The 288,358-nt window shown below is 42.6% G+C and overlaps 1 protein-coding gene across 6 annotated transcripts; it reads right to left on the reverse strand.

Annotated features, from left to right (window-relative positions):
• Positions 1-62,122: 62,122 nt before the first annotated feature.
• On the reverse strand, positions 62,123-214,355 carry RB1CC1 (RB1 inducible coiled-coil 1). 6 transcript variants are annotated; one of them, XM_090039960.1, is made up of 25 exons: positions 214,151-214,355; positions 179,132-179,248; positions 170,865-171,007; positions 170,275-170,428; positions 166,609-166,735; positions 166,144-166,314; positions 135,027-135,229; positions 134,095-134,530; positions 127,748-127,918; positions 121,447-121,631; positions 118,246-118,432; positions 118,077-118,158; positions 116,697-116,758; positions 114,778-114,881; positions 113,004-113,130; positions 100,812-102,727; positions 92,208-92,367; positions 89,000-89,108; positions 88,649-88,889; positions 86,800-86,851; positions 83,209-83,256; positions 74,907-74,965; positions 70,248-70,384; positions 63,761-63,831; positions 62,123-63,127 (listed from the first exon to the last, which is right to left on the reverse strand). In XM_090039960.1, exons 5-25 carry the CDS (start codon positions 166,648-166,650, stop codon positions 63,050-63,052), a joined length of 4,641 nt encoding a protein of 1,546 aa, XP_089896086.1. In that variant the 5' UTR covers positions 166,651-166,735; positions 170,275-170,428; positions 170,865-171,007; positions 179,132-179,248; positions 214,151-214,355; the 3' UTR covers positions 62,123-63,049. The 6 variants fall into 6 exon arrangements, with proteins under 6 accessions (XP_089896086.1, XP_089896083.1, XP_089896082.1 ...); XM_090039957.1 differs by lacking the exon at positions 170,275-170,428 and having other exon boundaries at positions 70,257-70,384; XM_090039956.1 differs by lacking the exon at positions 170,275-170,428.
• Between the last annotated feature and the right edge of the window lie 74,003 nt (positions 214,356-288,358).

The following is a 288,358-nucleotide window of genomic DNA, read 5'->3' on the forward strand; positions in this document are numbered from 1 at the left end:
GATGCTCACCCCTGATGTACTTATAGGCTGCCACCAAGTCACCCCTGAGCCTGCACTTCTTCAGGCTGAAGCGTCCCATAGCTCTCAGCATCTCTTCAAAAGGCCTGTTCTCTTGCCCTCTGATCATGCATGAGGCTCTCCTCTAGACTCTTTCAAGCTTCTTCACATCCTTCCTGAGTTGTGGAGCCCAGAATTGTATGCAGTAGTCCAGCTGCAGCTTCACCAAGGCCGAGTACAGCGAGAGGATGACATCCTGCATCTTGCTTGAGAGATTCTGGGTCTTGGTGTGGCCTGGCCTTGCCAGGTGCTGTTCTGCTCCCCCTGCCTCCGGCAGCAGCTCCTGCTCCTGATCTTGCCCCTACTATGTCATGCCACATGGGTATGCGGGCAAGCAGCTTCAGTCAGGCAGCTCCTACCCCAGACCACAGGGGTCCAGCTCCTGGGAAGGTGGCCAGGAGCAGGAGTAGCATGGTGCTAGAGTGGCATGGCATGGCACAGCATGGCAAGAGAAGGAGCTTCCAGCAGGGCTGTTCTCCGTGTGGCTGCAGCTAGGCAGGTGCTGCTCTGCTCCTTGTGCCTCCAGTGGCAGCTCCTGCTCCCGCCACACCATACCATGCCACTCATGGTGGGCAGGCAGGTGGGCAGTTTCAGCTGGGCAGCTCCTGTCCCAGTACACAGTGCTCTAACTTCAGCTCCCAGCTGCTTTCTGGGAGCTGGAGCTGAAGCCCTGCATGCCGGGGCAGGAGCTTCCCAGCTGAAGCTCCGCACCCACGAGGAGTGGTGCAGCATGTGGACCAAGATCAAGAGCAGGAGCTCTTGGGGGCAAAATCAAGAGCAGGAGCCGCTGCTGGAGACAAGGCGAGGGGAGCAGAGCAGCATGAAGCTGCAGCCACACCAGAAACAGCTCCATTGGAAGCTGCACACGCTGGCTGAGGCTGGGCTGTGGGAGCCGGGGGGAACCTGGCCTGGGCTGCCCCGGCACGAGCAGGCAGGGCTTGGCCTGCTCCCGCTCAGTCACCTGGCATCTAGCCCACGGGATGTATTTTGCCTGCTCCCACTTTAAAGATTGCTTCAGTATGAGGTAGCTAACTGGTTCACCGATACATGAAGTACTCTTTTGCACTCTACTTTTTAGTTCATGAGGTCAGAGGGGTTGTTGGGGCAGGACTGGTGCATTATTGGACTTGGGCCATCTAAGCAATGAAGTGGATCCCTGCAGCCACAGCTGGTCAACCAGTCATTAAACTCCAAAAGATGAATCCACAACCATCTATTCTGGAGTTTTCCATTCTATATACCTCTTCTCAACTCCACATATTATAAGCCTGAACAGATAAAAACCTTTCCCAACTTTCTTTTCTCATGTTAATTTTATCAGAAAAGACAAAACCCCCACAAAACTGACTAGGAAAATATTGAATGAGAAATGGAGCGGGGGGGGAAGCTGATTTTTCTCTGCTTTCCTACCATGTCTTACACAACAAGCAACCTACAAGAAAACCTTTAGCAATGACAATGCTGGCTTGTTTGTTTTTCCTGCACGCACTCCTCTGTTTAGTCTTGCATTGGAATAGTTTTCTAAAGAACTGGCCTAGGCTCGACAAGACTAGATCATTCTTTTCTGGCATACTTATCACAAATATTACTCCAGAGATTTCCTCAGATTGGTCTTGGCTCATACTTTGCTGTCTGTCTCAGAGGATGATATTCGCAGTATGGCTTTTATTATACACAGCTTCACAAGACTGGAATGGAAAGGTAGGTTGTTTTCCCCACTGGTGGCCAGAGTGCCTTTTTTTACATCTGTATTTGGATAGATGTTTACAGGTAGTCCTGTCGGGTGTTGACCGTTTGTTACAGAGGGCACCCTGAAGGGTGGTTGTGGTGCCCTCTCGTAGCTGTGTGGCACCCATCTGCCTACCCTGGTTCTTTTATTTAGTTCCTCTCTCTCTCTCCAAGCCACGTCTTGACTTTAAATTAATATGTTGTTTAGGAAGCTGCCCTTAGACCAAAGTCTAGCCATAGTTGCCTTGCTTCCCCCTCTTTCTGCCCTGACTGACAGTACAGTGCCTTTCTCCCCCTTGCTCCCTTGGCTGGGGCCTTGGCCTTGCTGGACTCCAGTTTGCCTGACATTAGTCAGGGTCTTCAGCCCATCTGGTACAGTGGAGGCTGCTGTCTACTTCCTCTCCTGAAACCAATGAATAAAATAGGAGAGAGTAAACAAAGGAAAGAAGAAAAGCAGAGGAAAACTTGCAGGGTGCTGGGCACTCTGCCTGGAGGCCTCCATACCTCCCCGTCAGAGCCATTTCAGTGTACCAGGTGGTACTAACAGAAGTAGAAATAAGAAAAAGAAAAGTACACCTCAATCTAGTTAACAGAAATCATCTTTCAGGGTGCAGCTACTCCCCTGGGTCCCTCCTGGGCCAATGTAAATGGTCCTCAGACCCTTCTGGGTTAACATAAACAGTTTTCAGTCCTCTGGGTACCCACTTCTTCAGGATCCTTCTTGAGTTAGCACCAAGAGTCCTCCAGCACTTCCCATGCACACAGCCGCTCTTTCTTCCCTGACAAGGGCACCTCCTCTCAGGCAGCAGCTCTTCTTGCCAGACTTGCATCTGTTCCCATCCCTCTAGACCAGAGGTTCTCACTGTGGTCCACAACCACCACTGGGCCACAAGCTCCATTCAGGTGATCTGCAGAAAGGTGACCTAAGGCTAAAGCTGACGAACATTACACCCAACTTCCCAGAACTTTGCTTAAAAATACAGGCACATCCATTGCATTAGAAAGGTAAGCCTACTGATATTAAAATATGAGTCGTGAGCTTTGATTCTTAGAACAAAAAAGAGTGTATTAAGTGGTCTGCTGAGACCCTCAGCAATTTTCAAGTGGTCCGCAAACAAAAAAGTTTGAGACTGCTACTCTCCAGGGCTCCATCCTTCTCAGCCCCAGGGACCAGTCCTTTCCCTTCCTTTCCTCCAGCCAGAGTTTATATCCCAGTCAGCCCCACCTCCTCGGTCAGCTGGCTGGGCTTCCTGTTCACCTGGCCCAAGTATGGCTAGTCTCCCCTTCCCTCTTACATCTGTTTTGCAGCCAGCTGTTTGCAAGCTAAGCCCTAGCCCAGTGTCAGTGATGTCACCTCAGGTCTCCCCTATTATGTACAACAGCAGCTTTCCCTCTCTTGCTCAGCTAGGTGTCTTTCCTGGCAAGCAGGACCTTTATCCCTCTGGCTGCTCCAGTAGGGCTTTTCCAGCTGCAGGTGATCCTGCCCTCCACCTTGGGCTACAAAAGGGTTTTTGCTGAGTTTTCCACCCTGACCCTTTCCCCCCCGCCCCCCATAACAGGGATAGGGTTCCTGGCTACATAAAGGATCTGACCATTTGACCTTTTCAGTAGGACAAATGAAGAGCTGTTTCTGAACTAAACTTTTCATGAATCTGCAGTTGGTGCAGAAAGGAAGCTCATTAACCCACCAGGTTGCTGGGTTTGCTAAGAAATTGACTGACTGGCTTTTGAGAACGTCTGACAGAACTTTAAATCTCTGGGTGGTTTGTATTTTGCTACTTGAGAAACCACCCATTTTCCCTTTTGCAGTAGCGTAAGTAGTACTTAACACTTAATGTTGTGTTAATCAGTTAAAATGGACTTCCACACTGGAACCTGTTTACTTTTAGGAAAAAATTCTAGGTTCATCAGTTTCCTCAAACATTTTCTCGAGAGGATGAGTAGATGAGGAAGAAGGAAAAAAGGGAGCTGAGAGTCCTTTTGATTTCTTGGAAAAACAATGTATTAGATTGTGCCCAGAGACAAGTGATAGGATGCATTTTATAAATCCTCTCACATATATAGTCAAACACAACTCATTTGAAAAGGATGTAAAAGCTGTCTTTTTTGCCTGATAATATCATTCTTAAAGTTCAGTCACCAACATCAAGAGAAAGATTCAGGAACATAGATATAATCTAAAGCCTTGTACAAGATGCAATCAAGTCAGAAAGCTTGAGACCTGATGAACATTACAGAATGTGGTACCTTCCTTTGGAAGGGCAGAATAATCAAAGTAGCAGACAGCAAATTTCACCATTTTTTCTACGATAATAAATCACAACTTCTCTGTATATTGGTTTGCCTTTCTATAAATCAGAGGTAACAGAGTTAGTGATATGCTTAGTTAATCACTGGAATGACGCTGCAAAGATATAAAATACACCTTTCAGGCACTACCAAATCCTATCATCTTTCATTAACACTTAATGGATTTTAATGGGCGTTTCAACTAAGGACTACAGAATTTATTCTATTACTATCGTTCAGAAGATAATCCTAAACAGTCTAACCAAACTCAGGCTAATTAACAAAATGGACATCACAATGTCAACTCAATATATGCAGCTATAAAATGGAAATAATTTGTGCTTTGAGGACTGTAGTAATTTAATTATGGTTTTTCTTTTTCTTTTTTTGTGGTTAACCAAGCAATTTCCATGCATCACAAGACATACTCTTCTCTTTCCTAATATTGCCTTATATTGTCTTAGAACCACTCTATAAATGTCTAAAGTCTGTTTCCATGTCTGTCTTCCACACGTTGCTGTGCGTTAAGATGTACATTACAAATTAGTCATCCTTTCTTCACTTTTTCCCTGGGTATCTTCTATCTTGCATTGTTCTGCATTCCAACTGTATGACAGTAAAAGTGGATTCTTCTTCTATTGGTTATCTATAAAGATAAATCAAATCTGCTATCTTTTAATCTATTGTTCAGAGCTACCTTGTTCAAGATCTTACCTATACATCTCTTTGGTCAATGTACTAATGCTCCTGAATGCATTTAAAAACAATTACATAGTTAGATGTAATGAATTACCATATTTACTTGACTCTAAGAGGAGTTTTATCCCCCCACAAATTCATCAAAGGAAAAACAAAGCCTTGTCTTTTAATCACGTATCACAACTGGGGGCGGTGAGAAATGGCTGTGCAGGGAGTCCGGCTGGGCCAGGAGCACCATTAGCGACTTGCAGCAGCTCTGGTCCCTGCCCAAAATCATAGAAAGTTAGGGTTGGATGGGATCCAGCTTTTCCAACTACTTCCTAACCTGTTCTTTAACCACTGAGGGCTGTTCATCTCCTCTCCAAACAGTGTAGTAGTCTGGGAGCTGCCATTGCCTATGAAGACTGAGGAAAAAATGGCATTAAGCACTTCATTCTTTTCTGCATCCTCTGTCACAAGGTTGCCTCCCCAATTCAGTAAGGGATTCACACTTCCCCTGATCCTCTTCTTGCCACCGACATGTATAAACCCTTCTTGTTACCCTTCACATACCTTGCTAGTTCCAACCCCAGTTGCGCTTTGGCCTCCCTGACTTCACCCCTGCCCCTCTTATATTCTTCCCAGTTATTTCTTCTAGTTTCCACTTCCTATAAGCTGCCTTTTTGTGTTTTAGTTTACTGAAGAGTTCCCTGCTAAACCAATCTGTTTTTTTTCTTATACTTGCTAGTTTTCCTGTGCATCCGGATGATTTGTTGCTGCACTCTCAGTAAGGCTTCCTTAAAGTACAGCCAGCTCTCCTGGACTCCTCTCCTGCTCAGTCTGGCTTCCCAAGGAATCCTGCCCATGAGTTCCCTGAGTGAGTCAAAGTTTGCTTTTCTGAAGTCCAGGGTCCTTACTCTACTGCTCTCCACCCTTCCTTTCCTTAGGATCCTGAACTCTATCATCTCATGGTCACTGCTGCCCAAGTTGTCATCCACTTGCTGGCAGGGAATCAGGAATCCACACACTGCTGCAGCTTTGGTCTCCAATTTGCCCCATCCTACAGGAAGCACCTGTGCTGGGAGCCCAGCTCTACACTATGCAAATTTACCCTTCCCTGCCCTTATCCCCTCCCCACTCCCCCTTTCCATGTTTCTCCATGTAAGGGGGTCAGGGGTGGTGGGGGAGGAAGGGAACAGGGCAGAGAAAGAGAAAATTGTGCAGTGCAGCGCTGGGTTCACAGGACAGCTACTTCTTCAAGTGTGGAGTAGAAACACTCCGGGGCTCCACCTGTGCAGGACAAGCAACAGAAAGAAGAAGTAAATAGGGAGGTTGTAGTCACTACGGGGGAGAGGCATGAGAGCAGGATGCCTGCTCCCCAACCCCTGCTTTCTCCTTGCCTTGGCTTTCTCCCCACCTGCCCCTGCATTCCCCATGTTCTGCTCCTCACCCTTGCTTTCCCCCACCTCTGTGTCCCCTCGCCCCCACCCCACATCTACCCTCTCACTTCTGCTTTCCCCATTTCCTGTCCCCCTTGCTTCTGTTATCCTGCTGTAGCAGGGGGCAGACAAATTTAAGATGACCCCCCAATAAACAGATTCTAGACATGGAACATTTATAATTTTCTGTGTCTAGAATCTAGTTACTTGGGGGTCATCTTAAATTTGAAATAATCTTAGAACTGAGTAAATATGGTAAATCTTCAGCAATGATTTAGAAACGTACAAAAACAATAAGTCAAAGAGTGAGTACAGAAGTGCTGTAAAAGGCTGCCAAGGCATTTCCCTGATGTTGAGGCCTCTGGGTGCTAAGCAAACTCCCTAGGCCTGCTTTAGAGTAGATAGTTACTTATACTAGTTACTATTTACTCTAAGGGATTGAAAAAAAACAGCTGAAGATTACTGCAGCATAATGGAACATCTTTTCCCTGCACATCCTCCTTTTTTAAAATAAAAAAAATATAGTCATATCTATATATACAGTTATTTGGTTATATAGCTCAACATCATGACAAAACGTTTCACCAACATTTTCATTTACATTCCCATACTTACACCCCCTTTCCCCAACCACATCCAAAACCCCAACCCAGCCTCAAACCCAAACTTATGCCTCCCATTTCCCTGTCCAGTTCTCATTCACAGCATCAGCTAGCAACCTTCATGCTTGTGTGACAAAGTGCCACGTGCCATCTTTTCCTCCTCCATTCTTTCTATACTTCTCTCTCTCTCTCTTTCCTCCCTTTTTCTAAAGTATAACTGCAGTTCATTCACACCCAGTCTCAGGCATTCCTCTACTGGAAAACATATGCTTACACATCAGCAAGTTCCCAGTTTTCCACAGTGCATTTTTGAAGCAGGACACAAACTGGTCAAAGCATACTGTTGGCATCCTTGCTTGCTGCTCAGATGGCCATGCAGCATGGTATCCTTCGACAGGATCATGACCCCCAACACCAGTCGGAGGAGCTTCCTGACTTTCCCCTAAACTTTTCTGGCACGTGAGCTGTTCCAAAACAAATGGTCAACGGGTTCTCTCATGGCAGGCCTGTCTGAGCTATCCTTGGCGGGGAGGGGGCACCAAACCCCACCCTCTGCCCTACCACTTGCACTGGTAGCGCTCAGTGGGCTCTCTGACATGTAATTGTAAAGTCATGTCTTATCACAGAATCTTTGAATTGGAAATGATCTCAAGGATCAGCCTACACAAAGTAGAAGTTGCTATTGCTAAACACTCCCAGATAAACACCTAGCCGGCCTCCTCTTGAAAAGTTCCAATGAAGCATGCCATAAATCCCATAGTCATCCTGGTCCTACTGTTCTGACAGTTTAGAAACATTTTCTAATATTTGACCCAAGAATAACTACTGGAGACTGATTCCACTACCTCTTGCAAGCTAAACAAATGCTATGCTATTTAATCCCTGCCTCTTTTTGTATTGAAGACTGTCAAATCACCTGATTTTTGTTTCCAGTCAGAATATAGGATTCTCCAACTTCTGGCTTACTTCCCTTTTCCATGGATCCTCCAAAAGAACGCTACAGTTAATCTTCCCAGATGCAATCTTTAGGGAGCTCTCTAGCATGACCTATATAGACTCAAAATTCGGTAGCAAACCCAATTGCCTAACTGTTGCGTTGACCCAGGTTGAGATATTCTTAATGCAGCTGGTAGCTAGAGAAACAGAAGGGCAATCCTTGTTCCTGAAAAAAGACCCAAGGAGGAAAGTAGGATTCAGGCCAAATGAAACTTTAAAATTAGACTGGATTTGCAGATGGTGAAATTTTCAGTGAATCTGGAAACTTGAATTTCACCACAAATGTTTAATACGGTCACAGTTTAAATTTTATATTATCCTAGTTTACATACTTTCATTGGCTGTGGTCATAATTAAATGCACAGTGAAGTTAACAAAAAGACTGCTATTGATGCTGAACTGGATACTGAAGAAGCAGGTAGTTGCAGTGCAGTGTATGCAACATGCCTTTAACCCAATTTTTTTAATGTTTACATATGAAAATCTACTGAACAGAACTACCTTTACTTTTATTATATATGGACACAATTTTCAGCATGGTACATTTTCAGGGTACATTATCCTATTTCCTTTCCTAGTTTAAAGATGGCCAGAAAGACCCCTAATATACGCTGGCATTTTATTTAGTAACATCATTATATTTGGACAGATTCACTTCCTAATTTAATTGTGGTACTCTTTCAATCAAAAACATTATCCTCAATGTGACTTGACAGGTGAGCATATTTTCATGGAATCTGAAAACAGACTTATGTATATCAGGCTCATAATATGACAGCAAGAGAGAGAGACAGAGAGAAACATGATGCGGTGGACAAACCTGGAAGAAGCTAAGTGTGGAAGAGCCCCAACCCCAGGCAGCCCCAAGACTCACCAGGCGGGGTGGAGCACGCCTGGCCGGAGCCGGCAGCGTGGGAACACAGGACGGGGGAGACACGGCACCGCCGGAGCCGGCGCGGAAGCCCGGGAGCGAATCTCCGAGCAGGGACGAGCGGCATGCGCTTTAATTAACTCTCCCAGGTGCCACGAGGAGCCGGCGGCCTCAGAAGCGGCGCCGGTGCGGAGCAGCAGGGGCCGGAAGGAGGCAGAGGAGGAGGAGCTTCCCGGCGGGGGAGCAGCAGCACGGCGGCCTGCAGGAGGGAACTCGGCAAGGACCTTCTGGAGCTGGGTAGGGCCCCGTGGGGCGACCCACGAGGGGCAGAGGGCCCTCAGGGCCACTGATCGAGTGGTGGAGCCTGGGAGTGGGGAAGCTCCCCCACCACAGCCCCGGCCGGAGCGGACCGTGGCCAGAGGCGGTGGCAGCAGGCTGACCCAGGGAGGACTGTTTGGAGACGGACCCCTGGTAGGAACGGTGGGCCCTGGCTATACATAGGGGACCCGGCCAGGACTTACCGAGCGACCCGGGGGTCACTAAAAGGACTTTCTCTTTGGGAGAAAAGAGACCCCGACCCTCGCCGAGGTAAAGGGGGGAACTATTGGGACTCACCGTGCGGAGGCTCGGGCGAGGGTGTAGGGGAGGCAGGAGCCCTCGAAGTCCCCAGACCGGACTGGACAGGAGACCCGCTTTCGGATGCGCACCCGCCAAGGAGAATCTCTGAACCAATATCATCAAAGTCGTGGCAGGCGGACTTGGCGGGAGCAGACGGGGAGCGGGAGTCACTCCAGACCACGCAAGGGGCGGGGCAGGCCCCACGACGACCCACGGGTGCTTGAGTCGCGCCCTTACGGGTGCACCCGTGGACACTAAGGAATCTTCAAATTATTTCTAATTCTGTATCTCCTAGGTCAAAACTTATATTTCACTTGTAAAGGGCATGTGCATGTGTTTTGAAAATAAAAACAGAATAGGATATCTAGTTCTTTCAGAAAAATGCTGATTTATCATTTTCATTATAACAGGAGAAATTAAGATAACAATATGAACCTGATATCAAAACAAGGAGAATCATATGAACCTATTATCAACATTACATTCTGTTTTGTTAAGCCTGTGCAACCATGTTGGTTTCAATTCCTTTATACTAAGGAAACATTTATCCCCATCTGGCCTTGCAGTCTCACTTCTCACTTCAAATTATCAAAGATCCATCTTGCATTATCTTAAAATATTAAAATATGCAGGCCAACTTACTCAAATGTCTATGAGTCCTTATCATGTGCCCTTGATTTGAACTGCTAAAAGTGTGAGTGGGTGGATGCATTTCAATGCAATGTGTTAAGTCTCATTCAAGTTCCTTGAGTGTCTGTGGTGTGGTGTGCAGCCTAAAAAGTGAGGCTGCAGTTTGCTTAAAAGGGTTGAAGGCTCATCTGCACCATAAATGAACCAAGGTGCTTCTCAAGTAGTCATGCTCAAATCATGCTTAATTCTGGAGATGCCAACAACCCCAATCACAGTTGATAACAAAACATATGATGTAGGCCATAAGGTCTCAAGCCCAGTTCCTTTCCCTATCCCCCAGGCAGCAAGCAAAGAATTGGAAACTATAATTTTAGTCCAAAATATTTATTTCAAATTTACAAAATAAAGTAACTTTCTTACCACAGACTAAAACAGGGGCAGGCAACCCCCAGCATGCATACCAAAGCATGGCATACCAAAGCATGGCATGTGAAAGCATTTTTCTTGGCACGCATGCCTCAGGGCATACAGCAAGAAAGAGGCTGGCGCTGCACTGCCACAACAAGGATCAGGTCCTCTGCAGCTCCCCCTCCTTCTGCCCCTAGCATGCCAACATCTTACAAATGGAGGTTATGGGTGTTTTTTGGCACTTTGCCCAAAGACATTGCTAACCTCCGGACTAGAGCATATTAAATACCTGAAAACTTTACACATGGTCTGACCCCATCTCAGAGGTGAGCATCTCTTTTCCAGATCCAAAGCACTGAAATATTGCACACAGAAGGAAATTACTGAGGACCTATGTCAGTGTAAAACCTGGACATAAACCCTAGAATAGGTAAATCCCTAAGCTAGAATGGGTCAGACCATTCCAGTACATAGTACAGGTTGACCCCGTCACCACTGTCCCCCCACAAGTTATGCCATTGTCAACATACCAGCTGGCACAATACAATGAGAGATATTGCCTTGGAGAATAATTCGAAGAAATACAGCGTACATTGTACTAGCTGTCAAAACAACTTGTAGATTTTCCAAGAACTGGCTGGGTAAAAAGATGGTGCACAAGGCACATTTACCTGTCCTAATCCTGTGCTCCAGCTTGACCATAACTGAGGATTCAGACTGGTGCATATAAGAGATCTGGAGTGACATGAACAAAGCAACAGAGAGAAATAAAATGAATTGGAATGAAAAATAGTGAATAGAAAAAAAAGATATTCAATAATCAGAAAATAAAAAATAAAATAGCAAAAGCTACAGAAAGATAAATAGCAGGAAAGACGAGCAAATTTAGTCCTGAAACCAATTTGACATTATTCCTCTCCATGATTAACTACTCTCAAAAATCACTGATTTAGTACTAACTTGGGATAACAAAGCAGCAAATTATTATTATTGTTTAAAGACTGAAATCAAGAAAGTTCCCATGTCTATGATTTTGTAAACACGCAACAGATGTTGTCAAAATGTATCAACTACATTTGAGTGTGACAGATGTTTCCTATACAAACAAAAATCTTTTGTATTGCTTGTAATAGAATACTGCTGGGGCTAACAACTCAATGCTATGCTTTCAAATTTAGTGTTCCTTATGTACTTCGGACCAATAAAGGTCATATTAAAGACATGGATTAGATTTGAAGAAACTATACCAAGCAAATTTATGCTATTCAATAAACAAGATGGTTTGGATAATATATTTTATTGGACCAACTACATAGGTATTTGACAAGTTTTCTGACACAGAGTGCTGTTCCTCAACTCTGGGAAAGCAGCAATTGCTGCCTAACCAAAATACCAGAAAGAACAATCCCTTTTGCTTAAACCTATTAGTTAAATGAAACTACTTTCATAGTAATTCCCACATATTGCCTGGATTATCAGATCAACAAGACTATTTCAATTCTGCTGAAATTTACTGTGAAATTATAATTTCTTCCTGTGAGCATAATTATACTCTTCTGTTTTCTGATTATTTACTGATTTGTAATTGTAGTAAGTGAGAGTAGGCAAGGAGTTATAATTATTTTGCTTTGCTTTTTTAATAGCACTCTTAATCAAAGTGCTTCATTACCACTGGATTACTTGTACAAAGCTTTCGGTAGTCTCTACTCATATTAACTGCAAAGGCAGCTTCTGGTTCAATGGCTTACTTTATTAATTTTTGTCTTGGAGTATGTATACTTGGGAAGGATTTATTGTTGCTTGAAGTACCATCTTTAGGTAACAGTGAAATGGTGTTCCTCAAATATTCCACAGCTAACAGGATCATTATAAGACCGGTGGTCCTCACTGGAAAGGTACCAACTATAAGAAGCAGACTGGGGGGTGGGGGACATGACAAGATCTAATATAGTGTGGGAGAGGGGGAGGAACTAAATCTGATATAGGTTGCCTTGGGAAGAGAATCTAGAAATGACTGGAGCTGTTCTGAAGGCAAGTTTATGAGCTTCAGGAAAACAAGAATGTCTGTCATGATGCATACTAATGCTAAACTGCAATTTTGGATACTCCAAGTTGATCCCTGGGCCCACAGCTAATGGGTAGTTAATAGACTGGAAATTCTCTACATTGTTTTTGAAGGATGTCCAAGTCAATAGAATGGTTTCATCCACTCTGCAGATGGACGTAGTAGTGTGTTTTAGCCAGTACAATTTTTTCCAGTTGAAAACAAAAGGGAACATTTGTATTTGTAGCTGCATGTAGCCTAGTGGTTGACAGAGACTGAGTTTCTGTGTGCCACTGTTGCAACTTTGAACTGTCCCTTAACCAGTCTATGTCCTATTTTGCCCATTTGTAAAATGTGGTTAACCATATTTATCTTGGAAAGCACTTTGAGATCCTCGGATGAAATCAGTGCAGATTAGTACTCCAAATACTAATCCTTGCACACAATACTTTCCACAACCTGGCAGGATCCCTGGCCTAAGTGAGAGGAGCCATCTCAATATTTACTCTATAGGGGCTCTGTAACAACTAAATACTGCCTCTTTCCCCAAAGGCCAGACAAATTGTGCTGCACCTGGTGAGAAAGAATCTCCAATACACCTATAGACTAGGAAGTACCATTCTGAGTACCACGGCAGTGGAAAGGGATCTTGGAGTCATAGTCAACACAAAAATGAACATGAGTTGCCAGTGTGATGAGGTAATAAGCAAGGCTAACCACATTCTTTCTTGCATTAGTAGGTGCATCACGAGCAGGTCTAGGGAGGTGATACTTGCCCTTTATGAAGCATTGGTGAGGCCACAGATGGAGTAGTGTGTCCAGTTTTGGGTGCCGCACTTCAAGAGGGATGTGGATAACCTTGAGAGGGTTCAGAGAAGGGCCACTCATATGGTTGAAGGCCTGCAGGTAAGATCCTATGAAGACAGTCTGAGGAATCTGAATCTCTTCAGCCTCTGCAAGAGAAGGCTGAGAGGTGATCTTGTGGCCATCTGCAAACTCATCAGGGTCAGAAGGGAATAGGGGCTACTCCGTTTACCAGGAACCCCTTGGGGTTACTAGAAATAATGGCCACAAACTAATTTGTGCAGTTGCAGCTCATAAGGATTAATATTTTGGTAAGCAGTCTGGCAGGGAGCTTTCTGCCTTTTAGTTTAGACCGATGGCTCTTAAATGATGATCCTTGGCACACTTCCAGGTGCTCTGTAGACTTGCTTCATTTACTAAGCATACAGGGTATATCTATGTTACAGAATTCATTTAGGCTCTTGCCTGGGTTTTTGCTTTCAGCTCCATCCCATCACAAAATCACTAATGTGCTGCTAGTCTTCCAATGTGCTCCACACAAGTCAAGATAAATTCTTCTGAAATGAATATGGTTGGCTTGGAAAGAATCCTAAAATACCTCAAACTTGAGAGACATGCAATGGATAAACTCAGAAACAACGGGGACACAATAACAGGGGCAGGGCTTTGTTGTGGAGGCAGAAACAGCCAGGGTAGGCAATGAGGATCTCATTCACCCCGGTTAGGTGTGCAGCGTAGAGGCACCCACTAGTTGCTGTTCTGTCCTGGGAACGTGGTTTGAGAGAGAGCGACAAACTGCAATGAACTCATGAATGAGCACAGATGGCTTCCTTTATGTCAATACAATCACAGTCAAATTTGGATGCGTAAACAAACATTTAGAAAGGTAACGGAGATATAAATAATCCTTGGAGAATTTAGATCAGTGGAAGCTGGAAGCAGTGTATGTAATATCTCACCTCCTAATATCCCAAAGGTAAAATTCCCACTTCCTGAGTAAAGTGACATGAAGCTTGCCCCAGAAGCTATACCAACCAACCCACTGGTGAAAAAGGAAATAATCTACTCTGCCTCTTCCTGTACTTTTTGGCTCCACCCCTGACAGCAAGTGGTGATGCAAGAGCAGTGCTGGTGAGTGAAAGACATTCTGGGAAATGTCGTTCTGTAGAGCAGCAGTGGAGTCCACAGCTGCTGGCAAATGATGTCACCCAACTTCTTGGCTGCCAAAATCAAGAGGAGTTTTACCCACTCACGATGGGTATCTCCCCTCAGCAGCAGTGAACTTCAACTGCTGCTGCTGCAACTCCCACTGTTGTTGGAGCCTATAGAGCAAAAAGGTATAGGGAGGAGGTGGACTGCCCCAGATGCAGTCCTGGCCCATTGTGCTTCTGTGATAATCTGTCAACATTAATCTTAAAGGATATGAGTTAATTCACACAAACTTTAAGAGGATGCAGGGAAAATGCCATCTGACACCCATTGTTAAAGAAGTTTCTTGAACCAGGAACTTAAATTATTTTATAGTTTCTTCCATACCTACCATAGACCTCCCAAATAAGATGCACAACCTTGTTCTTGGGAAGTCGGGAAGGAGAAAAAAAGATTTTTCCAGGGTTATGGCTACATGGAACAGGGACAGAGCCCAATCTTCAACTGACTCACCCTTCCTTTTCACCAAAAGCTGAAGACCTAGCTGCTGCTGAAAACTGCTCTGCATGACTGGAGCTATAATTTTGAAATGAACCAAAGAATAAAGTTTCCAGGATGTGAAATAGGAGGAGAGAAACCAGAAGCAGGCAGCAAAATTGGTCAAATAAAGGTTTGATTGCTTTGTGGAATACCAAGACCCTTAAAAATGAGAAATGATTGCTAACAGTTATGGAGTAAAGAACAACAAAGTCAGTTGACTCCCTGAGCTGCCAGAATAGTAATGTCACTGCTGTTGCTGGGTACTTCTACTCCAGTGCACAAATCAGCTTTCCCACTTAAAACACACATACCAATACTGGGGGGCTGATTTTTTGAAGAAAGGAGTACGTAGCATGCGAGTAAATATATTACCTCCAATATAAGAGAGAAATTGGTCCTTGATTTTCTATGGAAATAGTAACATGAAATCCACACAGGCCAAAATGACATGTTCAAAAATATATTGTCAACACCAAATGGATTGTTTTTTCACAGTAGATGGATTTTCTCTTTTCCTTCACTGAATGGTAAAAAATGCATTATTATAATAGTAAATATTAAGACTGTTTGGCTCAAATTTTATATCTGGGATTGGCAAATTATTTTTTAAATATCAAGTTAAACATTCAAAAAGCCAGCTTTCCCATTGATAAGCTTTCTGTGAATTGACAGATAACAAAGCTGACTCACTGACTGAACTCATGTAATCTCTGTAGAAATGGTATTTTGATGCATGGTATGAATTTGAGCTGGATCAAGTCTGAAAAACTCTTTGTGCTTCAGTGAACTACTTAAGCCTATTCAGGGGGAAAAAAAACACTGGGGGGAAACTTTTCTCCTCCATCCTCATAAAGTTTGTGAGAATTAACTCAAACCCTTTAAGGTTTAACAACAGCATATTGATCCCCTAAGCGCCTTAGTTGTCTCTTTCTTCTGAGACTAATTAGCATGATTATTTAATACTAAGATTCCCTGGGGAGGGTTGTAAGCTTCTTCATGCTATTTATCCACCCTGCAGTGCGCCTCCAATTTCTTCGTTTGAACTATGCTCAGTACTTGTTTTGATACCCTAGAAAGTGCTTTCCCACCTTCCTCACCATCTTGAAATGAGTCACCCAGGTAGCATTATTAAACAAAGTCAACATACATATCAGCAGGAATATATTCTGACACCACAGTGAAGGTAAAAACTGAGGATTAGAAATAAGTTGTTACATGGAGAGGATCTGATTTTATCAAAACCTTGAGGAATCAATTTTAATTTTTTTTCAAATCCAAAGCTAAAGCTTCTCACAACTAGAAATGACAGACAGATATATAGAACCAGCAAGAAACAAGAGTGGAATTTGTGAAAAAGGAGACCACCTGTGTCAGTGTAAAAACGAATGTAGGAAATGCTCATTTTATTAATTCATAGAAAACTCAGGTGGTGGTTCTATTACTCAGTTCCACCCTTGCAAAAAGGATTTCAGTTTGCTGCAGTAAAAATATGCATTTATCCTTGTGACAAGTATTCATTTACCAGCTGTGTGGATTGGAATAAATTTATGCGCTGTCATCCAGTATATTTGTCATGGTGAATCGATTTGTCTCCAACTGAAGAATGAGACATCCTCTTAACAACAATAAAAACTTTCAATTAAATAAAGACATGACAAAAGCACAATATTGACAAATACACAAGTGATATGATTATATTATTAATCAAACCAATACACTTCCTTGCAAGAGGACAAGACAAGGAGTAGTGGTCTCAAACTGTAGCTTTGAAAATGTAGGTTGGATATAAGAAAGAATTACCTTACTATAACGGTTAAGCACTGGAATGGCTACCCAGAGTGGTTGAACAATGTCCATCCCTGGGATTTTTTAAAAGCAAATTAGACAAGCCCTTGTCTAGGATGGTTTAATCTGGGATTATCCTGCTATGTGCAGGGGCATAGATCTAGATGCTGTCCTGATGCCCCTTCCAGTTCTACTTTTCTGTGATTTTATGACATTCAAATTAAATATATATAGCTCTCCAAGGTGGAGGCAAAACGGGCGTAAGCCTAGAGCACTGGAAGTTCTTGTTCTACAGCCTCTTACAACATACAAAATAATTTCTAAATATCAAAATACTTTTCTGTATATGTCAGCCTGATTAACCCCTTTTACAAAGTATTTGTACAGCATGGGCAACAGGATGTCTTATTAGTTAGTTAGAAAGTGAAAATTAATTCTCAGAAACCTTGATTATTTCTCAAAATGATTCAGAAGCATCTGACTCATTCTTCTGAAATAGTACAACAAAACTCAGCTGGCTTTAAAGTGCTTTAAAATCAACAGCATTCAATTAAAAGATAGACCAAAGATGACCAAATCATATTAAACTTCCTTTTCTCTCTAAATCAGCCTAGCTCCATTCTGGTAGAACTTAAACATGGTCTAACTTTAAGCATGTGGGTACTCTCATATGGATATCTTTTTGCAGGCTATATGTAAAAAAATTCATGGGTCATAAAACTTTGTAGTTCAAATTGACATATTAAAACTAAAGTTTTCAAAGTTGAATCAAATCTTTGGGCATCTGAAATTAGGTCAATACCTTACAAAAAAACAAAACCAAACTCCCCCCTCCCCCCCAAAACCCCCCCAATGAAACAAAAAAAATACCCAGGCCATTATTTAGGTCCCCAAACTGCAAATTTCAATCTAATTTGAGATTTCACTTCAGCTGGCAGTAGAAACACCATTTTCCACCAGCTAAGTGAGGTAACCTAATTTACTTAGGTTTTGAATGTTTTGAAACATTTTCACACAGAAAATCCCATGAAAATTAAACAACAATCCTACTCTTTGTCTTCCTTGGCTATTTAAATTGCAAGCCTTTTCAGCTAGGGACAGACATTCAAACAGCCTGAACCTGAATTGATTCAATCTTTGCAGGTTAATCTAACCTAGCTAGGCTAAATCAGTTTTGTAACTAGACAGACATCCCAGAAATGCAGGCACATGCCTACAGTGGCTCAGGCTAGAAGCTGGGGTGTAGGCGGGGGGGGGGGGGGGGGGGGCCGTGTGCTAGAGCAGCCCTCCCTTCCCTTTTACGGTACTAAGCTGAGGCAAGGGGCATGGTCAGGCTCCAGCAGGATGCTCCAATTAGCGCAGCAGAGAATTAATAATAGTGTTTATCACCTCTAACTCAGTGTTTATCACCCCAGTAAGAAAACAAAAGAGAGATATTACCAGGTACCTGTTGATTCTACCTGTTGATTCAGCATGGACCATAACCATCATGTGGTAAGCTACTTAATACACAGACAGTTCCACAAAGCAGAGGGGAGTGGGGATGCTTGCTCAGTAGAAAGTTTTGAGGGGGAGGCAGGTGAGCAGCCTGCAGTCCCTGCCAGAGCTACAACTAGGGAGCAGAAAGGAGGAGCCAGCCCTGCTGTGGAGAAGAGAGCACTGCCCAGACCAAAGAGCATGCTGGGATGCTGGGGGAGTCTGATTCATCTTAAACCAGCAAGTGGTCTGGGACAGACATTGCGTAAACTGGTTTGACCCAAATCAGTTAAGTCTGATACTACAGGTTTTTCTCAAACTGGTTTATGTGCAGTGAACATCTGTTCTATTACAAGTTTAAACCAGTTTCTGATCACTTAAACTGGTTTGTGTGTAATGTCTGTCCCTAACCTTCAGGGTTGGGAGAGTGTTTCCCTGGGTATTTGCACAGTGCCTAATGAAATAGGACTCTCTCTGTGTTGATGCCTCTAGGTGCTACTGTTATAGAAAGTACTGATAAATTATTAATAATAAATCACTAAAAAATAAATGGTTATTTTTATGTGAATGAAATATTTTATTTGTATTTATCAGTACATACAAGGAATGTCTAGAACTATTTAGAATCCAGATTGAATTCCCCAGCATATTTGCTGGTTTTCTGAATAAATTTTCTGAACAATTCTGAACAATATTTTCTACATTTTTGCCCAGAGATATATCACATGACTTTTTTGTCATTGCATACATAAATCTGTGCTCCTTTTCAAGAAGTAATGCTCCATTTTATTGCTTGAGATTCTGCATTCTATGTCTAATGACTTAATTTAATTAGAAACTCAGCAGCTCTTGAAATAACTCGGATTGCAGCTGGAGTTGTAATGAAACACTTAAATATGAGTCAGATGGTTTAACCCAGTTATTGAAAATTCAATTGTATTGTCTAGAGATAGGATTTGATTGCTGGTGACTCATTTTAATGATTGCATCAAGGATAAACTCAGTTTGTTCTGTCAGCAACATATGGACAGCGTGTCAGAGTTACAGATAGAAACAAATAAAGTAAATCAAACAACATTAAAATCATTTTTAAATTTTGGAAGTATTAACAATTTGTGTCAATTATGTAACAGAGTAGTCTAAATTATGATGCTCATCCTTTTCATGTTACTCTTAGTACAGACTGGCTTTTTGTGGGTTTAGTTCATGCTTCACACCTTTGCTTTACTGGCAGCTTGTTGATCAGCAGCTGCAGTTAAATGTGCTGCTTTGATTTATAAGCTGTCTACAGCCACAGCATCTTAACTACTCTATCTCTTCTCCTACATGCAGTTACATAGCAGCTGTGATCATCTGAGACATTCCAGCCAACATCCCCCTTGTTCAAACAGTAAAGAAGATCTCAGAAAACGACTTACCTCTGTATGTCTTCTTCCTTATCATTTGAATCTTCGCTGGGTGAGGTGCCATCCTATTTTCAGCTGATAGCTCTCTCTTCAAGATGTGGGCATTATATTTAGACTTCCAGAACTCTACAGATCTGCAGCATCCAGCCTTCTTGAGGACAAAAGAACCCCAAAACTCAAGTGCAATACTATAATTTCCTATGGCATGTGTCAACTACTTTTTGCTGCTGGGTAGAACGTTTCAGTCCTATCTTGGTTCAAGAGCATAGCAAGGAGAAGGCAAGCAGAGCACCAGCCCAAGTCCTGAATTAGAGGGAGGTGCTGGTAAAGCCCCCTGCAAACAGGGGGTTTTGCCACGGCAGATGCCACCTGGTCATAGGAGCCAGGTAGGCGCAGCCCCATGCCCAACAATGCATCTGAGTGGGAAGGAGGTGGCATAATGCATCCCTTCCCCCAGAGATTTTGCCACAGGAAGCAGTTTCCCTCCTAGGGGTGGGGGTGCAAACAGGGCACCAGGAATAGCCCCCTGGGGAAGCTCATGCTGCTGTTTGTCCTTTAGTGTTAGCAGCCTAAGCCCATGAGAAGGGGCCTGGCAGGTAAGACTCCTCGCCCTTTCCCCTGCTTCTCAGTCAAACTTTGGCAGCACAGAGCATACAATCCAGTATAATATTCTAATTTGGTTATTGAAAACATATCTTCATTTTTATATTTTATTCTCATTATTATAATTTGATATCCAAACACATTTCCTGGTTAAATAATAGATCGTTCATACCTTAACTTTTCCTTTAGTGCAGGTTTCTTTATGCTGAACAGGTTTAGTGACAGCACATACTGAATATGTGTCTGAAGAATTTCTCCTTTGATTTCCGTTCAAGCTTCCTAGGTCAAACGAAAGTGGACAGACAAACCAAAAGTTTTAAGAAATCGCCAAGTGTGGTAGATCTGTATTGTACTAAACCAGAGGGGGCTGACCCAGATGAGAACTTTACAACCTGTCTTCACTGAGATGCCTAAAACAATTCTTAACTTTAAGTCATTCAAATTTGAAAACATAGGTTTGAAAATATAGCAGACTAATGTATTTTACCCTACAGCCTGCTTCACAGGTGCCAGAGTGAGCTGGACACTTTTTAACAAATTGGAAGAAAATGGGCCCCAGAACCTAATTAGTAAGCATTCCTACTTGTGTTGCACTAGTGAGGGAGGGACAGCACATCCATCAGTATACTAGTTTGAGAGATTTACTATTAACTGAGAGATCCACGGGCTTGTGTAATGCAGACATCCCTCTTTAGAATCCTTGTGGCTATTGAACCAGAGAATGGCACATTTCCAACCAAGTATAAATATTTAGGGCTTGTGAAGAATCGAGTGGCAATGACACTAAAAGCAAAAGTGCTTCTTTTAAACCAATGAATAAATACAGATTGAGCAGCAGCACCACAGATCATCCTCCACCATCCCACAAGTGGAGGCACTACCTTTGAGGGATAGAACCTTTGAGGGACAGAGTAGCTCAAAATCTTCATTCAAAGTAGTTTTCTTCTTATTTATCTGGACAGCATTTGAATGAGAAGCATAGAGATTAAAGGCTTTTTGAAGGTATTGCAAGACCAAATGTTTTGTTTAATTCAATAATTAAACTGATCTGAGATAAAAAGGACTTGCAATCATCACATGTGGATTAGTTTACTACTGAGAGTACATTAGGAGCAGTATCCATGCAGATTAGCTTCTTCCTTTTTTCACAGCATGGAGTCACAAATTGACTAGAAATGTGATTACATACTTTTCACATGAATCAAAGCCATCCAGGAAGCAAGTGAATCACCATAAAACACTTTTTTTGATGATCTTCAACCATATCACCACTAGGTTCCATTTGCCAGACATGATTTAATGTCTACTGAAAATTCTGAGTCTTACTTGTTTGGATCTGAAATCCCATTCTGTCAAGGAAGGCTACCATGTTTGCCTATGCAGGGATAGAAAGCAGATGACCAAATGCATACAATTAGGGTGACCACATGAGAGAATGGGAAATCTAGGGCACTTCCCCCCCACCAAATCAGCAGCGCTGCTGCAGGTAGAGGTGGGGGTGGGGCAGAGCGGCATCGTGCACCGTGCAGCAGTGGTGCCTACTTACCCTGCCTGGCACGCTGTGCTGCTCTGAACTGCTCCACCTCCCCACCAGACTGCATTCTGCACCTATGCATTTCCAGGATGTTAATTTTAATTTTCGCCAGCCTGCCAGCACCAGCCTCTGAAATCCAGAACTGTCCCAGCTAAACCAGGACATATGGTCACTTTATACATAATGTTCAAAGGAGCCTAAATACAGACTCATTTGTGTTTGGAGAGATACCAAGGGAAATGAACACACACACTGGGTATAAACTGTCATAACAATTATGTCAATATCAAAAGATACCAATATAAGTTATATAATGTCTGCATGATTCTGTAGAAATACAAATGTAGCAAAACTGCTCCAATCGTAATCCCGCTTAGGTAATTTAGTTCACTTGTCCTGCTACTGGATCATGCAGGCATACCAAATGGATTGTAACAGTTGAAAGGTGTTTTTAAGCAGAGACTCCTCTCCTCTCAAAGTGGCTAAAGAGTACACTTGAGTTTCTTCAAAGCTTTTCTATCAGCCAGTTTTTCTCTTCCTCAGGCCAGTATTTCTCTTTCACAGATCTTTAGGAGGAAGGGAAGCAAACAATGATCTATTCAAACTCCTTTCTGCAACAGTGAAATTCATGCTCCAATGTCTTCTGCATTTTTATGCTAGGACATTATCTCCACCTGGAGATACTTGAGCCGTTTTGGTTTGTTGGATGAGTGAAGCCAGTATTCTTATGAAGAGCAGAATATTCTTGTATCATTTGTGAATGGTGTATGTTTAAATAATCTCATTGGCACCTAGGTTGTTTTAAGGCAACATGAAGAAAGTTTGCAGGAATTTGTTCATGTTATGTGTATTCTGTAGATAGAAAATAGGCTAGAGCCTTTTATTTATCACAACTGAAAATCATTTAAACATCAAAATACTGATGAGCTATTATTACATATTATTTAATATGATTATATAAAAAGACAATAAAGGCTCTAAAAATGAAGAGCAGCTTATTAGTTCTTCACTCATAGCAACAAATGGTTCATTTTCTTATTTCCCATTAACTTGATCATTTAACATTCATGTATTTAGCTATTGCTGGTGTATGCTGGAAAAAAATGAATACAGCTTGCGCATTTTATCTGTGTTGCTTTAGCAGTAAATATTGAAAGCGTGATTTGATGTCCAGCTTCCCTGTCCATCAGTACACTGCTTACCAAGCAGAATAATTTAGAAAGTAAATCCGCAAAAGTCAAGAGAACTGAGACAAGTTAATCAGATGCCTGTCTGGGGCAAGTATGCACCAGGGTACAGGAGATGCAGCTTAAAAGACCCAGATCTCATCCAGATCTGCTACCAGGTATCTTACTGGGGACAAAAGAATGAACAAAACATCCAAACATCTCAAAATAGCCAAAAAAAAGAGAAAAAGGAAAGAAGAGAAAAGAAAAGAAAAGAATTAGAAAGCTAGTTTGCTAGTCCAATTCCTGCCTAGAACCATGGTATCTTTAAGGTCAGGTACTTTTACCTTATAAACTTGGAGGAAAAAATATTTGGATAAATAGGTAAAATTCCTCAATGCAGAGGTAAATAAATTTCACTTAAAAAAATAAATTAAATAAGGTTTTTTTCAAAACAAATGTGTAAATGACCAGGGTAGATTTAAGAAAAGAGCCAGCTTTCTATAGAAACAGACTTCCAGAGTTTTCAAGCAGAACTGTATTAAAGGGAGAGCCTTACAATTAATAAATCAGATCTTTTTTTTTTGTTTTTCTTTTTTATTCAAAGAACAGGCTGGAGGATAATTGCCCCTTTGGCAAAAACATATGTCATGATTTGCTATTTATAAAACCTTTTTTGCTGGATGCTTCTAAATAAAAATAAAGCAGGCACTTAAGAATCAGATGTAACCAAGCAGTGTTAATAAAACTTATAAGAAAACACCTCCACAAGTGACAAAGCCAAAGCCAGGGGCTTTGAAGCGGTGGTCAGATTAAGAGAAATCAATTCCACAAAAACAGTTACATAGTCCTAATGCCATCCTAATTCAAAATTGGTTCAAATATTAAATATGTAACAACATACCACATTTTCAAAACCATACTGAATCCAAGATGAGGTTCCTTTCCCCAAACAACATGGGGCAAGGCTAGCCTCATCTTGGATTGGAGTACTGTCTGGGGTCAGGCAGCTGCTCAGTTCCAGCTTTGGCCCCCGGCTCTAGGCTTAAGTCAAAGCTGAGCCATTTTCTGCCCCAGCCTGGGGTGGGATCGCTCATGCAGTTAGGGGGCACAAGGGAGAGATACCCACACCCTCCCCTTATCAAGCTTATCAGGCTTCAGACTCAGCTGGGCCAGAGCTGCTGCCACTGTTTTTTGCTTAGCCAGGCTGGGCTGGGGCCATTACTTCCATCACCCCTGAAACCAGAACTAGAGATGCCCCAAAGGTAAGTGCTAGGGGACGATGGGGCAGGTAGCAGGGGGTGTGGGGGCAGGCAGCAAGAGGGAAAGAGTCAGGGGTATGGCTCCTCAACCCCTGCCACTGGCTTTCCCTAACACAGCTGTAAGGGTGGCAAATTCAAGATGACCCTCCAATAATAAATAGATTCTATACATGGACAATTATAATAAATTAATAATTGTCCATGTATAGAATGTAATTACTGGAAGGGTTCATCTTAAATTTGAAGTCATCTTGGTTTCAGGTAAATATTGTAGAAGGAGCAACATAATTTTAAGCCAAGAAAAAATAAATCAAGTAACAAATGACTTGCATCTTTACAATTAATGTAACAAAAATAATCAAGTCACTCTAATTAAGCTAATTAAATTTCAAGATTAACCAAATAGCTGAAGTCATAGGGCACTTACATGCAGCAAGATTGTGCCGACGTGCTGGAAATCTAGCACATTGGAGCAGGCTGGAGGAGCACATAAATTGATGTGCCCCATGGTGCATTGGGTACAGATATATCAGTGGTGCAGTGCGCATCAGTTCTCAGAAAATGGCAGTGGTGCACTTTGAACTAAAACACGTTCAATGTGCTTTAGTTTAAAGCACACCACTGCCATTTTCTCAGTGCTGGCATTGACAGCACATATAAAAATGCCCATAGATATGCCTAGCTACTTTCTAAACTTGTCTGAGAAAAATTTCACTCCTTCACAAAATTTAAATTAGCAACATTTTTTCTTGATTTTCATCATTTTGTTGGCCACAGTAAAAGAAATAGATACAAATTTTAATTATCCCTACAAAAGTATATCACTTGAAATTAGTACATAGAGGTATTATTCTAGCTTGCCTACATGATATATGCCTATGTTTTTAAAATCACTTTCAATATAAAAAGGTGAATGATATCATTTGGGATTGCCATTAGGCCATCTAATGGTCGATTCCCCAATGTGCTCATAAAGACATCAGAGCCAAGAATCAGGATTTACTAAGTAACCAAAATAGCTTAAATGATTTAGGCAACAGTACAATTTCCAAAACATGGATAAACAATAAAAGTCAAATTGAAATTAGACACCTTATTACATAATATAGCGTGTGTCAATAATTAGCCTTTTTTTCTGAGAAAGCACAATGTGGACCACAGAACATAGGTTTTCATATTTTTATAACTATGTAGCCCTAAACATTAATAATTCCCAATCAGCAATCTATTTGCTGACAATGTTAGGGAAGCTGAAAATCCCATAACACATGTCTCAATTTACACCCCTGCACTTCAGATGCATTTCCTACTAAATTTCACAAAATTTACTTAATACTGAGCTAAATATGAAAAGGCATTTTAAAATCACATCAGTTGCTTGTGTGCTACCATTGACACCCTGGAGCACTGATTGCCATTTAGAGTGCTGTACTCCTGGTAGGGTCACCCATGGCTGCAAGGTTGAGAATGAGGTTTCAGAACTAATAACAATCCAAAATTTAAGGTACTCAACCATAATGCAGGTGGATGAAAGAAGAATACTTTACAAGGGATGCAAAGGTGGATTAAGGCTTCAGTGAAATAGAAACCTCCAGTCAAGACTTTCCTTATCATCAGAATAAGGTTTCCTTCCAATTAAGTATCATAATGGTTGAGATCATGTACAACTGCATGCAGGAATGTATGCACAGGCATCTTCCTTCAATAGCAAGTTGGACAATGGATGAGTAAAGATGTAGGCAAGTGCTAGTGATTACCAGAAGCCCCTAATTACACACCTACATGAAGGCAATGATTTATGGTGGCTGTTTCATACTTGGAATCAAGACAAACATAAAATTTGGCAGTTGTAATCATGAACGACTAGGCCTATTGAGGGTCCAGTCTGCTCAGCCATATGGGGAAGGTGCTAGAAAAAGGTGGTTCAGTCTGGTTCATTTCACTTGACTGGAAAACTGCATTGATTGGGAGCCTACCATCGTCAGTCCAAATCAAGTAACAAAGTTTGCAACTCAGAACATCTGTATCATAACAGACAACATGAATAATAACCAACTGGAGTGAAGGATAGTACTTATGACCAGACCATTCAATTAGGTCAGCTTCTGGTGCCAGGGATCAGAGCAGCACTTGGGAGAGGGGTGGCTTAACTTGCTGCACACCTGCATAAAGGTCAGCTACCACTACTATACACCGTCCAGAAAAAACAAGACCACCAAACTGAAAGGTGATGTAGTGGGTTAGGGGGTTAGCTCAGCACAGTTCTTTATTTTCCTGGGCACTCTTGCCTCATAGGAAACACCATAAACAAGTCAGCAAACAAACATAAATATAGTCCATAAGGGCTTAGCTCATTCTCTAGGGCAGGGGTGCACAAAATATAGCCCATGGCTGAATCCAGACCACCAATTGATTGTATTTGGCCCACAGCTGCCCCCGTGGTGCCTTGCATGGGGTTGAGCTCTGCCTGCTCCCTCCTGGGGCAACCCATGCTGTGCTTCCGCCTGCACCCACCCTGCACCCACCGCCAGAACTGCCTCAACTGGCGAGTGCAAACAGCTTGCTGGTATGATGAGCAGCCACCTGTAGGTGACTGAATGGGTAGAGAGCAGCCAGGAGCTGGAGCTGAAGCCCCGCATGCTGGTGCAGGAGTCACTGGCTGCAGTTTCCTCCCTGCCTGGCTGGGCACATGGTGCCACTGCTTCTCTATGCTACCTGCTGCCTGGAATGACACAGCAGAGGCAGGACGAGGAAATGCTGCTGGAAGCGGAGGGTCCAAGCAGTACCTGGATGGCTGCAGTATCAGGCCCTCTAGGAAGCTGTGCATGCTGGCCAGGACTAGGTGGTACAGGCAGGTTGGGTGTGGATAGGAGCACAACATGCCAAGTGCCACAGGGGCAACTGCAGACTAGATGGCGCTAGGTGGGTCAGACTGCACCTGTACCTACACTACCCAGGTGAGCTCTGAGGCATGAGTCCCCTCTGCCCCTCTTTCCCTCCACTCCCAGGGCCTAACACATGGGCAACCCCTCCCACACACAAACATAGCCCCTCCCATTCCTCTCCACACACAATATACAGGAGTAAGACTTTATTTTGAGCTTTTATACAACCACGTCTATACACACTACTCATAAAACCGATAAATCAGGACAAAAAATATTTTTTTGACATAAATTAAAAATATGTTACAGTATGTCCTTGATTTTTAGTATACAACTTTTTTTTAATTTATAATTTGTTAAAATGATATCTTCTGAACGATTGTGTGTGTGCAGCTCTCACCAGCTCACTAAAACTCATTAAATCACCCACCAACAGGAGTAATTGGCCACTCTTGCTCTAGGGTCTTTTCCAAGATGCCAAGATGGTGACTTTGGCTCCATGCTGCTTCCCGCCATCTTACTTCTTCACTTCTGGAATGGGTCTCCTGTCTTGGTGCTGCCACTTCTAGACTTGCAGCCCCTGGGTCTTTTCTCAGCCCCTGGGAAAGTCCCTGGCTCAGTGTGGCAACTTCCAGTCCTCTCCCTCTCTGTTTTCCCTCCGTCTCCCCCAGCTCTCTTCCATGGAAGCTTTTTAACTTCCTTTGTGCCAGCTCTTTATCCTCATCAGCCTTTCTAAGCAGACCTGCAATCACCATTGCTGCCTGCAGCTGTGCTGGTGCAGACTGCTATACAGCCTCTAAGGCATGCAGCCTGCTATAGGTGAATAATGCATGGCAAATATAAAGTGATAAAAAAGCAGCTTTCAAATGCTATAAAAGGCTAAAATCTGTTCCTATAACCTCATTTTCAGGGCATACTTGTGAATCATAGCTATGCTCACAGAAAATCAGGATAAAGTTTTCAAATTAGAAAGGGAAAGGGAAGAAGGACCACATTTAAAAAAATATATAACTGCTTCTAGTCAGTGAAGTTATACTGTAAAGATCTAAGATAATTAAAAGGTGTCTGTATCTATGACTCAGTCATGGTTCAGATAAATGAAGAAGATTTCAAAGGCTTTTCAAATAACTCAAAGGCCCACCTCAGTAAAGTTATTGGCCTGATATATGCGAGTTCTTTTAATATATCATTATTTTCGCTGGTGCAACAAATCCTCTGGGGCAATTTCTCTTTCAACTACAGGAAGTCAAGAACTAACATCTCTCTTTGAAGATCCTGGGGAAATGATCATGTGCAACAGGAGCTTAGGGCTCTATCAGTCGAGGTTCTGAGTGCCCTCCACTTTCACCATCTCCAAGTAAAAGGGCAGGGAACTCAGCCCTTCACAGAATGGCCCAGAACCTTGTAGGATCAAACCCTTAATCCTTCTCAAGAAAAATATTCAACACTGTGCTACTTGTTACAGTGCTATTTAGACTGCTGATGAACGAGCTACAAGACAGCAGTGTATCTGACTATCTTGTGGTTGCAAAGATTCTCCCCAACAGCATTTGAAAGCATGAGAAACACAGCAACCAGAACAGGCGAAGCTTTTAAAATGTTTTTTAAAACCATTTAGTTTTAGTTTTAAAAAGACACCAAGGAAAAATCCTTTCATTTTGATATACTGGTGCTAAACTTGTTTCTGAGAAAAAGATTGGCACATGATTGGGTGCTTGAGAAATAAATTATTGTTACAATTTCTTTTATGTAATTAACTGACGCCTCAGCTATCTCCAACAGCTCAACCTTTAAAGGGGTTTCTGTCACACGAACACAATGCTAGCAGTATTTCCATTATTCAAATGGAAAGATTAGATTACAAAATGGTAAATCCAGAAGGAACAAATTTTGATCATCCTAGTGGGACCTTCTACAAAATGTAGGCCAAAAAAACCTCACTGAGGCCCACTCATGTTAATCAGGCCCAGAACACTGTGCTGCAATATAGAAAGATCTGCAGTATTTTTTTTAAGATTACAAATTATGTTAAATCTATAACCCTAGGTAAACAGTTTCTAAAGTTAGTTGTCCTATTGCAGCAACAGAAGCAGCAGCTTAAATGTTATAAAAGTGCACAAATCAGCATACTTTCATGTTTCATTATCACATATTTGTGCATACCCTTTGTACGTGTGAAAAAACTGGCTAGCAGCCCATCTAGACTGCAGACTACCTAGCCCAGCATCCTAGCCACTGTGTATGCAGATCTGTGCTTTCCAGTGCTTCCTATGATGGTCAATTGAGGTCTCACCACCTTCTTCTGCATACCTACATGCAGTTAGTGGGGTCTGGTGTTTGACTTCTGGGGGTGGGGATATAACAGGGGGGTTTTGTGCTTCGCTAACTTAAACTCCTTTATGACTTCATGGAACTGTATGGAAGAACTCTTCTGCTCTTCTCAGGCCCTGGGTGGAAGGGCAGTTAGCCTAACAAAATACTTAGCCAAAGCACATCTTGCACTCTATACTCCATACAGTTATCCTTCTGTCTAGGTAGGGCCAAACCATTCTAGTCAGTACCAAACCATGGATGTGGCATTGTTGGAGTAGCTTCTCCTGCTTTTCTGTTATTGCAGCAAAAACGAAGGTATGCCAAGCAGTAAAGGTCATTTTGGCAGAAAATTCTGTCTTCATAGAGGAGAACTACTAATACACAGAGGAACATTATCTTACAGCTCCGGGACAACCAGCCACGCCTCCTAAATTATTGCATGAGAAAAATATTTTTTAGAACTGTGCAAGAATCCTGCCATCACCAGACCATGCAAAGGAAGGAGACAATCCCAGTCCAGAAACAGGTACCTATCATCAACAGATGGCTTCAGGGCACTAACTAATTAACTGGGTGTAGGTAAGTCAACTGTCCGTACCATGATAATGGAGATTCATAAGGACGTGAATAGTGAGATTTTTTCTTCTTTTTTTTTTTAACGCTCAGTGGTGTGCCTGAAGTAGTAGCTTGTTTCCAGGGAACAAACTTCCTAAACTACAAAAGAAGAGTAAAGGCAATATTAAACAATCAAAACATGATCTGAAAAGCCTTTGCGGGTATCCCAGCTAGTTACATAAAAGTGACAATGCAAGGATAAAAACAAACAAACCACCCCTCCCCCCCCCCAAAAAACAAACAGACAGACAAAAAAACCCCTTCAAGTGCAAATGTGTGCCAAACTGTAGCTTGGCCTTTTTATTAAGGCTACCTGTTCTCACCAATAGTAGAACTAGATATCAGATGCAGATGTGTACCTGCTCTCTTTTCCCCTGGATGGATGTTTTGCTTGAGATTAAATGGTAAGAGTGAAGACCTGAGCATTCCAGCTAATAAAGTGGCTCACAGGCCACCCAACCTCTGAAATGCGTAGTCTCTGCATGGAGGGGCATTCATAAGCCTGGGTGATGGTGTAGGGTTAGAAAGCTGCAGCGTGGTGACTGTCCAGGGGAGGAGACATTCAAAGAGCTCTCCCCACTGTGCTTAGATCTGCTCCCTCAGTCCCGGCCATTCTTTCCTCTTTCTGTTTTGTCCTCCTTAGTCTCCATTTTCCAGTTCTCTCTTTCCTTGTATTTCAGTGGAAATGACATTGCTTCTGCTCTCAGCCAAAAGCTGAAGTGATCTCATTACTCATATTATCCCCCATGGCACTAATTTGATCATAAGCTTGAATCTTCTCCTACTTGGCCTTGAATCTCCTTGAAAACAGCAACAACAACCTGTCAAATACCACTTACGCAGCTCGGGCTCCAGCTCCCTTTATGGGTTTCCTTTCAACTGCTCCCTGGAAACCACCTCAGAGAGGCCCTCCAAAAATGTCCCCACGATTCTTCATAGCTGATCTAACCACATGATTTGATTCAGGCTGGTTTTGTTTTTTGGGGGGGAGGGGGGGGGCTGGAGGGGGTTGCCTCTCTAGTCAGTTATGGTTCATATTCCATCTGAATCCAATCTAAAAATCAGACCATTCGTGTTCAGAAGCATGCCATGCAGACTTGTGGGCTTTGTACTCAGGTGGTAAGGAATGTCATTCTCCCCTTGCACTCGGCCTTGGTGAGGCCGCAGCTGGAGTACTGCGTCCACTTTTGGGCTCCACAATTCAAAAAGGATGTGGAGAAGCTTGAGAGAGTCCAGAGAAGAGCCACATGCATGATCAGAGGTCAGGAAAACAGACCTTACAACGACAGGCTGATGGCCATGGGGCTCTTTACCCTGGAAAAGCGCAGGCTCAGGGGTGACCTGATGGCCACCTATAAGTTTATCAGGGGTGACCACCAGGATCTGGGGGAACGTTTGTTCACCAGAGCGCCCCAAGGGATGACGAGGTCAAACGGTCATAACTACTGCAATACCATTTCAGGCTGGACATAAGGAAGAATTTCTTTACTGTCCGAGCCCCCAAGATCTGAAACAGCCTGCCATCAGAGGTGGTTCAAGCACCTATTCTGAATGCCTTCAAGAGCAAATTGGATGTTTATCTTGCTGGGATCCTATGACCCCAGTTGACTTCCTGCTCCTGGGGCAGGGGGCTGGACTCGATCTCCCGAGGTCCCTTCCAGCCCTGATGTCTATGAAATCTATGAAAGTTCCTTGTGGGGACAGAAGTTAAACAAGGAATTACCAGACTACATTTCACTTTCTTATGACTTGAAATAGTGATCTTGAGGTACTTAAGATGCTCCCCTACAGTAGGCAGCCATTTGCTCAGTCCTCTCCTCTGTCAGCTTCTTTGAGAAGCTAGTACAAGTACAGATTGTGGATGCTTCTCAAAATTATGCTCTTCATGGTAGTGATGCCCCAGAGAGGGTTAAGTGCTGACTAGGTGTATATTAAAGCAAGTAGTTGTTTCTAACGCAATGGAAGCAAAAAACAAGTGAGTTGATAGAAGGGCCAGAGACCATGGGAACTGAGAGATAGCTGAGACACTGCTATGCAGACTGCGCATTTCAGTTTTCACCTCACTACAAAGTGGACAGATTCAGTCCCACCTTAATAACGAACATGAGCTTTAACTCATATTCTCAGACATGCAAGCAGGTATGGGTTCAAGGAACACGCAAGTATACAGATAGGGCTTTATATGTTAGTGTTATGGAAGTTGGGCTAAAATGTGAGTAAGTACATGAGATGTAAGCCTGAAGTGCAAACACACTATAATACCTAGACCCAGCAAATATTTTTTTCATGCTTGGGATGTCTTGTACCTCTTGTCAAGAATTCAAGTCTCTACAACGGTTAGGATATTAATCTAAGATATGCGTTAATATGATGACCCTAAGCAATCTTAAGACTACTCCACATGATCTTCCAAACACTCATGATCTCTTGACGCTGCTGTTTAATATGGTTTATGTCTTGAGGCAGTCTTTCCAGCCAATAAACTCTTATATACATCATTCCATTAGGTAATCAACATTCCTAATCTTTGACCTAGAACATACAATGCTCCCTAAAACTCAACACATAGTCTGTAATGACATCTGTTAATTTTGTTCTTCCCCCTGTTAATATTGTTTCATTAACTGGATGTCTTCAAGTTAATTCACTGTGATCAGACGCTCTTTTCACCATGCCAACTGTTTCTAATCAAATTAAGCTTCGCTAATGTTCTAATGCTTGTGAAGCTCATGCAGTACTTTTCAAATATTTTTCCCACAACTGATGTTACTGTAGCAGTTTTGTAGTTATCTAACACTGCACATTACATAGCCATTTATAAACACAAAATACTATTTCCCCATTTTGAAATCCCTTGGAGCCTAGATAGAACTTAGTAGAAATTATGTCAATTGACACCTCTATACACGCTTACTGAGGATCAAATGTTAAGCTCCATCATCCATCAAGCATGTCTACTAGTCTACCAGCATTACCAGCCTTTTTGCCCCACTGTTTTGAGGTTAGGCAAGGAAATTCTTCTGCTAACATGAAGAATTAGGTGCAGGACTTCATGTCCACAGCTAAGCACCCAAATCAGTATTAAGCTATTTTGTGAACATTGACATTGGTAAGTCTTGGATCACGCTGTGATGCAGCTGCCTTCTTACTTGTAAAAAATCCATTCAGTTTCACAATCTGTCTTCTCTCTCTTTTTTCCTCCGGCTTCCACTTTCTGCCAATTTTTGGCATCTACCTCCTGGTCTGCAAATAAGATGACCAGAAGTTTTTTTGATCCCCCGCCCTGCCTTTTAAGGAATGCTCCCTTCTTTTGTATGTTCTAACTACTGATTTTTTTCTCATCTATGTCTCTTTGTTTTCTTTTTAATTGGTGTACTTAATGTAATTGCTAGGAGGAAGATGTAGGATACTACTGGCAGTGTTGCTTATAATGGTAGGAGGAGTATTTTAGTATTTAAACCAAGCAAACCAAAGACAGTTCCTGAGGACACACGTCCCTAGAAATTAGCTTTCTATCCTTAGTTTGTGGTAAACCTATCAATGTTAATTTACGCTTTTCTCTACTCTTAGATTCTTCCAAAATCTTCCCTACACAAAAAAATAAGCCAATGAGACAATACGCTCATTGTAAATGAGACTAGAGACAGTCACACTAAGGCCATTCTGAAAAGACCAAAGGACAGTCTGTTTTACTGCTCTCTTACGAAGTGCCTTTACTGCTTTTAGAGCCACTGAAACTAGCATATTAGACTTTGCTGTTTTTAGATTGCTAGTGGGCCTCACTCCTCTGCCTTTCCAGAGGCACAAGGCACAGATGTTATCATTTAACCCAGATGATGGTCCAAAATAAAATGTGTTCATTGGAGAAAAGGAAAACATTAAGTATTGTTTTATTTCTTTTATGCAGATGTTTTAATAACACACATTTCCCTAAACAAAATGTGCTTGCAATTTAGGTACTTGTTGCTTAGGAAGCCTGCTTGATGTGGATTTGCATCATAACTAAAGGTCAACTGAAAAATAGGGGATAGCTTTGGATTGTGCGTGCAATGAAGCTGCGATCTAGGATTTCTAGTGCTCATTTGTCTTTGGTAATTAATTTAGAATATAGGTTCCTCTTTTGATTTAGCTAGGGACATCCATGTTATAAAACTCTGGTTGAGTAAATGAAGTTGTATTGATGCATACTATAAAAATACATGTGCATATTTTTGTCCTGGTTTTAATTTACTCCTTGCTTCTTATGAAATACATTTGATAATTGAGTGACAACGTATTTTAAGATTTAAAGAGAGATGGGAGATTAACTAACTGACTGCTACCAAAAGTACAAGATGTGGCGGGATTATACATCTTCCCTCACTGCCAGATGTCACCACTGCCAAATTGCCACTGACATCCCAGCTTAGAAAGCCAAATAAAAGCACTTGGTAGACCAGATCCAGCCACAAGCCATAGGCTGCTCACCTCTGATTTAGTCCAATATTTCCCCCTGGGAGAGGCCAGTACCAGCTGCTTCAGACAAATGACTAAGAATCTATGATAGGCTGATATTTTTCATCTTGTTCTTTGAAGCTAGTAACTGGCTTAACCATTCATAGGCCCCACTGGAAGAAAATAAGTGGTGAGGGCCCTGATCCTTTTTTTTGTTTGTTTTTTTTTGTGGAGCCTGCCCACCTCTCTCACGGCTGGGGGGAGACCTGCTGGCAGGCCCTGAACTGCAGGGGGGCCTCCACAGTGGCAGTGGCCCCCAGGGCTGTCTGGGTGCTGCCCCAGCTCAGAGGCAGCACCTATCCCAATCCAACTGGTCCCTGAGCCTGAGTTGGGGCAGCAGCCACCCACTAGCAGCCTGCCCAGACAGCCCCAGAGGGTGCCACCACTGTAGAGGGAAGGACCGGGACCCCCCCCCCCCTTCTCCCCCAGCTCAAGGGCTGCTTGGCCTATCAGCAGCATGTCCCCTGGTCACAGGAGATGCAGGCAGACCCAGAAAGAAAGGGACAGAAATAGACAGACAAAGAGAGATCAGACCCCTGGCTGTAACAATGATGGAAGCCCCTAAATTGAAATAGTGGATTTGTCATTGTCATAATTAAAACACACACCATTTCAATTTGGGGTTCTAAACCCCCGTCACATGTATAAGCACCCTCCGTATTTTATTGTGCCATTTTGGTGTTAACCATGTTCAAGTTGTTATAACATGGCGTGATTCTGTTTACCTCACAAATCTGTACACAGAGAATGAAGCTAAGTCAGGAATTGTTACCTGCAGGAGGAGACCAAACAGAGGGGTGCAGACAGAAGTGACAATTTTCCCTTTATCTGGCCACAGAAAAAGGTCTAAAGCTGTGACCAAACACAAATGAACAGCTGTAGACTGCTTCAAAAATGGCCAATTAGGCAAAAAAACCAAGCCTCATCTAATCAGGTATCAGACTAAGTCACTCTTTTTAAGAGCAACTCAGAGAATTTCTGTACACCTCCTAGGAGGTTTAGTTGTCATTCCCGGAGTCTGCCACAGGGAGGAGGTAGAGAGACTCAGAGCATCTTGTCAATTTTAGACCAGGCTGACCTTGACAAGCCCAGCATTGCAGGGAGCTGCGGGGCGGTGAGCCCCACTGGCTGCCTCTGCCATGGGGCACAGGGGACATTGTACTGTGGTGGGGAGGTGGCCAGATGCCACCAAGCCCCAATTGCTGCCTAGTTCCCAGTTACACTCCCCCTGCCCCTGTCTGGGCAGCAGCTGGGCAGGCAGGCAGGCTCGGGGTTTGGGGACCCAGCTCCCCAGGCTGGGATAAGGTGGTTCGGGGGGGGGCGGGTCCCAGATAGAGGGCTTGAAGTTATCCAACCAGCCCTCCCACCCCTGTCACTTCCTGATGAGAAAAGTCTGGGAGACAGAAGTCGAGAAGCTCTGGGAAACTGAAGGGATTGGAAAGAGAACAGCCGAGTGTCATTGGGGGTGTTCAGGGCTATGTGGACTGGACTGGGGATGGAGGGACAGAGAACCTTTGGAAGGCTAGCCTTTGCCCCAGTAAAGCTTTTACTGACGAGGTGGTTAGCTGTGCTACTTAAATCTGTGGCGTGCACTGGGTTGCCCCAAGAGGAGATGAAATTCCTCTCTCAGGAGCAGAACTGGATGCTAACTCCTTGAGTCAGAACCATGGAGATCCCGAAAGGATGAGGGACCAAAAGCTGGGGGTCTCAGAGTGGGATGGAGTTCATGTTCCCCCCTTGCTCTAAGAGCCAACATAGGCTGGCTTCAGGGAGGAACTCAGAGACCAGACAAGGCTGCAGTGATCCTGAGCAAGCAACCCCTAGAGGGTACTCCGTGATACTCCTGACACAAACAAATGAACAATGCAAACTCTTTTGCCTTTCTGCAGGCAGCAGCGAGGGCATTTTAGCTCTGGCCCATCCTAGAAATCAGCTCCTCAGTTTCAGTCTCTCCTGGCTGCTAACTGCTCCTTCCTCAGCTGGAGTTGCTTGCTCTCTCTCCTTTTTGGTTTTTAACTGCCATCCAATCACCCTGATCTGGGCTCTTACCCCAAGTCTGTCTGCCCCACTTTAAGGGTCAGACTGTCCTGTTACAGTCATCCTATTCTTGTTCCATGTTTTTGGGGTGGGGCAGGGGTAGGAAGGAGTTCTTTTTTTAAATACACGATATCTACATGGTAAGCTGAAGCCTTTATTACATTATGTGCAACCAATTGCCAGGTCCGTTTCTTGAGCTAATAGTCTGGGACAATAGAAATGGAGCATTTTAATAAAGAGCTCTCTAAGGCAGTCTTCATCACTTCTGAAGCTGTTGCAAAGACATCCCACTCTCAGGTCTGCCCTTCCTACCTGCTACTACACTCTGCATGTGCCAAACCAGTGTTGGAGGGTGGGGCCTCAGGAAGCAGCACAGACATAACTTACTGAAAAACTGACAGCAGTCTTTGGTAACTTCTTTTTTAATGACCTCACATTTTTATTACTAGAACTAAAGTATACTCAGTGTTTTAAAGCCTGTTTTACCTATGCTTATTTAAGAAGTGCAATAAAAAAGATCATCTTGAAATTCTAAATTTTTCCTACAGTTGAAGGCTCATAGATTTCAATTGAGAATTAATCTGTTTTTCTTGCATGTCAGAAACCTGAAGAAGTCTATATAAAAGAGATATGAATCATGATTTGATAGGTTTTTGGTTTGTTTGTTTTTAAAGCAATTACTGTACAACGTTACTACCGTTACATTCTGCAGGAATCTCTCTTAAACCATTGTTTCTTCTCTCATCGTTGTACTCTACAATCACATTGGTAAATTCCCTCAGCACCCTTGGGTGCATTGCACCTGGCTCTATGGACTTGTACACATTCAGCTTTTCTAAATTGATTTCATAGACATTTGGACTGGAAGGGACCCCGGAGGATCATTGAGTCCACCCCCCTGACCCAGGGGCAGAGTGTCAGCAGGGATCCCAGCAAGATAAGCTTCCAAATGTTTCTTGAAGGCGTTCAAAGTGGGTGCTTGAACTGACTCCAGTGCAAGTCTATTCCAAAACTATGGGGCTCGGACAGTGAAGAAGTTCTTAGTCCAGCCTGAATCAGTCACGGCGGAGTTCGATCTTGTCATCCCTTGGGGCGCTCTGGTGAACAGACGTTCTCTCAGATCCTGATGAGCACCCCTGATAAATTTATAGGTGGCCACCAGATCACCCCTGAGCCTGTGCTTTTCCAGGCTGAAAAGCCCCATGGCTCTCAGCGTCACATCATAAGGTCTGTTTTCCTGACCTCTGATCATGCGTGTGGCTCTCCTCTGCACCCTCTCAAGCTTCTCCACATCCTTTTTGAATTGCGGAGCCCAAAACTGGACGCAGTACTGTACCACGGCCGAGTACAACGGGAGAATGACATCCCGGGATTTACTTGAGAAGCATCTATGGATGCAAGCCAGTGTTTTGCTCGCTTTACTAGCTGCAGCATCACACTGAAGGCTCATGTTCATCTTGTGGTCAGTCATGACCCCCTTTCATCTGTAGTGCTAGCCAGTGTAGCACTGCCGAGCCTATAAGGATGCTGCAGGTTTTTCCTCCCAAGGTGAAGAACCTTGCATTTTTCAGTGTTGAACACCATCAGGTTCTTGTCCGTCCATTTCCTGAGCCTGTCCAGATCCACCTGGATCACCCGCCAGTCCTCAGGTGTGGATGCTTTACCCCAGAGTTTGATGTGATTGGCAAACTTGGCCAGTCCACTTCTGACACCAATGTCCACGTCATTGATGAAGATGTTAAACAGTATAGGCCCTAGGACAGAGACTTGAGGGACCCCACTGGTTACAGGACACAATGATGAGTGACTTCCATCGACCATGACCCTCTAGGTCCTACTGCGAAGCCAAATCCCCAGCCAGTGGATCGTGGTGAGGTCGAGGCTGCAGTTAGCCAGTTTAGCCAAGAGGTGATCGTGAGATACCAGATCGAAGGCTTTTTTAAAGTCAAGATATACAATGTCAATCTCTTCCCCCTTGCCCAGGTGATAAGTCTCCTGGTCATAAAAGGAAATGAGGTTGGTCAGGCAAGACCTACTCTCAACAAACCCATGCTGGCTATCCCTCAAGATATTGCCTTCAGCTAGTCTGTTAAGGATGGCCTCCTTGATAATTTTTTCCAAGACCTTCCCAGGATAGAGGTCAGGCTGATGGGTCTGTAGTTTGCCAGATCTACTTTCCTCCCTTTCTTGAAGATAGGAACAACATTGGCCCTATTCCAATCATCGGGCACTTCACCAGAGCACCAAGAGCTCTCAAAGGTCCGTGCCAGGGGCTGGGCTATGATACTCGCCAGCTCCCTGAGTACCCTTGGGTGTAACCCATCAGGGCCGGCTGACTTGAAGGTATCCAGGCTGTCAAGGTGTTCCTTCACGAGATCAGCTTCAGTGGAGGGTAAAGAATCTCCCTCACTTGGGCCTCCCTGACCCATAGTGGGCAGGGCCATCCCATGGGACTGGTGAAAAACTGACGCAAAGTACTCAGTTAGCAAGTTGGCTTTTTCCTGGGCATCAGTTGTCTGTTGCCCCATCTGGTTTAGCAGGGGTCCAATGTTGCATTTGCTTTTCCTCCAGCTCCCCACATATCTAAAAAAGAACTTTTTATTTTCCTTGATATTTGTAGCTAGCTGGAGTTCCATCACAGCCTTGACTTTCTTGGTTTGTTCTCTGCAAATAGAGCTTAACCATTCTTCTGCCACTGTTGGCTGCAACATCTCCTCCCCAAACTGTGCTGCCTGGTGTAGTACTCTGGGAGATGCTATGATAGACTGAGGTAAAAGAAGCATCGAGTATTTCAGCCTTTTCTGCATCATCTGTCACTAGGGGGCTTCCCCGCCTCAGTAAGGAGCCCACACTTTCCCTGATCTTCCTTTTGTTGCTGACATACTTACTTGTAGAAATCCCTCATTACCCTTCACATCCCTTGCTATCTGCAACTCCAGTTGTGCTTTGGCCTTTCTGATTTCATCCCTGCATGCCCAAAAAATACTCTTATATTCCTCCCTAGTTGTTTCTCCAAGTTTCCACTTGTAAGCTTCTTTTTTGAGTTTTAGCTTACTGAGAAGTTACCCGCTAAGCCAAGCTGATCTTCTGTCATTGGTGCTAGTCTTCCTGCACATTGGGATGGTTCATTCCTGAACCTTCCGTAAAGTTTCTTTAAAATATAACCAGCTCTCCTGGATTCCTTTCCCCGTCAAACTGGCCTTCCAGGGAATCCTTCCTATCGGTTCCCTGAATAAGTCAAAGTTTGCTTTTCTGGAGTCCAGGGTCCTTACTCCGCTGCTCTCTTTTCTTCCTTTCTTCAGGATCCTGAACTCAATCATAACATGGTCACTGCTGCACAAGTTGCCATCCACTTCTATGCTCCACCAATTCCTGCTCCTGTTTGTGAGCAGCAGGGCCAGAAGACCATGGCCCCCAGAATACCAGTCCAAATGAATAATAGTAATGCATATCTATTTCCTCTGCAGTACCTTAAAGTGTTGAGAATATGAGGGAGAGAGAAGCGGGGCTGGGGAAGAGGAATATGGGTATACACCTAATACAAAAAATTGATTGCCCTCAGTCTACAGTTAACTCTCATCGACATCAATGGAAGTTATGTACTTGATTCAATGCAATATATGGCTTCCAGGGTAGCACATAGTGTTCAAAAACTTCTCAGAACATTTTAAGATGGGTATGAATATACAGTAGTGATGCATTTAGTCTTGAATGTGACAAAACTATCAAAGGTGAAAGTTTCTTGTAGACAAAGTTTATATCTTGTGACATACACACATTGACATTTTCCTAAACCTTAAACATAACAGCTCTTTTCACTTGTGGGTTTAGAGCTCTCCTCTGTGAATGGAAACATTAGCTACTAGCAAAAATATTCATGAACTCTTTGTCATGCTGTTTTTATGGAAGGAAATTCCATCTATATCTTGATCATGAACTGACAAGTAAAATAATCTTTGCTCTTGTGTATTAGTCACATTTTCCCTGATGCTTTTCACAGAGCTAGTGGCACATGAATATGTAATTCTATTTTCTCTAAATAGGTAACTGCGCCTTTATCGTATCCTATTCTTTTAATCAATTGTGGGGTTTATGTAGCTTTTAATGTTTGGGCTAATTTTTTTCATGCTTAATACAATATGTACAATGTGATTTTAATTAGCACTCTACTTTGTTAGATGAAAAGAACATGTATTCACCTTAACAATGATTTGAGCATAACAACTAAACAGTAAAGGTATCCTATTAAGGAGCAGATGTATGAACACTAGACTTTCCATTTTAAATAGCTTCACTAAAATTTGTATTGCTTTTGAACAAATATTACAGGATTTCTAGTCCCCTTCCCCCCAAAAATTAACACTATATGCTAGAGTACAAATATGGTTTAGAGAATTATTACAGGATGTGATTTATATATATATATATATAAAACACTGAATTTTCCAGTGTGCATGGCTGTTTTTCTCTAAGCCAATAGACCATTGTTGTTCTACAGTGGTTATGGCTTAATCCTTACAAGCATTCAGGCTACCTTTGCATGATATAAAACCATGTGAATCATATCAAAATGCTCCTGAGTGTTTAACATTTGTGCACTTTCTACACCGTATTACAGTAGTTATCTTCTTACTCCAGAGTACTATGTCTATTGGTTAACAAGAATTGTGACATGTAGCTTTCTGAGATGATCTGCTTTTTTAAAATCATTGAAGCACTTTTTACAAGTATTTTCCAGATTTGTTTTGCCCTTCTGAATTGCCCTCTTTAATGAAGAAGATAGAGTCAGTACAATGAAACTTGAATGTATCATTAGTAGTACTGCATCATTTCACTACGACTCCTCAATAGGTTTGCAGTCACTGCTGATGATACTTGAATTAAATTTTCCATGCCAGTCTTATTCCCATTGTAGAATTCCAGAAAAAATAGTGTTTTTTTTTATTAACGAGCCAGTCTAGGGAAGTGATAATTCCCGTCTATGCGGCATTGGTGGGGCTGCAGATGAAGTACTGAGTACAATTCTGGGTTCCACACTTCAAGAGGGATGTGGATAACCTTGAGAGGGTTCAGAGAAGTGCTACTTGTATAGTTGAGGGCCTGCAGGTAAGACCCTATGAAGACAGACTGAGGGATCTGAATCTCTTCAGCCTCCACAAAAGAAAGCTGATAAGCGATCTAGTGGCTGCCTACAAACTCATCCGGGGGGCGGGGGTCAGCAGGGAATAGGGGACACTCTGTTTACCACAACACCCCTCAGGGTTACCAGGAATAATGGCCATGAACTGAAGGAGAACAGATTTAGATTGGACATAAGGAAGAAATTCTTTATGGTAAGGGTTGCCAAAATATGGGATGGGCTTCCAGGGGAGGTGGTGCTTTCCCTTATCCTGGAGGTGTTCAAGTGAAGATTAGACTGGTTGGGGTTACCGAACCCCATCTGGTTGGGGTTACTGAACCAAAGCACTCTTTCCTGCCTGGAGCAGGGGGTCGGACCCAATGATCTACCAGGTCCCTTCCGACTCTAGAAATCAATGAACTTATGTGACGTGCCCCTGGCTAGAATTGCAGTTCACTGTGGGAGGGAAGGAATGCTTATCTAAGTTGCAAAATCTTCTCTACTTTTATAGCAATTGTATACATTTTATACATAATTTAGTGATGAAAGTTTGATGAAGATGGGTCCAACAATTCCTATGATGCGTTTTCAGTGGTAGATTTCACTGATTACTATCCATTGAATTGCTATGTCTTTTTCAAGTGGGAAGGATTTTTAGTTGTTCAGTTTTCTCTGTCACACTGCATGGAATGTATTTTTCAAACCATTTTTTAGTTATTACCCTACGTGTCTGTAACAGCTCCTCAAATAGTTTGAATAGTCTGCTGTACTCTCATCTGTCCAAGATGCAAATTCCGTAATGTCTGGGATGTTTAGGAAAAAAAGGGAAGTTTATATTTGCTAAATAGGGCTGCTTCCACCTGGATGTAGTGTTCTGCAGCTAGATTAATGTCTCTGTTCTTTTTTTAACACACACTTCAATTAGCTTTTATGCACTCTGGGGAACACATCGGGATTAACACGTAAATCTGAGCTGTGCTGAAAGCCAAATGTCTACCACAGTACCAGTTTCTAAAGGGGGTATAACCTAAATTGCATACAAGTCTCACCATATCTGACATGCAGTAGTTTAAATGGTGAAAAAAAGAGGGCAATGGAATCTACTCAGTTGCATCAATTATACTATTGCTCTTTAAGTCAAGTCTATTTCTATACATTAAGCTATGCTACGCATTGCTATTTTTAAGGAAAACGTTCAAAGGCCAGCCATATATTTTTACAGTCCAGTTAGTCACTGCAAGATCTTACAACTGCCCCCATGTGTGTCCAATACCTTGACTCTGGCTGAATGTTGACAACATGCTCTGCATGAGCAAACTGATGGCCTTGATCACAGCAATGAAGATGTCAAGGGAGCAAAGATTTACCTTAGCAAGACATCTGTAAAAGCCATTCCTACTGAACATGAGAAGCTTTAAGAATAGGAGAAGCCAGAGGCAATTTTATCAACTCTTTTGATTTGCATTCTTTTATAGATAAACTCCGTTCTAGTTCAGATAAAAGAATATAGTCTTAAGACTATACAGTTGAGAATGGTACTATTAATGGTACTGCTGCCAAGATGCCATCAGGGGGTGGTAGCTTACTCAGACAATTGTGCCTTCCAGAGAGGAATGGAAGGGTTGCCAGGTACTGGGGAAGGAATAGGGGCTGTGTGGGCTTGCTGCTCATCATCTCAGGGTGGGGGGGGGGGGTGCATACTCTGGGCAAGATCCACCTCTCCCCTGAATACCACCACCACTCAGCATTTCTATAGCCTATCAATCCAAAGACTTGCAACCAATTTACTGACTAAGCTTACTAGAGTTTAGTCTCTGAGGTGCCTTGCACACATGGTGTCCCTTGAAATATCAATGCTTACTGCTGTCAGAAGGCAGTACAATTCATTTGTTAAGAGAGGTTCAATTCCTAAGACTCAAGTTTGCTTAGCATTCTCTAGTTCCTGTCTGAGACCTTCTAAGGCAAAAAGGCAGACTATGATGCTTTTTTTACCTCCTTTCTGGAAGCTGGAGAATGAGTCACTTATTTATTCACTGTATTCATCCAGCTCAGATGACAACCCCATAAGACCCATATGGCTATCTTGTGAAACGTTCAAAATCAATAGCTGTGCCGAGACAAGCACAGCCATGAGTATGTGGTGCTGCAGACACATCTGCAGTGCCACATATCACGCATATTCAGCTGTTCTTCATGCTGCAAGGGAGTGGCATGGGTTTGTTTTTTGGGGGTTTTCACCCCTGGATATCCAGGGGTCAAAAAAACCTGGGCAAAAAAAAAAGTGGAGTGGCATACGCAAGGGCAGTATGCACTGCTCAAAGCTAGAACCTGGCCAGCCAGAGCCACAGTCAGGCTGCTGGCCTGGCTCCGAGCAGCAGGATCATCACTGCTGCAGGCCCAGGAGGGCCCAGGGATCCCAGGTAAGGCTGCTGCAGTCAACCCAGTGCTGGCCCCAGCCACCCCCTACCCAACTCAGGGTAACCTGCCAAGCACCAGAGGGCACATGGCACAGGCTTTTCCCCAAGGACAACCAGCAGCAGCCCAAGGTGTGCACTGCTAGCTGTCCCTGTGGAACCAAGCATCCAAGCTCGTGTGGATGAGGCCAATGGTTGCAATCAATGCTATCACAGATATGCACTGCCATGGTCATGAAGTGATGGCAGCTTTAGGACCCCAAAACCTTTTTGTTTAGTTTTCTGTCTCTCTCTCTCTCTGTCTAGAAGCTCCCAGTTCCCCTCACTGGAGCTTCTAACATTATAGGCATTCTAGTTTTCTGTTAAACAAAATGTCTCCAAGTGCAAACCCTGGTTTATTGGTCCTATCCTGTCATTTAACCATGGTAAATAAGGATCAGTTTGACTCCACCAAACTTCATCACTAAATGATAATAAAATGACTACTTAATGTGAAAAAGGGGAAAGGGCATCACGTTGTTTTTATATAACAGCCCACTAGATTTGACTCCTTAGCTGATTTGCTTCCTTAACCCTCCAAAGAATACCCTTATATCCCTTGGTGAGATGAAGGACTCAAGAGATTTTTCACCTAGCAATGGATGTTTCTTTTCCAAGGCACTATTGTGAATTTTATCTTTTCTAGATTGTTATTTAACAGTTGACTCCCTTAACCCACTTTCTCCCACTTATCAGTGGGTTAATTCTGAGTCTCTCTATAGCCTCTGAAGTCTTTTTTTTCTAGAATCACTGCATGGTCCCTTATCAAAGGCTCTGTAGGCCACCTTAAGCCCCCAAGTTGCAAAATTTGCTCTACAACCTTAGGTCAACCTCAAGCTATGATGTATTGTTATATACACATATCCTATTAAGATTGTATATGTAGTTTCATAAAGCATGTATATACAGTCAGTCATCCAGGTTAAACTCTCCTGGGAGTGATTTAAGCCTGGTGGTTCCCAGGTTATTTTTCTCCTGGACTGACTATTTCTACTCTCCCAGAAAAAAAAACAACCTGAATGTCTGCACAAAGCCATAGTTAGTATGCTTATCCAAAATGTTAAATACATCAAAGATCTGAAAGCACATCAGCATTCTGGTGCAAAGCCATCTGCTGACTGTGTTCCCTTCCCTGGCTACCACTGGTTGCATAAAAGAGTGAAGGACCATCTTTCACATTTTCAGAAAATTATCCAATCTGGTGCCAAATGTCTCTACTTAATTTTTTCACTCATATTATTTGCATTAATTTCTATATATTCCAAATACCATGTATTGGTAGAAAGGCATTTCTCTGAGACCAAGTTCTTGAAAGAAGTTTTCTTTATTCAGCCAAGCAGTTCCAACTGCTTCTACTTAACAGAGCATATACTTCTACAGTGCTCGTCTTCCAATTTTCCCTGGGGATTTAAACCACTTAAAAGGTACAATTTCCATTACCACAGCCAGCGCTGGGTTTCTTTTCCTTTTTCTAAAAAAATTAACATACCTCTAGTCTGGTTTTTTTCATTTGCTGTGTTTGGCATTGTATAAAACCAGCACGCTCCGAATCCTGCTTAAGAAATGAGGCATGCTGGGACGCAGCTTTCTTTGATATCATTAGGAAGGCCTTGCTGGGTTGTTTGTGTTAGAAAAATAAAATAGAAATAGGAATCGGGTATATTTTCCCTTTATTCACCTCAGCAGCCTCTGTCTCTGAATATGCTCCTTATACCTTTGCCTTTTTATCTGTACTTACATAACCTAAATGCATAAGAGAGGTTGTAACTTGCTTTCTGTCTGACAACAAAAGCTGGCTTTAATCATCACAACATTTCAACTTGGCCTCGGTGGGCTACTACAACTTGTTGATAAGCTTAGCTTTTACTGAATTGTGGCTGATGAATCAGGAAGTGTGGCCAAGTTTAATAGTTTTGCTAACGGCAAGTTTTTTGGCCTACAAGACCTGGCCATGCAATTCAGAGCTACAGGTAGCAGCTGCCATTTCTGCAGCTATTTTTATTGCGTAAGAGGTCTTGATATTTATGTACCTCCCTCTATCCTTCCCATTGCAATTAATGGGATCAAGATCCTAAAAAGTTTTTACTCACTAAAATTAATGCTCATTGAAACCCAAGGGATCCAGGGCCCAAACACTTGGAGACTCTAGGCCTGTCTAAATATTTTGGGGGATGTAGAACAATGTTTTGGGGTAAAAAATTAACTTCTTGTCCTAAAAAAACCTGAAAGTTATTACTAGGATAAAAAAATTCTTACAACAACTAAAGTGGAGGGGAATATTCTAGCATCTGTATCACCTTGCTAACTCTGCTCCACAATACTGAATTTCATCATTTTCACTCTTACATTTCCTTCAAGTGCTTAGCCTTTTCCAAGCAGCTAACGTCACAAATATCCAATCTCTACTGCCACCCAGAAAGTGAGCTATGGTTTGAATATCCTTCTGAAGTGCATCCAGTCATTCCCCCTCTTAAACTTTTCATTAAAAAGACAACTCAACATGTGAAGTCTTCAGCTCAAAAATAGATCATTGACATAACTCCTCTCTATGAGCTGTATGTGTACCTGTCAGTCATTGTGCTATTATTTCTGTTCTCTCTGTCCAATACCTCTGGGAAGCAAATTACACACTACACTTTAAAAATGCATTTTTAGATGCAGGATACAGGGTACAAAGAAGAGAACATGACTTGGATAACTCAGACACAGAGGGAGGGAAATTGGATGTTAGGAAGAATGTAACACGTGGGCTTCAAGTCTGTTACGTGAGGTCATCAGTGCATAAGGCCATTTGAAGCACTGAGCTAACCATCAATCTTTATTAAAGCCATGCATACAGACAGAATGGGTTGAATTGTGAATAATCATAATCCGGCACAAAATGCACACAATCATTCCTCCTATCATCCACTGAGGACAGCTTCTACCCACTGGTTTTGCACCTTCCCTCCAGTCATCGTTTCCAACTTTTCCTTTCATACCTAGATGCCTGAGAGTTCCATCATTTGGCTTTTGCTCCCAAACAGGCATTTAAAAATACTTGATATTCCTGTCACTTCTCTTGCTACTCTTACTTCTCTAATTTAAATGTATGAATGAACCAAAGCTGTATTTTTAGAACTGATGAAATTTCATATGCTATTCTGATGAAAAAATGGTTCAGAAAAATAGGAAATTGGGGGGGATCCCACAGCTCTAAGAAAACCTGGTGACCTTTCTCCCTCCTTAAAATCCCTCACAAATACTCTATGCTGAACAACAACAAAAAGAAAAAGAAGCTTCAATTCTGTGATTGTACCCACACTGCCAAGACCCATGCCCACATTAGGCTGCATTCAAGGGGATTTCATATTGACAAGACTTCAAACTGCTGATTCATTTGTAGGATCAGGGGCTTCAAAATGGCTCAGCTAAAAATCTTGACATTAATTCTACTCCGGGGAAGCTACTAAGATTTGAGTCCACTCATGTTCGTGGGAAGAGGAAGTGACAAACTGTTACCTAAACTGTCAGTCTAGCTAGGAAGTAATTACACTACTTTTATCTGATGTCATTTCTCAGACCATACCATATTTCACTTGTAACATTTCATACCAAGCCAGGAGGCAGTTGGGCTAAGGAAAAAGCTAAATCTATTCAAGCTACCTTTCATTTGAAATGCTTAATTATATATTCAGCAGTATAGTTCTTTACATGTTAAAGTTACTTACATGTCTCTCACCCCGTTCTCATTAGAAACTGGGGGGCTGTGGTGTCGACACCCACACAGTCAATTGGGTCACCAACTGGCTGGAGGGCCGCACCCAGAGGGTGGTAGTGGATGGGTCCTTCTCAACCTGGAAGGATGTGGGCAGTGGGGTCCCCCAGGGCTCAGTCCTCGGGCCCGCACTGTTCAACATCTTCATCAGCGATTTGGACGAGGGGGTAAAAAGCACCCTGCTCAAATTCACTGATGACACTAAGATGTGGGGCGATGTGGGCACGCTAGAAGGAAGCATCAGGTTACAATCAGACCTAGACAGGCTACAAGGGTGGGCGGATGTGAATAGGATGGGATTCAACACAGACAAGTGCAAGGTGATGCACCTCGGGAGGAACAACCAGCACCATACCTACAGGTTAGGGAACTCCCCTCTTGTCAGCATGGAGGCGGAAAAGGATCTTGGAGTCATAATTGACTCCAAGATGAACGTAGGCCGGCAGTGTGGGGAGGCAGTCAGGAAGGCCAACCGCACCTTGGCATGCATCCACAGATGCATCTCGAGCAGGTCCAAAGAGGTGATCCTCCCCCTCTATGCGGCACTGGTCAGGCCACAGCTGGAGTACTGCGTCCAGTTCTGGGCGCCACACTTCGAGGGATGTGGAGAACATGGAGAGGGTCCAGAGGAGGGCTACTTGCATGATCAGGGGGTAGCAGGGCAGGCCCTATGAGGAGAGGCTACGGGACCTGAACCTGTTCAGCCTCCAAAAGAGACGGCTGAGGGGGGACCTAGTAGCCTGTTATAAATTAGTCAGAGAGGATCAGCAGGCATTGGGGGAGTCACTATTCCCCCGTGCACCGCCAGGAGTGACCAGGAATAACGGTCACAAGCTGGCAGAGGGTAGGTTTAGGCTAGATATCAGGAAGCGCTACTTCATAGTCAGGGTGGCTAGGATCTGGAACCAACTTCCAAGAGAAGTGGTGCAGGCTCCTACCCTGGGGGTGTTTAAGAGGAGGTTAGATGAACATCTTGCCGGGGTCGTTTGACCCCAGTATTCTTTCCTGCCATGGCAGGGGGTCAGACTAGATGATCTGCTCAGGTCCCTTCCGACCCTAGAAACTATGAGACTATGAAACTAAGTCACTCCCCTCCATGCCTATAGCATGTATGCAGAGAGATTTATCATATTTTGCTCTTGATTGCATCTTTCCAGGTATCAAAGTCTCACTGGTCTTTAGGAATATAAGTCCTCCTTAATTTTCCAAGTTGTCATTGTCCCTCACTAGCTTTTCCTTGAAAAGGACTTTTGATGTTCCGTAGTTCTCTGGGTACTGAGCTGTCCTTCATGAGTTCTTGAAGATAATCCACTTTAAAATTGCTTTATACTGAGAACTTCATCAGATCTGCCAACTGAAATACATCTCAATTTTCTAAATTGCTAACAAGGAAAACATGAAATAAGTTTTTGCTCCTTGAATTTTATTGGACATTTCTCTAAAATTAATGTCAATATTTATTTTACTAGTTCATCTGTAGACTAATAATTTTACTTAAGAATTCTCAGCTGTAATGAACAAACACTTCCAGTATTATAGCTGGTTTAATGGGTCTTAATACATAATTAAAGTTTTGGAAATGTACAGCTTTACAATTACTCATTTTTATCTTTAAAGGAATCTTCTGCAAAATAAAATATTGCACACAACCATGAGAATATCTTATTGTATTGTTCATCTTTACAGACTCTTTGCTTATTTTATGAGGTTAAAAATGATTTCCAGATTCTACATTTTTTTTTAGATTTTTTGCTATTGAAGTACCAGTTTATCGACAGCCATGTGATTTATATCAATTTACATACTGTATAATAATCCCTCCTATCTGAAATTTCAGCACTTTTTTTAAAATGTATATGTAACTGAGTTTTGTTGAATGCTTCCCATATGAAAATGTGGTCTTTCAAGCAAATACATTAAGAAAATTAAAATGGGACTGGTTTCTCTGTAAAATATCACATGTAGCTGTAAAAAGCTGCAAAGGCCCCAAACAGCTTTGGTTCATTCACCTGCAAAAGCCCCAAACAGCTAATTTTGTTCACTTAAGAAAATGTTTTCAAATCAGCAACCAAGTATCATATGTAGTAGTGGCTGATGGTATGCTCATATGCATGTGTGCGCACACATGTGCATGATTAAATTCATTAATCTGTCTTCAGCAAAAGGAAGTTCAGACCATCTCGGAGAAGATATTCTCAAGTTTTGCAGATCTCAATATTCCCAGGAACAGGAGCTCAACTCTCGTACTAACAACTCTGTGCGGCACTGGCACTGTAAACTAACTTTCAGTATCTTGTTTCAGAACTATTTTGCAAGACCTTCAGCAGAAACGTTTTTACTGAACAAGTAAGCGTACATCCTGACCTGTGTGTGGAGAGATTATTTGGAAATGGTACTGCTTCTTGGGGATTCATGTTTCAGAGAATTAGGGGTAGCTTCCCATAGGACTTCCCACAAGCTTCTAAGATAACTAAGTGGGTCAGTGCAAACTTGGACGTGAAGTAAAACTCCACCGTGGAGAACATGGCTATTGGTGACTCTGTACCACTGGTACTAGACTAACTATAGTCACTGGTGCTGCTTAACCACAGGCCAGAATTCTAGTATGGACGAAGTATTTCTGTACTCTAGCATATATATTACCGTCCAGTAATGTTCAAAATACACGGGTACCACTTGAATTCCGTGGACCATGAAGGAGGAGCTATTGTTGGGGTGATATTTTACAGTTCAGAGTGTAAAATAGCATATGAGGAACAGTATTTTGTTAGCAACTAATCTATTTTCAGTGCTAATCAAAGAGGGTGGATAGTTATTCTGGTGGACATCTGCTATACACAAGGTCTTACTAAATGAGCAGCATTGAAAACAGTTTAGGGGAACGTTACCATTGATACATACAGAAACAGATCAAATCCAAAATATAAACTAGCCTGATTTGTAAATAATTGAAGCTAAACGCAAACAACTCTTCTCTTATTTTGACATAGTTAAGAGCAGTTGAGGCAGCAACAGCAGGAAAGCTAAACATCTACAGCATCTATTAGGGCACACGTATGCAAAATAGTGGATCCAGCCAACAGCTGGACTCCATTTCCCAGCAGCCCAAACATACCTGGCTGGAGACTCCAGCAGCAGACTCACTTATGATAGTGCAGGGGCAGGGTTTCTGTGAAGACTGACCCCAGCAGCAGGACCAGGCTGGGATCTTACAACAGTGACGGCATGGTCCAGAGCTGGGGAAGAGCCATGATCTGTTGCCTGCATGCTTCAGACCCTGCTGTCACCACTGTAAGGAGCCAGGGAAGAGCCACAATCAGCTGCCTGAATGCCCCTGGCCAGAGCACACAGGCTGCAGATTGTGGCTCTGCCCTGGTTGCGGCTATGCTGTCACCACTACAAGATCCCAGCCTGGCTCTGGACCGCTCCACTCTGCCAGCACCGCTGGGACTGGTCTCCATGGAAACCCCAGCCCCCCATTATTACAGCATGGCTGCTGTTGGGGTCTCCATGGAAACCAGACCCAGCCACGTGAGCAGGGGCTGCTGGGAAATGGAGTCTTCTGCTGGCTAGATCAGCCTATGGGTTGGTCTTTGCTTGCCCATGTATTACAGGATTAATTGCTTTGAAAAACCTAGAAGATCATAAGGCAGTAAAATACCAAATAAAAATATGTTCAAAGTTCACTGGTAATTATGAGTAACATGTCATTTTTTGTGTCTGAGCAAAGTAGATGAAAGCCTATTTGTTCTCAATTAGAGAAGGTTACTTTTCAGCTCAAGATGGAAAAACTCACATTTTTAGCAATTAAGGTGGTCAGTTCAGCTTCTGGAGCCAATCAACAAATATGGCCGTCATCTTAAAAAAAAACAACAACTCTACAATTTGTAAAGGATTTCACATCTCTTTTCCTAGTCAATGTTTGAAATGTAGACACACCAAAGCTCAACACCCCCCACTGGCTAACAGACCAGGTAGGGGGCAGTAATGCATAGAAGAATCATCAACAAAGTTGTGGAACAGCCTGATTATAAGCTAAGTCTTTTTCTAATCTATTGAGTTATGCCCTGAAGCATAACAGGTTACAACACCTGTAGTACAATTCAGAGCAACTTTGGATGTTCTAGTATTCATTCTGATGCTGTTTAACTTGTAATTTTTCACTTGACCAGTTTTAGAACTGATGTTTAACCTGTCTTGCTAAAGGACATTAAAGTTTGTTGGAATGGATTCCAAAATATATTTTGGCAGGGAAAAACTCTAGCGATGTATTCACTATTAGAACACTGCTTTCCTTCTGCTGGTGGGCTGTGAATCCCCAGTGAAGCGATAGACTGCGTCTTCCAGAGCTATGCTGATATTAAGCAATGCAGCTCTCAGATGTTTCCACAAGTTACGTAACTTGCTATTTACCAAAACCAACCACGTGAATTTCCATTCCACAGATAAATACAAAATTACCGAAGGAGCAGGTGGGGGACAAAAGTTTGGAACATGCTGTTTAATGGATTGAGAATTAAAACTATTTTAATGCACTCTCCTCTGCCTGATCCATTTACTTTAAAAGCAAAACAAAACTTAGTTGTCCCATCAGTATTACAGCTGGGGTGATAAATGACAAGGTAACAGAGAGGGCTGGCTGGAAAACACAAATTCCAATTTGCAAAAAAAAAAAAAAGGTTTTGACAGTGGTTTTAGTTCTGATGTGAACGTGATACCTTTACACAAAGGCACAAAGGGGAAAGTCCCCTGACAGGTGGGCATAAGACACTCACCAGGGACATGGTAAGGCCATGGTAAACCCCCCTGGTAAAGTGGTAGAGCAGAGCCTTGAACACGGCTCTCCCACATCTCAGACAAGCACACTACCCAGCATGGTATTGGCCATTTCATAGATTTCACAGACATTAGGGCTGGAAGGGACCTCGGGAGATCATCGAGTCCAGCCCCCTGCCCAAAGGGCAGGAAGTCAGCTGGGGTCATAGGATCCCAGCAAGATAAGCATCCAATTTACTCTTGAAGGTGTTCAATGTAGGTGCTTGAACCACCTCCAATGGCAGACTGTTCCAGACCTTGGGGGCTCGGACAGTAAAGAAATTCTTCCTTATGTCCAGCCTGAAACGGTCTTGCAGGAGTTTGTGACCGTTCAACCTCATCATCCCTTGGGGTGCTCTGGTGAACAGATGTTCCCCCAGATCCTGGTGGTCACCCCTGATAAACTTATAGGTGGCCATCAGATCACCCCTGAGCCTGCGCTTTTCCAGGCTAAAGAGTCCCATGGCTCTCAGCCTGTCATCGTAAGATCTGTTTTCCTGACCTCTGATCATGCGCGTGGCTCTCCTCTGGACTCTCTCAAGCTTCTCCACATCCTTTTTGAATTGTGGAGCCCAAAAGTGGATGCAGTACTCCAGCTGCGGCCTCACCAAGGCCGAGTACAAGGGGAGAATGACGTCCCGGGATTTGCTCGAGAAGCATCTATGGATGCACGCCAGCATTTTGGTGTCTAACTTCACCTTTCTGATGAAAGGGATGCCGTTTCTGTTCAGTTTTGACAGATGTTTTCCAAAGAGAAACATTTTTCCTAATTAGTTGCCATCAAGTGGCACTAGGACATATTTACTGCTCCACCACCTCCAGCCCCACCTCCAGACCTTGTAGAACTACAGTGAAGGGGGAGCCAGCAGGAGAAACTGAAGCTGGCAGAACTGCTGGAGAAAGCAACTCAGTGAGAAACAGGCGACAGCACCAGGACACCTTCTACAGTTCTCACGGTGAACGTTCTCTCCACTCTTGTGACTGCTCCAAATCCCTTCCCGCTCCTCCTTTGCATTTTATTTCAAACTCATACTCTAAAGCTTACCTCTATAGTTTTCTCTTTAGTGCCTTTCTTTAGCTTATCTTTTCCTAAATGATACCTTCTCCATAATCCTAACAATACCTTGACATATTCTTCCATAACATTATTTGCTCCTATATCTCTTCCCCTCCCCACCCTCCACTTGCTTAGTTTATTTACACCGTAAATTTGTTGCAGCAGGACTGTGCGCTACTGTATTCCTGTACAGGGCCTAGCACAAAGGGATTCCATTTTTGATTGTTTACTAGGCCCTACTATAACCAACATGAGTAAAAACAACAGTCGACTGAAATCAAATTAGTTGAAATTCATAGTGGCTGGTTATTTTAAACCTTTAGTCCCAATACAGACCCTTAGAAAACTGCAGCACTGCTTAGGTATGAAATACTGATGCTAATAGGCATGAAACTATTTAGTCCTGTGGCTTCTTGCAGTTCAAGTCACTAACACTGCAATGGTCAGTTTTACATTCAAGGGAAACAGACTGCAACCCTAAGCAAAAAAGAAAGAAAACTGTACAAATTCAGTTTGCACAAATTTAACATTTAATGATCTCTCACTTTAAACACAAGGTTTAGTCTAAATAGCAGGAGATTTCAGTCTTGTCTTAACATCACTGTAAAATAAGACTTCATTGCTGTCTCAGTGAACTAGCCTGCATTTCAGGCTAGATATCAGGAGGCACTACATCACTGTCAGGGCGGCTATGAGCTGGAACGAACTTCCAAGGGAAGTGGTGCTTGCCTCTACCCTGGGAGTCTTCCAAAGGAGGCTAGACAGCCACTTAGCTGTCTAGATTTGACCCCAGCATCCTTTACTGCCCATGGCAGAGGGTCGGACTAGATGATCTGCTTAGGTCCCTTCTGACCCTAGCAACTATGAAACTTGTATCTGTTACCAAACTGGAAAGGAGACAGGTGAGGCAGGGTGGCACCTTAGAGACTAACTTCTTCAGCTAGGCATCTCTGAACAAGTCAGTCTCTAAGGTGCCACCTCGGCTTGTCTTTGCCTAACTTCAAACTAAGATAGCAACTACCTCTCAGTAGGGGTGCACTGATAAGAGTTTTGGTAGGCCTGTGGGAATAGGAAAGTATTCGATTCAGATTTGGATTCAGAGGACAGTGATCCGATTTGGAAATTGGTATCACTGTCCTGAATTGATTTGGCTAAATTGGCTTTGGAAGATTTGGCGCCGATTCAGAGAGATTTGGTGATTCAGGCAGAGTATGAGGAATCACTGCACTGAAATACCTATACCTTTGTCATTTTTTGGCAGACTTGGATAAAAACAGCAGGAATAGTAGCACCTTCGGAGGGCATGAAGCCTGCCAAGTTTTTTCTACAAAACTGTACCTCAAAGCCCTGAAAGCAAAACTCGTGTTATTTGTATGTATTAAGGCAGGTTTGGATGAAAACAGCAGGGATGGTAGCCTGTAACAGGGGGCCTTCCTAGTGCTAGTTAGATCTCTGCCTGCCCACCTGTTTCTGGGCCAGCCAACTGCCTCTCTTTTGCTCAGGCAGAAACAGCTCAAAAGGGACAGAAAGGCTGCAGACAGAGGCTTATATGCTGTTTCTACATCCCTCCCTCAGAGCACTGTGATTGGAAGAGGGACTCAGGGGAAGATCACAGTCACTGGCCAGCTGCAGATGTCAGTCTTCCCCCCCCCCCCCCCGCTCCCCCTCCCTCTTCTCAGTTTCTAGTCTCCTGAAGGACTGCCTTCTGAATCTTTTTCTGAATCAATTCAGAAGCTCTGAATAGATTCGGAGGTTTCTTTTTGTCTACCAATTTGATTCAGATTTGGCCTCTGAATCAGGCCAAATCTTCTTTGAATCTAATTGGCGACTGAAGCTTCTCATGCCTCTAATTTTTGGGGCTGTGATACCAGTAGCTGATTTTTAAGGAGGTATATCAGCCAATACTGATTGGATTTCTGATATGCAGCTCTTCAGGTTGAAGAGCTGCATACACCTGGTAAGTTGGGTATGGTGGAAGGGGAAGGAAGGGGTGTGGGGGAGCAGATCAAGGCCCCTGCAGTGAGTGAGGGAATGGGGCAGGCGTTGACCAGCTGAGGGGCACAAGCAAGCTCATCTAGGGGGCGGGTGGGGCATGTGCCCCCTGGATCTGCACAGCGCGGGGCTAGCTGCAGCTGTAGGTTGGTATGGGCCAGAGGCATGGCTTGTCAGGGAGGGCAGAAGTGGCATGTACATGCAGCACATCTGGTTATCATCTGGCAACTCTCACCATTCCTCTCGGAGAGAATGGAGGGGCACGTGCCCCCGGATCTGCCCAGCCGGGAAGAGCCAAACCCAGCCCAGCCCGGTGCAGATCTGGGGGCAGGCCTCCCCCCCCCCCGACAAGCAGTGGGAGCAGCAGCTGGATCTGCCAAACGAGCACCAGACAAGCCATGCACAACAGCGGGGGCCAACCCACCCTCTCTGCCCATGCACCCCCCGCAACAAGCTTTGCCTGTCCCATACCCACCCTAGCTGCGCAACCCCTGCCCCAGCCACAACTCCAACCCCACACCCTCCCTTACCACAGGGGCCTTGATCTGCCCCCCTCATGCCCCTTACCCCTCCCCCATCCCCTTCCCTTTCCTCCACACCAGACTTACCAGCTTGCTGCAGCACCTCACACTGCCACTCTGCTTCTTACTGCCTATACGCTGTGCTGCAGCTGCATAGGGCCAATTTTTACAGACAAAATTATTGGCTGCATAGTGCCCATTTTTTATACAGAAAATTTTCTTTATATCAGTGCTGATCCGATAGTGGACTGATGGATCAGTGGCATCTCCACTCAGAAGCAAACAAACTATGAAATAGGTTTAGCAATTTCTTTGAGTGTAGCCCACCCTGCCTTTGTATCCACTAAATTAACAACCATAAATCCATTGCTGCCTATATTTTAGGTATTGTGATGGTTAACATGATGTGGACCAACCTTCAAGGCTGATTAGATCCCACTTCATATTTAGTTTAGGTAGGTAGGTAGGTCTGGATTAAGTTCTCTATTTAAAATGTCCAATATATACTTATACTTACTTTGGAAAGCTAAAGAAGCTTGCTGGTATATTATTTGTCAGAAGGTCAGCAGAAACATATTCAATGCATGCATCATATTTCTTGTAAGTATTCAAACTGATTGCAAGAAGTTACTCAGAGGTAAGTACATTAAACTTAAGAATTAGTAATGCAGTGAAAATTCCAAGAATTGACCAACCAAAAGCATTTTACTGCTTAATCATTACACAAATTGAATGTCTTTACAACTGCATACTGTTCCATTTCTTCCATACGCTCTTTGTGAAAGATATTAAGAAAAATACTTTTAATTAGCAAAACAATATCCAAAAGCCTACAAATAAGATGCTCTCAGAGGAATACACTTTCAACCTGGAATTTTATTAGGCGTCATTCTTCATAGTCAATTTAAAAGGGATTAGATTTGATTTACACTATACTTTGCCTTTCAAGTTTAGAGTAAAATATAAAGACAGTATACACAAAAGACAAGACCCGACTATCTGAAAAATATCTGAAAGAAATCAACAACTTCCTACATCATCAGAAACTATTTTTGTTAACTCTGATACAAAAGAAAAGCTTGTAATGGATATTAATGCAACTTCATGTAGGAACCCATAATCTTTCATGTTTTATGAGATCTGTAAATATTACACAGCTTCAGGAAAAAAGAACGGTTTAGGTGTTTTTCTATTATCTTACTAGTCTGATGAAGGGGCTATTACACTGGAAATCTCAATGATGTCATTTTCAGACAGAAATCCTTTGGTTACAGGAGCACATTTATTGTAATTCTGAAGTTGTTGTCTACCTGAAGTGACAAAGTGACCTATTTTCCTCTAATTTTGCTCTACCTGGTTCCTCACAAAGCTGATGACCAAAACTCAACTGCAGTGTATCTGAATGTAGGTGGGCCCATTAGGTAGTCCAAGAATACTCTAAAACGCATGTATATAAGGACATATGTATGTAAAGTTACTCTACATGGTCTTTTGCAGGATGGAAAAAATTTATTTGCTTTCTTATTCAAGAACTGAGACAAAACCAAATGAAAATTGGATCACCGTGAACTACATCTGAGATAGATGAAAGGCAAATTAAGTAATAAGACAAGACAAGCAGTTGCTGGAGAATTATAGCATGGCTGCCTTGGTTAGTGTCATAAAGCACAAGACAAAAGGTATTAATCAACTGCAGAGCACTGCAATAATTTTCCGTAAATGCAATGCCTGGAGGGTTTTATTGTTACTATGAAATGGAACTTGTCAGAACATTTAAATAATGAAAATAAACTCAATGTGTATGCTTGGCATAGACACAGTCATGACACCTCTTCCGATAGCCAATCACAATGATTCATCTTATTTGAAGTTCAAAAGTCATTTCATAATGGAAATGTGTTAAATGCTAACATTAAGCCATGATAATGAAATGGATTTTAGAAAATACAAAATTGAGAACTTCCTCACAGAAGCAGTTTTTGTTGAGAAAGAGTATGCTACTTGAAACTTATTTTTCAGGGGAATTAGTAAATACTCCTAAATAGAATTGTTGCAAGTTTGCAAGAGAAATAATTTTAAAGTACCTACATATAGCACTGCTTACATGTTGGAATTAAAGGAAATACAGTTATTAACCAATGAATAATTGCAATATGGAAATGACAATAGAATTCCTAAAGGATTATACATAGATGCTGTTAATGTGCATTGTGAGTAATTTAATTACAATGGATAGTAAAGGAAGTAATCATTTGCCACTTACTGTAATTTATCATCATTGTTCTGGTACTGCAGACCAGCTTGTAAGAGGATATAAAAACATCAATGAAAGTGAAATATGGCATGGGAAGTACCACAAAAGCTTAATATCCAAACATGGTCTGAACAGGAGACATTAGTTCATGTTAACACATTGGTGCCAAGAACTGTGAATTGCTGAAAAGCCCTTATTAGTCCTTATTAAATAAAAAACCCACAAGGTTGAAAGAACAATACAAAGTAGTTGGTGGCTCAACTTTGTGGCTAATACAGCACTACCTACACATTCACTTTTCCAGTAAAATGATGCCTCCCCTTCCCCACACAGGAGAGTGGGACATATAGAGGGACTTTCCAAACTCTGGAGTGATGAATATCAGACGGTGGCTCCCACTGCCAAAAGCAATATGGTTTCCCTGGATGAAAAGGAAAGTTCTGATGCCCAACTTAACTCCCACAAGAAATGGCTATATTTGAGGGAAAGTGAGAAAACCACATTGATGCAACAAGTGCAGCTATATTCTGCCTTAGGCTTCAAGAATTAGGGTTTGGTCAGTTTCTGTACACAGCAAGATCCTGCTTTATGCTTTAAGTCCAAATGAACCAAATTGGTGCAGAAAGCGTATGTCTCTCTTAAATGGGCATTCAAGTATTACTTGATCACATAGAAATCCTTGGCTAGAATAGGGAGTTAGCTCTATGATCATATCTCTGGCTACCTAGAACAAAAATTTAACTAGAACACATTAAGCTTTGCTAATAATGCCCCTGGACAATACTGGTCCAAAACTTAAGGCCTAAAACAGTACCTACCACCTCCTTGGTCTGGGAAAGCATAAAGACAGCTTAAAACAGAAAGTTCTATTGAGCTGTGAAAATAACTAATTGATTCATTGAGCAGCCACTCTGAAAAGCTTTTTTAAAAGAAGTCAACCTGAAAAAGTCTGATTCAGAGTAGTGATTTCAAGTTTAAATCTCTCCTCAGATGGCAGACACTCCTAACCACTAGACTAGAGGGTATTCTTAAGTGAGTCTCTTCTACTGAGGATCTTCTATGCAATAGTAATTACATAATCCTCAGGCACAGCCTGGAGCACTATTATCTTACTCAAAATGACTGCTACAGTACAAAATATTAGGCAGACACCATTACCAGAACCATTCTCTTCCACCTCCAGTTGGTAAGACACCTAAACAACTCATTAAGAAATGCCAACATAAACAGTTTTAATGTTTCTATTTCCCACCCCCCACTTATAGGTTCAAAAATATATACTGAATTTGATCTGAATTAGCTGACCTCAAACTGCATTTTACATCAATTAAATGTGCCAAAAAAGATGCTGCCTCTTCTATTACTAATCTTAAATTCCATTCTGTTAATTTTTTTTTTAATCAGTTTTGAAATGTGTACTGGATCACTGTTAGCCTAACAGCTCTCATTTACTAGTTTTAGTAGTCCAATACGTGTAACCTCTTCAAGAACACTGAAAAGCCCTTTTGCACACTGTGTTCAAACCTTTCCTAATTTTCTTGCTGGTACAACTGAATCACCACAATTCAAGGCCAGACTGGATAATTCAAAGAATATACATGTTCTAGCATATTTGATCGACTCCCCTCACACCCTGCTCCAAAGCTGCGATTTGAAGTGATGCAAGTATAAACAGAGTCACAAGCAAAAATAGATATGGGCTAATTATACTGATTACCCAGATTGTAACAGTATATACAAGGCTTCATTTTTGTGGGGAAGATTAAACACAAAGGTGGTGCATAACAATCATACTTGCAGGAGTTAGTAAGGCTGCGACATCCAACAAGTATGTAAACTAAATTTTTTTCAATGGCTGCTCAGAATCATTACTGAATATGTTTGACAGAATTTCCATTTTAAATATACATAAAGATTATAAAATGAAGCACATGACATATTCCTAAAAAACCAAAGCTACTGCCGATTGTTTATATTTTAGAAGTATGACTGCATATAGCAATAATAGTATACATCCTGCTGTTTTTAATACTAGGCATCAAGGAAGGTTTTTCCTCATTACAGTCAGCATTTCTGATTCTTAATTACAGTACTTTTTATTTCCTTAAATATTTAACAGGTTTATTCCTTATATTCAAAATGTCATCTGGACCCTGAGCTTTCAACAATTACAGATTGACTATCACTCATTAGCTAGTCTCACAGTAGAAAACCAATTAACTACAAATCTTAAAATATAAGCTACATCAAGGAAATCAAAAGCCAACTTTCACAGCATCATTATTTTTTTCCTGTATGTTAGACTATTAATAAACTTTGCCAAACTACTTTATGTCAGTGAATTAAGGGCATGGTCAAGTGAAAAAGTCAGCTACCTGGCTAAGACCAGAACAAAGAATTAATGCAAACCTCTTCTTCCTAAGTGGGTTTATTCAGGTTAGTGCAGAAATACCAGTTTCCCATGTCTGTTTAATTTTATGTAGCTAAGTCTCTTCCTATGCTGAGGAACCTAGAAATTACCTTTATGACCTTATGAAGAATGTGTGGCGTGACAAGAGATACAGGGGACTGGTAATGGACAGACTGAGAACTGAGAACCCCTGAAAATTTCTAATTTTGACATAGCTTGAAAAGGCTCATGCACTTGTATGGCAGGAACACATTGTTGTCTCTTGGACCTAAATGAGTGTCCTGCTGTCAAACAGGTGCTTCATTTTCAAAGGAGACATTGGAAAGTTTTCTACTCATCTATATTTCTACTAGGCCGTAGAACTTCATATTCTACCATGGATCAGTGCTTGGCAGCTGTAGAGAAGCTATGTAACTGCTGCTGGTTGTGGACTTTTCTCCAAGGAATTAAGCTTGTGGGAAGAGCAACATGGTCACACCTGGTGAACTTTGAACTTAATTGAAGACAAAAAGTAAGCTAGGAAATGAAAATTAAAATCATATTATGAATTCAGACTTGAACACTACACTTTTGTACTGGCATTTACTTACCTTAGTTTTACCACAACAAAGCTACTGAAATATTTTTGCTGAAGAACCCATGTTTCTGCTTAGACATCATTGTAATCATTAACTGGGCTTTTATTTAACAACTGCCACCAGTTTGATTTTCAGGGAGAAACTGTCACAATTTTAGAGTATTCTTTTTCCATGTATGGTTTGCAATTTGCTATGTAAAATATGAAAAGGAATTCATAGTTCTGTGAAAGCCTTCTAAAATTTTCAAATTGTGACAAAAATAATGACATTTAATCCATAACTGGTGCTTGATGTCATAACATTTTAGGTAGAAAACATATCTAGGAGCTTTTATATAATAATGTAGATCAATGAGAATGAAATATTACCTTTGATTAATTTTGGTATATACCTGGTTGAGGGGAACAATGAGAATGCCACAGTTGGTGGCGTATTTTTTCTTAGAATTGTGTAACAACAGTATTGCTTCAGCGTAGGAGTTCATAAGAATAAAATCAGCCTGTTTGGCTAGTTTGCTGACAAGATATGAATTGACACTTATTTCAGTTTTATTTCTTGTTACAGGAGAAGCCTGTCTATATACTGAAAAACACACAATGTTTGGGGACGACAGTGTCATTTCTAACCAATGTAAATTTATAAGAGTAATCTATGGCAGACTAAGAACGGACGGATCATTGCTTTTCTAACTTATACAAAACAAACGTTTAGAAGGTGCACAAAACTATTCAAACATATACAGGTTCAAATCTTTATTGTTTTAAAATTCTACATGTCTTTTACAATTACAATAATTTGTTACTTAAATGACTCTTGTATGGTTAATGTACAATGGAGTTTTTTCCTGAAACTCAACCATGAAATACAATTTCATCAATATGATTTTTCTAAATAGATTAATACAAGACTTCTGTTTTGTTGGGAAGTTTCAAGTGCTTCCATTCAAATCTAACAGCACAAGGGTTCTTCCCTTCAGAATCTGTGTGATCAATCCATCGAAAGTGCTTTTGAAGATTGCAGATTTACCTTGACTGATTTCTGTATCAGCCCATCAAATTACAAGTTTTTCTTCTTTTTTTTTTCCTTTTTTTTTTTTTCCTAACATTAAAGAGGATTTTAAGGTAATGAAACAACTTGCAGTAGTTATCTTTATGCATCTACAGAGGCAAACTCATGTTGAAGAAAAATTATATGATTATCTGCATGCAATGAACACTCCTCTTAAATAGTTGAATTTATACATATTATAAAGAATCTGTTAAAGAGTGCAAGTACTTTGATAATGATTTCACAAAGGGACATATGCTGGTAATAATGGTAACTAACATTGAACATCTAAATACGAGCTAATGTATATTTAACAGGCAATTAACATGGCTAATAATAAGCCATGATGTACAGGGTTGCCCTTTGAGAAAATGAACTCATTTGGTCCACAGTACTGAAGTTATCTGGGTGAAAAAATTGGAACAGTTAGGGCCAGGTATTTTGATGAAATTCTTGTTTCTAAAATGTAACCCGTTAAAAAGTAAAAGTAGTATATCAGTGAAGTTTATTGTCACATGACCTCAGTATAAAAAAGATGGCATGGTATTTGTAGTGATGAATGAGCACTGAAGGACACGTCTGAAGAGAATGAAACAAAGAACTGAGTTTCCACTGGGTTATACTTTCTTGTTCCACGGCACTGCTTTCACTCTGTAGAATTTTGTACCCAAAGGAACTTTAAATCTGTTTTGTGCCTGAAAGAACCAGCAAGAATTGATACAAATTACATCTAAAAGCATTTTAAAATTTATGTTCTGCTTTCACTAACATTTTTCAGAGCATGACCTGATTTTCATCCTCTTATACCTTTTTTCAACTGATATCTGAAAACTGGTTTGGCAATACTAATTATTCAAAATGGCAACTGATACCATTTGTTGATCACAATTAATAAGGGTATGCATTACATAACAGGGGGCGCTCTTTACAGGAATTAGCTCTCTTAGGCTCTGTAAAGCAGCAATTGCTCAGAAATCAAAGCTATTTAGAAATGAGTAATAGTTTCCAACACATTCATGCATCCTTTTCAAAATAACTCATACATGTACTACCTGTGTTGGCAAAATTATGTAAGTCTAACTACTTCCCTAAATTCCTATTTTAAACACATTCATAAAACTTCTAATTCATACATTTACGGATGCTCTGGGAATCTACCCATCTCCAAGTTCCCAATCAATTACAAGAGCTATGGGATACTTTCTGCCACACTTGTGCATAATACATATTTATTTCAAGAAGGTACATGTGCATGACTGTATGTGGGGCAAAATTTGGCTCCATTTCTCTGTTGAAATTATTAGTTCATATGTTTAATAGCTCCTTACCTTTTTTGCCTGGCAATACTCCTTTTCCATTACCTTTCCTAGCACCCAAGGTCTTCTAGATGCACCTGAAGCTAAAAAGAAAAGAAATTAAACAATGCATGGAGAACTAACAATTTTTTGTTTTTCCTTGGCGGGGGGGGAGGAGGGGTGGGCACAGAAGGAGGGCGGAGAGAAAATCAAAATTGCCAAAACAGGACATAACTTTCAAAGCAAAAACTTCCAATTTCACAATCTGAAATTATTTAGAAATAAAATAAAACAACCCATACCAGAATAATAAGCTTTGAAAATTACTGAAACAGCCTTTTTTCTAATGACATCCAAATAGCTGTTTTTCCTTCCAATTTGGGTTGGAAAAATTTTTTAAAATTTTTCACAAAGTGGGAAAAACAAAACATTTCCTACCCAGCTCCCTGCATTGAGAGATGGGACAAGGTTTTTAAATGCAAGTGCTGTGAAAACAGGTAGCTTCCAAATGTATTGGGTATTTTCCCACTGCCCAAGTATATGCACATTTGCAAATTTTGGCTATGATCTGCTTTGTTGCAGTACTTCAGTTTCATAAACACTATTAATTTAGGCTGTTTGCATACGTTTAAAAAACAAAAAACACCCCAAAAAAGCAAAAAACCCTGCACTTTACCAGAAGCAGTAATGCGTTACTTCAACCCGGCTCTGCAGCATCTGTATGGATTGGGTGCTTCAGTGGGGCTTTTTGGCGCTTTTATTTATCTCAAGCTGATTCAATCAGCTATTAGTTGAAAGTCCTAGTAAAGCCTCACTAAAGCACCTGATCTATACAGATGTTGGGTGAGCTGGTTCCAATCAGCACAATGTCTCTTCTGGGCATGAGCTGGGCTCAGTGCAGGGGTACATGGAGTTTAAAGCACTGTTGGGTTTATTTTTGGGGGGGGGAGGAGGGGGGGAGGTGAGGGGTAATCTTTGCAAGCAGCCTTATAATTTTAACTGGAATTACAAATTGATAAGATGGTTAAAGTAGAAACAAAAAAAATTAGAAAGTGTAAAACACTATCTACAGGGATAAGTTAGTAATACAATTGTGGAAATACTTCAACATACCTCTGTATATACAATAACTAAAGAAACTAAGCTCATGTTGTTTTTCAATTACAAAAGTTGTGCAAAGTTTTAAGAGTAGGTAAAACAGTAAGTTATTCACAGTTTGAAGTAACGCCTCAATATAAGAGATGTAGTTATACTTCACATAATGTACATTTATGTATTTTACGTATATGTATTTATATATGCAAAACCTGTGATTTTTTAACTGGTTCTTTCTAAGGCACCTAGCACAGGTTCATTTACTGGCAAGATGGGATCCAATTCCCAATCCTAACAATTGCATGGCAGAATATGCAATAATGGGATCAGGGATCAGATTCTAAGAGTGCCATTACTACTTACCAGTACAAGGGGGACCTGGGATCCCCCTGCTTGCTGAAAGCTGGGTACCAGCAGCCTGTGCCTGGGACTGGCAGTCCACTCATTGTCAGTCTGAGCCCCAGAACCACATGGAGCTGCTTCAAGACTGCTGTGTGGTCCTGGGGCAAACACTGAAAATCAGCTGATTGTTTGTTCCAGCCCCAGGACCACAATTAGGTTCAATTTAAGCTGTGATGGAAATCAGCCACAAAGTATTACATATCTTTTATGAAATATTTTTGTAGCAGTTTCCCTTTTTATAGCACCATGACTTCCTTGAAAATGTGGCAGTTACTATTTCTGGTGCAATTAACTAGTTAATTGCTGCTTGACTAAAGCCTGCTAGGAGTCTAAGAAAGTGAATTTATTCATTGGGGAATAAGACTACAAGTCAGGAACCACTGAGTTTTAACTATTTTTTGTAACAAGTTTAAGTAGCTTTGGGAAAGTAATTTAACTTCTCCTGATCAGCAGGGATCCTTGTTTTCTCGAACAACAAACCAACCAACCAAGCACCAATTTTCATAGTCAAAAAAGTAACCCAAAATCCACATTTTTCCATGACCAAATGAAATGTCACTAATATATATATTTACATATTAGTGGTGTTTCATTTTAATCAATTTTGGGTTAGTTTTTTAAATCTGAAAATTGGGGATTTTTTAATTTATTATTTTTTATTTAAGTCAGAGAAAACCAGGATCCCCCACCCCAGGTCTTCAGTACCATCCCTCCATACACTTGTCCCCACCCCTGCCTATGACCTCTTCTGGTGCCAGCACACTCCAGTACTGGCCTCCCCACCCCTGTGGTGCCTGTACCTCTTCCTCCCAACCTGGTGTCTGTACTTCCTGCTGCCCCACACACCTTGTACTTGAATCTAAGACGATGGGCCCCCAACCTAATGCTGAACAGGTTAAAAACCTGTTGTCTTGGATTTAAGTAAATAGTGTATTTTATTTTTAACATCCAATATCAATACAACTGGAAGTCAAAAACCAAAAATTGCTTTTCAGCATTTATATACTGTTTGTATTAATTCATTTCACCCTGTTTACTGCAATAAAAGACTCCATTTAAATTCAGGTTCACAGGACAGAGGAATATTTAAAATGAGGAAACTTATCTTTTCCAGTGGGAAAAATGGGGGCTGATGTTATGATTAAAGGCAAAATTAATGCAAGAGTTCTAGGTTTCCCTAGTATTAACTTCAAACTACATCCACAAGATTTGCAATTATAATGTACAAGATAGAACAGCTGTCATCCAGTGGTTCTCAAACATTTTAGGCTCAAGACGACCCTTGTTAGGTTCAAGACACCTGCACTTAGTTTTCACTTTTTTTCCCCCACGGTAAAAAAAAAAATATTACAGCAATTTCTTTTGTGGCAAAGAACTTAGACTATAACAGATCAGATTTTTTTAATGCTTTGGATTATTATATGAAAAGTGTTGGTTTTATTCCAGTGAATGATATATTTACACGCCTACCAGTTCTAACATAGCATCCCCTGTAAAGGTCTTAAGGCACCCTATGGCACCCTGGGGTGAGAATCACTGCTTCAACCAATTTCTGAGTTGGCCTAGGTCTTAAGACAAGCAAAGGCAGATCAAATCATGATTTAACGTAGAATAGTCAACATCATAGCTAGTTATATGGGGAATTACTACTACTGTAAGCAATACATGGGCATGCTTTTCTGTCAAAGGACAATTGCATAGAAGCATGCTGGAAACTTACTGCAAAAGAAAATCTGATAGCCAAGTGGTAATATATTAAAGAGGGTGAAACCTAAATCATTCTGGAGGTAAAATAGGGGCAATGGTATAGATAGGTAAAATAAAGAAGGAGCTGACTTCACTAATTGGTGTCAAAATATTTGCAGGAAACATGGCAGTGATTTTAAGAGACTGCTATAAAGCATGCAAATACATCCTTAGCAAATGCAGCCTCTGGAGCCAATAGCACTCTCAAATAAAATGAGGCATTTATTTTCCTTGAGAGGTGTATTTTTATGCTTATGATCAAGCTTTGAAACATATAAAGCAGTTTTTAAATTAATGATTACTACTCTAAAACTAAACCCCAACCAAATGGTTCTATTTTGTTTATTTCCAACTTTTAAATCACACTGTTTTATTGCTAATCACTTCCTAGACTCCAATAGAAAACAAGAACAGAACAATTTCCCCTAAATAAGCACTTTTAATAAAGCCTGAAGATAAAGTCCTTCACAGGATGCTTTTCATACCCTTAAAATATTTCTCACTTGAAAGCCATAAGAAATTCCAAAATTAATGGGTTTATTTGGGAAAGTAAAAGGATACTCATGCAAACATTGACATTTGTTTTTCCCTATATTGACTGATAAAATCCATCCGATGCTCTAGGCCAGAGGTTCTACACGTTGATAGATTTCTTGAAGCACTGAGGACCGACAGCCCTCCTGCACTGTACAAGGTCCTGCAACATATTTCTATTTACAGCTCTTACCCTGCTTTCCTTTTGTTTTATCTACTTATTGTCCTTCTCTCTCTCCCTCCTGTTTTTAACTCTTTCTGACCTTTGTTCAATTTTGTTCTTTCTTCTTAGCTGCTCTTCCTAATGGCCTTCATTTACTAGGATACTACAAAGCCAGGATCATTTTAGTGACATATTCTGCCACAGTCTGATATCCATCCTCTGAGATGAAGTGTTTGTGCCTTTGGATCTCTTGCCTCAGAAGGCAACATCTGGGAATACCTGTTGAAAGACTTTGTCCGAACAAGACTCTTTGCATGTCAAGTGTGCGCAATGATATCTTGACTATAGAGAAGTAGGGCACTAGAGACAGAAGACTGGCAGGTTGGATCTGTTGTTTGATATGTGATCCAGTGAAAGTCTTAGACAGAAACAAATCTTTAGATGTACCTGTTAAGGGTAGAAGACTAAATATGAAGGAAATCAGTCATCAACATCTGCATCTCATTTGTTCTTGCCTAAGTGATAGTAAGAAGGCCGTCTTCAATGATACATACATACATACATACATATGTGTATATATATATATATATATACACACACACACACACACACACACACACACACATATATATATATATATATATAGAGCAGTAAACAGGTGACACTAGGCTTTAACAGTGGCCCCAGCAGTGACATAAGCAGCAGGTTAAGGTACAGAGAATAGGATATCCTACTAGACAAATGAAGGAAGCAGTGGACCAGTAGGTGGGAAAGATGGGATAACCCTACAGGAGGGAGTTGAACGAACCTCAAGTGAGATAAAGGATTTGTTGCCATACTTGAGCTGTAGTCCAATACAGCTGTGATGAAAGCTTATAGAGGGGAACGAAGCTTCACCCAACACCAGATTGAAGTCTAGTTAAGTTAGGTACACCTTTTCCACTGCAGATGAGACCATTCTTGCCTAGAGACTCTCACTGAGAGCTGTCCAATACATGTGTTCTGAACCACAGAGCGAGTAAGCAGGAGACAGTCAGGGAGCACCAGAAATGATCCACCAACCTGGAAACCAAAGCTTCTGGAGATAAACTTTGGGTCCAAAAATTATCTTTGAAATCATGTCTGTGGTCAGTCCAAGAGAGCAGGTAGAACCATGAACTTTTTCAGAAAGAAGGGAAGTTCACTAGATACACCCTCTATATGACCTGTGTTCTTCAAGCTCTTAGCACAGAAGAGGTGAGTGGCCTCATTAAAGGAGTTTAGCAGTCTTACATCCTGGGATTAGAGATCCAGGAGGAAAACCTAGATCATGGTCTCATGTTTCTTCCTAGCTTACAAGGCATACAAGTTACAAAGGGAGCATTTCCCAAGAATGAGATTCTTCAAGGCAATAAAATTCAGTTCACTGAAAAATAATTCAATTGCCCATCCAAGGTAAAGCACTGTTGCAAAATGAATATAGAGTAAATCCTGGAGGCCTGGAAGTTATGATGGCATGTGAAGATGGGGAAAAATATGTTTGTCACAGAAAAGGTGGCTTCACCAATACGGTGCAGATGAGAGGAAAAAATAAGGAGGAAGAAAGGAAAAATAAGAAGGGAGAGTAACATTGAAATGGCAAGGGAAAACCTAACAAGGGAAAAAGAACAAAAATAAGAATATACTTGGGGAGTACGTAAGGTGAAATGAAATAAAACTATGGTTGGATGCAAAGACAGATAATTGAGAGGAAGAATTATTTATCTCAAGCCAAGTCAGTTGAGAGAAACTGAGATGCAAGAAGTGCATGCTGTACTGGTGCTGATACTGCTTAAGACAGTCTGAGGTTAAACACTTGAAGTGTATGCACATCCACAGTGAGATTACACATAGAAGAACACAACCCCACCTCTACTGAGATGCACCCTGGCATTCCTACATCCATTTAAAAGAATCTTTAACAGTATGTAGTTAATGCCATGTTTAATAGCTTGATTAAGACGGATAGAAATTTTATCCTGTATTTTTGTGCAAGAATCCTTCATACACGCAAAGAACCAAATCTTTATTTATTTATTTATTACAGAATAAAAAGTGTAGACCACTGGTTCCCAATCTGTGGTACATGTAGTACCAGTGGTATGCAAACCACCTGTCAGTAGTATACATTAACAGATTATTATAATTACTTTATATGACAAAAAATTGGTGGTTGCACTGAAGGTTATATTGTTTTAAATTGGGGTGCACAATCTGTCAGATGTTGATGGTAGCTACAGCAAGAGTTGCATTTAAAGTTTCATTGAGATTTACACTACAGCCTCATACCTAACTGAAAATTTTTTATGGCACAGCTTTCCACAATTAGTCCAAGGAATTAACTTTATAAAACACTTAACTACTCTTGATTGCATTGATTCAGGAATGAAAAAGACTTTGCACGTACCTGGAATATGCACTTACCCAAACGTAATGTAAGCAGACAATGTATGCTCAGTTAATATACACCCATTTAATAATTATTAAATAGCCTGTTAGAAAAATGGATGCAGAAAATTAAATATATAAGAATGTTGTGCTCCACTGTGGTCTGACACTTACCACACTCACCTGGTTTGAGATCTAACGCAGCAAGAGATTCTGAATGCAAGAAATACAATGTTGGACTAACAGTAAACAACACATAGTTGTCATGGCGTTCATCCAAGATTATGAGAACCAAATCGCCAACCTGAAAACTGGATAAAAAGAATAACTTTATCTGCAAATTTTATACAAATAATGATTACAAAAAACAACCTCATATTTTACAAATGTATTTAACATTGTTCAGCAAGTTTAAATTAAGGTAGTTGCAGTGATATAGAGCAGCATATGCTGTACAACACTATATAATGCCAGTTAATTTGAATTTAATATTGTGTTATGGCATTATACGTTACTTATTCTTTTTAAAAATGCATTTTTTGCTTGTTCCAGTCCTCAGAAGTTGCACTTTTTCTGCAAAAGGTAGTATGTATAGTGTAAACTGTGGGTACACACACAAAGAAAAACCCAAAAAAACCCAAAAAGGGGTACTCATCTTTCAAAGTTCTACAAGGTACATGTCCTAAGCATAAAAACCAACTACTGGAAAACAAACTGTTCTCATTATTGTAGCAATACTTTTGACATTACTATTGGTAATATTTTCATAGCTTCTGCGTAGGAATTCATACCAGAATAAAATCTAACACCAACTCTTAAACTTTGAATTAGTTTTTTACTTCAGTGTAAACAAAAATGTTACTGATTTAAAATGAGTGTCTATTTGTGAAAAGTAGAAAAACAAAGAAAACTGAAGTAATAACAACATTTTTTCTTGTATTGTTCTAATTGCTAGAGATACTTTGGAACAAAAATTAGATGGTATTGTAGTTTTTAAAATCTGTCAAGCACTACATATACTAATGTAATATGTTAAACTGAGATTTAATTCTAGCTTTACATTAAAAAACAGGTATCATTTCCTGTGACAACTTCCCTACAGTAATTGCATATGGTAAAAACAGCCAGAGTATAAGGTGGACTACATCCTTTAAAGATTATGAGCCCACTGGGCACGGACAGATATGAACTCCCCTCTCCACCCCACAGAAAACCTAGCCATGAAGCAGCAGCGTGTTACTTTAACCAAGCTCTGCAGTATCTGTATACATCAGGTGCTTCAGACAGGCTTTTTGGCACTTTTAACTAAAGATGATTCAATTAGCTATTAGATACAAGCACCAAAAAAGGCCCACTAAATGCTCATGTCTACAGACGTGGGGAAAGTCAGGTGCAACTAAGGCGCTGCCTCTTCTGGGCATGTGTTAGGCTTGGCATGTTAGTGCACTGACTTTAAAGTGCCACTTTTTCCCACATCTGCAAGAAGCCATTGTGCCTAGCTCAATGTATATATATGCAGTTCTGTTGAACAGTGCTTAAAGTGAACACATGCATTTAGCTGGATCAGGGGGCCTAAAAGTGGCTGTATATTTAACTGACCTTTCTAAAGACCAGCTGCGAAACACATGTATTTGTCCATACAATAAAGTGCTTGCTAATCTCAAATTTTTCCTTCCTGCCTGCCTGTCCCCTCTCTACCTTCCCTCCCCCCGCCAGTTATACCATGAGACAAAGAACAAACAGTTCCTGGGCAAAGTTTTAGTATCCGTTTCAGAAGGTATTTTTCTTTTCAGAACCACTTTCCCAAGCAACAAATGCATCTTAGAATGTCTTAACCAGCAAGTGAAGATCTCATGCCATGAGAACATGCTAACGGTCATTTCACTGGCAACATATTCTCTCACTCCAAAAGATTATTCAAGAGGGACCAAACTGCATAGTGAAAGCAAGAAGGATTCCGCATACAGTATTCTTTTCTGAAGAGGCATATAGAATTTTTAAAATAATTCTTCAGAAAATCAGGCTCTTATTTCCAGAAGCTTAATATTTGGACTCGGCTTAACTCGTATTAATTCTATTTTTTTGAACCGTGGTAATTATATATTTACAAGGAACATGTTAAATATCCATCCAACAAATTCCAACAAAGCAGTCAAAAAAATTCTTACTAGAAAGAATGATTAAATGCACCTCTCTCTTAGGATCATATATGGATTTATTCATTTATCACAGCTAGTAATAACTAGTTAAATTCATCCCCTACCACTTTCAAATTGCACAGAATAGTTTCTCCCCTTCATTCCCTCAGAAATGTTTTTGTCTGGCACAATCATGGTCTTACAAATGTATTGTTTTTTTCAGTAGTCAAGCAAGGGAACTCTGTGCACTGATCTCACTGAAAAGGTTATCTTTTGAATAGAAAAAAAAACTACAAAACTAAACCCAGAAAAAGTGATAATATATTGTTATGAATTTTTTGAAGAAACAAAATTGTACCTTGGTTGCACAACAGGATCTACACTCTTGGCAAACGTACACAGATTTGTGGACATATTTTAAAGTAGTACTAGTATATTGGAATAATTCCAATAGGTCACGTCATTGAAATCTTTCATGCTTGGTCCTACCTACCACATAGAAAAAGTACGTACATGGCACTAACAGCTAAATCCTTCTTACAGATCATCAGACAAGCTTTGAAAATCTAGGTCACTTCTGATTTTTTTTAAATGCGCTGGCATACAGGATACCCTGGCTTTTCGCAGATTTGTGATTTCAAACATTCACGGTGCAAATATTCGAAACCACGCTCTCTCCATAGCGTCTAGTGTTACAGCAGCGGCGGCATCTGTGGGAGCTCTGTGCCTGCTGCCGCTGGGCTTCTGCTGCCACCAGCACGTGCCATCCATGAATGCAGACATTCATGAATGTATTCGCAGATTTCCCCATTCACGGGGAACATATTTCTAGAATGTATACCCTGTGAATGGTGAGGATCTTCTGTATTTAATAACTTTCACAGCATCAAGTGACAATGCTCAAACTGCGTTCAGTAAATAGAGGTGTAGTCTATACATATATTTCACTGTTGGTAGCTGCTCATCCAGTATGTTCAAACCAAAGGTTTGTCTAGTCTAGTCAGCACGGTCTACAGGGGCACTATGTTCCCTTCATGTCCTCATTTCCAGCCAAGGGGCAAAATTGCCATGCTTACTTATTGGCTTCTTTCCCACCTCAAAGACCATGGTGTATAGATTATGAAGTACTGGAGATGGGGGAAGATGAGGAAACATATATGTAGCCTAACATCTTGAAAAACATTAGTTATCAGATGAATAAGTAACTTTTTAATTTCTTCAAGTGATAATTTGTATACCTCTTCTGCTGTCAGCAACTCCCAAGTTGCTTTTTTCCAATTGGAGGGGATGCTAGGCATCTAAGTAGACAGTGATTCAGCAGAGACCTGTGAAATTTGGCATCACCTCTTGAAACTTGCACAAGTGTATACTGCTTGAGGAATATTTTCTCAACTCTCATTGACTACTCAAATGTCTAAAGCTGGTAGACTTACGAAAGCTGTGGAAAATGGAGTGTGCTCTTACTGGATGAGCTAATGTTTTCATAAGTGGCCATTTCCAAACCACACTGATGTAGGTGGACTGATCGAAATAGATATCTAAGTCAAGATTCACTTTAAATCCTCTCGACAGAAACCATAGAGAATCTTGAGAATTTTCTGAAGTTTCTAGTTTTGTAAAAAATAATACAATGAAGACATACATTACAATGAGGGTAAAAGGAATAGTGTCTGTTCCTTTTTTCCTTCATGAAGAAAAAAGGATTACAGTTATGAATATATGACATTAAACTGGAATTATTTTAAGACGAAATCTCTGGTATGTTTTCATGAGAGCATTATCCTTTTGAATAAATTCTGCACTCAAAATATAAAGTTCATTCACTTTTGTAAATCATTCCCAAGAGAAATTCTTTTCACAGACAGATAAAGAAAGGGTGCCCAGGCCTATAGGCTCAAAGCGAACATCAGTTAGTTTGGAAAGAGCTAAATTTAAAACCATAAAGGGGAATTTTCCTAGCAGAAATATTGTGATCAAATATACCAACACAGGAAATAATCTGGTTTGTTTAGGATAAAACAAACAGGACAAAATGGTCTGTAGTTTGGAAAGTAATGGAGTGACATAACAAGCGCATCCCCTAGAGGCAACAGCTTGAGTCCATGCTGCTGTAACAGCAGCAGCAGCAGACTGCAGAGCTGGAATAGGTAAGTTTCCATTCCCCCTCCCTTTCTTTCTCCAGCATAACTTCTCCTGTATGAAGCCCTGCATCATAGGAAGCCCTCTTTGGACAAGCAGAATGAGGGATCATTTTCACGTCTGCAGAGTCCATATGTTCATGATTTTATGTCCAAGAAATAATGATGTTCAGGAGAATGGAATAGTATAAAAATTACGTTGAAATACCCAACTAAATTTATCATTATGGAAAAAAACCAGGATGTGAATTAATCCAGATTAGGGTGATGAATTGATACAGAGGATTTAAAAATATATTTATAGCCTTAGGGAATCCAACCTAGTTTTATAAATGGAAGCTGAAAACTTGATGGTAACTTAAAATTAAAAAACCCTATGAATTCCATAAAGATTTATCAATGAGGAAATTCATGCTGGTGTCAGATACCAACTACATCCTAAAATGATGACAAAGAATGACTACGGATTATCTCCAGGTACTGTACCTATATACTTATTATTGAAGATACATGATTTATGTAAGTATATGAAATTTTGAGAACATAAATATACTTACTCTCTGATAGCTATTTTTTCAGAATGTCTTGAAGAAACAGATGACATGCTTTGGGACATCTAGGAAAAACAAAATAAACTACTAAAATATTGACCAAGTATGATACAATGTATATTGCAAAAGAAGTTGCATGTGAGCTGAGTCATCTATTAAATCAAAACAACAAATAGTAAAGACATGTAGCACTCCTACTAGCTTTTTGGCCATTTTTTCTTATTCAGGATAATTTCCTTCCTCTAGTACCTTATTTTTGTCAGTTTAAAATATCAAATTTTTGGGAGAGGGAAGGACTCATTTATGGAGTTATTAGAATATAAAAGGCAAGAAAAACTACAAAATGGCAATTCTTTGCATCATCATAAAATTATATCCACAAACATTTACAAGCTAAAAATATAGGAAAAGAAAATTTGATACACACACACAAAGAGCAAAGTACCCATCAGGCGTAAGAAAACTCCTGCAGAAGTTTAAGCAGCAACTACTTTTATACTAACAACACTAGTAGAGTATGAAGGATGCAGAGAAGAGAAAGGAAGAAGAGAGAAGGTCAAAGTTAAAAAAATGAATGTTAAAGCTCATATAGAATTTTAAAAATGATCATGATAATTTTGGAATGCATCATGATATTAGTGGGAAACAACCTAATGCATTGTACTGGATGCAACATAGATCATGGTCCTCAACCAAGGTACAATGGCACTTTGGGTGCTATGATATCCATTCAAGGGTGCCATGGCACTTGGCCCTTGTGCAAGGAAGTGCTTGCTTCTCCCCTCCCTAGCTCCCATGCCAGTCCTGTGGAGAAGGTACTCCCACAGCTGTTCCTGTGGGGGCTCCTGCTTCTTGTGCCAAGCCTCAGTTCCCAAGCAGCTTCTGCACTGGCCACCCTCACACTTCAAGCAGTATGCATTGATGTGGCAAGCGGGAGACCTAGTGTTGCACTTTTCAGGCTGACTGATAACCCTACTCCTTCCATGCTCCCAGGGCTGGCATGAATACATTTTGAGTTTGTTGCAGAGGCAGAGAAAGCAAACCTGAAGCCCCAGAATGAGAATACAACTGGGACTTCAACTGACCAAAAACTCAGTGGAGTATGAGTCTTTAAAACACTTCCAGGAAGGATTTTGCACAGAGGTTTAAGAGTCTCCTTTCTCAGTAAGTACATTTAAGGTATAGGCTTCCCTCATTTTATACTGTTCATGCATTCCTGGAAAACGGGGCATAACTTGAATTCGCATAAAGGGAACCCACTTTACAATGCAACAAATAGGGATACACTCCAAGACCTCGACTGTACTGACCCCGAGACCCATTTCTACCATGTTTACAAGATAATTTTGGTACTCAACAACAGCAGACAGTACACACAAGCACAGGGTGGTGGTGAACGTTACCATAATAGGAATGGTAACTACAGAAACACGGGTTGCAAACAAGCGAGGAGCACAGATCCACACAGGAGACTATATTTTGGTGTGCATGACTCCCACAATACACTGCACAAAGCAGCTGATTGCAGGCTTTCACCACACTGATTCCACAAGAGTGAATTTATCTTGCATATAATGAATTTTTGGTATAAAGAAGGTCATCACATAAGAGTGAATTCTCACATACAGAACCCACATAAAGCAAGGGAAACCTGTAGTATACAAAGTTTCTGGGTCCCTCTATGGATTTTTTACATGTCTCCTGACGGGTTAAACTGTAAACATGAATGACAGTGGAACTCTGGGAAACCATGTACTAAAGGTCCAGGGGGAAGGAAGACGGTGACTTGGAAAAGCATTGGGTTTTGAACTGCTTTTGAGGCATAAGGCATAAATACCCTGCATTGTAGGGTCCCACTTCTGAGAAGGTGAACAAAATAGCACATAGAATCCAGCAGGGATCTCAGACATTCTCCAGACACTACTCAAGACTGTGGGTTTAGGACCCCATGAGATCCAAAGTAAGAAAAGAGTGACCACGTATGAGACATCACCCAACCACAATGAAGAGATATACATAAACTATATTTATAAATCAACCTATATCTGTGACAAATACTGACAGACAATTCTGGTCTGGAGAAAGGGCAAAAGCAGGAAAATCTTCATCTGATACCATTACATCACAGATATTCAGCCAAAAGGTATTTGGAAATTCTAGATTTTAAAGTCTTTTTTCCACAGATGTCTTCAGTTTTGGATCTCAGATCTAGACTAGTAATTCCCAAATGGTGTGCTGCACTATGTGAGGAGCTAAGTGCTTGCTATTCCCCACTGCTGTGGTCCATGATCATTTTTGCTTCCCAGAGAGTCTATTCTCCTTTCAAATTTTCTGATAAGCTATACAAATCAGGCTCCTTAATTTTCTCACTTGAAGGTGTTTGCTCCAGCCCCTGAATCGTCTTTGTGATTTCTTATCCCCATCTCCAATTCTTTAAACATTTTTACTAGGTGTATGCAGAATTCCAGCATTAGTCTCCCAATGCTGCAGAGATAAAAGTCATAGGTGCTTGTATAAGTGATGAAAATTGCCCATTTTTGTGGTTTAACTGCGTGTCACTGTACACCTGCCTCCCCCACCCCTGGATTTAAAGGACCTTGGTACATTGCAAACCAAATCACATTCACATATAGATAGCTTAGTTTGCAACATAGTTATTTGTAACACTGCAGTGTTTTAACAGCTTGCTCCCACCACTGTAAGAGAGGCAGGCTGAAGACCCTCACTTCTTTCTTCTTTCCCCCCCATGCCAATGAAGCCTGTCTGTGTGAGCTGCCAGCATGCTGAGGGCCCCTGAGTTGCAGGGGGGGCAGGGAAGGGGCTAGTCCTTCCCTCTGCAGTGGCAGCACCCCTTGGGGCCTGCTCGGGGGAGCCGTACCTGGCTGCTAGTGGGCTGAGTGTGGCCCCAACTTGGAGGCAGCACCCGCCACATCCAACTCTTCCCCGAGCCCACCTGCTGGAAGCCCATCAGGCTCAGGGAAGAGCTGAATCCAGCAAGGTGCTGCCTCCAAGATGGGGCAGCCTCTGGACCACTAGCATTGTACCTGGGTGGTCTTGGGGGGTGCTGCCACCATGGAGGGAAGAACCAACCCCCCACTGCCACAGCTCAGGGGCTGCTCAGGCAGGCTCCACTGGGGGTCAGGGGAGTGGAGGAAGCAGCGAATTGTGAATCACCACAATTAAAAACTCACCATTTCAATTTTGGGGACTCAACCCCTGTTACATGTACAAGTGCCCCATCTCACTAATTCCTACTCGCTGTTCTCCTGTTTACGCATTCAAGCCTCAAGTAGCCCTTTTTCTACAGTATGGCACTGAACTCAGGTTGATCTGCTTGCTAATAGAAACACTAGAACCTTTTCAGAGAATTTGCTTTCCAAGGCACAGAACATAATTTTGTTGGCCTGGCCAGCATCCATTGTTTCTAGACAGCCGATTTCAGATTTGTCTACATCAAAAACATACAGTTTGAACAGGCATGTTCCTTAACAACCTGCTTTAAGTGATCCAGACTGCTCTGTACTATTCCTTGTATTTATTTACGATTTTACCAAATTCTATATAATCTTCAAATATTATCAAAGTGACTTTATATTTAATTCTGATCTCCAACGCAACTCTTTAAAGTGAGGCCTACTTCCTGGCCCTGCAGAACCTGAGAAGAAATCCCTTCACAATTTGTCAAGGACAAATCATTGTCAGATACCAGCTGGTAACTGTCAGTTAGCCAATACTTAATCAATTTAAAGCATTTAATTAATACTACATAGTGCTGGTTTTAAAGAATGCTATGCAGTATACAAATCAAAATGTTTTCTAAAGATTAAGTGTATTTGATGCAGTTTTCTGTATGTACCAAACTTGTAATTGCAAAGAATCATCAGGAATATGCAACGAGTCAAACCTGCGGTGGTCAGACTAGACCATAAAACTATGCCAATCAGCAATAATTCTGTTCAATTGTTTAATTCTTTAGCTGAATCTGGCATAAGACTTTTGGACTACTTTGTAGTATTCCTTTAGATTTTTGGAATTTGTCTGAAGCCCCAATATTTGTTTCAAAAGTACATCACAGGGCAGAGATCTCATCAGCCAACTCTCACATTTTTTGTATGCAAGCCACCTAGGCTAATGTTTAAAAACATTTATGCCCGTGTACATGTTGTCTAATATCCTCTTTAATTACTAATGGATTGGAAAGTATTCTGTCAGCCTCATGTGATAGACCATCATGCTTCTTTCCAAAACGAGAACAGAAACATTTATTGAATACATCTGCCTCCTGTGCATCAGTATTAACAGCTTCACTATCTCCACCTAGTGACAGGTCCATATTATTGCTAGGATTCCTTTTGCTCCAATACACTTAAACCCCATACATGTACTCCTTCTTAGCCTTGACAGGCCCATATTTTCCCTCCTCATTTTTTACTTCTAATTTATAACTACTGTCTCTATTCCCACTTCTTCTACCTTTTGACTACATATTCATTTCCTTCACTGAGCCAAGGTATCCTCGAGACTTCCCAGTCTTGACTTTTTGGCCAATAAAGCTCTTAAAGAGTTCTCAGGTTCTATTCACCTGTTTCGTCCTGATAGTTTGCTCATACTTTTGTTTAGTTCTGAAAAATTAGCCTATTTGAATTTACTTATATCATATTTTACCTGCATGCTATATACACTTGGCTGAGACTCTTATTATTTTCTCATATTAAATGCAATTAGGTCTCAATCACTAGTGCCTAGATATGTTATCAATTCCAGTCTGGTGATTAAAGGGTTGTCTACACGGCCTCAGAAAAGTCGGTCCAAATAAGTTTGTAAAGTGTTTTATAGATAAGCTGCATCAAATGCTTGGGTGAGCTCACAGACTCAAAATTAGAATAGCTCTAATTCAGGTGAGCTTAATTCATACTATTCATTAATGTTTTAACTAATTTTAAGTCTACTATTTTTCTTTCTACATGTTTAGAGGCAGCTAATTCATTTAACTTCATTTTTTATGGTTTAATTCAGTAGTTTGTAACAAAACACCCCCTCTTCTAATTTCTTAGTTATCATATTGATTTATTATGCATTCAAGATCTTTTGGTTTTCAGTTATCATTGATGCTGAGACACTGGTCCATTAAACACAACCCTCCTCCCAGACTTTTTTTTCCCCTTATACCCTCCTTTCTGAACAAGTTTATAAAGCAGGATTTTATTATATGCATTCAAATCCTTTTCAGTAATACTAAATATATCAACTTCCTACTCATCAACAAGATCCATTTCTAGCCTGTTACGCACATTTTCTCAAATTTTTTTTGTTTCACATTTACAGTTTCAGATAAGAGATGTACAAACCCAATGTTCCTCACAATTTCCCTTGAACTGTTAGCTTAGCTTCTTTAACTAGTTTGTAACTAAGAAGATCAGCCCCCTGCTATGATTTGCAATCTCTCTCTTACTAAGAAATGATACAATGCTTCCAGGCACAAAATCTTAACTTTCATATACCTGCATCATTGGCATAGCCAATTGTTCAGTAACTACAGATTTTTTCCTTCTTTGTGAGACTGGAAAGGATTGCCGAGAATGTTACTTTGATTCCACTCCCCTTGGAATTCCCCAAGTTTCTTATAATTTATGTAGTTTCATGTAACAGTTGCTGGATCCAACATGCATAATTATGGAGATATGCAAGATGACTTTTTATTCCTATCCAGCCTTGCAAATACATCTCTTATTTCTCTTCCAAGGAGACAACGCAACTAGTTGACATCTCTGTTGCTAAATTTTGAAAACATCCAGGAACAGTTTAGGATACATTTTCACAGCATGTGCATTCAGACCATTAAAAACAATGACTTCTAAACAAGACAGTACAGAAAAGTTCCATATGTGCTCTTTTTAAAAGGAATAAATCCCGAAGTAAAGAATCAAACCTCAAAATAATAAATTTTTAAGTACTCAAACATACATGTTTAACCCCCTTGTTGATGTATAAAATTCAGTTATATATTTAGAATTTTCAAAAGGTGCTGAAAGGTTTGACGCTTCTGCTTTTGACATTCAGAGGAAACTGGCTACCTAAATCCCTATCTAAATATAGTATCTTGGGATGTGCAGTCCAGTGCTTATAAACGGAGACTCATCTAAAAATTAATGGAAACAATACCTGCAGTGATCAGGACATGCCTCAAAGCTTTCCGATTATTAATAATTAAAGTTCACTTAAGAACCATAAGGTTTTTTGGTTGAGTAATGTGTATTTGCTTTAGAGTTGAAGAACACAACAACCACAGAGCTACATTCAATAATACCAGCAGTGAAACAATTTAATCAGTGCAGTGGAGGGAACACCAAGGTGTGCAGTATAGGGAAGCGTACAAGTGGGGGGGCCGGCGGTGCTTGGCTTGCAGGGTGTGCCACCCCCACCACTTAGAAGTCAGACAGCCCTGTTTGAAGGCTTTCTTGGGTCCTATTACTCTGAGAAGAGGAGGGAATGAAAGGTATGCCAGAACACTCAAAGATATAAAAACCCTGCCAATACAAAAACCCTGTGTGTCTGCTTCTTGGCTATTGCACGTACCTGGTGCCATTCAGCCTTTCCCAAATTCTTCTCCAATTCCCTTGCTTTTGGTGTAAGATGGGCAACTGCAATGACTAAATGGAACCGACACCCAGAGATTGATCGGGGGGGGGGGGAGGGAGTGTAATAATACCTAAAGGAAAAACGATGAAAAATGTCCTGGAGTACATGGGGCTTAATGCAGATGAAGTGAGAGGGGGTGGAGCAGGGGAAGGGGAGAAAAAAAATGAGATGAGCTCCGCCAGAACACTTTAAACAGAAGAAAGTGAAAGGAAATAAGGGAAGGCAAAAAAAAGGAAGTTGGCTATATTAAAAAAAAGTTAGATGAATACAGTCAAACTTAAGTAACAGGTCTTCATATACAGAGAATAATGTGGAAATGAAATGATCTTTCTGCATCCACTGGTCTTAAGCCCTTTCTGGACTGTTGTGTAAATACACACTTGGGGACATTTTATACAGAGTATTTATTCAGAGGACCACACTTAGGGATTGTCAGACTTTTCTTTCTAGTAATGATTTCAAATACCACTGAAAGTTTTTCACCCTGGGCAAATGTAGACAACCCATATGTAAGTTGATCATGCCATCTAAAGATTTTAACACATTCTCATAATAAAGCTTTTATTCCTAAAACATCTCAGACAGATGCCTTGAAAATCTCCAAAGAATGGAGGAGGCCCTCCTATTCCCTACACAGTTTGTCCCATTGTCCTAGTGTTCTTGGATTAAGAACTTTTTCCTAAAATGTTAACTTCATTAGATTGATGTAGTTTAAACCCGCTACCTCACGTGGCAAGGAAAAACAGTTGTTCTCTCTCTTCTTTATGGCAGCCTTTCAAGTATTTGAAAGCTGCTATTATGACCCTTTTAAAATTTTCTGTTCTTTAGACTAAACATATCTATAATTCTTTCAACCTTTTCTTGTACCACTAGCATTTAACTTTATCAACTTACTGCTCATCTTTGGATCTTTCTCAACTTCTCTACATTCTACTTAAAATGCAGTATGCCCAGCTAGTTCCTTCAGATTCCTGGAATGCACCCTGTCATGCCCTGTTGACTTAATTTATTCCACAATTAACAAAATGTCACTGACATATTCCTTATTTATGAACTACTGGTTCTTTCCCTTCTTTGATCAGGTTAAATGTTAGTGACTAGCTCTCAGCTTCTTTTTTTTTCTTTTTGGAGGTAAAGCAGTTATTTTTTGTAGGCAAAGCAGATCTGCCTTCTTTGCATTTTCTGTTACTAGCTCACCCTTACTAGTGGGAGGGGGACCCACAACTCCCTGTTCTTTCCACCTGGCATATTTCAAAACCTTTTTGTGGTCTCTAATAGTTCTCATTTTTCATACTTTGTTTTTCACCAAACTTCATCACAGTTCCTGTAGTTCTCTTAGGCCGAGGTTTGACCACTAGTTTCAAGTTCCATTGCTCCCATATGAATTACATAGGTCGCAGCTTGATTTACATACCTGCTCTGCTTTAACATGTGGCAAGCTACTAACCCTACTAATCTAATCACTATTTGCTTGTATGTCTTATTTTCCTTCTCTGAATGATTAAAATTAACCACAAAAAGTTGAACCACTTATTTCATGAGGCAACTAGTATCCTGTTTGCCCTAGTATGTGCATTAAATATGCACAAATGTCAAATCTGTATATTTGAATTTTTAACCTTCATTTCACTTTAATTAACCTCTTTTAAATTTAAAGACAAATACTTACTAATCTTTGATTTAACCGCTTATTCTCCTCTTCTTTCAGCTGCAATGTCTGTAAAAGACAGTAATTTAAATATGATTACCCAGTAATGTTCATTATACTGCATAAAGATCAAATAGTTTTGAACTGACTAGCACTGAATTCTCCATGCCTAACATGCTTTATACTGTAGATTTGGAACTCTAGAATAGTTTCTTTAGATCCTTTTTTACAGAAGAAAAAAAGAAACATGGAAACTTGAAGAAGTCTGACTACCCATGTGCTGCTAAGCTCGCTGCTGAACTACAGGGAAACTGCTATTTTTTTTCTTTCCTTTTGCATCCTAGCCAAGAAATTCAGAAGGGATCTTACTGACTATACTAACCTATAAACCAATGGAAAGGCCAAAAATCAAATGCTGAAGTAAAGCTGAAGCGAAGTTCCAATTTTCAGGAGGGAAAGTTGTGGTTGGGGACAAAAAGAAATGAGAAGTAGCTGGTTAATCATTTAGGTTTCTCGTGATGTTTCAAGTAATTAAATATCATGTTCCCACTTTTTCACCACCAAAAATCATTCATACTCTGTCTAAAGCTATACTTAAATACAAAGCACAACTATGCAAAGCATGATGCACAGCATTTAGAACAGTTTAAATACGGTTCAGACCTGACATGGACAGACATACTAGCCTGTTGAGCCAGTTTAAAACTGCCTAGAGTAGTTCAAAAGCACACTTGGAAAATCAAGTATTGCTGTGATCTGGTCCACTGTGAATCATTTCACTCTTATGTATGAACACTAAGCATTCTGTGACATAAACCTTGCTCGTCTTCCTGACATCATACCCCTCAATTACAACTGGCCTTTATGGTACACAGCCAAAACTGTCCCCTTATTTTCCTTTTGTCAGCACTTTTTTTTTTTAAATCCGTGAGCTCACTTGCGCTATATGTTCAATAAAAGCTGTCTCTAACAACCAGCTGTGTCCTCATTCCCTAGTCAACTACCTCACTGCCTCATCATGCCCCACCTAGCCCTAGGAAACCTAAAATCATGGGTTTACACACACTGTGCTGTGCCCCACATCAGGCAAGCACACTGCCAGCTCAAGTCAACTGCAGGCTGTTGGAAGTGAAAGGAAAGCATAAGAGCAACAATGCCTCTAACCATAGATCACCCACCCCTTGGAACCTCCAAAACACAGGTGCAAGGACTCTGCCCAATTTGCCCACGACAACACAAGCTGAGCTGGGTGCTTACCCTCATCCCCTAGTTTCCAAGGAGAAGCATTTGGGAATAGTTTTAACTACAGGTGCACCGAGACATCTGTCTGGTATCGGATCGGTAACGATATAAAGAAAATTGGCTGCACTGGAAGACGGCGTGATAGCACCAAAAATATGGCCGAAAAATAACTGCTGCATCCAGCCATAGCACAGCACTAAAGCAGTGAGAAGAAGAGCCAGCAGTGCGGACAGCTGCCTTCACTTGGTAGGTCCATGTGGCAGAAGGGGTAAGGAAGGGGTGGGGGGCAGATCAATGCCCCTCGCAGTGTGGGAGGGAGGGGACAGGGGCAGACACTACCTAGCTGGGGAGGGGTAGGTGACAGAGCCGCGGCTCATGGGGGTGTGGTTCCCACCACTGCTTGCATCCTGGAAGGGCACAGTGGGGGGGGGTGCGTGCCCCCATATTTGCGCGGGGTGGGACAGGTGGATTGTAGCTGTGGGCTGGAGCCAGAGCTGTGTGGGGCTCTTCTTGCCAGGGGCTGGGCTCAGAGCGAGTGCTGGCAGTGCTGGAGGGGGCCACATCCACCCCAGATTTCACCACAGCTCTACTCCCAGTGACGCCAGCTGCCCGGCTCAATGCCCTGCCTCCACCCATATGTGCCCCCCCACCCAAATCACAATCCATGGCTCCATCCCATGCCCGCCCCTGCTAAGCAGCGCCTGGCCCCTGCCCCTCCCCTCTCACCACAGGAAGCATTGATCTGCCCCTCTCCCCCATGCCCCTTCCCTCCTCTTCTACCACATGGACTTACCAGCTGGAGGCCCCTGTATCTGAAATTGGATTGGTATCGGCCGATGTGCCTACTTAAGTAATCGGGTATCAGTATTGGCCCCCAAAAATCTACCGGTGCACCCCTAGTTTTAAATGTTACACACATCTAACATTTGTGAAAACCTCTAGTTTCCTGGCTTGCAAAGTGATATTCTGGTCTATGACACCGCACTTAAAATACAAAAGCACAAAGAAAAAAAACAATTACATACGTAAACCATAAATTAAAGTATCTATAGTTCTACCATAGAAAGACACTATCACATAAGGGTTAACACATAACTAGAATTAAACTGATCTATGGTAGTACAATGCAAGAGGCAAGGATTCATTAGGGTGATATACTTTACTGGACCAACTGCTGTGAGTATGCTGTGCTAGCTTTTACTTGGACCTGAAGAACGTCTTGCAATCAAAAGCTTGTCTAACTCTATCCCAAGAATACAGTTGGTCTAATAAAAGTTAACACCCAAATAAATCTTTGCCTGTTGCAGAAGTTCTGGATCATCACAGTTACAACACTACTCTTACACTACTTAAAAAAGAAAGCAATATATTTTTATATAGTTTCAGATAAGAAACTTTAAGGGTTTCAAATGACTCTCAGATTTTGACCCCTTTTTTAAAATGTCCTTGCTTTGAAAAGACAAAACAAAAAAACCCACATAAAACAGGTCTTGGATTAGTATGAGAGAAAAGAAAAGTGAAGTGTGGTCAGTTATACTAAATCTATTTAGTGTCTGATTACCTGTTCAAATTATTTGGTTGCATCTCTCTGTAAAAGCTGCACTATTCTCAAAGAGATTAAGATTTCATCTGCTGTTCATTTATTATTTTTCTATATAGAAATATTCAAGGAACCAGCAAACCTGCCAAGGTTACCATTACTTGGAATGGAAATCCTGGGCCTAATTCTACATTTTGCATCCTGTATTTGTACTGTGGGCTGGACTAGAAGACCATCAAGGTCCCTTTCAGCTCCATGATTCTAAAGCCACTTTACACACTGTGAAGTTTAAAATGACATTTAGCTTGAGAATACATTAACTTTATGTACACAGTAAAGCTCTTTACCCAGTAGGTAGGGCAATCTTAAATGAGTTTAGTGTCAATGAAAGTCTGTGCCACTGTTCCCTGAAAAAACACATTTATCTTTTATAAATATTGAACTACACCAAAATAATCAGCAACACCATAAAATCAATGCTGCATTTGTGAAGTTAAGTACAAAAATCATAGAAAATTAGGATAGGAAGGAGTCTCAGAAGCTCATCCCAACCCCTTGTACAAAGTAGGACCATCCCCAACTATATCATCCATGCAGCATTTTGTCTAGCTGGGTCTTAAAAACCTCCAAGGATGGAGATTCCACCACCTCTCTAGGTAACCTGTTTCAGTGCTTTACTACTCCCTGATGAAAAAGTTTCTCCTAATATCTAATGTAAACTTCCCTTCCCACAACTTGAGACCACTACTCCTTGTTCTGTCATTTGCCACCACTGAGAGCTTTAAAGAAACAATTACATTTTAAATTTAATAAAAAGATAATTGACTTACTCTTTCTAGCAACATTATCCTCTGTTTTTCTTCAGATATATGGATGTTTTCACTAAGATAAAAAGAAAAACCATTAAGATCCCAGAGAGAAACAAGAAAATACAATGTATACGATAAGATAGATGCTTTTGAATGAACTCATTTGTAAATTTTTCATTAAAATTGAGCCAAACTTTGGAATAGAGTATTTCATTTCTTTCTTACAATGCAAATTTGTAATAGTCATTTATCCAAAAAGAGCCTGTACCACTTTAAGGTTACAAAGGCAATCATATGACAAGTACATTACAAGGCTTTAGAATAAAAATTGTGTTGAAATTATTTATTTAGTTATGCTTGGAGAACCAAGCTCCTTTGAATTATTAGTTTAAAAAACTTGTTTTTTTTTTCACTTGAAGAACACATTTGAAATTATTTTTACAAGAGCTGCATATAAAAATAATGATCAACGGTTAAGTACTTACTTAAATTCAAAGTAAATAATACAGAAAATGTGTTTAGGACAAAGTATTGGAGAAAAACTTCTTTAACTTGGTTTGCCAGACTGACAGGAGACAGACAGACTATAAAAAACAGCCAGCAAGTCCAGGCTCAAGGATAAAATTACACCCCATAATCCATTCTGTGCAACAATACTGCAGAATTTCTAATATACTGGTAAGATACTCTTTGACAGAGAACTGATAAAACTACAATATTTAAACAAGGACAGAGAGTTAAAAGTAAAAATAAGCAGTTATGTAAATGAATAAATACTGAAACTTTATTTGATGAATGCACTTCTTCAATGAATTGCAAATGAGTTGGAACCACAGAAAAGTAGGGCCAGAAGGGACTGTACGAGGTCATCTAATCCAGCCCCCTCCACTGCTCACGACAGGATCATTCCTATTTAAGTCATGCTATAGATACCCGGAGATTGGCAACATTTCTGGTAGGAAGCCTGAATGACCCAGATGAGGTTTAAAGTGTGTGGGTACTAGGACCCAAACATCTCCACTGCTTCTATCCTTACTGCCTACTCCTGCTCTATTGGAGAGCCTTCCTTCGCTCACATCACCCAAATGTGGTGTAGTGCAGAGAACACTCCCTTCTGTTGAAGCCTAGGCATCTGACTGTGGCATGGTGTAAGAAGAACTCTGCTTCCACCAAAGCCCAGGGCACCTGACTACAGCATGGCATGGAGGTCCCCACCAAAAAATGCCACCAGATCCAGCTTGCAGGCTGTATGTAATCTTTCATCTAGCCCGAGCCAAATAAAGTTGCATGAAAAACTGTACTTAAAAGTTCTCTTTCTAGCCAAATTTTAACGAGACACACAACAGCAGCCTGCAGTAGGATAAAAGATGTAAAGAATATTATGAACAACAGGCTAGAACATTATGTAGAGAAGACTGAAGTATTTAAAGCTTTTTTTACTTCTCTCTTCATAAACAGGGGCAGCTACCAGACCAGATGACAAATGCAGTTGACAGGAAAGGTAGAGGAAACAGTCAACAGGTTGAGGATTACTTGACAGCATCTAGTTTTTCTAAGACAGCATGGCCAAATGTGATGAATTCTAGTAGACTACTGAAGGACCTGGCTATCTTCTGAGCACTCGGGGAGGTTGAATGAGGTCCTTTAGGACTGGAGAAGGGCAAATATAGTGCCCGTTTTTAAGAAAGCAAGGGAAGATCCAGGAAATTATAGACCAGTCAGCCTGACCTCAATACCTGGGAAAATAAGCGAGCAGGTCCTTAAGGAAAGAAGTTTTGACTACTAAAATGCAATTTAAACACTCATTTGTACATTAAAACATTTGACTGTACTACTAACAGAATGGCTATATTGCTTCTTAGATACTTACTGCACAGCCATCATACTAGTTTCCATGGTGGAATCCATTTTTCCTTCAGCTATAATCTCAGAAGCCAATCTGTCCGTTTCAGATGCAAGATCAGATGCACAGGCTCCACAAGTTTCTGATCCTGCAGGTAGATATGCTGATGGAATGAAGTTACTGCTTCTCAGTTTAGTAACTTCTTCTTCAAGTTTTTTCTTTTCTTCAAGTAAACGAGCCCGATCTTCAGAAAGTGTTTCAATCAAATCTAGATTACAGAAGCAAATGAAAATTTTTATTAAAAATAAATGCTTAAAAAGTTCTGTATTGGTTTTTTTAAAAGATAGCCAATATATTTTGATAAGGTATTTTGCTTACCTTTATCCCTTTCTTGCTGTTGGGTTAGCATTTTTAACTTGTCACTAAGATCATTTATTATATTTTCCTTTTTCATTTTTTCTCTCGTCAGAACTGTGTTAAAATTGGTCTGAAAAGACAACTAGTATTACAGAACTTACAAGTAGGACAACGTAAATGAAGACAAAACATGCAAGATAGACAACAGCCTGCAATACAGTCCAAACTAAAGTAACAGACAAGGAAATAGATATAAATGCACTTTTTCCTTCTGAACTATATTTGTTCCATAAAATGCTGTTTGCTTTGAGTTTGATTATGAAGACTTTTGGGCAAGAACTGTTTGTTTATTTGAAGGTGGTGTTTTTGTTAATAAAATATTATTGCACAGAGGAGAAGGGGGAAAAGGGAGCATGGCCAGCCTCAACCCAGCTCTGCAGAGGGCAGTGGAGTGGCCCAGCTGTAAAGGGCCTTGGCTTAGCCCTGCAGGGCGTAAGGGGGCATGGCTCATTCCAAAACTGGGGGGGAGGGGGGAGGGAGAGGGGGCATGGCCCACTTCTTTGGGGAAAAGGTATGTGGTTTGCATTCATGAAGAAGGCGTGTGGCCCACCACCAGACCAACCCCAGGGGTCGGAGAAAGGAGGTATGGCCTGGCCCAGCCCCAGTCCAGATGCTTGGGATGGACACACAGCCTGGCCTCAACTGGATGTACAGGGCTTAGGGTTTCGGAATTCGGCAGGGGAGGGTGACTGATAGCCACTTCTCCCCCCACTGCCAAACTTCCCATCCTATAGTCCAGACAATGGCTCCATGAGCTGCACTGAGCCAGCAGGCCAGAGACTGACCACCCCTGCATTAAGGTGAGAAAAATCTTACACTAATTACCACGTGTTCTGAAGGATGCAATTAAAAAAAAAGAGACACACAACAAGGAAGAGGAATCTACATTCTCCACTATGCTCACAGCCTATGTACACTCTTGCAAATGGATACACATTTATGAACATTTTCCAACTGTTCATGAATCTTTTCCAAGTATCTTTGGGGAAAGGAAGAACTGTTGGATATATGTACAGCCTATCCTTCTGAGCAGGGGTGGGCAAAATCCGGCCGCCAGGCCATTCTATTCAGCCTGCAAGGCCCCTAAAAATGTAATAAATTAATATTTATTACCTATTGGCTTCATGTGAAAGCAAACAGGAGCCAGGCACAGTCCGACCCAGAGGAAGCCTTGGCAGTCTTGAACAGCCCAGACCCACCTCACACCCAGCTAGTTCCCTGCTCTCTTTCCCCAGCCCTGCTCTAGCACCACGTGGCTCCCGGCTACATTGCCAGACCATGGAGCTTGGGATTGCGCTGGTAAGCGTGCATCTAGGCTCAGGGAGAGAGTCTGCGTGAGTGCACCAACACCCTGCCTTGCACTGTCATACACAAGCCCCATACCCACCCACACCCCACATATTCACTCCCACACACAGCCCCCCACAAATCTATACCCACCCACCACAACATAAAAGAATAAGACTTCATTAAGCTATTGTGCAATCACCTCTATGCACACTACACAAATGCATGTAAATCAGGACAAAATATTTTTTGAAATCAAATTAATGAATGCTGTAGATTTTTAGAATATAATTTGGTATTTTTCTGGTTCCAAGATGGCAATACCCTTTGCTGAAAGGAGTACTTCCGGGGGCAAGGGGAGGGACTTCTGGTTACAAGATGGTGATCAGGAGGCAGGGCTCCTGTCAAGGGGTGGGACTACCCATGAGGCCCTCAAAAGCTTGCCAAAACTTGGTAAGCGGCCCTCTGCCCAAAATAATTGCCCACCCCTGCTTCTGAGTATGATTCGGTATGTATTTAGTATATTGAACCTACAAACAAAGGATGGATGCTTAGAAGGTGTGGGCATTTTTAAAAACATAAATCTACAATGAAATACATAGTAGAAAGTTTGATTTGAACCTAAAGGTCAGCTTTTGCCCCAGCCAAGAGTACGTAAGTGATTATCTGAATTAGCTGGGATTGGAAACAGTTTAATGTTGCTTAGAGATACTGTACCTTACGATTAATCAGAAAAACAGGAGCACAGAAAAGTAGGACTGGAAAGGACCACATAAGGACATCTAAACCAGCTCCTTCCTCAAGGCAGAGTTATCCCTGACTAAATAATACCAGCCAAGTATCCATCTACCCGGCTCTTGAAAGTGTCCAGGGATGGAAAGTCCACAACTTCTCCAGGTAGCCTGTTCTAATACTTGACCACCCTCATAGTCAGAAAGTACCTCCTATTCTCCAACCTAAATGTCCTCTGCCACAGCCTGAGGCCTTGTTTCTAGTCCTGTCCTCTATAGCCCATCTCCATCCTTTCTCTAAATTACCTTTTGTGCACTTGCAGACTGTTTTACCCCCTCAGTCTTCTCTTCTCCAGACTAATAACCCTACTTCTTTCAGTCTTCCTTCATAAATCTTGCTCATCTCTAATCATGTTTGCTGCTCAGTGCTGTACTCTTTCCAAAATATCCAAATCTTTCTTGAACTGTGGGGCCCAAAAATAGACATGGAACTCCAGGTGATGCCTCACCAGTACTGAATAGAGCAGAAGAATCATTTCCCTTGGTTTGTAAATAACACTCCTATTGATACAACCCAGTCTACTGCTAGCCTTTATTGTTTGTTTTTTGTAACGAGAACATGCTTTTGGTTCATATTCAGTTTATAATCTACTATAAATTCCTGGGTTCTTCTCTGCAGTACTGCAGCCTACCCAGTGATTCCAATCTGTATTTGTGCTTGAGTATTCTGTCTTAAGTGCAGGACTTCACACCTGTCATTGCTGAATTTCATCTGATTAATCACACACCATTTTTCCGGAATAGTCATGTAATCAATCTCCTGTGGGAGCTCAGTTAAGCATCGTTGGTTTGAGAAGTGTTATGGTAACAAGCTTATAAGAAAGAGAAAAGGAAATATGGCCAACCTACACATTCCTACATCTACAAGGTTAAGCTGAGGTGCTTTTTACCCAAGTCAAAGTTTAATGGCCACAGAAGTCATATCCAATCCTGATGCTTGACCTTCTGAAGATAGTAGCACACTGTCCAGATGACTACGTACATGAGATTTAGATTATATGACAAACGTTTTAAATCTTAAATAAAAAACAAAACAAAACACAGAATCTTAAATATTCTGACCACAAAAGAATCAAAAATGTCTGCTTTACCTGCTGTTCTGCAGTTAAAGAGGTTCTAATGTTTTGCATTTCTTCATTCTTCCTTTTCTCTTGCTCTTCAAGTTGCTCTAAAAATTTCATTTTCTCTTCTTTCAGTTCTTCTTGAAGTTTAGCAACTAAGCTTGATGATTCAGAAGATAATTGAAGAGGACTTAAAAAGAAGACATTGAGAATTTAAGTAGTCATTACAGAAACTCGTAAGAAATGCATCATAGAAATAAACTAAGAAAAGCAGACTATTTTTTCTGTGCACCCCAATTGGAAATAGCTAATAAACGTTGTTTCAACTAAAGTATTACATACCTTTAATTCTACTACTTTTAAACTTCTTTTACTACCTACCTGACAATTCTCATTCATGGACATCCTGTTTTCAACAACTCCCTTGGCTTCAAGCTTAAGACTTATCTTGCTCATAAGCCTAAAGTGTCAACCACTTGAATGAGTACCTTACAACCTTCCACACAACTCTGAAATGGCATAGGAAGTAAGAATTTCCAAAAGAAGCCAATTAAATAGCTTCTTTAAACACCAAAACACATACTGAGGGATAATAAAATTAAAACCCAAGAAAAAAGTTCCATCAACTGAAATCTGAGAGTATTGGTGAAAATTTCGAGAAATAATCAAATGAAAAATTAGTATGAGTCACCACTTCTTCTTAAGAACATTTGCACAAGATTTTGACATTGTGAAAAGGTAGTTTAAAGTGGAAAAAGTACTACTATGACAATGCAGAAGATAAATTAATACCTAATAAGCAACATTAAAATGCATGCCCACATTTACACACATACAGCAGAGAACTGATATACAACACTATCAGCACAACCTCACATAAATACAAAAAAAAAAAAATCTTTGAGTTGCTGACATTTTGAAACCCCAACCAGAAAATAAAATTATTTCCTGTCCCGCAACGTTGAGGCCTTGAATCAGCATTCTTTTTGAGGGGGTCATATACTATGAATAGTGATATTCCAAGACTACTATAAACCAGTAACATTTAGAGAAGACAACATGGCTTCTCTGTATTTCTTTTTCAATTTAAATGCTCCAGAGGTTGGTATTTTAAGACATTCTGGACATAAGGGCTATGGACATACCTTAAAAACAGACTTCCCACCACAACGAGAACTATAATAACTGATATGATAGTTTTATATGACTATGGCCTAAGGAATTAGTAAAATATGGAACCAAAACCTGAAAGATTAAACAAAAAAAAACCCAAGAACTAAAGAGATCCCAAGGTCCTTGGGCATTGTCGTTCTATACAGAGCTCTACATCCTAGTTGGATGCATTTGCGTCTGCAATTTGGATGGGATGTGCCTAAAAGTTTCTTTCTAACTGAAGATAGCAGAAAAAAACATCCATGAGCTAGAAAGTCATGGAGGTTGTCTAACATGCAGTAACACTCATTTCCACAAGGTTTCATAGGCTGTATCATCATACAAGTACAGTCACATGAACCAGCATACATAGCACAGGATGAGCTGTCCCTTGTTGTCTGCTATACACCAGAGCAAGTTATGTTAAATACTGGCTCTCATTACAATGTCAATACAACTTCTATACCGGAGGGCAGCCTAGTCCTTCCTGAACCTGTTTTAACTTCACCCTTAGTGTCTTTGCCTCATTAGTAAAGGCAAAGCACATTACCATCAGTTTCAGGTATAGGTAGATTTCAGCATATTAAGGACTGTAACATTTGTAAGTTTAATTTTCCAGGGTGCTAATCAACTGAGCGATGCAATTCTCTCTGAAAAACAGAGGGAAGCTGGGGTTGTGAAATTCAAATGTGAATTACTGATTTTTGGCCACCTCAGGCTTTGGTTTTAAGAGTCTAGCCTTCAAAAAAATACATTATGGTTGGGCTTACTGCCTTGCTTTCAGAAGCATCTCGGGATATCTTCAAGTTCTTTCCTTCAGTGTGTTAGGCAAGATGTGTGGGAAAACACTGCTCAGTTCTTACTCCACACAAGGTAATGCAGTGAATAAGTTTAGCCATTACTGTCATTGTTCCATCATGCAGACATGGTTTGAAGTCATGAAATGCGATATACTAAGCACTAAAAGACAGACATAAAAAATAAGCTTCAAACTTTGTCACTAAGAAGTGTTTAAATAATATACTACTCAAAAGCTGACAGTGGGCACATCTATATAAGACACCTTAATGTGCAGTGACTGCTCTACTGTGCATTAGCTCATCATGGCAAAAACCATGTTAATGTGCTAATGCACAGTAGAATTAGTCAACTGCACATTAAGTATCACAAAAATTGTTAGCTTTGCTTCTGTGCATTGGGGCAGCTACTGCACCTTTATCAAGTACCTCATGTTAGAAGTACTAAACTTAATGCACAGTAGCAAAGGCGCTTCAATGAATGTGTAGATGCACCCACTATGCTGAAAAATAAAACTTTGAAGCACAAAAATCAGATGTCAAAACAAGCAGCCAGGCATAAAAAGAGGCTTAAACAGGCTGCAGTAAGCCCCGAATTGCCACTAAAAAAGTGTTTAGGTGCCAACTTAAATTCCAATTTATTAAAAACTGAGATCTAACTGGCAGACAGGGAAATGGAAATGAGGCAACTCCTGGGGGAAGTTTCTTCACTGATATGGTCAAAAGTCAGTCTGAAAGACTCCAAGTGTTTTGAGGATAAGTACACTATTCAGATTTGATTTAAGCTTCCATGTTAACTACTACCAACCTTAGGAAAAAAAGTATTTCAAAATGAAGATCCACACACCTAACACAAAAAGGCAGAGAGACTCACGAGTGACAACCTCAGTGAAGTTTATCTTTACACAGGAAGAGTTCTACATTCTGCCTGTTGTAGGCTGTCAGCACATGAGACATTTCTTTTTTAGTTTTTGTTTAGAAGTAGGATTTTCAAAATATTCTATTTAGACACATTACGAAATAACCAGCCACATTCCTACTCTGTTTATAACATTCTTTTGTCAAAGATTAGTAGACATGTTCTACAGTACACAAACAGATGGATATTACCTATTATCACACTAATGTTTTTGTTCTAAACACGGTTGATTTCTGTTCCAAATCACTATTTTTGTTTCAATTTCTTGCTGACCCACTGCATCATTGCCCATGATTGCCCACTTATTTAATTTTCCTTGGCTCCATGATATCTGAATATTTTTACTGTTCTACAATTATAATGAACTTGCAAATGTTCAGAGACTGTTACATAACCTATACAAGCTTGATTTTTTTCAGCCTGAGGCTAATATACACATACACACATACACACACACACAAAATTTCGAATGATTCTTCTTGGTTGACCCATAATACTTCCTACTGTATAGGAACATTAAAAGGTTAAAATGACAGCCATTTGACAAAGCAGTTTGGATACCTGATAGTAACAGTCAATGCATCTCCTATAAAGACCAGTTCTCATGAAATTTAAACCATGAGAATATGCCAAAAGGGTAAGCTGGAACCAATGGCTTTCTGCACTTTCTGTGGAAGGAAATTAAAAGATTCTAAAGCTCACTGGATAGTTAAGAAACAGACCTTTTGAAGAGAATTCCAGCAGAGGAGAACTTTAATTATTAAATGTGAATATCTAATTGGAAAAAAGTCAATTAAGTGTAGTTGCGTACATCCTCTGCAGGCCTACAGATAATGGTTTTACAATCATATTTTCCTATGTTCTTTAAAAACTCCTTTGTTGCTGTGGCCCAGACAACCAAATGGGGCAGTTAGAAAAGGAACAGAGAAACTAGTTATATAGGAAGAGGGTGGGGCGCACCTTTGGAGTCAGGCCACTGACAGATGGTAAAATAATGTTGTAATTGAGATCTGAGACGTTTTATCCTCTACCCCAAGCACTACACAGCAGGATGCAGAAAGTTTAGGATGGGGCATAGAATTTACATCCCAATCATGCAACAGGGCTGTATGTGGGGCTGTCCAGGCCAGGGCCAACAACAAGTTGATTGTCAGCCTTAGCCCTAGGGAGCCACAGGGCTGGTTCCAGACCTGAGAATGGGGCCTACAGCAGATACTATCAGACATATTAAAAATGGAACTTTAAAAGCAAAGGTACTTTAACCTGCTGGATGCAAAGGTTGCAAGGTTTCTGGCAGGAGCTTGGAGCCCCTTGGCCATAACTAGTGCCATTTTGTATGGAGTAACTTTGTGGCTGTTTTGCCATTTTACGGAGCCATACATTAGCAACATGCCTCCTGTTCAGCCATGTATGGCACAATTAACATATCAATCACGCCATATAATGTAACCTGGCAGGGACCTTACACTTCTATTTATGTTAGATCCTACTTCCTATGAATAATTAAGTAAAAAAAATCTTAAAGGAAAAAAGTTTATTTGTAATATGCATTTTAAAAAACTTTCACCACCGTCCTTCATATTTAAAATTCTCTCGTTAGATCTGTATTCTTTAAAGAATGCAAAGGAGTAGAGTTTCTAGGGAAAGAAAGGATAGAAACTAAAGATATGATCGGTGATTTGCACTGAAGGGAGTCATCAACATTATACATTTGGAAACATCCATATGAATTAATGTTAATTTCTAAGTAGTCAACTTCCTTACCTGCACGTTTTCAGAAAAAAATAATTTTTATTTCAAGGAAAAGAACTATTATATTTGGGAAAGTTCATTTGCGTTCTTCATACCTAACAGAAATTAAATGATTAATTCCAGTGAAAAAGCTCAATTCAAACTGAACTGCAGTCCTTACCAATGTCTCCACACAGCTGAGACTATTATTCATATAGAATACAACATTTAGCTAGCTAGCCAGGCAGCCAATAGGCACATGCTATGCAAAAGCCACTTTTTTTATCCCCATCAGGAACAAACTTAGTACAATACAGGGAAAACAGGAAATTACAGAAACTCAAACTCTGACTGAATTCTTAACTTTCAGAGAACCAGAGGTCAAATTCTGCAATCAGAAAGTACATTTCAAAAAGTAAATGCAAGTCCTCTTTTTTCTTGGATGGATTAATCCCAGGAAAAAAGTAGAACAATAAATTTAAAGGGCATCTGGCAACTCCTATTAGGGAAAAAAGTAGGCATAAGTTTTTAATTTCATAAATATCATACCATTACATAAAATAAAGTCAGTCGGAACCTGCAACAGCCACTCTCGTGGTTGGAGCATGTACTAAGGTAACTAGAACAAATATTGACTGGGTTTGTTCAGTATACATCTAGGTGTGGGTATGTCTGTGCATGTGCGCTCACATGCACACACAGTATCATTTTCTAAAAATTTAGTTTAAACATGGAAAAGTGTTATCACAAAAATACAGTTAATCTAATCTAAAACATCCACTTCTACTACTATCAGAGACCGGATACTGGACTAGCTGGACCATTGGTCTGACCCTGAAAGCGACTTCTTGTTCTCATGTTTTTCTTGTCACAAATATACCTCACTGTTCACAGTATCATTTTACTTCTAACATTTGATAAATGGATACAAAAGGAAAGGGATGGAGAAATGGTTAGTACATTCCTATTTATTTTTCATTGCCACATAATTAAGTGGCCCTGAGAGAATAAGTTTTGTTATTCTGATGCTTTCTGATTTATCAATCATTATTTTCCTCAACTGAGACACCACATTTTTTTCATGCAACATCTTTTTCCAAAAATAAAAAAAAAAGTTGCTCAAAATTATTTTTGCATATAATGCATGTTGTATGGTAAGAACAGATCTCCACTTACGGGCAAGAGTGAAAATAAAATCTCCACAGATTTACAGGGAGAAAAACCAGAAGCTCAGCTCCCTAGAATCTACTACTCAGTTTACTGCAAAAAAATCTTTTAAATTTCATTCTGCCTTTCAACAAGGTTTGTATATTCTGGATTTCATAGACATTAGGGGCTGGAAGAGACCTCATGAGATCAGAGTTCAGCCCCCTGCCAGAGGCAGGAAGTCTGCAAGGATCAAATGATCCCAGCAAGATAAACATCCAAATACCATTTGAATGAATCCAGAGTAGGTGCTTGCACCACCTCTGGAGGGAGTCTGTTCCAGATCTGGGACATGGACTGTAAAGAAGTTTTTCCTTACCTTGAGGCTCAATTGGCCTTCTAGAGGTTTGTGGCCATTAAACCTAGTTTTCCCTTGGGGAGCCCTGGTAAACAACTGTTCTTCCAGATCTTGATGCACCTACCTTACATACTTGTAGGCTTCCACCAAGTCCCCCCTGAGCCTTCTCTTCACCAAGCTAAAGAGTTCCATGTCTCTCAGCCTCTCCTCATAAGGCTTGCTCTCTTGACCTTTGATCATATGGGTGGCTCTCCTCTGGACTCTCTTGAGCTTTTTCATATCCCTCCTGAAGTGGGGGGCCCAAAACTGGACGCAGTACTCCTTCTGCGGCCTCACTAAGGCCAAGTGAAGTGGGAGGATGATGTCCCTGATTTTGCTTGAGATGCATCAGTGGAAGCATGCCAGAGTTTGGTTTGCTCTGCTGGCCATGGCATCACACTGATGGCTCATGGTCATCTTGTGGTCAATCAAGTCCCCCCCTACCCCCCCAAGTCTCTTTCAGTTGTGGTACTAGCGAGCATAGCACTGTCGATCCTAAGTATGATGCTGGTTATTGATCCCAAGGTGGAGTACCCTGCATTTCTCTACATTGAATGCTATCAGGTTTTGGTCTGCCCGCTTTGTAAGCGTGTCCAGGTCAGCCTGTATCCCCAGCCTGTCCTCCAGCGGGACTGCCTTCCCCCATAATTTAGTGTCATCTGAGAACTTTGCCAGTCTGCATCTGATGCCCAAATCCAGATCATTTATGAAGATATTGAAGAGTACTGGCCTGAGCACTGAGCCCTGGGAAACTCTACTGGTAGCCTTGAGCCATGTCGATTTATTCCCATCAACTAGTACCCTTTGGGTCTGACCCCGGAGCCAGTTCCCCAGCCATCAGACTGTGATATGGTCAAGGCCAGAGTTCCCCAGCTCAGTCATGAGATTGTATTTACACACAAGAAAATATGGTACCTGATTTAATATTTTTAACATTAAGAGGGGATTTTCTTTTGTTGGCTGTTTTTTAGTTTGAAATTTCACCACAAATATGACAGTGCCCCGTAATATAAAAACAAAGTGCTCTGGTTAAAACTATCATTCAAAATTAAATTTTGATTTTTTTTTAAAACTGTGCCTCTCAAATGTAAGTTGCGTGCATGTAATTCTGCTCAACTCTATATTTAGAAAAGCAGCTATTTTTAGAATAGGGCTACAGTGACTGAAGTTAAAAAGAAAGATCTCATTTACATTTGTTATCCACATTAAACTGTGCTGCTTTTCTGTTCAATTACTACATTGTTATTTACGTTGTCAGTTTACCCCCCAAACCAAACTTCTTTAATTTGTCTACATGGTATATCCTTACATCTAGATATAAATTTCTCAGTGGCAGGGAATGTCTCAGTTTGTACAATGTCCAGTTAAATGAGATCTTTTACTGCATCCTATAAAGAACAAAATGTTTTCCCTGGTATGACATAACAGACTATAAAAGTAAGTTCAGTTTGCAGTTCATGTAAAAAGATACTGCTTAACCACTTTTCTCTGCATACATAATGAACTTTTGGTTGCCATGCTCATGTTCTTTGAAAGGCATCAATAGTATGGTTTATATAATCATTACGAATCAGCAGACTTACCTGCTCTCAGTTACTGGTTCCCCAAACTAATTTCTTCTAAGGCATTTCTCACACAACATTTTATTAAGGACTCACTTTTTAAATTTCAACTGAGCTGTAACTACCTTATTTTCCTGGCACACTTCATGGCCGGCAAATAAGACATGCACCTTGTATAGCAACACAAAATGGGGGGCAGGAGTGGGAAGATTTTTCCAGCGTCATAGCTGAATTGTGACTGCATGGCTGAATCTTGACTAATGCTGCTCAGGCAAAAGGTAGTTTTAAACCTCTCACTAAAAGCTACTGCAGTTCAGCATAAACTATGAAGAGCTTAAAACCAGCTGTGACAGGCATTCTCTCCCTCCCTCAAGCTGGGAAAGAAAGACAGCTCCAATAGCCATAACAACTCTATGAAGCCACTGTGTACTTCAACTGTGGTGCAGAAAGTCAGTTTCCTTACTTAAAACATAACCCCCAAAGTTAAAGGGCTGATTTTTCGAAGAAAGATGAATGTGTGGAGTAAATATACTGCGTCTACCCTGCATATCAAGGACCTTGAATTAATAAGCAAATGAAATGCAAATTACATAAAAACAAGCTAGACTTTTTCCTCAAAAGTGGAGTTACAAACTAAGTTGTGTATACATTTGGTTTTAAATCTACTTTCTTTGAAGTTATTTTCAGAGCATTCAGGAGCACAAACATTACACATACCTTAACATTTTATTTATTTGGAGTCCACTTATGCAAAAATATTACTATGTAGTAGTCTTATTATCAACTTGAAACTATACAAACCAAAAAACACTATTAAGCTGTATATGGACATGCGCCATGCATTGCCGTTTTCATAAAGAAAGCAAATAAGTTTTGAATTATCTTACTTTTGATCATTAAGAAAATATGGCAACTTAATTCTTACAGTACCTCAGATTTACTTGCATCTCAAGTTGTTGTATTTTTTCCAAAAGCTCTTTTTCAACAGCTTCCCTCTGCAATTCAAACTCTTTATGGGCAATTCGCACTGCATCCTCTTTTTCACAACTGAGCTTTTGAATAAGCAATTGTCTATCATCCTCTTGGTTAGATATTAACAGTACTTTCTCCTCCTCAAGTTTATGGATAACAGCCTCATATTTTTCCTGTTGTTCACACAGAGCCATTTTTTTCTCCTTTTCCTTTTCTAGGGCATTCACTTCAGTTTCTAACTTACTTTGCAGTTCTATTATTTGTTCTTTGAGTCTCTTTTCTTCTTCAAAAGCTTCCTGATGTAAAGATGTTATTTTGCTTAATTCAGTTCTAAGTAAATTTGATTCTTCTTCATGCCTGTTCACTAATTCTGAAATACAGTGATCTTTCTCAATTGTCATTAAAGTTCTTAGCTCTGCTAAGCCCACTTGATAGTCATCATTATTTATTTGTAATTTGAGGTTTAATGCATCTATCTCTTTTCTTAAATTGACAGTTTCTTTATCTATAAGTGACTTTATGGTCTCCTGTTGCTGAATTCTGGTTTCTTCTAACATCACCTTCATTTCATCTGTTTCTGCTTCCTTCAGTGCAAGTTCAACTTCTAATTTACATCTCAAATCAGACAGATCAGAAACTTTGAGTTTTAACTCTTCTACCTGTTTTTCCTTCTCTTGCAAAACTGCAGCATGAGATTCCTGCATTTGTTCAAGTCTGTGCAAGTTTTCTTTTTTTAACTCATCTAAGCAATCTTTGTGCTCAGCTACTATCCTTTCAAATTCTTGGGTATGCCTGATCTGTAAATTGTTTTCCAATTCTTTTAGGTGACTTTGTTCAAGACTCTGAAACTCTGCCTTCAAAACTTGTATTTTTTCATCATTTTCAAGATGAAGCCTTTTCATATCTTCCAGTACGATCTCACGAGAATGTCTGAGTTCCTTAAGTTCATAACTTTGATTCTTCATCTGACATTCTAATTCAAGCATCTTCTGATCTTTCTCATTTTGTAGGTGAACAACAGATTCTTTTTCATTTTTCACCACTGCAAATTCATGATCTTTATTTTGCAGAACTTCTTCAAGACCTACTAAGTCTTCCTTTAATTTTGTAATCTTTTTTTCGTTTTCCTCACCATCTTCCAGTAATTTATTAATTTTAGTTTCATATTCAATTTTCAGAGACTGCAATTCTTTTTGATGTTTCTCAGTTAGTGTTTTTTCAAGTGAAAGTTTCACTTTTTCAATAACATTTCTTATTTCTACTGAAGTACATTTTAAAGAATGGGAAAAGTCACATTGTTCTTTTTGTACAAGTACTCTAAAGTGGCAAAGGTCTTCTTTTATGTTCTTTAAGTTTGTTTGTGATTCCTGGGCAATAACTCTACATTTTTCCATACAAATATTTAGAGAAGCATTTTCCACTAAACCTCCTTTTGCACAAATATTTGTGTCTTGCATTCGTCTACTGTCTATTGCATTGATAACCGAAGAATAGAGGGACTCTACCATCATTTCTGGACTTTGTGGATCACTTATTATATTGGGGGATACTGGATTTTCCTCTATTACAAATTCATTCACTGCTGACATAAAATCCGATTCTGGACTTTCTGCTAGTGAATCCAAATCTAAAGACCCTTGCTTAAGGGCTTGTTCTAAGCTTGGATGGCCAATCGTTTCAAAATCAAATGTATGAGCATCAATACTATCTGGAGACAATTCCTCTAATGGAGCAGGGGGACACACAGGAGGACACAGAGGACCCTGAAGACTGAGTGATGGAGGTGTTCTAGAAGAGGTAGCAATTGCGGTTCCTGTTGTACTTTCCATCCTTGGCGTGGTGGCAGATTGTGGTGATGTCTGACTGTTGGAGGCCTGCAAGCATAAAAAGTAAACAAAAGCTTTACAAACTGTGTGATAAACGTATTTAATTTTTTAGACTTGGTGGTATCCTGGTTAATAAAGCAGCTTGAGAATGTTAAAAAATGCCAAAGATTTTTATTTAAAAAAAAAAATAAAAAAATAACCATCTACAATCAATGGATTTAGTATAAGAAAAAAACCCTCAAACCAATGTCAGATTTTCCAGGTCCTTTCCTGAAATCTCTAGTTAGTCAAACCTATGTGTATTATCAAACATCTGTATGTACCGAAATGTTGTAAACAACAATTAAATGCATTTTAATTAAAAGGACTGAAACAATTTAATCTCATGCAACAAGATTGAAGCAAACAGTTGTCTAAAAATGCTCATAGCAAGAAAACAGAAAGGATTTTTGCTATGTTAGAAAAACAACTAACAAGAGGATGCCTAATTTATTTTCCCCTAAAAGTATTGTCACCCAATAAAAAATGACAATATTCAACTAACTTCCAGAATTTGGTCGGTCTCATTTGGTTTCTAGATTGAAATATATCACTCCAGATCAGCCAGCTTTTCTTCTTACCAGAATTGTACAAAGCAGATTTAAACTTTGCTCTTCCAACTGCATAGAATTATATCTCCTTTCTAAATAGTTTGGATTGGGGAATGAGGAGGCAACTTTCAAGAATCTTTGATCAGCACTCCATTGGAACCAGACTGGTGAAGAGGAACTACCTTCCAATGCAAAAATTAAATCTGAACAAATCTCCATTATGTGGCAAGATAAAGTTTCCAGGCTCTGTGGCACTCTCCCTGATACAGCAAGCGGTTATGGGCTAGGACAAAAAAGGATAGGGACAGAAATTGCACATATACTGGGATAAGTGATCAGAAACCGGTTCAAATCTGTAACACAACAGAAGTTCAGCGCATATAAATTTCTTTCAAAATGGCTGAAAGCAGTTTAAGATAAACCTGGATGGATACAGTATCAAATTTAACTGATTTAGGTTGAATTGGTTTATTGAACTTGTGTCCCAGATCCCCTCCACATTCAAGTTAACTCAGTTAGTCCCCCAGCATCCCAGGATGCTTTGCATTTCCTCTGCAAACCCCTACCCCTCCACAGGATGGATAGGCAAGTGGTGGGGGAAAATATTATTGTGGGGGCTGGGCCCCACCTGACCCCTGCCCCTCCCTCCCGGAGGGCTGTTGTGGGCTTGGCACATGTTGGTGCTGTATATGGTGGTGGAGGGGCAGTAGCACGCTAAGAGGAGCCAGGTGTTGTGGGATGGTGTTACTGTGGTGCTGCTGTTATCTCCAGGTTCTGCAAAAAGTTTGAGGGGGCTCAGACCCATTAGCCCCGGCCTTCTGCTGCCTATGCTAGCACCCTTGGCTTCTGGCCTGAGCCACTGCAGGCATGTGGCTGCATTTCCAAAATCAAATGCGAATATCTGTTCACTTGCTTATCATCAGTTCAATCTATGCAGTTTAGACTAACCTGCAAAGATTTAATTATTCAGCCTTGGGCTTTCTCACCGTCTGTACTTAAACTGAGCAGAGCTGTACCTGAGGGGGCTTTCTGCTCTCCCTTGTAACAGAAAACTAAATATTTAAACTCTTATTTCACTGATCTTAACCTAGTTTAGCTGTTTCAGTGCTGTTTCCTAAATCTACAACATAAAACCTCTTCCACACTAGTTGGTGATACTGTATTTACTCAAATTATAAGATGACGCCTTGCAATAGTTAGATTCTATACATGGAAAATTCATAAAGTGTTATAATTTTTCAGGTATAAAATCTAATTATTGGAAATCTGCCTTCAATTTTTCCCCTTCTCTTTGTTACTGCAAGAAAAATAAGTCTGGGTTCAGGTAGCCCCTTTGCCCTCTGTGCCCCCAACTTCTTTCTACTGAAGCCCTTCCTTACTTTACTGTCAGATCCTAATCTCTCTGAGCACGTGGAAGTGAGAAACATCTGAAAAAGCTTACCTAGATGAAAAATACCTGTAGTAACTTGCATATAACAATATTACTATAGGTACCCACAGGCTTAGTTCACTCAGCATAGATGCAATTTACTTCTTCTGAAATTGCTACAAGTTTGAGCTCAGATACTTCAAAAACATACTTTTAAACACCTACTTGCATACATTACACCCTATGCATGGTATTAGTCCAAAGATAAAAAGGCTCAAAAGTTACCATGCAGTTCACTGGATGGGGCTCCAGGAAAGACAACAAGGTTTCAAGTCATGGTGAACCCACAGCCCAGCACTGCTCAGTATGTGTGTGTACTCCAGATATCCCCCACAAAGGATCCATGTGCTAATTAGCCCCCACACATGACTGGAACAAGGTACGTGTCACAAGTCCTGAGATCTTTCAAAAATTATATGCAGATAAGACACACGGCAACCCGGCCCAGTTCCATGTCATGAAGGGCAGGGCCACATTAAACATATGCAACAGGATGAGGAGAGATGAAGCAATAGGGGGATTTTAGGTAAGCTGTTTGGAGCCTCAGTAATGTTTGTCAGACATTTAAGGCTGGTTAAAAACAGGGCTCTTTGGAAACAGGAAAGAAAGAAGCAGCTCAACTGTGGGAGTGAAGAAATCTAAATGTTTTCAATGCAGTGGATCAGCATGACTTAAGAAAGTCAGCACTGAGGGGGACTCAGCATAGTGGGAATTACTGTATATCTTATTCGGATGAGTTACAGTCACCATCAGTATGTTTGCTCTACACTGGCCTTATATTTTACAGTTACGCTTGATGTTGGCTGCATGTAATCAGCTTGCCAGTTGGTTTCCATTGCTGAACACATTGCTTTTATCAGCAGTTTAATGATAGACAATTTATTTAGTGAGGTTTCCTTGTATGCCAGTATAAAAGATAAGAGGTTCCTTCCACCCATATTGTTGGGGGGGGGGGGGGGGGAAGGGGGGAAGAAACCTTGTCTTATATTTCAGTAAATATGGTAATTGGCAAGCTTCTTTTTTACTCCTAACAAAGGTCTGGATTTCAAACCTAGAGATGGCATCTAGGTCAAGACTGAGCCAGGCCAGCAGTATCCATGACTGGTAGATAACTAGACTCCTGTACTTTGAAAACTGTTAACCACAAAATACATTCACTTCTGACTATCTGGGGTCTCCCTACTACTGTCACTCCAGAGGTTCCTCTTCATGTTACTAGTTTACTAACATATACTTGAAAGAAATTCTCAGGGAATACCCCTTTTATTTCCTAACATTATCGACAGAGAAAGACAGGATGTTCATGCAGAAGAGCAGAACTTCCAGATACCAAAAAAACCCTACAATGCATCTTTAGGTGCATGAAGAATGCACTTCATTTAAAAATCTTGTCTAAGCTTATCCCAACCATGCAGCTGGCTCAATAAAAGATATTACAAAAATCCTTGCTTCTTGCTATGTCCTGGACCATCAGGGCTTACAACATCATTCCAATGCTACCAATGTAACTTTAGGCCAGCAGCAGCACCACCAGCAGCAAGCCGCTGCAGCCACAACCACTTCTTTACAGATTTTGCTGAAACTGACAATTAAATTATAAAATATATAATGAAATACACAATCTGTAGTTATTGTTAAAAGCATACAATAAGATTATCCATTGTACAGGTTTAAACAAAATTAAAACAAAACATAATATACTGATAATACAAAACTCAGCACAGAATATAAAACAGTAGAGTAAAAAGCCATAAAATAAAAACAAGAGAATTTTATTTAATTTTGGCTCTTCATCTTTGTGCAAGTAACACAAATATACCTGGGGAGTTTCAAATAGGCTGTAAGGGTGCCTGTATACAATGTGGGACAAGATTACTGCCTTAAGAAATGTCACCAGAAATATTTTTCAGGACTGGTGGGGAAAGGGGAAATCATGAAAGAACAATTAAAAAATTGCTTTCACCATCACCTGTCCTTCTTGCCATTCACTTTTGAAAAGTTATATTATCAACTATAATTGCCACACTGTTAGAATACTTTTGGGGTACTCCCGCTGGCATTCTTTATAGTGTGTTATAAAAGCACTATTAATTATCAAGTATACATTGGAATTATAAACGCCTCATCTTACACATTTATAAGAATATAAATGTCAGAGTAACAGACAATTAAATGCATCAAAGATGTCATGCTTCTCTGACACATCTACAACTGTCCTCTACCTGGATACATTCTTTCCCTGTCCCCAATAAGGTATTTTCAATGTTTTTACTGGGGACTTTACTTTTACAGTAAAGTCTAGTGGAGTGTACTGGACTGGGATTTATAAAGGTTCTAATTTTGTCATTGGTCTGGGTCACGTTGGGGACATCTCTTCACCTTCTGTGCCTCAGTGTTCTCATCTTTAAAACTGGGACAACAATATTAGCCACCTTTTAAAATATTTCAGAGTTTACTCATGAAAGGAGCTAGGTACCTTACTATTCATTACAGCCTTTTTATCCAAATAAAGTGATTTAAGTATATCCTAGACTGAAGAAAAGAACCTGCAAGAAAAAATGCTTGTTTTTCTAAAAATGAGCGCCCCATATTTATTTGCTATCAAACAATTTCTTTGAACAAGTTATTTTTCTGAAAAAATCTGTATTTAAAATTACACACACATCCCTGATGCACTGACAAGTAGGGGTGTGTAGATATATCAGTTGGATATCTGATTTGCACTGGTAAAAGGGAATGACGTTATCGACCATCAGCTTTTTTTGGCCATTACAGTCTATAATATTTACTGATAATTATGGCTTCTGGCCAGGATCCCAAATGCCTGGGTTCCCTCTCACTCTGCAGGTTCCCTCCACGAGCTAGTGTGAACTGGGGCACAGAGGGCCCAAGCCATTCTCCATCCCCACCATCATCCCTGTACCAGCAGGCTGGACTGGAGTGGAGCAGAGCAGCTGGTGCAGTGTCCCAGATGCTGCTGTGGCACAGACTGCAGGCTGGGGAGGGTGTTGAAAAAAGGTGGCGAGTGTGGAGACTCGACTGGTGTGGGGTGTGGGCCAAGGTTGCCCAACCCGGCCCAGAGTGACAGCCTGCAGTGCCCAGTGGCTCATGCCCCAGGGACAGAGCCTGGCTAGGGCTGTGGCAGCTACTCCCCCACACTGTGCTGGCTTCAGCTCAGCTGGCTCCTGCCCTTCCCAGGGCCAGAGCTGGGTCTACTCATTCTCCCCCATGGGGTATGGCAGGGTTTGCCCTGCCCCTGGCAGCAGCAGCGCCAGCACCAGGAAGGGAAGGGGCCCTTTCCCCAGCTGGAGTTCAGCTCCTGGGGCCTGACTGGGAGAGAAATGGTCTGGTTTCTCCAGGCCTGGAATGGTTCTGTGGCCCTGCCATGAGCACAGCAAGGACAGCAAGGAGCCTGGCCCAGAGACCACCCAGACCTGGTCAGCCAGGAAGGTTCAAAATCTTCCCCTTCAGCTCTGCTCTGGGCAGGCTTAGGCAGCTGCTCTTGGGCTGGGGTTCAAGGGCATCACACAGAAGAGCAGGGGCTGAAGGGCTCTGCACAGCAATCTGCAGGCACTGCTAGGCCAGTCCCCCCTGCTGCAAGTGGCATGGGCCCTGGGCACTTTTACATGTCCTCGGGGGTGGGAGGGGTGCATGCCTTAGGGGGGGCTCTGACAGCCACTCTAAAGCGAAGCAAAATCTTATGCATCAGCATCCCCATGCTTAAAAATGGCAGCTGGGGTACTTCAACTGAAGCTCATTTGACAAGCTTTAGTTTAAGCACCCCCAGTGCCATTTTTAAGTGTGGGGACACTGATGCACAAGATGCAGGAGGCTGCTGAAGTGTGCCAAAAAAGGTTTATTTATGTCAGTAGTTTAAAATGCCTTGCATGATTACTAAATATCGTTCATCAGATCAGCACCGGTCAATATGGTTGGTTAATCGTTGGCTCTTGGTATCAGCCAAGAAAACCTTTATCGGTGCACCTGTACTGACCAGTATATGGATTTTCAACAAATGCTTTAAAAATACACGTCAGTGACACTTAAATAGGTTTAATATTGACCAAACCAGAAACATTTATGTTGATAATATAAGCCTGTATCTCTGATGTCAGTAGGCATAATAAAACAGTAAAAATTATTCCAAAAATGATTAAATTTAAGAGGTCACATGGATTTCAGAAGTCCAAAATTTAAAGCATGAAGAAATCTTTACACTATCTTGTTAAAATATAAAAGGCATTACTTGAAGGTCAGCTGTATTTGAAGGGGAATGATTATTACAATAACAGTTGTATGCACAGATGTGGCCCCTTTTCTGATTTTATTGTAAAAAATGTAGACACATTAGAGCAGTCCGCAGGTAAGAAGGAAGCAAGAAAATAAGAGAACAGGAAAAGTACATGCGCTTCTTAGTAACATATTTAATATTAATAATGTTATTTTGATTAAGATTTAAATGAAAGAGAACAAGAATTGTTTGAAAGATTGGGGTTAAATATAGTTTTGAATCTAACCATGACAACAGATAATACCCCTATTATAACAAAAACAAAAAATGCCACAACCACTCTATTTTCAAAAATTGAAGAGCTGGCTATATGTATATAAATCTCAAAAAGGCTGAGTCTCTTATAACAGCCACTTTTAATACCACACTGATGTGCTTATTAGTTATCTATTCAGGTTGAAGCCTCCCATTTAACCATAAAAATTGCTTCCTAGGAGTAGCCTTGATTTGCTACAAACTTCTCACCCTAATGCCCATCAGGTCATTCTTTGTTTCTACTGTAGAATGAGAAGGTGTAGCAAACTTTTTTTTAAATAAGCTTATAAATCATTTGGCATGGGTTGAAAGGGAAAGAAACCCCTATCGAAAAGAAAGTCGCAGAATAAGGGTGTGTGTGTAAAAATCACTGATGCAATATTAAGTAAAAGAATGCATACTACAATGTATTATAAGTTCAGAAGATAACAACTAATTTCCATTCTTATCGTTTGAGAGGACCTCTGAAATAATAAAAAGCTCTTAAACCTGAAGAGAATGAGCATATTTAGGCCACAGACAGAAGCTACATTTGTAGTGCTGTAAATGCCTTTGAAGTGGACAGATATGCACACCCCTGCACAGCTTAAAAATGGCAGCAGTACAGAAACATCGTTGGACGTAACAGCAACGTCTCCGAAATACTACATATAACATTTGTACAGTGCAGGGTACTGCAAAAGGGTCTCACTCCCCAGCTTTCCACAATGCTCTGCTCCTCTCCTCCCTATCCATCCTCCGAAAGAAGGGATAGAGAGGACGATGGACAGGGAGTGAGTGCTCTAGTTACTTTGCTCCCATGAGGAAAGGGAGCAGACAGCCACTCTGGGGAGGGGGAAATAGGAGCTGCTTCATGATTATCGACACCCTGCTTATTCCTTTACTTTGGAGTGCATGGCAGGGAAGGGGCTGGGGCTCTGCTGTCCTCAACCCCTTCCCCGCTGTCTGCCCTGAAGCGCACGTACAGCTGCCTGCTTTCAACAGCTCAGGATCTGAGCAGGCCCTTGCCACCTGCTACAGAGCCCAGGCTGCTCACAGAAGGGCTTACAGCCTCCTTACTGCCTGCTGCGACCATCCTGGGCCCCGTGGCTGGCAGCAGGGGCCTGTCCAGAGCCAGGGATGGCTGGGGCATGCTAAGCAAAATATCTTCACGTGCCATGCTCTGGCATGGGTGTCTGGGGATGCCAACCCCTGATCTAGGTGTGCTCATTTTCTACAATGGGTATTTCCCTTGCTTCTGGTCTTTGCTCCCTTCCCTCCTCCCACTTTTTTCTGCTATACATGTCAGGGTGTTTTTAAGCCTCCCCAGGGGCACTGGGTGTTCGTTACAGCCAAGGCTGGGGACTTTGACCGGGGTGTGTCAATTCTCCTGCTCGAAGCAAAGCCATAAAGTTCATGGCTAGAGGGTTTTGCCTGACTGTGCAGGATCAGACTGATCTCCATATTTAGAGTCAGGAATTTACCCCTTGGTAAGACTGGTATGGACTGTTAGGGTTTTTGCCTTCCTCTGTAGTGAGGGGCATGGCCAGCTACCCAGAATCTCTTGAGTAGATTGACAACATTTTATAGAAGCAGGACCTTAGCTGCCATAGTTCCCCTGCTTTACCTGTGGCAGGTTAGGGTGTTAAGTCTATGTTGTGTCAGGGTGGAGCATAATTTTACACAGAGTTTAGATTATGGTTGTATGATGGTTTTGATAAAGATGACCCTGTTGGGGGGGGGGGAGGAGGGGAGGGGGTTGGACTAGATCAGGGTGAGCAAAATGGCAGGTCCAGCCATTCCATTTCTCAACAGCCCCTGCCCATGTCACTGCAGCCAGTTTCCATGGAAACCCCAGCAGCAGCAGGGCCATGACAGCACAGGGCCAGGGTTTCCATGGAGACCAGCCCCAGTAGCACTGGCAGGGTGCACAGCTGGGCAGGGAGCTGCTCTCGGGCTAGGGCTAGGTTCTTGCAGTGGTGACAGCAGGGTCCAGACCTGGGGCAGAGCCATGATCCAGCCTGTTCGTCCCTACCCAGATCACAGTTCTGCCCCAGCTCTGGACCATACTGTCACCGCTAACAGTCCACGGTCACCACAAACTACAAAATAGCTTGAAATTTATCATGTAAAAAAACCAAAAGAAGGCAGGGACATGTTACTGAAATAATTCTCTACAAGATTTGGTTCCCAGATGAATGGCAAATAAATGAAGAAAGAAACTATTAAAAATACAGGCATACCACAAAATACCAGCACAATGATGTACGTCTTGTTTTCAATTTCTTTTCTAATTATTTTTGGATGCGTATGAATCTTGGAACCAGTCTATACTATACCTTTTGATGGTTTACAGAACCAGAGTCAATGAGTGGATCAAATGTACCCCCAACACAACTTTTTATATTCACATATGACCTACTGAACCATGCAAGCTTCTTACATGGAGTGTCTGAAGAATTATATGACCCAGATAATTAGGATTCAATAGGAATTTTACAATCCAATATTGAAAAAGTTGCACCTTTGAGCAGGAAAATATTTGAAGACAGCTTCTGATAAAATGAAAAAAGATAATGTCAAACTATATGTGGAAAAAGAATGGATATAGTTCTAGAATCTTAAGAGAAAGAGAGGTATGAGACCTCACCTACATGAACCTTGGGAAGGATCCTATACTTTACTGACAACGACATGAAATTGGGTGTAGGATACAGTAGTCTCAGGAGATTTCTATATAGATATTCCAAGATAGCAGATATTTGTTTGTTAGAAATGTTAGATATTTGTTGAAGAAATGGGTACTGCTGTGCTGGGAGATGACTTTTTTGTCATGAAGGAGGTCTTGGTTCTGTCCCTGATATAGGTAATGTCAATAGGCATACTAACGCTTTGCCTTCCGTACCTGATCAAGATCACCACTTAACAATTAACCCCTTACAACAAGGCAGCTGGAGAAGATGTAAAGGCTGCTGTCCAGAGAAACTGATTGCACTGCAAAGCTTGAGTGTCAGGACTATGGTTGTTGACAGGGGTTCTCTGAGATTAGCTGCAAGCCACAGAAGTTAAAGGTCTGCTTGGTATGCTGTCTACATAGGAAAACAGCATGAGAAGCAATTGCAAGAATTTCTCTGAAGGGGACAGATACAGTTTCCAAAATAGCAAGTCCAGTGCTCCTGTTTCTACTGTATTCAAGGAAACAGGGTTGTGTATACATTCTTTGTAAATAAACAGGATTTGATTAAAGAAATACCTAACTCACATCATCAGTTCATTCCCTTAACAGAAGTGACAGGACAAAACTCAAAGAGAAGCTAATTGCTTGGGCCAAAAGGATAGTAATATAAATTAGTCATCATCCATAGAAAAATAATATTTTAAAACAAAAACAAAATTAGTAACAAATTAAAATTAAAGTGATCTAAATAGAAAAACAACAAGACAAATACAAAGTATGAGCTTTTGCACATAACCAGTTTCATGACTTGGCAAAAAAACCTGAACAGAAACATGAATTTAACTTTAGGGAAGTATTAAAGTTTGTTTTCTCTCCCTAAAGTATTACATTTTTGCTCTCATTAAGGAACTTGGAGTCCAACAACATTTACATGATCAGATTTTCTTTTTAAAGCTACTTTGGCCTGTGCAGAGTACATGTGTAACCAATATATGAATAATTGGATTTTGGAGATCAAGCGATTATTTGTTCAACAGCCTATTAAAAATAACCTAAACATACCCCTCATTTAAGGCCTTGCCAAACAAAAACAAAAAAAATACCTTTTGCTCGTTCAGTAGATCTGTAATGGTCTGCGACATTTCATCCAAACTCTGGGCTGCTTTCACCAGGTTATGTAGCGCACGTACATGCTGGTGAAGAGGTTCAAAGTCACAAAGTATAGGAACCCTTCAAAGATAGAATGAGTTCTAAAATTAAATTCAATATGTCAGTATCAAATATTCAACTGAAAATGTACACAGTGAAAAATCTAATCCTCATTGAACTAGTTGTGTTGTCATTTTCTAAAACTTCACCTGTTTTGCTATAACATGAAAACAACTTTGTAACTAACACTCTATATTAGTAATTCTTATTTTAGTGATCCTGGAGTACTTTAGAATATTAAAAAATAAATTTAGATCTTAAGTTCTGTTTTTAAGATGCATTAGGTTAAGTGCACACTAGAGATCACTTCTCAGCCTCCTGCCCTTCCATGACTGCAACTCTAGGTTCTATTGATGACATCATTGTAAGAAATAATTCATACTATAACTGAAGTAGATTCATTTTTAAAACATCTGAGAAATGAATTATAAAATAAAGTTATTTATTTTATATTTTATTATTATATATATAATATATATATTATATATAAATATTATATATTTATTTTAATAGAAGTTAACAGACCAAAACCTGATAATATATCAATCCATAAACATCTGTTCCAAAGTTTTACAACAAGAAGCACCATTATCTTTCAGATCTTAAGAGTTGAATTCTTCAGCCTTAAATAAGAAGAGTACAAAGGATTTGCTGAGATAATGGCGCAAGTACACTGAGCTAACTCTTCTCTCAATCAAAATTCATTTTAATATCAATCAAATCTTATAAGATTATGAAAAAGCAAGCTTTTAATCCCTTTCATAAATTCTGAAAGAGATTTAAGGCAAACTATGTTCCAGGTTAGTGTGAATGTGTAGTAGATCCATTAATATCAGTAGGAACTTGTGGCATGAAGAAAAGAAAAAGACTATTATAATCTAATGTATTTTCCCAAGTTGACAGAATATGCATTTTGAATTCTTATTTTGAAAGACAAAGGTAAGAAGAATACTGTAGGTTTATTTAAGAGATCCTCTTTCGTGTCTGCATGACAAGGTATTTAGCAGAACTTGCAGATTTGTTGGAATCTGACAGGGCTGTGTCATGAATTCTTCTGCTGTGGCATCAAACTTGCGAGCTTCGGACTGTCAACAGTGTGCCTTAGCTCCCACACCAAGGGATACATTTTTATAACCAGATACACTTACACACACATTTATGCACAATAAAAATCAAGCTTTAAAATAAGACTGTTCAACTGGTGCCCTGTAATGGGTTTATTTGTGAGCTTCCCATCCCCATGCTTCTGTTAGCAGCTGGTACCGGTCTCTCTCCATGAAAGGTTTCTAATGATGGAAATTTCTGAGAAAATTACTCCACTAGAAATCACCATGCCTAGTCATACCCTTATTTCTGTCTCAAATGGACAGCTTTTGTGGTGCATGAGGTATGTTCACCCCTTTACATATAAAGTATAGGCTATGGGCCATGTGCATGCTGTATGGGTATTACTGGCCAAAATGTCTCCAGGCTCAAATACATGAAGCATATGCACATTCCACCATGGGTACTTATATATTCAATTACACAAAGATAACAGTGTTTGCAGCCTTAAAATATGCAACTACAATTTTTTTTTTCAGTTTTTCCTGTTTGATATTTTCCTATTCATAACGGAAAGATCTTGGTGATTTCCATGCTACAAGGACTTAACACCTAATCATTTACCTGAGTAATGGTTGTACTTCTGAAGGACAAAAAGACTGCAGAAACTGCAAGTCATTTAATGAGATATCTGGAAGCTCACTATCAAATCTGCGAGGCTTGTGTGTCTGCATAAACGATAAGAGTATTTACACGTTGATATAATGATGGGAAAATTTCAAATAGTTAAGATTGAAAATAGTGCAATTATTGTGCAACAAGGAACTTAAAAAATCCAGGAAGTTTCTCAAAAAGATCTTATTCTTTTCATAAAAGCCTCATTTCTTCTATCCACCCAAAATGAAATTTGCATTTTTGGCCATTCACCTACTCAATAATTCTTTCAGTAGCAGTTCTTCCTTTAAATTACTAAATGTCTTAATTATAAATACCATTTAAAAGATTAGGGAAGAGAAGGAAAATGGGGCAGAGACTTGAAGATTAGTGCGGTGCTAAACAAATGGATAAATATTAAACTATACAGAAGATTTAGACCCATAGGTCAGATTGGACTGTGGGGCTCCTCATGGTCTGGATCCAACCCAGGACATGATAACAGCTACCACGGGTCTGCTGGCTATAGTGTGTCAGGGAGCAGTGGTGGCAAGAAAAACTCACCACTGATGACTGTAGCCAGCATGTCTGAAGGGCCCCAAATTCTGCAGCAGGCCAACTCCCACCCCCAACCTTTAATGGCCCATTGGTAGTCCAGCAGGTTCTGGTTACATATGCTTTTAGAAATGCCAGAGAAGAGGAAATGAAAAAAGTATCTAACAAGACGAAGTGAATCATACAATCACATCAACAGCATTAAATAAGCAAAAACAGAGTTACATCATTACTAACTAGTCAACCAAGCTGAAATCATGGATAAATGAATTTTTCTGTAGGCTGATCAGTTAAGGAATTTCAAATAAAAAAAAATAAGAACATACGATACGGCCCAAAGAATTAATATAGCCATGCTACACCAATGAAAGAAGTTGCCTCAGAATAAATAAGGGGCAAAATACTCACTTTTAACTGCCTTTTCAAAGCACAACCTGCTCACTTTCTGCTTTCAAATAAACAGCCTGCTTTTTTATGCATAACTTTTCACTATGCGTTTTGCTCAAGGATTATACATGGAGCTTATTTATCAGCATGTCCATGGTCAGAAACAAATCATAGCTAATGGTTTGGATAAGTAGGGTGACCATAGGTCCTAGTTTGGCCTGGACACTCCCAGACTCTGTAGGCTGGTTCTTGCTAGTTAGTCAAAAGACCCAAGCTGGAGTCCATCAGAGTGGCAGAGCAACATGTTGCACCAGGCAGGTGGCCAGACAAGTACTGCTGCTGCTGTGTGGGAGCAAGAATGTGCCCCATGCAGGTGGGGTGGCACCTGCTCCAGCACAGCAGCAGCGGTGCCTGCCCAGCTGCCTCCCTGGCGTGCCACTGGACCTGGCCCGGGACTTTTGAGCCACAGGCTGGGACTGACCTGTGGAATCCAGGACTGTCCCAACCAAACCAGGATGTATAGTCGCCCTATGCATAAGTAATTAAGAATCAAATGATTATGCTGTGTTGTGAAGGTCATATTAAATAATTATAATGAACCCTCATGGCTTCAAAATAATAAGCACCCTAATCCAAATATCCCATAAAATTTGAACCAGAGATGCTTGAGAGCATCAAATTATCACTCCCTCAGAAGCAAATTGCAACAGATATATGTAAGGGTATCCTTATTACCAATTTCATTCTTAGATTAACATTTTTTTTTTTTTTTAAGAAAGAACGGATATCTGTTCTGCAGCAAAAAGAAACGCATGTGAAGTAAAACCTCTGCTTACAACTAATATTTAAATGTCATACTATAGATTTTTCTTACAGAAGCCACACTTATAAAAACATACTTAAAACCCAACACTTATATGAATTCAAAGAATTTACTGAATACATACACAAAAGGATGGAGGCCAGGAATCAAGTCCCCTAAACAAACGATTCCTTAAAAAAGATTTCCCTGCGCAAAGGAAAACTTTGGTTATTTAGCAGGTATGTACACAACATTTACACAATGCAAAAATGGAACACACTGATTTATGTTGGTCTAAATGCTGTACTAAATTTGGAAGCATGACTACAGTATGTTTACATTCCTGAAAAAGGTCATAATAATGACAATTACAGACTTTCAAACAGGAAAAAAACCCCAAGCAGACAGAATTCCTTTACCATACTTAAAGCCTTCTGTCTTTTTTCCTCCAGCATGATGACCGTTATGCCAAATACCTTTTCTCCTCTGTATCTTTTGGCCACCATCAAATCCTTTTTACTAGTAAGCTCTTTTCCAGTGTCACCTGCCTCTCCGCCTCTGCCCTAACTTTAAAAATTCAAAGTAAAAAACAGCGCCAACAGATATGGGGAAAAACAAAAAAGCCCATATAATGCGCACTCTACCAGAAGCAAGTGTTACTTTGACTCAGCTCCACAGTGTCTGTATGTATCAGGCAGTTAAAAGTGCTGTAAAAGCCTTTGATGTAATAGCTGATTCAACCAGCTATTAGATAAAAAGCTCCAAAAAAGTCCCACTAAAGCACCTAATCTATATAGATGTTGGGGAAGCCAGGTACAACTAAGGTGCTGCCTCTTCCAGGCATGAGCTGGGCTTGGTACGGGAGCATGTGGATTTTAAAGTGGTGCTTCCTCCTCCTCTCCCTACCCCACCCATCTGCTGGCAGCCAAAATAAAATTACAAATTTACCCCCAAATTAACCAAATCACAATATTAATGGTTTCAGGTTTTCCTTTTCTCTCTCTTCTATTTCAAGCGTTTACACTCAAATGCTCAACAAAGCATTTTTAAAAATTTTTGTTCGTCTAGACAATCCACTACACTAGTTCTTGCAGTCCACAAATTTTTCAAGTCTAACTTGAAAAGAGTTACTTTGAAATGAGATTAAAATTTGCATAAAGTAATTTTCAAATGGTAAATGCATTATATACATTTTTCATACTTCAAGCGAATGTTTTTGTTTGGTTTTCCTACGAATACTTTAACAATTATCTGAATTTTCAAAAATATGTTGTAAACCCCCCCCCCAAAAAAAAACTTTAAACACAATATTTGTGTACACATTTTGATCTATTTTATTCACAGAAATACCATCTATGGCACATCTATACAAGTCATTCTGGATATTCCTTATGTAATTAATTCAATTTATATTAATAAGAGTACTGAATTATACAGCTATCATTGTTTGAGGAGTATAGAAATACACAACTGGTAGTTGCAACTGAGGATTTTACAGAATTTACAGAAGAGGAAAAACACTTACTAAACAATTTCCCAAACGATTCCCTTTTTGCCTTTTCAGCTTCATACAGATGTTTCCCATCTTTTATTAAAGCACCAGCCCACTATAATTTGGAAAATACATATAATCAGTTAATCAGTTTAGAAGCTGACACAAAAAGTGGAGATTCAAAATCATTTAACATGCTTACCTCCCTGTAGTGTTTTATGAACATCTTTCTCCTCACAACCTCAACCACAGCCAGACAGTACATCTGAGGAACAGTACTGAGAGCTTCAACCACCTTGACCCTTTCTAATAATTCTGTCACAAGGCGAAGCAAGGCTTGCAGTTTCTCCCCATCTTGGTCAGCGTGAAGCATTACGAAGCAACACCACCTACAAAGTAAAATGTTTCTTTATAGCAAAATTATCAGAATATTAACAGAGAAACAGAAATTTAAATACTGTTACGAGGAAATTTTATAATAGTTAAATCAACCATCTAGGTATCTTTTTGGATCCCATTGTTATGACTACTGGGGTTAGCACAAGAGTTCCACAAAAGCATCCGACACAGTTATACCATTCACTTGGATGTAAAAATCACCATTAGCCATGTCTCTGTCCCCTTCCAGGTCTGATTAATGAAATGTACTCTAAGTAGGACAACAAGCTATTTGGAAACTGCACTTAAGAACTATGCAGCGGAAATTCTGCATGCTCTGAGGGCACCATGATGTAGATGCTACCTTCCTTTCCCACTAGCATGTGACCTGGGGGGTCAGGGGGGACTGCCAAGAGAAGTCACCCAGGAGATTCTTGCCATAAGAAACAAACATACTATTCCCTGGAAATTCAGAAAACTCTACAGCTAGAGATCTCTTTTTGCCCTGTGCTCAATTGGCTGTTTGTTCTAACCTAGGTATTGGCTACACTTTTGGGCAGTGACAAAACACACCTGCAACCTCAATTTGTAAGATGTTGGTATGCCAGGGGCAGACAGCAAGAAGCTGCAAGGGGCCTGATTCTTATTATAGCACTGCAGCCCTGGCCACTTCTCCACCCTCCACCCCAAGGCGCACGTGTCAAGCAGAAAGCCTGTGCATGCCATGCTCTGGCACCTGTGCCAGGGGTTGCATACCCTGGCTCTAACCTTTTCCTTTGGTCCTCAAGTTTTTCCACTATGGGCATTACTATAAGCTGTCCTGAGCCTTCTTTGGCTAGGGCAACATATTAAAAAATCAATCAAAGTTCATCTTTGTTGTATACCTACTACCTAAACCTCTCTTCCCTCTGCTCTGTTTCCTACCACCCCACATTTTCCTTTTCTTTTCATTGTTCTACAAACAGAGGAAAAAAGAACAAAAAAAAGTGAACAAACATCAGTTCTGGTGACATCATGTTGTTCTGTCTAATCATTTGCTAGATTTCTCCCCCTTCTCCCTCAAATACAGGTTGTCTAATAAGTTCTTGCAGGCAGGAACCATTTGTAGGGTTATACAGGATCTAACACTGGGAGTGGGGGGGTATTCTTGGTTGGTCCCTAGGTACTACCATGAAATAATTAAAAGTAATCTCCTGCAGGACAGATCTTCCCAAATAGTATCCGTACTATTTACAGTATCAATTACCTAAAGTATGAAGGACAGTTACAAACCAGGTCACCAAATCATTAGATGCAGGGGTTGCTGTGGATGTAGTCTTTCTGGACTTCCGGAAGGCTTTCGACACTGTCTCTCAACCTGTCCTCATCAAAAAGCTGGGAGACTGTGGTGTCGATGCCCACACAGTCAAATGGGTCGCTAACTGGTTGGAGGGCCGCACCCAGAGGGTGGTAGTGGATGGGTTCTTCTCGACTTGGAAGGACGTGGGCAGTGGGGTTCCGCAGGGCTCGGTCCTCGGGCCCGCACTGTTCAACATCTTCATCAGTGACTTGGATGAGGGTGTAGAAAGCACCCTGTTCAAGTTTGCTGATGACACTAAGATGTGGGGGGATGTGGGTGCACTAGAAGGGTGCAATAGGCTACAAGCTGACCTTGACAGGTTGCAACGGTGGGCAGATGAGAATAGGATGGGGTTTAACACTGATAAGTGCAAGGTGTTGCACATGGGGAGGAAGAACCGGCACCACACTTACAGGTTGGGGAACTCCCCTCTTGCCAGCACGGAGACGGAAAAGGATCTTGGAGTCGTCATTGACTCCACGATGAACATGGGCCGGCAGTGTGGGGAAGCAGTCAAGAAGGCCAACCGTACCCTGTCATGTATCCACAGATGCATCTCGAGCAGGTCCAGGGAGGTGATCCTCCCCCTCTATGTGGCACTGGACAGGCCGCAGCTGGAGTACTGCGTCCAGTTCTGGGCGCCGCACTTCAAGAGGGACGTGGACGATATGGAAAGAGTTCAGAGGAGGGCCACTCGTATGATCAGGGGTCAGCAGGGCAGGCCTTACGAGGAGAGGCTATGGGACCTGAACCTGTTTAGCCTCCACAAGAGAAGGTTAAGGGGGGACCTTGTGGCCTGCTACAAACTGGTCAGGGGGGATCAGCAGGTATTGGGGGAGTCCCTGTTCCCCCATGTGCTGCCAGGAGTGACCAGGAATAACGGTCACAAGCTGGCGGAGGGTAGGTTTAGATTAGATATTAGGAGGCGCTACTTCACAGTCAGGGCGGCTAGGGCCTGGAACCGGCTTCCAGGGGAAGTGGTGCAGGCTCCTAGCCTGGGGATTTTTAAAAGGAAGTTAGATGAGCACCTTGCCGGGGTCATCTGACCCCGGTGCTCTTTCCTGCCAAGGCAGGGGGTCGGACTAAATGATCTACCTAGGTCCCTTCCGACTCTAGCTACTATGAAACTATATATTACAATAAGCATGGCTGTGAATGATTCTGCTAACAACCAGTCTGCTCCAAGCAGTTCACACCACATACACATCACATTTAGCATGACAGAACATCTTAATTTGTAAGCCACCTCTGGATAATGTAGTATAAATAAAACTGCTAAACAGTTAAATTGCTTTTATCTAAAAAAACTATTGGATTTTTTTCTTGAAAGCAGAACTCCAGTGGGGGGAAAGGAGGGAGACCAGAAAACCTAACTAAATCGTCACTCAGTTTGAAGAAGAGACTGATGATTTACTGCTGAGTCCTTGAAACTTTTTTTTAAAAGTATTTAAGTACAGAAGCTACAAAGAAAAATGTTTTAGCCAGCTTACAGAGCTGCATTAAAACATTTATCTGGCTCACTTGCAAAGAAGCCATGACAATTTCAAGCTCTGTATTTTTTCCTCTAGTAAAAAAAAAAAGTCTATAGATATGCAAGTAAAGCCCTTCAACTACATAGGTAAGTCTTTCTTAATAGGGTACTTTAGATAGTCAAATCCAGTGACATAAAATTAAAATATCACTTACTTCAGTCTAACTTGTAGATTATTTGCAAGCTCTTGTTTGGCAGTGGTACATTTTTGCTTAATATCTAACAGTTTCCTGTGATTAGTTAACATAATCATCAGTTGATTTGCATGACTCAAACATAAGTCAGGTAGCACAGAAGGATCTTTCAAGTTCTCAGCTCTCTTCTGGTTAGCCAAAAATCCCTGTAAGACAACAAACCCATATATTATAAACAGATGTGTAACAAAACAAAATGCTGTTACATTCACTGTTCTACCTCAACACCAGTTTACTTACTTACCTAGACGTTCTTCTTCTGAAAAGATACAAGAGAGCTTTGACAAACCTACATAAATTAAACAAAATTATCGAAAAGTGGTATCGCCACAAGCACTTCACTTCCCATCTTATTAAAAGCCTATTAATCACCTTTAAGGGAGGGGGGGACTGCTATTCTTTAGAGTAAGCTTATATTAATTAACGTGTGCCCTTTTTGGCAGGAGTGGGGGTGGAGAGGGGGTTACCTGGGCAAACTTCCCATAGCATACAGGGCAACATATAGTATCTATAACTACCAGAACACAGCCTCCATCAGAATCTGGAATAGAAGTCAGCCCCTCTGAAACTTTTTTATGCTGTCGACTAATCTGAAGTAAAACTTACCTACAGTAAAGCTCACCACTCCCTTGTATCTGGTTATGAAGACCAAAGATCAGAAGTTAGTACTGTCCAACTTTTTGTGGAATGTATTTTACATGTCATATCAAGGCATAATTTTTTTAATTTATCATGACAAAAAAATATAATTTCAGAAATTCTAAGTGCAAACTGCATCCACTTTATCTTGCTGTATGAGAAAAGTATGATTATACAAATAAGTGGTTAATGTACTATTTCTTCCTAACAAACATTTAGAATGTTCACTATAAGAATGATATGATTAGGATACAGTGAAATAATCTGTCAGGTTTTTGTTGTGCATTCGTGCACATTCCTGCCACTAAAGCATAAAATAATAGCACAAAATAGACTCATGTCGTTTATGTCTTACTAAGGCAAGAAAAGCTTTGCCAGGCAGTGTTGCGCTGCCTCCAGAAGTGGAAGAAGTCACATAGCTGCATGGGTGCAGTGCTGCTGCTAGGTTTAGTCTACAAATGAAGCTAATGCTACTTCTACTTTGAGAAGTGACACATATACAGTGTTGCATAACATGTTTCATCACAGACTGCCTAGCAAATTCAGCTACTTATATATCCATTACAGACCTATCTATATCATTTAAGAACCTACTACTATCACCAGCCAAGTTCTTTCTAGCAGATTTAAGTCTGAAACCATATAAAACCCACTACTCAGTGTTGCTCTACGTAAGAGTAGACGTGATATCTTTTATTAGACCAAATGAGTAACTGGAAAAAAAGTTCTCTCTCAACTTTGTCTAAGAACTTTTTCCCCCACAACTACTCAGTTGGTCTAATAAAAGATATCACATTTACCCAAAGAAGCTTGCCTATGTGCTTAGACCAACACAACTACAACCAAAAACTCTGCTCTGTGTAAGAAAATTGACTTTAATTTTCTTCTTTAACAATTTAGAAAGCTATACATGAAACAATAAAAGCACAATGACTGAACAAGGTCATATAGCCTCCTTGTCATATTTTATAATACATTTTCAATTACATCACCTTATGTTTTTTCTACTGGGACACAGTCTTACATTAGATTATGCACAAAAGATTATGCAGAGGGTATGAATCAAAGTTGTACAGAATAGGACACTATTTTGTTTTGGACACGTTTGTTGTAAAATAGGTAAAAAATTAAGATTAAATAGGCTGAGTACTATAGGAAGGGGAAGGATGATCTCATGTTTTAGGCAGTTAATGCTAACCAACGATCTTGGGGCAGCTATACGCATGACAGAACTTTGCTCCACTGCATGCTATTAGCATGCATCACAGCAGACTGGATTAATCAAAGTTCCTGAAGCAGACTAATTACCACGTTCCAACAGCCTCCCCATACAAGACACTGTGGGCAGTATAATTAGAGGCTCTGAGCCGCTCTAATTAAAAGCACCCCCCTCTGCACCCCAGGGAACACATGTATAGATACCCTAAGATTTTATCCCTGCTTCTGTCACAGAGATCTACATCACATTGGCCAAGTCACGTATTTTCCCCAGTAATCACTCATTTTGTGTTCCTTATTTTACAGTTCCACAATATAATATTAGTTTTGTAGAAATGATATACACTCACAGTTCCCATTAACTTTACATTCAGACATGTATAGGACATATGAAAAGCTATTCAAATCCAAAGTACTCTGAAAAATGAGGTTCTGGTATTGCAACTTATACAGACAAAATTAAACAACACCAGACCCCTTTTTGGTTTCAGTCCGTCTCTCATTCCCAACTGGAAAATGGAAGTAATAAATCCAATTTTTATTGTGGGATGCCATAAAGATAAATTTGTTTAAAGTACCAATAATTAAGGGACATGGAATCACAGAACAGCCATGTAGAAATTCTGCATTCAGTGCTTTTCACTGGAGTGCAAAGTGCAAGGGGGTAGGAGAGGATAAAAGGATACAACATGAGAGGATAAACTGAATACTAAATGGATACCCATTCAGTGACTTCCATCTACCTGTGTTCAGAAAAACCAAGGGCTCGCCTGGGGGACAGGGAAAAGTGAAGACAAAAATTGGTACTTATTTTACAGTAGAGGTGCCCCCCACTGCCAAGATTTTAGTGTTTGGCTTTGTTAAAGCAACCAGAGGTGTAGCCTATGACTAAGATTAAGTAAAAGGGGTTAATGCAAATTAGGTTCAGGATGTTTTATGAAAGTCACAAAATGGTATGGGAGACCCTGCCTCAAGTAACTTATAATTTGTGGTCATAAAAATAGTGATAGGCTTCTCCATTTAACAATGAAACAAGATGTTTACAATAAAGTTGTAGTCACTGGCTGCCACATGTCTAATCCTGATCAACAGGTAGGATTTTGTGAACATCATAGCAGAGATTAATGTAAGAAGGGATCTGTAGGTGAACAAACATGATAATAAAGCATATTGCAAACAAAAAAAATAATCAAGTAGTAAAAAGAAAGCCTGCCATTCTGATAAAAACAGTATAAATAAAGCAGTGGCAAAAGCAGAACAGATTAATTGTAGGTGATCCTTTGCAAAAAACTGATTTGGTGTTTCTATAAAAGTACACTTGCTATGTAATGCCACCTACTGACCACAACTAGGCATACAAAGTTTATTATTTCCTCCTGTCATTTTTGAAAAGCATTCTAAAAATGTGTGCAAGAGTTCTACCAATTTAAAGGCCTGGGACTATTTAATTATCAGACTTCCCTGAGAAGCAGGCTCCTGTTAAGGGCTCAGCATACACAAATGGAGAAAAGAACCCCTCATACAGACTGTGGAGCAACATGAAAAGCTTTTGCCATCTACTCTGGTCAAGGAGATAACTTTGCTTGGTGAACTCTGTTTTTAAGCTCAAAAGGTAAATCAGGCTTATTAAGACTGGGCATCGCTTTAGTCTTTCCTGGGCTATGGAAACTCAATATACTATCACAAAGAACGTTTAACTCTTTTCCTTTTTTTGGCACTTGGATTTAACACTGTGCTTTCTGATTTCATGAAAAATAAAAAGATGAAAAACACTGACACTTCAGTTTTGCTGTCTTTACCATCTTGTTATTGGGGACTATGAAAAATGAACACCGCAAGGGTGGAATTTTCTAAAAGTATGTGCCAAAGCCACCTAACCCCTACTGAAAGTCCAAGGGAGCTAAGCTTAGATCTGCTTAAGGAGCCGAGTGTGGTAACGCCAAATATTAGCATATCTAACTTTTAAGCACCAAGGACCCAGAGTTGAACTCTGAAATGCCAGTTCAGTGATTCTCAAATAGGGTGCCAAGGTACTCAGGGGTACTGCCATATCCTTTGAAGGGTGCCAGGAGTTGAGAGGAAAAAGCTGACATGTGAGAATATAAACAGATAAGCCAGCCTTAGCCTCACCCTTGCCTGGACAGTTCCCCATGCTTACTACCTAGCCCTTGTGTAAAGAAATAAGCACTGTAATAGATACATTAGTTTTTGAAATCGAGTGCCATTCAGTTTGCAAATTATGGAGGCATGCCTTAAGTCCAAAAAGATTGAAAACTGCTGAACATTTAAATTCTCTGACACCTAATATGGCACCTAGGAATAGTATTCACAACACCTGAAATGCTAAGCAGACACTCACCTGTAACCCTGAGTCAGGAATCTATATGATCCTTGGATAAGTAGCCCAATATCTCTACCTAGGACACAAACACCCTTTGGGCACAGGGGACCAATGTACTTATTTCTTTTAACAAGACAGTCAAAATTAAAGGATGTGGCAGTAGTGGTGGTGATGATGTTACCTACCTTATTACATAAGCCTAGAGAGTGGAACTCTCACCCAGGACATGGGAGACTTGAATTGAATCACTTCCTCATTTTGAAGGTATTCAAGCCCAGATTTCCCACATCAAGAGAGTTCTCTAATCAATAGAGTTAGAGGCTATGGATGGGCTTCAACAGCTATCTTGCTGGAGCTGAGATACCGGGCAGCCAAGAATGCAAGATTCCTCAGGAAAGAAGGATGAACTGTGATCCCAGAACCCAGGGAGGAGGGCAGCCCCTTGATGGGGAAAAATATGAATTCTAGCCTCTATTTCAAGAACTGTTCATGCCTCCAGCCCTATGGTTTAGGTACTTTCCTGAGAGATGTGGGGTTGAATTCCTCCAGGCTGAGGAAAGCAGTGTTTTCCATAAAAATGACCACTAGAGTCTTTAATCCTATTTAAAGAGGTTAAGGCAACTGTACAACAGAGGGAAAGAAAACAAGTAATACTACTAAATTTCAAATACATTAACTGCCCTTTCTATGCACTTAACATTCATTTTTTAATGGTGGTTAAAAACTGAAGCAAGCCAGCTACAAGTGGAGACAACTGCACAACACATATAACTGTAAAACCTTATTAAATTGACCTCTGTTGGACCAGGCTTCCATTAGGCAACACAAAACTCTACTTGTATATCATCTGCATGAGTCAAGCTGAGTGAGGGCAAAAGGATCTGCCCATTCCCTGCTTCTGTGCATGCACGTGTGTGTGCATGCACACACACGCACACAATTTAACACTTTGTGTGTGTGTAGTTAATTTGAAGTTAGGCTGAAGGCAAAGTAGGTGGCACCTTGTGTTCAGAAGGTCCATTATTCCATATTATTGTACGTTTCAAATTTCAGTTTAGGGAGTTTAATGTCAAGCTTTTGCTTTGGTTACAAACTAAATTTTCTGGAATTGTCATTTGTAATTTAAAACTTCAAATACTATACACCAAACTAGGACAGTGTTGGCTTGAAGGCTGAACTAGTTTGTATCAAACCACCCTCTGCAGAAAAATCAAAATCAAACTTAACAATGACAAAAATATTATTGCAGTATTACGTTTTGTTGGATTCCAAAACTTTTATCAAATACCAAAGAGATTTGAAAAACAAGAAAAAAAAAAAAGTTAATTGGTTAATAAACCTATGGGGTAGTTCATTTTGATTCTTTGCCAGTGGCTTTCCCTTCGACTTGAATGATCTATTTTTTATATCTGGGCTCAACTGGATTATTTACTATTATTTGCCTTCTCTATGGAGTGGTGAATTAACTAGTTTATTATAACTGACAGAAATTTAGATGCATGGTGTTTTAGACTACTATGCAGTTTGCCAGCTGAAGTGAAACTGTAACTTTGAACGTTCAAGACATTTATTTAAACACGGCTTTATCTTTAGGACATAGTACTGTTCATTTCTTTCTGTAGAGGAAGTTTTAAAGGTACTGAACTATATGAACTTGAGTACAACAGTTATTGATTTTGTCTCATCAATCATCACTGTAGCATTGCTAACACATTTAGAAGTTTTATAAGGAAAATACCTACAAGAATACTAAAAGCATGACATACCACCATTTTTACACTTGTAATGTTTGGTTACTAAAATTATACTTACTTCATATAACTTTCAAGCAAAATTAGGAGAAATTTCCCCCTAAAAGTTAATGTTTTGATTACATCTCACGTTCTAAAAAGCATAAAACGTAAGAAAAGCATACCCTCTACTTAAAATACTAATATTGTGGCGTTATCTCACTCAAATACAAAATTAAATTGAAAATGTGATTATAAAGATGTGGCTAGTCACTCTATCACAGATTAGTGCCTCTTTTTGTTTTGAGGGAGATGGATATATAAAGTCAATTACCTGAGCAAGTTCTTTTTGTTCATTTACCAGTCTGCTGCAGCTAGCTATCATCTGGTCTAGCGCATATAGCCTGTCCTCCAGGCCTTTAATAGCCTTCATGTTCTGATTATCCAGTTTGGCAATAGTCTGTCGACATTCTGCCAAGAAGGGCTGAATGATTCTTGGATCAAGCTACACAAAAGAGAAGAAAAAAAACCATGTAATCAAATACATTTAGTGACTTTACTTTTAACCAATTCCCATTATGCAACAGGTTGCAACATCCTTATACAATTTACAAAAGTTATATAATAAAATTAGCTTATTACCAAAAAAAACCTCTATAGAAGTTAACCTCTATAAAGGCTCTTGCTTTCACATATTTTAGTTTCTCCATTTCTAAGGTTTAGGGTGGTGGTTTTTTCCTTTGATTGTATCCTTAGAATTACTTTAAAGATATAGCAGGACATAACTAGGTGAAACTGTGGGGGAAGAACCCCACAGAAAGGACTAGGAGGAAACATAGATTGGCCCTGGCCCCCGGGGGGGGGGGGAAGGTGGAGAAGGATGGGACATGGCTTGGCATCACAGGAAGAGGGGGGAAGGTGGTGGCATGACCCAGACCTACAGAGGGGAGAGGAGGCGGCCATGGCCCAAACTCATGTGGGGAGTGGGGAGAAGGCGGTGTAAAGGGGGACATGGCTCAGTCCCATGGAGGGAGGGAGGGCAGAGCTCAGTCCCATGGAGGGAGGGAGGGCACACACTGATTTGATGGATGGTTATGACCTAGCACTAGGGGCAGGGGAACAGGGTTGCTCAGCCCCAGGGCAAGGGAGAAAGGATGGGGGCATGGTCCGGCACCTAAGTAGGGCTACGACCTGGGGGTTGAGGAGAAAGGGTTATGGCCCTAACCCAACATGGGGAAAGAACAGGGCATGCCCAGTGGTCATGGAAGGGGGTATGACCCAGAAGGGAGTATGGCCCAGCCCAATGGCAGTGTGGGGAGAGGTAGGAGGGAGTGTAGACCAGACCCTAGCTCCATGATGGGGGGAGGGGGGACCATGGCCCAGCTCCTGGCTCCACAGGGTAGTAGAGAAGGGGATCTGGCTTGGTCCCAGCCCCACAGGAGGGAGAGGCAGGGGATAGAATGGCACAGCCCAACCCTGGCCCCACAAAACAGTGGTGGGGGCAGTGTGCATCCCAGCCTCAGAGTGGGGGTTGAAGGTGGGGAGCATGGACTGGCCCCAGACCCATTTGAGGGGTGGAGGGGACAAAGAAGTGTGTTCTGACCTCGCTGGGGACAAAAAGGGGGGAAGGAGAAGGGCATGGCCTTGCCACAGCCCCATTGGGTAGGGGGGCAAAGAATTTAGAAGCAAGGGAGGGCAGCGGTACTGCTACTGCTCCCCTATCATATCTCTCCAAGGCATTGCGAGTCCAGCAGGTTAGATGCCAGGGCCTTGCAGGCCACATCCAACACATGGAGCCCTGCCATCCAGCCCTCAGTGACCCCACCGGCTGCAACTGACCCACACAGAACATGACATGCGCCTGTGGTACAGGTCCAGTCAGTAGGTTAGATCCTGCCTATAGATCCTCTCTTTTTTCCTTTTCCCCCAGAATACCTGATCTAATGTCTACTCCAGCCAATCTGGGACCCACACTGCACGCAGCATGGATCCCAGGGGGCTGGAACAGGTGCCATAAAGTACAGTCCAGACAATCACAGCTGTGCTGTGTGTGTTGTCTAGCCTAGCAAGACTGTACCATGGGTACCACACGCTCTGGGAAATGCACTGTACACAGAAACCACTCCAGCTAGTGTGGGGAGAGGTTCCAAACTGGCTGGAGAAGTCGCTGCATGCAGTGCGGTCCAGGACCTGCAGGGTAATGTGCAACACAGTATGGTCAGAGCAGCCACCATGTACAGTGTGGTGGCTGCTCTGGCTGGACTGTGCAACATATGGCACTGATTTCAGCCATCCAAAATCTGCACCACAAGCAGTTTGGGTCCAAGACAACATGGAGCAGCAGCCAGATCAGGTTTTCTAGGAGAGGGAGGGAGAGGGGGACGAGAGGTCCGTGGGCCCAAGATGGATTATGGACCAGCCCCCAGCCACTTACCTGGCCTGTAGGGCGGGATCAGTTTGACACCCCCCAAATTAATGTTTCATCCTTTTGAGTGGAAGGAATCTTTTCTTCCAATGTTTCTTTCCTGCATAAACTACTCCAAATTTGTTCTTGATCTCCCATGCACCCCTGGAACTCCTTTCCAGCCTTTTACCATGGGTCATATTTATTAGCACTTGGCTCCTCCTCCCCAACCGGTAGACAGTCTTGTAGCAGTGATCTTCAAAAGTGCTTCCATTTTCCTCTTAGTTAGGCAGCAATAGCAGCAGCATCTAACAGAAGCAACTACTTTAGACACTACCCACTGTTTATACACGAATCTGGACTTTCCCAGCTCTCTCTCTCTGATAGCAGCAGGAAGCAAGGAGTTAGAATTAGAACAAAAGATGTGACCTAGCAGCTCTTCTGGGATCACCAATAGCCACAGACCAGAGCTTCTGAACTGCTGCTTTATGCCAAATTCAGATGACAAAGAATGCCATAACAGCAAAGAGATTAGAGCAAGATAAGCAACTGTGTATTATTTGCACAGGTCACATTTCTAAAAAGCAGAGAAAAATTAATAGTCATGTAATTCCAATTGAGTTTGCTAAAATGCCATTTCTAGATAAATATAATATCAGAAGAGCAATTCTACCACAAAGTATTTAGACTATTTCGGTTACTTTAGTTCAGATTGGCTCAATTTAAATTTTTCTAAAGTCAATTTGCTGTCTTCAGAATTGATGAAGCCAAACTCTATCAACATTTTCCTAAAGATGAGCAAGTACTATTATGTTGTTTTTTACTGGAGGACAAAACAGATTAAACCTAAGAGGCACCTGCATTTGTTCTGGTTATGCCCAGCATTAGTCTAAAACTTATATAATGGAATGAAAGCTTTCAAAAATAGCAACATTATTTTCATGACAGGAAGCACCAACTTAAATTGTACAGGAATAGCCTCAGTTTAGCTGCTGTCATATAATATTCACCATGCACAATCGCACTGAATTTAGAGAATGACAGACTTCAGCATACAAGCATTATGTTTCTGAAGAAACCAGAAGTGTACAAAACATTCCCACAGTTTCTCTCAGACTAAAAATGGTGGTTCAAGGAAAAACAATTAATCCAACTGCAACTCAGCAAAAGTGGCTTCCAGGGGAGTTTCTCCCAGGAAAACAAATGCACATACACTTAACCTTCCAAGAGAAGCTGTAGCACCATCCTACAGCATGCACTGCTCTTGCGCGGCCCCCTCCCTGACAGTTCCAGGAAAACTGCCTGTGACTTGGGATCAACTCCAGGGCTCTAGCCGAGCACAGAACACTACCGCCCCCACCATCTCCTCAGAAACAGGAAGCTCAGCCCCTTTCACAAATCCCATAATGTGCTCCAGGCCTACAGGGAGACACATGGTGCAAAAACAGCTGTCTTCTCTGTTTAAGACCCGTGAGATGAAAACCCAAACCTAGACATTGACATGCCTGCAACTAACAAAAGGAAACATGCCCTGCATCCCCCTCTCAGTCTCACAGCCAAGAGGGAAAGGAGATTGAGAGTGCTGGTAGGTTGGGTCCTCAGGGGTAGCCAATTAATGCTGCCCTGCACAGTTGGCTGGGCAAGCTCTAGAAGCAAGGGGAGCTGGGATGCATGCATAGGGACCCTGGGTGTATGCTGTTGGCAGCACAAGCCACCTGAGCACAAACCACTGCTCAGCCCCTCTAACATTTGTAAAGTGCTCTCCTCATTTGAATACCTGTACATGGCCATAGTAACATCTACCATTAAACAGTTAAAGACAAAAGCTTTAGTCTTATGGCTAAATCAAAAGGGAAACAAACAAAATAAACAAAAAACTTCACAGAATAATATATAAGCATATGTTAATAGAAGCTGGTCCACAGTCCAAAGGTTACTTTTTAATAAAGCTTATAATAGTAAAACTTTTGTTTTCTTATCATCTGGAATATCAATACTTTTAATTAAAATAGCAGATTTTTAATTCCCACTGCCTATGTTGCAATTTATTTCAGGTGTTTCATTCACATCCCTGTTAATACTGGTATATAATAAGGAAATATTATTTCCTAAATGGAAACTGAACTGCTGCACCATCATCTCAATCTGAAACTGAAGGAATATGAATAAAGTATCACCAAATAAAAGCCAGCAGATTAATATGGCAAATGTTGGACAGAAAACCCCCCCCCAGAGTTCTTTAAAAAAAGTCAAATCACTTTTTAATACTACGGGTGCATTGAAAAAGATTTTTTTGGCTGATACCAATGGCTAATTATTGACCAGCCATATCAGCTGATACCAATCTGATTGCTGATATGCAGCCCAGCAACTTGGAGAGCAGCGTCTGGCTGGTAAGTCTGTTGAGGGGAAGGGGCGTGAGGGAGGGAGTGGGGCTGGAGCTGAGGCAGGGGCAGGTCACTCATCCAGTAGGCATGGGGGAGGGGCTCCTGCCACTGCACACACTCCTAGAGGACGCATGCAGTGCATGTGTCCCCCCCAAAAATTTGTGCATGAGGCGAGGGCAAACTGCCTGCTGCGTGCTCGGGGCCAGGGCTTGCCGCAGCCTCTTCCCAGCAGCTGGGCTTCAAAAAATAGTTCCTGTCCTGATTTTATTTGAGTAGTATATATAGAGGCAATTGCATAGCAGCCCAAACTAGTCCTAATCCCATATATGTGTGTGTGTGTGTGTGTGGGGGGGGGGGGGGGGAGACATGCAAATGGGGTGGTGTGTGGTAGGTAAGGAAGGTGGGGGGGGAGGGGGAAGAAGAGGAAGAGAGAAAGACCGCCTCATGCCAGGTCCTAGGAGCCAGCCAAGCGTCAGAGAGGGAGGAAGGAGGTGTGCAACAGAGCTCACTCAGGTGGGGTGGTATGGTGCATGTGTGGTCACCCTCCATTTGGCCTGGCTGCCCCCACAGTGCTCTACATGGGGCCAAGCCCCACCTACTTCCACCCTGGGCAGCCTGCACTGTGCTCCCACCCACCTGAGCCTAAGCCAGCACACACAGAGACCCAGCAGGGCTGCTTCCAGTGCAGCAGTAGCTGCCTGGCTCTCCATACCACCAGTGACTACTCCTCCTCCTGCCCCTGCTGTGCCACTCTGGGCAGCAGGTAGAGTGCAGAAGCTGTGGGGACACATGCCAGGCACCACACACCCAGCCCGGCAGGGGGAAAGCTGCAGCCAAGCCACTCCTGCCCTAGTGTGTGGAGCTCCAGCTCCCAGACACCTTCCACCCACACTCTACCTGGCAGCCATGATAAACAGCCACTTGCAGGCAGCTGAGTTAGTGAAGGCAGCCAGGAGCTCAAGCCTCATGTGCCAAGGTAGAAGCCACCTGGCTGCAGCTTCCTCCCTGTCTGGCTGGGCATCTGGCATGCATCCCCACAACTGCCACTGCTTCTCTGCACTACATGCTGGAATGGCACAGCAGAGGCAGGAGGAGGAGCTGCCACAGGAAGCAGGGGGAGCTGAACAGTACCGGTGCAACTGCAGCCACAAAGAGCAGCCCCACTGGGGATGTGTGTGTGCTGGCTGATGCTGAGGTGGGTAGGATCACAGGCTGCCTTGGCCAATAGCAGGGGGTGCTTAGCCACACATGGAACGCTGCAGGCCAAATGTAATGAAACAGCGGCTGCCTGCCTGCAGGCCAGATCCAGCCCGCAAGCTGTATTTTGCCCACCATTCCTACACATGCATCTGGGGAGTAAAACACCAAGAAAATGTATATGACAATGCTAGTACAAGAACTAGCAGTTACAACACAGGCTTGGTACAATGTACTGGTTAAGGGTCTTTTGACGCCTTCATAATAGGCAAGAGGTCTGATGCACTTGTTTCCATAAAGGCAACACAAAGAAAGACTTTTTTACCTTAGCTATTGGATGTTAAATTTTAAAAAATGTTAAAACACACACACACACACACACACACACACACACACACAGTAATAAGTATGCTGCAACATCTCCAAATACACACACACATACAAATATAGACCCTGTCCTGTAAGTTCACAATGTGAGCTCATTTTTCTTTCTATCTAGCAAACCTGCAAATTTTTTTTCTTCCTTCTTTGATCCACATGAAGATGCTGGAACTGAAAGTAATTAAGCAGTTAAAGTCACTTTATTGTTAACTTTAAAAAACACTGGCATGTGGAAGCTAAATAAAATATGAGTAGCACATTTCCAATTTACTTACCTTGATAAACAGTTTATTTTTTCACGTGTGAACTTACCCTGCTCATAGAATCAAAACATTTCCTGACCAGTGATTCCACATCATTAGGCCTATCCTGAACATTTATCCAGTCTAACAGAGAGACATTGAAGGAAGGTTGATCGTTCTCCTTCAGTTCCAATGAAGTTTCATTGTCCTGAATAGTACTGTTTTGACTGGATTCTTTATTGTCTGTGATATTTTCAGGAGCTGCGCTGTCCAGGGCTGAATGCTCCACTGACCTGCAAAATGAGGCTACCACTGATTTAATGTTCGTTCTAGAAATATCAGAAAAAAGAACTAGTTCCACAGACTTTTCATCCTCAGTTCCTTCACTGTCTTCCCCTCCACGGTCAGTAGAAGATTCCAGTCTTCCTAAACATTCTCTGTAACTATGTCTGGTTAGGCACTCCAGCAGCGGGATCTTGGCCATGACAGAAACAGCCGTCCCCAAGCTTAAAAATAAAAACCAAGAAAAGTCACTGGCATCAAAAAAACAAAATGATATATAAGAAATAAAAAGTTAAGGACAAGATAATAATGATGAATGTAGTACTGCTAGTTAATATTAAATCTTATAACTTCAGATTTTTAATGAATCATGTCAGGATGATTAACAAATTTTTTTTTCTTATTTGACTGGCTAGACTCTCCTTTCTCTATAGATTTTCTTCATCTAAAACTTCCCATTTCAACAGAGAAATGTTTAAAATTACATCACTAAAACTTTGTGCAGCATCTTCAATTACTACAAACATGCCCAGCTTGGAATATTTAACCTACAGCATTAATGACAAAACATTTAATACAACATGACTTACAACAAAACAAAAAAAAAGTGTTTGAGAAATCAGAATGTCTATTGGATTGGTCAGAACCAACTGCAGAGGTAAAAAAGGTGTAAAGGATAAGCAACTATGACTACAATGAAGAGCTTAAAGTCAAACCTACTGTGTGAGTTTCAGCTTAATATCATCTATAGATTGCAGGTAGCTTGAGTATACTTTTTCAAACTTGAAAAGCAGCTTTTGGTAAGAATGTGTGCAATCTTCCAAATTGGCCATTATGGCAGCCCAGCCTTGATGCTGAAGATGTTCATCATGGACAAGACCTTCACAAAAGGAGCAAAGCTTCTTGGCAACCTCATACATTTCCTGTTAAAAGTAAATTTATAGAATGAAATAATTTTCCCAAACTTTCAAGTTGTACTTAAAAACACTTCATACTTCTGAATAGGAACAGTTTATTCAGACTACTGAATATCTTTATTCTAAAAAAAACCGCAAGACAACAAACCTACAAGGTAAGTTATTATTCAATACACCAGACTATTACAAGACGCCAGATCAGATAAAGTAGTATACATATTATTTTGTATGCACATATGTACATCCATACTATGTGCTTCTTTGGAGGAAAGAATCTGCAGAAGAGGTACACTAGAGGAGGAACAGTAATGATGAAGAAGGTCTTTAGTACAGAATAATGGGGAAGGTGAGGTCTAACTGTTGTCCAACTTATGCAGCTTGGACAACACCACAATGACACTGTGGGAGAAGTGAAGGTGGGAGGAAACAGAATAAACTGAAATTTTTACACTGATTAACAAACCAGACAGACTGCTACTTATTTTACGAAGTGTCCAAAGGAGTCCAAGAACACATTCTCCATCCTCCATGCAAATGCACGTGGAAAGTTGTGTGTTAACTATAATCTAATCTTACATATAGTTAACTATTATCAACAAATAAGAAAAATTTTTTTTAATCCGCCAAGCCAAGTGGAGTTGAATCTGAGGATGAAAAATGAAAAAGCATCACCACCCTTTTGAAATTAGGCTCTTACAATTAGTTTTTGTTTTGCTTTGAGTTTAACACAGATGCTATTTTCCCCTATATAAATAGATTTAAATATTAGTTTTAAAGTTAGTAAATAAAAGATATTGCTAGTGTAGAATTGAACAGGTGCCTACTTCTAGGTCCTATTTAAGGAGAGCCAAGAGCATACAATAATTTAAATAGAACTCAAGCTAATTCATTCAGCAGGTGCCCCAATTCTTACGTACCTTTGAAGTAGGGTATTCTGTTAAGAAGTGTCCTCCTGATTATGCCTATGTGTTTGGTTTTAATATCAACCTCTCTACCTAAGAAAAAGAAAGGAAAGAAAACAGTGACACTTATTTTAGGTTCCACACCTGGCTAAGAGGTGGCTGCACACCCTCTGTGATCACAGTACTACTGGTACAGTAGTGTGTGTGTGGAAGCTAGAATAAGATTGCTTTTTTTTAAAAAAAGTTATTCAAATATAGTGAAAACAAGTTTAAAAGCCAAACACATAGGCATGCTACAGAGTACATTTGCTGTTAAATGTGATCCTAAAGCACAAAAAAAGGGGAGCTAAACACCAGTAGTTCATCCTTCTGAAATAAATCCCAAACTATGTTATTTAAAAGGCATTTGAACTGATTTATAAACCTCAAATATGTGATTTCAAGGTTATTAGCACCAGGTAAATTTCCAAATCATGCCCCAAATATCTATGGCATGATAATAGTTACTCCATGAGGCCTAAACAGTTGTCCAAAATGTCTTCCAGACTACTAGCAAAACGAATATACTGATCCAGCAGGGTGGATGTACGTTTCAACAGGCACCTAGCCAAACAGGCATCTGAAAAACCTGAAGAATTCACTGGATCTGAGCCCACAAGAGGCCGAGACAATACAGTCCATCAAACACAAACCAGCACTATACCAGAGACAAAATACTGCCAGTCCCACAAGTTCAAAACCCATGAGTCAGATGTATATCCCTCTCCCCCGACCTCCTCTTCACATCATGAATGACTCCAGGATTCTGTGTGGTTTTTTTGGGTTTTTTTTAAACAAAAATATTTAATGGTACTTTTGGTTTGTTTTTTGATTTTCACACTTTCTGTGCATAGCCTTTGTGTACAGATAAGAAAGAAATAGTGCCGTCCACCCTCCAAATCAACTGAAAATGGGGACTTCAGCCCGTTACACAGCTCTTACCTCCACAACTACCTGCCTTCTAACCTGCAAGTCAGGATCTGCTAAGCTTCTTCCTGCATCAACTCTCCCCTATATCTAGCACCCCCCTCCCCCAACAGAAGTTGCAAGCTGCAGTAAGATGCCCTTCTTCACTTTTTCTGGTGCATCAAGTACTGCAATGGAGAGAAAGAAGATAAGAGAAACAGAGGGGAGGAAAAGGAAGAAAGCACATATTCTCCTGCTAGACTCCCAGTTCCTTCCTCTCCCCTCTTATCAAAAAGATAGAGGTGGTGCAGGAGATCTTCCGAGGCAGGCCCAATTATGTTGTATATTAGAAGTGGGCGAAGTGAGGCAGAGTCAGGGCTGTGCTTCTCCAAAAAGAACCAGGAATTTGCTAGAGAATGTCATCATAAGACAGACTCTAGACACAGAAAAAGATCTGGCTACTTAAAAAAGGCTCGGTAGTCAGCAAAGCTGTAGCATCTAACATTTTGTTTGCTTATAAATGTATACCTTTATGCAGTAAACTCAGAGTCGAGTTCCATAATCTGGGATGAGATTGCTGCTACACAACTGTCGAACTGTCAAACTTAGGAAGTTTTTCCTATGATCAACATTTGAAAGACCAAAACCGGACAAAAAAAGTATAAGGGAATGTGCCCCACTGTGCCCACATTAGAGCACGCACATATGAAGAAAATAATTTACCAACTCTGTTCCTTTACCACCCCAAAACCACTAACACAAGATTTAATTAAAGAGAGTGAATCCATGTACAAAAAGCTTAATTTTACAAGCATAAAGAGATCTAAGAACAAAATCACCTACACAAAATAACAAAAAAACCCAAACCCAAATAAGCAGGCTTTCAGAGCTGCTTCTTCACCTGAATATCAGTATCTGGAACACAAGAGGTAGACAGTGCCCACCAGATAATATGGTTAATTTTTCAAGTTCAGTTTTCCTTGGTCATCTGAGGGTCATCAGAGCTATACAGAACTCCTCTGTACTAAGAAATAAAAATATTAGATTCACCTCAGTCTAGTTCAGGGATAAGCAAAGGCTAGTGAAGCCAATGGATCCAGCCTGCAGAGATGGAAGACTTTGCCTGTACCCATACTGGGGCCAGACAGCAAGGAGCTGTGCCATAGCGGGGCAAATGGAAGCTGTGCCACACTGCTGCCCCTTCCCTCAGGTCCCCACTCCCTGGCCGTGGAGCAGGCACAACTTTTGGTTAGTGCAGAGCCACATGGCAGCTACGAGGCAGTGGGAGGGAATGGGGAGAACGAACAACAGCAAGGATGCAGCTTCTTAGCTGCACAGCCCTAGTGCAGCTCCCCACAGGCTGGAAGTTGTATGAGTGCCACAGCCAGGAAGTGGGGGCTGAGAAAAAAAGTGGCAGCAATAGAGGCACAAATCCCAAGCCCCAGCACAGGCAAAGACCCTCCCTGCTGACATGCCAAAGCCACTGAGTCTGTGTAGAACCGAAGCCAAGTTGTTCTGACTTGCAGCTTGTTCAAGGCTTCCAGCTGCTGGTCTAGTCAGCTCTTTTTCTACGAAGATAGATTTGCACTGACTATTTCAGCACTTATGAATCAAAATAGGTTGCATTCATTGGGGCTGTAATCTCTAGATGTTCTTACCTCATCTAGATCTTGGCATTTTGTTTTTCAAATAGCTTTACATCCAGAGACCATGCACAAAAGCTGTACAGTCCTTTTCCTTTCACCTTCCTTCCTAACAGATTCCATAAATGGAAAAAAATTGATACAAACTCCCAAACCATCCCATCCCCCATCCCTCCTGTACCTATTAAAATGATATTTATACTTGAGAACAAGTCAGAGAAATCTAGGAACAAGTACAAAAACAGGCATCCCTTACACACACATTAAGCACAGAAGAGCTTGATTCTTCTACAGGTGCTGAAATAACTGGTTCCTAAACCGGCCAGCTGATTGGCAAGAGAAAAGCAAGATACAGAATCCTAGAAGGGGTCACTACTTTTTGAAGTAACAATCATGAGTGGGTGATACTCTTCTCCTGTCACCTCTTTTCTCTGAAGCACTTCCTACAAGTTAAAGAAAGCCCTGCTACAACTTAGCTATCGACTGGTCTGGAAGCATGGAAGTAATATCCTCTGTGAAAGTAATATCTGGTATTTACACAGTCAGAAAAGTCTCCCCTATGAGTAAAACCCTTCAGCTGCTGGAGGCAGACTACTGAAGTCAGAGTAAGAAAAACTTAAAAGAATAGGAAAGATGAGGAATACCGACTATCTGATTATTAGAAAAAACTCTATTCAACCAAAAAGACTGATTAATATAAACATGATTCCTTCCTGATTTTATTAAAATGAAACTTTCTTGTTAGGCTGCTAAAGAGAGAAAAAGGTTGGAAACGTCTGAGCTTCTGAGTAAGATGAACACCTTTTATATATTTTTTCTAATCAATATGGATTTGCCTTCAGTTTTGCAGACCAGGAAGAATCTAGGAAAAAAGTAAGAAAATATGCACCTCTTATATTAAGGGCAAAAGATCTTTATTCTTCCAATATTGTTCTAGAAGCCAGGAGGAAGGACATGTAGCTAAAATGAATCCAGCTAGTTTTCAGGTCCCTTCCTTTCTCCAAATACTCAGATGATTTAAAACCTGCAGCTTCCTTCCCCTTTCCTTCTTTTTCTTTTGGTGATCCTAATGAAAAAATCATATAGTATCTACCAGAAGTCTTCCTACAGTGCTCATCACTCCCAAGGAAAGTACCAGCATTTTAGTTTACTTTCTACTTGGAAATTAAATAGTCTACTGCACTGGATTCCAAGGTTTGCTTGCCTAAGCACAAACGTATTGAGCTGGTAATGTAATTAGTGCATCATACTCTGTTCTTTCCATCAACCTCAATTTTGTTTTAACTTTAATTTCTTGTAGCTACAAGGAATGTTATAGGTACTCAGAGGCAACATATTACCCACTAGCCTAGTGGCTTCATGCTATTTTAGAAATAAGGAATAAGTTATTCAAAATCAAAACTCAAAATAAGCATCTCAACACTTGGCTCCAGGATCCCATCAGATCTCCAGAACTTAGGAAGTCACATCTCTATGCTCCCTTTCAGCCATCACACAGGATATTCTTTTGGGTTTCTAAGTAGGGACTGTTACCAGGAAAGTATTATCTGTCTTGTGACCAAGTCAGCAAAAGCAAGAAAGAATTTAAATGATCACATAATGCCTTAGTAGGGCAAATAAAAATCAACTATTTCTTTCAATTAAAAACATCTGATTTTTTTATTTAAAATCAGATTCTCTTGATTTAATCATATTTTTTATTTGTTGTTAAGATGCTTTTTTAAAAAAAGTAAAATTAAAACTATATATATATATATATGTTAAGATATGTTAAAGCTCAAAGATAAAATCATGGAATAGGGATTATAAACTTCTAATTATATACTGTTTGAGACAACATATTCATGGAACCTTTCTAGAAGTTTTATAAATGTGTCACAACAGGCCATGGACTATATTAGGGGCCTAAACTTATGGGGTTCCCAAAGGCTGCTCTATACATTAGTAAAGATTAAAGAAAACCACTCTACCCAATGGGATTCAGTGTTCAGTCTAGACCAGTGGTCTCCAAACTTTTTGGATTGCGCACTCCTAACGGTAAAAAAATTTTGAGCACGCACCCCCAGTATACGTATATTTATTTATTTATAAATTATATACATGTACTACCTCGCATACCGTACGTGACACATGACCGCCTGACATACAGACCAAGTGAGGGTGCCGCTGTCAATCCATATATTAAATATTAGTGAAGCTTAATTTCATTCTTTTTTTTTTTTTTTTATATATATATAAAAATAAATATAAATAGAAGTTCTAATATTTTCTTCCTGCACCACAATGGATTGTCTTGCGTACTCCCTGGGGTGCGTACACCCCACTTTGGAGACCACTGGTCTAGATTTGTGTCTCCAGAGATTACAGGCAGACAAGGTTCTTTGGGTAGATGTGATGTTTTTTATTGGACCAGCTAAATAGTTGGAAAAAATGTTCTTTCCAAGCTTTCAGGGACAAATGCCCTTCTTCAGGCATAGGGACAGTTTGTTATCTCCAGAGATAACATCTTTGTTAACAGCAGTATATGGAGATGAGAGAGTTAACAGACCTGATTACCCACTTATCAGCCCTATTGTCTTTCTGCAAGTTTGTGTACACACAGTCAAGCCCTTGCCTTTTTCTAAAAGTGCATAGTTTCGAAAAGTTAGATGAATAAAGGATATCAAACAACAAGAATGCACTTTTTATAGAAAACAATGAGCAAATCAAGGCTTCCTGACCAGTGATTTCAATCATGATATAAAATCAATTTGATTTAAATTGTGGTCCCCATCTTCAAAAAAGGGAGGAAGGAGGACCCAGGAAACTATAGGCCGGTTAGTCTTACCTCGATCCTAGGCAAGCTGTTTGAGAAAATTATGCTGGCACACATCCAGGAGGGGCCAGCGGGGGAGGTTGTGCTTAGGGGCAACCAACATGGGTTCATCAGTGGCAGGTTCTGTCAGACCAACCTGGTGGCCTTTTACGATCAGATCACCAGATCATTAGATGCAGGGGTAGCAGTGGATATAGTCTTCCTGGACTTCCGGAAGGCTTTTGACACCGTCTCTCACCCCATTCTCATTAAAAAACTGGGGGACTGTGGTGTAGACACCCACACAGTCAAATGGGTCGCCAACTGGCTGGTGGGCTGCACCCAGAGGGTGGTAGTGGATGGGGCCTTCTCAACCTGGAAGGACGTGGGCAGTGGGGTTCCGCAGGGTTTGGTCCTCGGGCCCGCACTGTTCAACATCTTCATCAGCGATTTGGACGAGGGGGTAAAAAGCACCCTGCTCAAATCTGCTGATGACACTAAGATGTGGGGGGACGTGGGCACACTGGAAGGATGCAACAGGCTACAATCAGACCTAGACAGGTTACAAGGGTGGGCGGATGAGAATAGGATGAGTTTCAACACAGACAAGTGCAAGGTGATGCACCTTGGGAGGAACAACCGGCACCATAACTACAGGTTAGGGAACTCCCCTCTTGTCAGCACAGAGGCGGAAAGGGATCTGGGGGTCATCATTGACTCCAAGATGAACATGGGCCAGCAGGGTGGAGACGCAGTTAGGAAGGCCAACCGCACCTTGGCATGCATCCACAGATGCATCTCAAACAGGTCCAAAGAGGTGATCCTCCCCCTCTATGCGGCACTGGTCAGGCCGCAGCTGGAGTACTGCATCAAGTTCTGGGCACCACACTTCAAGAGGGATGTGGACAGCATGGAGAGGGTCCAGAGGAGGGCCACTCGCATGATCAGGGAACAGCAGGGCAGGCCCTATGAGGACAGGCTACCAGACCTGAACCTGTTCAGCCTCCAAAAGAGACGGCTGAGGGGGGATCTTGTGGCCTGTTATAAACTAGTCAGGGGGGATCAGCAGGCACTGGGGGAGTCCCTGTTCCCCCGAGCACCACCAGGAGTGACCAGAAATAATGGTCACAAGCTGGCAAAGGGTAGGTTTAGGTTAGATATCAGGAGGCGCTACTTCACAGTCAGGGCGGCTAGGGTCTGGAACCAGCTTCCAAGAGAAGTGGTGCAGGCTCCTACCCTGGGGGTGTTTAAGAGGAGGTTAGATGAACATCTTGCTGGGGTCATTTGACCCCAGTATTCTTTCCTGCCATGGCAGGGGGTCGGACTAGATGATCTGCTCAGGTCCCTTCCGACCCCAGAAACTATGAAATCCACCTTGTGCCTTAGGCCATGGGCTGGCAACCTGAAGAGCGGAGCTTCAATGGCATTGGGTTTGGTCTGAGTCATGGCTGGGTAGCACAGAAATGGCGTCAGAGAGAAAAAGGTGGTGGCGAATGGGTCTTAGGGAGAGTCAGCCCACCTACAACCAGAGCTAGGTCATTCCAGCCTGCTGCCAGAAAACATTGCCAACCCCTACTTTAGGCCACTTCAGATTACTAAGATTTAGGGATCAAAAAGAAGTGGTCCTGAAAATCCTTCTTCCTTAATCAAGTTTCTTCACTTGATTACAAGCATTATAAAACTCTAGTGCACAAATGCATACCCCTGGTCCAGCAGCATAATCCTTCAATGCAAGAAGAGTACAAATCATCTCAAGGACAGACACACCCACCAGTACCCCACAGAGGAAGGGCTCTCAGAGAAGACTGAAGGCCCCACCCAAATTCATTACTTCTGCCGTACTTTTGCTGTTAAACAAAAGTCCTAGACCTCTTTAGATAATAGGTAATGATTTCTCTGCAGCCACAAAGTAATTGAGGACCATGCTATCAAAGCTTGACACATGCTCTTCCAGGTCAGAAAAAACTGGTATATGCATCGAGTCTAAATCTCTATTTTGATCACAGAATCCCACCCAATATTTTTTCTTCAATCAAACCATTAAGTTCTAGCTGAGCTAAAGCAAACCTTATAGAAAACAGCACGTCTTGACTTAAAAGATTACAAGTGCAGAATTTCCATCACTTCCAAAAAATCAATTATTCACTGATCATCAAACTTATTTCTAGCTCGTCTTTAACTCCCAAACACTAAAAACCAGATGCCTTTTTACTACAAGGTTAAAAACCAGTATACTATGTCATCTCATCCTATTTCAGGGCTCTGAGGTTATAACAAAGTCACCACTTAACATTTTCTTGGATAAACTAAACAGTTTGACCTTCACTATAATGCAGATTTTCCAGTCCTCAACCCATTCTCGCATCTCTCCTCTGGACAGTCTCACTAAGACCATTTACATACAGTTAATGAATGAAAGGGGTCCCTTTAGATAGCCACTAATATGTAAGCTGGCTATTTTCAAAGGGCTATCTGATAAATTATTTTTGTACTTGAATCAGTTGCATCTTTTCAGGGTCTTTAAAATAGGATCATGAAAAGTTCAGACAACTATCATAATAGCTACACCAGATTTTTATCAATTATGCAGAAAAAAAATATAAGCAACAAGAGCAGGGAGTTGCCCATGCTACCAACTAGTTCATTAGCTCAAAGATTTGTTCTGTCCAGGTAGTTTTCCAAACATGTACAGATACAGAGAACAGAAAATTCCGCATTACTAATCACCAAAAACTTGTCCGTAAAAAAAATTCTTGCAGTTAAATTTAGTCACCCTGCAATTTATTGGCTTGATATACAAATGGCCTGCCGGTAAGGTAAATGGTTGGTAAGGTTCAAATACTCCTTTCCTGTGACTCAATGTCAAGTAAAATAGATCAGTGTCTTTCTTCCAAGTACCTCTAGAAGCACATGAAGAATTATGGCAGAACTCAAAACTGAAAAAGAATACATATTCTAACGCATGGGCTACTGTTGCTTAAGATGTTTCATTCACAGTTCTCTTGCAGATGGTCAAAACTGATGGTCTAAATCCAAGACTATGGCCTGATCATCAACTGAAAGGCCCACACCCAAGAACTTTCTTTTCAATACTTTGAGTTCAAGGAGCATAGAGTTCTACAGGTGGTCACCTTGCTTGTGAACTCTATGACTTACAGATTTATGCACCAGAAAGACTTGTAGCAACGATTAAAAGGTATAATATAATACAATGAAGAATGCTTCTGTACAGGGTAAGTAGAATTCATGTGGGTTTAACTTCGCCCATCAGCTTTAAAAGATTTGCTCCATGTTCAGTCCAGCTGCTCAGTCTAAAATGAAACAGTTAAAATACATGCCAGCCTCTGCAACAAAAATGACAACATTAAGACATCTCCAGTATTCCTATCAAAGAGATGGCAAGAACGAATCTGACATGAAAATGACTCTTGTTCAGTGAACGTTTTTCCATACCTACACTCCCATCCTTGTGAAACTATTTTCCCTATTTTCATTGTTTAAAGCTCTCTGGAGTTCTACCAGCACTCACTAAACATAACAGAAAACTCCTTCAACTTAGCATTACATTTGACATCAATTTTATGGGTAACATCAAGTAAGATAGTCTCACTTGCCTATTACTTTTTAATATAAATTGATCAGCCTCAAGCCAAGAGGGCATACTTCATGACAAAGGGACTTACATTGACCAGGACTCTCTCCACTTAATATATGCAAGTAGGTAAACTCCTTACTTCCCACACTGACAAGGAAAAGTATTGCTGCATAACTGGGGGGAGGGGAGAAGACCCCACTCCAATCCAAAAAATATGTTTCTAAAACTAGACAGACTAGCAGTTTCATTTAGGATGCTCCTTATTTGAAGTGGTCAAAAATTCTTAGTTTTGGCTACACACTATGAAGGACTATACATCTCCACATTAGTGGCAGTAGACTTGTCATCCATGTCTTTCTGCCACTGCTGAATTTGTGTTGTCTTCTGGGACACCATCCAGCTAATTTCCAGACATAAGAATCTTGAATAAAGGGAGTCTTTTACCTTTTTTAAAATTACGCAGAAACTAGTTCCCTAAATGCTATTTTCTTGCATACCACATACTCCCAAATGAGGCATGCACCTTGTCCCATTCCCCAGCACTCCCCCAAGTCATGGCTAAATTAGATTTCATTGAGAAGGGATACAATCTATTCTTGAGCATCATACACTCTCACACATCTTCAGAGCAGCAGCATCAAGCTCTGAAGCCTCAAGCTTTAGCTCTGTCAACCACTTTCAAACCGGTAGCAGCTTTTGACAAATCACTGGTGGCTGAAATGGAGTTGATGCTTAAGCTGTGGAGAAAAAAGAGTGACTGACTTAAGCAGCAGACTCAGCCCCTCCACACAACCAGGAAGGGAGGGGAAGGCAGCACAGGGTCATGCACCCATTGAAGCACAGCCATGCCTCCATTCCAACACAGAAATCTGCTTCTTAAAACACGCAGTCCAATTTTGGATGGCTGATTTTTGGGGAACGGTGTGCATAGTATGCAAGTATCCTATCATGCAGGATTGTTTTCTTAGCCATCTACTCTCTTCAGACCCTGAAAGTAATTTCTTTAATGGGCAATGCTTTAATACTCTTTGGATGTTCCCTTTGCTTCCCTTTTTGAAGTCCCTTCCACCCTCTACTATTTTAATGTTAATATGGAAACACTGCTTTCTGAAAAAGCAAGAATGTACAAGAAGGTTTCAGCTGGTAAGAAGTTACCTTGAAAGTTTAAATAGCTTCCCTGTCCCATACTAAAACACTGAAATATAAGCAAGAAGCCTGATATCTAGACTTTCACTTGGCATAATTCACTTAAATGTTGCAGAGTTAAGGATGTGAAACTCATACCCATATTTCTTAAATTCCCTGTCTTTGGACTAGTTTAAAAAAATCCTTTATTAAAATAAAACTGTTCTTCTTAGCATAGGAGAATGGAAAAACCTAGCCCCAAAGTTCCCATCTGCATTGGAGTAATTAACCTTCAGAACATTCAAGATCCTCCAGAATGAAACTAACACTAATGAAATAATTAATGAACAAATTAATTGTCATCATACTGCAAGTTTGGACTGACTTTCCATCACAAGTTTAATAAGCCTCAAGCTCTGGGCAACATACCTAATGACAGAACAAGGCACTTTGATATCTAGAATGGAAGTACATTGCCAAAAATAATTGTTTACTGCCATTTTCAAAGGGCTGCCCTTGTATCTTATTTGCCCTTGCTAAAACATCTTAACATGAAGCGGGGGAAAAAGGTGTTATACACTGTCTGAGGAGGTCTTTAAACTTACCTCAAAAGAACCAAAGTTTTCAGGAAATCCAGGGTTCTTTCCGTCCTCTACCATCCTGCGGTAAAAGGAAACAAGTCATCAAAGTCCTCCATTGCCAGGTGGCTGAAATTGCGCATAAAGGACTCCAAACGTTTCAACGGTCCTAATCAACGACAGCCCACCAAACCAGGTCCTTGTAAGTGAAGTCATACACATCCTATGAGACGGATAAGGTAGCTACTTGGTCTTCAAATCCAGATACTACAAGTCGGAGAGACGCTTCCATAAATGATGTTTTTGGTAGACTACATACAGTAGTTTCCCTAATTCATACAAGTCATTTGGTAGTCCTATTAGCTTTGTTGAGAACTCTCAATTTAACTGCCATTTCATAAAACCATTAGTAGGAATGTCAATTAAATATGAGTGAGAAAAGCTGAATTTACAAAGCAATTCTCCTTTGTTCTATAGATACCTTTGTTATGCTGTTGTTCTCCAATCTGGATTAATCTGGGTTATATTTTGCAGAAAATCTTGTCTATACAAACACAGGACTCTTACTGTATACTTTCAAGTATTTATTTCAATAGCATATTACTGATTTGGGAGTACTCATTAGCTCATTTCTAACATGTGAGAAGCGATCAGAATATTTGGTCCTTCCTGCTAGTCTGCAGAGCCAAGGAAAATATCATACAAAGAACAGTGAATCTTGTTAATGCTATTCAGAGAAGAAATGTCACCTTAGCTGAGTACTTATAATTGTTAAATTTGTAATTACAAATCAAACACTAACAAAATCAATGACGATTGTACAGCAGCCTTAATTTTATTGGCTTCTAGCACTGATAGGCTCCCTAGAGGATGGAGTACTTGTGTGAAAATAAAACCCATCAATAAGTGATGGTCATACATAAAACTTAAGTATTGACAGGACAAGCCTTCCAACCGTTTATTACAACTGGAAATGAGTGTAAAAGATAAAGGTGCTCACCCCAAACATTCAAAAATTTCTTTTCCTGTCAAGCCTTTTAAAAGCTTTGTCCAGTCTCCAGACCCATTAAAATAATACTTCCCATCTATAAAAGGAGGAGTTTCAGACTGAACTACATGTAAAAGCTGTCCTCCTCCTGCCCCACCCAACTAGTTATTGGCTGTAAATGAGACTATAGGTTGGGCCTGTCATTTTAAGGACACCGATTAATTTGTGAAGCAATCTGGACAAGTTTTGTAGAGAGGACTACCAGCTCACCTACCTATTCAACTAACAATTCAACCACAGAAAAGAGTACTGAAAATGTAACTGACCAAACTGCTTTAACTTTGTAACACTTTTTAGAGAGTGTTGGAATGACTTCTAGGCAATGAGATGAGAGAGTCAAAAACAGAAGATATCTTGACTTACAAGATCCAGAATATCATGATAATACTGACAAATGTTGAAGCGCTCAGCCAAAACCAGGGGCTGTTATTAATGTAATCATCCAGATGTTATGTAGACAAATGGAACAATAACCTGATTTCTCTTCCTCATAAGATAAAATTGACCTGAATTGACAGGTGGTTTAATTTCTGATGAAAGCAGTAACTTGACGTAGAAAAAGATAAATCCTCTAAGAAAACAGTCCAATGTTCCATGATTCTGGTACTTCTTCAATGAGATTAAATGTCATTATCCCCAGTGCCCATGAGGGGATTACCAGAGCGAAATCAGAAGTGTTGCATGGTTCTCATTTTAGAAGTGCCTTGCATTCTATCTTTGTCACTAGAATTCTTTAAAAAGGAAAAAAAAAAAAAGGAAAAACTTGGCTTTTGACATACTTGCTTAACTCAAATAGAGAGGACTAAGTTAGAAACCAGCCTTCACTCTTGTTTCCACAAACATTTGCAATTGTCAAAGTAAGGAGCAGCTAAAAAAAAAAAAAAAAATGCATGCTGAATGGTGAGAAGCTACTGATGGAATGAATAAGTAGAGTTTAAGCTAACTGGGTGTAAATGATTTCATTAGTTTTGAAACTAACTGTACCTTTGAAATCAAAACACACCAATAAAAATCCTACTTAAAAAAAGATTAATCACATACCTTAATCTTCCAACCAGAGTTAAAGCTCAGTCAAAACTTTAAAGGAAGAAAACCAGCAAAATAGTCAGCATCAACAATACCTAGTTCACTGAATAGGGCAGGCGTAGGAAGCCTTTTCCAACTGCAGGCCAAAATGACAAGGTCACAAAATCCTTAGATGCAGGGGTAGCAGTGGACGTAGTCTTTCTGGACTTTGGGGTGAGAGACAGTGTTGAAGACCTTCCTATTCTCATAAAAAAAACTAAGGGACTGTAGTGTTGTCACCCACAGAGTCAAATGGGTCGCTAACTGGCTGGAGGGCTAGACCCAGAGAGTAGTGGTGGATGGGTCATTTCCAGTTTGGAGGGATGTGGGCAGTGGGGTCTCCCAGGGCTTGGTCCTCGGGCCCGCGCTATTCAGCATCTTCGGCGGTGACTTGGACGAGGGGGTAAAAAGCACCCTGTTGAGATTTGCTGATGTCATTAAGATGTGGGGGAATATGGGCACGCTAGAAGGGAGGAATAGCCTGCAATCAGACCTAGACAGGTTACAGGGGTGGGCGAATGAGAACAGGATGCGTTTCAACACTGACAAGTGCAAGGTGATGCACCTGGGGAGGAAGAACCAGCACCATGCCTACAGGCTGAGGAAATTCCTTCTCACCAATGCAGAGGCAGAAAAGGATCGTGGAATCACTACTGATGCCAAGATGAACATGGGCCAGCAATATGGGAATGCAGTCAGGAAGACCAACTATACCTTGTCATGCATCCACAGATACATCTCAAGCAGGTCCAAGGAGGTGATCCTCCACCTCTAAGCAGCACTGGTCAGGCCACAGTTGGAGTACTGCTTCCAGTTCTGAGCGCCGCACTTCAGGAGGGATGTGGACAACATGGAAGGGTCCAGAGGAAGGCCACTTGCATGATCAGGGGGCAGCAGGGCAGGCCCTATGAGGAGAGGCTAAGGGACCCGAACCTGTTCAGCCTCCACAAGAGAAGGCTATTGGGGGGAGTGGGGGGTGGAATCTAGTGGCCTGTTACAAACTAGTCAGAGGGGACCAGCAGGCACTGGGGGAGTCCCTGTTCCCCCAAGCACTACCAGGAGTGACTAGAAATAACGGTCACAAGCTGGCAGAGGGTAAATTCATACTAGACATCAGGAGACGCTACTTCACTGTCAGGGCGGCTAGGATCTGGAACCAACTTCCAAGCGAAGTGGTGCTGGCTCCTACCCTGGGGGTCTTTAAGAGGAGGCTAGACAAGCACCTTTCCTGACATGACAGGGGGTCGGACTTGATGATCTGCTCAGGTCCCTTCCAACCCTACCAGCTATGAAACTATGTCCAACCCTGAGTCAGAGGTAGAATACAAAAGGTAAGACCTAGGACCCAGCTACATCTGCTTCTTGCCCCCAAAGCAGCACAGGGAGACCAGACTACCCACTGCCAAAGCCTCAATCTGTGGGTTGGATCTCATGGTTCCAGAGGTCAGATCCAGCCTGGGGGCTACAGGCATAAAGCACACTTGTGGTCAAGTAGCACATGTATATACCCTGTGCAATGAAGCCTCCAGAAGAATAGAGAGACATTCCCAGAGAGGGTAAACTGAGTCAATGGAGAATGAGTCCATCTCAGACTTTAATTTTGACCAAAGGAGAAGCACAATACTGATATACAAATTGAATAAAGGTTTGGGATGCCATTTAAATTAGGAGCTAAAGAATTCCCGCTTGATGCCAAGCAGCACAAAGTTATCTGGTAGAACGTCAGAAATAGAAAAGGATTCTTTGTAACCTAGGCAGAAGTTCCATCTTAACTGTTACTGGGACAAGTTACGGTCACAGAAAAAAGTTCCATTAAACGTGGGAGTTGAATAGAATGAAACCTGTGGACATGCATAAATAGCAATACACTATACAGAAATAACCCCACAGCTTCAGTCAGCAAAAAAAGTACATAGTATAGAGACATAAAGCAGAGTCATTACATAAGTGGTTATATAAAGCATACAAGGACTTTAAACTGAAGAGGTAGAAAAAGTAGTGCCACATCTTAACAAGGTCACACAGAATCTAACAAAGTAAAAATTCTAAAACAGAGCACCACAGTTAAGATGCACAAGGATAAAAAAATCTAAGTTATAAGAACGTTTCAATAGGATTATACTACTAGTCTCCAATTCAAGAAAAATAAAGGAAATTTGTATTTTAAATATGCTGCACTTGGGCTCAAGTAATAATTATAGTCAAGACACTAAACCAACAATGGATCCACTGCAATTAAGTTCAATATCTTATGGAAACATATGAAAAATCATGGCAGCAACTTAGAGAGGGGTATTTTAAAAAAGGGGCGAGGGGAACCCAAACAACACTATATTGCATTTAAATAGCTTCTGACAAAAATCCTTCGAAAAGGTCTGGAAAAACTAAGTTCTCCCGACTCAGGGTGCATCTACAAGCCTAACGAAGAAGGAATAAATGGTCAATTTTTGGTATGACAAGAGGTTAACCAAGGAGTATCACTATATTCTTTATTTCAACAAACCTGGAATTGTTCCAAGGTTTTTTCGGGGGGTTTTTTTTTTTTAATGCATCTATTAATGATCTGGAAAAGGAGATTAGTAAAGTAGCAGCTAATTTTACAGTCGACTCAAATAGCTTAATATTGTCAAAAAGTAAATGAATAGGAACAACTGTAAAAAAAAATTCAGTGATGATAAATTCAACCTAATGCAGACGGGACAAATTTCAACTACTGGTGGTCTTCACTAGGTTTTTAATAAGCTGTATAACAGGAAATCAACTTAAGCACTATTGTTGTTAAACTCAATGAAATAATCTGTTCAATGAACAGCAGTACTTTAGAAACAACAGCGTTTAGAAAGTTTGCAACAAAGAACAACGTAAAGAATGTCAACTTGGTATCATCATCTGATATTCCTTTATCCACAATAGGGCACACTCAGTTCTGGTCAATTCTTAAGAAGTATTTGATAGAAACAAAGAGGATTCAGAGGTAAGATGCAGAAAAAAGCATTCAGAGCTATGGGGACAGACTGGTATTATATACCATTTAGAGAAAATAAAAAGGAACACCACAAAGTTGTGCAAAATAACAAATGGTAAGGACAGGGTAGTTTGGAAACTTTTATTCAACCTACAATAGAAAACTCCCCCGCTAAAAACAAGGGAAAATTAACTGAACTGAAAGACAGAAAATTTAAAACTGTTAAAAAGGAAACATTTTCCATCACACAAAGCAGATATACATTAGGGAATTAACTGACATAAGATAATCACTGAGATACAAAGCTTAGAAGACAAAATTTTGACTTCAGTGACAGAAAACAGGATTATCTTAAGTTAATCATATTTAAACATTACTAAATTAAAGACGCATGTAAAACCTATTTTATTGGCATTTAGACAAAACTACTTCCATTATTCCCCACAACTACTGAGTTTCTCACATCTCACTTCATTACATACATCTGTGACCACTGAAAGCAACAGAACGCTGTTGAGGTAACTAGTGTACACCTCCTAAATATTTACTGGTTTTACTTATTTTATTTAAAAATTGCTTTCTGTATTATTCTGATTTTGAAATATGTGAGATGCCTGCCACCGGCAGCCTGTGTGAGGCAAACTGCAGACCAGAGAGGTGAGTTAGGGAGCACAGCTACAAATAGGGCAGGGAGCAGAAGACAGAGTAGCAGTTTGGCCAGGGGAAACTGCTGCCCAGTTCTCTGCTTGCAGTGCCCTGGCTGCTGCCCCTGGGCCTCATGTGGCTGCTCCAGGCACTGTGCCCAGGCACGCTACTGGGCTGGGGCAGCCCTGCAGCAGCAGCCAGGTGCAGGCTGGCCCATGTGCCATGGGGGCCAGCTGGCTCCTCCTGGGGGACCTACCACTGCTGCTGCCAATGGCCAACTAAGCCCTGCTGCTGTTGACAGCGGCTAGCGTGGCTGCTGGGCTGTTCAGCCTGGGACATCTGAAAGAGTAGGCTGTGATCAAGCAGCTGCAGCACCCAGTAACTCTGCAGGTTAACACATACAACTTCTTTAGCAGCAGCCACAGCTCTCCAGAGGTGGTCAAGTGACTCAGGCAGAGTTGGCAGCAGAGGCTGGGGAAGGGGATCCCCACTCATCTCTCAGTTGGTGCCACTGCTTTCCCTTCCCCCAGGGACACCTGCCCTAAACTGGGCCTGTGCACAGCGCCGGCAGGAGGAGAAGCCAGTCAGTAGGTGCCTTCAGGTCCGGCACTCCTTCCGAATGCCCCATGTTCTCCCCATCTGTGAGTCACAGAGGGGGGCAGCACCTGGATCCCCTCCAGGGGCATCTTTCCCCCTGCCCGCCTCCCCTCTTCTTCTGCCCACAACACTGGCTGGACCCCTTTCCTCAACTCTTTACTTCAGGACTGAGGCCAGCATCTGGCTATGCCCCCCACCCCCATCCTTCTTAGCCAGCCAAAGCAGTGATAGTGCTCTGGCTAAGGAGGAAAGGGGTGGGGGCCAACCCTGCTCCTGCAGCCCAGCCCAGCCCAGGACTGCAAAGCATGCTTGGATGCTGGGGGACTGAGTTAACTTAAACTAGGAAGGGGTCTGGGACAGAAGTTCCATAAACCGGTTTGACCTAAATCAGTTGAGTCTGATGCTACTTTCACTCAGGTTTATCTTAAACCCATAATGGAACAGATATTCAGTGCACATAAACTACTTTCAAAATGGCCAAAACTGGTTTAAAACAGTTTCTGATCACTTAAATCTGTTTGTGTACAACTTCTGTCCCTAGCCATACATACATGCATGTGATTCCCTTATGCACTATTGAATGTAATATCCTACTCTTCCACCTTGTTTTAAATTCTGCTGCATGTGCTTGAGACAGGCGTTATACTATTTTGCTGGTAGAATCAAGCCCAATCCTAGCAGGTAATACTGATACGTGACAAGCAATCACTACAAATAAATTAAATTATGCCCCATGTAAAATTGTCCAGGATAAACAGGGAATAGCAGAAGATAATTTACATGGCATGAATTATAAAAAACCATGCTGAAATGAAACTGGTATTTCATGAAAAATATTTTAGGCAAAGTTATAAGCGCACCAACCCCCCCCCAATATGAGCACAAGCAAAATATTTAATGTTTTATTCCCAAGCAATTTTTTTATTATTTGAAAACATCACCACAGTGCTGCCTAATGCATTTTAATCAATATGCATAAAAAGTGAGACACAAATCCTGGATCTCCTCTTATTTAAGGCATCACAAGCTGACTACTGTAGCCGTGACATTTTTGGGAACTTTTGGAGCATGACAAGGGGCTAGGACTTACATGTGCCTGAAACTTGCACCGCCATAAAAATGCTTACGGCAGTGCAAGGGCTGCACTGGTGGGCGATCCCGAGAGCAGGATTTATTTGGCTCTTTCACGTATACCAATTACAATGCATTTGCCAGCACTATGGTGGTGTTTCCATTTGCAGCACCCTAGATCAGGGTACAGCACCCAGGTCACCCAAGTCTCAAGTCGGGTGCCTGCCACTCCAACAGCCCCAGTGACATGCAGAGACACCAGTGAAGTGATCAGCTGTACTGGGACAGCTCAATACAGCTGATTTTGCTCTTAAGACAATGTCTGTTTATGGAAGCTCTGTAAGAAGCCACAGTCAGTACAGAAGACTGAACGAGGGCTTTGAGACCCTATCCTTACTACCACCCGTATGTAGAACATGGGTGCAGGTATTCCACAATCCTTACCTGGCAGGAATCTTGTGCAACTATTTCTTGTAGACTCATGTACAAGACAGATGGAACCATTCTGATACAACTTCAAGAGAACAGTAAGAAAACCAGTTCTGTAGATTGTAAGATGGCAAAATCCCCTTATACAATCCAACACTTGCACCCTCATTCAAAGTCAGCATGGTTTCAGTATATTTCTGATTTGCTACCATCACACAAGAGATTGCATAATTTTTTTGAAGACACGGATCTTTTTGATATGTTCCAAGAACTATGCAAAGAACAAGCCTACAGATCCTGAAAGATATGAAATTTTGGACAAAATAAATGGATACCAGGAAGAGGGGGTGGCAGAAAAAACATAACAATGTGTTAGCTTTTACAAAGTGCTTTTCAACAGTAAGTGTCAAGTTGCTTTATAAAGAAGGTCATTATTATTATTCTCTTTTTATAATTGGAGGAGACACAGAAAAGTTGCGTAACGACTTGCCCAAGAATATCCAGCAGAATGACTGTCAACCTAGAAACAGCATTCCAGCCTGCTAATTTCTGATAAGAATATTTTACAAGAGCTCTGAACCAGAATTTATTTCAGATATGTCACCCAACGGGGTTTTTTCTTCACCCAAAAAGCAAGATATCAACATGGCACGAGATAGTAATCACAACTGCTACTAACTAGCAGAAGTCATAGCAGTAACTGGCCACTAAGTGGAACAGAAACAGTAGATGCTTATCCTTCCCAACAGTTAAGCCCTGAAGAAGTATACTAAAAATATGTGCTTTCCTAATAGATGTCAAGTATACTCTGGGTTTAACATTGCAGGACAGGATTGTTCTCATGTACATCTGGGGAAAAAAAATCAAAACAAGAAGTCATGGTGGGTGGGAAGAACAACCATGACTGGGATTACTCATCTCCTTCATATAAAAGGGAAAACATGAATAACAAAAATCAATTTTTACTGAAAATAAGGCTCTGTCTAGAAGGAGTCAAACATTCAAGCATGACACCCACAACTTTGTGCAATTCAAGTTCATCGGGGGGGGGAAGGGGAGGAGGGAACATGGGATTCCCTCAAAAGAACACAAACTCCGTGTTGGAACTCAGTGGAACTGTTTATGGGAATGGAATCTCCAAGTGAAAGAGATGAGACACTAAGGCCAGGTACAGACATTACACTTTTACTAGTATAAGTGATCAGAAACTGGTCACTTGTAACAGAACAGATGTTCAGCATACACAGAATAGTTTAAACATGGTGGAACCTAACCTAAGATTTGCCACTCCCACCAAAGGGTGAACGTGTATTCTGTTTACTACCAATCTTAACTACGCTGCTTACACACTTGGATCAAATTCCACATAAGCGTATGTGCTAGGACCCAAAAGATGGTCAACTATGCCTGGGCAGGGTGAAGCCAGAGGAAACTCTGGTGGAGGTCCACAGCAGTCCACCTTGGTCTTTTTGAACATCTGTACTTAGCTTAAGGCACAACCTGTTTCTTTAACACTGCTATTCAAATGCCATGCTCTAGATTCATCCCGTTTAAAGCAAGGACATGAAGACCCTAGCAATTATTACAGTATTTTGGCTACATCAAGCCCCTTTCACAGTACCTATCAAATGGGAACAAGTTATCAGGGTCTTATAGTCTGGTTACCCTCAAAAATATGGAAGCATGTTATATGGCCCTCACTGCATCTGAGCACCTCACAGCAAACAGCTTATACTACTCCTTTGAAGTACAGAATTATTACCCGTATTTTACAGATGGATGCACAAAACACATTAAGTGACTTGCCTAAAATATACTTAGAAGGTTTGTGACCAAGATAATTTTCATTATTTCCCACATGAAATATAGAGCAGGAGCACGTTTCAACCATTCCCCACACTGTTTTCAGAGCCAAACTGACACCAGCGCAAATCTAGGCAATCTAAATTAGCAATTTAAATCACCAAGTGGAAAGCCTTGATTTGACCCAATTACAATCAACTTTTCCATTTATATTTCAGTTGCTTCCTAAAGAAAAGGTGTATTCTCACTGGTTGATCTAATTTCTAAAATGTAGACCTGTAATTAAATAAAGACTTTATACTAGATTTCGGTCAAAGGTAGGGTAGGGTAGCACCTTGGAACAGTGATCAAGCAGGATGTGACAGCATCCTGAAGTGCCAAAGGATTCTGTAAAGGGTGTGAGAAGATGAGTCCCTAAAAGCAGCCTGAGGCTTGTCCCTTCCTGGTCATTCCCTGCCTCCACTGCCCAAGCCCCTTGACAAGGAGGTAAGCATTATAATAAGTTAGGGTGCTGCTTAATTCACAAAAATCATGGAAGGCCTTCAAGATTACCTGGTTCAGAAAAGCATAAGCTTTCACAGATAACAGCTTTCTTTGTCATATGCTGAGCAAGCCAAGGAAGCATCTGACACAATAGGCTATTGCCTACCAAAGCTGAGGCCTCTCTGAACCAGTTAGTCTCCAAGGTACAACCCTGCTCTGACTTTAAATTAACACAGATAACTATATCTCTCTATACTGGATTTGAAATATTGTTTTGCTATGTTTGAGGATTCACTTTAGTATTGGAAACTTAAGTATATTTTTGTTAAAGACGTATCAATTTCCAGGCTGCAATGAATCTCAGCCACGCTCATGCCCTGCAGCTCCTGATCCAGCAGAACTAGCAGCTCCAGTATGTGCCATACTCCTACAAGCAAAAAGTCAAACTATCACTGCTTCTTCAGAGCAAGTCTGGCTCCTATGCAGGCTGGTGCGCAGTATCCTGTATGGTCATGAGGACATGATTGAGTCCCTGGCCATGCAGTCTCCACAATCAGTTAAGTGCAGGCCAGTCTACAGGGGAAAAAGGCAGTACAGGAAGTGTCTTTAGTTATCCAGTGAGTGCTGGGATAGCTATTTACCAGCCTCATCAACCTACAGGAGGTCAGTGGTGGCAGGAGGCTGACACTGACTCCATTTCACAGAAGGGGAGCTGCAAGGACTCCCTTTTGCTGCAGCCACATCCTTTACTACAAATCACCACACCGAACACATGGGCACCTCCCATTCTGATGCTCTCTCCACTTCAGGAGAGGCTGATAAGTCTATCCTTTATCCCTGCCATGACCTTTCTAACTGAAGTAGCTGGCCACAGTACATACAAAGCACAGGAAGAAATCATTTGCTATCTTTTGGGTAGCAAGGATTTGATTCTGCTTGCAGACAGGCACATGACTTATGAGCCTGTATCCATCTCCCTAGGGTAGTAGAGTTTAACTTGACATTTAGGGAAGGGCAGGAGGTGAAGAGCAGTCTCCTTGGGATGCTGGAAGGCCAAGAAGAGCCAACATCTTGTTGCAAAAATGTTCTCTTTCCTCTGCAACAAACAGCTTGTATGCTTGCTTCATGCACCACCAAAATGGTGCATTTCTCACTAGCAACGGCCTAAAATCAAGGGGGGACAACCTTTCTGGCAGGTGTATCACAAATTAGCCTGGTGTTTTCTGAATGCCATTTCTATCCTCTTCCCCTAACTGATTTGCTTTTGGCTTTTTTCTCTATGCTCCATTCTGCAACTTTGTTTTCTGCTCCCTGCCATCAGCCACTCTGCTTTCTGCTCTCTCCCTGATCTACCAAATGTCTCACACAGAGGCCGTCCCTGTCATTTGTGGTACCGGTGCCAAAATCATTCTTCTTCCCTGGGTGGAAACATCTCTTCCCCACAGCCATATCACTTTCACTTTCAGTTTGGATCAGACCCACGAATTCCTGGGTCAGCTTGCGGAGGCACTTAAAGGGAAGGGATGTAGTTGTCATATGTGATCTAAGTTACCCAGACATCTGCTGGGAGGAGCAGTCAGCCAGGTTAGACTGCTCACGAAGGTTCCTTGCTGAGATACAGGACCTTCACTTAACCCAGGAGGTGCACAGTCCCACCAGCAGAAGTGCCTTGCTGGCCCTGGTCCTGGCCACAGGCAACGATCTGTTGAGGGGACTCCAGGTTCTTGACCATCTGGGTGAGGGTTATCATGGCCTGCTGAAATTCACCATCCAGCACAGGGTGTCAAAGGCCTGCAGCAAGGCTGTAGCCCTTGACTTCAAGAAGGCAACTTCAACGAATTGGGGAGATAGGTAGGAGACTATATTCAGAGCCCAAGGGGTGACAATCCCAACAAGAATCAAAAGGGGGCAAGAGTGCTCAAAAGTCCCCCAGGCTCACCAAGGGCATTTGGGAATGCCTAATTGCCAAAAAGGAGGCATACACCCAGTGGAAGGGAGGAGCTATCACCAAAGACGAGTATGCCTCCATCGCTCGGGTCTGTAAGGGGCCTGTTAGGAAAGCTAAGGCAGATACGGAACTAGGGCTAGCATCAAGGACAACAAAAAGTCCTTTTTTAAATATATACGAGTATGAAGAAGGCACCGGGTAATGTGGGGCCCCTGCAGGATACGCGAGGCAATCTGGTGGTTGCACCAGAGGAAAAAGCAGACCTTTTTAACAATTTCTTTGCCTCCATTTTTTTGTGCAGGGACCGGGACTCCCCCACCAAGATTCGGGATGGACTCAGGAGAGACTCGACCAGTCCTAGGGCCAGGGAGGACCAAGTTAGAGAACTTCTGGAGGGGCTGTGTCCAAATCAGCAGGTCCAGATGCTCTCCACCCCAGGGTGTTGAAGGAATTGGCAGGGGTTATCGCAGGGCCCCTGGCACAGCTTTATAAGCATTCATGGTGCTCTGGCCAGGAGGCAGATGACTGGAAGAGGGTCAGTGTGGTCCCCCCCATCTTCAAAAAAGGGAGGAGGGAAGCCCCGGGCAACTATAGGCCCGTTAGTCTTACTTCGATCCCAGGAAAGCTCTTTGAGAAGATTAATCAAGGAGCGCATGTGTGAAGGGCCACCAGCAGAGATGATGCTTAGGGGCAACCAGCATGCTTTCATTAGGGGGAGGTCCTGTCAGACCAACCTGATTGCCTTCTACGATCAGGTCACAAAATCATTGGACGCAGGTGTCACAGTGGATGTAGTCTTTCTGGACTTCAAGGCCTTTGACACTGTCTCCTGCCCCATTCTCATTAAAAAGCTAAGTGACTGTGGCATTGATGCCTAGACAGTTAGATGGATAGCAAATAGGCTTAGGGCCTGCACTCAGAGTGGTGGTGGATAGGTCACATTCGACCTGGAGAGATGTGAGCAGTGGAGTTCCCCAGGGCTCGGTCCTTGGGCCCACACTGTTCAATTTCTTTATTAGCAACCTGGATGAGGGGGTGAAAGGCACCCCATTTAAATTTCTGGACAACACCAAGATTTGGGTTGAGGTGGGCATGCTAGAAAGGGGGACAGGATACAGCTGGACCTGGACAGGTTACAGGGGTGGGCAAATGAGAATAGGATGGGATTCAATACTGACAAGTGCAGGGTGCTGCACTTTGGCAGTAAGAACCAGCGGCATACCTACAGACTGGGGAATTCCCTTCTCATCAGCACAGAGCCAGAAAGAAAGAGATCTTGGAGTCGTTATCAATTCCAAGATGAACATGGGCCACCAATGCAAGGACACAGTCAGTAGGGCTAACTGCACCTTGTTGTGCATCCACAGATGCAACACAAGCAGGGCCAAGAAGGTGATCCTCCCCCTCTATGCAACACTTGTCAGGCCGCAGTTGGAGTACTGTGTCCAGTTCTGGGCGCCGCACTCGTCAGGCCGGAGTTGGAGTACTGTGTCCAGTTCTGGGTGCCACACTTCAGGAGGGATGTGAACAGCACTGAGAGGGATTATCCAGGGACAGCAGGGCAGATCCTATGAGGAGAGGCTATGCAACCTTAACCTGTTCAGCCTTCACAAGAGAAGGCTGAAAGGGGACCTGGTGGCCATCTATAAATTTACTGGGGGGGGGACCAGTGGGGAATGGGAGAGATCTTGTTCCCCCAAGTGCCTCCCAGAGTAACAAGGAATAATGGCCGTAAGTTGTTAGAGAGTAGGTTCAGACTAGACATTAGAAGGCACTACTTCACAGTCAGGGTGGCTAGGATCTGGAACCAACTTCCAAGGGAAGTAGTGCTGGCTCCTACCTTGGGGGTCCTTTAAGAAGAGGCTTGATGATTACCTAGCTTGGGTCATTTGAGCCCCGTTTTCTCTCCTGCCCAGAGCAGGGGTCGGACTTGAAGATCTGAAAGGTTGTTTCCAACTCTACATCTATGAATCTATGACAGCAGCAATTCTGTCTCCTGGTATTTTAGGGGTGGAAGGGAGGACAAAACATTTTGGCCTACTGCAGAGACGAGCAACGTTTTTGGGCAGAGTGCAAGAAACACCTGTAACCTCAAACTGTAAGATGTTAGCATGCCAGGGGCACCATAAGGAGCCCAACCCTTGTTGTTGCAGCACAGCCCTGGTCCCCTTCCCACTGTCTGCCCCGAAGTGTGCATGCACCCACCACCAGTATCCAGCCAGCCCAGAGCTTCATGGACCCTGATGTAGCCACCTACAGCATCCTAGCTGCCTGCCATAGCCAGTCTAGCCAGGCCTCTGCTGCCCACCACAGAGCCCTGGCTGCCCACAGCAGGTGGCAGGGCGGGGAGGCTGTGAGCAGCTGCACCGAGGTCCGCAGAGCCCTGTCCCAGCTCACTGCCAGCAGTGGGTATACGTGCAGTTTGAGGCGGATGGCAAGGAAGGGGCCAGAGCCACACAAAAAGAATCAGGCCCCTCTCAGCTCCCACGCCATCCTCACCAAGGAATGTGTGCCAAGCAAAATGTGTGTGCCATGCACTGGCATATGTGCCGCAGGTTCCCCAACCTTGGTCTACTGGATCCAAATGTATCCCACCCTGAAAACATTTCAGCAGCAGGCTATGTGACCAAATCAAAAAAGTATTTCCATGGATGAAAAACAAGCAGTGCAGGAAAAACTGCTGTACGTGCTAGAGAATGCACCTACCTTGGCACATTCAACAATGCTGTTCACATGCGAATACAACTATGTGATATTTCACACTTTTCATTCAAAGGGTTAACTATCTTTTTGGATTGTACCAGAAGGGTTAGAATCACCAGAACAAAGAAACCCCTTTACACCTAGAAAAAACAGCCTATTAAAAACATGTTGAAATAAACAACTTATTATTGCTTGCGTATTGAGTGGACTTTACTAGCTACTCCCAAACACTACAGACTTTAACATTTACTTAGAATCAATAGTCAATTGCATATTTATAATTTCAACTCATACATCTATAAGGGCAATATTCTCTGCTATTATGAGAATTTATCAGTTGCTCTGCTGAATGCTTTGACCTACATTCCCAAAGCTGTTCCCCACATCTGCCAGTAATGAATGTAGAGATGCCTTTCCGTAATTAATATTTTCTCCTTATGCTGCTGAGGTTAATAATGCACACAGGTTGACAATGCACCTCAGTTTAACAGAGGTTAGACTGGAACTCAACATAGTTGTCTTATGTAAGCAGAAAACTAGCATTTGATGACAAATACATGAACAATGAATAATTATGCACAAACTTTTGGGTAATGAGATTGTTTTATTAACCCCCAAGTAGTCATTCAAATAAGAACAGAAAATAAGAAGCAGTTTCTAGTTAGTCAAACAATGTTTGTAAAATAATCAATATTAAGTTTTCCTACTCTTGGGCTGAGACAACTAAAAACACCTTGAAAGTAAAATAAATTTAAGCAGGTCCAAATGCAACATAGGGAACTATATCACAGCACATGATTCAAAAGATTTTTATTTGGCTGTGTTCTAGGAAGCTCTATTACAAATCTACATTGTGATGCTTTGAAGACACTGAACTCCTAAACACACAGGAAAAAAAGGGGAGGGTGTTGCTCTCTATGTCAAGGAGCAATACACATCTTCTATAATCAAGATGGAATCAGAGGAGGGGCACATTGAGGTACTGTGGGTTAGAATACAAGGGGAGGGAGGAAAGAGGGAAGGGACTTGGTAATGGTGGTCTACTACAGACCGCCACACTAGGAGGATGAGGTAGACCTGGAATTTTCAAGGCAGCTCTCAGAGGCCATGCGGTCAAGAGATATGGTTGTCATAGGTGACCCAAACTACCCTGACATCTGCTGGGAGGAGCAGTCAGCCAGATCTAACTGCTCACGTAGGTTCTTAACTTCCCACTAGGAGAAATATGGTCCCATTATGAGAAATAGCTAGCAGCAAGTCCAGAAAGGTACAGGGAATGACCTGGTGGAGGATCTGCAGGTAAAAGGTAACTTAGAGGATAGCAACTATCAATTGATTGAATTCACTTTCCAGCATAGGGTGGGAAAAGTAACCAGCAGGGTAGAAGTGCTAGACTTCAGAAAGGCTAACTTCAATGTGCTCAGGAAATTAGTGAGGCACTGAGCATCAAGAGTATTGGTGAGATGGGAGTCCAGAAAGGGTGGTCATTCCTCAAGGGAGCAATCCTGTGGGTGCAGGAGACAATCCCATCATGTACAAAAGGGGGCAAAGGGGCTAGGAAACCCAGGAAAGTCTAGGGGCAAAAATAGAGGTATACAGGCTGTGGAAGCAGGGGGTAGCTACCAAGGAGGAGAATACCTCCTTGGCTCGCACTTGCAGGGAGTCAGTTAGGAAGGCCAAAACAGCAATGGAACTCAGGCTGGTGAAAAAAATTTAAGACAACCAAAAGTCTTTCTTCCAGTACATAGGGAGCAAAAAGAAGGTGCGGGGTAACTTTGGACTCCTATAGGACATGCTTTGACAATTTGGATAGGAGAGACAAGGCTGAACTCTCCAGTGGGTATTTTGCCTCTGTATTCCTGAACACAGATCAAGACAAATCTCCCAACTTCATTATAGGTAGGCACAGGAGGAACACCAGCCCACTAACAGTCAGTACTGACCTAGTAAAGGGACACTTGGAGGGGCTGAATGCGTTTAGTAGGCTGGATGATCTTCACTGAAAGACGCTGAAGGAACTGGCCAGTATCATAGAAGATCCACTGGCATGGCTGTCTGAGCAGTTACTGTGGTCAGGTCAGGTTGCAGAGGACTGGAAAAGGGCCAATGTGGTCCCTATTTTCAAGAAGGGGAGGAAGGAGGATCCAGGTAATTATAGGCCAGTTAGTCTCACCTCTATCGTCAGGAAAACTTTAAAAAAAAAAAAAAAAAAAAACTATCAAGGATCACATTTGTGGGAGCCCAGTAGGAAAAATACTTCTGAAAACCAACCAGCACAGGTTCACAGCAGGTAGATGCTGCCTGACTAACCTTGTTTCTTTTTATGACCAGGTCACAAAATGCTTAGATGCAGGAGTCGAGATAGATCTCATGTACTTGGATTTCAAGAAGGCCTTTGATAAGGCATCTCATCCTAGTCTCATAAACAAACTAAGCTGCTGTGACACAGATGATTACATGGTCAGCTGGGTGGCAAATTGGCTTAAGGGTCGCACTCAGAGAGTGATGGTGGACGGGTCTATATCAACCTGGAGAGATACGGGCAGTGGGGTCCCACAAGGTTCGGTCCTTGGACCTGTGCTATTCAATATCTTCATCAGCTACTTGGATGAGGGTGTAGAGAACACTATCTAAATTTGCAGATACCCCACCATTTTGTGTCAAAGTAAACACACTAGTGGAAAGGGATTGAATCAAGGCAGACCTGGACAGGTTGGAAAAGTGGGCAGAATAGAACAGGATGCAGTTCAACAAAGACAAGTGCAAAGAGCTGTATCTAGGAAGAAGGAATCACCAACACACTTATAGGATAGGGGAGGACCTTCTCAGCAGCACAGAAGCAGAAAAAGGGATCTCACAGTTTCATAGTTTGAAGGGTCGGAAGGGACCTGAGCAGATCATCTAGTCCATGGCAGGAAAGAGTACTGGGGTCAAGCAACCCCAGCAAGGTGCTCATCTAGCCTCCTCTTAAACACCCCCAGGGTAGGAGCCAGCACCACTTTGCTTGGAAGTTGGTTCCAGATCCTAGCTACCCTGACCGTGAAGTAGCGCCTCTTGATATCTAGCCTGAATCTAGCCTCTGCCAGCTTGTGACCATTATTCCTAGTCACTCCTGGTAGTGCTTGGGGGAACAGAGACTCCCCCAATGCCTGCTGGTCCCCTCTGACTACTTTGTAACAGCCCACTAGATCCCCCCTCAGCCTTCTCTTGTGGAAGCTGAACAAGTTCAGGTCCCGTAGCCCCTCCTCGAAGGGCCTGCTCTGCTGCCCCCGAACATGCGAGTGGCCCTCCTCTGGACCCTCTCCATGTTGTCCACATCCCTCTTGAAGTGCGGCGCCCAGAACTGGATGCAGTACTCCAGCTGTGGCCTGACCAGTGCCACACAGAGGCGGAGGATCACCTCCTTGGATCTGCTTGAGATGTATCTGTAGATGCATGACAAGGTGTGGCTGGCCTTCCTAACTGCATCCCCACGCTGCCAGCTCATGTTCATCTTGGCCTCAATGACGACTCCAAGATCCTTTTCTGCCTCTGTACTGATGAGCAGGTAGTTCCCCAGCCTGTAGGTATGGTGCTGGTTGTTCCTCCCCAGGCACATAACCTTGCATTTGCCAGTGTTGAATCCCATCTATTCTCATCCACCCACCCCTGAAACCTGTCTAAGTTTGATTGCAACCTATTCCTCCCTTCTAGCGTAACCACATCCCTGAGTCATAGTTAACTCCAAGATGAATATGAGCCATCAATGTGAGGAAGTAATCAGTGAAGCTAACCACACTATCATGCATTAAGAGGTGCGTAACCACACCGTATCACGCATCGCAAACAGGTTCAGGAAGGTGATACTTCCCTTCTATGTGGTATTAGTCAGGCTGCAGTTGGAGTACTGTGTCCAGTTCTGGGCACTGCACTTCAAAAGGGATGCTGATAATCTTGAGAGGGTCTAAAGGAGGGCCACTTATGGTTAGGGGCCTGCAGGTAAGGGCCTAAAAGGAGAGACTGAGGGACCCGGATCTCTTCAACCTCCACAAAAACGCTGAGGAGAAATCTTGTGGCTGTTTACAAATTCATCAGGGGAGAGGGGCAGCAAAAAATAGGAGGTGCTCTGTTTACCAGGACAGCCCTTGGAATAACCAGGAACAACGGCCACAAACTGACAGAGGGCAGATTTAGGTTGGACATCAGGAAGAACTTCTTTAGGGTAACGGTTGCCCGAATCTGGAATGGGCTTCCAAGGGAGGTGGTGCTTTCCCCTACCTCGGGGGTCTTTAAGAGGAGACTGGACAAATACCTGGCTGAAGTCATATGACCCCAGCGCTCTTTCCTGCCCAGGGCAGGGGGTCGGACTCAATGATCTGTTGAGGTCCCTTCCGACCCTAACAGCTATGAAACATTTCCACACATCCCAAAACAGAAAAGAAACTAGAAAAATACCAATATTGATTAAAAGTATTTTCAGCTTTTTGAATCATTATTTATATTAGATAGACCGTAGATCTTATGGAAGTGGTATGCGGAGTTATTTTGTTCAAGTTAGGTTTAAAAAGCCACTAAATTCTAAACGGTTCAAATGTTACTTACCACAGCAAGCTGTGTCCGTGATGCTACTGTGTGAAAAACTGCAGGCATCATAAGAGATTCTTCAACTTTTAATTCCATTTCATTCTCTGCTGAAAATGTAGTTTTGGGAATAGCAGGTGGACGTTCACATAAGATCATCTCTTTGTTGAATAGAAAAATTGGATTCGTGTCCTGTATTAAAATATAAAATCCCAACACAAGACTGTGAGTAAATACAACATGTTATATAGTCCCTACCTATTCCAAAAATTTAACAATGATGCAGCTTATGAAGTAGTGCACAGAAAACTGCAGACACAAGTACTGTATGAAAAGGCATTAGTCTAGCAATGTAAGAAACCCAGAAAAGAAAATACAATACACAAGTCTCTTCATAAAAAGGGGAAAGAAACATTTAAGTATCTGAAAAGTTCTTATCTTTACAGAATGAACTATGAAGGCAAGACTAAGGGTAAATGAACTTACTGTTCCAGCACTGTAACTACAGACTCTTCTGTCTGGTGCCATACATTCCCCTCCATTGACAACCAGTACCTGGTGCTGAATAGCAATCTTGTATTTTGTTTGGATTGCATGTTTAAGGTCGGACACACTAAAAAGAAAGGAAAAAAGGGCAACAGCATTTTAGCGCAATGGTCTTTCAGATAAGTGAATTTCTCAAAACTTCAAACAGTACAACTAATTTAATTTTAAGAAGCATAAGCAAAATATCTTAGTTATTCTGAATAACATTCAAATGCTAGGTGTAAATGCTGCAATCCACTGTATTCTGGACACCAATTTCAAACCGTATGACTAAAGTATTGGTTTATAATAAGATATACAATGCCTCTCCAATTGTAATGCTAGAACCCTGTATTACATCATAGCCTACATTTCTGGCAGTTACCATACAAGTTACATTACTTTCTTTGAATATGCCACCAACTGATTTACTCCCGATTTCGATTTTCCATTGTTTCAATATTTTGTTAGTATTTTGTTAGATGTATTCATCTATTTTGTGCTATGCGTAAACTGGGCAGACAATTTCATTTAACAAGTATTGACTGGTCTGTTCTGTAGCAGTAAATGCTAGCAAACATCACAAATCTGATATTTAATTCCAATACTCCCTTCTGATCCATCAAGCTAACTCAGGCACTATTCCAAGTTATCCTGCCATAGCAGCCTTTGGTTATTTTTGTACATCATTCCAGTTGCTTCCTCCCCTATCAAAATCCCTGGTGCCCTCATCTTCGTGTTATCGCTCACCATGACAACTTCCTTCTAGTTTCCATTTTTCCTTTTTAGGCACCATCACCTCTTAGACTAGGGCTGCCCAAGTGGTGGCCCACAAGGAATTGTATTTCAGCCTCCAGAACCCTGATCGACCCCCTCTACTGCTCCGGCTCCCCAGTCTCCTTCAGCTTCCACATTCCACATCTGCCTCAGGGGGCAGTGCAGCAGCACAGCAGAGTAGGGCAGTCAGGTTGAGGCTGGGGCATCACAAATGTTGCTTGGTTAAAAGGTAAACACCTGTCACTCACCCTGCAAAAACTTTAGTGCAAGATGTCAGCATCGATCCTACTGCAAGTGTGCATAAGACCAGATTTTACCTGACTAACCGTTTTGGTCAGGGCCAGAAATCACATAAGGATAAGTATATGCATCAGTGAAGGACTCTGACCTAATCAACAACAGAAAAGCAGGTGATGTCTGGCAAGCAATAGCATACATGCATGCACTGTGGATGAGTGGTCTGTAAGATCCAGACACATATGCACCTGTATCAGTCTCACTTACACAACCTACTCTTGACATACTGGCATCAGTGGCCTGATTAGAAGGTACTGAAAAGGGGGACATCCTCTCTGATGGATGCCTGCTTTTTGTACCTATATCCCCAAACAGGCCCATGGATGGTGGAATTACAGAGTTTCACAGTTGGTAGGGTCAGAAGGGACCTGAGCGGATCATCAAGTCCGACCTCCTGCCATGGCAGGAAAAAGTACTGGGGTCAAACAACCCCAGCAAAGTGTTCGTCTAGCCTCCTCTTAAAGACCTCCAGGGTAGAAGCCAGCACCACTTCGCTTGGAAGTTGGTTCCAGATCCTAGCCACCCTGACCATAACGTAGCGCCTCCTGATGTCCAGTCTGAATCTACCCTCTGCCAGCTTGTGACCATTATTTCTAGTCACTCCTGGTAGTGCTCAGGGGAACAGGGACTCCCCTAGTGCCTGCTGGTCCCCTCTGACTACTTTGTAACAGGCCACTAGGCCCATAGCCTTCTCTTGTGAAGGCTGAACAGGTTCAGGTCCCTTAGCCTCTCCTTGTAGGGACTGCTCTGCTGCCCCCTGATCACACGAGTGGCCCTCCTCTGGACCCTCTCCATGTTGTCCACATTCCTCCTGAAGTGCAGTGCCCAGAACTGGATGCAGTACTCCAGCTGCGGCCTGACCAGTGTCGCACAGAGGGGGAGGATCACCTCCTTGGACCTGCTCGTGATGCATCTGTGGATACATGGCAAGGTATAGCTGGCCTTCCTGACTGCATCCCCACACTGCCGACCCATGTTCATCTTGGCATCAGTAGTGATTCCAAGATCTTTTTCTGCCTCTGCAGTGACAAGAAGGGAGTTCCCCAGCCTGTAGGTATGCTGCAGGTTCTTCCTCCCCAGGTGCATCATCTTGCACTTGTCAGTGTTGAAACCCATCCTGTTCTCATCCACCCACCCTGTAACCTGCCTGGGTCCGATGGCAGCCTATTCCTCCCTTCTAACGTACCCACAACTCCGCACATCTTAATGACATCGGCAAATTTCAACAGGGTGCTTTTTACCCCTCGTCCAAGTCACCGACAAAGATGCTGTATAGTGCGGGCCTGAGGACCGAGCCCTGGGGGACCCTACTGCCCACATCCACCACCATTCTCTGGGTCTAGCCCTCCAGCCAGTTGGCGACCCATTTGACTGTGTAGTTGTTGACACCACAGTCCCCTAGTTTTTTAATGAGAATGGGGTGAGACACGGTTTCGAAGGCCTTCCGAAAGTCCAGAAAGACTACGTCCACTGCTACCCCTGCATCTAAGGATTTTGTGACGTGGTCATAGAAGGCCACCAGGTTGGTCTGACAGGACCTGCCTCTAATGAACCCATGTTGGTTGCCCCCAAGCATAACCTCCCCCACTGGCCCCTCGTGGACATGCACCAAGATAATTCTCTCAAAAAGCTTACCCAGGATCGAGGTAAGGCTTGGTTTAAAATCGTGGACCCAACTAGCAGCCCCCACCATGCCCCTACCTGGTTGTCACTCACTTCTAATGGCTGGGAGGCAAAAAACACAGTTTTAAACACGCCACCATTTTTACCTCCATCTGGTCAGAAGCAAGCAGCAGGAGGCAAAAACTGTGGCATATTTAAAATTGTGGTTTTAGCCTCCCAGCCGTCAGGAGCAAGTAGCAGGGATGATGGGGCCCCTCCACCAATCAGCAGCAGGGGGGGCACACGGTGGGGTGGGGAAGGAGGGGAACACTCCAAGATTAAAGGAGATGCTGCACCATGAGCTGGGTCTGTGATTTAAACCAGGGCTTATATATAGGCAACTCTCATAATGCCGACTGGACTAAAGCTAATCCTGACAAGCCAACAGTTGGGATAGTAGAAGCAACCCATGGGTCTCAAATGATCCACCTGTAGAACTTGGATAGGAAGATTTTCTTATTGAATGACAGGGAAAGTACATTCTCTGGTGATGGTAAAAGATATACTTCCAACTGAAGTGTTGACAAATAAGGCACTGTTATAGTATTAGCATCTGTACTGGTGCTGGTGATGTCTTGGATCCTGCACCTTTCTTGTTTAAGGCAGACGACACCATCATTAGAAATGGCTTTGGAAGTCGGATACTGCAGTGAAGTATACTTCATTACCAATTTGTTACATTTGTCCATTTTAATAATCTGCAGCACTTGGGAGGCCTTATCCCCAGGCATTTTGCTGTGCTTGCACTTACTGAAGGACATCTCACCTGCCTCAGTGCTGAGCAGACCCTACAAACACTTAAATACAACATTTGCATTAGATTCCAGGCCAAGTTTGGCTTCAATCCCAGTGCTAGCACTCATTCCAGTGTCTGTAACAGGTCTTACTTGCCTGCACTGTGATTTCAGAAGCCGACTGCCTCCTCAGTGGGACACCAGAGAATGTGAAATTCTCCTTATGAGCAAGGATCTCTCTCAGTACAATAAGATGTTCACAGATTTCGAGGATATGGAGCTTCATCTTTGCATCTCATAACTTGCAAGTGCTCATGGAAAAAGATAAAAATACAGCACAGCCACTCAGAATGTGGGTTTCTCCCACACAGAAAAGGCACCAACTATACCCATTTTAATGGATATTAGTTTACTGCAAGATGGGTAGGGATTGAAGCCTGCAGATTTTCAGTTTTATTTTGAAACCAAACCGCATACTAATGATAAGTTCTTGCAACCATGGTCAATAAGAAGTAACTGAGAAAGATCACAGCCACTCCACTACTTATGTTCTCAATATAGAGCAGAGGCACACCCACAGCCACGTAAATAGTGCATATAGATTTTGCTAGTCAAAGAAAACTCAGTTTTGTATGCATGAGTGCTAGAGGGAGATACAGAGTTGCTTACCTCAAAAAGAAAAGGAGTATAATCTGTCAAGCATACACATACATGTTTTTTTTAAGAGGAGAAAAAAAAGTTTCTTACTTCTGTACAGCAAGTTCGGTGTCAAATGTAAGGGTTGTTCCAGTGTTGACAAGAAATACATATAGCTTCATGGTGATTTTTTTTTTTTTTTTTTTAAGCTTCTTGGAGTTTACACGTTCCCCTTTGCAAGTACCATTCAGAAGCTGAAAAGATATCCAAGTATTAGTTCTATACATGCCCACTACATTATTTATAGAAATTGTGCCTTTTTAGGGAAAGAGTAGTTACCACACAAAGACCAACTCTTTAGATCTAGGAAACCTACTTGACAATGTACCAAAAGCGCTCCAAGTCGGTTATTCCACTCCCTACCCTTGCAGTACGGCAAAACTGGTGCCAAACAGCCCCACTACCTAGTGAGATACACCAATATGTAACACAGTGTCTATTTTTCGAGGGACATGCATTAAGCCCTTAAGGGCTTAGGGCTTTGTTCCGTTTTGGATCATCTACAAGATACTTTAAGCACATACATTCTTTAGTAAAGAACAGATCTGGATCTTAACTTATTCCAACTTTTGGCTATTGGAATTAATTTGATCCAAAAATCTAGTTTAAAATTAGGACTACAGTTCCCAGTCTTGTTTGGGAGTAGGCTTATAGTGCATTAGCAGACAAATGCTTGCAACTTCCTTCTACATCTCCCTTCCAGCATATTCTCATACAACTGGCATCTTTTTTCTTCATAAAAAAACTCCGCTCTTCTCCTAGACTGTTAAATTTTCACACTTTGCTTGCCAATCTCTGGTGGCATCTCCACCTCCTTGTCTAAACTTTGGATGACTAAATGCAGCTCAAAATAGAAACAGGTCTCTAACTTCTCACTTCAAGGTCTGATCGTGTTTACTCTCCTACCCAAAGACAAATGGCTGATGGTGGGGTGTCTGTGGGTGGGCCTCCCTACCCCACCCCCCTAGATGTGAAAGGGGGGAAGAAATAAAAAAAAAAAAAAAAAAAAATTGGAGCCAAAAGGCATCAACGTACTATTCCACATGCATTATGAACTAGTACTTCTATGTTCAATAAACTGTATGCCGTAACTAAGATCTAAGGACTTTTCTCATCAGATGTTGTCCTCGCTAGATCTGTCACTGCATAAGGCCTTTGCTAGTGTTCTACAAGTCCTGATATGGCTTTTTATTAAAGAGCCTTGTCTATCAATAACTACCAAAATTCATAATTTCCCACCAGTAGAGATGGAAGCACAAAAATAGAAAAGGCCTGGTTAATTTTTAATTCCATATTTCTTAACTCTCTCAAGTCTCTCTAGGTGCACTTCAATACAAGTCAAGGGCACACTGTACTCCATAATATTCCACAATGAATTGTGATCAGGTAGAAAGGACACTGGGCTGAGACTCAGGAGACCTGGGCTCAAAATTTAGCATTCGTCACTGCCTTGCTGGACGATGCCGGACAAATAACTCTCCATGAGAAGAAAACTGGGAATAACCACTAATACATCTGTTATGAGCTTCAAAACAAAAGTTTAAATATTTTTAGTATACATTTTCCTTGGTAAAAAGAAAAAAAAGAAAAAAAAAACTAAAAATAAGCAGGTGGTAGATTCAAATAAAAAAGGTAGTAAAGGACATCAACTGGCAAGCAGTAAAGGATAAAGAAAAAATGGCAACCAAAAAAGACTGTCCCTTGAAAAGTTCAGAAAATACTCCCCTTCAAAAATTCTGGAGGTACGCCCCCTACCAATCCCTTTGAAGTACATTAATAGAGGTGCACCGATACACTGGTCTGATATTGGATCAGCACCATTATAAAGAAAATGTAGTATCTTGGAAAACAGCCATAGCAGGCCGATAATTTGGCTGATAAACAGCGCACACATGCGCTCTGCCACAGCACAGGTGGCGAGGAGCAGAGTCCGGCAGCGTGGAGAGCTGCCTCCAGCTGGTAAGTCTGGTGTGGTGGAAGGGTAGGGAAGGAGTGTGGGGGCGCAGATCAAGGCCCTTGTGGGGGCGGGGAGGTGTGGGCTGGGGCTGCCCAACAAGGTCCTGAGCAGGGGGGAAGGGAAGGGGGAGGGGCTGCTCTGCCAGGAGCCGCTGGTCTGGGGCCTCATCCAGCACATGCCTTCTCATTCAGCAGCTCCCATTGCTCGTCTGGGAGGGCAGTGGGGTTGGGTGTGTGTCCCTGGATCTGCGTGGGACAGGCTGGGGTCAGGGCTGTGCCAAGCTCTTCATAGCAAGGCGGCGCTGCACTGGGAGGGGATTGAGAGGGGAGGGGGGCGGCTGCCACCACAAATTCACCATAGGCCCCTCTCAGCGCAGCCCCACCCCTCCAGTAAGAGCCTGGTACAGCCACGGCCTCAGCCTGCCCACACATATCTGGGGGTGCACACCCCCCCACCCCCTATGCCCTGTCACATGAGCAGCAGGAGCTACCAGACAAGCACTGGACCAGCACCTTCTGGTGGAGTGCATGCAGCAGGACCCATTTACCACCCCACCATTGCCATCTCCATGCACCCCAGATAAGCTGCCACTCCATCCTGCACCCACCCCACTTGGACAGCTCCTGCCCCAGCCCCACACCACCTTCTCAGTGGAGGCCTTGATCTGTATACCCCGCTTCCCCTCCCCTTCCACCACACCAGACTTACCAGTTGGAGGCAGCTCTCTCCACGCTGCCAGGCTGGTATTGGAAATTGGATCAATATCGGCCGATGCGCCTTCATAAAAAATGGTTATTGGTATTGGCTGCAAAAATCTGTCTGTGCACTCCCAATTAGAAGGAATTCTAAGCTTCTACCGATCTCTATTTTCTACCTACAGGTTTCAGAACTTCAGACATTGTTTTTAAACTGAAAGCTAGTTTCATAGTTTCTAGGGTCGGAAGGGACCCGAACAGATCATCTAGTCTGACCCCCTGCCATGGCAGGAAAGAATACTGGGGTCAAATGACCCCAGCAAGATGTTCATCCAACCTCCTCTAAAAAACCCCCAGGGTAGGAGCCAGCACCACTTCTCTTGGAAGTTGGTTCCAGATCCTAGCTGCCCTGACCGTGAAGTAGCGCTTCCAGATATCTAGCCTAAACCTGCCCTCTGCCAGCTTGTGACCGTTATTCCTGGTCACTCCTGGCAGTGCACAGGGGAATAGTGACTCCCCCAATGCCTGCTGATCCCCCCCCCAACTAGTTTATAACAGGCCACTAGATCCCGCCCCCAGCCTTCTCTTCTGGAGGCTGAACAGGTTCAGGTCCCATAGCCTCTCCTCATAGGGCCTGCCCTGCTGTCCCCTGATCATGCGAGTGGCCCTCCTCTGGACCCTCTCCATGCTGTCCACATCCCTCTTGAAGTGCGGTGCCCAGAACTGGACGCAGTAGTCCAGCTGCGGCCTGACCAGTGCCGCATACAGAGGGAGGATCACCTCTTTGGACCTGCTTGAGATGCATCTGTGGATGCATGACAAGGTACGGTTGGCCTTCCTGACTGCCTCCCCACACTGCTGGCCCATGTTCATCTTGGAGTCAATTATGACTCCAAGATCCTTTTCCGCCTCCGTGCTGACAAGAGGGGAGTTCCCCAACCTGTAGATATGGTGCCAGTTGTTCCTCCCCAGGTGCATCACCTTGCACTTGTCTGTGTTGAATCCCATCCTATTCACATCTGCCCACCCTTGTAGCCTGTCTAGGTCTGATTTTGTATGCATTGAGCCAAAATCTCTCCTCAATTTCACCAAATTTATTGCAATAGTAGCTACATTGGAATACTATCTGCCGCCCCGACCCCTTAGCCCAGGAAGTCTGCTGCTTCCCGGAGGCCTGCATCCGAGACATTGCGGAGAGGATCCCGCAGCTCCTCCGGCCTACAGACCACTACCCCATGCTCCTGATTCATGTGGGCACCAATGACACGGCTCGGAGCACCCCCAGCCAGGTCATGAGGCGCTACAGGGAGTTGGGAGCGGGGCTTAGGGGTCTGGGAGCTCAGGTGGTGTTTTCGTCGATCCTCCCAGTCTCGGGCTATGGGCTGAGGAGGGAGAGGAGGATCCATGCGGTGAACCAAAGACTGCGGCGCTGGTGTTATCGGGAAGGCTTTGGCTTCCATGACCACAGCCCGCTCTTTAGAGAGAGAGGCAGCGAGCTGCTGGGAAGAGATGGCCTCCACCTCTCTCCCCTGGGGAGGAGGCTCTTCTCAGCCAGGCTGGCTGACCTGCTCCACCGGGCTTTAAACTAAGCCCGCTGAGGGATGGGGGGACTACTGCCACTGCTGGCCCGCTGAACGGCCCTTGCAAAGCCAGCGGACCAAGGCACTTAAAGGGACACTTAAGGGAGCCCACTCCTGCCCCAGCCCTGGCACAATCTGTGGGCAAGGCAAGAGCCCCCAAGGGCACACTTGCCTGCCTGTACACTAATGCCAGGAGCCTGGGCAACAAGCAGGACGAGCTCATCCTCCTGCTCAGTGCAAAGAAATATGATGTCATTGGGATAACGGAGACCTGGTGGGACTCCACCCTTGACTGGACCACGGGTATAGAGGGCTATACCCTGTACAGGAGGGATCGTGTTGACAAAAGGGGCGAGGGTGTAGCTCTCTATGTGAAGGAAAGCTACATGTCCCTGCAAGCTGATGTTGGCGACCGGCATGGACAGCTAGAGACCCTCTGGGTAAAAATTTGTGGGGAATTCGGCACAGGGGACACAACGGTGGGAGTCTACTACAGACCTCCCACTCAAAAGACCTGAGCTTGACCAGGAGTTCGCCCGGGAACTGACTGAGGCCGCTTGCTCCAGGACCTTGGTTGTCATGGGTGACTTCAATTACCCGGACATCTCGTGGGAAGATCACTCAGCTAAATCCGAGCAGGTGCAAAGCTTTCTCTCGTGCGTGGATGACCTCTACCTGACTCAAGAAGTCTATGGGCCAACGAGAGGCAAAGCGCTGCTTGACCTGGTACTGGCTACGGGGGACGACCTAATCGGCGACCTAGTGATTGATGGGAAGTTGGGTGACAGCGACCACAAGCTGATCACCTTCACCATCCGCCATAAAGGTGGCAAGTCAGTCAGCAACACAGAAGTCCTTGACTTCAGAAAAGCCGACTTTGACAAGCTCAAGAGGCTAGTCAGTCAGGCCCTCAGGGACCATGACCCCAGGGAGTTGGGAGTTCAAGAAGAGTGGTTGCTTCTCAAGGAAGCGATCCTCAGTGCACAAGCTAAATCTATTCCAACACGGAGGAAAGGCAGCAAGAAGGCACAGCAGCCCCCCTGGCTCTCCAGAGACCTAGCGGACCTACTGTGGCTAAAAAGGAAAGCCTACAAAGGATGGAGGACGGGATTCACCTCCAAGGAGGATTACTCCGCGCTGGTCCGGTCCTGCAGGGACCAAACCAGGAAAGCCAAGGCTGCAACTGAACTCCAACTAGCTTCAGGCATCAAGGACAACAAAAAGTCCTTTTTCAGATATGTGGGGAGCCGGAGGAAAAGCAAGGGCAATGTTGGACCCCTGCTAAACCAGATGGGGCAACTCACAACTGACGCCCAGGAAAAAGCCAACCTATTAAATAGGTACTTTGCGTCAGTCTTTCATCAGTCACACGGGATGCCCATGCCTGCTATGGGATAGGGAAATCTGGGTGAGGGGGATCCCCTACCCTCCATCAATGCTGACCTCGTGAAGGAACACCTTGAGAAGCTGGATACCTTCAAGTCAGCTGGCCCTGACAATCTGCACCCCAGGGTACTCAAGGAGCTGGCGAGCGTCATAGCCCAGCCCCTGGCACGGATCTTTGAAAACTCCTGGTGCTCTGGTGTAGTGCCCGAAGACTGGAAGAAGGCCAATGTGGTGCCGATCTTCAAGAAAGGGAGGAGAGTGGATCCGGCTAACTACAGGCCCATTAGCCTGACTTCTATCCTGGGGAAGATCTTAGAAAAGTTTATTAAGGAGGCCATCCTTGAGGGACTGGCCCAGGCTAACATTCTAAGGGACAGCCAGCATGGGTTTGTTGCGGGTAGGTCTTGTTTGACCAATCTCATTTCCTTCTATGACCAGGTGATCTATCACCTGGACAAGGGAGAAGTGATTGATGTCATATATCTTGACTTCAAAAAGCTTTTGATCTGGTATCCCATGATCACCTCTTGGCCAAACTGCCCAGTTGTGGCCTTGGCTCCACCACAATCCGCTGGCTGGGAAATTGGCTTCGTGGTCGGACCCAGAGGGTTGTGATTGATGGCAGTCACTCATCGTGGTGCCCTGTGACCAGTGGGGTCCCTCAAGGCTCTGTCCTGGGACCCATACTGTTCAACATCTTCATTAACGATGTGGACACTGGAGTCAGGAGTGGACTGGCCAAGTTCGCCGATGACACCAAACTTTGGGGCAAAGCATCCACGCCAGAAGATAGGCGGGTGATCCAGGCTGACCTGGACAAGCTCAGCAAATGGGCAGACGAGAACCTCATGGTGTTTAACACCGAAAAATGCAAGGTTCTCCACCTTGGGAGGAAAAACCTGCAGCACCCTTATAGGCTCGGCAGTGCTACGTTGGTTAGCACTACAGAAGAAAAAGACTTGGGGGTCATCATTGACCACAAGATGAACATGAGCCTCCAATGCGATGCTGCGACTAGTAAAGCGACCAAAATGCTGGCGTGCATCCATAGATGCTTCTCGAGCAAATCCCGGGACGTCATTCTCCCCTTGTACTCGGCCTTAGTGAGGCGGCAGCTGGAGTACTGCGTCCAGTTTTGGGCTCCACAATTCAAAAAGGATGTGGAGAAGCTTGAGAGAGTCCAGAGGAGAGCCACGCGCATGATCAGAGGTCAGGAAAACAGATCTTACGATGACAGGCTGAGCGCCATGGGACTCTTTAGCCTGGAAAAGCACACGCTCAGGGGTGATCTGATGGCCACCTACAAGTTTATCAGGGGTGCCCACCAGGATCTGGGGGAACATCTGTTCACCAGAGTGCCCCATGGGATGACGAGGTCGAACGGTCACAAACTCCTGCAAGACCGTTTCAGGCTGGACATAAGGAAGAATTTCTTTACTGTCCGAGCCCCCAAGGTCTGGAACAGTCTGCCAGCAGAGGTGGTTCAAGCGCCTACACTGAACACCTTCAAGAGTAAATTGGATGCTTATCTTGCTGGGATCCTATGACCCGAGCTGACTTCCTGCCCTTTGGGCAGGGGGCTGGACCCGATGATCTCCCGAGGTCCCTTCCAGCCCTAATGTCTATGAAATCTATGAAATCTACATTGACTATCAGTGACTTGCACATGTAGAAGACCTACAGCTCGCAACAAAAAGTGCTGCAAAGAGACAAATGACAGAACACTGGACTGGCAAGAACTCTTATAAATTTCTACTCTTCAGAAAGAAGATAATTGTAAACCAGTGTTCATAAAAAATTATTACCATAAGTTGTTTTAATTAAGACAATCATTATTTAGACAAAATACAGATTTAAACAATCCTGGACCTGTTGCCCTCCGGAGTGCAGTGTGTGTGATCCAGAGCAGCAGCACACAGAGGGGCTGCACATGGAAGCTGCCTGCTACTGCATGCTCCGTGCTGCCCGGGTCACACAGGAGCGGTGTAGGCAGCACACAGCATTGTGCCCCTCGCTGCTGTCCCCACCTGCAGGGGAACTGTGGCCAGGCAAGTGGGGAGCTCAGAGCGGTAGGCAGCTTTCTGTACCCCCACTGGGTTCCACATGCTGCTCTGCAGTTGTAGCAGCAAGGGCAACACAGTAGGGAACATCGCCAGTATCTGCTGCTTCCCTGGAGCCCGGGGCCAGGTCTGTGAGGCAGCAGCTGTTTGCAGCCTCCCAGATGCAGCCGCCCCAGGTTCTGAGTAGCTGCTGATAGCCATAGAGCCCAGGCTACTTGCAGCAGCGCTGCTATCCTCCCAGCTGGCTGCTAGGAGCAGCCCAGGCTCCGTGGCTATCAGCAGCTACCCAGAACCTGGGCCGGCTGCAGCCAGGAGGCTGCAAACAGCTGTTGCCTCCCTGGCCCGGCCCCAACACAGACCAAGGAAAACAGCTTCACGTGCCATACTCAGCACACGTGCCAGGGGTTGCCAACCTCTGCCATAAGCTCTATTTTTTAGATTTAAAGCAGTACTTACTGGGTAACTAGGTTAAAGACTTTATGCTCCCCCTCTATAGCAAGTTGATTTTCACCTTCAGATAGCATTCTTTCATTTCCCCAAATGAGGAAAGACTTTTCCCCCACCCCCTAAGATCAAGCTCAAAAATACACTGAAATATAGATAACTTAGAAAAAGCTGCCAAATTAAACAGAAAAATTACCTTCAGGCACTGTACGGAGCTACCACCTTCTTTAAGTACAGCAGGATGAAGGTGCACATTTGCTTCATATGGTTTTGGCAACGAAGTGACATGGCTGTTCCAAGTGAGCTTAAAGACCTGCAAACAAAAGATACAAAGAATAATCATGAACATCTAATGGTTTGAACGCTGCACCTCACAAAAGCAAAGTAATGTACTATTTATTCATTTTAAATTTTAGCATTAATAGGTATTCTAGCTGAAAATACTGTCTAGCAAGTTTAGAGTGGAAATATACATTATGTTGGAACTGAATTTGTTTTTTTTATTTCAGTATGTACAGTAAAAAAGTATTACTCTGCAAAGGATAAAAGGAAAAGAGCCAAATGCTGTAAAAACAAAAGCAGTCTTCCTAGCTGCACGCAAGGCTGATCTACTGAAACGAATGGTGGGGAAAAAACCACTGCCACTAAATTATAGTGTGGATCTCTTAGAAGAGATGCTTATAGACATTTTTTCAAAAATAAAACACAAGTACGCTAAAAGACTTTAAACCTAAGAACTAGTCATTACTTTTTAAATATAAAACATAACATGCTTTGGGAGTTTTTTTGTTTGTTTGTTTTATACAGATTTTAACAGCATAAAGTTTTACTTCATGATTATCCTAAATTTAGAATGAGCACTATGAAGGGATAAAGATGTTAAACTGATTGCTAAACACAAACGGACTTTAAAAAAATACTTTAAAGTAGGGGGGACAGGGACACAAAGGAAATGCACAACATGAAAAAAAATCAGAACAAGTAAGATAACTAGGACTGCTGGTGCACTACAAGTGCAACTGAAAAAACTACATCTTTGAACCAGACAGACAGACAATATAAAGCAGGGGTCAGCAGTGTTTTGGGGCACAATACAAAAAACACTCATAACCTCAACTTGTAAGATGTTGGCATGTTAGGGGTGGATGGTGGGGAAGCCACAAGGGGCCTGATCCTTGTTGTGGCAGCACATCCCTGGCCCTTTTTCAGCCATCCACCCAGAAGTGCGCATGTACCCACCACCAGCAACAAGCCAGCCTTGGGCTTTGCAGACACAAATGCAGTTGCTTACTGCCTTGCACCTGCCTGCTAAAACCAGCCTGGGCTCTGGGCATGGCCCTTGCTACCCATCCCAGAACCCAGGCTACCTACAGCAGGCAGGCTGCAAGCAGCTGCACCAGGGTCTGCAGAGCCCACCTTGGCTCATTGCTGGCAGTGGGTGCATGTACACCTTAAGGCAGATGGTGGGGAATGGGCTGGGGCTTCCACAGCAAAGATTGGGCCCCTTGTAGCTCCCCCACAATCCACCCCCAAGGCATGCGTGCCAAGCAAAATGCCTTGAGTGCCCTGGTCCAGCAAGTGTGCCACTGGTTGCCTTCCCTGTTATAAAGCATGTGTTATTTTGAAAGGGGCAAGAAGGATGTTGCATTTCCCATATTTACAATAGGCTTTCACTTAATTATAATTTAAATAGTTCTTTCTATCATACTGACAACTTGCTTTTGTTAATAACACCAACCACCAACGTAATATCACAATATAACATTTTTTTAATTGGCTAGTGACATATGAGCAGTGAAAGACAGCCATAAGTTGGTCTTCGGCACTCCCCCACAGTTGAGGATGACTATCTTCTAGGACTGTTTTATCCATGTGTCCAAAGATGGCTGATGAGGCCCATCCAGGATAGACAGATGTTACTGCAGGTCAGACATTTCTGTGTAGGGTGAGTGGCATTAGATTCTTCACTTGGTCCACTGCACACTATCTCCTGTTGCTGTCCTAAGTTTTCAAAGTCCAGTATAACCTCATAAATCTGGTGTGGTCTGGACTGAGCACTTGCTGCAACTTTGAAGATGTTGCATTTTTTAAACCAGCACAGTACCCGGTCATGGAGCATAGGGGTGGAGGGTGGTAGAAGTGGCTGGTCCCGGAGCAGCAGCCACATGTGAAGCAGCAACACGGGGTGGTGAATGGTGGCAGCAACTGCTGCATGCAAGCTTCCACCTCTGCATCCGGGAGGGCGGGGGGAAGGGGGAGAGCAGCAGCCAGTCCCAGAGCGGCATGCCCTTGTATAGTAGAACATTTTTCTGGATACCAGAGTGGCAAAGTGTGCTTTGATTACTAGGAGGGAGTGGAAGAGGGCATCACAAAACATCCAGTCCTGAAGAGCTGGTTGCAATTGATATGAACCAGATGCAAGTGAAAGGACCATCAATTACTTCTGTCTTAGACATATGGATTAAAGGATTCACAAACTTCCAGATAAAGTTGACCCCCTGGACAACACAACCATTTCATTAAATTAAAATAAAAATATTTGAGGAGCTAAAAAACCATGCATCTTATGGCCAGAACTGCCAGAAGTTACACTTAAGCAACCTGAGTGACTCTGCAGTCAGCAGGGATTTTATCATTTAATTAGGTTATACCTAAAAGCACATTCAGTTATTTAAGCCCCATTCCTTCTAATGCAGTCCAGTTAAAGGGGATGGAATAAAATTTCAGATAAACTTTTAACTCAAGAAAAATGCAACTACCTCCAGCTGAGCAATTTACAAATGGACAGAGAGATGCTGTTAACTTTCTGGGGAGTGGAAATAAAGGGCCTAGGGTATGACAATTACTTAAAGTGAACCTTAAAAGGTATAATTTGAGCTATGATGTTACTTCTTATCCCTAAGCATAAAAAGACACAAAAAACTAGAACTCCTGGTTCCAAAATGATATCTTTTATTAGACCAACTGGAAAAAGGCAAGAAAAAACTGTCCTTTTCTGCAAAGTCTCTTTGTCAGGCTCTGGGAAAAGTGTAGCTGGTACAAGATAGTAAAAAGTACCCATAGGTAGGAAATAAACTTCATTTTTGCACAGAGGGAGCTGAAGATGGAAGGCTGTCCCTCTGGGTCCATGAACATGTCTTTGTGAGATGCATTGAGCAGCTCTTTGATGCGCTGATCAGATAGAATTCCTTCCCTGGAGGTGTCCGATGACAGCCAGGGAGGTAAAAAAACCCTCCCCCCCCAAAAAAAACAAAACCTTGTTGTTCTGCAATGAAGTTTAAAATTCAAAATCGGCTAAAATCCGTGTTTCAGAAACATCTACACTTTTCCCAGAGCCTCCCAAAGGAACTTTGATCCCGAAAGCTTGCAGAAAAGGACTATTTTCTTGCCATTTTCCAGTTGGTCTAATAAAAGGTATCATTTTGGAACCAAGAGTTCTAGTTTTTTGTATGTCTTTTTGTCTCAGACCAAGACAGCTACTAAGCATAAAAACATACTTGTGTGGCCAGGAGCAAAAAAAAGGAGTCGGGGGGGGGGGGGGGTACAGGAAGGGGCGGGGCAGGGGTGCAGGGGAAGAGAGAGCGGGGATTCACAGATACAGAAAGGAAAATGTCTGGAAATGACCTTCTGCCATATTTAAGTGTAGCTGAGAACCCTGTATCTTTCTTAAAAGGTTATCTTTCAGTGGATGCTCCATCATAGTCTACAGGCATGCTCAGCTACTTTGAAAAATTTTCTGCCAGATATCAGCATACCATGACACCTGAGCCAAGGCAAGGGGGGAAAAAAAAAATCCCTTCAAGATTACAAGGAAGTCCAACACAGGCTCTTATAAGCTACTGCGAACTGTGTATCTGCAGCCTTTTTAGTGAGATGCTCCTATCACCAGTCAGTTCTACAAATATCAAAACAGATGAAGAGCTGAAGAAAGCCATACTAAAAAGTTAGAGACATGTTGCTTCTGCTAAACAGCTCTAATAAAAGCAGAAAAAAATCCTGACATGAGAATAGGAACAAATAAGTTATTCTCACTCTTGATTCACTCTGCAAAAGGTGAAAAACAGGATCTGTCCATTAACTAGCACAGAACTTTGAAGAAACCATTTAGGCCAGCTAAAACATCTCAGTGTAGCATGCCAGGCTGTTCCCTTTATTCAAACCTTAAAATTACCAAATCACAGTATCTTTAGCACAAAACAGACTTAAAAAAAAGTTTATATTAGAGGTACGCTGACAAGGCAGAAAATGACATTAGCAGCTTTTTGTGGCTGTTGTAGCCAATAATAATTTAGCCATAGTTATGCCTTCTGGCCAAGGCCCTGGACACCTGGCTTCCCTCTCCACCATTCCTGGGCTCCCTCAGGAAACAGCAGGTTTCCCCTTGCAGGCCGGCAGCATTCTAGCCTGGAAGGGGTTCTGCTTAAGGAGCAAGACGCAGGGGGCACTGTGTGCACGTGCAGGGCCACATGCATGCATTTGGCCAAGAATAAAGCTGGGCAGTGTGGACAGCAGCTCCCTGCAGGTAAATCAATGGAGGGGAAGGGGTAGATGGAGGCCCCCCCCATGGTGAGGATAGGAATGGGGCAAGAGCTGGGGGATGCTGCTCAACCAACAGTGCATGGGGCCCAGAGCTCGGAGAACAGAGCCATGGGAGGCTTGTCCAGAGGGCATGGGGGAGGTGTCTCCCCACCACTGCATAAGCCACCTAGGGGAAACATGGGGGCAGCATGTGAATTACAGTTAAATCGGTTATTGAATTGGCATCAGCTGACATGGTTGGTTAATAATCAGTTACTGGTACCGGACAAGAATATCTTTTTTGGTCGATCCCTACTTTCTATCTAGTTTTAATGCTAACACCCATAAAATTAGGAAGTAATTGTTCTTCTTTTCAGGTTCATTATGATACTTCTACAGCTCTGAAAAATCCCTTACCAACAAAGTGATTCCAAAGGTTGTTTTTAAAAAATAGTTTAGACATTAATACACTGCAAAAAACAAGGGCAAACTTCTGTTGTTATGCATTTATATGTAATAAAAAGCTACTAGCTATATAGTCAATTACTTAAAATGTGCAACTCAAATTAAGAGTGCAACTAAGATAATGAAGTCTGTTAGTTTATATATGATAATGGCTTTTGATTGCATCTGGTACTATAGCTTAAAACATCTTCAGAATGAAAGTTAGCATTCAGATAGTACAGACCAATTGTAACCAATAACCCAATCAATTTGAACTGTACTTGCTATAAAGAAAATGAAAAGCTGAATGAAATAACAAGGGTTAAAAAACACAATTCCAGTAAAATACAACAAGAAATATATAAACAAAAATATCACTTATGTTTTGTGAGAGAGATTAAAAGTTTTTTCTTTTACTCTAGCTCACAGTAGAAGTTCAATTACTACATCTGCTTGGCTTCCAAAAATATTTTCAATTGTAGAAATAATATTTTATATCCAACAGCAATGCTGCAAAACTCAGGTCATTTTGGATAAAACTATTTAATAAGATTCATTTCTATATTTCCTTAGTAAATATTTTTAAAGTTTATTTTATTTAGCAATTTTGGAAGTCAACATTGTCCACTGAATCCAAATAATTGAAGTCCCATTTTTACGGACAGAGAGAAGTAAGGCGGGACTGCTCAACTAGCACCGAACAAGGGGCTAACACGTGACCAAGAGCTCCTGCTCTGCTGCACTCATGGCTGTTGATGCAGCTGCTAGGGTCTCCAAGCCTCCCTTCTCATCCCAGCTTCCACTTCCCCCCCGCCCTGAGGTAGCTAGGGTGCCTGTGCTATGCATGCAGCAAAGAGGCTAATTTATTTATAAATAAATGTTTATTTATACAGGAAAAAAGAAGTTCAAGTTTCAGTTTCTTAGAGAAAACCTCTTAGAAGGCATATGCAGACTTCAAAATACAGTCTTTGAATCCCTGCTGACTTTCATAAAAGTCTGTATTTAACAGACTTGCCATGGCTTAGGCACATGCAGCTCTTCCTTTCCTCTAAACTAAGAGCTAAAACATTAGAGTGAATTATATCAGTCAAAATCTGACAAAAACTCTTGTTACACTGTCAGCAATCTGATTTATTAAAGTGAAAATTCAAAAGTCTAGTTTGCATATTTGTGCTTTATTTTTAGCTTTTCTTATTGTAGCAAGTCAATTAGAGCACCTTCAGATAGATGCTCTGGAGCACCAAAACTTTAATTTTCAATGTGGTAGGAGGAATGCTGTAATACAACCGTCTGTTTTGGATTTCTAAGGAGTCTTTTACTTTTAGGTCCTCTAATAATATATCAAAGACCAAAATTAAACTGCTAATATCCCTTGAAAGTAGAAATGTTAATTTTCTATGTGCTATGATATTTAAAGGTAAACTTCTCTTACGTGTACACATTTCAATTTTCTATTAACATATTCCAGTCAACGTAACACTATGCAAGAATTATTAAATCAGAATTGCATTCTTAGCATAAGCATAAATCAACAAAAATAAATAAAAAGTACATGCCACACTACTACTAAACTTTAATGGCATTGTTGCTTAGTTTCAACTTTTTTCCATTTAACTAAGGCTTTGGAGGTTTACTAAGTAAGAAGATAATCTTCTCTGGAAACAGGAAATATTGGCATGGTCAACTTTAAAACTAATTGGCAGGTGTGTAATCTTCTAAATAGTTTGAAGCTTACCTTTAGTTAGAAATTTCAGAATCCCAACATGTTTTACCTCAGCGCCCCTTGAGTTTCCAATCACTCTTTTAAAGTTTCTCAATTGAGACCTGGGGTGACCCCTTGGAAAGAAAGGTATGGTTGATACTTTAGTCCTATTCCAGAATTTTTTGTTGAAGTATAGATGCAAAAAAGTGAAGAAGGTGTTCTCTGCCATTTAAGCACTAGGAGTGACTATGAGTTTCCAAAATTCACCAATGGAAACAGAAGTAGATTGCAAGAGACTACTGCCTGAGAAGCTGAGAAAATAAAAATACTGTGCATGAGAGAAGGTTTTCAAAATTACTGGTAGAAAAAAATGCAGACTCCTGACATGCTCAGTTAAAATTTACATCAACTCCAGCAAACTAACAGTCTCTAGTAGGGATTTTTTTGCTGCTTCATAAATGGAGCTCCATATGCATGCAGGTCAGAACACTTTCTAGTTCCAACTTAACTTGTATTCAAATGTCACTCTCTTCATTGAACTCTAAAGTAGGCAACCTGAAATGCAACTTATGCTCTGGGCCAGCCAGCTTTTAAGCTAAATACATTAGCTTTCTCTTTTCCAGCACCTGAATTATTATAATTAAATCATTCCAAGATGCATGCTACATATTTAGTGTAATGGCAAGCATGGCTGATCTGCAAGACTTAAATTATTTTTTTCTTTGCTTTCCACATAGAGACTGAATTGATAAAGGCAGTAATACTAGATTATCAGGTACTGTCTTGCTTTGTATATTTTTATGCATATCAAATAGAAAAAACACTTACTGAAACCCACAACTGCGGCACTGTCAGATTTAAATCCAGCCAATTTCAGTAACACCACCACAGGTACTACCATTTGTGCCTCAACTTACTCAAGAATTCTTTAGATCTGTTAGAAATATTATTAAAAATGCATTATCAATAGCAGATTTAGAAAAAACACAGCTGCTAGCCCTCCTTGTCTCCTTAATGGGAGAGGGAAGGAGGGGTTGGAAATTGAAGGGAAAACTACCAAAGGCTCTTTGTACTAAGGTATCACTCTCTCTTTGTTCTGCAAATTTACTATCTCTTTGTTACACTAAATCACACTTTCTTTCATGGCTCCCACATTTCTTAGGCTAAGATAAGAGTAATTGCCATTTTAGCCTTCAGGTTGAACCTCGAGTAACCTTGGGTCCCTTCTAAGCACGCGCAATAACCTAATACATATTAAGCCTATCCGCCCCACATACTTAAGTAGTTAATTATAATGCACATGGGACGTATGAAGCGACATGTTTACATATATGTTTGTATGAACCGGAAATGAGTTGTAAGAGTTCCTGTTTCTGTACACGTGCCAGAAGAGAGGGGATAAAAGCCTGCTAATGATTGCTCCTGGGGGCAGAGGGTTTTGATCTTTTGTCTTCTCTCTCTGACCCTATTTGCAAATATATACCCTTTTGTATCACCAACAATGTGTGCCTGAAGGATCATTAATATTCATTGAGCCTCCAAAGAAACGAACCGAGAGAGAGTTTTTTTTACCTCAGATCTACAGCCATTGCAACCCTTTAAAAAGGGATTTTCTTTCCTAGTCGCTGCGTGAAAGGAAGACCTACACAATCAGGGACACATCTACAAAAGGGTAAACTGTACAAGCAATAATACAAGAAGCTGTGTCAATGTAAGTCAGCCATCTTTATTAAAAAAGGGAGAAAAAAACATTAGACTGATTTTGCAGCCATAATGTTCTACGAAAGACTCATTCAAAAGCTTGCCTAAGTCTGTCCCCTCCAGTTTGTCTATTAGAAGTTATCACACACAAAAATCCTTGCCTCAGAAGAGGCATATATTTTCGTGTGACTCCAACAACAAAAAATAAAATGTATAGAGAGAAATAAAGATATTTCATGAACAGTACCCGCTTCAACTGCTTTGATCTTTACTGACAAAGATCTCTCAGAAAAGTCCCCTGAAATCAAAATGTATGGCATCTGAAGTGTCCTACCTAGTGCAATACCAGAAAAATCATCAAGTTGATGACAACGCATTTAATATATGATTATCTGCAAATTAGAGTCTTGCATTTGCAAACTGAACAGTACAAAATTAAGACAACATACAAATTGCTGCGTGTACACTGACAGCATTTTACGGAGTTCAGAATATCAGCATGCTATCCTGGGAAAGCACCCCTAATGTGAATGCAGTTATACTGACACAGCTGTCTTTTGTATTAATATAATAAAAATTGCATGTACCAGTGTCACAGGAGCAGGGCAATCACCTGTGACAGAGGGAGTTAAGGAGCTGCAAATCACCCGGGGCAGATCAGGTGCTGGTTGCCACGGCAACCAGATGGGTCAGATGACCGGAAGGGGGCAGGGCCGGGCCTTTATAAACCGCCCAGGCCTGAGCCAGAGCAGCAGTTCCCTACTGGCAGCCGCAGGAGCAGGAGCTCTGTGGCTGAGCTGAGCGGCCTGAATTGGTAGTGGCAGCATTGTGGTGCTGACTGGCTGCGATGATGCCGGGGATGAGAGCACCTTGAGGAGAGGTAGGATTGGAGGCCCTGCAGGGGGGCTCAGTGTTTATGTTATGAGCAGGAGGCTCTGTGTTTTATGTTGAAGCCAGGTGGCTGGCATTTTGGTTATAGTTACACCGGAGGACCGGGTGAGGCTGTAGGGTAGTGAGGAGGCCTCATGGGGGCTCCCCAGCAGCTTGGGGGTTCCCGGTGCCCAGTAGGGGCACAGTGCCAGCGGGGCACTATTGTTTGCGCTGGCGAGGCACGGTGCTGCGCCAGAGAGGCACAGTGTGTGGGGTTGCGGACCCCAGCCCGTAAGGGCGGTGTTTTGCCCGGTGGGGCAACAGACCTAGAGAAGGGTCAAGAGGCCGGGCACGGCAGCGGCCGCCTGTGCCCCAAGCGGGAAGAGCGCGGTAGAGGTCCTGAGAGGGCAAGGCCCCAGAGCGGGGCGTAGAGCGCGCCAGAAGCGTGAGCGGGGTCGAGCGAGGGTAAGTCCCCAGAAGGGGCTGAGCATGGGGCAGTGAGAGACCCCAGGAGTGAGGAGGGGCGACTAGGAGCCCTGAGAGCACACCGAGGGCTGGGACCTAGTGCCATGTCCCTAGTTAGAATATTCCAACACCATCGGCAAGGCTTAGGCTGTGGTACAGGGGAGGTACAGGAGCCGCAGACAGCGCCCCCTGCCATCGGGGCGCACACAAACGGGCAGCTTCCCGCTTCATTTCATCATACGTTATTTATGAGTAAGATCAAGTCGTGGCAGGCGAGAATAGGCGGGTGGTGGACCCATTGCAGGAGTCCAGAGCCGCACGTGCGGAGAGGCTCCAAAAATGAGACCCCTGTTACAACCAGGACAAAATAGCTACCCCACTAAAAGCAGTTCTGCAGTTTTAGTTGTGTACATTAGGGTTAGCAACCTTTCAGAAACAGGCCAAATCAACACAGCTCAGTCATAAGAAGGGTTGGAATGTACAATATACTGTAATGTTGATCTGTCCAAGGAGGGGGGTGTATAAGATTTGGGGGGAAGGGAGGGAGAAAAGAAAAGCTTTGTATTCCCTACCATCAGTGCAGGCACTGGAGTTGTATTTCGCTTGTAGGAGCATTGATGTCAATATTCAAATACTTGCATTTACTCTTATAGCCTGATGCAAGTGATCACCAGTCAAATCTGGACCATAAATTTAGAATTCAACATCATTTTGAGAGAGTCTGTTTCTCAGATATAAGTACTCCAAAAATTGTTATCGTGTCACCTGCAAAGCTATTTTCTGTGAATATCTTAGGACCAAAGATGACCAGGTCACTTGCTTTGTAAGAATATTTCAAAGTGTCATTTCCTTAAAGATCTGGGCATTCCACTGGATAAATGTCAGGTGTCACCTCAGTGTGAACTGCAAATGGATTCTGGAAAAGATAAATGTCTTTTGAATACTTATGGAAATGCTTAAACCTTTTCTGAAATTCCCCTGCAATTGTTTTAAAGCCACAATAAACCTGCCTTGTACAAAGTCTGAATTAAGGCCTTCTTCACTCCATACATTTTTGCAATTAGGAAGGTGTGAAGTTCTCTTTTCAGTGATATGTTTCATCAAAAGATTCAGTTTTATTAAATGCTTTTACATCAGTGAACATTTCAGGTAGTAGTTTTCCCTTCCCCTGAAGTCTCATTCACATCATTCAGCAATTTCATTATTCCTAAAAATGCTAAGTCTCAAGTCTGTGAAGATCTGACCATTCAGTTTTTTGCTTTTCCTTCTTTGTTCGAACAATATCAATCTTACTTTGTAAATGGAAGTAAGGTCAATTTGAGAATCTTACCTGAATTAAGCCATTCTATTCCACGATATATCTCCATATTCTAAGCATGCACTGATACAGATTTTTAAGGAGGCATATCGGCTGATATCAATCTGATTTCCAATCTTGAAGAGCTGCATCCAGCTGGTAAGGGAGGGAAAGTGTGCGTGTGTGCGTGTGTGTGGTGGGGGGAAATCAAAGCCCTTGCAGTGAGGGAGGGCTAATGGAGCTGGGGTAGGCACTGCCCAGCCAGGGTGGGGAGGGGCACACGACAGAACTGCAAGCAGCTCATCCAGGGGGCAGAAGGTGTATACCCCACAGATCTGCACAGCATGGGGTGGGCTGCAGCTGTGCGCTGGGGTGGGCACAGGATGGAGGGGCAGGAAGGGGAAGGACGGCTCCCACTAGTGCACGGGGCTCATCTGGTGCTCACCCGGTGGCTCCCACTGGTTGTCCAGGATTTGCCCGGCCCCAGTCCATCCCCCCCAGATGAGCAGCAGGAGCCGCCTAACAAGCACCAGATAAGCCACAGCATCAGGACCCCCCCTTCCCCCCTGCTGGCCCCAGCTGGGCAGCCCCTGCTCAACCCCTAACCCCACACCCTCCCTCATTGCAGGGGACTTGATCTGCCCCACCATACCTCTTCCCCTCTCCCCTCCCTTTTCTCCTGCCCCTTCCCTCCTACCAGACTTACCACATTATCCACCACACTGTTGGCTCTGCACCTCACTACCTACGTGCTACACAGCAGCTGTGCACACGCACAGGCATTTAATCAGACCATTATTGGCCAAATTGGGCCGATTTCCAATACAGAAAAGATTCTTTATACAAGTGCTGATCTGGTATCAGACCTTTGTATTGGTGTACCTCTACCATATTCTGATTCAGCATTGCCAAGGAGCTCTTGAAATTGGCAATATTTCAAAACACAGCCACAAATAAAATTCCCACTTCAGACAACCATGCCCATGACTGATTCCTAGTGTAATATCTTACTGCACAATGACTGCTAGTGTATGGTGCAGTGAAATTGCACAGGAGGTTCAGCATTCAATTTCTGCATTTTGTTATTGATAATATCTTATTACCCCAGCCTTGCATCCTTTCATGTTTTCCATTTCATCCACTGTTATATTATTCAGTTTCTCCCAACTCAGCTGAAGCATGTCAATTGTTACACACTTTGAGAAACAAGTCTTCTCCTTTGGTTACCCCCTTCAAACTCTGAAAGACACCAAAATCCTCAGTAACTCAAACTTTGAGTGGATTCTTCTCACAAATGTAAGCAATTGGGCTGTATCTGACAAATCATTTCCCTCATGAAGTCCCAATAAATGCACTCAAACATTTTGATCTTTTTTCTTCCCCAATGTACAAAGTCAATCCATCCCATATATTTTCAGTTTGTCTATTCATAGTATGAACAGAAAGACTCACAAAATTTATTCCTCCCCAACCTGCCAGAATACACCTCCTTTTTCAAATTCTCCATCTGCAATGCTCCAACTGATACACAGTACAAGGTGGAGGAGCCAGGAAGGCCGTGCTCCACACTCCCAACGTGTGCACTGCATTCAGCAGCTGCTGTAGCAAGAAGGACTGCGACAGAAACAATGACATGTCCCTGACCAGACTGGTACGTAGTAAAGAATGGACTATGTGGCTAGAGCTGCAGTGGCACCTCCTCTAGACATCCATAAGGCTTTCTTCGTGACAGATCAGGCCAGTTGGGGATGTGCTAGCACTTCTAACCCAGTCCCTGCCGCATAGTATGGAACAGACCACATGGCCGCTACTGCAGCTCCTCCAGGCCTCCTGAAGTGCACTACAGTTCAGGACACTCCTTGCAGTCTGCTGTGTCCTGGAATTTGGTCTACACTGGGGACTTCTGAACACACAGTTATATTAATGAGTGATCAAATCTCCTAAAACACTTGATCTCCCACCAATGCAGCTAATGCCTCAAGATAAAATCTTGTCTTCAGTAAATTCAAGACAAAAACCGAGGATTTTGACTTCTACAACGTTTCACCAGTAACATGTCAATGCATTTCGGAAGCTACTAACAACATGAAAATAGAGCTCAACGTGCAACTCTTTTCATAGACGGTCCAAACACAAAAGCAAATTGCAGTAGATCTTTTAACCTTCTTCATCTAAGAGTAAGACATTTCAGGGTCTTGTAGTGCTTTTAAGGGCACTTATTACCTATTATGATTTCATAGACATTATCATAGATTTCATAGACATTAGGGCTAGAAGGGACCTCGGGAGATCATCGATAATATCTCTGCTTTCATAGCAGCTACAAAGATAATGAAATACACAAATTTAATACGCTTAAAGCACCAGAGAAGCAAAAACTAGTTAAAAAAGAACACTGTAAAATTAAAATGGATAGTTTTATTATTCCACAATGGCTCCTACAAGAAACTGCAACAAAAAATAATGCAAACTTTTCAGTGATTTTTCTCTCTCTCAAAAAAGTCAGTAGGGATTGAGATTTAAAATAAATAAATTTAAAGTAAATATTTGAGATAGGCACACAATACACTGGACCACCAACATGCATTGTCTAATTGCTGGCTACAACACAAAAACAGCTATTTACAGATACTACACAATAGCACAAATCATAATTTAGGCCAAACTATTTCTACTCAAGCTACCCAAGATCAAAAGTTCCATTATCACTCAACATTTTTGCTCAAGCTGCTTTACTTCTAATGAGACAGGAAGAAACCTGAAAACATGACTTACAAATCTGGTGGGGTAGAAGAGAAAGCAACAATAAGACTAACAGTAACATTACATTTCCCCACACACATACTTCCAGACTAGATGGTTCTGGATTATCATTAAACTAAAAATCAATGTTCGCGTGCCAGCTATTCTGACATCTCTCTCAGGATTTCCCTAACTACTTTGATAGTCAAAAATCACTGACACTTAGGTGACAGGTCATCCAAGAGTAAATTCTCATACACACTTAAGTCGTTATAGGGTGTACATATAATCCATGAGGTACAAAACAAAGCCCCAAGAAACTGTTATAAATTATGAACTAATAATTTTATTTTATATACGTATACACACACAATAAATAGATAAATAAATAAGTCAGGTACAGAATTGAATTGAATTCCATTTGAGTTCTAGAACAGCAAGCAACTTAAATACACTCAAGCCAACTATGAACTACATTTTTGTATTTTAGCTGTCGCTTCCAAAAGACCTTTTACTTTCAAGTAAAAGTCATCACTTTTTTATTTTATTTTATTTTTTTAAATGAAACCAACTTCTGCTTCTATTTCCAACTGGATTTGACTCAATTTATATGAAAAACGGCATCTGGTCGACACACAATAAAAGCAAAAAATTAATCATCATACCAATACTACTTTTGCCAGACACCAGAAATATAAATTAGCTTAAAAATTAAAACAACACCTTCTTATACTAAGCACTACTTTCCTTCCCCACCCTTCTAAAAATGAATTACATCTCTGGTAAGCAGAGTGGATAAAAATAAAGTATTTTTATTAAAATCTTCTATTTTTTATTTAAATTATAATTACCTTTTCCTTTTCAAAAATATACCAGCTTAAACTGAAAGTTGAATATAATACAACATAGGATAAGGTATAAATTTAATACAATTTATTAAAATAATAATGTTGAGGCAATGAGCCTGTTCTAAAAACTCTGGAGATAAAGACAGATAGTCTTCTTTACAATAATGATGTGGGAAGATCCAACTTCAAGCTTTAAAGATATGGCACTATTTCATATATTAGGGCACGGGTGGGCAACTGATTTTATCCAGCCCGTGGGTAGGCAGTGGTGCCATACAACAGGCCCTAAGCAAGCCATGCTCGGGCCCAGGCCTCTGCTGGGCAGGCAGTGGGTTGAACCTCTGCTTGAGCTATGGGGAATGCTGGGTGGAAGCAGCCCTGCCTGTGTGTCCATCTGGCAGTCTGGGAGATAGAGTCCAGCCCGCACAGGGCCTGTGGGGCCAGACTGCATCTCCCATGAGCCATGGAGGACATAGGCAAAAGCAGCTCCACACACGTGCCTGCCCATGACTGCGTGGCACCAGCATAGGCCAAGGCCTGAGCATGGCTCACCCAGGGCCTGCTGCACAGTGTCAGATAGACAAGTGGGGCTGTTTCCACCCAGCATCCCCCATGGCAACTGGGAGATGCAGTTGGGCCCCACAGGCCCTGGGCATCACCTGTCAGAAGAGACCGTGGCCTGAACACAATTCGCCTAGGGCCTGCGGAGCCAGACTGCATTTCTCAAGCACCACAGGACATGCTGAGCAGAAACGGCCCTACTCACCCAGGACCTGCTATGCAGTGCCGGGTGAGCCATGCTTGGGCCCTGGTGACTCCAGCTCTGGCTGCCCCATGGTGCTAAGTGGGCAGGCTGAACTGCTTCTGTTCAGCGTCGCCTATAGCACCAGCAGAGGCCAGTCTCTGCCCCACTACCTATGGGGGATGGAGCCTGGCCACAGGCCTCTATGCTGTCCTGCCCTGTCCCACCAGCAGGGTTCCTGGGAGCCACAGAGTCTGGGGAGGTGTGTGCATACACATGCATGCCAGTAGCCCTGATAGCAGGGCAGGACAGCACCGAGGCCCATGGCCACGCTCCATACCCCACCTCCCAGCTGCGGACGTGGCTAGCAGATGCCACCTCTGGGCAAGGTGGGGGGGGAGGGGGTAGGACATGCTACAGCCCCAGACAGGCTTATGTTCCCACTGCTGTTCTGGCAGCAGCTGTGGTCTGACTGTAGAGAGCGCATGTGCACATATGCATATGCTCACATGTTTGTGTGCATGGCCCTCAACACCTGACCAAAACTCGTTAAGTGGCCCTCCACCCCAAATAATTGCTCACCCCTGCATCAAGGGATGCAGGCTCGATACTTCTGGATGCAAGGATTAGCTAAGCCACAGATATTGGAACCTGGCCTCTGACTCCAGGAGACAATCATGGGTACTCCTTGATCAGGATTACCCACTGAGCCCACCTGGGTGGTGTCAAATGCTTGTTTTGCCTAAGTGCCTGGTAGCCCGAGTGAAACAACATTATGAAAAATGCTTCTCAGAAGGCAAAAGAAAATCAGAACTTGTGGTGGAAGCGACATCTTTTATCAGACCAACTTGATATTTGCAAAATATTTCAATGGTCTAATAAAAGATATCACCTCTGCCACAAGTTCCCATTCCTTTTGCCTGTAGACCAATATGGCTACAACCTGTGCATCTCAGGAGGCAATGAACCGCCTGATGGTGATGTGGACATGTTCGAGTTAATCTGGACCAAATGGTTAGTAAACTTTCTATTTCTGAATCATTTTTATGGACTGCCTACCACATATTGCAATACTGGTAAATTTATGGCAATAATATTAGTTATTCTGGACTGATTACTTATGAACTTCAAAACATGCGTGTTCAAAATCATAGTATCGTAGTACTTAGGGTCGGAAGGGACCTAAACAGATCATCAGGTCCAACCTGCTGCCCTGGGCAGGAATGGGTGCTGGGATCATATCACCCCAGCCAAATATCTGTCCTGCCTCCTTTTGAAGACCCCAAGGTAGGAGAGAGTACCACTTCCCTTGGGAACCAATTCCAGAGCCTGGCAGCCCCAACTGTAAAGTAATGACTCCTAATGTCCAGCCTGAACTGTCTCTAACAATTTGGGGTTGTTATTCCTAGTAGCCCCAGGTAGTGCCCAGGGGAACAGAACCTCCCCCAATTCTCGCTGGTCCCCACTGGTGAGTTTGTAAACCACCACCAGATCCTCTCTTAGCCTTCTCTTGCAGAGGCTAAATAGATTCAGGCCCTTTTTGTAGGGCCTGCCCCGCTGCCACTTGACCAAGCGAGTGGACTTCCTCTGGACCCTCTCAATGCTAGCCACATCCCTCTTGAAGTGCAGTGCCCAGAACTGTATGCAGTACTCCAACTGTGGCCTGAGCAATGCCGCATAGAGGGGAAGTGTCACCTCCCCGGACCTGCTTGTGATACATCTGTAGATGCACAAGGTGCAGTTAGCCTTACTGACTGCTTCCTCACATTGGCAGCTCATGTTCATCCTGGAGTCAACAATGACCCCAAGATCTCTTTCTGCCAGCATGGTGACAAGAAGGGTGTTCCCCAGCTTACAGGTGTGTTGCTGTGATAGGCGTGCTAAATTTGTGGGGGTATCTATCAATTATACATGTTTAATACCATGCTTGCACTTTTAAAATGAGTAAAGATATCCCATGCAGAATAAAAGTTTTAATAGGAATTTCTGAATTTTAGAATAAAACTATAAATATAAAACAGCTTGAAAATATTAAAATTAAAAAGACTTTAAGTAGAAGATAACCTTATGATTTATCGAATGTTTTCCCTATATAACTGGGTTTGGAAAATATTTAACCAGTGTTTCAATAAAAACATTTGCTGTAGGAGATTTACAACCTCCGTCTCTCAGGTCCATCTTAGACCTAAGGTATTATGAATGGCCATTATCTGGAATCTCAGAATCATTTACTGTTACTAACAGCAGTACTGCAACTAAACACACCTTTGACAGCAAATTAACTGTATTCAAAGAGACATTTGCTCCATTATCAGGTATAACTACACAGCATTACTGGAGCTGATGGACTACCTGCTGAAATACTCAAGCAGAGAGGAGAGGAGCTCACAACACAGCTCCAAGACCTCATCTTAAGGATCTGGAGTGAGAAGGAAATCCCAATGACCCCAGGATAGTGACAATCTTCAAGAAAGCAGACATGACAATGTGAAAACTACAGGAGGGATTGCCTTGTTGTCTACCACAGGAAAGATCATTGTACAAACCCTCCTGAAACATCTCCTTCCATTTGCTGAAAAGCTCATCCCGGAATTTCAGTGTGGGTTTAGAGCAGCTGTTCTGAACCTTTTTCAGCTGGCATATCCCTTGGTCTCAGAGTGAGAATTTCAAATTGTCAAGACCTTTTTTAGGTCCTTTGACCTGTGTTAAGACAATGTACAAAATGTATCTCACGTACACCCAATGAAGCTTCATGTACCCCCCAGTTCAGAACCACTGGCTTAGAGCATCAAGAGGCACAACTGACATGATCTTCACCCCTCGCCAGCTGCAGAAAAAATGCTGGGAACAATATAAAACCCTCTATATGACTGCCTGTGACTTCACAAAAGCCTTTGACTGTGTTAACTGAAAAGTCCTGTGAAGGATTCTTCTGAAGTATGGATGCCCACCAAAAAATTCATCACCATTCTCTGCCTGCTTCATAATAGCAAGTGAGCAGTGGTTCTCAGCAACAGATCTATCACAGATCCCTTTGAGGTTAAGATAGGACTTAAGCAAGATGGGACTTAAGCAAGGCTCCATCACTCCAACACTTTTTTCGACGTTTCTTACCACAATGCTACATCTGACCACTAAAAAGTTTCCAATCCAAGTAGAGCTAAACTACCAAAAGGATGATAAAATTTTTAATCTAACTATGAGCCAAAACCAAGACCACCCCAGCCTCAATCATCAGGCTCCAGTACACTGATGATGCTGTAGTATGTGCTCACTTGGAAGCAGAACTTCAGGCAACTGTCAACGTCTTTACTAACGCATACAAGGCTGACACTGATGAAGAAATCCAACATCGCCTTAAAAGCGCAAGTGTAACCTTCAAATGACTGAGGAAACAGTTGTTCGAAGATTGCAACATCAGTTCTGAAACCAAGGTAATGGTTTATCAGCAGCTGTGATTGCCACCTTATTGTGCAGAGCTGAGATGGGGACAACATACAGTAGAAACCTCAAGTTGCGGGAGAAGTACCATCAATGCTGCCTGCAGAAGATCCTTTGAATCCAGTGGGAAGACAGATGCACCAACATTAGCATCTTCTCAGAAGCAAACACCACAAGCATCAAGGCAATGATCACTGGACATCAACTTTGCTAGGCTGGCCATGTCATCTGGCTGTCCAACTCCCAAAACAAGTTTTATTCTCCCAGCTTAGTCAAGATGTACACTCAAGAGGACAGCAGAAAAAGCCTGTTATGTTATTTAACTGGACTTGCCTCCTCTCCCCCTCTGCCCAGTCAAAGTGCTCCAAGAGCTGGGAGCAGCTGTGTCAGAGCTGCTGTGTCATCAATTATTCATAGAAAATTAGGGCATCATTTTTGCCATCTTTTTGCTGCCTCCCCTCTCCTCCCCCCACTGCTGATTGGCTAAGCATTCCTGGCAGCCCTGCCCCTTGCTGCTGATTGGAGTGGCAGAGGGGCAGGTACACACAACAGGCAGCCCTCTCACGTGATCAGTGAGGGGTGGGAGGGAGTTGCGCCATCTCTGCTGCTCCCCTTCATGCCAGCAGCTTTTCACTCCCTGCCCCAGGCTGTGAAACTAGACTGTAGTGGCCTCAAGGATCACTGGCTTCCACTAGGGAGCCTACATTTTATTTTTAGGATTTTTTTTCCTAGCAACTCCATGCCAAAATTGTGGGCATCAACATTTTTGCAGAGTTTACAGAAACCACTTTTTTCATGGTTTCTGCAAAAAGTGAGAAGTCATGAATAGGGTAGATCCCTACAGATAATTCTGCAAGTGTAGCAAATATGAAACTTAAAGTTAATGAAGAAAACCTGAAACTTATAAGGTTTTTAGTGGTCATCACTTAAGTTCCATCTTGCTTAAGTCCCATCTTAACCTCAAAGGGATCTGCAATAGATCTGTTGCTGAGAACCACTGCTCATTTAATGCATCTTTTACTCAAAGATTTAAATTCTCCAGGAATAAAGGAAAGTGCTGAAATCACAAAATACTTGTCTAACTGTACCAGCAGGCTTCTGCTTCACTGAAGAGATCTGGGGGACCCAAGCTAATTTTCCCTAAGATGTATGATGGAATTTAGTGCTTTGCTACTTCAAGCTATTTATTAAGAACTGGCCTATTCTGATGATCACCTGTGAAGAAAATAGTAAAAAAATTAATGGAAGTCTCACATGAGACTAAAGAAAAATGAAGAATATATGCTGAATACACTAAAACCTATTTCTAGATTCTTGGACAAACTATAGAAAGATTGCTGCTATACTGTCGATAGCTGTTAAAATTTAGAAAGAACTTCAAAGAATATTGAAGAAAGAAATACCCAACAGCCCAGTTAAATTTCTGGCAGTAAAGAAGCAGATGGATCAAGCACTTAATCCATCTCATTTTCTTCCCAATATTCTTAATTCATAATACTAGGGTAGATACCTAACTGCCAAAGAGGAAAAATGCTGCTATGACATGGGCATCTACTAATCACCTATCAGTTGTGCCAACCATTATAAATTTCAGGGCCACAGGTAAACCACTCAAGCAGTACATGTTCGCTGAGAGTGTTTTAAAGACAGTCACACCACAGAACTGGTAGAAGTCACAGCAGCACCTGGAACCAGAATTTTTTGAAGTCAGTAACCACTTCTCAAGGTGCAGAAAGACTATTTTCTTCATTTGGTCTCATACATTCAAAGCTGAGAAATCAACTGGGAGTTGAAAAAGCAGAAAAAAACCTTGTTTTTCTCTTTCAGTCTATGCATAAAAGGGAAAAGGGATGAGATTTATGAATTCTAAAACATGAAGGTATATTTTTTTAAACTTAAAGTTATTTTTGAAACTGATTCGTCTCATTTGGAAGAGAACAAGGCAAATACAAACTTAAGGTCAAATTACTTTCACCCATGCATTTCAGAAGCATTTCCCCAAGGTGACTTGAAATAACTGGTTTAAATTCACTAACCACAGCTGATACTTCTAATACTACAGTTAATACTACCGTTTAATAATTTAGTTGCAAATATCAAACATGCTAAAAGTTTCCTTAGCCAAAAGCTGAAGTTTCATAGTTTCTAGGGTCGGAAAGGACCCGAATAGATCATCTAGTCCAACCCCCGGCCATGGCAGGAAAGATTACTGGGGTCAAACAACCCCAGCAAGGTGTTCATCTAACCTCCTCTTAAACACCCCCAGGGTAGGAGCCTGCACCACTTCTCTTGGAAGCTGGTTCCAGACCCTAGCCGCCCTGACCGTGAAGTAGCACCTCCCGATATCTAGCCTAAATCTACCCTCTGCCAGCTTGTGACCATTATTCCTGGTCACTTCTGGGAGTGCTCAGGGGAACAGGGACTTCCCCAGTGCCTGCTGATCCCCCCTGACTAGTTTATAACAGGCCAATAGATCCCCCCTCAGCTTTCTCTTGTGGAGGCTGAACAGGCTCAGGTCCCTTAGCCTCTCCTCGTAGGGCCTGCCCTGCTGCCCCCTGATCATGCGAGTGGCCCTCTCCATGTTCTCCACATCCCTCTTGAAGTGCAGCATCCAGAACTGGACGCAGTAGTCCAGCTGTGGCCTGACCAGTGCCGCATAGAAGGGGAGTATCACTTCCTTGCACCTGCTCGATATGCATCTGTGGATGCATGACAAGGTACGGTTGACCTTCCTGACTGCATCCCCACACTGTCGGCCCATGTTCATCTTGGAGTCAATGATGACTCCAAGATCCTTTTCTGCCTCTGTACTGATAAGAAGGGAGTTCCCCAGCCTGTAGGTATGGTGTTGGTTCTTCCTCCCCAGGTGCATTACTTTGTACTTGTCAGTGTTGAATCCCATCCTATTCTCATGCACTCACCCCTGTAACCTGTCTAGGTCCGATTGCAGCCTATTCCTCCCTTCTAGCATGCCCACATCCCCCCACATCTTAGTGTCATCAGCAAATTTCAACAGGGTGCTTTTTACCCGCTCATCCAAGTCACTGATGAAGATGTTGAACACTGCAAGCCTGAGGACCGAGCCCAGTGGAACCCCACTGCCCACATCCCTCCAGGTCAAAAATGACCCATCCACCACCACTCTCTGGGTGCGGCCCTCCAGCCAGTTGGCGACCCAATTGACTGTGAGGGTGTCTACACCACAGCCCCCCAGTTTCTTAATGAGAACAGGGTGAGAGACAGTGTTGAAGGCCTTCCGAAAGTCCAGGACGACTATGTCCGCTGCTACCCCTGCATCTAATGATTTGGTGATCTGATTATAGAAGGCCACCAGGGTGGTCTGACAGGACCTGCCACTAATGAACCCATGTTGGTTGCCCCTAATCATGACCTCCCCTGCTGGCCCCTTGTGGACATGTGCCACAATAATTCTCTCAAACAGCTTGCCTAGGATCAAGGTAAGACTAACTAGCCTATAGTTTCCCGGGTCCTCCTTCCTCCCCTTTTTGAAGATGGGACCACGCTGGCCCTCTTCCAGTCCTCTGGCACCACACCAGTGCACCACGAATGCTTATAAAGCCATGCCAGGGGTCCTGCAATGACCTCAGCCAATTCCTTTAGTACTCTAGGGTGGAGATCATCTGGACCAGCTGACTTGAATGCACCGAGTCCCTCCAGAAGTTCCCTAACTAGTTCCTCACTAACCCTTGGCCTAGGTGTGCCTCCCCTGGGGCCTGAGGGGGGCCCAGCGGGGGAGGGGGGGTGACTGTTCCAGTCCCTGCTTAGGAAAATAGTGGCAAAGAAATTGTTAAACAAGTTGGCTTTGTCATCTGGCGTGATGGCCAAATTTCCTAATGTGTCCTGCAGGGGCCCCACATTACCCGGAACCCTCTTTTTACCCACTATGTATTTAAAGGAGGGCTTCTTGTCTTGTTTAGCAAACAAAGTATTGTTTGCTAAACATGAAATGCTGGTTTTGTGAACTTAATTAAATTCAAGTTGCTATCTTAATGCAGATTGATACAAATGTGTTCAATAAGTTAATCATCTAGTGATTATTACACCATTTTACAGTATACTAAAAAGGTAGGATTCTAACAATCCAAATATGTTAGGGGGAAGGGGAGGGTGTGGTATGTGTATGTGTGTGTGCATGCACAGACCCCACCCCGCCCAAGAAACATATGTACCAAATCTACTGTAAAAAATATATTTAGTTCTAAATCAACATGTTTTGATATATCAATCAATGACAATGCTACAATGTGAAAAACTATAATAATTCTTCCGCCTCAAGGAATATTTTTACAACCAAGATGAATCCACTTCCCTCAATACTTCATCCTTTGACAACATCGAAAAAAAAAAAAAATCAACCCCCCAAAAACATCAGACTGCATACCTCACAGTGGACAAAATTCTAACCTTGACCACTATATTGACTGCTTCCAGGAAAGAATGATCAATGAAATAATCAACCAACACACTCCACCATAACAACATCTCCCCCCTCAGAGAGAAGGGCCATAGAATCTCCAAGATCCAACCACCAAATAGTAATAGAACCAGCAGATAAAGGAGGAGCTATAGTTATCCTTAACCTTGAAGGCTACATAAAGGAAGTTAACAGACAACTCTGACACCACCTACTACAAAAAAGTAGAGGAAGATCTAACTCCCCTTTGTCACGCTGCTGTCTGATCACAGCACAAGGGACCGGAACAGAGGGGTTAGAAGGGCCGATTAGCTCTCTATGGGACGGTTAACGCGAGTCCAGCTCACGTCACCCGAAGAGACTGGAGGTGAGGAGATAGTCATGGAAGCGAAGAGTAGGCGAAGGTAGAAGTTTATTTACTCACAGTGAGTGTTGAGGAGAGACACAAGATGCCGAGAAGTAAACTGCTAATCATGTCGGGGCTGGTGATGAAGCGACGTTCGGTGGTTGCTAATCATGAACGGGAGGCGAAAGCTAGGTGATCAGGCTAGCATCCCTTGTGATAATCGAAGCAGGTGATGAATGACCTCGCTTGGGTGCGGCTGTGCGCTCCCTTATATCACTCAGGTGACATGCTCAACAGTGAGCTGGCTGTTTTCACCTATCACCTCTCAAGGTTCTGTGTCCGGCCTTATTTCGCACTGCAGACTAGCTGACCTCACCTATGTTGGTGACACTCTGATAACGGAAGTAATGGTATAGTAGTGTTTGTTTTACCCTTTTGTGATGGTTGCGGGGAAGAAGGGCGGGGCTCGCCATCTTGGTGCCTCGCGCATCAATGCCACCATAATATCACCTTAAAAGTCAGAACTACCATCAAATTATTTCCAGTGAAATACAAAAAAAAGCTACAGAGCTTGATTCCCCCCCCCACCTTTTTACATGCTGCCTACAATCCAAACAAGGGAACCCAGGCACACCTATCATATCCAACGACGTAACCCTGAGGAAATATCAGGTTTCATTAAATACATCCTAAAACCTCTTATTCCCCAAAGAGTGAGTTCTGTCAAAGACTGAACAGACTTTCTATGAAAAAAATTTAAAATATAGACTATCTTCCCAGCAACACCCTTTTAGCCACCATAGATGTTACCAGCTTATTGTGGCAAGGTGGGAATTCCCCAACCAGCCACAGTGCTAATCTCCCACCTGCCTCTGGGCATGCCACCCACCTCTCTCATCTGCCATGCCTTGGTGTTAAATGAGTAGGGTCTTAATTAGACAGGAGGTTGCCCTTAGAATGACCTGTTCTCCTGGGCTTATGTATGCAGCTCCAACCACCTCTGTACTGCATCCCAAGTCTCACAGATATTTCTAACAGCTGCATTCTGCTCCAGAACGAGGCCAAGCCCAACTCAGCATACTGTTAGGCCTCTCACGTTCTGCCCTATTACAGGCCACACTCATACCGCCTCCCTCTCTCTGACGCCTCTTCAGAGGCAGAGGTGCCTGTCCACAAGGGAGGACACATGGGAACCAAGGAAGACATCAATAAGGGATAGCCACAAAAGACCCTGAGGCTCATCTTGAAGGTTGGCATATGACCGGGGTATAGGGGAGGTTGGAGCCCTGCGGACATCTGCTGGGACACATGACAGCTCTGGAAGCGTCCTCAAAAGGGACCCCCTTGACTGAAGGACCATCTGAAGTCATGGCAGGCGAGTTTGGGGGATACCCCGAAGGTAATCTCCGGAGTCTACACGAGGTTCCTCAGTGAGCAAGGTCAGCTGCTCAAAGGTGGCGCACGAGCAAATCATCGAGCAGAGACAGGCACAGGCAACAAAACTGTCCCACAATATGCCAAACTTTTCATGAGCCAACTGGAAGAATTCTTCAAGGGGCTATACCATCAAGCCCATGATGTACTTGAGATATATCGATGCCATCTTCATCATTTGAAAATCTGCAATCTCCAATTGATTTCCATCAGAAATTCAATAATTATAACCCCTCCATCAGAGTCTCTCTTAAATACCCCAGAAACCAACATTTCCTTTTTAGAAACTATGATCCAGAATGGTAAAATACAGAACATCAGACATGTGGGGTGGAAAATTTTCCAGTGTTTTATTCTTCCCTGAGAAATTTTCCATTTCTAAAACTTCATTGTTTCATACTATTTGTTAGTAACTGTGAGGGAGTGGGGCCTAGGGAGTGGCCGTGTACTCCCTAGTGCCCCCTACCGTTACTCAAGGTGATTCAGCACCCTCTGGTTCTCACCCCCCATGTCTTTGATGAGTTAGTTCAGATGGGAGGCTGCCTTTATCCCCTGGTGAACGGTGTGAGTGTTAGTACCCCTACTCCGTATGGGGTGCCTCAGCACACCCCTGCCTTAAAGGCAATGCATGCCTCCTACCTCCCCTTCAGCAAGCCCCAAGCCTCACAGCTGTTTTCTGGACATTGTTTGGGTCCCTTGCCCTTTGGCGCCCTCTCCGGTGCCCCTTGGGCTCGTCCTGCCCTGGTACCCCTCTCTGGCACCCCCGGGCTTGTCACCCACCTGGCACCCCTGGGGCTTGTTACTCCCCGGCACCCCCCTCCAATCTACCTGGGCCTACCCACGCTGCTGACACCCCTCTACCGGCGCCCCTGGGTAGGTCACGTGGCTATCGCCCCTTTACCAGCGTCCCTGGGCTGGTTAAGCAACCTGCACCCTGATACCGGCACCCCTGGGCCGGTTAAGCAACCTGCACCCCGCTACTGGCGCCTCTGGCTTGCCGTGCCCAGGCCTCGCCCCAGAGGGCCTGTCTCTCAGGTTTTTCCCGCTCCTCGCCCTCTCTGGAGCCTCGCGCCCGCTGCCCCACTCTGGGGCCTGTGCCGCGCCTCTCGCGCCCGCTGCCCCACTCTGGGGCCTGTGCCGCCCTCACGGGCTGGGGTCCGAGACTGTGCTCACCGCGCCTCTCCGGCGCAAACCGCAATGTCCCACTGGCACCACTTGCTGTGCTCCCACTGGGCACCGGGAACCCCCAAGCTACTGGGGAGCCCTCGTGAGGCCTCCTCACACCCCTACAGCCTCACCCAGTCCTCCGGTGCTAACCATAACACAACCCGAGCCCAAACGGCTGTAACGAAACCAACAAAGAGCCTCCCCGCTCGTAATGCAAACTCCCAGCCCCCAGCAGGGCTTCCACCGTACCTCCCTTCAGGGTTCACTCCTCCCTGGCATCACTGCGGCCAGTCTGCAAGATAAGGCTGCAACCACCAACTCAGGCCGCTCAGCTCTCCCGCAGAGCTGTGGCTCCTGTGGCTGCCAGAGGGGAACTACTGGTCAGGTTCCAGCCTGGGCTGTTTATAAAGGCCCAGCCCTGCCCCCTTCTGGCCACCTGACCCACCTGGTTGCCCCGGCAACCGGCACCTGAGCTGCCCTGGTGATCGGCAGCTCTGTCAGTTTCAATCCCAGTCACGGGGCACCTATGTGACCCCGTGACAGTAACAATGAATGGATGCCAATACAATATCAGCCAAGCTTGGCAGTTTCAAAGTTTTAATCAATGTTTTTCAGGTAATTATCCCTAAGAAATGTGTGAAAGAGTATATATATAGTTTTTTGATTTGTAAACAGGAGGGTAAATACACCCGCACAATAATCCAAAGCAACCTATTTGGCAGTGCAGGTCAAATCTAAACCAAAGCACAGCATATCATGCACACTTCTTTGGGTGTGTTAAAATTAGCATGTCAACAGTAAATTTAAACAAACAATGGAAGGGAAGTACATGCTATTGTGTATTGTCTTTACATTTTCACAAGTATTCCAATTAATATAATTTCTTTCCACAAAGCTTTGAATTTGTTTGGATGTAACATTTAAACCACATTCAATGTGTTTTATTTAATTTTTTCCCTAATCAAATATTTCACTTCAAATACTTGTGGCTATTGGGACATAAAATTAACAGGGGATACATTTAGCAAACAAAGCTAAAAAAGTAAGTCAAATAAACATGCTAAATCAGACGGTGCTCTATTTAGGGAACAGGAAAATTTTCTAATTCAAAATTTTTCAGAAAACGCACATCTCTGCAGACCACCATATACAAGAAAACCCATGAACCAACATATATCTGAACAGAACCAGCAATAACCCTAAACATACCAAGAAAACTATACAGCCAAGCCCTCCAATACCACCAAATTTGCACTGAGAACACCTGCGATAGTCACCTCACAAATCTCAAAAGGGCTTTCACTCAAGGACACTCCTCCAGAAGAATTCCTGTAATATAATAGGAAAATCCACATGAATCACACACCATTATTTATGACATACCATCCCTCCCTGGAACCTATACAGAAAATCCTCAACCAATTCCACCCCATACTAGATGACCCAATTCTTAAAAAAGAACCACTCATCCTAGCCCTTAAATAAGCATCAAACCTCACCAATAACATCACCAGAAGGCAAACTTCCTATCGGCCAAAACTCACCGAATGGATCCAGACCATGCATGCCATGACAAGACATGTAAAATCTGTCAACATATCTCCACCACTCTCACAATAACTACACCCCACAACAGAACCATCAACATTCCTGGATCTTACACCTGCACCTCCAGAAATGTAACACATCTTATCCAGTGCACCAAATGCCCTGAAGGAAAATATGTAGGAGAAAGCGAACAACAACTGCGTGCCAAAATGAGCGCACACTGAAAATCTATCAAAGACAAAAACACTCAATCACCTGTGGAATTGTCACAAGATAACCACTCTCTCTCCACTCTAGCAGTTCTAATCCTCAAAGGGAATTTACAAAACACCTTTCGCAGATGGGCCTACAAACTTCACTTCATCAACCTAGTGGATACCAAAAATTATGGACTAAATGTAGACATTGGATTTATAGCACATTATAACCTGCCTAGCACCTGATACCCCAGGTAACCTCTCTACAATTTACCAGCTACATTTTATCACCAGGTCACCATTTCCCTTCCTCAACACCCCACTCCACCTGTTTCTCACCCATTCTCTCTCACCCTTCTGACCCTCAGTCACACATTTGTATTTTCATTGATCTGCAATCCTGCAGACTGACTTCTGGCTTCTATCCCATCCAGGAAAAGAAGAAAACAACTGCAGATACTTCCTCTGCCTGAAGAAGGGTGTTGTTGGTAGAAACCTCTAATTATCAATTTCCACTTCAAAATGCAAGCCAAAACTAACTTAAGAGTTTGGCCTGCCTTATGAGTGATCAAATGTATACCTGAGAGTGCTCCATAATTTTCATGTAGCCACAGAATCCTCAATTAGCTCATCAGATGTATGATTTATTGATACAGAAGTCATTTAAGTACCACCATCAGCTTTGCAGACTAACCTCAACAATTTACAAAGGAACTCCACATTATGAGGTATTTCATGCACTAGAATCAGTCCTTGAACAAGTGTACCTCAGAACTCTCATGTACAAGATGAACAACCATAATCTAGCTATGGCACTGTACGTATGGTTTTTATATGCCTTTCTCGCCTAGCTGGCACCAAATGCAATGAAACAACACCACAAAAATTAAAAGTAGAGAGCCTTAACCCCTTGTCTAGAGACAGAACTAACTCAATAAATCAGTACAAGTAATCAGAAATTGGTTCAAATCTGTAACACAACAGAAGTTCAGCACACAGAAACCACTTTCAAAATGGCCCAAACTAGTTTAAGATAAACCTGGATGTAGTATCAGACTTAATTAATTTATGTTAAATGGGTTTAGTGAATTTCTGTCCCAGATACCCTCTAGATTCAAGTTAACTCAGAGTCCCCCTGCATCCCAGGATGCTTTGTACCTCCCCCACAACCTCCCTCATAGGGCAGGCAGACTAGCCTTGGCCCAAACTATCTGTTCCAGCTGAGCAAGCACCCTTCAGCTTCTGGCCTGACGCACTGCAGGCATGTGGCTGCATTTTCAGAATCAAAAGTGAATGTCTGTTCACTTGCTTATCAGTTCAATCTACATAGTTTAGAGTAACCTGCAAAGACTGAATTGATTTGACCCTGGGCTTTTTGACTGTCTGTACTTGCTTCTTGCTGATGCATAATTGCTACTCAGTAAGTAATGAGTGTTAATTCTATGATGAGAACTAACAGCCAGGATCTTTCTTCACTCCACCATCAATTGAAGCTTAAAATTAAGTAGAGTTCCTGTTTATTCCTCATGTAACTAACTTGTTACTTTGCTTTATTTCCCTATAACACACACATTGCAGTGTTTGAGACAAAAACCTTACAACATAATCTCTCCTCCATACACACATGCACATTCTGATGCAACAATTACTTTTCTAACACTTCTAATTGTCTTTAGCCTTCTCCCCAAGTTTTCCAAGTATACACAACATTTTTTGCCCCAGTGTGTAAATTGATCATGACTAATACTCTGAACATATCCAGTTGGCCCCCAGAAAAACATTTTCAAGCAGCTACCTCCCTTGCTTCAGTGAAGAGATCCTCAGCACATAGATTCATTCATAAGTGTGGAATATTACATGACACAAAGAGATAAAGTAGTAGTCTTTTGGGTAAGCAGGTACACTATTTGGATATTTCAATGGGTAGTCATTGAAAAATCAAACAAACATGCTATGGCACGGTACTTAGCTTAAAAATCTGATACTATTTTTACAAGCTATGAGCCTGCAATACTTCAGAAGTGTTCAAAAAAACCGCCATAACAATACCAGTTTTACCTAACCCCAAAGAAAATAGGTAGTTTAAGTGTAAAAAGAATACCTATTTTTATTTCTTGTCCCCATCCTCTTAATATCTGAATGAAATACAGACTTGGGACTCAAATCCTAGGGTCTTCTCCCACCTGCTAGATACTTTTGAGCAATATACTTAAAACTGTCCTTAATTGTGGCATTTCCTTCATCATCCCTGATACAAAGATAATAAAATACTCTGGCTCCTGGCATGTGTTATATTTATCATGTGATTTACATGTTTATTGTGAAATACCTACCACACATTGAGACCATTTATCACATGATAAAATGGCCAATCAGTCACAGATTTGTTCCATATTTAAAATATGGAACATCTTGCTGGCTGACTTGTACTGTGAACATATGGTATGTTAAAAGTACTGCCATGCAGGCCAATAGGGCTTTAAGTGTCTCCACAAATGGGAGCCCCCTGCCCCCTGTGTTCAGGAACATCCCTGATCCCCAGCTGTCCCCACTCTGGCAGGTATACAACCAGCTGGATGCCGAATGTGGACCTGGGAGCTTGCCAATCCATGCCCACATGAAGCTGGCTGTGTATGCACCATTTCAAGGTATACACTGCAAGCAGCTATGAGTCAGGGACCTCTCCAGCCAAAGTAGGCATGTGTAGTCAGTTCTATGCCTAAACAGATGTATGACTAGTATCTAATGAATTTTAAATCACTAATCTCAGAAATCATGCATCCTGCCATACATGTCTGGCATGGCAGGCTCCATGATTTTGGGGATCTGCAATATTTGTCAGATCCCAAATGCACAACTGAATTAATGTCTACCAGTCACCTTTGAGATCTACAAACAATATGCAGAATAACATGCATAAAATGTATCCCCTTTTACATATAGGAAAAGGTACTGGGATGAAAAAGTATGCACGTCCATTTCTAAACGTTTCATTTCCCTCCTGTTTTGTTAAATATCTAACCACCACCAGCTTAGATATATGGCAAAACTACAACAACTACATGCGAGTTCATAATCTACTCAAAATACATAATATTCTGCAACCCTCCCTCCCCCCGCCGCCATCTTACTATTGTGGGTAACATTCTCCAACACAGATGTCAGTTATGCAACTAATCAAAACAATATCTGACAATTCAAGAAAATATTGCATTTCTATACCATGGAAATTTTCTAGTGGACTCATGTTAAGTATTGCCAACTACCATCTATACACCGAGTACCAGAAATGTCTGATCCAAAAAAGTTTTACCTGATAAAAAAAAATGGCTTGCTGAAAAAAAGTCTCTCACTTCATCACACAAAACAAAAATCAATAATACAAAGCACTCAGGTCTCAACATCATTTTATACAGACTAAAGAGTAATTCACAGTTGCTTAGAGACTTGCATGAACCAAGATGATCAACCTCAAAGCTGTTACACCACAATTAATCCCTTTCATCATAGTCTTGAAAAGCAAGAAAAACACTGAATGGACAAGGAGAATAACTTCACCCCCTTGGAGACAGCTCTTCCAAAACAAGGCTAGATCTTTAAGAGAAAGCATTTTGTAACCCTTCTGTGCATTACTGTTTAAAAGCAAACAGGACAAGGACATAAACCAAGCATAGAGACAATCTCTACCGTGAAGAGCCTACCATTTGAACAACAAACTGATAAAAACAACTTTCACTCTGAGACACAATGAAAAAAAATGTTAATATTCTTAATGGATTTAAAAAAAACAACCAAAAACCAGAAAAGAGTGGATCCCACCAATCCAGTTCCCAATAATAACCTGGAGTGAAGCCCAGGCTATTCACTATCATTATGTCACTAGAAAAAGAGAATAGAGCGCCATTTCTACCAGCATGTTTTCCTTAGATACATCTTTGAGGCTACTTTTTTCAAGTCAACACTGGCTAACAGATATTACCACATTTATCCAAATCCAAAACAATGCTTAATTTAAGACAGCCTCCCAATAATTAGATAATATAAATGTTCCATGTATATATTTGTTACAATTTTCCATGCACAGAATCTAAGTATTGGAAGGCTGACCTAAATTCACCCCTTCCCCACCACTGCAGAAAGGCAAACAGTGGCAGAGGGGCAAGCAACAGGGGAGTCAAGTGGCCTGACCTCTGCCCCTTGCACTGGGGGAGGGGTCACAGAATGAAACTAGTGGGTAATAACTCTTAAGCTAACTTTTCCACACATTGTTTAATTAAAGTGTGCAACTCACTGCCACCAGATGTTATAGAAACTGAAAGTTTTACCAGGTTCAAAAAAGGGACAGGACAAATTCTTGCAGTTGTGCATCAGTAGCTGTCGAGCACAAGGTTTAAGGGAAAAACCTCTGAATCAGAACTTCTTAGATCTTAAATGAAGGAGCTGCAAGCGGAAGAGCAGTAGAAAAAGCTGTGGTCAAACCCTGTTCACGCTTCATTTCAGCAGCCACTCTGTATGTGACACAGGCCTATTTGTTGTCTTAAAGGATCATGGGGTAGTGTCCACAAAGTAAGCTATTAGCTTCCCTTAAACAAGGAGAGTACTAAGAAGCAACAACTGATTTCTGGGGACAACTAAAGGCTTAACAGGGCTGAGACTGATGGTCAAAGATTAATAACTACTGTGCCAAGGAGGGACACCAAGTAGACCACACCAGATAGCATCCGCTGGCCTCTGAACAAGCATGTGCAACACTGAATACTGGCCAAGATGGACCTACATTCTGACCCAGTAAATTGCAGTTCTTATGTTCTTGCTGTCCATCTCCCACCACCTGACCTCTACCCGCTGTACAGTTGCTTGCTCTGTTGCTCAGGCCTACCTCCAGCCTGGGACAAAACCTGTGGTCCAGCCCCAGCCCAGCCATGCAGAAGTGGTTGCTGGCCAGGGCTGAAGCAACCGTGGGTTTCATACCCTGGGCTAGAGCAGGGCCATAGCCAGATGGTAAGCTGACAGTGCAAGGGGTAGGTGGAACCTCTGGGAGAAGCAACAGCAAGTGAGTAGATGGTGAGGTGGGATGGGGAGGAGAAAAGAAGAACAGATACTGTGGTTTCAAGTCCAACCCCAGGTCAGGGCCAGTCAGACCTGCAGCAACCACTTGCCGCCCAACCTTGTACTAGAATCAAAGATGAGAGGCTTCCTCCCCCAACCCTATGTTGAACAGAGTGGGGGGGGGGGAGAAGACTTATATTGGATTCAAGAAAATATCATAGATTGGTATAATGCTCCTCCATCCACCACTTACAGAGAGTGATTTTGTTTCTGTCCCTTCCCTATCTTCTTACTGCTCATTGTTTCTCCCACAACTCCCTGGACACTGTCCATGTGGTGGAAGAACGGCTATTACTTTTCCATTTTGGAGTCTCCAACCTTTATGAAAATCTTAAGTGTCTACTTTAATTGACTATTTAAGAGAAAGATGCAGAGCAAGCTGACATGACTTAATACCACCAATGGAAGTAACTGAAGTCTTGTTAAGTTTATCTGGCTGTTGTTCTTACATCTCTGAACAACTGGGGCACTCCTGATTTTTACAAACAGCTAATGAAAACACTATTTAAGTATGCAACCAATTTGCATTTGGAGAATTAAGAATGTGTAAATTATGCATGAGCAACATGCAGAGGCCTTTCACTCCCCCAGGGAGACTTCCTAGAATGTATACACCACAATGTACCTGCCATCAGTTTCACAGACACTGACATCAACTTAGTTAAAATCTTCAAGTTCTTGATACTTAAGAAAAAAGTTTTTGTATAAATTTAACGTTCTTTAAACATTTTATAGATTAGTTAATCATTCATAATAAAGTACTTGCTTAATACACACAGCGGTAGGACAAAGTGATCAGAAAACAAGAATGCATTATGCCAGGGGGTACTTGAGATGGCCCTAGGAAGTAAGCATGGACAGGCAGGGACGGAAAGCTGCCACACAGCATCCCGCACAGGCACCACCTGCGTGGCCAGACACAGGGGAAGCTCAGATGCAGCGACTGCCACTGCTCCACATCCAGCCTCATGCCACCCCTGCCACTCCACATCTGGCTGTGCACCACTACTCTTGCTCCATGCCTGGCCGCTGGGAGTACACTGATCCAAAAAGATTGAAAACGCCTCCATTATGCAGTCAGAAGATTGAGGATTCGTGTCCCTTCATGGCTGCTCAGCACTATAAAAAGCCAAGTTTTACAGTGATTATAGCACTGCACTTGGATTGAGATTTAGGATACCCGATGCAATTCTCCCCCTTGGTCACCCTGTTGGGTGGTTTTATCTGAATGACACCACTTCCCTGTGCTTCAGTTTGCCTACCTTCACATGGGAATAAATAAAAGGATTGTATTTTATAAAATGTTTTCATACCTATTGATAAAAAGGTCTCCGAGAGCTGCGTCAGAATTACCCCTGCCATGAGAACATAGACAAAGTTGGCACCCTGACAAACAGTGACAAAGAACATTGACATATCCACAAAAACACCTCTGCTATTGCATAAGAAGTAATCTACTCAACCCAGCTCAGCTCCCACAAACACCTGAGCCCATGCTTAACTAATGCATGTTACCCCAAGGTCACCGCAGATGCCTTTGAACCATTAGGACCTTTACTTCCAAAGATAACAGCTGCATTCTACGTGTCAAGTAAAAGGCTACAACAGCCTGCTAGTAAGTCTGGTTGAAAAGAAAGGAAAAGGAAGTCACTGCTCTTACAAAGGCTGATATTTCAAAACCCCCAGTAAGTGCATATTACAGCTGTTGAATGGCAAATGCAACAGGGGTTGTAAAAGTCTCCTCGGGTCCTAGTCAGATGCACTCCTGCAAGCGCTAACAGAAGAAGCAACCAGAGGGCAAGTGGCCGATCCCACTCCCAAAGGAACCGAAGCTAGAACCTCAAGTCACCCGAAGGGGCCTCGGCGCACAGTTGTTTTGTTTGGCTCCTGCGAGAAGTGAACAACACTGGAGCAGGGACAGGCTGAGTCATTCCTGGTAGTAACTTTGCTGGCAACTCCCCTTGCCAGGACGGACCCAGCGTGTGAAGAACGGAATGAGTATGGGGGGGAAGGGGTGCGGATATACCCGGCCGGACCTGCCCCGCACCCCCTAAACAGGCTCCTTCTGACCCCCCCTCCTCCGGGAGCTCTTTGTCTCCGCTGCCCATGGCAGCGCCCCCGGGAGGTCAGCCCCTCCCCCACCCGCCGCGGGGAGTGCGGACGGTTAGAGCCGTCCAGTCCAGCCCAGCCCAGCCCGGCCCGCACTTACCCGGCGGCAGCGGCCCCGGAGGCGCTGAGCGGGTGCGGGCGCCCGGCGGCAGCCGCTCCGCGCGGCGTTACGTGAGGCAGCAGCGCCGGCCCCGGCCCCGGCCCCAGCCCCAGTGGCGAAGAGAGAGCGGGGGGAAGGGCGGCAGGAGAGGTCCAAGCGCAGTCGCCGCCGCTGCCGAGGTTTGTTATTGTCGTCACTCGCTTCCGCCGCGCTGCATGCTGGGAACAGCCGGCCGAGAGGCGGAACCATAGAGAGGCCGGGACAGAGCGGGCCGCTGGTGGGCGGAAGTGGGCCCATGGTGATAGCCTGGGAGACCCCGCGTACCACCAAATCCTGACTTGGCGCGTGGTGGCTGGGGTAGGGGGCGTCGCGGCCCGGCCCTGGGATCGGTTCCTTCCTGGCCCTCCACCGCAAAGACCCTGCCTGCAGGGGGTGGCTCTGTCAGGTTACCACCAGCCGAGCAAGGGGCTGCCCCCTGCAGACTGCCACCATCACAGAGCGATATCGTGAGTTGGCCTGGGCCCTGGCCCATCATGAGTGTGAGTTCCTGAAAGCTCACGCTCTGAGTTAGTGTAAGGGACAAATCCCCCCTGCTTTCTGCCTCAGCTGAGACGAACGAGGGGACTAAGTCCCTCTCCCCCTTTAAGAAATGAAACGAGGCATTGCCGTGCACTTGCCTCCTGCTTCTTGCTGGCCAGCACAGGGATTTGTGCTCCAAGTGTCCCCAAAACTACCTTCTGGATTTGGAGTCAGAGAGTCCACAAGTACTTTGTGAAAGACCATTACAACTGTGCACTATTATAAACCAGCTGGGTTACACTGGCTGAGGCCCAAGGACCAGGTCAAAGGACTTTCAGCATGCCAGGTTACTGTGCTCATGAGAAATTCCACCTTTGAGCAATGGCTTCAGTAAAGCTATGACTACAACAGCCGGGTTAAGCAGTGCCGTAGCAAGTGGGGGAAAGGGGGCAACTGCCCTGGGTGCCGAAGCGAAGGGGTGCAACAAGGGCTGCCCAGGCACGGTGGAGCTATGAACCACTCATTTGTGGGGGATAGCACCTCCTGCCACTGTGTGCACACCTGGGGAAGCATGGGGGGGGGAGGGGCGTTCCCCCCCCTCCAGAAATCTGCGTGAGGTGCAGGTGGGCTGCTGCTGCAGGTTTTGGCCCAGGCGCCAAACTTCTTGCCGTGGTACTAGGCTCAAGATTATAGACACAAACAAAAGTACTTGGAACTGTACCAATAAAGAGAACAGGGTCTATAAAGTCTCAGCTGGTTTAGTTATTTTGGAGCCAAAATGAACAGGCTCCAAATACTAAATCAGTGTCCTGCACATGATTAATGTCTTCACTCACTGGTATCTTTATTGTGGCAGGCTGTCCAAACATGGGATCCAGAGCCATCCCTAGAGGTGTCCGGCGTATCAGTCTGTGCAGGGCCCAGGGAAGGGTGGGGAAGAAAGGTGACAAGTGGCTGGAGCTAGTGGCACTCAGCAGTGGTGGTGCATGGCAGCCATGGTGAGGCCTATACAGCACTGTCCACAGGCCCCACCAAAGCACAGGGCCCAGGGCAGTTGTCCCAATTCCCCCTCCCCCCCGGGACATCACTTATGGGATCAATGGGTCCTCATTTGGACACAGGCCAAGTTTCCTGGGGCAGATGGCAAGGTTGGATTTCATGAAAACAAGTATCAGTGTTTAAAAACTGCACAACAAAGCCATTTCTTCACTGGACTTTCTTACCCTTGGTGAGTTAAATCTACACTTATCCACACCTGCTCAAGAGTACATAGTTTCTAAATTTGCATTCCGTACATGCTTTCAATCTATGAATGTCATCGATACATTCAGGGGTGATGCATAGCAGGTACACGGGTGCACGTACCCCCCCTGAGAGCACTGGTGAGTTGAGCTTGCCACTTAGGCGACAGACAGGAGTGCCGATGCCCTTCTGCAAGTGCCAGCTGGGGAGTGGAGCACCGCGGCACTCCCAGAAGCAGCTGCAGCCACTTCCGGAAGCGATCGGCTGTCTCACGATCAGCCGCGGGGGAACCGCCACCAACCCCAGTCAGTGAAATTGGCCAAGGGGGGCCTTCCCTCCTGGTTGGCAGGATTGGCTGCAGGGGACCCCCCAGTCAGCAAGATTAGTGATGGGGACACCCCCCCCAGGCACTAACTGGTTGCGGGGGGAAGGGAGGGGGCACGTGCCCCCTCTGACTAAGGCGGCACCAATTGCCCACAGACACATTAAGAAATCTGAAGCTGGTAAACAACAAATCTGGAACAATTCTACACCACAACACTTTAAAGACTGCTTATCCCTTAGTGCACAGGATAGGCCTTCACCCTCTAACTATACCAAGTCAGCCATTCAAGGCTGCGAAGAAGGATACCTCTCCTGCAAGGTAAGTAAAACCACCTGGTTGATTATGGTATTCCCCCTGCCTCCTAACCACCTTCTAGATCATGGTGTTTCCCCTGGCAATTTACCTCACTGTTCTGCAAGAGACACCCACGTGTAGCCATTTTTGTCTGCTTCCTAACCAGTTTATTTTTCACATTTATGGCATGTAGGAGTGCTGAGCTATTTCATATTAAAATATTTTGTATGCATACCGTATGGAATATTCTTATTAACTTTAGTTTCCCATCTTCTTGATCTGTATCCTAATCCTTGTCTGCTTCACCAGGGGATACAAGACAACAGTTGTATATGTTTCCTTATATTTTTGTTAGAAGTAATGGTAAGCTATGCTTCACAAAAACTGAAAAGAAAATGGGTATGTTTCTTTTAACCCTTAATGAATACAGAAATGTCTTCAAAGTTACTATATATACTATACAGGACATGCTGAGAATTTAAAGTGTGTTCATTTTCACTAGTTAGTTAACTTCCCAAAATTAAATTAGGTAGGCTGATCCCTGCAAGAGTCCACAAATACCTCCAGATTCAAGGATCTCAGTTAAACAATTTATGGTGGTGGGGGATTGCTCTGGGGCTTTCCCTCTAGGTTGCTCCTACAGCCTTTTGGCTGGGGCAAGTGAAACTGGGGGGCATCCAGGCTTGGGGCATGGGATATCCATCATGGATTTGTGAGTACCTGAAGACCCAGACTGAAGTGTCTGGGAGGTAGGATACTTGCCAGTGGTAGCACCATGCAGTTTTGAATGATTGAGCTCTGCTCAGTTGAAATTTGGAACTTAATTCAGAACTGATTTAGGCTTGGAAATGACATTTTAAAAAAATGGTGGCCAGTGAAGTAAAATAGTTCTGCTGCTATGTCTAAACTGCCTTTGATACCCAGACTAACTCATTTAGAATCAGTTCAGGTATATCCACACCATTTTGCAACATAGACAAGTACCTGTGACCTTTGCATGCAGTCCTCCTTGCATGCTTCTTAGCCAGTTTGTTTTTGACATTTAGGGCATGTAGGAGTTTTGAGTTGCTTCACATTCAGTGTTTTGTACAGATAGCATTTTGGTTTTGAATTGTGGCTTTTGAACACACATTATTAGAGCCATTTTGGAAATCCATTTACTTAAATGTAGGACTGTAGCAGAGTAGGTATAGATGTATCCCCATCCCAAAACAACTGTGCCTATTTCAAGTCTCCCTGCTGACTGTGTGTGGCTCCCATCTGTTTACCTAGCTGCCAGTTCAATTATTCTTCCCTCCTACTGTAATTGTCTACAGTATCGTTATCTCTTGGGCTTAGCCAGAATTGGCTTGGATGAAAACCTTTATTTTTTGGACCCTAAACAACTTAAGAGCAAATATCTTGGGCAAAGTACACATGTTCAAAAAGCCTGAGGTGGAAGCAGTCTAAGTATTGCACTTTGTTCAAAGTGCTCTAGACTAGGTAAGGACCAAACAGAACAGATGTGTGCTGTTTGATGCAGGGGAGAGGGAGGGGGAGGGGAAGGGGTCAGAGCCTGCCTGCACTGCCTGGGGGCACTCTCATACTCCTCCCAATGTGCCCCACAGGCTCCCCAGGTTGCTGGAGACTCCCAGGCACAGCCAAATGGGAAAGCTATCCCTGATTAGCTGCCTAGTGTGGAGGAACAGTTCCCCCCTCCCTGCTTCTCTGTCTACAACCAGAATCACAGAAAATCAGAGATGCAGAGCTGGAAGGGCTGGGGCCTGGGATTGAGGTGGGGGAGCTCATCCATGGAGTGCTGTCAGGGACAGGCTATGCAGAGTCATCTCCCCAGAGAAACAACGGGGGCTGGGGGCACCTGCCTCACCTGGATCTGCTGCAGATCGGGGGTGAGGAGGGATGCAGGGAAGGATTGCTCGGGGCCAGGCTGGACACACCCATACACATCACACACACACGTATTTGGCCCCCCAGCCCTACTCCCAACAGAGACCCAGCAGCTCTGCCTCCCCCTTCCCCCCCACCATCATGACTTCGCTCAGGGCCAGGTTGGAGATGCTCCCCACAGAGAACCAGTGGTGGCAGCAGCATTATACCATGACCCTGCTAGGTCTCGTGCACACAAGGCACAGCAGATCGCAGCCACCATTCGCTCACTCTACCTGCCCTGCCATAGGGCCCAGTCCCATCTGTGGAGCATCTCTGCCCTGCCTAGGGACATTGTATAATGTCACTGGTAGGTGCTATAAGACCTAGGTACTTGGCACATTGACATCTTTCTCCATAAGTAGGTGGGCTGAGGAGCGGTTATAAATACCTTCTTCAGCCCCTCCCTGGTGTTGTCTTCTATCCTGCCATGACTTTGATGTTTCTTATTTTTGAGTTTTGGGCATTGGTTTTCTAGGCAAATATTACCTTGGATCACCAGACGGGACTCCCTTATGGGGCTTCTGCCCCCTGCATCCCAGCCTTACCACACACTGCCTCTGACTTGAGAGCAAGTCCCGTGGGCTGTCTCTCCCCAGGCAGGGCTGTATCTATCCCCTGTCCACAGATTGAAAGAAAGGAAGGGAAAAAAAAGAAAAAAAGGGCTGAGCCTATAGCTCTTTACTCACTCTAAGTCTAGGGTGTCACAAGGGCCACCACCCCTTAAATTCATGAGAGTCCCCCCAGGCCCTTCTAATGGTGGGCCACCAAGTCTAAAGTCCAAAACAAGAAAATAACCTCAGCGGAAGCGAAAGAAAAACAAGGCAGTAGTAAAGGAAAAACAAAGGCAAACAAAAGAAAACCAATCACTGTCCTATGGGGCTCCTGAGCAGGCCTGTCCATAAAGAGGAGTAGGCTTACCAGATCTCCCTCTTTCCCCTTCCCAGCACCTACTTCTTGGTGGTATCTCCCAACCAGCCACTCTTTTTTAATCCAGGCTCCTGCATTGGCACTTTGTCCAGCAGTGGTCCTCCTGTGCCTTCCTCCCCACAGCTCTGCTCTGCCAAATCCCCTGCAGGCTGGCATCAGAGAAAGAGTCTCCCAGCATCTCCAGTTTCCCAACACTGGAGTCTCTCTTTGGCTGCCCCTCTTTGGGGCTGGAAGTACTCAGCGCAGTTCGTCTTCCTCCAGTCTGGAATGAGCATTCGTTCTGCCACTGCACACGGTGGTGGCAATCCTTTGTTCCCCTGGGGTGAGATTACTCTTGTCAGGGGTTTGTTCCTTTTGCCTTAAAAGGCCTGGTATATAATGAAAGAAAAATACAGAGATACAGACCCCCTCCCTCTCCTCACCTGTGGCTGACAGCTTGAAGCAGGCAAGTGAGCCAAGTTCCAATGTGCCTCCAGGCAACAGGAGGGAGCAGGGAAGCCTGCTTTGTCACCTGGGATGCCAACAGAATGTGACCTACCTTGACTTGCAATATGATCTTGTACAGATGTTTGATAAAATGCTCTAACTGAAAGCATTTCAGTCTGGTATCACATCCATCCAGGGTGAGCTTAAAGCAGGATCTGCCATTTTTAAAATGCTCTATGCACCAGGAACATGTTTAGTTTTGGTTTGAGAGTACTTTCTGTATGCTTAACATGCAGTAAGGCTTGCAAGGCTTAACAAACCTTGATGTTTAAAAAACTCTCCCAAAAACTCTATTAAATAACTAAATAAGAATTTTGATAGGGTCATTGTAAAGTCAGAGAATAATAATTTATAAAACCAATACATCATCTCAACAAAGCAGTTAGGCAATTCAAGAAGTAAACAGATAAGAGTGGAATCCAACTGATTGCTGGGATGTACTTTAAGTCAGAGATTCCAATCTCAGAATAGGATTCCTTTTTAAAATATCTTGTTCACATTACGTAAACTATTTTACCTATCGCAGTAAATCATTCAAAGTATGTGAATATCAGAAAGACCCAGAGGCTGAGTCATACTCTGCCTAACACTTCAACTCTTCTTTCCAACAATTCTGAATGTTGGTGTCCTGAAACTTTTGCCTGTCCTTTCTTACTCATAATATTCTATTCCCATCACTTAAGCTATTTGGCCTATATTGTATTAAGTTTTTTGATACATGTCAATACCAAAATAAGAAAAAAGGAACTCTAGATTCTGTAGCTAAAACATGTTATAAATATATAAACAGGTTTTAGACATATTACACACACACACTTTTCTTTTCAAGGGTACTTTATCATAATTCTTGGTGTCTTAGAACCTTTGCCCTACTTTTGTTTCACATAGAACTACCTAATTAATAATACTTTTAACTTTATTCCTAGCCTGGCTTTTATTTTGCTCAACTCCTTAGCTTCCTTAAAATCCATGTTCTGTTTTTCTGTTTATTTTTTCTTAAAACCTAGGGCAACAACCTGAGTGTCCTCTTGAGTCATACTGACAGGATGGTTAGGTTTAAATACTGCCAGGCAGGTTGGGTCAGTCCTTAGCAATTCCAGCCCAGATACATGTGCAACATTCCTGATTATAGATTGAAATCACACTTTTACATCAGTGTAAACTCATGCTGAAATCCTTGACTTCCTAGCTTTCTGGAAACAGGACCATGTACAATCTCCCACCCCAAATTTTTGCCAGCACAATGTACTAATATGCAAGCAACTATTCAAGCAAATATAGAAGCAGGAACACACAATCGTACACAAGGATGAGTTCTGGCTGAGTTTTAAAATGTGACAAATAAGAGTTTTTAGCTCACAGGTGGCAGTTATGACACACCTTGTAAAATACATGGTGTGCAAACATTACAGAAATGAACAATGTTGTAATGACTTATGAAATTCACCTTCCCTATACCCTTTTTTGGCTACCGCTAATTTCTGTTTATTCTGCATTATCTTTTACCACCCCTGGGTGATATGGTATTCACTGAAACTTCCTCCAGACAGAAGTCCTCCTTGCGCATTCTGTGCTAATGTAACAATGAAGATTCTGGAAATTGGGAAATGCCCTTTTCACCATCCACTACATATGCCACTTCACAAGCACCTAACACTCCTCAAATGCAGGTGGCAGCCTGAACTGCCATACGCACATTTGTGACTTTAGCAACATAGGCTCAAAATAGACCTGAGATTTCTCCAGAGAAAAAGCCTTTTATCCTGGGATCCTACAGGCGTACAAGCCCGTTGTCCCCTCTGTATGTCCCTGTGAAGTACTGAGATAACCATTCGTGACACGTAGGGGGTACACGCGGGTGTGCACCCCTGAGATTGGCCACCACCGCTGCTGCCGGCAGGGCCTGCTGGCAGTTGCTGCTTGCCCGCCCCTTCACTGCTGACACTGTCATGGCCGCCTGCGGGAGCTCCCCGCTTGCCTCCTCCATGCCCCCATCAATGCTGCCTGCAGGCAGTTGCCATGCACCCCCCAGCCTCAGGAGGCACACAACATTCATGGAGATAATACCTCCATGTATAAAGGACTGTCCCCTGTTTTGATGGGAGTCAAAACCTGGGACAGTGAGACTGGAAATAAACCAGTCTGGTTTTAGCCCAACAGAGATATCTGCTCAGTGTCAGCTTCCTATTGCTGACATTATATGTGCCCTTGTGGCTCTTGTTCTGTAGTTACCGTACTGTTTTAGATATGCTTGCTGCAGCATATCTGATTATATTGATTACCATAAGAATCACAGCACTCCTCAATGTTTTCCCCAAGCTGCCTATACCTACAAATGGTGCTGGCTTGCAGAAACAAAATGGATGATCTAATGAAACACAAAGGTTCATGAGAATTATTTAGTTTGACCACTAGGCCCAGGTGGGTATCCTCCATCTGAAAAATCCCCATAGCCAGAGCAGTGCACCATGAGCTATCTGACCAGAATCCAGGCCACTTACTGTGCTGCAGAACCAAAAAGAAAATAAGGCAAAAATACTTTGATCACTTAACAGTGCTTTTGCTTCATACAACCTGTCCGCTGTTTCCGCTCAGTTAGCAAGGCTACACAAGCAAGCACATTTCAAGAGCATGGGCAGATGCGGTTCTTTAGGTAAATGTGATACCTTTTATTAGACCAACTAAGTAGTTGGAAAAATTGTTCTTTGCTAGCTTTTGGGCACAAATCCTTCTTCAGGCACAGGGAGAATCTACTAGTGTTGTGTTCTCCCTGGTAGAGAACACCAGCAGATGCTCCCTGTGCCTGAAGAAAAGTGTTTTTGCCTGAAAATTTGCAAAGAACAATTTTTCCACCTACTTAGTTGGTTTAATAAGAGATATCAAGTTTATCCAAAGAACCTTGTCTGCCTGTGTCCTTAGACCAATATGGCTATGATGAACAACCTGTTTCAAGCGCATACATTTTTTTTTTTTATATATATTCTGTATTTTCTTCCTTCCACCATCATGGAAAACAGGATGGCATACATGGCAAAACTCACTGTCATGCAGAGACACATCACCTATTTCTGCACGTATGAACTCCCTAAATATCAGAGCTAGTTAGCCTGGTTGCAACTCCGCACAAACACAGCTAGTGACATTGCTTAATGTTTGGGAGCAAGCCTATATAAATCTATGGGTAGTTCAGATATCTCTGCATGATATTACTTTGTCCCATGTAGGGCAAACTCACTCACGTTAACCAACAAGAAGCACTAACATACAGTGCTATAGACAGAAAATAAAAATTTCACTAACGTCTTACTCAGTTTCACAAATTAAATCTAGCTCAACTTTCTCATCAGACAGTAACAAATTGTGAGAAGAAAGAGGTTTTTAAACCAAGAATTCATTGCACATGCCAGGAATTGGTAAATGGCCTCAGAAGACATCCAACAAAAAGGAAAAGTTCACGTTCTTTCTGTGGCTCAAGTAAAGTGCCCATGATGAAACCCTGCCAGCAAATCAAACTAGTCAGATTTGTTCGTAAGCCATTTCATCATGTTGTTTAAGGTGTGGTGCCTTATGACTAGTTGCAGTGGAAGAAACTAATGACATTCCTTTAAGTTCCTGTCTGAAAAAGTTTACCACACTTTGTAACACTCCTGAAAAAGGAATGCCTTATGCCAGTATAAATGCTGTAAATCTGTGAGTAAGAAACAAGATTGTGGTTAGGAGGGGACACTTCCAGGGATGAGGAGAGTCTATAATGCTATATTAATAATGTGAGCAGAAGAGAAAAAAAGTCTCTGGAAGCAGCTGTGGGTATGAGAACAAGTGGTCCTGTTGCATGTTATTTTCTTCCATGTGAACCCTCCACTCAATATCTATGGGTGCTTGTACATGCACTGGGGGGTTAGTTCGGTTTAGTTCTCCCTAAATTGAAACAGTGGGTTTTCAAAAATCCACCATTTCAATTTGGGAGAACCAAACCGCCATCGCGTGTACACAAGGGTTAAGAGGCCTGATCCTTAAAGTTTACCTGCCTCTCCCATTGTGGGAGGGAGGAAGGGGAGGGTGAGCTCCTGGTAGGCCAAGCAGTCCCTGAGCTGTGGGACACCCTGGTGCTTCCCTCCATGGTAGTGGTGCCCTTCCCCCAGGCAGCACCCACCCACTGGCACCCAGCCCGGGCAGTCCCGGGGGGCACTGCAACCACAGAGGGAAGCACTGGGCCCCGATCAGCTCAGAAGCTGTGAGACCCAGCAGCATCCTGTGCAAGTAGGTTCAACTGAAGAAAAAAAAAAAAAAAGGCAGCGAGGAGCCTTGTCTTATATATTTTCTTTTTTTCTCCCAAAGCCTGCCTGCCTGGCTGAGCTGCATGGGGGCCCAGTGCTTCCCTACGCAGCTGTGGTGCTCCCCAGGCAGCTCCCGGGCCAAGTGCCAACAGGTGGGTGCCACCTGGGGGGTATTGCCACTGCAGAGGGAAGCACTGGGGTCCCCCACAGCTCAGGGACCACTTGGCCCACAGGCAGCTTGGCCCCCCCCATCCCCCCACTGCTGTGGGAGAGGCAGGTAAGCCCCAGCACCCCTGCACTGTCCCCACCACCTAGGACTGCCCAGGAATGGCTGGCTTGCCTTTGGGGTAGAGTAGCAAGGTGGCAGGAGGGTGGCTGTGTGTGCTGGTTGTGAGAGAAAGCAACGGGGATGCTGCACAGGGTGCTGGAAGCCTGCCAAACCTGAGCTTCCCCAGCACATCAGCTTCCAGCTCTCTGTGCACCATTGCACTTGGTTAGATAGCAAACTAAAACAGCTCGGAGGGGTTTTATCTTGCTACATTACAAAGTCATTTAAAGTAGAATACGCTACCGCACATGTACAGCATGGTGAAATTAAAATGAAATCTGCTTCTGCAGGTGTAAATGATGCCATTAAGGTGGTGCAAAAGGGCCATTAAGCTGCTTTAAAGACCAGTTTCATCATGTGTACAAGCACCTTGTGTGCAAACAGCAATGGCATTAAAGCAGTGCAAAAGGACATTTAAGCCATTTCAAAGGCCAATTTTGTTGCATGTACAAAGGTTGTATAAGGTTACAGCTGTCTGAAAGACTGAATGTCAGTGCAGCCTGATACTAATACCACTTACAAGGGGAGTGATTCCCCAACGTTATCCCCCTTATGTGGCAGCCATACTGTGTAGGGTCTTGATGAAAGTCACCATTACCATTATTTTTGAAGCCACACTAATGTCATCAGCAATCCTTTGATTTGAGGATGATCTCTACCATGGCATTGATGGATCTTGAAGCATCTTAGGAGTGCTATCCTTGAGCCACGGATCTGTCTGCAGAAGTTGTAGATTTGTCCCCAAGGGAGAGTAGGCTCCTTTTCCTTCCTCCGCTTTCTTTTCTCTGCTTTGAGGGCAAGTCACTTTACCTCAAAATGGGTTTCTGCTTTGTCGAGGTTGCAGCACCACTGGAGCCAGTTGGCAGCCAGCTTCTGCCAACTCTTCACGCCGGCATCCAATTTCCTTGAGGTATGCCTTTAATGTGTCCTTGTAGCATTTCCTTCTGCCACAGCAAGATCCCAGGCCATTTCTAAACTGGGGGTAGGGCAACACACTCACGTAACAAGTCAGAGCCTACCAACAGACTGGAGAGGAGATGGCTGTTTATAAGGCAACAGTTTTCTCTTCCTGTGGATCTCTTGGTTTCACCTGCAGGTAGAGGGGAATATCCCATCTCAAAGTTTACTGGAGGTTTAGAGGATTCAGAGGTTCATAGATGATATAGGTTATAGACGCTATACTTTGACATTTTTACTGCGCTTTAGCAAAATTAACAAACATCTCTTTTCTGAAGGACAAGCAGAAATTAAAGGGGCAGAACTGTAGGGCTGTATCAAATTTGCTACATGCCACAGCTATGAGACATTTAACTAACATTAGGGAATCAAAGTTTAAGGGAAAATGCTTTAACCTATTTACACTTCCTCCCTAAACTATCGGGGGAGTTTCTATTTTCCCCTATTGCAATAAAAAATTTGAAAGTGTTGAGATCCAGAAAAATAAAATAAAAATCAGCTATATAATATAGTGCCATTTCCAGCCACAACAGATGTAATTACAGTAATTACTCATGGGTTAGCTAGAATACCCAGTGTTCAGAAAAAATATTTAATGCTGTTGAAAGAGAATTGCTACACATACAGTGTGATAACATTGACAGAGGTCTAGGGGCAGATCGGAAGGGGGTGGGCGGAGGAGGTACACTGGTGCAGTTGCATCTCTTCTTTGATACCTGCTCCACCCAACATTTAAAACCTGGCAGTAGCAGCACCATTTCTGTTCACACAGTAGTGAGAGCATCAGTTAAATTCATGGCTCATTAAAATCTACCTGATACTTTCTAAAGTCTTCATTCCATGGGTGTTAATTACCCTCTCTCCTTTTTTTAATAGTCTTGATGTTCTATTAATCAATCTAGCCTTTCTTCTGCAACTCTGACATCTGTTAGCTGCTCTTGGTAATGCAGCTCCTACTTTACAGCCACGCAGACTGGTTTTAACTCATTCCAATGCAGTTATTCTTGTTTTTGCTTCAGTCTTAAACTGAATAATATAGCCATAGGCCCTTACTATATTAGTAAAGCTTCTAGTTTAATTTTACCTGGAGAAAAATATGAACCGTATTATATGGGATGATACAGTACACCATCTATACCCCTCTTTTCAAAATCCAACAATGTAGATGCCTGCCACTGTGTGCCAGAAAACTTGAAATTGTTACATCACTATAAAGGCTGAACACAGTTCTTGTACTCTTAAATATATACCTCACTGAAATGTGATCTTATCTAGGTATTACCAGTAATAATTAGTATTTACTGAATACTTTATATTTTCAATTTTTCATGCAAGCATAAAATTATTATTCCTCCCAATACTCCAATGATATAAGCATTATTGGTATTTCAAAGAACATGAAGCAGACGTGGAAATTGTCAAATTTTCAACTGTGTTCTCCAATTTTGACTGCCTGCACTGAAAGACATAGAGCAGGATTTTCGGAGGTGCTGCATCCAGGCAGTTCCCATCAACTTGAACTGGATTAAGAGGTGCAGCTTTGTGCTGTTTACATGCCACAACCGGAAACGAAACCTGAATGATATTGGTTGATATTTGATCATTACTTGCTATTTCAGTTAGACAGGCTGCTAAGCTGTCAGGTGGATGGACTTTCTATCACTTGGGCTGCAGGAGTAGAACACAGCCCAAGTCACAGAGCATCTCCGTGGAGAGGAGGGTGGATGGGAACAGGACATGCTGGGTTGCCAGAGGGCATCCCTGCTTCCCCAGTTGATTGAGGTTGTGTGCAAGTGTTCATTCAAATGCTTGCCCCCCAAGGCATCGGCACTTCACCCTCATTCGATGTGGTGATTTCTATGACATCAGCCACTTTTCAAACTGTGGAGTGCTGTGAATGTTTGTTCACAGAGCATTTCAACTGGTGGAACTGCAGTTCCACTGATTGAAGCGTAACATTTATATGCACCTATAGTAATGAGCTATCCCGATAACTAACCAGATTTTACTGCATATGCCAAATTGGTCTAGCTCCTCTTGACTTGAAAAGAAGCATTTTTCTCATTATAAGAGAAGAATAACTTTCTGTAAGATATACTTTAGCCAAAAGGCAACTTGCAATTTAGACAAACACAAGGTATAGTGTTCAATGGATTCTTAAATATTGTTCCAGAAGAACTATTCTGTTTATCAGGCCTGTATAACACAAGCCATAGGAGCTCCCTGAATTAATCTTATTTGAGCTAAAATCTCTTTCACAGGGAAAAAAAAATCTTGATTAAAAAAATTAGTGATGGAGAATCCACTACAACCCTTGGTCAGGTGTTCTAGTAGTTAATTACCAATAACATAGGCAATGCATGGGGGGGGGTACATTGCCCCCCCCCCCGATTGGCCACCGCCAGCTTCTGCGGGTGGTTGCTGCTTGCACTCGCTCCCCTGCTTGCTGCTGATACAGCCAGTGGCATCTGTGGGTGGTCCCTGTTTGCTGCTCGCCACCCCCTACCACCGACACTGCAGGTGGCAGCTGCAGGTGATCCCTGCTTGCCTCTCACTGCTGCCAGCGGTGCCTGTGGGCAGTCACTGCTTGCCACTGTGGTGCTCCCCAGTCATGAGGCACCAGTCGTTCATGACCATTATTGTTAACCAGTTGCAACTTATATCTCAATTTAAACTCTGGCTTCAACTATTGGATTTTCTGCTAAACTGAAATTTCTATTGTCACATGTAGGTGCTTTTAGACCAATCAAGTAATCCATTAACCTTTTTAAGATAAACAGAATATTGTCCTTGGTTTTGACTTGAAGGCAGGTTTTCCAAACTTTGAATCTTTTTTGTTAACTCTTCTCTGAACCAACCCCAAAGTCTTATACCAACATCTTTCTTAAAATGCTGACACTTGACTTGGAAACAGTATTCTGGCAGTGGTGCTAGTGTCAGGTATAGAAGTAACATAACTTCAAGTTGTTGTTAGAGCCTGTACTGGGAAGCAATCCATTCCCCACCATAAAATATGGCCCCTATGGGTACCAGTTCATCAGGCACTTCTCTTCACTCAGGCTCCATAACCTTGTACACTCTAAGAACAGATGTGCGTCTGTCTATAATGCTTTCTTTTCTTTTAAAACCCAGCAAGAGGAGGTGGTGTCAGTGTCAGTGCCACCATTCTTTTATACAAAAGATTAGTAGATAGAGGACACATCCAGCAAGTGGTGTGGGGGGCCGGGGTTCAATTGCTTCCTCCACCATTCTTCCTACCTCCCAGGAGATTAATCTTCAGCCCAAAAATATAGACACTTCAGTCTTTCAACTGAAGCTGTGCCACAGAGCAGCAAAGAATTCAAGAAGCTCTTGCCCCAAAAGATAGTACAAGACTTTATAAGAGAAGGTAATCTAGGGTGTTGCACTTCTCAGAGAAAGGTGACCTGGGGTCTGGTCTCTGCTCCAATAACTCTTCCTGCATTCTTTTTAATGGTTGTTTAATGTACGATACAGAAACATAAGGCATAAGGTTACTGCATAAAGGAGGCAAAAGCAACCCCTCTCTATCAGCCCTTTTTAAAATCAAAGTGGTAGCTACAGCTGCCTTTCATGAGGATATCTATCCTCTTAACATACAGGGATTCCAGGTTCAAGATCACTGGGGAGTTTAGGTGAAGGAATGCCTATTTGTACCTGCTTGTACTTAGTTATGAGGTATTCACTGAGCTGCTCCACCCTGTCTACACTAGAGTAGCTTTGAGCATGTGCAGAGGTAGAAGTAAGGAACTTTAAGGAATCTACTTAAGGAACTTTAAAGTAGATAAACAAACCTAAAAGTAGAGATGCCTGTGAAGCTTACCCATATCCAGGATTTAGCAGCAGCTGAGCAAGGGTTTCCAGGACCACAATTTAGAGTTGGGCATCTATGTCCTATATCATGCATTTGAATCCCTTCTTAAGTCCTGGCATTTAGTTCCTACTACTGAGTTATACTTAAGGCACATAAGCCCTAGTCCTGTTATCTCTATATGTACCCACACCACACATCCATTTTGCATTGCATTTTCCATTTAGAGCAGTGGGAGCCAACCTATTTGGCAGGCATGCTACAAATTATCTCTGCACCTTCCCTGAGTGCCACTCTGATCACCTTTGCCATATCTGCTGTTCTTTCTGCTCCTTATCCAGGGCTCCCTGCCTGATCTGCTGCTCCAGTTCTACTTCTTGCCCTATTTCTGCTGTGCTGTCTGTTTCCTCCCAAATCTACAGCAACTGCCTGTACCACTTGGACATGTATGCTGCAGGACAGCCACCCCTTTAGAGCATTAGAAAAAAACTCTTATTTACAGCCAGACAAACAGATACTTAAATACAAATTATTGTGTTCTAGGAGCAAAGCTCCTGGGGAAAAAGCCTAAAATCACGATCAATACATACTTTTATTTATAACACTTTAAAACAGACTACATTTTTTTAAACACCCACAGGTATGTTTGTAACTCTTGCTAGGATAGTACATAAAATGAATTATTGGATAAACATTTACTGGGTAGTAAAATGTTGTACCCTTGTGATTCTTTCTTTGATTATAAAGTTTAACTTTGCTTGCTCAGGCTGGAAAAAGTGGCTCTGTCTAAGGCAAACTATGCATTTTTTGCTCAATAGAGAGACAGTCATATGTATAGAAATATTCACTTCTATAATTTCCTTGCTGCTAACTCACTTGTTTCTTGAAAGAGTCTGATACTGCAAAGATGGGCACTTTTGTTCTATTCCTCTCTCATCCATCTTTCATTCCCCATTATTTCAAATTCACATATGCGTTCTTAACTCTCTCAAACCCTAACCTGTAATTTTCCTTTTCTGTATATTGCGACTTTAAGACTTTTTAAAATGTGCTATAGCTTACTATCAACCTGCTTTTAATTCATACATCTCTTACATACCAAATTTTTACAACCCTCAATTTGAGTTTCAGGTCTACTTATTTCTTGTAATTTTTTTCTCTTTTGCATTTGTGTGGAGAAATAAAAAAAAAAAAATCGTACAGGTTTTGTTCTTCCTGGTTACAAAAGTTGACTCTAATACAAAATATTACTCTTAAGATTATGAGACTGAAGGAAGAGTTAGAAATTAAAATTTCCCACAATTCCTATAACTTGTTTAGATATACCAGTAATAATTAGCAGGAGTGTTTATGCATAAATAATATGCGCTGACAGCGTTTCAATTCCTATTCCATTTCTGAGGTCTATATGGCATTTAAACCACTGTATCAAAGCCTAGACAGTGATTGAAATACTGGTAACTATTAGCAACTTTGTAGAACTTCCACTACTACTGTTGCTCATAGCAAAGATAAAAGCTGAAGACAAGGGTGGCCTGCCACAAGTGGCACAGGCAGCCCCTCTGTGTGACATGTGGCAGATCAGGGAGGGGACATACAGCACAGCAGCAGATAGGGCAGGAAGCAAAAAAACAGTAGTAGGATAGGGTAAGGAGGACAGGACAGGAAGCAGAAAGAATATCCTCAAAGAATGCTAGACTCACAAAATATTTACATGGGGGAAAAAGCTCCTCATCTTGGATTCAAGTACAAGCAGGGGGTCAGGCTGCTGCCATGGCTCCAGCTCTGGGCCTGACCTGGCCTCAGGCTCAGAGTTGGAGCTGCAGGCCCCTAACTTCTGTATCTTCTCCCTCCAGCTTCCGCTTCTCTGCTGCTTCCACCCCCACTACTTATTTCCCCACCCCCCTACCATTTATACTCCAGTCTTAGCTCTGACCCCATTCTGGCCCAGAGCACACAATCACTCCATCCCCTCCTGGCCACACAGGAGCTTATATAACAAATACATGTTTTCTATGTATGTAGTCTACATATTAGAGGTGTGTCCTAAATTCAAAGTGGTCTTGGATTTGGTTAAATATGGGAGTGCCCTAGAATGTACCTCCTGCACAGAACCTACTACATGTTGTTATTACCTGGTTTGCAGGCTTGGATGGATGGCTTGCAGGGGCCACCCATAGAACAAAAGTTAAGGGCTTTGAGCCTGATCTAATTTATGTTAAGGGTCTGGCAGGTACCTGATACTCCTGGGAATCTGAGAAAGAAAAAGTAGCTTAACACGCTGCCACAATCAGATTCCTGCATCAACTAAAGAGAAGAATGGCAGGAAAGGGGAGATCAAAGGGGAAAAAAAATCACCACTTAAATCCACATTATCTTTGTGTTTAACCATTTAATAATACTAATTTTTATTTTCTGCTAGATCTTAATGTTAACAGATGGAAGTTATACTTTCTCTGATATTTGGTACTTTAATATCAGCAGATTATATTTAACATTATCAACTACTGTCACATTTTATACTAATCACATAATGATTATTCATTGCATGGAGCATTTGTCCTTCTTTTGTGAAGCATTCCATATAAACTGAGATTATCATCTAGAGAATATCAGCGTAGCTATTTTAAAAATCGTCTTTGGAGTATTCTTATGGGTAGCAATAGCATATTGCAATACTTGAAAAGCAACACTAGAGGTCATTATTAACCTTTAACTTGCATTTTTAAATTTAAATTGCTTTGAGTTTATATCAAGCAATAAGTTGGGAGCAGATCTGTGCAGTAAAATTCCCATCGTTCAAATTTAAAAAAAATCCCATTTGATACTGAGGCATAACCAAAATGTTTTAATGTGTTATACAGTGACAGACCACCCTCTCTACACCAGAATAGCTTTAATCTGGTAGTTTAGGAACTCAGATCTGATGTGGTAATCTAGGTTCAAGGCTCTTCTTCACTATTACTGCATTCAGATGATTGCCCAACTAAAGATGCAGTGGTTAGCTATTCTAAAAATCTTGTTTTTTTAATCCAAAAATGCTATCATCAGTATGTCCTGAAGGAAAACATTTTGAAAACTAATATGCTCCTGAAAGTTTTGTTTTCAACTGCATAGGATTTTCCAACGAAGTCCCCAACTATAGGTCTGAGGAAAACTACAGTATCTTTTAAGTTAAAGTCTAGGGTAATTTTTTTGGTGGGTTGGTTGGTTTGTTTTGGTTTTATTTGTTCTAGTTACATGTTTGTCTGGAGTGAGGAAATGGTATTTTTAGTTCAACCTAGCCTTGATCACCTCTAAACATGCATGGGAGGATGGAGGGAGTGGGAGGAGGCAAGAATGCAGGCAAGAAATCATTAAACAGTATTGCTATAAAGTGAGAATATACAGTATGGTTTTCTAGAGCCTATTCTTCCACTTATTACTCATCCTCTAATCTAGACCTTCCCTTCCATTTATTGTCCTGATTTATAGTTTAGCAAAGATAAGTTTTGCATGGTTATTTAAAAAAAAAAAATCATATTATCAGCTATAATGTATGGTTGAGACCCTTGCTGAGATTAGGTCTTTAAATAAAATTACATGTATTTATATTACAGTAGCACACAGATGTCCCCACTACACTGTGCTATGTGTCTTTCATTTCTAATTACTTTTATAATGAGCAATCACTAAGTTGCCTGGTCTTTAATATATAATACCTAAATGCCACAAGAACACCACACTTCTGCTATTACTGGGAGTTCAAACTGCTTTGAAGAAGAGCAAGGATACATTTAGACATCTAAGAAACATTCCCCTTGGAAGAACTAAAAAAATTAGAATCTTGACTCAAGCTGGGTGAAAGGTGGAAATTTCATCTTCTTTAAGAACTGAAATTTCACAAGTTTGCTTCATTTTGGTTTGGAACACAACCCCCAAAATTTTAAACTCCTTGGGAAGGACATTTCTGAGAAAAATGTTTTTATTTTTATCCAAACATTTCATTTTCTTTCTGAATTTTTAAATGTTAGTAATACAAAATTTAAAAATTAAGTCATTTCTAAAAAAAAAAAACCAAAACAAATTGTATCCTAAAACCAACAGAACTTTTTCATTTCATCTCCAAAATGAAATTTCATTGAAGTGGAGTGATAGTGTGGCAATTTTCCAACAAAAATAGTCCATCGAATTGTAACAACCAACTTCATTTCTCATCCAAGGCACACTATATTAGTGATAAGTGTAATCACTGATCTGACAGCCAGTATGCAGCACAGCAGCTCAGAGAACAGCTCCCTGCTCGTAAGTCTGTGGAGGGGGAAGGGGCATGGGGGACAGATTGAGGCCCCCACGATGAGGGGGGGAGAGGGACAGGGGCTGGGGCAGGTGTACCAAAACAGGGCAGTGAATACAACCCCATCAGGAGTGGGACAGAGCTGTGGGTGGCTCATCTGTGGGCATAGGGGTGTGTGGAGGCAGCTCCCCAGTCTTGTGTGCACCCCCAGGGGAGGCATGGGGGGCATGTGCCCCCTAGTTTTGTGTGTGTGGGGTGAGAGCAGGCTGCCTTCCATGGGCTCAGGGCTGGGGGTTGTGCCAGCCTCTTCCTGGTGGAGGGCTGGGCCTGGGCTGTGCTCAGGGTGGGCTGGAGTAGGGCAGGAAATGGCGGTGCTGGGAGGGGTGGCTACAGGGAAATTTGGAGTGGCTATAGCCCATCCTGTAACCACCCCTCCCAGCACTGCCACCATCCACCCCACTCCCACCGCCACCCCTGCCCAACCCAAGCACAGCCCCGACCCTGAGCCCACAGTGGACACAGCCCACCTTTACCCCACGTACAAATCTAGAGGGTAGGCTATGCCCCCCATGCCCGCCCAAGGGCACACACAATGGTAGGGATCCACCCCAATTCTCCAACCCTCCATACAAGCTGCCCACAGTTCTGCCCCGCTCCTGGCAGGGTCGCATTCACTGCTGTGTCTAGGAAGTGCCTGCCCCTGCCCCTGCCCCACTCCTTCCTTCACCGTGGAGGCCTTGATCTTCCACCCTTGTCACTCTCCCACCCCATCCTCATTAAAAAACTAGGCGACTGTGGCATTGATGCCTACAGAGTCAGATGGGTTGCAGATTGGCTGAAGGGTCGTACTCAGAGTGGGGTGGTGGACGGGTCATATTCGACCTAGGGAGAAGTGGGCAGGAGTCCCCCAGGGCTCAGTCCTTGGGCCTGTGCTGTTCAATTTCTTTATCAGTGATTTGGACGATGGGGTGAAAAGCAACCTGTTTAAATTTGCTGATGATACCAAAATTTGGGGTGAGGTGTGCACACTAGTAGGAAGGGAACGATTGCAGCAAGACCTGGATAGGTTACAGAGGTAGACTAACAAAAACAGGATGCGTTTCAATACTGACAAGTGCAAGGTGCTGGACTTGGACAGTAGTAACCAGCAGCACACTTATAAGATGGGAAACTCCCTTCTTGAGAGCATGGAGGCAGAAAGGGATCTTGGAGTCATTATTGACTCCAAGATGAACATGGGCCGACAATGCGAGGTCATGGTTGGCAGGGCTAACTGGACCTTGTTGTGCATCTCAGGTAGGGCCAAGGAGGTGATCTTCCTCCTCTACGCGACACTGGTCAGGCCACAGCTGGAGTACTGTGTCCAGTTCTTTGCGCCCCACTTCAGGAGGGATGTGGACAATATTGAAAGGGTCCAGAGGAGGGCCATCCGCATGATCTGGGGACAAGAGAGCAGACTCTACAAAGAGAGACTGCGGGACCTGAACCTGTTCAGCCTTCACAAGAGAAGGCTGAGGGGGGACCTGGTGACTGTCTATAAACTCACTAGGGGGGACCAGAAGGGTTTCAGGGAGACCTTGTTTCTCCTAGTGCCCTATAGCATAACAAGGAATAACGGCCATAAGTTGTTGGAGAGTAAGTTTAGATTAGACATCCATAAGAACTACTTCACTGTCAAGGCAGCTAGGATCTGGAACCAACTTCCAAAGGAACTGGTACTGACTCCTACCCTGGGGGTCTTTAAGAAGAGGTTTGATGCCTACCTGGTTGGAGTCATTTGAGCCCAGTTTTTTTCCTGCCCAGGCAGGGGGTCAGACTTGAAGATCTACAAGGTCCCTTCCGACCCTACTTCTATCATTCTATGATCTGTCTCCCCCATGCTCCTTCACCCTCTCTCACCCTCCCACTCTTTCCCTCACACAGGCTTACCAGCCAGATGCTGTTCTTCAAGCTCCTGGGCTGCATTCCTGGCTGTATGCATGCTGCAACTGCAGATATTGTTAATGTTCCTTGTATTGGTGCCAGTGTGATATGGACCCATATATCAGTGCACTTCTAGTAGTTACAGCACTCTTCTCAGGTAGGGAAAATATAGGTTTGAATCTCCTTCAACCGAGGAGAACTTAGAACTCAGTTCTCCCATTTCCTGGGCAATTGTTCTAACTTCTGGCTATTAGCCACCTACTCACAAGAGAAGGATTCAAAGATTCCAACTGGACTGAAATGACTAACATGCATATTTAAATCATCTGCCTTAGCCCAAAACAAGCAGGATGTCAAATACACCCCTAGTTCTTTTGGTTTCTTATTGGCTACTTCTTGGCAGCTCCCTTCTCAGTATCTGGTCTTTTTAAATTGCTCTCTGCAGATACCTAACTCTCCTCATTGACTGCATAGAGATCCCAAGCATCTAACCCTGTTTCACTGAATCACCTCCTATAGTCTGGTACTTATTTTTTTGGTTCATTAACACTTAAGTAGTAAGTACCTCAGGTGCCTCTAAGAATCTTACCAAAGTGTCTTCTAGTACTATGTCAAGCAGAGTTTTTGTTTTTTTACCTTGTGTCTTGTTACCTTGTGTTGTGGGAGTGAATAGTGAAGTGTCTTGTCTTAGCAAGAACTTTGTTTTGTGCTGTTGTTCATTTGTTTGGCAGTGCCTTAATTTTGATTCTCTCTTCCCTCTGCCTAAAATAAACTACTTATTTCTTCTAAATGCATTTATCATTTTCTTGAAACTAAACCAGTCTTTCAAGTTTGAATAAACTAAAAATATAAAAAGCCATATGTGTTCAAAATTTAAGAATTGATTTCTGACAATATTCCTAAGAATAAGTTGAAATATCATACCATATTTTAGAAAATCTACAATTTGTAATAAGCTTTGTGGACACTAGGTGACACTGGCGGTTAGTAACTGCAACAAGGAACAATTTAAGTTAGATCATCATCAAAACATGAATTCTTCAAAATTAAATTTGTTCCTAAATGCTACAGTAAGTTTAATACTGAAGAGATTCTGCATGTGCTAAGGGATAATTTTGATTTTCCTGTATCTTAATAGCTTTTTATCATAATCTTGCTTTAATTTTCCTACATAAATGAGCAAAAATGATTAAATCAGTTCTCTCATCTGTAATAAAATATTAGTACATAAGGCTGTATATTTCAGACAGTGAGTGTGTCTACATGTGCTTTTACACCCCCCTAAACTTAACGCACATTAAGGCGTTCAGGCTCACATCTACACATGCATATGCTAATGTGCATTAAAGCGGGATGCAAACTGACTTGAGACTAAAGTTAGTCCCAATTCAGTGAACACATACTGCGTGCATTAGTACATCTACACGTTCACTAATGTTACATAGCTATTTGTTCATAAATTTGATACCTGCTTTATACAAGTATCAAATTTAGGCTCAAATAGCCTAATATTTCCCTTTTTAAGGTGCATTAAGGTGTGCATGTATAGACATATACCCTTAATGCACCTGAAATTGGGCTAATGTGAATTAAGTGTGCATGTGTAGACATGCTCCATGGCTGGGATTTCAGAAGCATCTAGATGTACAGCTGATTGAAAAATTTCCAAAGTCCTTTTTAAAAATGGCTTTTCAAAAAGTTAATTAGTGAATAGAAAGAGTCATAGAGAGAAGTAGGGCTGGAAGGGACTTCCAAATGTCATCTCTTCCAATCCCCTGCGTAAGGCAAGATCATTCCTATCCAAATGATTCCATACTAACCGTACTAAACTCTACATAAAACTGCCATCAATCCTGACACAACACAGAGACTTAACACCCTAACTTGCCACAGGTAAAGAAGGGGAACCATGGTAGCCAGTGTCCTGTTTCTATAAAATATTGTCCATCTACACTCAAAAGAGTAGAGGGCCATGCCCCCCTCTACAGAAGAAGGCAAGAATTCCCACAGTTTGTACCACTCTGACCGTGGGATAAAATTTCTTTTTGACCCCAAATATAGCTATTGGTCTAACCCTGAGAAAGGGCAAGGCCCTGTAACCAGGAACTTTTGGCTTTGCTTCCACCCGGAGCATTGGCACATCCCAGTCAAAGTCTCTAACCTTGGCTGTAGTCAGTGCCCAGTGTCTCTTGGAAGGCTTAAAAACACCCTGACACATGTAGCAGAAAAGGGGTGGGTGCAACCAGCAAAGCCCAGAAGCATGAGAAATACCTATAGTAGAACATGGGCATAGTTACACCTAAGTCATCCCCAACCAGTGGCTGTTCAACCTCTTCTTGAATGCTTCCAGTGACTGGGAGTCCACAACTTCTCTAGGGAGTCTATTTAGATATTTACACTGCAGCAAGAGAGAAAAGGTGTTCTCCCTCTTCTTTATGGCAGCCTTTCAAGTATTTGAAGACTGCTATCTTGCCCCCTCAAGCGCTTTTTCTGCAAACTGAATATGCCTAGTTCCTTCAGCCTCTCCTCCTGTGATTTGCTTTGCAAGCCCTTGATCATCTTTGTTGCCCACCTCTGGACCCTCTCTAACTTTTCCACCTCCTTTTTAAAACGTGGAGCCCAGAACTGCACACAATATTCTAGAGGAGACCTAACCAGTGCTTAGTAGAGTGACATTATTACCGCCTGTGTCTTATACTTAATGCTTCTTTTGGTGCATCCCAAAACAGCATTTGCTTTTTGAGCAGCTGCATCACATTGAAGACTCATATCGAGTCTGTGGTCTATCAGGACTCCCAAATCCTTTTCCATAAGTGCTGCCATCTAGCCAAGTGTTCAGATGGGATTTCTATTTTTGATATTCCTGTGTAGGTGTAGCACCTTGCATTTGTCTGCATTGAATTTCATCCTGTTAGCTCTGGCCCAACATTCCAATCTTTCTGAATTGCACTCACATCCTTCAACATGTTCTTGGTATACTTCCTTGGTGACCTGACCATTATTTATTGCCTGTATGCTTTCCTTTTGCATTTGAGGCATTTTACAAACTCTTGTGCAGTGTGACAGGGGGCCATCTTTGGCTGCTTTTTTTCTTAATATGCCAGTAAGTGGGCCCCTATCAAATCTTGCTGGATTTTTTTCTTCTCTGAGGGATCAGTTCCACCCCCACACTTTACTCTTCTGCCACGACTTGCTGTTACTTGATTCTAAAGAAAGAGGGAGGCTGACTCACAGGTTCCCAGACAGGCTCCAGGCTTACCACTCATAGGATAATGAGGTGTTGCCTTAAAGGCAAAAATGGATGCTCCTACCTCCCCTTGACTTGCCCCATGGTTTTCTAAATTTCTGTTTATGTTGGGGTCTCAGACGCTGTGGGCTTACCACCCCCCCCCCCCAGGTAGGCCTGTCAGTCAAAATCCATGAATCGGGGCTTGATTCCAAGGCTTTAGCTCTCTAACTCACTCGGGCTCAAAGCCCTCCATTCCACGCTGTCTGTGACACCAGGCCTACAGGCCTTTCTACGCTGTGCAACACTGTGGCACCAGACTGTTGGGGCCCCAGCTCCCTTTGACTTTGCCCCTCTTTCTGTAGTTAGGGCCTTTTGCCCAAGTCCACCTGCTAGGACCTGGCTTCAAAGCTCCTATCTCCCCTCCAAATGACTTCGGGTTTGTGGCCCTAGTGCGGCATGCCTAGTGCAGCAGGCCTTCTTGAGACCTCTATCACGGTGCCCCTTGGCACTAATGAAGCCTCCTCCACACCTACAACCTCAACTGCAAACCACCAGAATTTTTAACATCAAACGTAAACCATAGGCTCCTCTGGTCATATAATAATACAGAAATGAGAGGGGCAAAGTGCCCACTTACTTTATGTGATCGTGCTTCTGTCTCACAGTGTGGCGTATTCTTCCCAAAGAGGCTGCTGCAGCTGCACCATAGGCATTGGGAGTCCCCCTCTCTGCTGCCTCTCTGGCCTTCTCCACTTACAATTTATATAGTCATGGCCTTCCCCTTCCTGTCACCTCACCAATTTCCAGCTAGTTACATTTTCATAGACTGTCTCTCTTTTATGTTGGAGAACTCAGCTAAGTAGAGTCTCCCTTACGTACCTTTGTCATCATTCCCCCCTCGTTTCCCCCTCTCCTTTTCCGTTGTTTTCCTAATTTCTCTCGTGTGTATACAAATATTAATTTCAACTGGTGGAATTGCAGTTCCAGGGTTCACAGTACTTCATCTGTTTAAAAAATGGGTAGAGGCTGAAGTGCCAATCAAATGCAGTGTAAGCTTTTGAATGAATTCAAGTCCCACCCTCTCTCCCCTCCAGAGAGATGCTCTGTGACTTGGGCTGGCTATATTGACAAAAAGTCCTTCCCCCCAACAGCTTAGGGGCTGGTAAAGCCCATCCCCTCTGCACATTCCAAAGGATGTAGAGCTGCCCCACACCCAGGGTTGGCAGGGTAAAGTCACCTGCTAGTAACTGATCACAGTTTGCCACTGACCCCTCTGTCCCAAAGCCTGCTCAACACTCCTGCTTGGACATGGCCGGTCTCCACTCCCACTACCTTGCAGATGTCTACTACTGACATAGACATGTCCACCCCTGCCATTCCAGAGGCTCCAGCATCCCATGAACACAGCCCAGTCCACTCCTGCTGTCTTCCTGGCTTCCGCATGAACATGGCCTGCCTGCCATAGTCACTACCTGGATCACTGGGTTATGCCCAGGGCATGGAGATGGTCTCAAGTCCTCATGGAGCTGGATCGATGCAGTTTTTTGGACAGGAGTGGGTAGGGTCTGGCAGTTCAACCTTGCCCCCTCCTAGCCCCAAGCTTCAGGGTTGATTTGTATGTTTTCACACACTGTAAGTTAACATACATGTCCAATCAATGGAATCTATAAAGAATAGTAGCTTCATAATTGTAACACAACTGGTAATCCTTAGAGGTGCATTTCTCTTTCATGTTTTTTTCACAGAGTAATTTCAATTACTAATGTGTGATCCTTCAAAAGGCTCATTTCAGAAAGGAAGATATCAACACCTTAAAAAATTCTAGGGAGTAAATCTCCCCATAGTCTGTTGTTGATTTAACCTAGCTTCTTGCACAATTCCACAACAGAATGGAGGATATGAAGCTCCAGGAGTTCTCCTTAAACAAGTTTGATGTTTCTTTCCTCAGTTTTTGCAGCTGTTTGATTGTTGCATTATACGTATGCCTAGTAAACATCTTTCTTATTGAATGGGGGAGATGTATGCTCAATGGACACCATCAGCAAAGTATCTGATCATCTTTTTCAACCTGTGGAAGTATGTTGCATTTTCCTGTGCTCCAAAATACTCAAGAGCCTGAAGTAGCAGACCTGAGCAAACAGCTTACAGGACATTTTTTAATATTCACGTCGCTTATTTGTCTATGAATCATCTTCAAGAAATTTCTCAGACGTGTTCCACAAAATAGTGAATAATTTATGATCTGCAACTAAACAAATACAATTCACTTGAAGTATTTGAAGTTTAAGTTTTAAAATCCTTTTTCCTTACTATTCCCAATACATCATTGTACCTTGCATTTGCTAATCATCCTTTCACCTGCCCTCCCCGATTTGTTTCTAAAAGTTCACTTTAATATTTTGGACACCTTTCCTCTGCCATTCATCACCAGAAGCTTAACTGTTTTTTTCCCCCCCCAATAAAAGTATCTGTGACCAAGCAGCTAATTTCAGTTCCAAGAAGGCATGGAGTACATAACATTTTCTTCTTTAGCTTTTATGACAGAGAAAGCTGCAGCTGGAAATACCAACCGCGCTACCAAAATGGCCTCTTGGAACTTCAAAGGAGAGGAATTAGCACTGTCATTTTTCATCTGTTTATCCTCTAACCTTTTTCCTCCTCTCTCTCTCTCTCTCTCTCATCTCCCCTCATCCCACTGTCCTGAACTAATTCTGATTCATATCATTTCTCTTGCCACTTAATTAGCTGAACAAGGACTTAATTCACAACTCACTCTACTTACTGGCCTCTTTCAGGCCCTTTTGGGAGATGTTCAAAGCACGTATGGCTAGATAACCAGTTTTCCCTGCAATTCAACCAACAGTATCCAACTGCCATTTGTCTGAAAGTATCCATTAGCATTTGAACTAGTAACATCTCACATGTGTTGGTACATGGAATGGGAGTTAGATTTCTGTGGTGATTTCACAGTTTACCCTGACTGACCAATCAAAATGTAGCTTTGGAAAGATCAGTGTCCCCAAGTATTCTCTAATGTTGACTTAAAACATGATTCTTCCATAAATATATCTACCATGACATTTATTCTCAAGTATATTCCTAGTAAACAAAAGTGAAAGTTACAGTGCTCAGATATGTAAGAGATGCTGTTTAAAAGAAAATTAATGAAACAAAAAATAAGAGGCCTGAGCAGACATGTATTTCTACTATTCATCAAGCTCAAACACGTGTCTTTCCTGCTGTGCAAGGCTGGCCCATACTGTGATATATAACATTTATAAAAATAGTCCTGAGTGATCCATTACAAAATCATCCTTTCAATTAACTGTTGGAAGCTAGGGATTTCAGCACAGATCTACTGTAAATTGACCATGCCCAATTAGCCATTTATAGGGTTCATAATGAACCTTACTGTAGTGGTCTTACACATCACCCCAACATGCAATTGCTCCATTGCACACCACCCCAACATGCAATTTCTGATTTAGCCACTGACCACTTCCTACAACCAGTACATTTAGCTGGATGTTGATTTGCATAAAACCAAATGGAAAAGACAAAGAGAATTAGCTTTCAGGCACAGTGACAAGTTATTTTAGTCAGCAGATAGAAGTATTAGTATGAACAGCAGAGCCATGATTGCAAATGTAAAAAAATAGTTGGTAACAAAAGTGAAACACATCTCAGACAGATGTGTTTATGATGAAGCTTAGAAAATACCTGCTGAATATAATAAAAGTGTATGGCCTCCAGATTGGATGTAGCGTGCAAGAGAAAAAGAAAACAAGGCCAACAGAGTGGGATAGATAGGATATGAAGAAGTTTGAGGATGACAGTGTTGGACATAGAATTTACGAGGGTGAGTGTGGATTATTCTCAAAGGAATGGGTTTAGAATTGGAATTGCTGTGTTTTTTTAAAAGACCCATTTAATAATGAGTCATATGGAATAGTCAATACATTATTACGTAACAGAGGAATTTGGTGGTATTTCTGAAATATGTGAACGCTTTTCCTAGTGCTGGATTAGATGAAGATCACAAACTGGTTATGTTAACTTTGAAACAGGTAATTTGAAACCATATAAGAAATAGGGGAATTCTCAAGGCATCTTGTTAGTCAGCCCCAACCAGGCCAAGCTCTTGACCTGGATACACCTCACCTTTGTTGCACAAAGGCGGTTCGTTTCCCTGGAGGCGACGCAGAGATCACAGACACACAGACATCAGTCGGCACAAAAGGATGTGTATTTGTTTGCAAACAAAGGTCAGAGAGTGGAGCTTTGAAGCTCAGATCACCTCTCTGGCAAACTAAATGCGTTTGCAAGAGGAATTTATCTTCTCTCTCCTGGGCACGTGTGCAGACACAGGAGTTCCTGCAGCTTACTTCCGTTTCATACAAACATACATGTAACTACATCATTACATACATCGCATGTATAGTATAATTAGCTATTTGAGTATACGGGGCGGAGAGGTAAACATGCAACAGCTCATTAAGCATGCTCAATGCTACAAGAGTTCAAAAGTTTATACCCCAAGGCCATGCAGTTAAATTCCAGTCTCTGTAATCAGTATGAGAAAGTTTAAGGAGGATGGGGGAGAGGAGCCTTGGACAGTATTTCTTTCTTATCAGGAGCAAGATGCAAGCTGTGCATTTCTAACACCTTGATCCTGGGCAAAATGCTACTGCCCCAGTTCTCTGTAACTGGATTGTCTGCTGACTCTCCGATTCTCCTGGTTTCTAACCTTAGCTTGCATGCTGGACTGCATCTCTCTGGTCTCCCTCTTGGCTCTCCTGTAACCTGGTCCCGCCTTCCCTGCACCACTGATCAAGACCCTGACCTGATCCCCATGTACCTGACCTTCTGGTTGCCTTGTCAGGGCCTATCCACAGGCCTGGCTACCTACATCCTGGCTGAATCTTCAAAAGGAAGTATATTGAAAAAATGTAAATTATAGGATGCAATCCTACAAAATAGTTAATAAGCTTCCCAAGAGTGAATTAAGGCTAGTAGAGGTAGAAAAGAATGAACTTCAAAAGGTATTTGTAAAGCAGGCAGAAGGGGTTTGTAGATAAGCTAAATGCAAATCAATGGAATTAAATATCTTGGTTCAGGAAAATGAATTATGGATAGACAGGAAAAAGACTGAGAAGAAGCTTGTGGAAATTTCTATAAATATGTTAAAGGACTAGTCTGGGGCAAAAATGTCCATAGGACATTAAATTATTGATGTCCCAAGCTTATCATCTCAGTTGTACTTTATGGGCCAAAAGCCTTGGGTTATGAGGAAAAGTGACTTCAGCTGGTTACAAGACATGGAGAAAAAGTGGGAGAGTGGGCTGTTTGCTTTTTTTAAGACAATTGCTAGAAAGTTGAAAAGAGACTGAGCAAGGAATGGCTGCATAAAAATGTGTCAAATCACGAGAAATAGAAGACAAGTAGGAAGACAAAGGCTGATATGGTTTGAATATATTAAAAGAATGCATCAGAATAGGATACCTCAGGAAATGCTGAGGCCAAGAGAAGTCCAGAAAACGATGAGATAATGGGTTGTGAAAGGACCTTATTAATAAAGTCGGTTTCTAGGGGGAAATTGTTGTAGGAAGATGGTAGAAAATGATGGATAGTTAGGCTCAAATCTACAGACAAAAGCAATGATCAATGTCAGCATAAAGATAGCATTTTATGAATAAAACGTTGTGCAAGCACATGCATAAATCTGAATAAAAAGAGCCTGTGCTGTTTGCAACCAGAAAAGCCAATTTATGTAACAGATGGTTACATTTAAATTAGTTATTGACTAAGTTCTGCTCAGATGTTTTGGCCCACAGCTAGATTGAAATAACATGGAACTTGAGTGATTATAGGCAGGTACTTACCTAATTTGCAGGGGCTCCTCCCAAATATCAGAGACAGAATGTGGGCCTGACCAGCCATTGGCAAGCATGCTGAAGGGCCCCAGTGGCCTCACCACTGACTGGCTGCATAGCCACTGTTATGCAGCCCCAGTTGTCACTGCCAATTGGTGGAGAGGAGTGGGGCCACATGAAAAGCACCCCTTGCAGACAATCAGTGGCAAGGGGTAGGGAGCAGCAGCCATCTTCCCTGCACGCCTTCGAGCAGGCAACTCCTACTCCCCATTTCCCTGTCACATTAGGCTGCTGCAGCATGCTAAGGACTACTGGCTCCCTCTGAGGAGCCAGCATTTTTTTCTATAAGGATTTTTTCCCCTGTGGATTTTGTGGGCATTGCATCTAGATTTCATGGAATCTGCAAAATCATGAATTTGGTAGATCCCTAATTATAGGGTGACCCAGCAGAAGATCAGATTTTTTTTCCTTGTAAGGATTGGGGGTGTACCACGTACCGTGGGACCCCGAATCCGGACGTCCCCTGGAGAGGAGGGGTACTCAGTGGACCGTCCCGCTTCACCGCTCTCGCCTGCCACGACTTGATGGAAAATATGGGGTTCACCCGTGCCGGGAAGCGGGCGGTCCACGTGGGGTACGGTACCTCCAAAGTCCAGGGGTCCTGAGGGCTCCTCCTCCCCTACACCCTCGCCCGGTCCTCTGGGTTGAGCCTCTGTGAGGGGCTCCTGTGGTAGAGTCCCAGTCCGGTGGGAAAAGGGGGTGCCTTCCCCGGCCGGACCCTCACCGGTGTTCCTGCGGCACCTAGTCCCCCTGGCGCCGCTGACTCCTAAGGTCTGGGGTTATCCCAAACCCCGTACATCTGTCTCCCGCCTAGCGGGGTTTCCACGACCGGCCTTCCCCGCCCACGGGTCGTCCTGCGTGACCACTTGTCCCGCAGTCGCTGCAGAAGGGTGCCCCCGTCGGTGGCCCCCTTCCCGGTTGCCCCCGGGGTCCGCGTTACCTTCCTGTCCTCGCAGCCTCCTGCCGCTGCTGCCTCTGCAGTCTCCTGCGCCGCTGGTCCGTCTGGGGTCGTGTGGGGCTTCGCCGCCCTCCGGGACGCCGCGTCTGCCTCTTGCCGCGCGGCTCCCGGCTCCGTCTCTGCCGGCTGTTCTGCGGTCAGCCTCTGCTGCGGGGCTTCCGTCTCCGCCTCCGCCAGCTGCTCCGCTGCCGGACTCCGCCGCGATGCTCCCGGCTCCGCCGGTATCGGCCGCGCCGCCGCCGGCCCCCGCCACGAGGCTCCTGGCTCCGCCGCTCCCTGACTCACCGTCCGCGGGTCCGCGGCTCCTGGCTCCGCTGCCGCCGGCTCCCGCCGCGTGTCTCCCGGCCTTACCACATGCGGCCCCGCCGCTCCTGGAGTGTGCTCCGGATGAAGCCTTCCTCCCTCTCTGCGGGTAAGTGTCTCCTTTTTATCTTCCCGCGCTGATCCCGCGCGGGCGCGGTTCAGGTTCCGGCACCCGTTAAGTTCCCCGCCGGGTTTCCGGGTCCTAGCCCGGAAACGGGGCGGATTTTCGGGGTTCTTCCCTCGGGCCGGGCCCCGCGGGGTCCTGTACCCCTCACATTCCTATTAGGCCTTCTCAATTTTATTTCTAAAAAGTTTCAACTCTGCGTCACAAAATCATTTACAAGGGAACCCTAGAGCCCTGAGTTTCTCCCCACTTACCCACTGCTTGTCCCATGGAACAGAACAGGGTTACCCTGAGATAACTCCTTATCCATGAAAGCTTCAGATCCATCGCTCTTATACTGGAACCCAGTTTCCGCAAAGGAATCCCTCTTTGCTCTAGCGGTCTCTTATTTGGGCTGCGATAGAAATTTTAGATCCCCTTTTCCATAGGAAGGGCTAGCATGGGCTACCATAGGATCATACAAAGTCAGGGTTGGAAGGGACCTCAGAACATCATCTAATCTAACCCCCTGCTCAAATCAGGGCTGTCTACAACTACATAACCCCAGCCAAGACTGTCTACCTGGGTCTTAAAAACCTCCAAGGGTGGAGATTACACAACCTCTCTGGGTAGCCTGTTCCAATGCTTTACTACCCACCACCACCCTGAGAGAAATTTTTCCTAATATCTAAACTTAAACTTCCTTTGCTGCAACTTGATACTATTGTTCCTTGTTCTGCTATCTGCGACCACTGAGAACAGTCTCACTCCATTCTCTTTCATCCCCTTCAGTAGCTGAAAGCTGTTATTCAGTCTTCCCTCAGTCTTTTCTTCTTAGAATCATAGAAAATTAGGGTTGGAAGGGTCCCCAGGAGGACACTTAGTCCAACCCCCTGCTCAAAGTAGGAATATCCTCACCTAGATCACTCTATCCAGGGCTTTGTCAAGCCAGGCTTTAAAAACCTCCAAGGATGGAGATTCTACCATCTCTTCGGTAACCTGTTACAATGCTTCACCACCCTCCTAGTGAGAAAGTTTTTCCTAATATCCAACTTAAACTTCCCTTGCTGCAACTTGAGACCCTTGCTCCTTGTTCTGTCATCTGTCACCACTAAGAACAGTCTATTTCCATCCTCAGTGGATGGTGGAACCACCCTTCAGATAGTTAAAGGATGCTATTAAATTGCCTCTCAGTCTTCTCCTCTTCAGACTAAATAAATGCAGTTCTCTCAGTCTCTCCCCATAAGTCATGTATATTGGCACTAGATTTACGACTCGGATACCTTGTTCTAGGTGGACCCAAACCCTCAGACCGACCACAACTTCTCCATTTGATAATAGGCAAATATTATTGATACACAGTGATAGCAGGTATGAAAAATGCAGGCAAAGCAAACAATTCTATATCTACTAGTCCTAGGGCTGTCACAGAGGAAAGGTACATCTAGCCAGTAAGTGAGCTTCACCTGTAGTTCTTTCTTGAGCTTCACCCTGTAGTTCTTTCTTGAATGTCAGATGTCAGCAGCTTGGAGGTCAAAGGCCAAGGCCCACCCAGTGGGGTGGGTGAGATGGGCTGGTGGTGTGACCTATGTCCCTGGTGGCCTCAGATTCCCCCACTAGGGACCCTTTGCTACTCTGAAATCCCTCCTTTTGTATTTTTTCTCCTCTTTGATGACTTCATTCCTGGGTACCATTGATTGGTTTCCTTGTGGTTGCCATACTGTCCACATTCTGTTCTGTCAGCATATTCCCTTTTTCCCAAACCCCATCACATGCACACATCTTAAATTTTGTCATTTTCTGGTTTCTTCATTTGGTCTGCCAACCAAAACTGGAACTCAAGGACTCTGCAGTTGGCACTATGACCTGGCCAATGTGGCAAAGTACCTTATCTCTCTTACAGAACACTGTGATGCATGTCTTCTATTTCCTAGCCTGTGTGTCTGCCCACTCCAGACACCGTGGAAAGTGAAGGAAACTGTGACAAACAGGCTGTTTAATCTTTGCCATTCCCTTGGACCATTGTTCTAAGGCATATCGACTTTACCTACAAGCCAATTCCTAAAAGAAAACCTCTAAATACTATTTTCTAGCCATCAGTGTGCACTGACCCCTAAACCAAAAATTCTACTTTTCATTGCTCTCCAATGGACTCTCTCCAATTTGTTTACCTCCTTTCTATAGTGTGTGTGGGGGGGAAACTGGACACAGGACTCCAGATGTGGCCTCACCAGTACAGAATAGAGCAGAATAATTACTTCCCTTGATCCACTGGCAACACTCCTACTAATGCAGCCTAGTATGCTGTTAGCCTTCTTGGTAACAAGGGTATGCTGCTGACTTACATCCATCTTATTGTCCACTGTAACCCCCAGGTCCTTTTCTGCAGAGCTGCTGCTTAGCCAGTCAGTCCCCAAGCTGTAGCAAAGCATAGGATTCTTCTGTTCCAAGTATAAGACTTGCACTTGTCCTTGTTAAACCTCGTAAGATTTCTTTTAGCCCAATCCTTGAATTTCTTTAGGTCACTCTGAATCCTAGCCCTACCCTCTAGTCCATCTACTATACTTCCCAACTTGGTGTCATCTGTGAATGTGCTGAGGGTGCAATCCATCCCATTTTCCAGATTGTTAATGAAGATATTGGGGGGGAAAAAAACAGCTCTGGGACTGATCCCTTGGGTACTCTACTTGATACTGGTTGCCAGCTAGACATTGAGCCATTACTTATCAGGCTCAGCAGGTAGTAATCCACCCAGCTTTCTATCCGCCTTTCAGTCCATTCGTCCAACCCGTACATCCTCAGCTTTCTTGCAAGAATGCTGTGGGAGATGCTATTAAAAGCCTTGCTAAAGTCAAGGTATATCACGTCCACAGAGCCAGTTATCTCATCATAAAAGGCAATCAGGTTGGTCAGGCATGCCTTGCCCTTAGTGAATCCATACTGACTGTTCCTAATCACCTTCTTCTCTAAGTGCTTAGAAATGGATTATTTGAGGATTTCCTCCATGATATTTCCAGGGACTGAGGTGAGACTGACTGGTCTGTAGTTCCTCCTTCTTCCTTTTCTTAAAGATGGGCACTGTATTTGCCTTTCTCCAATCATCCAGGGCCTCTCCCAGTCTCCATGAGTTTTAAAAGATCATGGCCAGCAGCTGTGCAATTACATCAACCAACTCCTCAGCACCCTCAGGTACATTGCATCCGGCCCCATAAACTTATACACATCCAGCTTTTCTAAATAGTTTTTTCACTGCTGTTGGCTGCTCATTTCCTTCCAAAAATACGCTGCTGGGTGCAGTAGTCTGGGAGCTGACCTTACCTGTGAAAACTGAGGTAAAAAAGAAATATCATGCTTTTGTTATACACAGTAATCATGAAAGCATTACCTCAAAAATGCATACAATATAGAAAGGCAGAAAAGGTTAAGGGGGGAAAAAAAGGAAAGGGAAAAAAAATCCCCATGGGAAATTACTCTATGATTAAAGGTGGGGAGGAGAGGGGAGGTCTTCTAAGTAGAAATCCAGAACTGAGAATACTGAAGTACAAAAATTAAGTTTGAATATAAATTACATGAATTCTTAAGAAATTATTTTTCACCATTATTACAAGTTCTACTAAAAAATGACTTCTATCTCTACCTGTAAGTGTGAAAAAAGAGGTCATATATTTCCAAAGAGAATCAGGATATATAACCTTTTGTACGAGTTAAAAAATAAAATAATCAAACTCCAGTGAAATGGACACAATTGATAGTAAAAGGCTTATAAAATTCTGTGGATGTCACGAGAGACCAACAAACTTAAGAACAAGATTACAGCTAATACCTATCCCTACATTTTATATGGCTAAAAAATAATTGTTATTACTTTTTTTTAGTTCTGATTGGTGTTATTTTCAATAGAATTTTCATAGGACTGTAAAATTATCTTTTTTATTTATTCGTTTTTATTCCAATTTCACATAATTTAGCTTTATACTTTGATTATGTTTTTAATATTTTACCTTGCACATCAAGGCTGGTATATAAAGTAACTGTTAGACATTTAAAAGACCCCAGTGATGAAGAAAGAAAAAGTCTAAAATTTTGTATAGTAGAAAGATGGAGTTACTTTCAGATAGCTTTTCAGTCTAGAGCTTTACACACACACACACACACACACCTGCTACACAAAACTATTGTGTAGGTATGAAAACATTACCTTGGAAATAAATACAATGTAGCTGAAAAGGTTAAGGAAAACCAGGTTCTCTAGAAATGAACTTTAGAACTCTAGAAATGAAAATAAAACACTTGCTCGTTTTTCTTGCAGGCTCAAACAGTTGGAAAAAGCAATCATTTCTGAATCTAGCTAATATCAAAAGATTGTGAGACTTAAATTCTTTCAGGCTAGAAAATAGAGGATAAAAAGGCTGCATAGTATTTTTGCTTACTACTACATTTAATCACTTTACCTGCAAAAGTTCATTTTCCTAGGGCAATCTTTTTCAAACTGTACAGCTACAATCCCTTCCAAGCAAGTCCCCAGCCAACTCAAGGAAATTTCAGACTGTTTGTTCCCTTTTTTCCCCCCTCTCATTTGGCCTCTGTCATATTCTTCTTTTGTAAAGTCCCTGGTGAAAAACCTCTTGCAAAGAGGCAAATTTGGTGGGTTACCCAATCCACATTTCCAACTGCCTTGACATTCTTAAAGCAACAGCAGTCACTATTACCACCACCGCCACTGCCAGGGACTGTTTTGGAATTCCTGGCATGGGTATGCTGCTGGGGCAAGGGGGTGATTTTGTCTGCGTCCCCCCCGCCCCAACTTGGCGCTTGGGCTGGGGTCCCTCTTGCCCACTCCTAGATACTTACCGATTAAATCTTACTGTATCTGTTTTAAACACAGAGAAAGATTAAGCATAAAGTAAATTGTATTTTCAATGACTCTTGGTAAAGATCGTTCTTTTAATGCAGCGGCCAAACTGGAAATATGACCCTCATCTTGACACCCATTCTTACATATAAAGAACTGTAGCATGAGTATGTGGTCTTCCTGAACAGTTTCTCTTTAGAGCTCTTTTATTCAAACTGACCTCATCTTTTCATGATTGACAGCAGAAAATCAAGGGCAGGAAGAAAAGGCTTTTTTCAATGGAATACAGTTAATTGAAATCTGATGAATCATTAGATCTAGATCTGATCATTAGATTAATGTAGAAATTGTTGCATGCGCATATACAAAAACAGAATGAACAATCTTTTCAGTTCCTAACTAGCAATGGTAGGACTGGGAATTTCAGCATTAAGGTTATCATCTTTACTACTATATTTTTCAAACTGACAGCTGTTAGCAACTAAGAACATTACAGCTGTCTTGGGTTAGAAGCAGATACATAGACCACATTTCAGGTGCTATACCCAATTCTGATAAGCCTAATAACTTTTTTTTTTTGAGACGAGAAACACAACTTGAGAAACATAACCTGGGGGAAACAAATTATGGGAAGGAGCTTAATATTACTATTTCAAAAAAGAAGTTACCTTAGCTCAAGCTAACTTCCAACAAGAATACTATAGGAAAAAAAATAAGGTTTCCCCTCTAAAATTAAAAGGTCCACCAGAATGTGGAGGGGAATGCTTGGAATAGTTCTTTTATGTGATAGTAAAAAAGGTAGTTTGGTTCTGATTTTGTCTATTCTTGTCTACATTTGTAATCCTCTTTGTTGCATCAGAACTACTTGTTTTCATAGACACTACTATGTGCATTTAGACTAGATAAGCAAAAGAACACATAACGTGTGTTATGACCCTTACTCTGCTTGCGCTGAAATCAATTACAAGGTTTCCATTAGACCTTGTTACACATTTATTAAGCTCTTAACTCCTGGATTGTCCACACATTAACACATGAAATTACTTCTAACACACTTTAGGCAACTTAAAATTATGCCAATCCAGGGCAGGTTTTTCTCCAATCTGTGTTACCCAGCTTAATGTGTGGCCACTCCCCACAGATGAGCCACCCAAATTGCAGTCCTCCAGCATTCCAGGATGCAAAAGTGGATCCTCTTCTCCACCCTAATGTTCTGTGTGGACAATCTTTTCAGCCCCTGAACTCTATTGTCCAGGGGGTGGTTCTGGCACCAAATCAACTCCCCCTGCTGCCCCCAAGGATGCAACCTTCCCTCTCCCAGGGGTGCAACTGCATGCAAACAGCTTGCAGAGCACATACCATAGCTAGGGTGCAGGGCACAGATGAGTCCAGGAGCAGGGTCTGGGGGTGGGAGGGAAAACAAGGTAGAGGGTGCCATGAGCTGGGACCTCCTTCCTGGGGCAGTAGCTCCCCCCAAAATTGCCTTCTCACCACACCCACCTCCCAGCCATCCCAAGAAGCACAACCAGCATTCCCCATACCCCAATCCCCAAAACCAAATTTATTAAAACACGAGACTGTCTTTAATTTACTTGCTCTTAATTTTTTTTTTTTTTTTACATTTTTTTAACTTCTTTTTATCTTCAGTGGCTGACATCCTTTATTACACCTACTTTCTCCTACCCACATTTCCCTTCCATCTCCCATTTCATTACCTACCCACATCCTATTAACCCTGCCTCCCATCTTCATGTTCCTGTCCTCCAAACCCACCCCTCACACACGCCCACCTAGAGCAGGGACAGAAACCTGTCCTGGCTCATCAGCCCTATAGTGGCAACTTGCAGTTGCAGTTTCTAGTCTGACTCCTGCTTACCAGCCCTATAGTAGCAAGACACAGCTATACAGGTGGGGAACAGTCACAGAATGTTTTTAGCCTTAAGGTGTGACTACTCTAAACTTGAACTAACACTAACACTGATCAACATTTGAGCAGCTCAAAGTGCAATGTGCAACAAGGCCCATAGATTCCAGAGGTACCAGGGCAGTTTTGGGGGGTTTTTTATTTTACTTTTGAAATGAGGGTAAATAAGCTCTTGACAAGGATTTTTATTTTTCTTTAAGTAACCTCTCGAGCTTAAAAGGGAAATTCTGCTCTTAAATAAAATTATTTTATACAAATTGTACTTACTTGTCTGTACTCAGGATAATAGATTACTGATGTTAAATGACAAACTTTTTTCCTTCTGTTAGAAAACGCCCCCAGGAGCTACAGATCCTGTGAGAGAGTGATAATCACCTAGAATTAATTAATTCAACCTGGATCCAGACCCACAAAAAGCACTTAGGCATGTAAGAGTAGGGCATAAGTATAATGTAGGTATCTGGATCAAGGAATACAATGCACAAACACTCCATCTATCTGTCTTGAGGTCCATAGGTTCTGAAGTTTTCATCAGAAATGTTCCCTAGGTGCCAAATATTCTGCTTATGTTCATAACAGCTGGCAGGATATGCAGTTCAATATGCATCTCATATATAAACCTATTTGGAATTCAGAAACTCACTGTCCATTTACCGTAAGTCTCCCAATGGGCCCAGTTTAGTTAGCATGCTCAGATCATGCCAATACTCACTGACTGCACTGAGTTCAGTATGTAGCATAGTATCTAGGGTCTCTTTAATTAAAAACAGGGCTAAAAGAGGAAGTGGTGCCCACCTGAGGTAATTGCAGCCAGAGCATTCATTCAGAATATGCTTCAGTGCTTGTTGCTGCTATGTCAACGTGTAAGAAGGAATAAGATAGATGTGGTCAGAAAAAGAGTAAACAGCAGTAAGCATGATGCTGCCACCTAGTGATGAGAGCACTGAGAATGGTTCCAGACCCAGCTCCTAGGACTGTTAATGCTTTTTACTTTAAAGGGTCATAGGATAAAGTTGATAACCAATGTCAGGAGAACGAAAGAAGCCATCCTCAGCAAATGTCCTTGTCACTGACCTAAAGTTACAATCTCTCTCACACACCCTGGCCCCATATGCCTTGAATTCCTGGCTAGTGACCTTAATTCAACAGGAGGGATGGAAAGTACTCCTTTGTGAATTAAGTTACAGCATGATGGTTAGGGTAGACTCTAGGGAAGTGGGAGATGGAGGTTTGAACCTCATCAGCCAGAGGAGAGACTAGAACTCTTCTTGGGCTAGTGTAATCACCAGGCTATGATCTAAAAAGTAGCAGCACCACTATTTATGTGCTTTTAAAGAAATGAGAAGCCAGTTCTCTACCTACAAAAGTCAGGTGATTTAGGCAACTAAGACCAGGAGGTGGTTTTTGAGCTGTAAATCCCAAGCTTATATAGATGCAGAGCTGCAAGGAGATGACTGAATTGTTGAGAGACTCCTCTCTTTGGAAGAGGCAGCCCCACTCACTCAACATCCTGGCTGCCATGAATTTCCCAGGCACCTACTACTTCCATTGTAATGTAAGGGCCCCTAGCTCAGGTTTGTAAATTCTGCTTCTGATGCTGGACTCCCAAAAATGAAGCTTGGAAATATTTAGCATTGCTATGCATTAGCCTCTTTCCCCCCCAACAATTCAACTGTTGGTCCAAGTCTGCTATTATTTAGAATTTTGCAAATTTAGAGAAGACAAGGTTTCACAGCTATGACAAAGATTGTTTTTTAAAGGTTAATACTTGACTATTGTCAAGAGCAGTAGTAAGAACATACCTTGGCTTTCTGATCCTAGGTTATATCTGCAGGGCTGGCAGTCTTAAAAATAATCTTTTGACTTGTTAATTAAGCAAATTCAACATGAATTCATAGAATGGCATTAAATATAATTTGTCCAAGGCAACTTTGACATAGGGTGCTTTTGGAGCATTGTTGGACTTTCCTTTATTGCGTCTATAGTTGTACGAGGAGTTCTTTTAAAAAGTGTTAATAGCTGGCTGATTTAATTGGCTGGTTTGCCCAGCTCTGTGATTGGCTGCCTGCCTTACTCTCTGGTTGGTTTTACAGTGCCCAGGAAGTGGGCACTGAAACAGATGTTTCTGTTTTGTCATAAATTCCCCTATATAGACATAGGCAGGCAAGGTTCTTTGGGTAGATATGATATATTTTACTAGACCAACTGCATAGTTGGAAAAAAGTTCTTAGCAAGCTCAGGCGCAGTCACCCTTTGTCAGGCATAGGGAGTCTCTGGTGCTCTGAGACTCCAAGGAATTCCAATTCCTGGGCCCAAAAGCTTGCTAAGAACTTTTTTTCCCCAACTACTCGGTTGGTCTAATAAAAGATAATCACATCTACCCAAGAACCTTGCCTGCTTATGTCCTCAGATCAACACAGCTATGATCAAAAACCCCACTATATAGACATTTCGTTCTTATGTGGAATCATGTAACTGTTAGCAACTCAGGATTTTTCCCATAAAATGAAAATTCTTTTTTTCTGGCCAGCTCTAAATAAGTGTAGTTATTTTGAAATAAACTCATCCACTGTGCCATTGACCCAAAAGCACCCGTGAACGACTGTTTTGAAGATCACTAATAAGAATAAATGTATCAGCAAAGATGTCCAGTTTCTACCCATTTCTCTGAAGAGAATATACATCAACTAGACTGATACCATTTCTGTTTCATATTCTGATATAAAAACTTAACTATTTAGGATTGAATACACTGGGGACAGTGTATGCTATTGCTGTTAAATTTTTTGTCAGCTTCTAAATTATCTTCTGAAGAGAAGGGAAGGTAGAGAATGGGTAATAATGAACAATATTTTTTTTTTGAGAAAAGGACTTTTTCACAACAAAGTTAAAGGAGTGCTTTTGTTCCTCATCAATTTTTCTACATATTCTAGTGAAGGACATAGACTGACAATCTCCACAGTGAAGGTAAAACAAGAGAAGAGAGTGCAAGTGTGTCCTTCTACCTGCATATTGTACACCTTAATTAGATGGGCTCAATTGAATGGAACAATCTGGTTAATACAGAAGAACAAAACAAGTTATCTTAATGAAAGAGCTCTCCATATTTGGCAATATGTCCCTCTTGAAGCTCTTCCAGCATAACTCATAATCCAAAAGTTATTACTGAATTAATTAAATAAGGCAAGGTCATATCTTATTATATTTAAGGGTAAGCTCCCTCTACTAAAAGTGCCAGCTTATGAAAAACAGTTAAGAGAAAAACTGAGATTCTTTTTCATTCTAAACTTTAATTAAAATAAACTTTAAAGCAGCCTGAAATCTGTGAAACTAAAGAAATGCCCACACACTGTGTCTCTTTGAAAAGGGAATGTAACTCAGAAAAGAAGTGGTGTGTTTCTTAAGCCATATGCTGATTAGAGACTGAAAATATTCCAAAATGAACATTTCCAGGGCGTGGAAAAGTGTTGACTTTATTCTCGTCAGGCTTATATAAATGTTTTCTTCTGTTGTCAATTCACTAAAGCAGCAATTCTCACTCACAGCACAAGTAGCAGCCTGGATCCTTTTAAGAGTGCTGTGGTGCCTGGCCCCTGTGCGAGAAAGTTAACACTGGCTCCACGCGTTGAGCACCCTATGACCACCCCAGCATCCCTGGTACATCATTCCTGGCAGCCCCTCCCAACAGCTCCAGGAGCATGGAAGGAGCTAAAAAACACACAACTTCTCATGCTCCCTTGCCCTCCCATCACAACTGCCTAACAGTCCCTGTACTCCAAGCAACATGCTTTGTTGCAAGTGGGCAGGTGGACATGGGCCTGCACTTTTTCAGCCCAGCTCATTTCCCCACTCTCCATGCTTCTGGAGCTGGTGGGAGGCACAGCAAGGCATGGCGGCTCCAGTAGCTGATATTCAAGTCCCCAGAGGAACAGCTACAGGGGCAGGAGCAACACCCAGCCCTTAAGGTCCAGAGTGGGAGGCAGATGGAGGAAATAGCAGGCCACAACACAGTCCTGCCACTGCCACCCTCACCTAGCACCAACCTCTGTGCCTCCCACAGCCACTGTCACGCCTTCCACCATCTTCAAAGACAGCTGCCTCCTTCAGGGGTCTATTGACCCATCCTCAAGCTCTGCAATCTGCCCTGCAAGGCAGCCCTTACCAGCACCAAGCACCATTGCTGCCTCCCCTGTCGCCCCCACCCCATGGGGTATAAGAAGGTAGGCACTGTAGGAAATATTTTTGTTTTTAAATGGGGTACTGCTATATTCAGACAAATTATGGAAGGGTCCCTGAAATCTCAGAAGCGTTGCGATATCACATCTATCCAAACCATTGCACTAAAGAAAATGGAGTCACAACTAATTTGCACCATTTTAAGTAAGAGAATAAAGCCTAGTATGTTGCCAGTGGGACTCTAATGTTTTCAAGCAGCATGTGGGTGGTTTGAGCAAAAAATCTCATTACTGGCTACAGTTTGTGTATGAAGAATACCTCCTACTCACCACTTAAAAAATATAACCGTATGATTTCTTATTATTGCGTATCCATGGTAAATAAATATTTCAAGCTTCCAGTCAAGTCTCGGTTTTTAGTCAGCTTTCCTGATACCATGCATGTGTGGTATTGATTTTTACTTAGCCCATCAGGTCAACTGCAAGGTCTGATTTCAGAGTAAAGACAACAGCTTTGGGAATCAGTGTGTTAGCATTGCAATGAAGGTTTTGTGTTTGATCTCATGATAGTAATGGCAACTGAGGTGGAAATTAGATGGCTTTCAAGCTATCTTGACTAACATTGAATTATTCACCAGTTTTGTGAATGAGTGTCTCGGTGCTTTGGGTGCCTCTTACCTTTGAACTGCCAGGTGCAGTCTGTTTTGCTTGTTATTGCTCTCCTGATGTCTGGTGGGGCAATTCTGATGAGTAAGTGGAAACTATTGACAACTGTTGATTTAAGGCACCCAGTAATGCACCTACAATTTTCATTCAGCATGGTGTTTAGCTTCTTGGCACAGGCTGGTCTTTCCCAAAGCAGGTATGCATATTCAGCTGCTAAATAGAAGTGCAAGCACAGTAGTTTATAACCATGTTGGATTATCCCCCTAAGTAAGTAAGTGGCTATACTGTGGCTCCCAGTAGACTAAAATCAAGGAAAATTTCCTTTCTACAATGCAGCCACTGAATGAAACACCAACAGCCACTTGAATAAAAGTGTGGCAGTCATAAGTAGAAATGATCCCAGGGGGAATTAGGATAGTAAAACTGCCCAGTACCTCCAAGCTGTCACAGAGCTCAGTTGGCCAGCATGGAGAAACTTGCCTGCCTCTGAACAGGGGTCAGTAAGACTAAAGTTAATATGAAACTGTGGGAATACTCTAACAACATGAACACCATGTGCAACCCCTACTGGCTTGCTCACGTATGAGGTAACCATGCACCAATGAGGACCTTGCTAAGGCTATCAAGCAATAGTATGTGCCCATTTTTGCACTCAGATTTGAACATGATGAATGTCACAGTCCACAGGGGCGTCAGACCTAGTGGATAGATCCAAGGGTGGACCAGGGGTTGCAGAGGTAAGCCATGGTTTGGGCCAACAGAGGGCAGATCCAAGTTACACACTAAGGGGCCAGAAGTCAGAAGCTGAGCACCAAGCCAGGGGACTAACCAGGATCAGGGTTCAAAAAACAAGCTAAGATCAAACCAGAATTCAAACATCAGGCCAGAGGGTTTACCAGAATCAAAGGTCAGGATGCAAGCTAAGGTCAAACCAAAGGCCAAAGGCCTGGGTAGGTACACGATCAGGGATACCAGAGCAAAAACCGGGGAAGTCATAAAGGCAGGAGCTACTTAAAGACTGTAACTAATACATTGTGCAGCAGGAGTTCCTTAAATGCTGCCCTAGAACCAATCATGGAAAAGGGGCTGAGGCACATTTGACCCTACTTAGTGAGTTGAGTACAGCTGATGCCTTATGAGTTACTACCCCCACACACTTCCCTTGTGTCTTGTCACTATGAGTTTACTGCCATTGACCCAGAAGACTTCCTCTCAATTGTAATCATCCTCTCAATTGTAATCATTCAAGTAGCACTTCCTGTAAATCTTAGGTTTTTTCTTATGAAAAAACCTAAGATTTACAGGAAGTGCTACTTGAATGGATTTGGAACTCTCACCTTCCCCCAGAAAATGAAAGGGTAATCCAACTGAAGTTTGCCACTGGTTGCAGAAACGTTCTTGACAAAACACTGTCACACATGTAATAACAGGTTAAGTGTTGGATGAAATAAAGGAAGCACCATTGTGCCATTATAATGCTGAGCTCATAATACTCATTATCCCTACATTTTAAAGCACTTCGCAGATGAAAGTCAGTATCTCTAGTGTGCAGAGACATTTGCAAACTATGTTCTTTCTACAAAAAAAAAGTTTAATGATTTATATACACTGAATCTCTGACTTGCCATTACTCGCTCTCACTTCAATGTCATTGGTCTCCAAAACTTTTACTATTAAGGAGCTTAGGAGTCATTTGTTTCTGAAGATGGCACAACTGTCTCTAACTGCTCTAATTTAGCTCCTACTCATGCAACATCCCTATTTGTGAAAAAACATCATTTGTTCTTTCATTTGGGATGGTCAGCCTCATTGCTGATGTCTTATATAAGGAAACTGAAGAAACATCTACATAAAATATAAAATTATATTTGCATAATAGAAGCCTTTGGTTTTGTTTCCATTCATTTAAAGTCATGCTTCAGCTGCATTAGATACACAAAGCTCTTGTAAATAAAGTTGACCCATTTTCTTTTTTTTGTTGCCAGTATGAACAACAACAAGACCTATAACTTGAACTTGCATATCTCAGTGATGGTAGCACTATAAATACAAAGATTAGTGTAAAAAAAAAAATTCTATTTTGCTTTGTTTTTGTTTCTCTAAAGCTATTTATTCCCTTTTATCTAATCCACCCATTTTCCTCACTGGGTGGCAGGGGGAGGGGAGCAGGAAATCCCTTGTGATCAATACTTCCCTGATGCCAGTTTACATTGAGGCCCCCAGTGGCAGAAACAACACTAACTCTCCATCACTTCTACAAAAGGCAATTATTCCTTAGTCGTCAACATTATTTTTATCTTTTATTTAGAACTTCAGCTATATAGATCCACTTACACATTTGTGAGGGACCTGCTGCTGCCTATAGAAATGGTTCCATAGTTAATATTATTACCAGTCAGCATTCTGTCTGGCTTAGATTTCACAGCTACTGAATTAAATAACTCTCAGTAACAAATAATGAAATACAGATTTTGGATTCTTTGTTTCTAATGCCACCTTCTGACCCTACTATACCGAATTACTTGAAAAAATTCTTAATTCCCATACGTTGGCAGAAACAGAAGTCACAGGTATGTGATTGTCCGAATTGTAACCTGTCATTGGAAGTAGCAGCAACATTGTAAAACAAACAGGCTCAGTAAGCACAATCAGGTAACCAGTGAACAGCGCTGTCACAGGCTTATGAAACAACTTTGATTTCAATCACACAGCTAGTGTGCATGTTGAAGCTAGAAATCAGTGATGTGGAAACAAACAGAAGGTAGGGCAGAGTGCCTCCTTAGAGGCAAACTAGTTTGGAGGCATGAGCTTTTGTAGACAACAACCTACTTTGTCAGATGATATGATTCCATGGAAGGTTATTAGCTATAAGAGCTCATGCATCTCTGAATCAGTCTCTGAGTGGCACCCTTCCCTCCCTTCCTATTAAACAGTGGAGGGGGATTGCTGTACTCTCATAACAGCTTTTTTAGCACAACCAAGATGCATGTAAAATGATCCCCATCTATAATTTACCTTGTGATGGTTAATTAATGCATGTATATTAACAAAATAAAAACTCACACTAGAAGGAATACTTTCAACACACTAGTTGGTTCTAAATTAAGTGTTATCACTCAGGAAAAGCCTTGGGGAATGACCATAGACAGCTCAAAGAACACATCTGTTCACTGTACTTTTGTAGTAAAAAAAAAATTAACAAATCAATTGTAAGATGCACACAAAAAATTGATAGACAAGAATGTGGAGGCTAATTTATGGTACTATGTAAGTGATTGGTCCCTTCCCCTTGAAAAAGATGCAGTGGATATATAAATATATATAATAAATGAGCAGGAGAGCAAAAGCAATCCCAGGTAGTCTGTGCTTTTCTGCCATAAGCAAAAACATGTCAGCCGTGAAATAACAAGACAAACTATTACTAGTTACGATCATGATCACAAATGTGGGCATTTGTGGCATGATAAAGAGCTGCTGACATCTGTCTCTTATGAGTGCACAAAGGCAATGTCTATTTGTAGCTCTTGGCTTTTTTCATTTTTTCCTTGTCCTTTCTTATATCTATCATTTTCAGCATATAAGTCCCATTTTCAAAAAATACGTAACAGTCTAAATCCTTTCAGAGAAACTTAGGCTAGGTCCAGACATTCAAAAGCCTGAGGCAGAATTGATCTAATTTATGTGTTTTTCTGTAAGCAGTGTAGTTTAGAACAGACCACACATTCACCCTTTGGTGAGGGGCGGTTGGGGGTGGGGGTGGGGGCGGCAAATCTTAGACCAGTTACACCATTTTTAAACCAGTCAACGTGTGCCGAATTTCTGTTCTCTTATGGGTACAGATCTCTTACTGGTTTCCAATCACTTATACTGGTAAAAGTATAATGTTTGTACTTGGCCTTCAAGTACAAAAACCCAGGTAGATCTTATTGAGAAGTCCATATGGAGGTCTGATTCACTATGGCTAGATTGCTTTTAATCAGCAAGCTGATTTATACTGCATTGCACCCTTTGGTTTTTAAGTGCTGGCACTTTTGAAAGTGGGACTGAGATACTTCTGAAAAGTTTGCCTCATTATATTTATCTTATCTGTCTATGCCATGGGTGTCCAACCTTTTTGAATGTGAGGCCAGATCATGAACTTTTATCACCCACTGGGCCTGTGAGCCATATTCAAAGACCTCACAGGAAGTGGTATCAAATCACCCCTCTGAAAAGAAAGTACAGTGTTTACTTTCATTTCCCATCGCAGCACCTTGAGCCTCAGAAAACAGCTTGAAGGGCCACATGGCAGCCCGTGGGCTATATGTTGGACAAGCCTTGTCTATGCTAAGCTAGCTCCAAAACATTATTTTAGCAATAACACTGTTACAATACCAACACGTACCTCATTTATTACATCAAGAATCAGAATTCTTCTCTGGAATATTATGGCATATATTATTATATTTAGCACTACAAGATTTGCACCAGGGAATGATGTTAAGGATTCCAAAGGATAACAAAAATGAACCTTCTGTTCAGAGTTCAAGCCACTGTGAACGAGGCCCACTATGAATCATTCACAGATCTTTGTGCAGGGTTCAGAAATAACACAGATATTGGCACGTGCAGATGAAACAGGGGTCCTAAATTGAAGTGGTGGGTTTTAAAAAACACTGCTTCAATTTAGGGCCAAAAACCCCTGTATCGTGCACGCACCCCACTGACTTACCTGCTTCTTCGGTGGGGAGGGGAGGGTGAGCTGCCAGCGGGAGGAGCAGTCCCTGGGCTGCGGGGAGGTGGGGGCTGGTGCTTTCCTCTGTGGCAGTGGTGGCCACCCCCCAGGCAGCACCCACCCACAGGCACCCAGCTTGGGTGGTCCTAGGGGGCACCACAGCTCAGGCAGGAAGGCAGGCTCCTGGGAGTGGGGGACAGGAAGGGAGGGAAGACCAGACTCGCTGCTTTTCTTGGGTGGAGCCTGCTTTCCTGGGCTGCTGCCAGGCTGCCTGCAGGGCTTTCTGCAGAGCTGTGGAGCTGCACAGAGCCCAGTGCTTTGCTCCGCAGCTGTAGGGGAAAACTAAAACTTGGAGGAGGAGTTTTAGGTTGCTGTGCCCCAAGTAATTTAAGGGGCATTATGCTGCTGAATTTCTTACAGCAGCTGGAATTAATGCACAACACACCAATGAAGTATGCAAAAACTGACACTATTAAAGCAGTGCAAAAACATTTAGTCCTAAAGTGGTATGCACACATGCCCCTCATTTTGTCTACACACAGCCTACATGTCCCAAAGTGTTTCCAACAGAACTTTATAGCAGAAATGTTCTGCTTAATTCCCCATTCTAGTAAATGTCTATCATTTAGATCAGTGGTGCTTACACTTAGTCATGCAAGGTAAATTAGCAGCATGGGACCAGTCTGTGGGCTGGATCCACCTGGATCCACGCACCTGAGGTGAGTCTGTGGGGGTGACCAGTATGATTAAGCACACATGCCCATGTCATCTGGCCCACAGGTCTCTGCACATGTCTGGAAATTTGGCAGCACGTGAGCAGTGGCTAAGTTAATTGCTATGGCTTTCAGTGCTTCCTCCAGACCCACAGCAATTATTGCTGTTACCACTCACCTGCTGCCAAATTTTCAGACTTACAGGCCACATAATACAGCCCTGTAGGTCGGATTTGGCTCACAAGCTAGAGGTTGAGCACCATATGATTTTTACATCATATTCTTAAAAACAGACGTCTGTAAGAACTACTTCACAGTCAGGACGGCTAGAATCTGGAACCAACTTCCCAGGGTAGGTGACCTCGCATTGTCGGCCCATGTTCATCTTGGAATCAATAATGAATCCAAGATCCCTTTGTACCTCCGTGCTCTCAAGAAGGGAGTTTCCCCATCTTATAAATATGCTTCTGGTTCCTACTGCCCAAGTGCAGCATCCTGCACTTGTCAGTATTGAAACGTATCTGGTTTTTGTTAGCCCACCCCTGTAACCTATCCAGATCTTGCTGCAGTCTTTCCCTCCCTTCTACCGTGTTCACCTACCCCAAATTTTGGTATTGCCATGGGGAAAACATAAGAGGCGGACCCCAAAGGGTTAAGGAGGGCCCCTGGGGGCTGGCACACCCCAGGGGAGACGCAACAAAAGGGAAAACAAATGAAAACTCCTTACCTGCAGCAGGAACCACGGTGGGACCAGAAGCAGTCGTGGGACCTGCACGGCTTGTTAGCCATGTCTTTTTGAAAGTGTGGCCAGCTGGAGAGAGGGTGGGGGAGAGCCGGCATGGGGGAATAAAAGGTGTGGCCTGTGAGGCAGAAGGAGAGAGGAGGATAGGAAGGAACACGGGGGAAGTATCCCCAGGACCCCTCTCAGAGAAGGGGGAGAGCAAGAACGCCTCCCATGAGGCAGGAGGCTACCCCAGAGGTCGTTAAGAGAAAGATCAGGGGAGAAAGAGGTGGCCAGGCTGCAGCTCCACATAGAACCCTGGGAAGAGGCTTCAGAGACCAGACAAGCGAGTGAGGTACCCTGGGGGGGAACACTGAAGAAAAAGAGGGTTCTAAGGGATGCAAGGTACCGAGTCAAGAGGGACCCGCAAAAGTGTAGCCCAGCCCAGGGATCTTCCTAAGTGGGAGGCGGATGGTAACGACAGCAACTGAGGCTGCAAAATATATATATAGAATTGAAGACCCAATGTGACCCTTCTGAGATGAGATGAGCTGATGTTCCAAGCTGGAAGGGATGTCGAGGGTCTGTTTAATATATTTAGCACTAGTGTGATAAAAAGGGGGAAGAAGGTGACACAAAGGGGATAGTCTGTTGTGGGGCTGGGTGATTTAGGGCACATTATTACCCAGCTGCCTGATGGTAGTAATTAGAAGGTCATGGGTGTTGTAGATAGTTTCAGTTATTAGTTTCCTTTTCTGTGTTGTTGGTTCCGTTTTGGAAAAACAGTATAGGGAGCAATAGAAGCCCGAGGGCTCACCTGGCAAGAAGGAAGGTTCTGCCAAAATATAGAACCAAGATGGGCAGGCAGGCCCATAATGGGTAGCTCAAGATTCCAGAGAGACCTGGGGTAGGCCCCTGGAAAAGGGAAATCTAGGATACCCCACAAGGGAGGGCAGGCCGCAAAAGAACATCGGCACTTTGTCGTGGCTGGGTCAGGGCGAGGTACAGGGGAGGTTGGAGCCTCACAGGAGACTGCTACCCTAAGGCCTTGGATAGATGAACCCTAGGGGTCGGAACCCACCACTGAGAGAGTCATCAAAGTCATGGCAGGCGGGATTGGGGATAAGACTTCCCGGGGAGAGACATCAACGTCTTGAGACCAGAGGGACAGAGCAAAGAACTGCCCTATATATCCAGAGCCGAGCGGCGCAGGACCAAATGATGGAGGCCCAACGGGTTAAATTCATCAGTGAATTTAAACAGGTTGCTTTTCACCCCATCATCCAAATCACTGATAAAGAATTTGAACCGCGCGGGCCCAAGGACTGAGCCCTGGGGGACTCCGCTGCCTACTTCTCCCCTGGTCGAATATGACCCCTCCACCCCTCCCTCCCCCGAGTACGACCCTTCAGCCAATCTGCAATCCATCTGACTGTGTAGGCATCAATGCCACAGTCACCCAGTTTTTTTAATGAGGATGCAGTGGGAGATGGTGTCAAAGGCCTTGCTGAAGTCCAGAAAGACTATATCCATGGCGACACCTGCATCCAAAATCTTGCCTCCTAGACTCCTAATATTTTTTTTTTTTTGCTCTCCACTGGACTTATTCCAATCTATCTAGAACCTTTCTTGAACTGTAGAGCCCAAAAGTTGAAACAGTACTCCAACTATGGCTTCACCAGTTCCAAACAAAGCTGAATAATTACTTCCCTTGATTTGCAGGAGATGCTCTTGTATAACTCAAGTATGCTGTTGGCTTTTTTTGCAACAAGTGCATACTATTGGCTCATATTCATTTTATAGTCCTGTAAACACTCAGGTCCTCTTATAGAAGCCTAGCCTATCTATGCAGCCTAGCCATTCACTCCCCTGTCTGTTTTTATGCATGCAGTTATTCCATCCCAAGTGCAGGATGTTGCATTTATCCTTGTCGAATCTCATGTGATAAACTGAAGAAATGGTCTGGGATCTATCTAGATCACTCTGGATCCTAGTCCTACCCTCCAAAATGTCTACAACTCTACCCAACTTGGTCTCATCCACAAATCTACTACATATGTACCCAATCCCATCATCCAAATCATTAATGAAGATGAGCATCACAGGATCCAGGTCAGGCCCCTGGTGATACTTCCTATCAGGTAGGCACTGCACCATTGATTACTACTAATTGAGCACAATGATCCAACTACATTTGTATCCACCGTACAGTACTTTCATCCTGTATATTTTCTTAGCTTGATAATGAGACTGTTGTGGAAGATATTGCCAAAAACCTTGACTTTAGCAAGGCATATCACCTCCACTGTTCTCCCTCCATCCATCCGGCCTCAACTGATCTCCATGAGTTTACAGAACTCATAGAAAATTAGGGTTGAAAGGGACCTTAGGATGTCATCTAGTCCAACCTCCTGCTCAAAAAAGGACCATCTCTAACTACATCATCCCAGCCAAGGCTTTTTCTAGCCGAGTCTTAAAAACCTCCAAGGATGGAGATTCCAAAATTTCTATGGGTAGCATGTTCTAGTACTTTACTACCTTCAAGGTGAGAAGATTTTTGAAGGCTGGCATTAAATCCCCTCTCAGTCTTCTCTTCTTCAGACTAAAAAAGCCCAGTTTCCCCAGCCTCTTCTCAGAAGTCACGTGCCTCAGCCCGTTAACCATTTTTGTTTCCCTCCACTGGACTTTCTAGTTTGTCAACATCCTTTCTGTAGTGGGGGGCCCAAAATTGGACACACTACTCCAGATGTTGCCTCACTCATGTCAGATAGAGGGGAATAATCACTTCCTTCCATCTTCTGGCAACACTTCATCATCTTGGAAAATTCTACGGTCAAAGAAGCCAAGCCCTGCTGGCAACACCATCTGCACATGGTATAAATGCCTACAAAAACAGCACCTCACAAACAGTTTAGCTCTGGGAACATGAACTGGATAGGCAATAGTTAAAAGTGAGAGGCCTGCGTGGTGCTGGACAGAGAGGAGATTTTAATCTGCCTCCTAGGCTTCTTGAGTTAAGAAACTGGGTTTCTGTGCAAATGTATTCCAAGTACTTACCTGCTTCTATCTTTGACCTAGAATTTCCTGTAGCTTGTGGTTCCTTCTCAGCAAACAACAAATAAACAGGACCATTGCCAAATAGTTTCAAATCTCCTATCCACATGCAATCTAAGTGTAAAGATTTTTTTTCTCAATGCTGTTTCTGAGTGCTTAGCCCAGTGGGGTCCTGCACCATGACTGGTGCTAATACACACTAATACAAATAAATGCAACAACATAGGAAGATATTAATGTCATTGAAACAATAGAGGCTTTTTCCTGAGGGTCATTCACTGATCAAATTTGAGCCCATGAGGGCCATTTTGTCTGGCTGCAGTTCAGGGACTTGCACCCAGCCTGAACTCGCATCCTTCCCGATGCTGGTTTAGCACACAGTCCCTTGACTCAGAGTCCATTGCTCTGACATTACCTCAACAAATTCTTCCAGTACCGTAGGGTACATCATGTCTGGCTATGCCAACCTGAAGGCATTTAACTTCTCCAAGTGATTCTTAACCTGTTCTTACACTACTGTAACAAGCCTTTCGGCCTCATTCTAATACATTCTTAAATGACTAAAATATAAATGTTAAATGAGCAATTGCCAAAGCAGGTCATCATATAGCTGTATTGTTCCTTCTATGTGACACTAGATTTTTTTTTTTTAAAACCAGAACATAATACTGATTCTACTTTGATCATGTGAACAGTATTTGCATATTATTAACTGGTGAAATTCTCTATACTTTAATGGAATTATTCCTGATTAGCACTGCTGGGTAAATAAGGAATGTAGCAGGCTTGTTAACCAAAATGAACCTAAATTACTATAACCCACACACTTAAGTTCAATTGCTATAGTCTTGATTGCAACACTCTGGGCATCATGCCAGGAATCATACTTAATGATGAAGGAATTACTGGCCATAATCAGCATTACATTCAGTCAAAACAAATATATTAAATTATTACATCTGATTGAAAATTACATCCTCTTGATCTCAAAATTAGTATTATTAGAGATATGAAGGTTTATTTAATTGGTAGAGTAGTTTTTACAGGACTCTTTATATTTACATATAAGTACATATTATTGTACTTGATGTATTTTTATACCACAATTCCTTTAAAATGTGACCATTTCCTGGGCCCTGGCACATCAGCATCTGAGGGCCTGCTACAGCTACATGTCTGGGCCACATGTAGAAAACAAAATTGAAGCCTGAAGGCAACGATGCAAGTATGTACAGAAAAATAAGAGGAGAAATAAAGAGGCCTGCAGCTACACTGAAAGAAGTATTAAAAGGATAAGGAAAAGATGAAAGTGATATGCTTATATTCCACATCAGTGATTACATTTATGCTTCAGAACAACATTTAGAAACACATGAAAGTCATGTAGAGCATGTTTACACATGCAAGCACATGCGCTTGTGGCAGCTCAAATAGAAGCAGTGCAAATTTGAGCCGGGGCTTTTTGCCTCAGTGCACGAGCTCGAACATGCACTTTGGTGTGGAGCAAGTTGTGCCACTTGGGGCAAAATAACCCTGCCTGGTTCCTCCCGGATCTTCAGCCCGGGGAGCTAGAGCCCAGGGCCAGCAACTGTGTTGTCTCCAGCAGTATAAAAAGCTGCATAGCTTAGGGCTACTAGCTCTCAGGAGCTTCTGGGCACCAGCCAGTTGGTACCTGGGGACACTACCCCTTGTGCCAGCTGGACTGCTGAAGCAGCTCCAAGAGTTCCCTGCACCCTCTACCCACTGCAGCAGTCTGGGAGTGGGGGCTACTGCCTGGCTGTGACCTGCTGTGCACCTGCCAGACCCAGAGGGGACTGCACAGCCAGTAGAGGCATCTGCCCCATGGGTCCAGCTGCCAATGGACTGTGTTTGCAGGGTTGGCCTCTGTGCAGCACTACTGCCACATGTGCCCCCTGCCTGGCCATCTGGGCAGCTATTGCCCAGAAGATGTTCCAGGTGTGGTGGTTTGCTTTGGACTGTCAAAGCATGTCCTCCTGGCTGCATTTGGCCAGGAGGTCAGCCACAGCCAGCCGGGTCCAAGCTGCCAGCTCTGAGCAGGCAGGGTCCTGCCACTGGTCTCTGTATGCAGGAATTCTGGTGTTCCCTATGGGAAAACTGAAAAATCCCTGATAAAAAAAATCTCAAAGTTACTCTGTAAAATACCCCCAAATCCATGTTCCTCTACAAATAAAACAAAAGACCACTATAAAGAGAGAGAGTGAGAGAGACAGGAACCAGTTGGACAATGTTTTATTGACATATTTACAGTGTTAAAGTATCTTAACATAATAATAAAGTGAACTCTAAATACATGTTTCATGAATTCATTAATATATATTTTGCTGCCCTCCCACAGGGGCTATGGTCCCCACACAAGGAGCCAAATGGCTCTGGCAGGAGCTACCACCCACTCCCTGCAAGGCCCACATGCCCCACCCCAGCTCACCGATTGCTGCCCTACCTGGCCACATCTGCCACCAGCTGCTGCAGCCCCCCAGTGGGTGCCCCACCCAGCCTTACCCCCCAACTTGCACTCCCAGGCCCCCAAGGCTACTCCCACAACCCTGTCACTTAAAAAACAAACAAACAAACAAACAAACAAATGGAAAAAAAAGCCTCTACTTAACTTAGAAGCAGGGGTCAGGGGGCTCCAGGGCCTCTTGGCAGAGCCCCCTGGACAGCACAGGGCAGCTGGGGGGCAGCAGGGCCTGGGCTGGGGCCACTGGGGCTGTCAGCCTGCCTGCACTGTGTGGGCAGAACCCCAGTTAGCCAGATGGCAGCTCCAACTGCCAGTAAGTGCTGAGGGGGTTGGTTTTTTTAAGTTATGGGGTGGGGCTTGGGAGTCTGGGGAGGATGGGTTGGGCAGGGGTCAGGGGCCAGGCAGAAAAGTGATTGGGGGCCTGGGGGGGATGGTAGGGGGAGGGGCTGGCCAGGGCAGAGGCGGGGACCTCGGGGGGCGGTTGGTGGGGGTAGGGGCTGACCAGGGGGAGCTGGGGGCCTCAGGGGGCTGGCAGGGGGAGTGGGCAGGGTCCCCTTCCCCCTCCTCCAGCCCCCCCCCAACACCTTACTCACCATCACTGGAGCCCTGGTACTGAACATGCCGCCTGGCCGGACTCATGTTTTAGCACCAGGGCAAGGGACCAGCCACAGAGACACTTTGGTAACCAGAGTGTCTCCATGGAGCACCCAGCCTCCGGTTTCCTCAGGGCACAGTCCAGGACCATGCCCTGCTCCACTTTTTTAAACGTCAATTTTTTTAGAGCCCTGGATATCCAGGGGTCTAATTTTCAAGTTTGCAGCACGGGGGACATTTTTTTCATTCCCGCACATGCCTGTTTCCCCGCTTCAAAGGGGTTTGAGACGGGGCAAGACGCAGGTGCGCGCTCATCTGGATGCACCAGTAAAGTTCAGCTACATGTTCACAAAATATAGAAGCATAGAAGGGGACACTAAAAGGGACTTCAGGAGGTCATGAACCTCCTGCACTGAGGAAGGATCAAGTGTACCTAGACTAAACTAACAGAAGTTTCCAGTCTGTTGAGATCCTTCTGAATTGTGCTCCCATCCTCCAACACATTCTCAATGCTTCCCATTTTATATTGTTTGCAGACTTACTCAAGAAGCTTTCTATACCAGCATTCAAATTATTAACCATACTTGGCAGCACCAGGCCCAGGACAGACCCCTGTGGGACTCCATTTAAAACCTGCTGCCATTCTGACATGGGCAGAATTACCCTTTCCTTGTGGCTATTGAGACAGTTATCTATCCACCTTGCAGCAGTTTTATCCAGTCCACATTTCTCTGTTTGTTTGTTTTTTATGAGAAGTTCATATGGGACCTTGTCAGAAGTCTTTCTGAAGTCCAGATATGCTATATCCATAGCATTCCCTTCATCTACCCAAGTAGTTACTCTGTCAAAGGATATCAGGTTTATTTGACAAGATCTGTTCATAGTAAATCCATGCTGGCTGCTTGTGACCAGCCCTTCCTCCACCAGATTCTTGCTGATGGTCTTCCTTAGGATATGCTCCAGTAACTTCCAAGGTACTGAGGTGAGGCTAACTACTCTGTAGTTCTCCAGATCCTCCTTTTTGCCTTTTTTTAAAAAGAGGGGCACTATATTGTTTTTTCCCAGTGTTTTGGTACCTCGTCCATCTTGCTCAACTTAATGAAGATCATTGCTAAGGGCTCAGAAATCTCCTTTGCCAGTTCCTGGAGTAGCATGGGATAAAGTTCATCAGGCAGTCTTTATTTGTTTGCATGTGGCTGGTTGGGGAAATTACACCAACTCTATGAGTAGTATTGTGGACACATTGATTTAATTGACAGTTTTCTAATCTGTTAATAAACTAGATTTAGGTAATATATGCTGATATTAAGATTCTGAAGTCTAGAGAAAGTACACGGAGTCACGTACTAGCACTAATTATTGGGGGTTCATAAAAAAATAACTCAGAAATAATTCTTAAAACATAACATTCTTACTTTTACCTAACTATTAGTGCCTCAGTCCTGGCTGAGAGTTCTTTTGAAGCCAATATGTGGATTCAGAGCTCAGGACCCATCAAACTACAAATAAATCTCATTCTTCTGGTGCCTGGGGGATAGACAGAGTGTCTCAACATTATTGTCAGTAAACCATTTTCATGGGCAACTTTAAGGTTCCTGTTTCTGTTCTCTCTTCTCTACAATAGCTGTCATAGTTGCTAGAGTGCTAAGAAAGAAGTGTCCATGGCCAAAATGCATACAAAGACATTAAGGTATAAATGTGCACGAGTTCCCCGTTGCCTGGTCAGTCCATATTTTACCCAATGGCTTTTTCTATTTTATTTTATTTCCATCTTGGGTACTTTGGAATGATCATAAAAAAAACCCTAGTTATTATATACTTCTGTAAGGGACTTAGGTACCTGGAAAGCTGCATAAAACAGCCCGAGTAAAATCCTGGAACCATTGATGTGAATGGGACATTACTGATGTCACCTAGGGCAGATTTATACCCCTAAGTAAATTGCCCCAGTAAATACAGTGGGTTAATATCTACCTTGGTGTCATGGATACTTTGACAATACTAAAAGGAATCTGAATGAATTTTAACCACAGGATTAGAATTGTGACAGATTAGTAAAAGAGATTCTGTAATCCTTGAAGGAGAATTTTTACCAAAGTATTAAACCAAAAAACACTGGAGTAGACAAATTTGTCTAATATATTGCCCTAGCCAAATGTCATCACTACCCAGCAAATGGCAAAGATGCTTCAGAATACAGTTGTTCAAATGACAAATTAGCTGAAGACCCAGAGGAACAGACATCCACCTTCAGCTTCCTTTGTGCAAAATGAAGTTTATTTTCTACTTATAGGGACTTTTACCATCTTTAATTTTCCCTCAGCATGAAGGGTGTATGTACCCGAAAGCTTACAAAGAAAGATAATTTTTTTGCAATTTCTTAGTTTGTCAGATGAAAGGTATCATCTCTGAACCAAGAGTTTTAGAGGTTTGCATTTCTGAAGGCAGTACTGAATTCACTTTCAGCAGAGTACTGATAAGGCATTTGTAGTTTTTCCTGACCTTTACCGAAGTGATTGAATGTTGTCATTTACCACTCTCCTGGGAAAGAACAGAACTCTCTACTATCTGGCTTATTCTTCTTCACTAGATTCGTATAACAGCATATTTTTCACAGTTAGTTTCCAAAGCAGGTCATCATGTAGCTATATCATTCCCCCTATAGTATTTTCTGTGTGACACTGGATGTTCTTTCAAAAACAAATAATGACTTAAATGTTCACTAATGCTTCACAGCAAATCACGAAAAGAGGTTAATTCTGCAGTTTCTTCTGACAGAACCCACCAGTTACCTGAGCTGAAGTCAATGATTGCTTTGCATATGCCTCTTGGAACACAATTTGTTTAGCATGATATGAATGAATGAACTAAAAAGCTAAATCATTATATTTAAAAAAAAAACAAACAACAAAAAAAAAAACACAGGCCCTGGCTGATGTTTATTTAATGGATCAGATCTTCAGCAGCTGCACATCTTGCCATGCCACATGCATGGTAGGATGCAGAATTGTTGGGATCAGGGCTCAGATCCCAATTGCATAACTTTCTTCGTAGGCAGGTCCCCAAATCTGCTTTCCATGGCATGTATGGATCATGATACCAAGCACCACACACACCAGCAGTTTTAAACCTGGGGTACAGGTCTGCAAGTGCCAGGTACGGGGAGCCCATAGACTTCCCCCCATTCAAAAACTTTCAACCCACACTGCAGGATAGCCCCTGCAGGGACAGCCCAGTGTGCAAGTTGGCGAGTGCTGGACAGAGGAAACCCAGGGGCTCTCTTTATCCTTGTTCCTGACACTTCAGGCTTTTAAAACACCACATGCCATCTGCCTGGGCTTCAGGCACAGTGATGTAAAATCTTAGGCTATAGGGACCTGAAATTAAAGAGCCTCTCTCCATCTTGAGCTCCTTTGCCCTGGGTTTTTAAATCCCTGGGGCTGCTCTATGCTGATTCAGACACTTACCTGAGTCAGATTCACATGGGGCAGCCCCAGGTCTGACAGGCACATACCACACATTCAATTTAAAGGCACAATTCAAACAAGCTACAGAGTTTTTTCCACATTGTATATAGGAGGAGGATGGAGCTCACCCCAATAGAGAACGTCCTCTTATTGCTAAAAGCAATGCTCAGGTTTAGGGAAAGCTATCACAATCCCATATCTCAAAATAAAGCCCAGCTCAGGTGCAATCACCTGTAAAGACTTAAACTGCTCACCAAGATAGCCTTAATATGTATTTTACAGAGGGGAACACAAGCACAGGAGAAAGTTAAAGGATATAAAAAGGGGCCCTCCAACCATGTTAAGCAGAGACAACTCGGATAGTTCCCTGCTCTTTCTATCCAGTCACAAGTCAGACTTTCTCTAAATATATTCATGAAAATTAACATATGCGCTGAAATATACTCCTCTATGCTCTGCCTTTCGAAAAAAGCTCAGGTAAAAGGAGGCAATTTAGGTTTTTTATGCTTTTAAGGAAACTAGTTTGGAAGATGAACAGAAGCTTTTTTGAGAAAGAAGGGAACAATAGTATATCAACCTACAGGGAACTTGGAAAATGAACCACAGGTTGGAGAAGGGAAGAGATTGGAGAAGGCACTAAAAAGTTCACCTGTAAGTGTAGGCCTCTAAAGCTAACTGCAATTGCACTACTTCTATATCTCATTTTGATTAAAGAGATTCCAAATGTGGAAACTTTGTCATATAGCACATGATACGTAAGAAAGCAGACAGACAGACACTCTGGCAAATCAAAACAGGCACCTTGACTAGGTACAGATGTTTGGGGATGTTACAGGGAGGTTAGATACTGTTAAAAATGGCCATCCAATGTAACTTAGTTCACCCAGGTGCAGACCTTACACTAGTTAATGTAAGGATCTAAGTGCGAACTGTACAGAAGTTCAGGACAGTTAGATCGGTCTAAAAATGGCCAAGTCTGCCAAACCTCCCATCCTACAAGGTGGTCCCAGTGCCACTTTTACTGGTGTTCGTCAGTGGTGGGAGCTGTGCAAGTAAGTCAAAGAGGAAAGGGGCAGGCAGGATTGTGGGAGGTTGCCTAGCAGGGGGGAAACTGGGAGACTAAAAATAGACCCAGGTCCTGCAGGGTGGTAAGGGAGAACCTTCTCCATCCTCCCTGCAGACCCCACAACCCTCCTGGACCCCAGCCACCCTCCCAAAATCTCTACCTGCCACACCCAATCCCTCCCATAGACCCCACCTATACCCTGATCCCCATACCCCACCAGTGGACCCTGCCTATCCCCCAAATCCACCTCACAGACCCTGCCTGAACCCCCCAATCTCCCTGGTATCTTTCCCATCCTGACATACTTTAGACATACAGGTGGCCATTTTTAACTCAATCTAATCTCTCCCTAACCTCCCTGAATAGCTATACACACCCCTTGTTTTCCACTCGGTCTCTCCCTGGAGCCTATTTCTTCATTAGCAAGCTCTGACCCTCCAGCCACGCTCAACTGACTAGATATTTATAACAATTGAGGCATATCTATTTACTCTAACATGCTCAATTTTAATTTTGCAAATTAAAATAAATGTTTCAGCCATATTGTGCCACTGAAAGGAAAGCCAAGCTTATCAGTGTCTAATAGGAACTACTATTCAGAGTAGAAGAATTTCCTTCAATCACTCCTTCCATGAAATTATTTTTAACAATTTTTTTAATGAACATAAAAATTATACTTCAATAGAAATAAACCATGATAAGGTTTGCATTAGAGGGCCATTGGTGCACTATGAGTAATCAAAAATGGTTAGCCTCAGAGTATACCTGAGTACTCCAAAAAGCTTTAAAATGAATATTTGAGAGTGGCTTACAGCGATTATATACAATATAACAGTGTTTGCTGATGATTATATTACTAAAATCTTCAACCTGTTTATGTTTTATCTGACTACTGGAAACAGAACATTTCATTTAAAATTAAGGAAAGATTGCATTCATCTTAAGGAAAGATGAATTTTTCAGAAAATTAGGCAATTCTAAACACCTTTTAGTCATGTGCTTTGCAAGAAATATGGATTTGTTGCAAGTCAAGATCAGGGTAACTATCTTTTTAATCCCTTACAAAATAATTGTATACATTTTAACTACAAAAAGATCAGCATGAATTACTATATCTCTTCTACCACATATGTGATGCAAATGCTTTTTATTTTTTTGTAAAATTTATTTTTGCAATACCAGCTAAATAATAATGAATTTTTATGAAAGTTTCAGTTTAATTCAAATATGTTCTATTTAATGAAGTAGAGCAATAATTAAAAATTAGGGTTAGAAGGGACCTCAGGAGGTCATCTAGTCTGACTCCCTGCTCAAAACAGGACCATCCCCAACTACATCATCCCATCCAAGGCTTGGGTAGCTGGGTCTTAAAAATCTCCAACGCTGGAGAGTCCACAACCTTTCTGCGTAACCTATTCCAGTGTTTTACTACCCTCGTAGTGACAAGATTCTTCCTAATATCCAACCTAAACCTCCTTTGTTTCAACATGAGACTGCTGCTTCTTGTTTCGTCATCTGCCACCACTGAGAACAGTCTCGCTCCATTCTCTTTCTAACCCTGCTTCAGGTAGTTGAAGGCTGCTATTAAATCCCCTCTCAGTCTTCTCTTCTCTAAGCCCAGTTCCTTCCGCCTCTCCTCACAAGTTATGTACCCCAGCCCCCGAACCATTTTTGTTGCCCTCTGCTGGACTCTCTCCAATTTGTCCACATATTTGCTGTAGTGGGGGGCCTAAAATTAAACACAGTACTCCAGACGTGGCCTCATCAGTGCTGAATAGAGGGGAATTTTCACTTCCCTAGTCTTGCTGGCAACACTCTTACCAATGCAGCCCAGGATACCATTAGCCTTTGTGGCAATAAGGGCACACTGTTGGCTTACATTCAGCTTATTGTCCACTGCAACCCCTGGTCCTTTTTCTGCAGAGCAGCGCTGCGCAGCCAGTCAGCCCCCAGCCTGCACGGTGCCTGGGATTGTTCTGTCAAGTGTAGGGCTTGGCACTTGTCCTTATTCAACTTTATGAGATTTCTTTTAACCCAATCCTCCAATTTGTTTAGGTCTTTGTCTTGATGAATAAGTAGAACAATAAAACAATGATTTTATAAACTCCAATAGCAATTACCTTTGGTATATCTGAATAAATATTTCACAAGTCAGTGCCTCTGAAAATATGTAAGATCAAGTATTTGTACCAATAGGTTGACTTTTATGTACTTTAAATGAACAGTCTCTGGTATTTCTGCAAGCCTTACTCTGGCAGAATCAGTAGATCTCTTAATTTTTACTATTTCTGATTTAGTGAAATATAAACTTCAGTTATAATATCTAAAAAGGTGTATTCAAAGCTCAATGGCTTGTATGAAAAGGTGATATATTTGGTTGTTTATTATTATTTTTGCCCTTCACATGGCACTTCCAATTCAAAGAAAGCTCACATCCCTGTCTAAAAGCCTTGTAATCAAATGGCTAGATTTTGGTAGATCTATGTAGGACTGTATGAAGAAAGGCTAAGGCAGCTGCATAATTTGGGAACATTACTTTCAGGCATCAGCTGAAAGGGGGTGAGTTCAAGAATGGCATTTGCCACTGCTGCTGGCCTGTCCATCCCTGTCACACAGGACCTAAATTTACATCTCTGATCTAAGCTTGTGCTTCCACACAGAAGTTGCCACAATCTAAATAGAGTGCAGAAGCAATATGCATCTCCTGCTCCCATAGGTTTCAATCATCATTGATATTAAATTCAATATATATTTTCTGACCTTTCCACATTTTCCTTTCCAATATGCCATGGTTTTGGGGTTTTTTCCCCTTTTGTTTGTTTTTTATATTGGCGACATTTAACTGCACAAGAGATGCTGTTTAAGGGGGTGATAAAAATGTTGTCAGCTGGGTAAGGTCATATGGGTTTTTGATTTTTGAAGGCCTATATGGATTGAGTCATGAGCATGTTACATTCACTGGATTCATTGTTACTAACATGATCAGTAATGAAATAGCATGAAGTGGAAATTTAAATCGTCATTTCTACATTTCAGAATTGACATTCTATTAAAATGAAAGGGTTGTTCATAGATTTGTTAGGATTATTGCAAGAGGGAAATGCACACAATCAATTCATAATCTAAAGGATTTAAAAAACTCATTTAAATAAAAGTTTACATTTTAACCACAACTCTGTGTCCAAGTACAAGCAAAGAGTGCCCAATTCCTTGGCTATTGATTCAAGGAATATAACTGGGCCTTACTTAATGGTTCTTTCTATATGCTAGTAATATTTCTAATCTCATTAGACTCAATTATGCAGCTGATCAAGATACCCAACAGAGTGTAATTTTAGCAAAATCTGGAGAAGAGTTGGGCAATACTTGTAAGTTAGAACTGTTAAAAAAGTAATTTACATCTTTCTTGAAGTGTCAATATTTTGATATTATAATGGGGAATGAAAGCACGAGGGATATGAAATATTCATAGATTCATAGATGCTAGGGTCGGAAGGGACCTCAATAGATCATCGAGTCCGACCCCCTGCATAAGCAGGAAAGAGTGCTGGGCCTACATTACCCCAGCTAGATACACATCTAGCCTTCGCTTGAAGACCCCCAGGGTAGGGGAGAGCACCTCCTCCCTTGGGAGCCCGTTCCAGACCTTGGCCACTCGAACTGTGAAGAAGTTCCTCCTAATATCCAATCTAAATCTGCTCTCTTCTAGCTTGTGGCCATTATTTCTTGTAACCCCCAGGGGGGCCTTCGTGAATAAATACTCACCAATTCCCTTCTGTGCCCCCCTGATGAACTTATAGGCAGCCACCAGGTCGCCTCTCAACCTTCTCTTGCGGAGGCTGAAAAGGTCCAGTTTCTCTAGTCTCTCCTCGTAGGGCTTGGCCTGCAGGCCCTTAACCATATGAGTGGCCCTTCTCTGGACCCTCTCCAGATTATCCGCATCCTTCGTGAAGTGCGGCGCCCAGAATTGCACGCAGTACTCCAGCTGCGGTCTGACCAGCGCCCGATAGAGGGGAAGTATCACCTCCTTGGACCTATTTGTCATGCATCTGCTGATGCACGATAAAGTGCCATTGACTTTTCTGATGGTTTCGTCACACTGCCGACTCATGTTCATCTTGGAGTCCACTAGGACTCCAAGATCCCTTTCCACTTCCGTGCCACCCAGCAGGTCATTTCCTAGGCTGTAGGTGTGCTGGACATTTTTCCTCCCTAGATGCAGCACTTTGCATTTTTCCTTGTTGAACTGCATTCTGTTGTTTTCTGCCCACTTGTCTAACCTGTCCAGGTCTGCTTGCAGCTGCTCCCTGCCCTCCGGCGTGTCCACTTCGCCCCATAGCTTAGTGTCATCTGCAAACTTGGACAGAGTACATTTCACTCCCTCATCCAAGTCGCTGATGAAGACATTAAAGAGTATCGGTCCAAGGACCGAGCCCTGCGGGACCCCACTGCCCACACCCCTCCAGGTCAAAACCGACCCATCCACCACGACTCTCTGGGTGCGACCCTCCAGCCAATTCTCCACCCACCGGACTGTGCAGTCATCCAAGTCACAGCCCCTTAACTTGTTCACCAGTATGGGGTGGGATACCGTATCAAAGGCCTTCCTGAAGTCCAAGTATATGACATCCACCCCTCCTTCTGCGTCGAGGCATTTTGTGACCTGGTCATAAAAAGAGACTAGATTGGTCAGGCACAATCTGCCTGCCACGAACCCGTGCTGGTTTCCCCTCAGCATAATTTGTCCTGCCAGGCTCTCACAAATGTGAGCCTTGATGATTTTTTCAAAGATTTTGCCAAGGATGGAGGTGAGACTGACTGGCCTATAGTTGCCCGGGTCCTCCTTCCTCCCCTTCTTGAAAATGGGAACCACATTGGCCCTTTTCCAGTCCTCCGGGACTTGACCCGTGTGCCACGAGCGTTCAAATATTCCCGCCAGTGGCTCTGCAATGATATCGGCCAGTGCCTTCAGTACCCTCGGATGGAGCTCATCCGGGCCTGCCGACTTAAAGGCATCCAGTTCTTCCAAGTGACCCTGCACCACCTCAGGGTCCACGCATGGAAGTCTGGTGCCTTGCTGCTGCCTCCCTACACTCCCAGTGAGAGACTTGTCATGCCTCTCGCTTAGGAACACTGAGGCGAAGAACTCGTTGAGGAGTTCAGCCTTGTCCCCTCTGTCCGTCACCAATTGTTTCTGCCCATTTAGCAGAGGTCCTATTCCTCCCTGGGCCTTCCTTTTACTCCCTATATATCTAAAAAACAATTTCTTATTGTCTTTTACTTGGGTTGCCATCCTCAGCTCCATGGTAGCTTTGGCCTGTCTAACTGCCTCCCTACAAGCACGAGCAGAAGAGGTATATTCCTCTTTGGTGATCTCTCCCTGTTTCCACTTTTTATGTGCTCCCCTTTTGGCCCTTAGTCTGCCCTGGATTTCTCTGGTCAGCCAGGGAAGCCTCCTGGCCCCTTTCCCTCTTTTACCTCTCACGGGGATCGTCTCGCTTTGTGCTCGAAGGATAGTTTCCTTAAGGCACAGCCACCCTTCTTGGGCTCCCATCATTTCAAAACTACTACTCTGTAGTGCGTCCTTCACTAATCGCCTGAGTTCACTGAAATCAGCTTTCCTAAAGTCCAGCACGTTCACCCTACTAGTTACCTTACCCACTCGACGCCTGAAGTCACCACAGAAGTTCACATGAACAAAACAATGCCTATTTAATGTGATGCATCTGTTAATAAACTGAACTGAAACACTTCATTTAGATGTTTCCAGTAGAAAATTCTATTGAAAAGGTTTTTTACTAGAAATGTTTGATTAACCTCCTTTTTGATGGGAAACATCTTTAGTTAAAAATCTTTGAGAAATCCTTAATTAAGGGTAAAAATTAAGGGGCAGTTGAGAGTAGAATTTATTTACGACAGATAATGGTTTGGGAGATTATTGAAGAATGATCCAGAAACCTTATAGGAATGTTTTTAAACAAGTAAACTGCACAAAAACAACAAATGAGAGAAAAGAGCCAACCTGAAAAGTTACTTTCCCTCCCACCCACACAACTATTAAATTAATGAATTTTTAGGTGAAAGAAATACCTTGTTGAAATGCACCTACAAGTCACACAACTGATTTAATATTTTCCTCCTGAGCAGCTGGCAAGGAACAAAGTACAAACCCAGATGTTGCTACAAGTGAAAAACTTACTCTCTGCTTTGGCATTCAGTCCTGCTGTGGCAGCCTGCTCCTAGAGAAGTTATTACTGTTATTTCTTGCTTGAGATGTCAAAGAAGCAGGCAGACAAATGTTGTTAATAAGGGGAAGTCTTAAGTAAATGGTTGTTTTCACCATAACAGCTGACAGCTGTTACTCCTCAACAGTGTAAATTGCTTGATAGTATACGGTTGATGTGCATAGCAAGATATTTTGCTCATAATTAGTAGTTATCTGGAAGGTAGTGTAAGAGTGATGCAGCTGTAATGGTTCAGAGATTATGCAAGAGGCAAGGATTTCTTCAGGCGTTATCTTTTATCGGACCAACTATGTAGTTGGGATAAAGTTAAACAAACTTTTCAATGCAAGAGGTTCTTCCTCAGGCCTGAGAATCCCCAACCCTGCAGCACCTTGTGCATTGGCAGCTTCTCACCCTAGCTCCCCAGCCATAGGCTTTCCTGCTGCAATATGCATATGGGTACTCCAGCCCCCATCCTCAGTTCACTGTCATAGTCTCCCCTGGCACCACATTACACCACTCACTGAGGAGGGAGCAGGAAGCAGAAGCTAGAGGAGGGTTGGGAGAGCCCAGAGCCCCACTGCTACAGCCAGAACAATGGAGGTGGGGCTGGAGAAGGGGGCAAAAATGGGTGGGAGCCTGGGTGCTGCAAATTAACTCCTCATGAGCTGCACATGGCCCACAGGCTGCCAGCTGAACAGCCCTGCTGAACAACCATCATTAGGTTGTTTTTCTCCTCTGTTCTTGCGCCCCCCCCCATCTTATTTTTTATCTTCACCCCATTTTCAATACAGATGTTAAAAAAAGTTGGCTGGCTGCTACATAGCTGGCTTTGTGGAAGCAGAGTCATTCTGAAAAGACAGAGAGACTTCTATGAATTTTTATTTTGCTTCCTGGGAGAACTCTGGCTGTCTACCTACATAATCTACTGACTGCCAATCACAACTGATAGTTGGTATGAATCTTGATACTGTCAACACCTACTGCAAGTTGCAAGGGTAGTCAGTCTTCTCCCAAAGATAACTGCAGCTAAACTCTGACAATCTTATTCATAATTGCCTGGATTCAGATTTTCCTCTGGAGGAGGAGGTGTTCCATAGTTTTTAGGGGCTGGAAGAGACCTTACAAATCATTGGGTTCAGCCCCCACTTTGGCAGGAAAGACTGCTGGGGTCAGATGACCCCAGCACGATAGGCATCAAGATGGTTTTTGAAGATCACCAGGGTGGGTGACCGTACCACCTGAGGGGAGCCTATGCCAAACCCTCCGCACTCTGTTTGTAAAGGAGTTATGTCTTATGTCTAGTCTGAAGCCATCTTCAATCAACTTGTGCCCATTATTCTAGTCCTCCCCTGGGGGGCCTTAAAGAATTTTGTGGTAATGCAATTTTCAAGGTATGGGTGACTAAGTCTCTTATAGCTGTTCTCTTAGTGAGGGCCGTCAAACAATGATCTGTATTACTGTTAACTGAAGGAGATCTCCAGTGTAAGAGGCCTGTGGTTTTGGAGACAACATTTGGAGCCACATATATGCCACTGTGCTTACAGATAGTACTTCTGCAGAACTTGAATCTGATCAGAAGTTCTGGCAACATCAGGTGTCACGTGATTTCTTTTACCACTCATATATGGCTTTATGTCCACGTGCTTAATTGAGTTCACTACTTATTATTATTAATTTGTACTCTATATCACTGATGATGACCAGTCATGAAACAAGATTCATCACTGAGCTAGGCACCATACAAGCAGAAAAGAAAACATCAGTTCTAATCCTCAAGGTCTTATGATTTAGGTATGAAAGAGACCACACAATGGGGTAGTACAAAGAAACAAGGTAATAGCAGTAAACCTGATTAGGCAGTGGCTCAACATATAAGCACCCCAAAGCACATTATTTTAGTACATGTTAGGGAAAAAAAGATTTTATAGATGGGAAACAGAGAATGACAAGTTAGATTTACAGCTGCTCCCAAACATGAGGGCAGCATGAGGGAAGGAATAAAGGCTTTTGCTGGTGAATAATCACTGTACAGCGACAGCCAAGGAGCCCAGTATCACTACTAAGTTTGTAAAAAGTAATCATTATCTATGGCTGAGACAACCCTTTAAATAAAGAGGGCATTGCTTCATAGATTAGCATTTTGATACATTATTTTATCTACTGTGGGCCAGAGTTAACCAACAAAATGGGATCACAGTGCTGTTCTAATTAGGTAAGCATTAGCTCTGTGCCATCACATTTGACCTTGAATAAATGTATGTGCTGGGGACGTTTCTGTAAAGAAGGGTGTACCCATCATGTCACTGGAAGCTAGACATTCAAACAGATGCCTCAGCAACCTGCACATTTTGGTAATTGCTGCAGAATAATCTTACACACCATGTTTTTAGAGTAATTCATTATACGGCTAAAGGCATATTTAACTTGGTACTTTCTGGGTGAATTTTAAGGGAATCTTAATTGTGTGGTTTGGAACTACACAGAATGGCCAGGTAAAAACGTTAAAGTTTTACCAGTATAAGAAATCAGAACCCAATCTATACCTGTAACAGAAGTTTGGCACACAAGAGGTCAGGAAAACAGATCTTACGATGACAGGCTGAGAGCCATGGGACTCTTTAGCCTGGAAAAGCATAGGCTCAGGGGTGATCTGATGGCCACCTATAAGTTTATCAGGGGTGCCCACCAGGATCTGGGGGAACGTCTGTTCACCAGAGCGCCCCAAGGGATGACGAGGTCGAACGGTCACAAACTCCTGCAAGACCGTTTCAGGCTGGACATAAGGAAGAATTTCTTTACTGTCCGAGCCCCCAAGGTCTGGAACAGTCTGCCAGCAGAGGTGGTTCAAGCACCTACATTGAACACCTTCAAGAGCAAATTGGATGCTTATCTTGCTGGGATCCTATGACCCCAGCTGACTTCCTGCCCTTTGGGCAGGGGGCTGGACTCGATTTCCCAAGGTCCCTTCCAGCCCTAATGTCTATGAAATCTATGAAATCTATGAAACAGTCTATACCCATAACTAAACAGAAGGTCAGTGCACAGACTGATTTAAAAATGGAAAAACCTAATCTAAGATTTGCCCTCACAACCAAAGAGCGAATGTGTGTTTTTTTCACTACCTACCTGAACAATGCTGCTTACAAACAACTACATGACTTAGATTGATTCCACCTTGAGCTTTTTGAATGTCTGTACCTAGCCAATGTAGTGGATAATAGAATAGAATGGATGGTGATAAAATAAGATAAAGATACTTTAATTAGTGCACTTAACAGTTACTGTACAAGTCCCACTAAGAGTTGTTATTATTTAAGAAGATTCAAATCTGTGCTTTAAATCAATGGTTTCATTATCTTACTCCATAAAAATTCTTTACTATTGCAACATGTATATATTTAGGGAATTAGAAAATATGCATTCTGTACTGGAGGCAGATCTTGGGGAATTGAGAATGTGCTTAATATATAAACGGACACTAATGTTCTCAGAAACAGCTTAGGCTGACTTTTCTTTAGACTCATTCAATAATTTAGATGAATGCACTTCCAGGCTTTTATTTTCCTCCCATCTTAAGAATGGTTATTCACCTATGACTATTATGCATTACAGTCAAAATTCTGCCACAGTATACTAGCTTTTACCTGAACAATGGCATTTTGTAATCCTTCTTATTGCTGAAAACTAGGCATGGAACAGCAAACAGCCTTGTCATAACTGACTAACAATAAAACTTGAACAAGGAAAAGAAGTGTTTTTCATGACAAGGAAACTGATTTAGTTTTCAAGAATATTAAAATTTTGGTCAAGCAGCAGCAAAATACTAGCTTGATTTGAAGGGCAACACAGCAGAAAGCCCTGCAAATAGAGTAGGTGAGAGAGATTTAAGAACTTCTTTGTTCAGTTGGTTGACTGCAGGCCTCTGAACACATAGCAGTACATTTCCTTGATCATATAAGTTCATATATCAAACTACAGGGATGGTAGGTTCATGGTATAATGTGGTGGATTTGGCTAAAGGGTTAATCATCCAATCTACATAGCTCATACACGTTATCAATGTTCTGCCAATAGCTATTTCTATATACTGTTGGATTAGGGTTTCTTCTTTTGCTTGCCAAAAGGAACTTCATTTTAGTGGGACAAATACTGAATGAAACAGTGAAGAGTAAGCCTCAAAAGTATGAAGACCCAGTCTGATCTGTATCCAAATCACAGTGTCTTGCATAGAATAATCCAGATCTAATTAGAGACCATTAACAGTCTCTGCCTAGCAAAGTAAAATATTTTGATTCTCACCTCCCCACCTTCCCACATAATACAAATCAAATGAATAATGCCACTTCGACTAGGGGATCTGATGCCCTATCCTATGAGAATAACAGTGGATATGCAACAGAATTTACCAGGGTTTGGCTTTATTCAACGGTCCTCAAGACTAAATTTGAAGAAATATCACTAATACAGTATATAACAGAAATTGTTCAAAACGTTAACATCAACCATGCCCTTAGCACAGGTCTTCTACCTTCAAGACTCCTTGGCCTCTTGTTTTGTCCTTTTAGCATTTTTGGTAACGTAGTATTCACGTTTGTTCAGCAACTGCTTAACTCCTGTTGAAAATAAGTGGCTTTAATCCTAAATGTGACTATCTATTCATTAAAAATACCCACAAAACACCCACCCACACAGTGTGGCTAAATTCTACTATGGATAAGAGGCAGAAAGGCAGGGCAGAGTGGCACATTAGATAAGAGAATATACTTTCACCATTTCACCAGGTCAAGAGTATCCCATATCTTTTAATTTAAAGTTTTCCCAACTGTAGTCTGTAAACAAGTATGATAATTCTCAATGAAAAATTAAAATAAATCCCATATAGTTAAATCTTGCAGCTACTGTTAAGTTTTAAATGCAACTTTTTTGACATTAGACTCTGCTCTTAAGTTTTTTCACTAAGCTATCCAAGTTCAATGTAGTGTATTGCAGCAAGCACAAAAAGTACAAGATTTATATTCCAAAGGGAAAAATTAAATCTTGTGCACTTGTGTACAGTGAAAGAAATCTGACCTCAATTTATTGCCAGCTTCTCCGCTGTACACAGGCTGAATGACTTGACAAATGCAGCATAATGACAGAGAATTTAAACTGTCATTCACAAAGAAAATAGCTTACAAGAGACTGACTATATTATGTCTGCAGATTTTACCCATGTTTTAATTTTCCTACTGACACCACTGACTTTTACTCAGCAGGTAATCAATAATATAGGCCACAAGATGAAAATCTTTTACATTTCATTCTCCATTTATGAAATATTCCTATAGAATAAGAGCGAGTGTATTGATTTTTGGCCTGTACAGCTGGCATCAAGATCCTGTTTTTTCAATTACAGTGCCAAGTGTGTGAACTGTTCAAATTGTTGATTTATAGTGTCTGTATTCATGATCAATTAGCTAAGGCTTTTAGCACACAAGGCCACATGTTTTCTGCAACAATCAGGACTTAAACTCTGTAATCTTCTCGGATTTTACAGCATCCTTGTGGAAATTCTCCAATAGTTTTAGATGAAATTTTTGAACGGAGGATATTACTGCACTAAGGCTGGAAAAGACTCATGAAATCAGTACAGTTGTCCCCATGGTGTGAAGGAGACAAACACACACAGCCATAGTGTGGGTTGCAATCTGGCTCCCCCCAAGGAACTGCCCCAGCTTTATTACAGTCCCCTGAGTATAGCCTGTCTAGTAGGTGTGGAGGACCAGGACCAGATTACTCTACAGCATTTGAATTGTTTTACTGTTAAACTCCACGCCTCAAAAATAATAATAATAATAAAATGATGAACAAGAATAACAACACCACCTCTCACTTGCTCTTACTGCCTTATATTACATACTGGGTGTGTCTACACAAGACACCATAATGCGCAGTATATTATTATACTGTGCATTAGTACGCCATGGCAAAAATGAATGCACTAATGTGCAATAGAATTAGTCTACTGTGAATTGTCACAAAAAACCTGCTCGCCTTTGCTATAGTGCATTAATGCAGGCTTTATGTGTACCTCATATTACAAGTACTAAACAATATACAGTAGCAAAGGCGCATTAATGAACATGTAGACTGTGTATGTAATTAGGACATCACTAGACAGCTGGTCAATTCAGTGGTACTTTAGCTCATCATTATTTACAAATATTGGCATAATACACAGGTTGAAAGAATTGTAAAAATGAAAGGCTAGGGGTTTCAAACACTTATTAAAACTAAAGCACATGCTACAAAGACTAGTAAAGATAAGAGCTCATGATTGTAGAGGTATTTCTCAAGATTAGAGACCTAGGCTGCAGTGTAAGGGTATGTACTAGAGCAACAGAGTTTTGGGTAGCCTGCTGCTTTATATTGATCCTTACCTCTGTTTAGGGAGGTATTTCTGCAAGATGGAGAATCACAAAAGGCTAGGAATAAGAGCTGTGACCTAACATGCCAAACTATAAATGGTTCACTTCATCAAACAATGGATGGGAAAAGTCAAAGAAAATATACCATCTTAAAACATAAAGTATCTGCTGAGTAATGGTAAAATCCTTCTGGTATATATGGAAGCCATTCCTGGAAGAGAGAAGATCACCTGCTTCCTCATTCCCTCTCAAAGTCACTTGCACTTTCATGATTCCAGACAGGGGAGTCTCCTTTTCCAGAAGGCAGACTGAATAACTTCTATAGGATGCAAGTGATCCTGCATACGGTTTCTTTTAAAGCCATCAATTCCTTCTTTGCCTTGTATTGGATTTGTAAGTTCTATCATACTGTGGCTTCATTCTACTGACAGGTAAGAAACACTAAATTACATGTGAGTATTTACATTATCATTTTTCCAAGTAGAGTGGAGCTAGTCTGATGTAAATGAAATGCCACTTCATATTGGTATAAATAGGGTCATTGCTATTTATTTGCAGTTGGCCAAGAAGCCACAACTGAGACCACTGTGCTGGCCAAATAATTTATAACTTAAATGGTCAAGGCAGAAAAAATAAGGTGGAAGCAGAAGCAAAGGCACAGAGAAATCACTGGCATAGCTGGACATCAAACTCAAGCCTCTTGGAACTCCATCCACTAGATGATGTTTGTGACAAATGGAGCAAACTCCCAGTCCCAGTCCAAAGACCAGCCTGCTCCTTTGTCTTTGGGCAAGCCACCCACCTTGCTTACCTGCTATACCTCCAGATGGTAAATAGGTGAAAGGCTGCCCCTTGAGTGTCCTGATAGCAATGGCAAAATGTACATGGCTCCAACCTTGCCTTAATGTGCCCCTTATCTTGCAGATAACACACTCTGTTTGGTATCACTCTGGCCTGAGGCGGAGCCAAACTCAGAACATAGTTAGGCTTCTTCTGTACTGATTTCTACTGGGCCACACCCATACTGCCTGCCTCTCCCTGGGACCTTTTGCACTCTGTCTGCTCTCACCAGGCCTATCTCACACTGCCCATCCAGGGTCCCATTCACCCAGCCCTTGCTCCCTTGAGTGACCCCAGAGGGCCATCAGGCTTCACTTTGCACTCTTTGGCCAGCTCTCGCGCAGCCTTTTGGACCTCTCCCATGACCCTCATTTGAACGGGGCTGGGTGATTAGCCAAACTGTGGGCTGACTTCATCTCTAGCTCCTCAACAGGCTACTCTGCCCCTCTCTCGGGCCAACATTCCTACGTT

The sequence above is a fragment of the Crocodylus siamensis genome, chromosome 3 (genome assembly GCF_052110815.1).
Source record: "Crocodylus siamensis isolate JL-2025a chromosome 3, ASM5211081v1, whole genome shotgun sequence".
NCBI lineage: Eukaryota > Metazoa > Chordata > Crocodylia > Crocodylidae > Crocodylus > Crocodylus siamensis.

What these genes read in the sequence shown, in the direction of transcription:
- RB1CC1 (XM_090039956.1), bottom strand. Translation starts at nt 170,935, where the DNA reads ATGAAGCTATATGTATTTCTTGTCAACACTGGAACAACCCTTACATTT. An exon ending in CCTGGCCTCCATCCTTTTGT is followed by an intron (nt 114,882 to 116,696) that starts GTATGTATTCAG and finishes TCGTTTATGCAG; the next exon opens with ACACACAAGCCTCGCAGATT. An exon ending in GGATAATGTTGCTAGAAAGA is followed by an intron (nt 83,257 to 86,799) that starts GTAAGTCAATTA and finishes TGTCTTTTACAG; the next exon opens with ACATTGCAGCTGAAAGAAGA.